At 36.9% G+C, this 288358-nt stretch overlaps 1 protein-coding gene across 1 annotated transcript; it reads right to left on the bottom strand.

The window, feature by feature from the left end:
- Positions 1–66768: 66768 nt before the first annotated feature.
- Positions 66769–252343, bottom strand: Tll1 (tolloid like 1). The gene is made up of 21 exons (XM_057752469.1): positions 252061–252343; positions 169384–169494; positions 165803–165883; positions 163741–163893; positions 163121–163238; positions 150557–150735; positions 147364–147469; positions 138606–138730; positions 126233–126348; positions 115173–115275; positions 111593–111709; positions 110334–110479; positions 99475–99670; positions 97863–97988; positions 95048–95208; positions 91122–91302; positions 84558–84683; positions 81885–82012; positions 75083–75296; positions 70798–71048; positions 66769–69495 (listed from the first exon to the last, which is right to left on the bottom strand). The coding sequence occupies exons 1-21, from the start codon at positions 252227–252229 to the stop codon at positions 69361–69363; spliced, it is 3042 nt and encodes a 1013-aa protein (XP_057608452.1). The 5' UTR covers positions 252230–252343; the 3' UTR covers positions 66769–69360.
- Between the last annotated feature and the right edge of the window lie 36015 nt (positions 252344–288358).

Genomic DNA, 288358 nt, shown 5'->3' with positions numbered 1-288358 from the left:
CTTCTTTTACAGGATCAGGTCTCCTTTCCTACTGATGTACCTTCCCAGTGATGGCACTTCCCCGTGATGGCTCTCCTTGTACTCCAGTGATGTCTCTCCTGGTGCCAATATCAGATCTCCGTGCTGGTTGGGTAGTTCGTAAACAAATCACCTACCTTGCTTAGTGCAGGCAAGCTAGTGAAACAAAGGAACTCCCGCCTGCCTGCTTGCCCTGAGGATTCGCCCCCAGCGCCCAGACAGGCTGAGCTGGGTGGTGTTATGTGCCCAAAGGGGGAAGGCAGGCAGAAGGGAGGAGGGTTCTGGATGCAAGCTGGGTAGGATAGGAAGAGAGAGGCAGTCTGCGGGAGGTAGAGCCCCTGCAGGGAGCCCAGGAAGTATGGGGGTGGGGGATGAGGAACTTCTGAGTTCCCTGTCCTGGGCTGCTACCGTGGGTCAGAAACTCACCCCAGTGATGGCTCTCCTGTTGCCGAGATCAGATCTCCATGCTGGTTGGGTAGTTCATAAACAAAGTGCCTACCTTGCTTGGTGCAGGCAGATTATTGAAACAAAGGAACTCCCGCCCACCTGCTTGCCCTAAGGATTCGCCCCCAGTGGCCAGACAGGCTGAGCTGGGTGGGGTTATGTGCCCCATGAGGGAAGGCGGGCAGAAGGCTCTCAGACACAATTCTATGTACAGGTTTACTTTACTTTTTCTATAAAATACATGTTACTTGATTAAATTCACTGGTAAACTATTAACAGTTGCAGCTATTACATGGAATGTTTCTCTATCACTGTCATTTTCATGTATGTAGGACTCATTTAGATCATTTAAGTTCCTATTTAATATTTAAACAGTTAATGAGATTGATATTTCTCCCACTTCCCTTATTAGAAAGGAGGAAAATGCAGAGATCTTGATAAAGAATAAAAGCACTCAATTGACTGCTTCAGAGCCCAATCTCTACCCCCTTTTTTGGGAAAGTATCTTTACACTTTTTTAGTACATTAATTTTGTTAATTCAAAATTTTGAGTCACATAAGCATATAAATCTACCACATTTCATTAAATTTCTGCATAATTAAAGAAAGATATTTATAGCTAATAGAAATGTGGGGGGGGGAGAGAGAAGGGGGGTATAGACATACCCAAATACAGTTTACACTAAAGTCTGAAATTCAATTAGATACATAGGTCATCTTTAGACTACTGACTTTTTTTCATTTGCAGTAACTAAAACTTATTCTGTCTAATTTGCCCTTTCAAACTGGAAATTAGTCCAAGAGCCTGGCATCAGCCAAGAATACTTGTGATAAAGAGTGAGTTCAATAGCTTTAGTTTGATCTCCTGGATAGATGCCTTTAATAATACTCTTGGTGATTGATCGTCACTACAGCTATCTAAGATGCCATATCATGCTGGTGATTACTAGAATTGGTTCCATGGTAAAAGATCTGTCAGACATATAGGACCCCACATTCAAAGGGATCTCATGCTTATACTATAATCATCTTGACTCTTTCATACATTTATCTTTCATGCTTCTGAATTAAAGAAAACAAAAGTTACTGAGATAGTTTTGTGCAGTGAATTTGGTCATCTCAATAAGAATACTGGTCTGAAAAGATGGTTTATAATCTCATAGCTGAGAAGACAGACAAGAGAAGATCCCTTGAATATCTAGCCAGTGGAACTAGCTAAACCAGTGAGCTCTAGGTTAAACTAGGGTAAAGATTAATTAAGGAAAACTCCTGAGGTAGACCTCTAAAATAGTTGTTCTTCCCTCCTCTAATGCCAGCTTAGATCCAGTGAAGGGCGGATGAGGTGCCAAAACAGGTACCTCTCCATATAGATATTTTTAGCATACTTAAATGAGGGCATCAGGAAATATGAAATTGGAATTGTCAACTGGACTGAATGTTTAATAACCAGAAATAGAAATAAGGCTATGGGGTTCCTGGGATGATGTTAAAGAGTTTAAATTAGAGACTTGGCAGAGTACCATTGAAAAATGTGATTGGAAGAGAGAAAAGTTTAGACTCCTCCATTATCTTGTTACATTTATGTGACAAGAGATATAAAATGTGATAAATCTTCCTCTTGTACTCCTTCCTGAATACAGAGAAAATCTAAAGGATGTATTTACAAAATGTGTGTTCTCACCAAATGTACTCTGAAGATTTCATAAATCTCATCCTCCAAATTAATTTATCAAGTACTTTGGATATAATGTGAGAATTCCTTTCTGGGCTTTCTTCAGATAATATCATTGTGATGGCTATTCTTGTTGTCAACTTGAGTACATCCAGAGTTAAGTAATAGCAAAAAAAATTAGTGAACACACCTATGAGAGATTTTTTGCTTAATTTAATCATTTGAAGTTGGAAGACACACTTTTAATTGGTATCTTTGAGAAAGAAAGATACACCTTTATTATAGACCTTTTAAGATGGGAAGCTCCAACTTTTAACTGGGTCACATACTCTTTTGGCAACCTATATAAAGGACACAGAAGAAGAAAGCTTGTTCTTTTTGCCTGCTTGCTCTTGCTAGTAAAACTATTCCTTCACAGGCATTAGAGCTTACTTCTCTGAAATTCTGGCATACACTGAAGACCAGATAAGATATTCAGCCCTTGTACTGAGCAGCTACTAGATTCTTAGACCTTACATTTATAGACAGCCATTATTGAACTAGCTGAACCATAGCCTGTAAGCTGTTTTAATATATCACCTCTCTTATTAATAAAGATTCATTCTATAAATTCTGTTCCTATACTGAACCCTGACTAATGGAATTACTGTTTACATTTTTAATAATAGCCCAGAAATATAAAAGTTTTGTTCCAAGGTCAATAGCTCAGCTTTTAACAATCTTCTTCTTAATAGTTGTGTTTCTCTATGTATTTGGCATGTTGAGATACCATTGACCATTCTCATTGCTACATTTGAATTTTTTGAATAAAGTGCTTTGATACAACATTAATAAGTTCAGTTGTACTGAAAGAAACTGAAATTGTATCTGTGAATATCTGATTTACTTGAATATGGTATAGTAACTCTGAACCTGTTTCCTCCAATATGGTTTACTTCTGACTGGTTTACTTCAATTGATATAGCAAATCTCAGCAGCCATGGAAATCATTTGTAAATGACTTTGATTACCTTTTTATTTGTAAGATTATGCTATAATTATCTTCTTCCTTTTCTTCTTTCAAACTCCCACATAAACCTTTCCGTGCCCTGTCTGGAAGTCACAGCCTCAATCCTGCATAGAACGACAGGCAACTAAGGAATTCTGAAAATAGAAGACATAATATTCTTCAGGGAAGAGAATAGCAATTTTTTATTCAATAGAAAATGGCTAGCCCTGAAACATGTACATGCAACTAATATACAGACTGACAAGGTCATATATAAATAAATAATGAAAAAGGAGACCGTTTGTGAAACTTTACTCCATAAAAATCATTGAGACACTGTAATTGCGTTTGTCATTCTATAAGATAAACCTAATGATTTATATGTAAGCAGGTGGTCTCGCTGATTAGATTACTAATGGAAATGAGAGACTGTCAACATCAAAATTACTCTCCGTGCATTTCTTAAGAACAGCAACAACACAACAGTCTGTCTAATGAACTGTTTTTATGGGTATGTAAATAGAGACCAGGAAAAAGTTCCTGGTTTATGTTCAGGAATCAGCCTGTCGCCTACAAGGAAAATTCGCATGCAATAGTAAATTTATAGCCAGAAGGAAAAGTATGGTAGCCATCATATAAAACATATTGTGAAATTCAATGAAGAGGGACTTTAGTGGAAAAGTAATAAATCTAGATTGTATCAGTTACAGGTTGAAATATAATTTCAAGGAAAGCAAACATGTTTAAATACAATACATATTTAATTTTTGTTGGCCAATGTGCTCTATGAAGAACAACTAAATGAGATGGATCTCAAAATAGCTTGTCTTTACTCTGGTATCTGCTACTCTGAAGGAATGTATTCTTACTACGGGCTAGTGAAGAAAGCAGAAAAGAGGTTAAGTCAGTAGGAGTAGATCAAAGAAAAACCAGAGATTTGACAAATTTATTAGTTTTCTCATTAATGTGATCAAATGGCCAACAAAGGAATTTAAGAAAGAAAGAGTTTATTTTAAGTCATGGCTTAAGAACAGATATAGCTCAGTGTAGTATGGAGGAATGGGGATAGGGATATGAGACTGCTGGTCACTTTGTTTCATTTTGGGGGAGTAAGAGAGGGGGATGCCAGTGCTTACCTTGATTTCTCCTCATCCTCTTTTTATTAAGTTTAAGACCCTAGCCCATGTAATGGTACCACTCATCCTGAAGGTAGGTTTTACAGCTATTGAAATGCCCTAGCTTACTTGCAAAGAGGTGGGTCTCCTATGTCTGTCTAAGTCAAGCTATTCAGTGGATTGATAGTTGTAAGCAGATTTTTTAAAGACATATTTCTGCTTGGTACCCATGCTAGTTTACATTGTCCTTATTTTACCATCAACATGTATACTGGGTAAAGGAGATGTGACTCAACGGTGAAGTGATGGACTAGTATTCACAAAGCCTTGGAGTTCATATCCAGGACCACAAAAAACAGATATTTGTCTGCAACCCCAACACATAGAAATGAAAAACGGGAAAACCAAAAGTCATTCTAGACTACACATTAAATCTAATGCTGGCTTCAAATGTAATCCTATCTAAAACCAAACAAGCAAAATTCATTAGTAACTACTTAGATATGTTGGTATCCCCACAGTGACACACTTCCTTCAACAAGGCCATAACCACTCCAACAAAGTCACAACTCCTAATAATGCCACTCCATGAGTTTATGGGAGTCAATTACATTCAAACTACTACATTCCACTCCATGACCTCCATAAGCCTGTAACAATATCACAATGCAAAATGTATTTAATCCAACTTCAAAGTATTCATAGTCTACCATAGTCTTAACAACGTTTAAAGTTCAAAGTCTTCTCTGAGATGCATGACAATCTCTTTAACTGTAATCCACCTGTAAAAATCAAAATCAAAAAGGAGATCACATACTCCCAACACATTTGGCACAATATATACATTACCATCCCAAAACTCAGGAAGGGAACATAGCAAGGAAATACAAGATTAAGGTAAGATGAAAATCAGCTGGGCAAACTACAAGCACTGCCTCTCCATGTCTGATGTCAAAACATTTCAGATCTCCAACTGCATTCAGATTTGTTGACTGCAACACACTTGTATCTCTTGGGCTGGTTCTACTCCCTGTTAGCAGCTCTCCTTGGCAGTTATTCCACAGCTCTGGCATCTCCAAGATCTTGAGGTACCCAGGCTTCTTCTTCACATTGCATGAAGATGCAATAGCCTCTCTTAGGTCTCCATTCAGGGACAGTCCTGACACATACCTGGTCTCTGGAGCTTTCTTTAATCATGAAGGAAGATTCCATAACCCTTTTTTTTTTTTGTCCTTGACTCTAAAGCCAGGACCATATAGCTGAAGCTGCCTAGTTTTGCTGCTTGTTACAGTTAGAATGTGGCCCCTTTGTTCAATTACATCTTCACTTGCTTTCTCTTTTACTTGGTTTCCTTTACATCCTAAGCTTGACTGTCCTAAAACTTGTTCTATAGACCAATCTGGCCTCAAACTCAGAGATCTGTCAGCCTCTGCCTTCTGAGTTCTGGTATTAAAAACATATACTTCCATACCTGGCTCTAAGATTATCTTTCATTCCTTTTCACAAATTGGAAGCATAGCTGGGTGGGATCTTGTCCTGAGGTCACCACTCCCTTTATTTTATTTCTTAATCTGTTTATCTACTTGAACACAGAATTTAACCCCATTCCACTTACTGGTGCTCCTTTTCGTCTCAAATTGTACATTTCGTATTTTTTCTCATTCAACTTGCTCTTTTTCATTATAAATCTTTATTAGAGTTAGCACTAATAACCTCACAACAAAATCTATATTAAAATGTTTTGAGATTTCTTCTGCCATAGAATTTATTGAAATCTCTTCATTTTAGTCTCAGGTAGACTCTTTAGACAAGGGCAAAAAAAAAAAAAAAGTCACATTCTTTACCAAAATCTCAAAAGAACAATCTTTATGCAATACACTACGATTCTTCTCCCCTGAAACATCTTGAGCCAGGTTCCATAGTTCAAACGGCCCTCAGCATCAATGTCTTCCATGATCCTACTAGTATGTCTGCTTGGCAGCACTTAAAGCATTCCACTGCTTTTGCAACACACAGTATCAAAGTTCAAATTCCTCCAAATACAAACATGATCAGTCCTATCACAGCAGTACCCTAGTCTCCAGCACCAACTTCTGTCTAGGATTTTTAATTGCTGTGAAGAGACACCATGACCATAACAGCTTTTATAAAGGAAAACATTTAATTGAGGTGGCTTACTTACACTACAGAGGTTTAGCTCATTATCATCATAGTGAGGAGCATGGCAGTATGCAAGCAGTCATGGTGCTAGAGAAATAGCTTAGAGAAGTACATCTTGACCCAGAGGCAGCAGGTAGTGAATTGTATCACTGGGCATAGCTCGAGCATAGAAAGCCTTAAACCCCACTCCCACAATGACACATTCCCTCTAACAAGGCAATCCCAACTTCTAAAAAGCCACACATCCTAATACTGCCACTCTCTATGAGTTTATAGAGGCCAATTACATTCAAACAACCACAGCAACTAAGTTAATAAAAGACAGGATAGAGAGAAATAAGAAAGATAGAGAGTGAATTTTATAGTTTTATATATCCTCCATATTACTCAGGTGTGTCCCCAATTCCTATCTCCTTGTTGATGGGCATGTAGACGTATTCCTGACTTGAATGTTTTTTAACATCTATTTTAAAAAGCAACTTACCTGTATTTAAGAACAGTCAATGCAAATATGTTCTCAATAAGTGAGCACATGGTGAAATAGCAGAGAAATAGTAATTATATTTGAAATGAAGAATACAACATTTTATATTAAAATCTGTTTCCTGAAAATAAGAAAACTGACAATAAAAACAAGAAGAAGTATATATAAAGTTAGGACAACAACCTGTATATAACTCTGAGGAAAACAAAGTTTTCAAATAAAGCAATCAATAAATACTAACAAACACAGGGATCCGGATAAACCCCACCTGAACAGACTGTCAGCTAGCAGAGCTAGGTACTATCCGTTCCTCAAAGTGATTTGGAACTTTGAGTGTTTACCTTAAAACCGAGGTTTCTGATACCAGCAGGCCTTCTGATATTAGCATCTGAAACAGTTTGTGAAATTCTTTACTTGATGCTTGTTTTCTGTTCTCAATTTCCCATACCACTTCTATGCAGCAATAAATTATCATCATAGAATTGATTTCCAACTCATGAGCATTCCTCAACTCAGCAAAGCTTTAAAACTGTTTTTGCAGAGAATTTGTGAAGAACAACTGTTTCTAAGCAGTGTGTCTCAAGTGCATAGCAGATATGAACTAGTTTTAGCTTAACAAAATGTAGCAATCGCCATTTATTCATTCTTGTTCTGGGTGATTTGTGAAAGTAAAGATCTAGCTGAGCTAATGAGGGACTGAGAGGTTTCAGAAAAAGTTTCCTGAACTGCACAGCTGGAAAGTGCTAAACCCAAGACTTGCACTCCAGCAAGGTTCAGAGTCTATGCAATTTCACATCTAAATGGACTCCTAATCCCACAATAATGTTCTTATACATTTCCCCAAAAGATCAGTGCAATTGTTGTAAATTTCCTGAATGGAAAAAGAAACCACCTTAACTTCTTGCAGGCCTATGAATAACATCTAGCAGACAAATGACTTCTGAGATCTCAGAAAAGACAGTTCTCCACTTGGACATCCTAGAGAATGTCATCATCATGATTTTCTTTTCATCCTGACTGCAATATCTGCATCTTTCCACAGGACTATCTACCTTGGAATGAAATTTAGAAGAAAACATAAAATGATAATATTCTTAATGTAAGCAGAACTCACATGAGATCAAAAAGAAGCTACAATCAAGATATTAATATAAAATAGTCTTAGAAGGATTGTATCGTCCTCCCAGTAGTGAATCCAATAATCCTAAAGATGGTAAAATAAATAACAGATATCAAATCAAATTATTCTGAATGATATCTTTTATATCACTTTTTTATTTTTATTATTTCTATATGGTAGATTATTTTCCATGTAATGCTTTATGCCTTCCATATCATACATAGCTGTATATTTCTTTACCTTCCATTTCATGTCTTGCATAAAACATGAAAAAAAGAATCATGAAACCAAAAGGAAGGTTGAGATTAAACACACAATACATGTGTGCATGTGCACACGCACACACAATACAACAAACAAACAAACAAAAACAGAAAAGTCAAGTCTGTGTTTTTATTCTATAGTAATAGCCCTTTCCAGCTTCCAATGCTTTACACGAGGTGAACTGCTCACAGGGTGATCTACTATGACTCAAACCAGACGGACATAAAAGTGAGCCTGCTATCAGGAAAGAAGTATCTCCACAATTCCATCCTTTAAAAGGAAAATAATAACTTCTGATAAATTCTATTTGCATCATGAGACTTCAGAAAGTAGACTCAACTTCTGAAACACAGAAATATTAATGTAGACATGTGTGAAAAATCAAATGTTCTTTATCAACTATTTAACTTTGTCTAGTTCTGAATCTATACATCTTATTTGTTATTTTGACTCATTTCAATTGCCAAGATAACACACTATTATATCACCTGGGAGAGCATCTCATAGAGGGAAATTTTACTCTGGATTGGCCATGTCTGGGGGTGAGTAACATGACTTAATTAAGTTAATTCTCGTGGGAAGACCCAGACAACTGTCGGTGGAACTATTCCCTCAGCAAGAGAACCTTAACTACATAAGAGTGGAGAAATTCAGCTGAGCACAAGCAAGGAAGCAAGTGAACTGTTTGCTCCCTTGTGCAAAGTGATTTTTCTTGCTCAGTCACATCTCGGCTGTGATGTGACTGACTACTTCAAGTTCCTGTGCTATTGACACTCCTGTGATAATGGACTGCTTGGAAGCAAGAGCTAAACGAATCTTTCTCTCCCAAAATGCTTTTTGTCATGGTATTTTAACACAGCAACAGAATTGAAACTAGAACAAGTTATGTAAGATATTGGATGAAATAAAGGAGACTCATTGCACGAGAGAGACATAGTATAAAATGACCAATTGTATGCTAACACTTTTCATCTTCACCATTTGGAAAAGGAAAGTTTTCAATAATCATGGAAAAAGTTGGAGGTAAAATGGAGAGACTATGATCTAGCTGTTATTATTGATCCTTCTATTGCTTTTATGATTATATTTATTTGTCTGTGTGTGTGCACATACATGTGCACGTGTATCTAAGCACATGGAAGCCAGAGGTCAATGTCAAATGACATTCCACAAAGTCAGTGAAGGCATGATTGTTATCAAATCTTCTGTAGAATCGTAGCTGTAATATCGCTTGTTTTGTTCAATAGAGAAGTTCACATATCTAAAAAACTATATAGGATAGAGTTAAATGAAACTGTATTAATGAGTGAATGTCCTGTGGCAATTATTTAATTGAATTAAGGGAACAGCAAAAACCTTAAACAACACTGAATCATCAAGAAGCCAATGAAATAAAAAAGGTCATATATGCAGGTTGACAGTGAATGAGTGGTCACAACCAAGGATGCTGTAAAAAGTTTTCCCAGATATCCTGGTGTTCAATTGGCTTCCTGTCACAGACAAAGCTACCTATGTCCTTCCTTCTGATACATAACTGCCTTAAAGTTATGTTATTCTAACAAGATACTGCAGACAAATCTATACGAATGAATCATTTGGAACTATGTGTTACAAGATGCCTTTTTTTTTTTGTTCCTATTGTTGTTGTTTCCTTGGTTTTCTGGGCAAGGTTTTGCACTCTGGCCCAAGGTAGTCTCAGTCTTTAGGCAATTGTGCAGTACCAGGTACTGGGATGATAATCATGAGCCCAGAATGATTTCTGGAATCTTGGTAACCGAAGATACTTTCTTATTTCTCACACTATGTATTCAAAGACATTGGTGGTTTTCGCTATATTTCAAAGTGATTAGTGTGAGCTGAACTACAAACCATTGTTAGCAAAGCTTTGACAAATACTACTCGTTTCTATTTTTTTTTTATTTTAATTTCTTCACAAAAATGTTGGTCTTGGCATAAGTAAAAGTGTTAAGGATAGTTACTAAGCCAACAGGCAATCAACGGGAACTAATGGATATATGCCAAAGACTGGCTCAGTAGAAGATTCTGTGACCAGAATTTTATGTCTGCAGAGAATTCTGAGGAACAAGCTATGACATCATTCTCTAAATACCTGATCACTGTGGAGGAAAAAGGAGCAATGCTGCCACCTCGTGGTCATGAGTTATAAGATCAGAATGACGTTTTCCTTCTTGAGCATGATTCCATGAGGAAACAGAAATAACACTTGGGTATCACTGAGGCAGCTAGCAGTCAAATAACAAATGAAATTCGTGTAAGAAACAAATATGACAAATGTCTCTGAACTACTAGGGAAAGTTTGATATATTTTGTTATGGTTTCTGTTTATTATATCACATAAATTTCAAGGTGTTCTCCTAGTTTTTTTTTTTTTTTTCAGGCTAGGATTGATATTATGGCAACAAACCCATCATCAGCCAAACAAACTTTGTCACTCTGAATCAGGTAACACAATCTTCAATCTCCCTCTATATTTCTATTTAGAAATTGCTTGTCTGATAGGGTAAAGGAAGTTCCATATAGGAACTATAGTGCCATGGATGCAGAAGATGTGTCTTTGGTAGAAAAGTATCAAGGTGGTTTTCAATTCACTCAATATGCTTTTCAGATATCTTGGATAATTGAAAAGCAAGTAACCAAAAATGGAGCTTCATGCCTATAATCCCAACATTTGGAAGGCCAAGAATAGAGGGTGGTAAATTTAAGGATATCCTAACATAGCAATGCTATTAAAATGATGAAGACGGATCAGAAATTGGATGGAGAGGGAGAAAGGAGAGAAAGAGGAGAAGGAAGAAAATAAAACACTGTAGGCAGACTGTTCATTTGTTTCCCAGATGCACAGACCCAAATAATCACTCAGAAACTATATTAATTACAGCACTGGTTGGCCTATTAGCTTATGCATATTTTTAGCTAACTCTTACTTTTTTATTATTTATTTATTTTTATTCTTTTTAATTAAAATTTCCACCTGCTCCCCGTTTCCCATTTCCCTCCACCTCCTCCCACATATTGCCCCCTCCCCCCACTCCCCTTTCCCTATCCCCACTCCTCTTCTCCTCCCCCCACTCCATCCCCCTCCCTCTCGATACTGAAGAGCAGTCCAAATTCCTTGCCCTGTGGGAAGACCAAGGTCCTCCCACTTCTATCTAGGTCCAGGAAGGTGAGCCTCCAAACAGGCTAAACTCCCACAAAGCCAGTTCATGTATTAGGATCGAAACCTAGTGCCATTGTCCTTGGGTTCTCTTAAATTAACCCATTTCTATTAATCTGTGCATCACCACAAGGCCATGGCCTACTGGCAAGTTTCCAGTATCTGTCTCTGGCAGCGACTACATGGTGTTACTCTGATTCTGCCTTCTTTTTCCCAGAGTACAGTTTAGTTTTCTACACCTATCACTGTTCTGCCCTGGCAGAGGCCCAAGAAGCTTCTTTATTCTTTAACCAATAAATGCAACACATATACAGAAGCACTTATCACATCATTTCCCCTTTACTGTCTAAATTAAAAAGAAGGTTTTAATTTTAAGATAGGAAAATTGCATATGCAAAACAGTTATCAAACAAGGATTGTAGTTACAATATTTATATCTATTTTATCTTTTATCATAACTAAGGAAAACTATAATTATAAATATGTATCTTTAAATTCCATCAAAGACGCCAGAAGGATATAATATTACCTAAGTAAACAGGAAGTGCATTGTAAGCAACTTCCAAAACTCTAAAATTGACAGAGACATCTCACTGCCTGGATAGTCACCCAAAGTTCTTCTGTAACATTCTTTTTGGCATCCATCTTAAGCTACAGGCCCATAGTTTCTGGCAGACTCTTTCATGAAGCCGAAACCTGAAGTACTGTTTCAACTTCTTTAGGCAAGTTCAGCAATCATTTTTCTGTGGGTCCTGTATATTCAGTTGATACAGCATAACATCAAGCAGTGCAGGTAAGAGCAGTTTCTTGCCCAAATGGCTAACCAACTTTATAAGGAGCTTCTTTGATTCCCATCATCCTCTTGAAATAGATTGGTGCTGCCAGGTGCAGATGTGTCTCATTGTCATGAAAATTTAAAGTTCTTAAAACATTTTAAATGCCATATTCTGTAGACCTTTGAAAGGTTTGGAGATTATCTATCTAACTTAAATATGTCTCTATATTGGTGTAGGAGGTCCTTGCATTTTTGTTTTGCTATCATTGGTTAATAAAGAAACTGCTTTGGGCCTGGTAATAGGGCAGAACTTAGGTAGGCAGGAAGACAGAACTGAATTCTGGGGGGAAGGAAGCAGAGTCAGGGAGGGACACCAGAGAGCCACCATGGAGATGCCAGGTCAGACATGCTAAATGTTTCCCCATAAGCCTTTCTATTAACACAGATGAATAGAAATAGGTTAAATTAAGATATAAAAATTAGCCAATAAGTAGTTAGAGCTAATGGACTAGGCAGTATTTAAATGAATATAGTTTCTGTGTGATTATTTTGGGTGTTAGCTAGCCAGGTGGCAGGGAGCAAACAAAGGGCCACCCTCCCTGTGCAATACTATATATCTAGAAAACCTAACTGACTACAAACTTGACTATTATAGATAACTATTAACCTGTATTTCTTCATTATATATTGTATTTTTAAATGAGCTTCACAAATACAATATATTAATCTAGAGCAGAAATATACATATAATAAAATTTTACTTAAATATGTATCAGTAAACCAAGATTCATATCAACGTAAATGTCTATAGCATATCTCCCTTTAAATGTAAACAAACATTTATAAACAATATCTGTAAATTTGGGCATAGTTTTCTCCAAACTGCCTCCTGCTTTTTGTTGAGTGAAGTAATTTTGGGGGGTATTCATGGTTACCTTTCAGGGATCTTGGTCCATCAAACCACATTAGTCTGGAAAGAATCCATGGGTTCTCATCCACAAGGAATGAAACATACAATAAATGTTGGGGGGGAGCTTTTGTGGCTGGTCAGAGGTTGCAATCTATCATGGACTGACAGCCTTTTTCCAATGTTGGATGCCATGAAACTTCTTCCCTCCCTTCTCAAGGAAACTTCCTGGCCCTACCTGCTCATACTTGGAGAATGCCCCTGGGTTAGGAAAAGTGACCTTATCTGAAAGCTGTCTCTAGGCTATAAGCCCAATTTACCTTTATCTTGAACCTAGGCACAGGTCACTATTAGAAGTTTCCCCTGCTGCACATATAATAACTAAGACTTGTGCTAGGAACCTTAAGATAGACCTTGCAACTTAATGCAAATTAGGGTTTGTCCCCAGGCTCTGCAATGCTATATGTTTTCTATATTATGGAATAAAGTTGAGCTGATTCACTGAAGTTTGTCTCCCATCTTGTTCATGGGCCAACAAGGATCTGTTCTCAATCTGCCCCATTGTCCTCATGGACTGATGGCCAACTGATTGTGAAGACAAAGGGGAACCAACACAGACAAATACAACACCAGAGGCAGAAACAACCACAAGCCAATGGATATAACAGAGTGCAGGTAGCCAAACATGAGGTAACAAATACAAGAATGGAATCCTTTTTGGGGATTCGGGAATATATCCTTATATCTTTTGGTTTGGGATTTGCAGCCTCCAGAGTAGTGGTTCTCAACCTTCCTGCTGCTGTGACCCTTTAAGCATTTTCTTGTGTTGTGGTGATTCCCAACTATAAGAAGGGATTTAGGGTAAATCCAAATACTACTGCCTACCCCTAACCCAGAAAAAAAGCATAACAATAAATAATTACTAATGGCATTCTGCTATAGTCATAGATCAGTACCTTGCTCAGCTATCATCAAGAGGCTTCTTCCTGCAGCAGCTGGAAATATATATATAGAGAGAGAGGTCCACAGCCAGACATTACACAAATACTGAGAAAACTTGGAACACTCAGGCCCAGATGGGATGTCTCCATCAATTCCTTCCCCTTGGGACTGAGAGAACTCTGCTGAAGAGAAAGAAGAAAGAATGGGCATGCCAGAATGTATGGAGCACACCAAGAAAACAAAATTTTCCAAATCAATCTAAGTAAAGCTCATATGAGCTCACAGAGACTGAAGCAGCAGGCACAGGGGCTGCACCAGGTCCCGTGTGCATGCATTACAGTTTTGACTCTAGTATTTCTATGGGACTGCTGCAGGTACAGACAAGTGGGTCTCTGATTTTTGTGCCTTGGATTCTTTTCCAACTGTTTGTTTGTTCTGTTCCATTCCTGTGCATTAGCTTTTGTTTTCCCTTACTACATTCTATTATTGTACATTAGAAACCTGTTTGTTTTCTAATGAGAGACAGAAAGAGGTGGATCTGGGTGGGAGAGGAATGGGGGAGGAACTGGGAGGAGCAGAGAGAGGGGAAACTGTAATCGGGATATATTATGTGGGGAAAAATCCATTTGCAATAAAAGGAAAAAATACAATTAGTTTGAAAAGTCACAGAAAGCATGTAACTGCACTGTGGCTCAGAATGCAAACTCCGCCAGCATTCCCAGAAGATCTTCTTGCTCCCGTTCACCATCAAGACTCTCTGGACCAGCAGAGCACCCTTTCCTGGCCTTGAAAATAGTACTACTTGAGTTTTATTTTTTGAAACATTTTAAACTTACAGAGACTAAATGATTGCAATGTCAGGAGTGCCCTGTCTTCCCCTCATCTCCATTATTGACATCATTGTTAGTGGTTTTGCTGAGTCAGCTTAGCATGCTCTCCTGCCCTTTGTGTTTCCAGTAAGTGAGTTAATATATGCATGGCTTTGCTTGTTTATATGTTTCATTCCTTTGGTGAGAAAAGTCCCTGTATGTTCTTCCCAGACATGCACTGACTAATTCATTGTCAATCATGTTAACAGTCATTGTTTTTCAAGTCCCTGTATGTGACTATATTAAGAGTTTCAAAACAACAATATATTAATTCTACCACACTGGTCATTTATATCACATGTAAAACAGCAGTACTGATGCTTTAGAGAAAAGAAGGTTAAATTCTCAATTCTTTGTCTTTATATAACAATATATCAAACTAATGATGTGGTTGCAAGTATTCCCTCTAAATAATACATACTGAAAATTCATTGATTTAGGTTCTTCCTGTGTTTCAATGTATAACAATTTGTTATTACTAGTGAAAATTAAATGGCCTCAATTTTGGCCAGTACACACATGCTCATAATGCCTCCTGCCATTTCAAATGACCTTAGTGATTTTTTTGGTACCTCCCTTATTATCTCACATACCAAAATGGTTTAATTTTATTTTGTAATTTTCCTATCTGGTTTAGCAACAGAAAAAAATCTTATCTAAGAATTATTAGAGGTTTTTATGTATTTTTAACTGAAGAATGTTTAAAGTTCACAATTTCATTCAATGCAACTTTGCCAGTCTGCTACTTCAAGGTCTTTCCAAAGGACAGCATTAAATAATAATGTATACAACTAATCAAGATTCTATCACTGAGGAAGGAGGGGCTCACAAGTCCCCAACCCTAACTGAGCTATAGACAGATAATGGCTTCTGAGGAAGGCAGAGTTGGTTTTCTTTAGATATGTGTCCCCTGGTAAGTGGACCATGTCCCAACATGTGGCACTAAACCCATATGCCTGTGGGCATGTCATAATTTCTATTGTTCTGAATGAAAAAGCAATTTGGAGGAGAAAAAGTTTGTCTGGCTTACAGGTTCTGATCACAGTCCATCTATCAGATCTGTTTTTAACATTGTTAATTCTTGCTTGTCTTCTGAATTCTCTTGAGTGTGTCTGTTTAAGTTTACTCTATTACAGTGTTTATGTAGAAGTTAAAGAATGTTTGACAAGGCTTCCAGTTAAGCTATTTAGGTGAGGTATCAAATTCTGCTTAAGTATGTGAAAGCTCTTTTTTATATTCTGCCAAAGTTTTGATTTTCAATTGTAGATGTGGATTATGGATCTGAATGATCTCCAACACACATTTCTGTATTATTGTCATACTGCTTTGAAGGCAACTGATTGTAAGTCCTGGTTTTTGGCTTCCATATTTGGAGGCCCCATCCCTGTGTCTGCCAAGTCTTGACCCCTTCCTGGAGGAGGATCAAGATAAGCCCACCTAAATTTTGACCATGCCCTCAGTCTATTTAAACTGCTTCCCTGGAAAGTTTCCTCATGGTCTTTTTTCCTTCCTCCTAGGGGTCCCATTAGCGGCCTCCCAGTTCCTTTTGGGGCCACCTGAGAGCATACAAATCCAGATATTTTTTAATTTGGCTTGTTGTAATTTGGCTTGATTGGGATTTTTACATTGGCAGAGAGCTTGCATTAGGAAAAATTCCTAACATTGATGATAATAGAATAATAGGTAAGCAATATCTCTTTGTATTATTTTTATTTTTAACTATTATTGATTCATCTACAAATAGGCTTTAAGAGAAAATATCGCTGCATTTTTATACTTATAGCATTTTTTAACTTTCTCTTTGATTTATGACACTTTGAAATGGTTATTACAAGAATTAAAATGTAAAAATTTTTTAAAGGTACAGAAGGAGAGACCAGATATGCATTAAAATGATAAGAAAATGAGTAAACTAAAAATAAATTGTAATTTTAAAAATAAAGCTTTTAAAATTGATAAAAGCATGATTAATTCACAGTCTCACTTATAGAAACTATCAGTTCCCCAAAACACACAATTGGAAATATTTAATGATTTGTTATAGTGAAGTATAGTTTAATAGATCAGCTGATATATTTAGGGCAACATTTCATCAAGGGGAAATCTACTCCTTATGAAATGTTTCATTTGCACTGACCTAGAAAAGATCTGAAAACTCTGTGTTGTCTAATTTGTGCAAACATCCATAATGCCCTTCATATGCTATTCATTACTTACATTGAGTTTCATATCATCTGCTTTTGGTTCCTCTTATTTCAAGTCATTTACTTAGCACCAAATGCACAGTACACACGCGCGCGCACACACACACACACACACACACACACACCTCCTTAAGACCAATGCTTAAATGTTTGTGATGTAGACTGTCACTATGTTTTTCATAACACACTAAGATCGCTAGCGCAAAATGCTAGCGCCACTAATATATGAAAGAGAGGAAATTTTTGAACTGTAATGGCATCTGCCTTTATTCCATACCCCATTTGTCAGTCTTTCACCTTATCTATTCTTGTAACCATTCACTTTTGTCTCAGTTCCCCCTTGTGGAGGCCCAAAAATATGAGCCTATTTCCATCCTGACAGATGGTCAGAATATGCAAGCATACTTTTTCTCCTTCTTTTGTAATTGGAGATTACCTGCAGAAGGGCTACTTTCAGGATACTTGGGCTAAGGTGATTTCACTGCCTAAAGAACAGAATGCTAATGACTTGATGCCTCAAAGTGTTAAAGCAATTAACTGTTTGAATTGTCTTTTGTATCATGTTTTAAAAAAGTATTTTGTTGTCTCCTTCCCCCTTTTGTATCGGGGTGAAAAAGCGTATGAAAAATAAAACACAGATGATTTCAATATTCACTGGAATGCCCTCTGGGTACTAATCTATGGTTTCTGCTTCATTATTTGTCATACGTCTTTGTATTCTTTACTGATAGTTCTAAATTCCCAAGCCCCGACCCTGGCAAGAGGTGTTTTTCTAGAGGTCTAGGCTGGCCCCGATATCCCTCACTGCATTTTTCTAGGAGTTATTTATTGGGCATCCTTACTCACTTACGGATTCCTTACTCTGTGTTGTATTTTGTGTTATAAGTTATCTTACAGGAGATGCCTGAAGACAGATAATTTGTGGCAGAAAGAGGCAGTTTACAAACAATATGACAAACTGTCAAAAAGCAAAAGACACAATTTTAAATGGATGCTTAAATCAAATCTCCACATTACTAAATGATTCTGGGCTGTTGAATACTTTTACTTTTATGCTTTTCATAATTGGGATTTACATAGTCAAATCAGATCTATATTTATAGGTCAAAGCTAGTTATAATTTTCTTTTTTAATTTTTCTGTAGGTGACTCTGAATAGATGCATGGTATTTGGCAGAACTTAAATGTTTCTGTTGCTCCTTTTTCTAAACTCTCATTCTGTTAGACCTGTCAGGTCCATGGATTTTGTAAACAGAGACTGCTCATTTGTTCCCAGCTGTTCAGACCCTAATAATCACACAGAAACTATATTAATTACAACACTGTTTGGCTAATAGCTTAGGCATAGTACTAACTAACCCTTACATATTAAATTAACCCATTTCTATTAATCTGTGTATTACCACTAGAATGTGGCCTACTGGTGCTGCCATGTTACCTTTTTGGGAGTTACACAGTATCTCCCTGACTCCACCTACTTTCTATATATCCCTTCCAACCTGACAATATTTTGCCCTTCCATAGGCTAAAGCAGCTTTATTCATTAACAAATAAAACCTACACATATAAAGAAGGGCATCCCACATCACATGGATATTGCAAATGCTTAGGACAGTGTATTCTGACTTGCTATGTGTCTACCAACTACAGAACAGATCAAATTGAGAAAGAGAAGATAAGTTTGAGAAAGATATTTTCTGAAAATAATATTATGATCTCAACATTTAATAAAGCAGTTTTCTGCAGATTCAGGTAGAAATTTTTATTTTATCTTTTATTACAGATGTAGTATATAACTACTCTTTGAATGCTATCACAGAACCTACCACTGAACCCTATTAGCTGTAAATTAATTCTACAGAACCTATCACTGAGCAATGAGCTGAGACAACACAACACCACACTATTCCATATCCTCAAAGCACTCTCTGTATATTCTTTTATTCTCACTGTGCTTTCAGAAAGCAGACTGCTTCCTGAGGGCATGGAGTATGTCAGGTTTGGACATAATAACTTCCTCTTTGATCTTCTTACTACTAAATGAACCAACAGCCATTCTGTGTCAGGAACTGTATCTCTGTCATTCACTTCATTTCTAAAATAATCCAGGATATGGGCAAAGTTTTCAATGTACTGAGAGGGAAGTCAAATCCTAAGAATGTAAGGTTATATCTTCCAAGTGGAAAAGGCTAATTTTGATTAAAGTTAAGACCTTTCTTAATACTGGAGAACATTCACTTTCACTTCCCCTAAAAAACAACTCATTGAAGTTCAGAGGAGCAGGAAACAGCACACATGTTCCTCTGTGTGTGAGTCTCTCACTCATTCTCACCATCTCTCTCTTATTTCAACAGACACCAATATCCACATCATCATTCCAGGTAATTTTTAAATCTGTTTAAACAACAGTTCCAAGTTCACTCTATTCTCTGTTCTTTTCATAACTGTGTACAGAACAGTTTCCATTCTCTAAACACAATCTCTTTATTTCCTGGATACAGTGCTTAATGAATCGCATGGAACAGTACACTGATCCTGTGAACTTCTGCCCTGTTCAGCTGACCTTTCTGACACCTCAGAAACTGAATATCTACACTAGTGAATGTCCTCTCTACATTGTCCTGGGCAGTCCACCCTTTGTTTCTTCAGGATGATTGCTTCATTTTCTAAAATCTTTCATACAATGCCTTTGATTATTATTTCATAGGGGAAAAAATCCATTCCAAATAGATTGCCTCATTGTCCATCATGTCTATGAATCAATATATATCCACTCACAATAATTTAATTTCTTTACTGATAAGATATACATTGGGGACAAAAGGGATAACTTAGGAGTAAAAGTAATACCTATGCGAGTGTGAGAAACTGACCTCTTAAATCCTCAGAACCTGCATAAAAGTTAGACATAGAAACATGAGCATCTGTTATCCTGGTGCTCCTATGGGAAGATGGGAGATGAAGATAGGAGAAACAGTGGAAACCGCTGACCAGATAGCCTGCATTACATGGTAACAGAAAAAACAAAAGATATTCTGTCACAAACAATATGAGAGTGAGAGCCAACATCCGAGGCTGTGCTCTTCTAACCCCCAAATATAAACTGTGGTGTGCACACATATTCATTCACACACATAAATGCTCTTTAGCAAGCGAATGCACAGATATAACATTAAAAAACTTTTCTAATGCCAATCCGTTTGATGATGCACAGGCAGACTTCCCTTTCCCCTCTCAGCAACTGCCATAGGCCTCTGCCTTCATCATCTGATGTACTTGGAATCCAAGGCTTCTATCTAGTTGGTTCAACTGCTTTCTTCTTGGCCATCTGAATCTCCACTGTCCCACTGGCTCTCATTTGTAAAAGTCCTTCCCTTTTTATACGTTCCACCTGTCCATTTTAAGTCCTCTCCCTTCCCTACTCTCAATCTATGTATGCACATATTTGGGGAAGAATCGAAAAGTGTCTCAGAATTCCTACGAATACTGCTTGCTTTGTCTTGTTCACTTATGAAGTCATGTACTTTTCGGGTTCCACAACTACTACGTAGCCTTTTGTCTAAATTACAGTCCACACAAATGTTATCCATACCAAAATGAAAGTTTCTTCATCCTTAGGGATTTATTTACATACTAATCACATATCAAAATACATATAAAACTTCACGGAGATATCATTGATCTGCTGTCAGACTTAAATAATTCAGGTTACAGAATATGAGGAGGAAAAAAATTCAACATTTTAATGAGGGGGCATAAAAAATGTCATAACTCTTTAGAAAAGAAAGGAAAATTATATCATTTCATGACCTTACACTTCCAGGAACTTACGTTAGAAACCCATGGGAAATACCCAGTGTCTGGGAATGAGAAAAACAAAATGAATGCAAAGTATATGAGAACTCCCTTCAAGATATTTGAAGGGGTTTAAAATTCACTCCCTTTTAGATGAAACGTCTCTCTCCTGTTTCACATTAAATACTGTGCCCTTATTTCTCAGAGATGTCTTTTATGGACAAGACAAAAACTTACACTTCAAAGGCCATGGCATTTCTATTCTCTCCTAAATTTAGATGAAACATTTAAAAATTAAATCTGAGTTTTACCACATAGAAACATGAGAAAGATTATTTGTTTTCTCCGAGTCTTCCTTGAACTTGTATATTTCTAGCCCCTAGCAGCCGGCCTCCCACTGAACCTGGCTGGGCAGAGCGCAGTTGTACTGCGCTGCTTGCTTGCAGCCCACACACTGACACAGTGTGGCTGAGTATTAAATCCGTGTTTAATAACTCACTCCCAAGACAGACTCATGAGCCAAACCAGCAAAGGAGGAGCACATAATCACACTGAAAATAGCTTCAGGCAGATTGTTCTTCAGCAAAGCAAGGGCGGCATGTCATTGCTAACTTTGTTTTCTATTTGTCAGAAAAAACAATTACTTGAATTGCATAAATATTGGGATCAGCATCATACCTGCTTAAATAATCTCTCATGAGCTGTGCAAGGCTTTTTTTTTTCTGTTGACCTATAGACCTAACAATTAGAGGAACGACTGTCTGATCATCTCACACACACACATGCACACACATATACATGTGCACAAACACACTCACACATGCACACACATCTCCATACCCTATTTGAACTGATGTCTATTAAAAGGTGCTTTATATATTACCTCATCTACATCTTGTGTTCCCCATTTAGGTTTTGTCAATTACATCAGCATGTTTTTTCTGGAAATCTTTTTGCTTCTATAAAATAGTTTCATATAACCCACTGAAAACTGCTGAGTAGCTTTGTGTATATTTATGTGACTGTGCCAGATATTGTATACATTGGGACAAGTACATGGAGATAGTAATTTCGCTCTTCAAAACATGCTCAGGATTTTTCCTTATTTTTAAACATTTAAAAGTTAGAACCAATATAAATAATAATAATATTTTCATTTTTAAAACAACCCTCAAGAACCAGTATCCCTAAATATATTATTTTCATAAAAAAGTTTGCTAAGAATAAATGTTAATGTGAATTACCTGATTTAATACCAGTTCTATAATCCATACAAAAAGAACATTTCTTTATTTCAAAAAAGAAAGTAGACCTGATCATAACGTAAGTTATTACTTTCTGTTTAATCTTGTGCCTTTAGTTATCCTAATTTCTTAAACTATTTTGTGAAATATTACAATGCTGTAAAATATTACCAGAGACTGTAGCAATCCATGATTGAATAACATGGGAAAATCATATGCCCTGAAGGTTCCCTCAACTCATCATATATGTTAAGTATAATAATTCTATATTTTGAACTATAAGGAAGAAACTAACTAAAACTTACCAAGCAATTATATTTTTTTTTAGAAAATACATTGTTATAGATAGAAATACCCCCCCAAAAAACAATCCCAATAAACAGATACCAAGCCTTGAATCAGAGTCTATGGGACCACTCCCAATCAAGCTGCCACATTGGAACCTGCTATCATTGTTGTATGCCTTGTTTGCACACTCAGTCATTGTGAGGATGATTAGCAAATATTTATTTAGACATCCTTAGCCTTCATTATTAGTAAAGCCACTTAGCTTATTCATAATTGTTTAGCCCACTCTAAGTCATTGGTCTAAAAATATTTGCAAGAAACATCTTTTTCATTTCTTGGTAAGTCTATCCATTATATAGAATCACAAGAATTTATGTTTCCATACAAATTTAAGATTTTATATGAATATGTGCTCCCAAATAATTCTGTTTATACTAGCACCAACAGTTGGTGCCTGTTTCCACATAGATACTTATATTGAATATTAATAAATTTACCATTTTCACTAGTGTTATGGTGCCATTAAACAAATAAATACAAATTATATTTACCTAATAACAATTTTTTTCTTCTGTGCCACCAAGCTAGATAGAAAACTGCTATAGAAGAAGGGAAAATTTTGACATAGGTTTCTGTCTTACCAGGTCCCAAAGAAACACACATAGGTCTACATTAATCATAAACTGGTTGTTCTATTAGCTCAGGCTTATTATTAACTCTTATATCCTATAATAACCCATAATTTTCTTTGTCAGCCATGAAGCTTAGTAACTTTTATCAGCGAGGCATTCTCATCTTGCTTCCTCTGCATCTGGTGACCTATATATAAGTATATATGATTTACTAGAATGGTTTATAAGCTGTGCTCCAGCTAATCTAATAATGGTGAGCTATGAACAGAAAGTTCAAGAATCCAGAGTTGCTCAGTTTGCAAGCCTGGATGTCTCAACAGGTATTATTAGATGTTGGAATCTTGAAGAATTAGGCTCCAATGACACAGAAGGAATGGTCTTGCTAACAAGGCTAGAGCAAGCAGCCGAAGAACAAAAGTTTCTTCTTCCATGGCTTTACATAGACTTCCAGAAGAAGGTACGGCACAGATCAAAGTCTTGTGTCTTAGCATCTCAAAGGTTTTGACCAGAAGTGGATCCGCCCACTTCAAATGAAGCAAAAATTATTTCCTAGGTGAGGTGTGAACTCCATTTCTGGGTTGTAGTTCATTCTAGATATAGTCAAATTGACAACTAACAGTAGCTATGTCAGGCACTTAGAAAGGAGAAACTTGTAAGGGAATATCTGTAGTTACCAACAGTGCTGATTGTTTTTCTACAAACATGCTTGATATTCAATTTCCAAAGAGAAAACAGTGATTTTGCTTCCCAGTTTTGTATGTTTAAATCAGCGTACTTGATCCCACTGCTTTTGGGCCTGTGGTAAGGCACTTTATCTTGGTGATAGCTATAGCGTGTGGCAAGCTATTTGCCTAATCACCATGGAGAGAAGGGAAGTCTGTTTCTCCACGAAGCTTTCCAGTGGCATACCCCCATTGTCTGTTTCTCCATTAAGCTTTCCAGTGGCATACCCCCATTGTCTGTTTCTCCATTAAGCTTTCCAGTGGCATACCCCCATTGACTTACCACCTCCCATGAAACCTTAGATCTCAAGGATTCTACTCTCTCACTTAAGTGTCAAGCTGTACAGAAAAGCAATAACTCATGAATTTGAATAGACAAGAAAGCACCAAAGTTAGCATAAAGCAGTGTTAATACAATGTATAAAAATGGTATCTCATTTTGGCTTTAGGGTTCTTTCTGTCTTACAATTTTTCCATTATATGGTTGCTTTTAAAATTAACAACCTTTTAATTTTTATCACTGATTTATAGATGTTCATAAAAACTATGAGTAATGACTTTTCTATATATAGGTAGATATTAGATAATTTTTTTCTCAATTTTTGTCTTAATTATGACAGCTTTAATGAATGATAATCTGTGTAAAAATCATCAGTTAAATTGGTGGCATGCTAGATAATGGGGTCTTTCCTTTTCATTAATCAAATATTTTGGGGACTATGAGGCTAAACATGCATGCTTAGGAACTCCAAGCATTTTATGTCTAAAAATGAAGATATGAACTCTGCATTACCACCACTTAACTTCCTAGTTATTTGGGCTTGTGTGTTTGTCTTCAGAATTTGTGATAAGCCGCATTTAAATATTATGTCAGACTTATAAATGGCACAATAATAAACCTAACCAAGAAAACCACACCCTAAGAGCTGATGAAAACTAAAATTATGCCATATTTCTGAACATCTGGAGACATATTAACAGAATCATGACAATCCTTTAGAAATGAACATATTATAATACATATAGGTACTTATGTTTCTAATTTTTCATAATTGAAATAAAAACACAGGTAGAGAATTAATATTGATATCACTAAAATGGTGATGTCGGTGGACCCTGAAAACTCATTATAAAGTAAGGCCTGCCTGTTAGCTGTTCCTCTTTTACACTTCTTGCTGTTAATAATTGAATCCCAGTCCTAACCCCTGTTATCTTCTAAAATATCCTCTTCCTCAAAAGACAAACATAAGCCTAAATTTACATTTCCTCTAACTTTTCATAAAACACATGTCTTTGGTTCAGTGGTTAAGAGTGCTTACTGCTCTTACAGAGGAGCTGGTTCATTTCGTGCACCCATTTGTCAGCTTGCAAAAGCCTGTAATTCTAGCTACTAGAAATCTGGTACCATCTTCTGGTTTCTACAGGATCAATCATGTATGTGATTCACATAGATTTTCTCAAAATCACACATGCATCTAAATATTGATTTAAAATTGCTTTGGGATATTACTAAATTATTTAAACTGATTATGGAGATATTTTGTTTGTGATCTGCTATAGAGATGGATACTTTGCATTGGTATGAATCTTGATCTTTTCCCACCTAAAACCAATTTCTTATCTCATTTTCCATGACATCCTAATGCTCATAAACAAATAAGTTTTTAAAATGAGACTTGCCTCTTTGGCAAAGGAAAGTGAGACAGATTTCATTTTTACCAGTGCTTATGACAACAAGGATATCTTTCTTGAAAATGTCAGCAGCAGACAGACAGAGTGAAGATGATAGTAAGCAAAGGACAGGTCCCTAGGCTGAGACCTAGAGGCAGGGTGACAGTATTACTTGTGGTGGTATGTTTCCATGTTCTGTAAGCACAACAATGAGATTCCAGGATCGTACTTGTGACGGATGACAGTGAGACTTTATCACACCGCAGAGGATTAAATTCATGATGAGGATAAAATATGTATTTGAGTCAAAATTTTATCAGCTCTAATGGGAGATGAAACATCAGTTAAAAACTTAAAGAGCTGGGAATATAGAACAATAATACAGTGCTTGTCAAGCATTACAAAAGTAGTTAAAACTGAAAAAGGCCGAATTCTTATTCCCCTGAGGAGCTTCACATAAGGCACTTTCAACAATATAGTATGGAGTATACTAAGTACACATGTAGAAAAGTCCAACAAATCACTTACAACACTTCAAACTATGTTGAAATGAAACAGTAATGTTAACAATCTTTAATGTTGTTTGCTGGGGCTGTGGGTGGGTACAAGACACAGAACTGAGTATATCTAAGCTCATCTGTTATAAAAAGAAGTTTCTTTGGTGAAGGATGCACCCCACCTTCTGTGTGGGTGCAAGGACAAATGTTTGGAGATGGCTGTTAAGGATTATGTTGGTTTAGTAAATTAGTGGTTGTGAATTCTCATCTAATAACCACAACTTCACGAGCACTTAGTAATTAGCAAGTTGCTAGTACTAGCCATGGCATCTCTCTGGTTGACCAGGTATTAAGTCCTTTTAGAGAGCTGTTGGTTACATATGAATGTGCCGCTATAGAGCCCTTAGGGTAATCATGTCATGCTATTTTTCGATGTGGTTCATGGATGCCATATTCCTGCAATATACATAATTATACAGACGAATATATATACGCAGAAACACATATACATATAATAACAACTTTAAAAAAGAAGCCATGAATTTGAAGGAGAGTAAGAAGGGATACAGGGGAGAATTGATGTTGAAGAAAAGGAAAGGAGAAATATTATAATTACATCATAATAAAAGTAAAGTACTTTATGTAACCTTAATCTAACACCATTATCATCTTTTCAATAAATACCAAAGTCTCAAAACTGGCTTGTGTGTTGTTATAAACATGTTGGGTTTGTGGCTTTACTCTTTCTATAGATTAAAAGAAGCCTGCAATTACTAAATTGTTGTTAGCCCACCAAGAAATTCAGTAGGTAATTAGTTCCAAATCGTCTTCATATCTCAACCCTTTCCCAGTGAAGCTCTGCTAATGTATAGCTTTCAGGAAGTGGGATGCTATGAGAACTCAGAGGCAGAAAAAGCCATGTAGAGAAAAGATTATCTGAATTTTGCCTCTGGAAACCAGGAATTCTAAGATGCAAGTGTAACATTTTCTGTTTGTGTTTGGCTTGGTTTAAGGGTGTCTCATTTCTTCTGATAGGGAAACAGAGGTGAATCAGGGACTGTTATTAAATCACTTCACTCCATAGCCACCCCATTCCCCATGCAGTCTGCTTATTCTTCCACTGTTTGTTCATGTATTTTATAAAATTGAAAAAAGACTGCAGCAGCAAATATTGAGATGCCTCCAGAAAAGGTCATTTCATTGCCTGCTTCATAATGTCACCAAGCCCTCAGGGCATTTTCCCTGTGCTCTTCAGGATAAACAGCCATTGAGAGGATGCTTTGTTGCCTCTGTAATTCTTCTTCTCAATTATCCTGAAGCTTGTGAAGAAACATCAACCAGCAATGTTTGAATAGTCTCTTTGTCTTTTGCATAAATAAAAAGACAAGCATCAAATTGGATAGTCCAAGTCAAGGTTAGCAGTGGATAAATTCTTAGAAACTAATTTTTGTATCACCTTTTGCTGTTTTCTCTAAAGAATAACCTTCTGTTATTTTGCCAAATGGATGCAATTAACTACTTTCTGAATACTTGCCTTTGTGCCAGTAGTTTCGTGCAGCTTTCACTCAGAGACGTTTCCCTGCTCAGTGGATTATATTAATAAAGAGAACCACAGCTAGTCAAACTGCAGAAAATTAGTGACTGTGTAGAGTTAAGCCCCAATGGGACATCGCTATCACATCCCACCCCCCCCCCCATGGTTTAGGGCTCAGCATTGAGGAAGAGGGTTCTGAAAGATTGCTAGAGGATATAGCAAAGACATTGCACACATGAACTCACAGGAGCTATGATTTGGTATAGAAATAAATCTGCACGTGACGGAGTCAGTGAACATTTCAGAACAGATGGGGGACTCACTAAGCTCACCCCTTGGCAGTTGATGGCTTCCTAGGGTGGGATGCGGGGAAGAATAGTATTTCTTTAAGAATGTACTCACAAGTAGGTTGCCTATGTTCCAGTTGGAGACAGAATATATTGCAAGCACTAAGTGGAATCAGTAAGTTATAAAAGAGAAGCCAGGAAGTTGAGACGATATGGATGAGGGGTCTTCAAGGACTCGATGAGGGGAGGATAAGGGGTTTGATATAATCAAAGCACATTGTGTATACACATAAAGCTTTCATGCCAACATGGATAAAAAAATATCTTACAAGGTCACACCCTGAGATAAAAAGCTACAGGCAATTAATTGATGGAAGGGAAACTTAGTCTTAAGAAGGGACCATTATCCTGGTAGGTTTTGTAATGCCAATGGTTCATCCTTAAACACACATACATACAAGCAACATGAAATGGACTCAACAAGTTATATTTATAAATTTATATATAAAATACAATAATAAAATAATGAAAGGCCATGAATTTGAGAAAGATTGGTGAGGGACATGGGAGTAGTTCATGGAGAAGATAAAAGAGGGATTTAAATATAGTATTCTTAAATGAAATTCTCAAAAATATGATTAAATAATTAAATATTAATTAAAGGACTGGTCACAAAGTTCTAAATAATTATTTTGTAATTAAAAACTTAATTTCATTAAGGTGTTTCACTGTGTAGTAAAATATTAAGGGTACAGAATAGTTCTCCATAAGAAACTGCCCGGGACATCTTCACCCAAAAAGCCACATCATGCCACCATTAGAAAGTTAAGGATAATGGACATCACATTTGCAAATCTTGTTGCTTGGGAAAATGTCTATCATTTAGCAAAGCTGCTAACAAGAGCTCAGTGAGATTTGTGTTCCATGCAGACGTGTCACTCCACATTTCATTCTTTTGCCAGTTCTCACCAAGAACAAGCAATCCACAGATAAGTAAATATATAATTTTAAATGTCTGTTCTCAGAAATTCTGAGTTTGGAGTTATTTTATTTGTGTGACTGGCTGGTTGGTTTTGTTTATGTATTTGTTTCTTCCTTTGATGATAAGTTTGATTTTGGCTTTTGGCTTTGTTTCTTGTTTTTGGCTCAATGCTAGAAAAAAAGAAGGAGGAGGAGCAGGGAAAGAGAAAGAAGAAAAGGAAGAAGAAGAGAAAGAGGAAGAATAGGAAGAGGAAGAAGGAGGAGGAGGAAAAGGAGGAGGAGGAGGAGGAGAAGGAGAAAGAAGAAGAAGAAGAAGAAGAAGAAGAAGAAGAAGAAGAAGAAGAAGAAGAAGAAGAAGAAGAAGAAGAAGAAGAAGAAGAAGAAGAAGAAGAAGAAGAAGAGGAAAAAGTCATGAGTCCAATGAGTCCAAAGCAGAGAAAGAGGCCTTTTCGCAATGTCAACCTTTCTGATTTGTTCCATTTGCCATGGAATTCCCATTGCCTCTTCCACCTATCATTGTGTTTATAAAGTATATTTTGAGCCAAAATAGTCAAAATCTTGGTGAGGAGCTTTCCTCCCAGTCTGCCAGTTCTGATTGGCTTTGATTCCAGGTTGTGTTCTGCTTCAGGCTTGTTTACACAACAAACCATAGAGTCTCCATTTCCAGTATTTATATCCTGACACTACAACTCTGCAATCCCAAAACGAAAGCCTGTTCACTGAATAAAATAGAAAAAACAGAAAAGTTTGTGTTATAAAACAACCTGTGTTGAACTCCTTCCAAGGAGCCCAGTTCTGGAATTACTAGAAATAGTGCCTGTCCAGATTGCCAGATCTAACATATTTTAAGACATATTTTAAAAATGTCTAGCAATTCTTCCAAAGTCATTTCCACTAACGAGTCCAAGGTATTCAATAATATTATAAAGACTATAAAGTTTATTCTCTTTGAAGCAAGAAATGAATATATGTTACAAACATAGAAGACTGTAACTATTACAATAAAATTATCTCTGAGGTAAACAATGAGTTTTCGCTCTTCATCTTTAGAGACAATAAATTAAATAAATGCCAAAGAACCAGTTTAATAGTCTCTCATACCATCTCTGGAAGCATTCATAGAAACCCAATATTATTTGGGGAAAAACTCCAGAAAGGTGTGGCTATAGAATCATATTACTTCCTTGAATCATACCAGCAATTACTAGTAGAAAAGAATTCAGTAATTCTTAACTGGTTGTGCCAAAAATAAAATTAAGGAAACATGTTACCAAATAGTAGCAACTGCTCTGCTAGTCGTGTGTGTGTGTGTGTGTGTGTGTGTGTGTTTGTGTGAAACTCTTCTGTTGATAATGACATAGGTTTTTTGGTTATCTGACCATCAAGCATGAATTCAAATCTAGAAAAAAATTACACAAATTAAGTATGTTGGCTTAATACTTTAATACTTGGAATGACTATAAACCCTTACTGCCGCCTGTCGTAACTCCACACAGGAGGATAGGATGTGAATGAAAACCAGGCTGCTAACCTCTTGGGAAGAGACAGTACATCACATTTATTTGAAAAACACATGAAAATATAACATCAAGCTATATTTTAATAACCATTCTTGTGAATTTATGAGCCATCTACTAGATCAGAATAACATTTCCAACATGATACTTAAAAGTATTCAACTGTCCCATCCTTTCAAACAGTAGCAAATATTACACACTTATATGACAGCTACAAAATACTTATTTAAAACTTTGAACACAAAAAACTTAATTTTGATATGTGCTTATATAAATCACTGTGTAGCTCTGCCAATTTAATATTCTCCAGCAGGGAGAAATCCTCACCAGCTGTGGCCCTGCCTGCATCTACTGCCTCTCAGGGACCTTCCAACCTTTATCGTTCCCCTATTCTCCTTAATCATTTTCATTATGGTCTTCTCTTGAATAATAGGCTAGAAAGTAACCTTACACTCTTGGGTCATAGTGTTCTATCTTTCTGGGATAACGTGCCTGCTTCTATTATAGAAACAATTTAATTCATTTTTAAAATCTAAAACTTGTCTCAAAATTCCATGTCCTCACAAGTCTGAGAAGGTCATTTCTTTCTCCTTAATTCTGTGTTGTTTATTATCTATGTCCAGGTAAGTGCAGAAATCCTATTCCCCTACTTGTTCATTCCAGTTTTGGTCCACATCTACTGTGTTATTTTTAATATTACAAACCACTCCCTGAGTTTCTTCAGCATTTTCTTTATGTCATTATCATTTTGCTTTCCATGTTAAGTTGCAGAGAGTGTAACAAATAGCTTCGCAGTAAGTGTTGATTAGTTTTAGTTGAATAAACATATTTATATTAAAATTTCAAAACTGGTATTTTGTGATGGAATTTTTTATAAAAACTATTATTTTAACTATGATGTCAACCAGTTTCTTACTATATGTCATCTCTGTGAGTCCAGGTAAATTGTTGCCTTATTTACAATTAAAAACCTTTTTGTTTGACATACTGCCTTAGAAAAAAATTTAAATATGTGCTTCATTTTGATGCAATGACTTTAGAAGTTGAACCTTGTATGTTTCACATCAACTTAATGGGAGAAGAGGAAAAGAACTATGAAGTTAGAACTCACATGTCAGAAGTTATACAATTAACAGAAAACCTAACAATAATAACAATAAAATATAAAACAAAATGAGTAACTTCACTAGAATTCTGTAAAGTACTTTTAATTAGTTAAACATAGCATCAAAATTTAGTGATAAATATGTGTCTGGGCAAGACAGTAAATTATAGAACTTAAGGAAAAAACTGCAAAATGTTTTTAACAGAAAGGAACAAGCAAATATAAAACTTAATCATTAAGATACTGTATTGGAAAGCTTAATTATATTGCCTCTAATAATTGCAAAGATGATTCACGTTTATGTATAATTACCTAAGTAGCATTGAACACACGAAATTATGTTCACCTCTAAAGATAATGTGAATATTTACAAGGCTGAAATTGTAGTGTGTCTAAAATATCTTACCTTGAATTTCATGAAAATTTCCTCATTTTATTCTTCCAATATTACCACTGTTGGAGAATTGTGAAAATTAGTTCTAGTTAAAAAATAATAATGAATGATATGTAAATGGTAGGTCTGAGTAAATTGCAGATGGCCGACTCCATGACTCTTATGCCCAATTGTCAAAATGTAGGCAAGGCTAACTAACACTTCCTTTATTGAAAGTGAAAATTGGGAATTGAGGTTAATGTTTCAGTCATTTAAGAACTGTTGTTATCTCTGAGGGTATTGGTGTTGCCATGTGCTAGATCTTTCTAGTGTTTTAGAAGACTTGTAAACAGTGAGCCTGTTCTACATTTTCTTGTAATGGCTTATCAAATGAGAAACATACAGAGATAATGGAGTCTTAATCCACTAAACTGACTCTTCTGATAGTCAATATGATTTTTCGTTAGTATGTTTTACTCCATTGGAGATGTACATTAGTAATCCCTAGTTCCTAACAGGTGCTTCCAGAATAAAAAAAATGGACAATGGAACAGAATGCAGTATCTACCATCAGTGCCAATGAAGAATTCTAAGTTTCAGACTGTTGATGACATGAAAGGAGAAGAACAGCATGCATCCACACAGAGTCTAGACACATTAGGGAAAAATAGATAATCGGGGCCTCATGTTTTATTACTTCTTAAATGTTAAAGAACTCGCTGGCTTATGAAATAAAAAAATTGTTGATATCTATTCAAATTTAGTGTTCTAAATACTAATTACTATTTTAATGTTCATCATTTGGTTGGATTACATTTCTCTTGTTCATGAAAGGTCTTATAAATATTAACTGCCGTGAGAGAAATCTTAGCTGAATAAAATTACATAATTTATCACCAAACCAATCTACTGCATTTGTTTTACACCTTGAAAAGGTGATTCTTTTCTTTGTCATCCTCTTGTGGTACACTTTTTTTTTTCAATGAATGAACAAAAAAGGTAATATTTTGGAAAAGAATTCACTACTAAAAAGTATTCTGATTCCACGATAATCTTGGGGTAGTGGAATTTTGTAAATAAGTCTATAAATCTTTTTCTTCATCTCCTGGTTAAGTGTGGCTTTTTAAATGAATTAGACAGAATTTGTGATTACCAAATTTTTTGGAGACAAATTCCAAGAATTTTGTAGACAAGATACCACAGTTTGCTAAAATGTTCAGAAGACTTCATACTACTCTGGCATTTCCTATTTGCTGACCTGTGATTATAGCCTGCATTAGAGTGTAAGACATGTTCTGAGCATCTAACTCTGAAAATAAAACACTCAAATAAAATGGTCACATTTGACAATGTTTTAAAATTATTGAAATATCTGCTACAATGATTTAATACTTAAGGACAAAATAGAAAAGATGAAAACTGACAAACGGCTAACTTTTTTATACAGAGTTTATTGAGATCTTGAACTAGTCACTGAGAAATGAGTATTTCACTTTACTTCTCTGGGCAGTGTATAACAGTTTATGCAGATAGTCCTAACTGTTGAAAGTACTTGGAATAAACGACTGTGGTTGGCTAGCCATATATGGGACACCTTTATCAACATTTCAACCTCAAGTTTCAGGTAACGTAGAAGAAAGGTGGGAAGAATGGAAGGGCAGAAGGGATGAAGGTGCTGCTGTGGAGTTCCTTCTAGGCTGGGAATGGCTGCTGCACGTGTGAATTCACAGCAGCTTTCATTACCTGCACAACTTCAGGACAGTTAAATACTCAGCATGGGTAGGGGAGGGACTCCCATGGGCCCTTCCCTGACTGAAGAACCATTGGCAGTCTATGGGAGAAATATCTATTTTTGCACAGTTGTAGTTGTGGCCACTGGCAATTTTCCCATACCCTAGTGTTTGGCCCCATCCATGCACATATGGACAGCACTGATTGGACTCAGTGGGATATATACTTTAGAATGAAAAGTAATGAGGTTTTCTGTGAAAAGAAATGGATGAAAAGAGAGAGGAAGGTATTTTAGGGAACTCTGCAGGAGTTGAAGTGGGATCATAGGAAGTGTATGATCAAGATACAGAATTTTTAAAGAATAAAAGTTATTAAAACAAATGTGTGTGACTTCATTTGTTATCTAAAATAAAGTGGTTGAAAGGAATAATCTGTGAAGTCCCTTAACAAATGAAAAATGATATAATACTAAAAAAATAATTTCTGAAATTTTTTTTGATACAAATTCCTGTATGAAAACAAGCATCTTATAAATTTTGAAAGGCACCAAATATAGAGGAATTAGGGAAGTCACATAAATTTTAGAAATATAGACGGTGGACACACCTAAAAGTGCCTTGAACAATTAAATATGAATTTATCACCATTCTTAAATATCTACCCCAAAGATAAAATAAATTCATATAAAGTAAAACAGCTGAAGTATCCTTTTTACAAACACTTTGAATGCATACCTTACTACTTCTAAATGTACTGTTAATGAACAAAAATAAGTACCTCTGGGATCATGAGATTCCCATACAGACACTTCATAAAATTGAAGTACATTTTATAAAATTGTTGGAAGCATGCATTTGGAGGAACTCATTTCAATAATGAAAGTTTGCTATTACTTTCAGACCACATGTAATCTTTTCAATCTCATTTTTGCTCTTTTTAAAACATCACTTGTTAAATCTTTATCCTGGACACCTTCCTTTGGTTCTGCATCCCCATACAGCCTGTTTTCCATCACAGGTGTGTTTTATCTTCTTCCTTTTGTTCTCCCTTTCAGCTCTGCTTTTGAAATAGTGTCTGTACTGTTCCTATAAGAGTGATATGCATGACATCTTCATTCCCAACTTCTTATGCTGTTTCCTATACTGATGAGTGGATCTGTTCTCAAATGACTTATTGGGAGAAATGACTCTTAGGTTATTTTATATGTTAGAATGTCCCTTCATTTTGAATAAGAAGCTGACTCCTATTATTTTTATAGCCACCCACTTCTCAGATGTTTACTGTTACTGATACAGCAGAATTTACAAAGCCACTAGCACATGTCATGAACAGCTTTCAGGTGGCTGCAGACATGATAGTGAACACCCAGGATGTGGCTGGAGCCTGGGCTGTGCGTCTTACCTAAAATATCTAGGAAGACACATCTCAATTTTCTTTCAGCCTTGATGCTTACTGGGAAGATGCCTAAAACCATATGATTTTTTTCCCTTTCAAAATTCGTTCCATTATTCATGTTGTCTGGACAAGTACATTTTCGTTCATGTCAAAATCCTGTCTTTCTGCTGGTATGTTCATTGTGTGTCTTTAAGTTTGTAGATTTATTCGTTTGTTCCTGAAAAATTAAACTATATTATTTAATATTTCCTTTTTATGCATCTTATATAATCTAGAGACAATAATTTTTAAGATAAAATTGTTGCACCTGTTTTACTGTGATTATCTGACCTCAAGTTTTCCTTCTGTTTTGTTTTGTTTTGTTTTTTGTTTTTCATTTGCAGGAATCTTTGCCTGCCTGCTTGCATTATGCACCGTGTGTGTGCTTGGATAGTGTGGAAAAGTTCATTGCTATAGTGAGTTTATGCTCATTGTGAGGTAGAATGAAGAGGTGGGCTGATATTGCCACTGCTCTGTAGCAGGCATTACTTTTATTCACGGCATTACCCTTCCAGTGAGAGACCATCATTGTTTTTGGATGGTGGAGACCCTAGCATCTTGTGCATTTTCTCTTTTTGTCATCTCAAAGCAAGCATTTCTATTATGTTGGAAAATGAGTAAGAGCAGTTTGAGACTGTGGGTTAAATTTTAAATAACTGTAACTAGGTTCAAATGCTTTTTATTAGTCAAAAATGAGAAGCATTCCAATAAACATGTTTGCCTAGAAGAAATAAGTTTTTTTCTTTTTTATTGGTTTTATTGAGCTATACATTTTTCTCTGCTCTCCTCCCTGCCTCTCCCCTCCCCTTCAGTCCTCTCCCATGGTACCCATGCTCCCAATTTACTTAGAAGATCTTGTCTTTTTCTATTTCCCATGAAGATTAGATCCATGTATGTCTCTCTTAGGGTCCTCATTGTTGTCTACATTTCTGGGATTATGATTTATAATCTGGTTTTCATTGTTTTATGTTTAAAAAACACTTATGAGTGAGTACATATGGTAATTGCCTTTCTGGTCTATGTTACCTCACTCAATATGATGTTTTCTAGCTCCATCTATTTGCTTGCAAACTTTAATAATTAAAAAATTATTTTTTTCTGTTGAGTAGTACTCCATTGTGTAAATGTACCACATTTTCCTTATCCGTTCTCCAGTCAAAACAAAATATAACATCATTTCATGATAAGGGTCTTGGAGAGAGCAGGAAAACAAGGAACATACCTAAACATGATAAAGGCAATATACAGAAATCCAACATCCAACATCAAACTAAATGGAGAGAAACTCCCAGCAATTCCACTGAAATTAGGAATAAAACAAAGTTGTCCACTCTTTTCATATCTATTCAATATAGTCCTTGAGGTCCTTCCTAGAGCAACAAGACAACAAAAGGAGATCAAAGTGATACAAATCAGAAAAGAAGTCAAACTCTCACTATTTTTTGATGATATGATAGTTTGCGTAAGTGATCCCAAAAATTCTATGAAGGAATTTCTGCAGCTCATAAACACCTTCAATAATGTAACAAGATACAAGATTAACTCAAAAAAAAAAATCAGTAGCCCTCCTTTACACAGATGATAAATGGGCTGAGAAACATCACCTTTCACAATAGCCACAAATAGCATAAAATACTTTGGAGTAACTCTAACCAAACAAGTGGAAGACTTGTATGATAAGAACTTTAAATCTTTGAAGAAAGAAATTGAAGAAGATACCAGAAAGTGGAAAGATCTTCCATGCTCTTGGGTAGGTAGAATTAACATAGTAAAAATGGCAGTCTTACCAAAAGCAATCTACAGATTCAATGCAATGTCCATCAAGATCCCAGCAAAATTCTTCAGAGAGGTTGAAAGAAAAATACTCAATCTCATATGCAAAAGCAAAAATCCCAAGAGAGCCAAAACAATTCTGTACAATAAAAGAACTTCTAGAGTCATCACAATCCCTGACTTCAAACTCTACTACATAGCTACAGTACTGAAAACAGCCTGGTATTGGCATAAGAACAGACAGGAGTTCTTTATATATTTTGAAGATCAGACCTTTGTCTGTTGAGGGGTTGGTGAAGATCTTCTCCCAGTCAGTGGGTTGCCTTTTTTTGTCTTAGTGACAGTGTCCTTTGCTTTACAGAAGCTTCTCAGTTTCAAGAGGTCCCATTTATTCAATATTGCCCTTAATGTCTGTGCTGCTGGGGTTATACGTAGGAAGTGGTTTCCTGTGCCCATATGTTGTAGAGTACTTCCCACTTTCTCTTCTATCAGGTTCAGTGTGTTCAGATTGATACTGAGGTTTTTAATCCATTTGGATTTGAGTTTTGTGCATGGTGAAAGAAATGGATCTATTTTCATTCTTCTACAGGTTGACATCCAGTTATGCCAGAACCATTTGTTGAAGATGTTTTCTTTCTTCCATTGTATACTTTTAGCTCCTTTATGAAAAAATCAGGGGTTCATAGGTTTGTGGGTTAAAATCCGGGTCTTCCATTTGGTTCCATTGGTCGACTTCCCTGTTTTTATGCCAATACCAAGCTGTTTTCAATACTGTAGCTCTGTAATAGAGTTTGAAGTCAGGGATGGTAATGCCTCCAGAAGTTCCTTTATTGTATAAGATTGTTTTGGCTATCATGGGTTTTTTGTTCTTCCATATAAAGTTGATTATTGTCCTATCAAGATCTGTGAAGAATTTTGATGGGATTTTAATGGGGATTGCATTGAATCTATAGATTGCCTTTGGTAGAATTGCCATTTTTACTATGTTGATCCTCCCAATCCAAGAGCAAGGGAGATCCTTCCATTTTCTGGTATCCTCTTCAATTTCTTTCTTCAAAGACTTAAAGTTCTTGTCAAATACATCTTTCACTTCCTTGGTCAGAGTTATCCCAAGATATTTTATGCTATTTGTGGCTATCGTGAAAGGTGATGCTTCTCTGATTTCCCTCTCTGCTTCTTTATCCTTTGTGTATAGAAGGGCAACTATTTTTTTTTTTGGAGATGATCTTGTATCCTGCCACATTACTAAAGGTGTTTATCAGCTGTAGGAGTTCTTTGGTGGAGTTTTGGGGTCGCTTATGTACACTATCATATCATCTGCAAATAACGAAAGTTTAACTTCTTCCTTTCCAATTCGAATCCACTTGATCCCCTTATGTTGTCTTATTGCTATTGCTAGAACTTCAAGCACTATATTGAAGAGGTATAAAAGTGAGAAGGGGAGGATGGGGAGAGCTTGGGAGAATGGGATGGTTGGGATAAAGGAAGGGTGGATATGGGAGCAGGGAAGTATGTATCTTAATTAAGGGAGCCATTTTAGAGTTAGCAAGAGACTTGACTCTAGAGGGGTTCCCAGGTGTCCAGAGAGATGTCCCCAGCTAGTTCCTTGGGCAGCTAAGGAGAGGGAGCCTAAAATGGCCCTGTACTATAGTCATACTGATGAATATCTTGCATATCACCATAGAACCTTCATCTGGCAATGGATGGAGATAGAGACAGAGACCCATATTAGAGCACCAGACTGAGCTCCCAAGGTCCAAATGAGGAACAGAAGGAGGGAGAACATGAGCAAGGAAGTCAGGACCGAGAGAGGTGCACCCACCTACTGAGACAGTAGGGCTGATCTACTGGGAGCTCACCAAGGCCAGCTGGACTGGGACTGAAAAAGCACGGAATAAAACCAGACTCTCTTATCATGGCAGACAATGAGGGCTGATAAGAATCCAAGGACAATGGCACTGGGTTTTGATCCTACTGCATGCACTGGCTTTGTGGGATGCTCATCTTCCTAGACCTGGATGGAGGAGGGAGGACCTTGGACTTCACACAGGGCAGGGAACCCTGTCTGCTCTTCGAACTGGAGAGGGGGGAAGAGGAGTGGGGGAAGGGGGATGGAAATGGGAGGCGGGGAGGAGGCGGAAATTTTTAATAATAATAAAAAAGAACAGACAGGAGGTCCAATAGAACTGAATAGAAGACCCGGATATTAATCCACACACCTTCTAACAACTGATTTTTGACAAAGAAGCAAAAAAAAAAAAATCAAATGGGAAAAAGAAAGCACATTTAACAAATGGTGCTGGCATAAATGAATATCAACACATAGAAGAATGAAAATAGATCCATATCCTTCACCAGGCACAAAACTCAAGTTGAAATGCATCAAAGATGTCAACATAAAGTCAGCCACACTAAACCTCATAGAAGAGAAAGTGGGAAGTACACTTGAACACTTTGGCACAAGGAAACCACTTCCTAAATATATCCCCAGTAGCGCAGACATTGAGGAAACAATTGATGAGAAACAGGTTTTTGTTTATCACTGTAGTGTTGAGAGTCTCTGCTTCAGGATTCAAAGGAAAGTTTTTTGTATCCTACTCTTTGTGGAAGCATTTTTAATGCAAGAAAAATGTCTAGATTCTTGAAGAAGTAATACTTAGTTTGCAAGACAATGGTGGGTTAGACAAAATTTCTTAGTCTATTTGTTTAGCTTTTAAGACATGTGGTTGGGCGTTGCCACAAAGATCTGTGCCCTTCATAGTGATCAGTGCTGAATGCAGGCATGGCAGTCTTCAGTGAATTTCATTGGTTGTATAGAAAACTTCTAATTATGTGTTCATGCTCACAGACAGTTGCCACTCTCAGCCTTTAACAGAGAAGTTTCTCTTTCTAGTGTACGACTGTGAACACAGAGACTACGGCTGCAAAGGTTCTGATAATTTAAGACATTGATAGTTAAGCACACAAGCCTAAAGAAGACATTTACACCACCCACTCCCTTCAAGGTTGAAGGAGCACTGTGAAAGAGGGAATGGCAAAGATAGAGGAAGATGGGGAGATGACCTGTGAAATGTCATCCACTCCATAATACACAGCCATGCTGAGCATAATATTCAGTGACCAAGTAAGTCAGGTTCAAATTGCAACTCTTTTCCATTCTGGTTGTATGATGTTAAATAAGCTAGCAGTGAGACCAGAATGCCAATAACTCTGGCCTCTTAGGGCAAAGACATGAATACCCCAAAAGACCTACAGGGAATTCAGTCTTTATGAGACTTTTCAAAGGTCAGGAAGATGTGAAGGTAATTTGCACGGAGTTAATAGACAACTATGATGATGAGAAAGGTCATTCTGACCTAGAAATTGGTGTGCCTGCAATATGTGGTTTACCTCAGAGGTCTGTCCCGTTATTACTACAGGCAAAAAGTATGCGGAAGTGGACTTATGCAAGAGAGTAATGGACGGAACTGGTACTGACTAACTATGCCATATGAAGAGGAAAATGGCATCTTATGCAGTATAGAGGTAGGACATGTCAAAATTCTTAGAGACAACGCATTTTTTTTAAAGAAAAGAAAAAGAAAAAAAAAACGATGTTTAGAGAGGAAGATCCTGTCTTCACATTAGGCTGAATATGAGGGGTTTTGAAATAACAAAACAAAACTCTGATGTTTATTTCTGAGAACATCATGAGACAGAACTGGCTCTATAAATGTAGAAGTCAACAACTACAGATGAGGATAGAGGTTGGGGAAGTGATTTTAATTGGAAATGAATGGAGAACAGAGAGCTTAGGGATCTCCATGAGCATGACAGCTTTGTACCACTATTCCCAACTCTAATCCAAACTAATATCTCTATCTCAACTCCTAAAAGCTTATCTTAAAAGAAACTCAGAAGAATAGGCAGATAAGCACAAACTAAAAGAACACAGTAAAACTTTCCAAACCGTGTATCAAAAGAGTTTGAATATAATAGTTTTAAGCATTTATACACAATACTGAGAAATAAGGTTCTCTCAGTGACTGACCGTGACAGCATTAGACTATCTAGTTAATGGAGTCATAATTTGGTGAGTTACTAATAACATAAAGTATATATTCCTAATTTCACTTTTCTTTTTGATTATATGCAAATGCAAATTTTTAAAATGATTTCTGATTCCTTTAGTACTTACCCAAAGTCTACACTGCATCCATTTAGTCAAAGAGGCATTCGCCTCTTAGATATTCTTCTGGGCCATCAGTGGACAACATGTTCTCAGGAACAACAAAAAAATCAACTTTACATTAAATGACCATGGTAGAAAAAAAACACGTAAAGTATACTCCATGAAAGATTGCTGATAACTAAGAATGAATATGGTGGTGGGTAAATTCTACTTTAAAAGTACCGCTTTTGCCGGGCGGTGGTGGCGCACGCCTTTAATCCCAGCACTCGGGAGGCAGAGGCAGGCGGATCTCTGTGAGTTCGAGACCAGCCTGGTCTACAAGAGCTAGTTCCAGGACAGGCTCCAAAACCACAGAGAAACCCTGTCTCGAAAAACCAAAAAAAAAAAAAAAAAAGTAAAAGTACCACTTTTGTAGTCCTGTGTTTATTATGTTTATAATGATGCTCTTTTGTTATGTGGTTTGGAACATTTTACTGTGTTTCTTTGGGCGTATCTTTGTCCACTGTTCTGAGTTTCTATTTGTTTCTATCTATATGAAATAAAGAGGGCTCTGTAGCCTTGGCAGAGGATGGCTATGGCAGAGGCAGGAGGGGGAAGATGGAGGGAAAATGATCTAATTGTATTTTAGTAAGTATGGTCATCTAATATTATTTAAAGAATATTACTATAACTACGCTCAGATTCCCTTCAAGACATCTTGTGCTCTTAGCCACTGAACTATCCCTCCAGCCTCTGAAACAATTATTTAATAAAAGCATGCTAATAGGGGCTGGAGAGATGACTCAGCACTTAAGCTACTTTGTCAGAGGACCTGAGTTCAATTCCCAGCACTTTTATTTTCACTGACAACCAACTGTAACTCCAGTTTAAGGGAATTTGGTGTTATCTTCTGGCCTCCATGTGTTTAAGGCATACACAGGATCCAGAGACATACAGGCTGCCAAAAACATACCCACACATATAAAATAAAAAGTTAAGAATCCCCCCCCCCAAAAAAAAACCTTCTAATAAACTATGTGTTGTCTTGCATCTAAGATTAAAATCAAAGCCCTTCTTTTTGGGATCCTAGTCTCTTTGGATGCACACCTTCCTAGGCCTGGATAGAGAGGGGAGGGCCTTGGACTTCCCACAGGGCAGGGTACCCTGCCCTCTCTTAGGACTGGAGGAGGAGGGGAAGAGGGTGAGTGGGGGAGTGGGAAGGAAGCGGGTGGAGGAGAGGAAGTGGAAATTTTGATTCCTAGTATTAATAAAGTAATAAAAACTAAAATAAAATCAAAGCCCTTGAGCCAGGCATGTTGGCAATGTCTCGAACCTAAGGACTTCAAATGTTCAGGCAAGATAACTAAGAGTTTCAAGCCAGCCTGGGGTATACATGGAAAACTGAGAATTCCAGGCCAACCTGGACTATACGAGGATTGCTTATCTCAACTACCAAATAAGTAAAGGTTCTTTACCTTGAGAAGTAAAATTTGAATACTGTATTAAGTCATTTTAAACACTGAAGCCCTAGATGAATACCTCCTACCTTAAAAGTAGGAAGTAATTAAAAACTTCATCTACCAACTATATAGTTTTACAAAATATATTAAAACATTCTAAGTATTTCTTTAATTATTTGAAAAGTAACTTGACTTGATTAGCTTTAGGAATCTTCTTTCTGATTTACTATGTTTTAAGATATAATTCTAATATATAGACACTACCACGAAACTCTAAGAATTATACAAAAGCAACTATAAAAAGAGCAAATAAAAACTAACAAAATCTAAATAAAAGTTTTTGCAGCCTTTCTCTGCCCACCCCTGCATTTATTGGTTTTGAATTTGGCTCTGATAGTTTTCAGGGTAAAGTTGACCCCTTGCTGCAGTAATTGCACTTCTTATTGTTCTGAGTTTCTTCTCAATATGAAGAACAGCTGGACTGAGATTGTCTTATAACAAGAAACAGTGCCGAGCTGTGAGCAGTATGCTAACCAAGGCAGTGCTCCTCTGATTTCTCCTTGGCTCCAGGTCCTTGTAGGTCACATTATTAGAAGAGGTGAGGGAAATTTGAGAGTGTTGGCATCTTGGCTTCATTTCTGTTCTGTGTCACGAGCATGTGTTGACCAATGGACATGTGTTGACTCTTTTATGGCTCCGAAGAGCACCATAAGGTAACTGTTTATGATCAGTAGACCAGCCGAAGCCATACTTCCATATTTTAATTGATTAATCTTGCATTTTGACAGCAGTGCATGTATATAATAATCCATTCTTCTTGCTTTCACTCCCATTCTCTCTCATCTTCTTCCTACTCCTGTCACCCATCTCCTTCTTCTTTCATGCCTTTTTATTTTGCCATACACTGGTTTTAATCAGGACCATCACTGTGATCATGGGTTCAAATGCATCCATTGAAGCCTGGTGGGATCTGTGGTCTAACAACTGAATATCAGCCATTACCTCAAAATTTATCAGGGGCTAAATTCATCAGGGAGGGAAAGAGCCCATTAGCCCTCCACAATCTACAACTGGCTGCTGACAGTCGGTTTTGTGCACTTCCATTAAAGGTTCCCACTGCTGCTAGTATGTCATGTTTGCAATGGTTGTGATATTCCCAGAAGATAGCATTTTGAATCAATTTTCCATATCCTCCAGCTCTTACATTCATCTATATTCATTTCTACAATGCTCCCTAAGCATTAGAGAGAGGAATTTGAACCTCCTCTTTCGGGCTGAGCATTTAATAGTCATTTTTATAAGCATCTCGAGCCATGAGTCTCTACAGTCACCACTGTTGTGTGACTAAGAATGAGAGTAGCATTTACCTGGCAGTACATGTTGTGGTATCTGAGTCACTGTTCCTTTGCTGTGAGGAGTTACATGATCAAGGCAACTCTAGTAAAAGAAAGCATTTAACTGGGGCCTGGCTAATAGTTTCATAGAGTCAGTACATTATCATTATGGCAGAGAACATGGTGCCAGGAATGGTACTGGAACAGTAGCTGAGAACTGTATCTTGATATGCAGGCAAAGAGAGGGAGGAGGGCAGGAGGGGAGAGAGAGCGACAGTATATGTCATGGGTGTTTGAAAGCTCAGCACCCACTCCCTAGTGATATATTTCCTCCAATAAGGCTATACCCGCACCAAAAAGGTCACACCTCCTAGTCATTATAACCTACTCTCTGAGACATCACAGAGTGCCAGTCTCTGATGAATAAGCATTCAAAAACATGAGCCTACGGGGTGGGGCATTCTTATGCAAACCCTCACAGCTGGTTTCACATTACTTTAATTAAAAACTTTAGATTTTTTTTTCTGGAATTTTTCCACATCGGGTGATGTCATCAAGTCACTTGATATAAAACACAAAATTAATGATCCATTTGGAGTTTTCAAAAGGTACAAATACTAAAAATAAACCGAACAACTTTAAATTGGAAGGCTTGCTAGAGAAAAAGAACTGTGGGAACTGGGACATCACTAAAGATTTATGAGCTCATGCTGCTCTTGAAGAGTACTGAAGTTCTGTTCACAGTTCACACAGAAATTTGGGTGGCAGGCTAATTTAATGAGCAAATATGGTTAAAAGGCAGTTGCATGACCAAAAACCAAACACAATATGGGTAACAGCTTGAGAAACGTGAAAAACCTGCATCTCACTGTACAAACTGCAGGTAGCTCAACAGGTTGGGAAGGGTGTCTTTCAGACAGCTTGGGAGTGGGAGCACTACCCTTAGGTTGATCTCTGCCTCTTCCAGGAGACTTATCTTGTCTCAATCTCTTCAGGGAATCTCTGCTGACTGAACCTCTCCTATGCATCTCAGCCTGGGTGGAGACTCTCTCAGCAGGTTTTTAGTGTTTGCGTGTGTATGGGGAAGGAGGAACCTAGGAATCTGGTCAATTTCAGGTACTTCCTAGAGCTATAGAATTATTTCCTGGCTTTAGGATTTCCCCTGCAAGAGCAGTCCTTCTCCTGTCTATGGGCCAAAATTTGGTGGATTCTTGTTTGTACAAATAAAGCATGCCTGAAGATCAGAGGGCAGAGCTGATCCACTGACTGATCACAGAGGTCTGGAGGTATGGACATACAAACAGGAAGTGACACCGGCTAGGCAAAGAGAAGATAATATGGGAAAAACAGAAACCCAATCTTTGTTCGGCTGGGAAGTTGAAAGCAAAGGTGCCTGTGGTTTGGCTCCTTTGTCTCTTTGATCTCACATCATTTTCCCCTATATCTGACTCTGGGCTTTTATTGTTTCACTCCTTTTTAAGATTCCTCGTAGGCTGGGATCTCTCTCTCTCTCTCTCTCTCACACACACACACACACACACACACACACCCTATCCTACCCCACAAACATCCCTCTTAGAACATACTACATCCTAGGAAGTTTTACTCCAAGGTGGAATGTTATCTCTCAGAAGAAACTGATGCATAACTGCATCACTCAGAAGTAAAAGAGATTCTGAAAGCTTTGCTCCAGATATGTGCAGTGGTGTTACAGGCACATACTGAACTAAAAGTTATTGGAGTATTTGATATTTTGATGTCTAATTTCTTGAGTTCTTTTTACATTTTGGAGATCAGTCCTCTGTCTAAGGTGGAATTGGTCTTTTTTCCATTCTGTAGGCTGCCATTTTGTCTTATTGATTGTGTCCTTTGTCTTACAGAAGCTTCTCAGTTTCAGGAGGTCCCATTTATTTAGTATTGCTTTTCAGTGTCTATGCTACTGGGGTTATGTTTAGGAAGTGGTCTCTAATGTGGGATAACCTTCTGTATAAGTGTTGCTTTTATGGTTAATGAATAAAACTGTTTTGGTCAATAGCTTAGGGGTATTCCTAGCTAGTTCTTGCACCTTAAATTAACCCATTTCTATTAATCTGGGTATAATCGTGAGACTTTGGCCTACCAACAAGGTTTCAACAATCATCTTTCTCCTTTGGCAACTACATGGCATCTCCCTGCCTACTCTCTCTCTCTCTCTCTATTTCCTGCCTGGTTTTACTCTGCTAAGCCATTGACCAAAACAGCTTTATTTATTAACCAATAAAAGCAATACATATACAGAAGGACTTCCCACATCAGTCCCCTGTGCCAATGTGTTCAAGGCTACTTCCCACTTTCTCTTCTATAAGGTTCAGTGTGACTGGACTTTTGTTGAGTTCTTTGGTCCATTTGTACTTGAGTTTTGTGCACAGAGATAGACATGAATCTATTTGCATTCTTCTACATGTTGACATCTAATATGCCAGCATCATTTGTTGAAGATGCTTTCTCTTTTTCCATTGTAGCTTCTTTGTCAAAAGCCGGGTGTTTGTATGTATGTGGATTAATATCAGGGTCTTCTATTTGATTCCGTTGGTCCACCTGCCTGTTTTTATGCCAATACCAAGCTGCTTTCATTACTGTAGCTTTGTAGTAGATCTTGAAGTCAGGGATGGTGATGCCTCCAGAGGTTTATTTCTTGTACAGATATAGGGGTGGGATATGGGGAAGATGAGGACAGTGGGATGAGGGAAGGGAGCAGGAACTGGAATAAATACGTAAAATGAGAAAAAAAATCATTTTTAAAAAATTAATTTTAAAAATAATTAAAAGTAAAAAATGTCTAGCTATTTAAATATAAATGACTGCTCTTTTGACTTAACTTTAGTTTTTATCTCTCTCATTATAGTAATTGACTTTTTTCTTAGCCTTCTTGAAAAATACATTATTATTCACTATATTCATTTTGTAATGTAATGTTATTTCAATTATTGAGATGTAATATTCAGTTACTCAATATGAAGCCCACTGATCATGAACTCTGTATTTACTCTTTTCATTATCCTCAAATAACCAACATTCTACTCTCTGCCTCTGCAAATTCAATTGTCTTAGATTCCCATATATGAGTTATAATTCAGGGTGTCTTTGTGTACCTAGAAAAATTCACTTGACATAATGCTTTATAGTTCTCTCTATAATCATATTTTAAGCCCTAATAATGTCATATAATGTAAATAAAAACATTTTCTGCATTTATTCACTGTTGGTGATGTACATGCTGATTCTATAGCTTGGCTTTTTGAATAATGATAAAACAACCATGAGAATATAAGCATCTCTTTGATATAACAGCTTTACAGATGTTTAATAAATTATCTGTTGTGAGTCGTTTGGACCATATGGTCTTCTTTTAGATTCCTGAGAAAACTCTATATATCTCTCCACAGTGCTGTAATTTATATTCCCTCCAAGTCTGCATGGGGCTCTTCTCCAAATTTGTATCATCCGTTGTTCTCTTTGTGTTTGTTCATAAGATTAACCACTTAATAGGTGTCAGTACTAACGCATTGTGATTTTACTTTAAAATTTTCTATTAGTGATATGTGAATAAGTTAGGCTTAGAAGAAATATATATCAAAATTCTAAACATCAAGTAATAAACTCCCTGACTAACAACATGCATTAAAGAAAAATTAAAAATCTGTCTTAAGTTTGGAACAAATGCATTCACTTTTGCCACCTTTATGAAACATGGCACTGCAAATCAAACTAAATAAAACAAAAATAGAAGCGTCCAAATAAAACAAGGACAAGCAAAGAAAAGCTATTCACCAATTTCATAATTTTTATATAGTGAAAAATATTGAGTTTCCCCTAAAAGAAAACAGAATTAATAAATAAATGTGTAAAGGTCCACAACGTAATATCAGTTACAAAAAACAGCAATAATAATATTTTTCATAACGGAAAATTATTCGTATATTTAGTAAAATCTTTATCAAAATTTCAATATCATATTGGAAACAAATATGAAAAAATTCAAATGGATTATAACCATAAAATTATGCCATCAGAAGTAGAAGGCAACATGCTCTTTTTTCAGACTTACTACAAAGTAATGGAGGCCCAACATAATACCTGAGAGCAATGCACTAGAATTAATTACTCATAAGCAAACCCACATCCATGAGGTCTATTGGCTGTCCACCAAATTTAGGAGAAGAAACAATGGAAAAGGTATCATCTCTTCAAGAAACAATTTTAGAGAAACCAGACATCTATAGGGGAAACTGGACCTTTGTCTCAGATATGTAGAGCAAACAGTTCAAAATGGATTAAAGATTTAAACAGAAGAGCTAAAGCTATAAACCTCCTCCAGGGAACAGCAAGGAGAAAACCATATGTTATTAGTTTAGGAAATGGGTTAATATTGTTATCATCATTATTATTATACACCAAATACCAGACAAATGTAGCAATAATAGGCACATTGCATTAAGTTTTATACAAAACAGAAAATAATTAGCAGAGTAGAAATATCGTTTATAGATATGAAAAATATTTGGAAGATATTTGTCTAAAAAGGAATTGACTTAAAAGATACATAAGAAGTATAGAGTCCACTCTACAGCTATAATAGTGGTCTTGTTTAAAATTTAGGGCAAGGGACCTTAATATACATTTGTTAAAGGAACCATGTCACAGCTATTTAACTTTTTGTGCTGAGCATATGCATGGTCAGCTCCATTGATATTGTAATACACAGTTAATTTGGTCAAATTGATAGCATTCACCTGGTGTCAAAAGTGTTGCCACCTCTTTTTAAGTCCCCAAGTCTTCCCACTGTCTCAGTTTTCAATTCCAGAAACATTTCAGTTTGTCTTTTCATTAGAGTCTAGAGAGCCTGAGAATTTCCTGATAGAATTTTGTAAAGATGAACAGTGTTCTAAAATGTACGACAAAGCCATTTCTGGTCTTCTAAAGTTGAATTGGAGTAGCAAACAATTTCTTAAGAGCCCAGATTTCTGATCTTTCCAGATGTTCAGTCTCCCCTGGGATCTTGCCTTATGTACTTTCAGGAACAAAATAAATGTAATCATCAGCTAAAGATTTTGAAGCCCCCAAAAGCAAGCAAAAGTGCAAACTCTGGCTCGTACCTCTAGTTGGCTTTTAATTCACTATGTAGTCTATGATTGGGGAGGGTTCAGTTGACAGGGGGCATGAACTTGCCATGGATCCTCCTGCCTCTGAATGTGAAGATTTCAGGCATGCATTTTAAAGTCCATTCCCCAAAAGATACAATTTTACAAAAAGCAAATTTTCAAATAATAACATGTATAAATTTAATACTTTTTATCTTCATCAAATACTCCTGCATTTAGTGATTAGATGTGTAAGCAGGAAATCATGTTAAAACAGTTTACCTGAGCTAATGGGAGCTCACTAACTTTAGTTGGACAGGGAAGGAACCAGCATAGGACCAAACTAGACCCTCTGAATGTGACTGATAGTTGTATGGCTGGGGCAAACTGCAGAGCCACTGGCAGTAGCACCAAAATTTATCCATACTGCTTGTACTGGTTTTTTGAAGACCCATTCTCTTTGGATGGATACCTTGCTCAACCTAGAAAAAGTAGGGAGGGCATAGGACCTTATCCAAAGCAATATGCCTTACCCTCTCTGAGGAGTGGATGGGGGGGGTGCAGTGTCTGGAAGATGGAGGGATTGAAAAGAGAGAAGGGAATGGGAAATGGGATTAGTATATAAAATGAAAAAGATAGTTTTTTCTTAAATAAAAAATTAAAAATTATCTCTTACCACCCTCACAAAAGAAGTTTGAAAAGTCATTCTTTCCATTTGATCTCACTGCAGTAAGAATAATTTTTTCAACTGAGAATGAAAGTTTTCTACATTATCACTGGAGAAAGATTTTATAAAATTATCGTAGAATCATATACTAACTTTGTCCATTTTTTATCTACAAACCAGTGAGATGACTAGAAAGGACAGAAGTCTCTTTATGTTGAAACATGATTTCACAGCACTGTAGTATAATTAAACTAATGAGACTGTGAAGTTACAAGAATAATAGAATTCATCTCATTATAAATAATGAATCTCTTCCTTTAATATTTATTAAATTTATGTCATGTTATTCTGAAAATATAGCTCTCATGGCAATGAGGACTTTATAGGTAACATTTCTGAAATTATAATTTTTAATTTATTAAGGTAGTAAAACTCAGTATAATTGAATCCCATTGCCCTGCAATTGGACTCAATTCAGCCAGTGTATATAGTTAACATTATCGTGTAATTCTGTTGAGCATAGAAAACCAATGAATAATGTCCTAATTTTCAAAACCTGATCTAGAAAGTACCCACCAGGTACCCAGAACCCTAGATAAGCCCCTGCCCACAGATTGCGGACACTTCCTCAGAGCCCTCCCTCCAAGCCTTCCCTTTCCCCAACACCACCTCCTTATCACTATATCCCATCCCACAACTTTGGCAGAAGCCTCCTGCCTTAGGAGAGGCCATGCTGATACCAAGAAGCCCAGTGATCATTCAGGCACCCAGAACCCCAGCAGAGGAATCTTGCTGGGTCAGAGGACACTACGGCCACCAGAAACTCAGGCCACAAAGACCTGAAACCAAGAGAAAAAAACAGAAACCAAGGGAAAAAAACACTCATCCAAACTCAGAAATTAGCACATAAACCTATAATTATCCCAAACCCAGATGCCTCAACACCAGCATAAGAACACAATCAACAACAGTCAGGGCAATATTCCTCCACCAGAACTCAGCAATCCTACTACAGCAAGCCATAAATATTCATTCCTGCACAGTTGAAGCAAAATTAAACAACATTGAAACCAACTTTATTAAAATGAGAGAAGTCTTTAATGAGGGAATAAATAAATCCATTTTTAAAAAAGCCAGAAAAACACAAACAAATGGCAGAAATTAATAAATTACTTTTTTTTCTTTTTTAATTAATATTTCCACCTGCTCCCCGTTTCCCATTTCCCTCCCTTCCTCTCAAATATTGCCCCCTCCCCCCACTCCCCTTCCTCTATCCCCACTCCTCTTCTCCACCCCCCACACCTAAAAAGCCAAGGAAACCAAACAAAACATACAAGTGAAGGAAATAATTAAAACCTTTCAAGTGCTGAAAACGGAAATAGAAACAATAAAGAAAACATAAACGGGAAATTCAGGAGATGAAAAATTTAAGAATGTGAAAAAGAAAAACAGCATCACCAACAAAATGTGAGAGATGGTAGAATCTCACTAGTAGAAGATACAATAGGCTGAATAGATACACCGGTCAGAGAAAATGTTAAATATAAAAACATCCTGACATAAAGCATCCAATAAATATGAGATACTATAAAAAGACTAAATCCAAGAACAAAAATAAAAGAATCCCAATTCACAGACTTAGAAAGTATTTTTTAAACAAAGTCATAGAAGAAAATTTTTCTGACCCTAAAAACAACATTCTTATCAAAAGTACAAGAAGCATAGAGTACACCAAAAGTACTGGACAAGAAAAGAAAGTCCTTTCACCATATAAACCAAAACATTACATATACAGAACAAAGAAGACTATTAAAAGCAGAAAGCAGAAAAGGCCAAGTTACATATGAACTCAGATTTATTAAAACTCCATCCAACTTCTCATTGGAGACTCTAAAAACCAGACTGGCCTGGACAGGTGTCTTGCATTCTCAGAGAGATCGCAGATGCTAGTCCAGACTACTATACCCAGAAAAACGTTCAATCACCATAGATGGAGAAAACAAGCTATTCCATGACAAAATCAAATTAAAACAATATCTATCCATAAACACAGTCCTACAGGAAGTACTAGAAGAAAAACTTCGGCTTAAGAAAGTTAACTATACCTGTGAAAACCAAGGAAATAAATAATTTTATACCAGCAAAAACAAAAGAAGGCAAGTGTGCATGGGTGTGTGCCCCCCCACACACACACTACCACCACCCCAACCAAATAAACAGTAGGAATTAGCAATCATTTTTCATTGGTATGTCTCAAAAATCAGTAGATTCAATTCCCCAATAAAAATACACAGACTAATACAATAGATGAAAAAATAGGATCCATTCTTCTGTTACATACATGTAACACATCTCAAAATTAAAAAATAGACACATCTCAAAAGAAAGTGTTGGAGAAAGATTGTTCCAAGCCAATGAACCTAAGAAACAAACTGGTGCAGTCTTTATAATAGCTAAAAATATTAGAATTTAAGTCAATATTAATCAAAAGAGACATAGAAGGACACTTCATACTCTTCAAAGTAAAGATCCACCTATATGAGTTCTAAATTTCTAACATCTATGCCGTAAATGTAAGGACACCAGCATTTTTGAAAAAATTACTAAAGCTTAAATCATATATTGACCCTCACATATTCATAGTGGGAGTCTTCCATACCTCATTCTCACCAATGGACAGGCCATCCAGACAAAATCCAAACACAGAAATAATGGTGTTAGCAGGTGTTATAAATCAAATGGACATGACAGATATCTACCAAACATTTCATACAAAGACAAAAGAATACACCTTTTCTGAGAGCCTAATGGAACATTCTCCAAAACTGACCACATATTCAAACACAAAATAAGTCTCAAGAGATATAATAAAATTGAAAGAACACCCTGCATCCTATTAGACAACCACGAATTAAAACTGGATTTCAAAAACAACATATACAATGAAAAGTCTACAAATGCATAAAAACTTAACAACTCTCTATTGAATGACAAAGCAGAAATAAAAAATTAAAGACTTCCTAGAATTCAATAATAATGAATATACAATAAGTTGTAAGTCATAGGACACAAAGAACACCACTCTAAGAGGAAAGTTCTTATTATTCAGTGAATACATAAAGAAATTGGAGAGATATTATACCAACTGAACAGCACACATGAAAGCGCAACAACAAAAGGAAGCAAGCACACCCAAGAGGAGTAAATGGTATGAAACAATTACTAAGGACTGAAATCAATAGAACAGAAACAAAGTGAACAATGAAAGGAATGAATAAAACAAAGAATTATTTCTTTTAGAAATCAACAAGATAGACAAACCCTTATCCAGACTAACTAAAAAACAGAAAGAGCATATACAAATTTAAAGAAAAATTAGAAATGAAAAGGAGGACATAACAGATACATAGGAAATTCAAAGAATTATTAGGTCATACTTTAAAAACCAAAACCCACAAAATTGGAAAATCTAAAAGAAATGACTAATTTTCTTGATAGATACCATTTACCAATGTTAAATCAAGATCAGGCATACAACTTAAATAGGCCTATAACACCCAAGGAAATAGAAGCAGTAATTAAAAATCTCCAAACCAAATGCAGTCCATAACCAAATGGTTTTAGTGCAGAATTCTACTAGGCTTTCAAAGGAAAATTAATACCAATCTTCCTCAAATTATTCCACAAAACAGAAACAGAAAGAACATTACCTAATCTTATAAGGCCACAGTCACCCTGATACCAAAACCACACAAAGATTCATCAAAGTGAGAAAATTATAAATGACTTTCCCTCATGAACATAGATGCAAAAACAATTATTAAAATACTCACAAAGTAAATCCAACAACAAATAAAGAAGATTATCCACCATGATCAAGTAGACTTTTTTTTTTTTTTTTTTTTTTTGGTTTTTCGAGACAGGGTTTCTCTGTGGCTTTGGAGCCTGTCCTGGAACTAGCTCTTGTAGACCAGGCTGGTCTCGAACTCACAGAGATCCACCTACCTCTGCCTCCCAAGTGCTGGGATTAAAGGCGTGCGCCACCACCGCCCGGCTCAAGTAGACTTTTATGCCAGAGATTTGGAGATGATTTAAAATATGAAAATAAGTCAATATAATCTACCATATAAACAAATTGAAAGAAAAAAATGATCATTCCAATTACTGCTGAAAAAACCTTTGAAAAAACTCAATATCCCTTCACAGGGAAAGTCTTGGAGAGATTAGTGATACAAGGGACATACCTAAACACAATAAAGGCAATTTACAGCAAGATTATAGCCAACATCAAATTAAATGGAGAGAAACTCAAAGCAATCCCCATAAATCTGGAAGAAGACAAGGCTTCCACTCTCTTCATAACTATTCAATATAGTAACTGAAGTTCTATCAGGAGCAAAAAGAAAACTGAAGGAGATCAAGGGGATACAGTTGGACTAAAAGAATTTAAAGTATTGTTATTTGCAGATGATATAAAAGTATACACAAGTGACCCAAAAAAAATTCTACCAGGGAATTCCTACAGTTGATAAATACCTTTAGTGACATGGCTGAATGCAAGAAAGAAGAAGAAGAAGAAGAAGAAGAAGAAGAAGAAGAAGAAGGAGGAGGAGGAGGAGGAGGAGGAGGAGGAGGAGGAGGAGGAGGAGGAGGAGGAGGAGGAGGAGGAGGAGGAGGAGGAGGAGGAGGAGGAGGAGGAGAGGAAGAAGAAGAAGAAGAAGAAGAAGAAGAAGAAGAAGAAGAAGAAGAAGAAGAAGAAGAAGAAGAAGAAGAAGAAGAAGAAACAATAGACTTTCTATATACAAATGACCAACAGACTGACAAAGAAATCAGGACAGGACCCTTCACAATTGCCATAAATAGCATAAACTATATAGGAGTAACTCTAACAAAGCAATTGAAAGTCTTATAGGACAAAAGCTTCAAGTCTTTAAAAAAAGGAATTTAAGATATCAAAAGATGGAACGATCTCCTTTTCTCACAGAGCAGTAGGATTAACAAAGTAAAAAATAATCATCCTACTAAAAATAATATATATATATTTAATGCAATCCCCATCAAAATATCAACACAATTCTTCACATACCTTGAAAGGACAATACTCAAACTTCTTACAGAAAACCAAAAAAAAAAAAAAAAAAAAAAAAAAAAAAAAAAACCAGGATAGCTAAAACAGTCCTGTGCAATAAAAGAACATCCAGAGGTATCATCATACCTGACTTCAAGCTGTGCCACAAAGCTATAGTAACAAAAGCTGCATGATATTGGTACTAAAACAGATTGATAAATGGAATCGGATTGAAGATGTAGAAGTAAATTCACTCACCAATAGCCACCTGATTCTTTATAAAGAAGCCAGAAATATACGGTGTCAAAGAAAAAAGCATCTTTAGTAAATGGTATTGGTCTAAGTGAATGTTGGCGTATAGAGTAAACAAATTAAACCATATCTATCACCCTTCACAAAACTCAAGACCAACAACTCAACATAGAACCAGATACATTGGACTTGATAGAAGAGCAAGTGGGGAATAACCTTGAACACATTGGTATAGATGACAACTTCCTGAAGAGAACACCAGTAATTTAGACACTAAGATCAACAATTGATAATTTGGAACTCACAAAACTGAAAAGCTTCTATAAAGCAAAGGACACCATCAATAGGACAAAGCAGAAGCTTACATAAAGGAAAAAGAATTTCACTAACTCTACATCTGACAGAGAGATAATACCCAAAATAATTAAAGAACTCAAAAACAAAAAACAAACCAAATCCAGTTTTTAAAAAATGGAGTACAAATCTAAACATAATTACCAACAGAAAAATCTCAGGTGATTGAGAAACACTTAAATAATCAACAGTATTAGCCATCAGAGAAATTTAAATTGAAACTACTTTGAGGTTCTATCTTACACCTGTAATATGGCTAAGATCAAAAACACAAGTGGAAGCTCATGCCAGTGAGAATGTGGAGCAAGGGGAACACTCCTTCGATCCTGGTGGGAATACAAACTTGTACAGCCACTATGGAAATCACTATGGCAGTTCCTCAGAAAATTGAAATTGATCTACCTCAAGACCCAGCTATACCATTCTTGGCCATATATCCAAAGGATGCTCAATCCTACCACAAGGACACTTGCTCAGCCATGTTCATTGCAGCTTTATTCATAAGCCAGAAAGTGGAAAACATAGATGTCAATCTGTTGAAGAAAGGATGAGGAAAAGGTGGTACATTTATGCAATGTAGTATTGCTGAGCTGTTAAAAACATTGACATTATAAAATTTGCAGGCAAATGAGTGGAACTAGTAAAGATCATCCTGAGTGAGGCAACTCAAAACCAGAAAGACAAGCATAGCATGTACTCACTTATAAGCGGGCATTAGCTCTTAAATAAATGTCAGTTATGCTATAATTCACACAGCCAGAGAGGCTATTAACAAGGAGATATATCTGGGAAGGTGAAATAGAATATGCTTTGCAGGTGAACTGGAAGCATATCGGAATGGGAACATCAGGGATCAGGCAAAGAGACTTGGATGGACACAGGAAGAGACAACTGGAACAGGGGAGCACTTGAGGTTTCTACTTGATATAGAAACCTAATGTAGGGGAAACTCCCTTAAATCTTCAAGAGTGACCTTAGGGAAGTCTCCTAGGAATGGGGAATATGGAACCCAAACTGGCCATCTTCTATAACCAGGCATGACTCCTAGCAATGAGCACGGGACTTCAACCTTCTACCTACATTCTTTTCTGGCTGCAATATGGGATAGGGCAATGGTGGCTCAGAAATTGTGGGTGTGGTCAACCCACAACTAATGAGGTAAAAGCTGAAAGAGAGAGCCCATGCCTGACACTGCCTGGATTGTCAAAGCCCGGAGATGCAGAATAAAACCAAACACACTGGCAAAAAAAAAAAAAAAATCGATGAAGTGATTCCTAGCCATATTCTACTATACACATAGATTAGTGCCTAACCCAATTATCACGAAAGGGGCAACTTTCCCATCATCCAGCGACTGATGAGAGCAGATTATCCACAGCCAAAGTCTAGGCAGAACCAGATGAATGCCATAGAAGGAGATTGTGGAAGATTATAGAAGTCTGAGAGGTTGAGCACGCTGTAAGAACATAAGCCACAGAATCAATTAATCAGAGCTCATAAGGGTTCACAGAGACTGAAGTGACAAAAAGAAACCCGGAATGGGTCTGAGTTAGGTCCTCTGTGTATACCTTATGGTTGTGCAGTTATGCAAGTGTGGGGATGTCTCTAACTCTGCCTATGCTTGAGACCCTTTTGCTCCTGCTGGGTTGCCTTATCCAGTCTTGATGTGAGGGTTAATGCCTAGTATTATTGTATCTGATTTGGACAACATTCGGTGGATATATCCCAAGGTGGCCTGTTATTTTTTTTTTAAGGGAAATGGAGAAAGAGTTGATCTGAAGGAGAGGGGAGGTTGGGAGACAGACTGGGGAAACTGCAGTCAGGAGGTAATGTATGAGAGAATAATAAAAATAAAGAAAAACTGATCTATCATCCTTTGAAAAGCACAACTGCAACATAAAAGCACCTTACCTATGTTCTCTCTAGACAACAGCTAAGGAAGTGCTTCATAATTTCTGCTGTCTGGGAGGCTTTTTTCTTGTCGTACCCAATATCATCTTGATCTCATTAAAAGTCAGTGGAGCAGAAAAATACACATGGGAAAAGAGAGATCTTTAAAATTGTTGTTTTGGTAATGCTAGTTCCTGGAAGTTAGCACAGCTCTTTGTTTAAAAAACAAAAAGCAAAAAAACACCTGCAACTTGTATTAATTCAAATGAAAATTTCTGAAGTTCATCCTTTTGAGACATGGTTTGTTGACTTCATTAGAGCAGAGCTGCTAAGCACAACCACTGTCAATCATCTTCCACAGCAATGACAAGGAGTTTCCTATTATTGAGTCTCACTTTGTTTCTTAGTAACTTCATCATTGTCTTTTTTCCTCTAAGGTATATTAATGCCTCTGGTTGTAGATCTATTGGACTATCCATGGGAAGTATATATATATATATATATATATATATACACTCCACGTGGAGCCCCCATTTTGCAGAGTTGTGGGGACATCTATCATTATACACTCTTTCTACCCTTATGCCTGATGCCCTTTGTTTGGGTGAAAGCATCCATATACCCAAAGAGTTTGGAAGGTTTGGGTAGAAGTTACATCCCAAGCACCCTCCACTGGGAGTTGCCTCAGTTCAGAGTCCACCCCCAAGAAAGTTCACCAAATGATGACCATTCCCCAGGAATACTCAAGACCACCCCCACAGGGTATTTAAACTGTTCCCCTGAGAACAAACATATGGTTTTCCAGTCTTTCTTCCCATTTCCTCTCTGGGGGACTGGAAAGCTGCCCAGGAGCATTGGTATCCATTAAATTTGGGCTTTTTCTAATTCAGTTTGATTTTGTCTGATTTGGCTTATTGCATGGGTGAAGAGGCTTATCGAGGTACAGAAACTTTTCATCCTTATGCCCCACTATTTTTTCCACTTTTTAAATCTGATGTTTTATGCCTGATGTCTTTATCCCTATACTTTTTCTTCTTCTCTCTTTTTATATCTTTCCTTAAGGAATAAAGAAATATGAGGATAAAACATGCCTGTGTTAGTTAGTTAGTTAGTTCTACCCCTCAGATCCCGTTTCCAAGCCAGTTTCATTTGCCATAGAAGTCCTGTCCTGATGTGGGATTCCCCTCTGTATGCTGTGAATACTATTGGTGAATAAAGAAATTATCTTGGCCTGTTGATAGGGCAGAATGTAAGCAGGCATGGAAAATTAAACTGAATGCTAGGAGAAAAGAGGTGGAGTCAGGGAGAAGCCATGTGCCACTGCTGGAGACAGATGTGCTGAAACTTTGCTGGTAGGCCACGACCTAGTCATGATGCACAGACTAATGGAAATTGGTTAAATTATGATGTAAGAGTTAGCCAATAAGGCCCGGCGGTGGTGGCGCACGCCTTTAATCCCAGCACTTGGGAGGCAGAGGCAGGTGAACCTCTGTGAGTTCAAGACCAGCCTGGTCTACAAGAGCTAGTTCCAGGACAGGCTCCAAAGCCACAGAGAAACCCTGTCTTGAAAAACCAAAAAAAAAAAAAAAAAAGAGAGAGAGTTAGCCAATAAGAAGCTAGAGCTAATAGGCCAAGCAGTGATTTAAATAATACAGTTTCTGTGTGATTATTTCAAGTGGCCTCTACTTACAACAAAATGGTGCCCAATGTGGTTAAGTAAAATCCACTTAAAACCTGAGAAAATTTGGAAAGGAGTTCTAGGCAAAAAAAAAAAAAAAAAAAGTTAAAAGGAAAAAAGAAAAAAAACAGAGTTAAGCATGGTTTAATGCCACAAGTCCATTAGGGGAGATTTTCCTGATTAAGTAGTGGCAAACAAAAAGACCTGCACAGTTTTGAAATGCTGGCTTTCTGGGTTGTGCTGCCAGTGCAATCTCTGGCTCTTTCAAAAGGCAGAGCATTCAAATGGGGTTTGTGTGCAACGTGCTACAACTTGCTTAGTGGCAACATAGACCTACTATGTGCATGAAAATGGGATTGTAAGCATGACTTGTGCTAAACAGATCTCTGCCCCATCATGCTGGATTAGGCAAGGCAAGCAGGAAGTACTATATTTCCCCTAGAAAAGGCATTGCTTAAGTTTATAAAGAGGGCTTAACATTTTAAGAAACACTTCTGATCCAAAAACATTTACAGATTTGCAATAAAGACATATTCAGACAGATACAGACCTCTAAATAGGTATCAGTGTTGGATTAATGTATGTTGGCTTGTCTGAGAAAAGAAAAAGAGTATTGGAAGTTATAAAAAGAAGTAAAAGGTTTAAAAAACAAGTCTTTAAAGAAACAGAGTACAGATAGTCATAGATTAAAAGAACAAAGATATTAAAATAAATGTTAAAAAGTAATAGAGTAAAAATAAATAATAAGCCACATAAAGACAAAGAATCCTCAGAGAATCTGGATTATGTATATTATTGTATTTTCTTTTATTTTTTTTGACTGTGAAGGAGATAAGCATAGAGAGACATTTCATTGTATGGGCTGCTAAGCTAAAGCAATGTAAGTTTTAAAAGTATCATGACTTCCAGATTTGGGCCTAAGGATACGTTGCTTTAAAAAAGAAGTTATGCTTTTGTTTCCACAGAAGATGAGAACCTGTGGATTTCTTCTAGACCATGTGGTTTGATGGACCAAGATGCCCCGAAAGGTCACAATGAATATCCCCCAAAATTACTTCACCCAACAAAAAGCAAGAAGCAGTTTGGAGGGAACTATGCTCATATTCCAAAATATTGTTTATAAATGTTTGTTTATATTTAAAGGGGGATGTGCTATAAAGATTTGCATGGGTATGGATCTTGGTTTATTGATACAAATTTTAGATCAGTTTTGTTATATTGTATACACACACACACACACACACATACATACCTGCTCATGATTAAGGTACTGTGTTTGTGTAGCTCATTTAAAAATGCATTGTATAATTAAAAATATAGGTTAATAGATAATCATCTATAATAGTCAAGTTTGTAGTCATGTTAGTTAGATTTTCTAGATGTACAGACATGTATTTTTGATGGATAGGCGTTCTTCAAATCTTTCAAAGACTACAGAATATGTCGTTTAAATGTTTTAAGAGCTCAGGACTTTTCATGAAGAGACACATCTGCTTCTGGCAGCACCAATTACTTCAAGAGGAAGATCGGCTTTGAAAAGGTTCTTTATTGAGTTTGATAGCCATTTGCTCAAGAAACTGCTTTTGCCTGGACTGCTTGATGGTATGCTGCATGAACTGGAAACCCAGGACCCACAGAAAAATGATTGCTTAACTTGCCTAAAGGTGAGACAATTCTTCGGGTTTCTTGCTTCATCAAAGAGTCTGCCAGACATTATACAGGACACAGAAGAAAGTGACTGACAAACTACCAATATATGTGAAATTGTCTTTGAAATTTCCAGCTTCATGGAAAAGTTTGCTAGATACAATGGGCCTATGGGCTGAAGATTGGATGCCCTAGTGGTACAGAAGAACTTTGGGCGACTATACAGGCAGTGAGATGTCTCTGTCAATTCTAGAGTTTTGGAAATTGTTTATAATGCACTTCCTGTTTCCCTAGGTAATATCATATTCTTCTCAAGTCTTTGATGGAGTTCTTTTTTATGATAAAAGATAAAGTAGATATAAATATTGTAATTATTATTCTTGTTTGATACCTGTTTTGTTATATGTAATTTTATTATGTTAAAGTTAAAACCTTCCTTCTTCATTTAAACAGAAACGGGGAGGTGATGTGGGACTCCCCTGTGTATGCTATAAATATCATCAGTGAATAAAGAAATTGCCTTGGCCTGCTGATAGGGCAGAACTTAGGTAGGTGGGGAAAAATAAACTTAATGCTAGGTGAAGGAAGGCATAGTCAAGGAGAAGCCATGTAGCCACTGCTGGAGATAGACGTGTTGAAACTTTGCTGGTAGGCCACGACTTTGTGGTGATGCACAGATTAATTGAGATGGGTTAAATTAAGATGTAAGAGTTAGCCAATAAGAAGATAGAGTGAATAGGCCAAGCATTGATTTAAATAGTATAGTTTGGGTGTGGTTATTTTGAGTTTGAGCTGCCAGGCAGTGCATAAATAAACTAGCAGCCTCTTCTCACAACATTGTCCTGACCCCTGAGAGGGTGCTGAGGTTGGTACTCAGTAGCTCCTGATAAAAGCCTTCAGTTTACAAGTTAATCATACTTTACTCAAAATGATTTCTTTCAAAATTCCAGTTTCCCTAAGTTATCATACATAAGTTATTATTGACATAAGTTACTGATTCAACACACAACCTCAAGTAAAGCTTGGTAAAGATGAGCTGGTCCAGTTGCACATATTTCTCTGCCTGGTTTAAGATCAAGTTCACATTTGGAAAGGAAATGGAAAAGCCACTCTAGGGTCATATTTGGCAGGTTTCTTTTCTGTGTGTGTCTCAGGAACTTTGAAGATAAAACCGTTTTTTGGGTTTTAAGATGTCGTTTCACATTAATGTTTGTATTAGGTGAAACCTATCAACTTTCCAGAACCTGACTGCATTATAATCTAAAATAAAAATTCAAAATTTTAGTCAAACTTATATCAAAATACAAAATTGATGGAGGAAGGTCATTGGTTAATAAAGAAACTGCCTTGGCCCATTTGATAGGCCATCCTTTAGGTGGGTGGAGTAGACAGAACAGAATGCTGGGAGGAAGTGAGGCAGACGCTACACTGCTCCTCTCCAGGGCAGATGCGATGAAGCAAGCCGCCAGGTCAGACATGCTGAATCTTTCCCGGTAAGACTGGTGCTACACAGATTACTAAATATGGGTTAGGCAAGATGTGAGAATTAGCCATTAAGTGGCTAGAACTAATAGGCCAAGCAGTGTTTAAAAGAATACAGTTTCCGTGTAATTATTTCGGGGCATAAGCTAGTCAGGCAGCTGGGAGCCGGGTGGCAGGAATGCAGCCCGCAGCTCCTTCAACACAAAATCAGTCAGTTAATGTAAAAAATTACTGACTGGTTTTGCTATTTTGAACATTTATAATTACATCAAGAGTTACAATATCAAAAATCTAAACTTATAATTATGTTTTCAAATTGTGCTTAATGTTTGCATTAAATCTTTGAGTTAGTTCCATACATTGTATTTTCACATAGTCACTCCTGTACTATCTCCACCTATTTCCACCCCTATCCCATTCCTGCTTTTTAAATTTAATATGTAAACTGTAGATCTATCCCTTTAGATCAACTCTTCATCACAGACACCATGAGATCTTGGGAACCTATACCTACTTTATATTTCAGGACACTATCTGTACAATTATAAAAATATTATCTCACAAGTCTAGGGCACAGGATGTAAACTGCAAACCCACGCAGATGTATACAGCATTCACTCCCTTGTTTAGGAATCCATCAAAACATTTTTTTAACTAACAGGCCCCACCATTTCAAGTAGAAAAACCTAAGATTATGTGTTAACTTTGGTTTCAACTGTTGTGATAAAATCCATGATTAAAAGGAACTCAGGGAGGAAAGGGCTTATTGCCACTTATAGTTGTGGTCAAAAGAAGTCAGGGAAAGAACTCAAAGCAGTAACTGAAACAGAGCTCAGAAAAAATAGGGCTTACTGATTTGGTTCCTCCAATTTGCTCAGTTTGTTTTCCTGCACAACACAAGACCACCTGTCCAAAGACGGCATTGTTTACTGTGGGCTGCATCTTTCCACATCAACCTAAACTCAAGAAAATGCCTCCAATGGGCTTGACCACAGGCCAAGTTAATATGGATATTATCTCAGTCAAGGTTCCTCCTTCTCAGATAACTCCAGCTTATGTGAAGTTGATCATAAAATGAACAAAACTGGTAGAAAACAGGAGGAAGTAAATGTACCTCCCAGCTGGGCATTTTTAGTTTTGAAAATTTTATGCCATACTCATGTTGTTTTTTGTAAGTGTGGTTAATACTTAATTCTGTACTAAAAATTTTAAAAGTGAAATGTCACAAAATGATTTGCATAATATACACATATATTCTTACATAACATATATATACCAGTTGTCTATTCTCTTCCGAGTATTATTTTTGTTACTTTCTGTGGAAACAAAGTTAGCCCTTTGCTGTGTGAAGAGTTTCATCAATGCAGAGCCATGGAGGGTACTTTTAGAGAAAGACATTTCCAGTTCTGGTGTGTCCGAGGTCCCTGCAGGCTTCACTGCCTCAAAAACCCCAGGAAAGCAGTTATTTGGCTTCATCAATCCCAGGCAAGAGTATAGGAGCGTTGCTGCACTGAGGTGTGGCATTGTCAATCAGTAAGAAGAATACCCTCACGTTCGAGCAGCTGTCCAGTGCAGATTCATTTCTGTTCACTATGGAGGAATTCCCGTGCTATCACGCTGTTTGCTAGTCTCTGCAAAGTACTTTGCAGTATTTAAATTGACTAGATTTGACCATGAGGGATGCCCTGCAAATGAAAAGCTTCATTTTGACACATTAAGTGATATTTGGTTAAGATCATGGGTTTCTGGCATTTCAATATGGATCCTAATGAATGGTGCTGGCATTACACCGTGCTTGATTTATTTCTGAGAATGGGTGTTTCTATGTAGCCCAGGCTGCTATTCACAGTGTCCTGAATTACGGACCTCAATGTATGCATTACAGGAACAACAGCCGGTACACCATTACTTTTGATTTGTATTTACAAATGTAACCTATTATCCAACTTGAGAATAAACAATTTAGATGATTGAAAGTACAATAACTGAAATGAAAATAACTATTTTTATAAAACAACTGAATTTGTTTAAATTGTTTGTTGTAAACTCAAGGCTAAGGAAAGAATATATATGTTAATGCTGTTCTCAAAATAAAGACTATGTTAGTTTGGAAATGTCACTAAAATCATTCTAGAGAACATACATATGTATTATTTTTTATAATTTTTCACATTGGAGGCTTACTTTTTAGCAAAACAAATACATGTCTCTCTAATTAAAATTTAAATTTCATCAGAGGAGAAATTGTGACTTGTGACTTATTTTACCTTATGTGGAAGCAGTCTGTTTAATACTTGGCGCAGTAGCAAGTATTAGGCAAATATTTGCTGACTGAATGAATAAATAGAAAATATATAAGCAAACAATATGTGATCATATGTATATGTCTTTTTTTCGGGAGAAAACATGACTTATTATGAATGATTATTTAATCTCAGGAAATAAAAACAGCAATAAATAAACAATGCAAATTTGGTATATTTATTAGAACCCTAAAAAAAAACTTGCCTGAAAGGTACTTAATGTTTAGCACAGGTCTCTAAGAAATACCCATTCATTCATTTGTGGAGATATTTTTAAAGATGAGAGATATATTATGTATGATTCTTTCATTTCACTTGTTTCAAAAGCAATCATCCTCCTTAGATAAAATTGAAGAAAATTCCTCGAATAAACCCCTTAGGCCCCCAGATTCATTTCATTAGTGCTGGCTTGTGATTTTGTTAGGAACAAATTCTAACATAAAAATACTATGAAGGAATATATATTCACTTTCTCATTTTATTGAAAATGTTATTTAATTTTCTAAAATTGCTAAGCCAAAACAATTGTAGTAATGCTTTGGACAGATCCACTCTTAGATTAATTATGAAACTAATGACTAAGAGAATCACCCTTTAGTGTTATTCAATCAAATCACCATCATTGGCTTTTCAAATATATTTATAAAATACACTGAATTGGTGAGTTTGTTCACACTAGTAGATGTCTGTATAGGATGATTTGTTGTCATTTTTATTTGAGTGTAGACTGAAATTTTGGAATGTTAAAACAAATGAATCTTCCGGCTGTATGGATATAACAGACAGACAGAAGAAAGTGAGGTTAGACTGGAAAAGTCACAACTTGTATTTGTATAAAAATGACACATAACCCAAATAATTCCACCACTAACTTCAACCTAGTACCACAAGGCCCATTGTGAGGACTGCATAGCCACATCATTCTTTTGGAGTATTGATATCTTTCAGGCTTTTTTTTTTTTTTTTAGGTTCAATTTATTTTAAATTCAAGCATGTTTCCATAAGTGTTTTAAAGTTACAGGTCAGTATTTATTCTGTTATTTTTATTTCTTCTTGAATTATTTAAGGAGGAGAAGTTATATTTGGTAAATTATACTCGGGGCCCTGAGATTGCTTTAAATTTCCTGCACTAGCCCCTAAACCAGGATATCATGACTGGGACATAATATTCATGGATTCAGGATCAGTACACTTTAGGATAATGAAAAGGTTGAACTTAGGCAGTGAAAACAGTTGACGGAAGTGAACTCTTGGAAACTATAATATTTCACATTGCATTAGAGCTGGACTTTCTATCACTTTTTCTTATGCTAATGACAATGTTTCTAAATTATATATTATTGATAATCAAAGACCGAAGGTTAATATCTTTAGGTACCATTTACCCTGCCTTGAAACATTAAGAAGCCCCAATAGTACATTAGCAGAGCTCTTGTCTTTGTGATAAATTTATGTTATATATTTGTTCTGATAAAATAGAAGGCATTTCCACAATTTAATTTGTAAATATTTAGGAGGAAATAAATTTTCCTGTTTTCCTTTTTCCATGCTCTTTCAAAAGCAGAATCAAAGGTTTTCAAAAATTCAAGTTATCATCATTAAAGCTTCCAATTCTTTACATAACTGCTTTGGGTATAAGCTAGCTATGTAATACATAGATGTATTATAATAAATAAAAAAGTGAAACTTAGAGCTTTTAAACTAAATTTCAACATCTTGAAAAATTTTGAGATAATACTGAAGTTTCTATATAGCAGAAAAATTGTCATTTGAAGCTTACTGTAAAATATCCTACAATTAAAACAGCCATTCAAACAGAACAAGTTCTTATTCTAAGAACAAAAGTGAACAAAGTTTGAATTTAACACCATGTTACATTAAAATATTAGTACAGGATAGCACAAAGTCAACCAGAAGAGGTATGGGTATGGAATTTCTGGTTCCCTTCTATTTATTGCTTTAAACGTTTTATAAATATTTATTTGCATGTGTGCATGCATGCATTGTGAGCATGCACATTTGCGGATGTTTGAGTGCACATATGGGTAAACCCATGCTGAAGGGAATGCATGGAGGTTAGAGGACAACTTCAGGTCTCACTTCTCTCCTTCCATGTAGTCCTCAGAAGCCAACTTACATCCTCAGCTTTGGGTCCAGCCAAGCTTCCTGCTGACTGATCTGAACAGCCCTCCTTTATTTCTCTTAAAATGTTTTGTACAACTAGTTGAAGTCAGTATTTGGTTTCTCTTCATAATAAACATAATAAAATAATATTTAAAAATGTAGTTTTCTGCTGTGTCTGTACAGAAAATCATAAGGTATTCAGAAACTTGGAAAATATAAAGCACAACAAACATACTGTAGAGGTATAAAATAATTTACAAAATTAATTTAATAAAATGCTAGAACAATAATACTTAGGAGCAAAACAACAATGATGGTGTCTCTAGTTTCATTTAACAACACATTTAAGGCAAATACTGACTTAATTTAAAAATAATCTGTTACTGTCTAATTTCCGAAACAAGATTACAATAAAGTTAATATCTATGTCAATGATTTAAACTATTACATCAGGCTTTCTACAATGTCCTTGCTGTCTCAAGCTTAGTTCATTGTGGCTTATTGGGTATCAATTGGAGTTTCTGGGCTATTCCTTAAAATAGCTATATTTTCCCCATAATGACACATAAATAATTTAATATCGTCATTTTAATAAAAAGATCACTAACACCAAGCTACAGTGTCATTTTAACTTTTAGTAGAATTTTGTTGTGTAAGGACATCTATGTGCAGTTGACATTCTAATCTCAATGCCGTTGCCGAAAGGAAAATGTTACCACCAACCACAAACTATCTAATTCACACCTGAAGTTTGTTTTGTGGAGAAATGCTTCATAATTTAAAAATCCTACTGTTCATGTGTAACGGGATCCAATCTTGTTGTAGAGACAGCACAGACTTCTGATAGCACACAGACTGAGTTTCTACATCTACCCTCATCTATTACCCTGGGAAGCAACATATCGTTAGCTCTCATTTTCTGCACCACACGGTCTATTTCAGCGGTCACTAAAGAGTAGCATGCATGGAGTTTAGGAGCTAGTTCATGCCTACACAAGGCCCTGAGCGGTGCAAAACACTTTCAGGTGAGTGTCTTTTTCTCTCCTCTTCCACATTGTGGGCATATCTCAGCTAGGTGAGGATGACTGATAAAATATGGAAGAAGTTATCAGAGCAAATCATCTCTACTGAGTGGCTCATTCACATTCCAGGCAACACATGCATATTCTGAAGGCAACATTAAATGAAATCCAAACGTTGGTTCAAAAACTATATTTACATTTGCAAGTCATAAGTAGAAAAAGATTGTTCAAGGGAAAATTCAGAAAAGAAATAAAGTGTTATATCTAGATGCAGGTTTAATTTTGTAAAAATAACAAAATATGACCCCCTTTTATTTCCCGGACAATGAGGGTTTGTGGTCAATTGAGAAAAAAAAATGCTCCTTTGCACAGCAACATGAAGAAAAATTCAAAATAGATTATCTAAGGGAAGGAACCTTTCTTTGATGGGACTGATGGTGATTATAACTCCCCATTAGATGTCCATGAAACTTTATAGGGTGCTACTTCAAACATGGTTCTAGCATAGCTTGGCACACAGAATTAAACTTCTCAACCACCCATAGCACTTCACCTTCTAACAGACATACTCACTCAAAGTCTCACATATACATACATTAATATAAAAACCACACAGGGCAATAAAGCAAAACATTTATCCTAAAATTACATTTTCTACAACAAAGCAGGTTAGAATGTACACACGCAAATGTATCTATATGAATCCAATGTCATTGTTATGGAAATGGATTTTTTTTTGAAGTTGGTGATTAACGTATGCTATGATGGCCAACATTTCAAGAGGTGTGCCTTTAAACAGATTTGATGGATTATGAGCAAGTATTCTAAGGCATTGGAAGTAGTTGTTCCACAGGACAAATTTTGTCCTCGCCATGATACACTCTTGATATATTTAAAAAGTCTGTAATTTTCTTTTCCAGCCGCATACAGAGAGGCATTCATAGTATACAGGCATTTGGCTCAAAGATCAGAAACATGTTGTTGCTGTTTTAATGTTTATGGAATAGCACCATAGGAAACATTTCAGAAACAAATCGTTTTCCACCCAATATTGTATTTTTTAAACTGAATCTCAAGAAGAGAACAAAAAGGGAGAGCGATTTCATGTCTCTCAAACTCTGCTTCCACTTCATCTGATCATTTTTAAATACAGTAATAACAACAATAACAATAACCATAACAATAATACATCAACACACAAACAATAAAAGAAAGATCATAGCAGCAGTAGTAGTAACTGGAGTAATATCCATACAGGCAGTCATTTGGAAGACGGCTGCACACACCTCTTAGGAGTTTTTCTTAAAGGTTCATAAGACATGATGGGTTTCTTGGATTTGGTATGACTATTCAATACTTCCCCAACAAGAAATGAATTTACTAGTGAACTGGATGTGATTCAGTAATGAATATGATATCAAGAGATTAACTGCATTACAAACACTACAGAATTCCCATGACATAGATTCAATGAAGTGGTCACAAAATCATTCTTATGAAGAGGTTAAGCTGGCCCACATTTGAAAATAATGAAGATGAACTATTCCAGTTTCCAAACACAAACACACACACACACACACACACACACACAAACACACACACACACCTACATTTAAAGGACAAGCCACCTTCCAAAGACCGCTATTCCACATCACCTTACATGGATTTGATTTACACTGGGACTGACCAACAATGTCTAAGCAAACCTGCTAATACCCAAGAAGTAGGTTTCCAAGTTACGATCTGTTTGATAATTGTATGTCCTCAGATCTTGAAAAAGTAGTCAAGAAACCACTCCAGAGAATCATAGCCCCTGAAGTAAACTGTCCAAAGTGTGAGGCATATATTTCAAGCTGTTAATCTTCCTTGAAGCATGTGATAGCCTTCCACAACCTTTATTAACCACTAGGCATGACTTTCAAACCTCCTGGTTTTCTGGAAAGTTCGCTTTCATTCCAGAGATAACTCTAGTCTTGCGGTTCTCTTTTGTTCAAACTCATTATATAAAACATTTGTAGTAATATTGTCAATTTTAAAAATGTCTTCTTTCCTTATACACATTTGTTTTTGTTCTGAGAGAGAGTCTACATTAGTTCTCGACATGCATAGTCTCTGGGTACCTTATACTTTTGTATCTTATATAAAATCCTTTCTTGTTGATAGTGTCATCTGTGTGAAAATGAATTAACACTGCACCTCCAATTGAGTAGATTTCTTCTGGTGGCTGAAAAGAAAGCAAATGAAACAGAAACTAATGAGTCATAGACTAAGAAATTATTTCATCAATGTTATGCACATGCTCTAATAATTCAGTCCATGCAAGAACCTAGGAAAGCCATGCGGTGGTGGCGCATGCCTTTAATCCCAGCACTTGGGAGGCAGAGGCAGGCGGAACTTTGTGAGTTCGAGACCAGCCTGGTCTACAAGAGCTAGTTCCAGGACAGGCTCCAAAACCACAGAGAAACTCTGTCTCGAAAAAACCAAAATAATAATAATAATAATAATAATAATAAAGAACCTAGGAAAGAAGTTATGCTAAATTTCTTTTCACATGACATTTAGGAAAGAAATGCAATACTGAAATCTCATAAAGGATATTTTAGTTCACTTCTAAATTCCAGAATTTCCCTTAAAACCTGGTCTCTTTAAAAAAAAAAAACTTTAATTCATGTTCCTTTGATTTATATTGTAAACAACAGAGATTACAAAATAGTAAAGAGATATTTGTTTCTTAAGTGCTTATTATGAACTGAGCCAATTGTAGAATCTAAATATTTCTTTTCTCCCTTTTTTAATGATCAAATTAATTCTAAAGAATATTTTTTCAAGTGTTTCTTGGGTACAACTTTGATATTATTATTTAATTCATAAATAATAATAATTCATAAATAGGTGTTGTCTCTATTATCATTTCATGCAAAATACACATTCAGAAGAGCTTTGATTTGAGTGCAGTGAGTCCCAGGGGAAATAAAGAAAACCATAAGTATTTCTCATTCCATTGTCTCATGTGACCTCCCACTGTCTGTCTCTGAACTCCATCTGTGCATGCAAAAGAGTGGATCAGCGTTCAGCATGGCTGGACCAGCATGAATAGCTGACCCTGGTGCTCTGACCAGAAGGATTTCTAAAGAAGAGAATGAGATCTGAAGCAATATGACTTTTGTTTCCTTTCTCTTATTATTTAATTTAGGAAAAAAACAACATTGACAAGGCTGTGTATTAAGATATGTTGTTTTTAGATTATTAAGCATTTGAATATTTATTGCACAATGAAAAGTTAGAATATGGAAAGGGACAAGAAACTAGAACAACTAAGTTCATCTACTCATGTGAATTATAATGTAAACTTAATAGAAATGGAGAAACAGGAAGAAAGAAGAGTCATGTTTATTTTTGTCAAGACATTGATAATAATACAACATGAATAATTATTTCAAGAATGTTTCCGATTTGTAAATATTATATGCACAAGTCACTAATTTAAAAGAAATTGACTATGGAATTCTGTTGGTGATGAACTTACCCCAGATCCACAGAATCTACCAAGACCCACAGCTTTTGAATTGAGACCATCAAAGATTTCAACATAGTCATAGCCACAGTCAGCTTCTTCTTCTACTTCAAACATCTGGAAGGACAGCTCAAGTCGAGAGCCTCGTTCTGAAACTAACAACCATTCACAGTCAACTTGTCCTGGGTAGTTATTATCACCAAACTGAGCATGGGAATACAAGTCTCTGGGTTTGCGCTCTGCCTTCAATCGACCACCACACTCTGTCCAAAAAAAGAAAACAGAAATGAATAAGCTTGGTGAACTTCCCTGTGGGGTGTAATCAATCTCTGACTCCTGTTTCCAGGTGAAGCATTTGGGATGTGATTGTCACCCATGGAAAATGCATCAAGGAAATAGAGCTGTGATAGCAAAGTCTTTTATCTTGTCTAACTTAAAGAAAGAGGTGATCCAGAAACTGATGTTGGAAGGTCATCTGTCTATATGTTAATTTCATTAATTAATAAAGAAACTGCCTTGGTATTTTAATAGACCAGCCTTTAGGTGGGTGGAGTAGACAGAACAGAATGCTGGGAAGAAGGGAAGTGAGGGAGATGCCATGATTCTTCGACCCGAGATGGATGTAGGCTAGAATCTTTCCCGGTAAGTCATCACCTCGTGATACTACACAGATCACTAAATATGGGTTAAAGCAAGATGTGAGAATTAGTCAATAAGAGGCTAAAACTAATGGGTCAGGCAGTGTTTAAAAGAATACAATTTGTGTATAATTATTTTGGGTAAAACTAGCCGGTGGCCGGGAGCAGGGCTGCAGAAAGTGGCCTGCCGCTCCTTCTACAAGAAACTGTTTAGAAGTTCATTGTGGTCAGGGCCCCTAATTTATTATAACAGATATTAAATAGAATCATCAGGAGACCTAAATGCCTGCCAACAAATGTACTTGTAAATATAGTGATACAGAATGAGATGCAATAATGTTGACGAAAAGTTTGCCAACCCCTGAGAGTTTTCCCAACATCTGTGACAACCCTCAGAACTAAGAAAACTAAGTAAAACACCATGTGAAAAATACATCTGGTTTAGGGCTATAAATGATTCAGTAGTTAAGAGTACTGACTGCTGTTCTAGGTAATCTGGATTCAATTTCCAGCACCCACAAGGTAGCTCACAATCTTCTGTAATTCTAGTTCTAGGGCATCTGATACCCTGTTCTACCCTGAACAGGCACCAGACATGCATGTAGTACACATACATGTATACAAGTCAAAGAGAGAGAGAGAGAGAGAGAGAGAGAGAGAGAGAGAATAAATGAATTTTAAAAATATAGTTGATTTCAAAGTATAATTATGTGAACCAGTGGGCTTAAGTTTCTGATTTAATAAATACCTATTATCAAAGTTCTATGTAACTGATAGGTTGACATGGTTTCCAAGCTTTAAAACCTGTCAGCACTTTAACTACAATGACTCTATGGGTCAGAAAGAACTGGACTACGAGTGGCAGAGACATGGAGGGTGTTTATCTGGAAGGCCTGCTTCAGAAGCACTCTTCTGTCAGTCTCAGACTGGAAGGAAAGTTAAGAGTAAAATATAGGACAAAATGTGAAGAGACACTTGAAGGCTTATGAACCTAAACATCACAGAGTTGTCAATTCCTGTTTTACTGCACGTGGTACAATGTGAGTTTTGAGAACCATCTAGAGTACTAAAAAAGGGGTTTATTCTTGTTCACCAGGTTTAGTCATTTTTTGGTGCTCATAAATCTGTGTTTACACTAATAAATACAAAAACAATGTTCTAATCTTTAAACCCATAGAGGAAGCAGTGTCTACCAGGTAAGAGTTTTAAAATAACATTGGATATTATGTACACCAGTGGTATGAAATTTGTATGCTCAGAGAGAAATTCATTATCATAAAATAAGACATATCATGAGGGCAATTCATTGCTTTTTACTTTTCCTCGTTATTCAAACTCAAGTCAACCTAATATTTGACAATTTCCTGTTGTCGGGAGCAAATGCTAAATACATGTTGGTAGGAAGCTATGGAACTGAACTTAAAAGATAGGACGCTGCAGAAGGAGCAGGTGGACCAGAAGGCTAGGTTATCAGTGGGGCTATTGTGCACAGCACAGACGAAATCTAGCCAGAAAGCTCCTAGATCGCTCATTATTTGAAAGTCTAAGTTTATAAGTAACAAGAAAGGCAAATATGAACCCAGAGCAGGAGTATTCATCAGAATAAATGAGCAGAAGTGGGAACCAAGGATTCTATTGATAATTGCCACTAATTTCTGTGCTGCTTCAGTTGGCTTTTAACGTTTCGCTCCAGATTTCTCTTGTTTGAAGTGGCTTGAAACCATTTTCACTCTAACGTTTGAATGAGGTTAGTCGCAGGGATATTTGAGTAGATGTGAACTGAAAAGAGGGAATAAAATAGGCCTTTCATTACATTTATGTAATTAAAACCCAGTATTCAATCTTTACCTACTGCTTCAAGTAGTGATGACAGTTTGCATTCATTTCTGTCTCAATTCTAGAGATTTAAATCGATAAAATCCTCTGGAGAGGAATGTATTAGCTCTGGAGAGGGTCAAAATGGTAGTAAACTCATGGCTAGGCAATGGGTTACAAACTTCTGTAGTTAATCAATCATCCACAAATCCAGTTTCGTCTGCACAATGAAGACAATACAGTTGACCTAAGGTAGTTTGAGAGATCTGATATATATTAAATATATGATAAGAAATAGAGTACACGGGTAAAAGTCAAAAATTATACTAGGGGTTTCACAACTGTCAAGAACCTCAAGATACACAACACCACACACACACACACACATATATGTATGTGTGTATGTATCTGTGTATGTGTGTTTAAAACCACTGACTCATCAGGAAAATTCTAAAGAGGTAATGGAACATCAATCTTTTCCACACCTTGAATACCTGGCAAGTTAACAGGAATATATGTAAAATAGCAAATGTATAGAAAATTAATAGGAAATGTCTATAGCCTGTTTTCCTAAAGCCATAGTATTAATAACTATAGTCTCAAACCTTCAGTTCTCAGAATGGACACAAGGTGGCAGTATAAGCTCAGTGACTTTACAAATAACTATGATTAACTTTTTTCACAAACTCTGAAAGGAAAAAGGTAATATTACTTAGATTATGTTATGGAACACATATTTAAATTGACCACAGAGTATGAATAATTTCATATTATTTATTTTAACTTTACGTATTTACACTTGTCTAAAGTAAACGTTTCCTTAAATAGCGAAAAATAAGGACTAGGGAAAAGAATCATATTGCACACCAAATAACAAGTTAGAGGGAAATGACAATCTGTTAAAAAAAATTCAAAAGTCCTTATCAAGACATTTGCTAAGGCAAAATCTAGCTAAAAGAACAGCTTCATGAATGAAATAAACACCTTTAATATCAAGATTTAGCTTCTTATCTTTTAAAGGTGACATGCCAATAAAGCTAAAATCAGTCACAAAATTAATTACACAGGAATTTAGAGGTGTTTCTACTTCCTCATTTTATACTGTTAATAAATCATACTGAAATTTAGTATAATAATTTTATTATTGTTTGTTGATTTATATTTCTTCTATGAATCTTCAACTCCTGCAAAGGTATGAACATAGATATTGAATAGTTTTCCAAATAGTCCATATAACACATTTCAATAAGATTTTACTAGTTGTGACATTTTACCTTTAATTAGCAACCTGAGACAAAATAGAATTACCTGAAAGGAAGTCTCAGAGATGGATTGCCTAGGTCAAGTTGACCCCTTGGTTTGTCTGTTAAAGGATATTGGACAACCCAATCCACTGTGTTGACACCATTTTCTAGATAGGGGATCCTGGCCTGACTAACTGTAGAGAGGAGGCTGTGCATGAATAAGTATGCATGCATTTCTTCTCTCTGTTCTCAAGTGGGAATGTAGCTGGCTGCTTTGAGTTCCTGCCTTGACTTCTCAGTAATGAGAAGTATGTGGAATTGCAGGTCAAAGTTCTGTCTCCCCAAAGTCACTTTTTTTGTCAAAGTTACAGCAACAGAAATGAAGCTAGAAGGCCAGCTACACTTATGACTTCATGTAATTCTATTCATGTACATGCACATACCCAACACAAAAGAGTAATAGAAGAGAGAAAAAATAGTGGAGTGTGTGTGTGTGTGTGTGTGTATGTGTGTTAAAAACCATTTGTTTACAGACAAATTTAAAAATTAAATTTCAATAAGTGTTTCCTAAGAAGAAAAGCACAAAGGTAAATAGCTGACCTGTCGAATGAGTGGCTTGAAATCCTTTTCTTTGAACAGAGGCATCAGAAATAAACCGAAGAAACATTTGATTCCCGGTAGCTGTGAGGGGATCTGGTATCTTGCTGCCACACAGTCGACCAAGGATTGGCGACTTCTCTGTGTCTCCATCAAAAACTTCCAAGTGATCATACGCACATTCTTGATGCTGCTCAACCTCAAACTCGCTGAAGGCCTGTTTAAGAAGAAGGAAACTTTTCACTAGCAACGCATCATTCAGAGACTTCTCTAGAAGACAAATCACCTGTCAATGAAACCTGTCAATGGCAAACACGGGGATTAATCCAGAGAGCACATCATTAAAAATGGATGTCACACGGTATCTGCCTCCAGTACAAGCATGAGGGTAAACACGAGATGTCCGCGTAACTGTTATACTGCACAGAGCTCAGGTGTCCTACAAAGGCTGTATGACACAGATTTTACCCCAAAGACACAAAATTGGTCTGTGGTGGAGATCCTGGAAGAAATGACTCAACAGACGGTCTTTATGTCATTATGGGCATGCTAATTCCTTCAGCCCCTCCTCTCATATGACCATGAGCTGTGCAGTGTTTGTCCAATGAATCCCTTGAATCTTGAACTCCTATCATGAATTTCTCTGTCACACATCACACAATACAGCCCATCCGTCAAGGACTCACCCCTGTAACTATGGACCAAAATAACCTTTCTCATTTAGAGCTCGTCAAGTTATGGAAGGCTGACTCACATGACATGAAATGACTAAGCAGGCTAACAGCCTATTCAACTACTGTTAACTATTTTTAATTTTATGAATTTACAAAATAAACTTGCAAACAAATAAAAACATCATATTCCGAAAATAACCAGACTAGACATTCAGAAAGGAAGCTGTGGAGCTTCAGAATAAATCTTATATTTTTAGTATTGGAGCTTTTTTGGAGCTTTTTTATACACTTATCCGCCACCAAACCAGAAACTAAGGCAGAATTAGAACTAGAAAAGCCATTGGTTTTACATCCCCTTTTGTAACCTGTGTGACCCTTGCCTACATTTAGTCCTGCATCACTTCATATTTTCCCCTTTTCTTCATGTTACACTTGACCCCCATATATACTTGTTCACATATATTATTGGCCAGATTCTACATATGAGAAAGGGTGTGGTTTTTTTTTTCTTTCTGAGATTGTGTGACATAGCTTAAATATTCTACACTAAACTAGATTCAATTTCCTGACTTTGGAATAGAAAACATGAAAGAAGCAATTATACTAAGCAGGAAATGTGCTGTGGAACAACACTTCCATATGCTTTGAATATATGTTGCTCTCACTGGTTGACAGTAAAAACTGAATTGACCGATAACCAGGCATAATACAGGTAGGGGAGAATCAAACAGAGATAAAGAGAAGAGAAGGGCTTAGTCAAGGAGCTGTCAGCCAGTTGCCAGAGGAACAAGATGTACTGGAGCACAGGTAAAGCCATGAGATGTATGGCAAAACATAGACTAATTAAATATGGGTTAATTTAAAGGTAAGAGCTAGTTAGTAATAAGCCTGAGCTGTTCTGCTAAACATTCTGTAATAAATATTAAGCCTCTGAAAGATTATTTAAAAGTGTCTATGGGATGGGACAGGACAGAGAAACCTCCATTTACAGAAACAAGAGGAAGAAATAGAGATACTAAAAAGATCAATAATATAAAGAGAAGAGAAGAGAAGAGAAGAGAAGAGAAGAGAAGAGAAGAGAAGAGAGGAGAGGAGAGGAGAGGAGAGGAGAGGAGAGGAGAGGAGAGGAGAGGAGAGGAGAGGAGAGGAGAGGAGAGGAGAGGAGAGGAGAGGAGAGGAGAGAAGAGAAGAGAAGAGAAGAGAAGAGAAGAGAAGAGAAGAGAAGAGAAGAGAAGAGAAGAGAAGAGAAGAGAAGAGAAGAGAAGGGGACACTCTCTCTACAAGTTATCCCATTGCACCCTTTGGAAAGATTAATAAAAATATGCATGAGATTGCTTGTTATGATCACTATGAGTTGAGAGCAGTGTTCACTTCATGCAACCAAAAGCTACAAAAAACTACAAAAAAAAAAAGATCAACTACAATGCAAAGAATCTCACTGTAAATCGGTACTGTGTAGGGGAGATCAGTGAATGAGGAGTCAGTAGTGGAAATTATTTATCCTAGAGTGCAGGACATAAAGCAGTCAGTCAGCAAGTGAGGACGTGCTATGAAGTGAATTTAGCATTTTCCAGGGCTGGAGTACAATAAAGTAGACCCAATGCTTGGGAGGCAGAAGTGGCTCAGTTGGTGTCTAGATGCTTGATTACACCTGCCAATTCTTTCATTAACCACCTTCTCATGTTTACAGACAATCTCACCCTGAAAGTTCTTGTCAATGCAGCTATCAAGCTTTCTGATTTCATGCCTCTCATGAGACAGTATTCAATCAGCCTGTTACAACTGGGCACGCATCCATGTTTTTAGTATCAGTGCAGAACTGGTAAGAAACCACTAAAAGAAAAAATGGCTCAACTCTAGCCAGATTCTTTATTAACCGGGAAACTAAATTTACCTCTGAATTACAAGAATGATGTTACTGTAAGAGAATAAAACGGTATTTAGGGAAATTGGTGTCTGAAAACCATTCCTATCAGGTTGGATTGGTTACTTTTCACTTGACATAGACTGACCTGGTTTGGGAAGAAGGACTCTTAATTGAGAAACAGTCTGTATGAGACTTGACTGTAGGCAAGTTTGTAGGACATTTTCTTGATTTCAGGCTGTGAACTCAGAGATCAGCCTGCCTTTGCCTCCTGAGTGCTGGGATTAAAGGTGTGCTTCCCAACCACCTGGCTCAACTTATTTTTTATGATAATGGCCATAACACATCATAAGGAATTTGTATTCTTTGATAAATGATGCTAAAATGACCAGATACATGTATAGAAATAAAAAACAAGCCCTTATCTCATTTCAAACATACACACTCACTATGAATCAAAACAAAATTGATTCAATGGATTAACCTAGAACTAAAATATAGTTCTTGAACAAAATATAGTAGGAAAATTCTGTGGTAAGTCACATTTTCTCTGGAATTAACCCAGTTTGGCCATTTATAGAAAGGGCATATTTTTTTTAAGTTCACCTTTCTGGGATTGACTAAATTTTTAACTAATTGTAAAGAGGAGGCATTTAGGAAGATGATGCATGTAAAATGTATTTAAAAGAGTAAAGATCTACTGGCATTGAGCAGAAATCCTTGGAAGACAGTGAAAAGAATCTACAGTTTCTCCTAACTTGATGAAAGAAGTGATATAAGCTGAGCTGATGGCTCACGGAAAAGAACCTAGGGCATGGGTTGATGAGTTGAGTGCATTTAAAAGCCAGCTGAAGTAATGCACACATTATCTCCCTGGGCATATGGGAGGAAGAAGCAGGATGCTCTCCTACACTTGCTTTCCAGTTAGTTCAGCATACACAGCAGCTAAAACAGTCTGTCTTAAAGAAAACAGAAAGACAAGGAATGATACCCAAAGTTGGTGCTCTGATCTTCACACATGGACTGTGTGAAACATTCACAAATGCACCTCTAAACATGAACAAGCACATACACACAATAATATATCAAGTTTATTACATACATACACACATGCACACACACACATACACCAATAGCAACAACAGAACTGTGTGAAAATACATCAAAAAGGTAGGCATTTAAAAGACAAGAAGAGAGGGAAACCAGAAAACAATATAATAAGCCCAATCATACAGCAAATTTGACCTTAGACTTTAAGTTTTCCTAACTATGGAGAACTTACATTAATTTTTGATATGTAAGTTATTCAGTCTATAATATTTTATTATGTAAATCCAACAGACTAACAGAGATGTAAACTATAACCATGAGTTAAAGTGAATACTATACAAAATAGTAAAACAAAAAATGCTTAACAATTTTTTCAATAAATACAAAAGAAATGAAGAAGCAATCATTAAAAGTGAAGCTAATTCAATGGAAGTCATTCACACTATACTCTTAAGGTCAGTGTCTTGCTCAGCCACTATCAGAGATGATTCTTTTCTTGTAGATGGGAACAAATACAGAGATCCACAGCTAGAGACTGTGCAGAGACTGAGAGAACTTTGTAGAACTCTAAGGCCTCAATAACATGTCTTCATGAAAAAAATCTTCCCCACTTAGGGCTCAGAGAATACTGAGAAAGAGGAGGCAGAAAGATTGCAAAAGCTAGAAGGGATGGAGGACACCAAGGAAACAAGGCCTTCTAACAGTACCAATGCACCTGTGAACATAGAGACTACAACAGCATACATAGGGTCTGTGACACATGGGTCCCAGCCCTAGGAGGGAGTGTAGACACATGCCCCCCACCCCTAACCCAGAAGCTATCTCCAGTTAACAACTGTTCACAAAGGAAAATTGAGTTTTCTCCAGTGGAGTCTCACTGAGTATACAAACTACTCTTAAGGGCATGACCCATGCCCAGCCCAGTTGTGATTGTCAACACCAAACTGAATTAAGTGGCATTTTGGGAGGTTCTGTGTCCCATAATACTTTGTCAATGCATTTTTAAACTTTAGATGTCTGTTGCATAGACATTATGATTTCTGGTTCTTTTTTGGGGGGATTTCATGTGTGGGAATGTGTGTCTCTACTCCTGTATGTGTTTCTAGTGATTTTTCTTTGGCTCCATTTCTTCTGCTTGTTTTGACCTATTCTACTTCATTTTTTTTGATTTATCATATTTTATTTTATTATAATTTTTAGATGCCTGTTTGTTTTCTACTGAGAAAGGGAAAGAAGGATGGGATTTGGATTAGAAGGGAAGTGGGGAAGATCTGGGAGGAGTGGGGAGAGGGAAAACCATAGTCAGAATATATTGTAAAATATATATATTTTCAGGAAAGGAAAAAATATTAATCAAGCCAAAATGCAATTGATTAAAAGCATCTAAGAGCTGTGAAATAATATAAATTATATCATTTCAATCCTAGATAAAGGGACATGGCATTACAAAAGAGTTAAGTGAAGAAATATTTGAATTGAATGGCAGGTGCCACAATACAGATGAAGGAAATTTAAAGAAGTTTATGGGAAAGTGTGGATCACAAAATAAGACTATTAAATACATGCAAGTAAACTTAGGCACATTATTTTCAAATTATTTATTTAAAGGAGAGCATTTTGAAGCTGACTACAAAAAAGAACAATTCTGCATAAAAAAATAAAGACAAAATCTTCAATGAAATAGTAAGAAACTTCAAACTCTATAAAAAGCAATGGAGACAATATTGAAAAGGCACAGAAAGGAAATACAGTTGACCTAGAACTCTATGTTCAACAAATATTTTTCAAAAGTGAAGCTATGTGTATTCTGTGCACTGCATAAAACAAGTCAGCTCAAAGAGAAAGGTTACATTATCAGAAATAAAATTTTAAAAGAAATTTGATTTCTGCACATGAATGCAATCAGAAATAAACCATATTTCCAACACCACTATCTGCATAGCTCTCTAACAAGCACCAAGGGGTTCAAAGAAGCATTCTGTCAATCAGCACCTTGGACAGGAGCATGACAGTAAGTGCAGGACAGGCAGTGCATGCCACGCTGGCATCTCAAGCACCTAACACCCTTCCACAGAGTGACTGGGGAGTGATGGTTCTGGAAGGTCTGTCACAAACATGGCACATGGAAAGAACCCCACGACAGGATGATGACTCTTTTGTCACCATCTCTGATGTCATTGTAGTGCCACGTTCCCATAATGTTACTTTATAGATAAAGTAGAAAAAACTAACTGGAAGAGTCTACAGAGGTCAGTGCTAAAATACACCTTTGGGATGGATTGGTCCTGTAGAATATTTCATATCAGTAATATCTTTCTCAAGTATTTCTGCTCTTTAATGTATCATCTCCTAGATTAGGTGATCTAAGCCTTGTGAGCTACCTCTGTATATGAATATGTAAAAAAGTAATTACATTGCCATATTCTTCATTTCTTTGGTTTCTGGGAGTTTATAATACATGGAATCTGTGCTCTATTAAACAATACTATCATTTGATGACCAGGCAAGACTCAAAGAAAATGGGCAAGAAGAGTAACTTATAGTCATTATTTGAATTAGTCATACAGAGTAATAGTTGGCACAATTATAAGTATAATATAAAGATCTGCAAATTTTCAAGCTAAGAGTCATAGATTGTATAAATTAATATCCCACAAATGACATTGCAAAACATCTTTTTTTTTTTCAAGACAGGGTTTGTCTGTAGCTTTGGAGCCTGTCCTGGAACTACCTCTTGTACACCAGGCTGGCCTCTGCCGCCTGAGTACTGGGACTAAAGGCATGCACTACGACCTCCAGGCTTGATTTTATTTTTAAAAGTGTGTTTTTTCAATGCGACAAATAGAATCTATACACTCAGAAGACGACACTATACTGTTTTAGGTGAAAGATTAGTCCATTGTTTTTCAGAAGAATTTCTATTGTTTTTATTCCTTCATTTATTCTCCCATTTGTACATATAATTATCTGTAACATTAGGATGCATATCTTAAAGTTTATGGCAACTTTTATAACACCTTTTAAAGAGGCCTTCGGAGAACATGGCTTTCACCTTGATCTGAAAAATCAAGCACTTATTTTGTGAAAGTAGAAAGGAAAGCATGAAAAATTGATTTAATTCAGTTAAATAAAACATTCTTCCTCTTTCTCTGTGGGCTAGACAGGAAAGACATGGACAATCAGTTGAATAAAAGGATAAAAGGAAGGGGTCACTTACTAATTTGATGCGGTGACCAGGAATGGCGCTGATCTCCCAGGTGCATTCTTTCCTGCTCGGATACTTGTCTGGCCAGTTGGGACTTGTGATGAGGCCACTTGGACTGTGGATCTTCTGTTCACACTCAGCTGTGCCAACAACAGCAGTATCAGTTGGTGTTGGAATCCAGAGCAGGGTTAAGTCGGTAAACAAACAACCTATTTGCTCCCCCTGCCTTGCTGGATGACTTCCCTGCATGCTAGCCAACATCACACCAATCATTGCTACCATTTTCATCTGCTTTGGGAGATCTGTTGCTGAACATAATCAGGCCTGTTTGCAGTCTGAATCACTGGAATTATGTTTGCCAGAAAACGAGCTTCTATTCTAAACGATTGGATCAGACATTTCCGGCTTCGGTAACATAGGTTGCAAATCAACCATGGCTACGCTGGGTCTGAAGAAAATATTTCACCACAAAGAAAAGCTAATGGGCTGCATCATTACACATCACTTATAGATAATGAGCATTACTAAACTGTTCTGTGACTCATGCATTTATATCTTCTTTCTCCAATACTTAAATATATACTTGAATGCCTGTGCTACCATCATTTGGTGGAATGAAGGTGAAAAAATAAGGAAATTGCTGCTAACCCTGAAGGGAACTCCCAGCAAATCACCATGGTACAACATTATGTTTCTCACAACTGGTGTCACTTTAGAGCAGATCGTTTGATACTGGGGAGCTTCTTTCTTACACAGATAATACGCCTGTGTCACTACAGCACTGCCCTGGAGTTTGTCACCCAAACTAAACTAAGATAATTCCTTTTGCTGTCATGACAGTTTCCTCCTTTCCTGAAAGACCTCCCGGGACGTTCTATATTCTCACAGGAAAATTTTGATTTTCAACAGGGGAACACAGGAGAGAGAGGGGGAGGAAGGGAGGGATGCAGGGAGGGAGAGAGGAAGAGAGAGAGGAAGCCATGTTCAGCCTTAATGAATGCAGTGGGGAGGGGTTTGATCCTCCATGGGATTCCTTACCCTTTGGGAGGACTATATGGGGGTGGGCTAGGGAGGAGACCAGGAGGGACTGGAGGAGAGGTGGAAGGGAGAACTGTGGTTGGAATATAAAATGAAATTTTAAAAAATATTTTAAAATCATTTTTAAAAAGGGAAGAACAAGTGTTATGAAGCTGTAAATGTAGCCTTCAAACCTTAGTGGTAGAGAACATACCTAGCATGCCCAAGGCCTATCTCAGCAAACCTCAATGTTAGAGAACATACCTAGCATGTCCAAGGCTATCTCTGCAAACCTCAACGTTAGAGAACATACCTAGCATGCCCAAGGCTATCTCTACAAAAAGATAAAATTCTGGACTGAGTCCTCACTTCTGTTGCCTATGTTTGGGCCTTGCCCTATGAAGCATGTCATCTACAGGACCTATACCCACCACAGCAAAGTTAGATTCTCCCTGCCAAGCAGTGCAATGTGCATACCATACAACACAAGTAGAGGGAAATTCAGCCTCCTTCCTGGCGATACAAATAAACTACAATAGGGAATATCTGGAAATCATTCTGTCTAATAGGAAGTTTTCTCTAAAATCAGTTCCAGAAAGCTACTGCCAGGAACACATCTGAGCATGAATTCTACACATAATCTGTAAAAGCTGCTTTCCTATGAATTACTTTACATGTCTGCAAAATCACTGGAGATTTTGTCCCAATCTTTGAATTAGCAGCATATCCCACCAAGTTATAAATGTCCTGTGCGTAATACGGGAAGCAAAAATTCTTGCTTGCATCTAATTCTGTACAATGTCATTTTCTTAATGAAAAAGAAGAAGAAAAATCCTGGATATGAGATTCCGTCTGAAAGGAAGGTCAATATGGACATTATGGATGACTCTAAAATGTATACAAACACCTACTCACAAGACTGTTACTATAAACAGATTTTTCTAACCTACATGTACTAATGACGACAGTTATAAAATTTTTGTCTTAATAATTTTTGTTTTAAGAGAAAGCTGGCCTCCAATCTAAGTAGGCAATCCCACAGCAAAGTCCCTAAAAAAGAAGAACTACATAACTGCTTTTTGTTCTTACTTTTAAAAATCACTTAACAAAATCTTAGGGACAAAGATAGTCTAGTAAGTTATTGTCATATTAGTATGCTTTCCCCCTAACCTCTTGCTTATGACTCCAAATGGCAGAGAATCTACCATCTGTGTCTGATAGCTCTGATACTTAGAGGAGCATCACTCATGTAGAGAATGTATGACATATTCAGGGAGGAATACCTCACCAAAATGTAAACCATTTTGGAGAGGTTTATATGTGGACAGGGTAATGGAGCCTCTCTACAAAGATGCAGAACCATGTGGAGAAATGTCGTCTAGCGGATGACACTGTAGCAACTTCTCTGTTATACAAAGTTAAGTCGAATGCCATCCGTGTGTGATGTGCAAAAGTTTTGTTTCACCTAATGAGGTGTCCAATAGCATCCCATGAATATCTAAACACAACCCAGAATGGCTAGGTTTTTGAGCTTTGGATGGTCCGCAGCAGCAGCTGCAGCAGCAGCAGCAGCAGCAGCAGCAGCATGTGATTAAGCATGGGGAAGCCAGGCTTTGCTCAATACACGTGAGAGGTGAGATATTATCAAGCGATGACGTCTTTCCATACCTTCCTTGCAATCATGTTTGTTCTCATGCAGTACAAATCCATTCCGGCACTGACACATGTAGCTCCCCATTGTGTTAACACACTCGTGCTGACAGCCACCGTTATCCTTGGAGCACTCATCCTTATCTAACAGAGAAATAAGACCCAGGTCAGGGAGTAGTTTTTAAATGAAAGCAGATCAGAAAAGATCCAGCTAGTTGTGGTGGACTCTGACAGAAGACAAAATGAACCACACATCTCATGGTTTCCGACATAAGACAAATTCAAACTTAGGGTGCCTTCATTTAACTTATTTCTTATTTAGCTTGAGGAGTTGGGCTATGAGCTGGACTTCTGAAAGTACTGGTATAGGGCATGGACTGCGTATTGAGAGTGTTGTGTTGGAGCATTTGGCAATATTCTATGCTAGAGCAAAAATTTCTGGTGGGAGAAAGATGGACATTTTTCAGATGATCTTTAGCATCCATTACCAGTTTTTCAGAGACAAGTGTGGAATTGTGAGCAGTCTGAACACAGGCAAGAGGTATAGGAGGGCATTAATACAGCCATGACAGAAGCTGAACAAGCTTCCAAGACAGGTATAGAGTCACTCCTAAAAATCACTTAATAACTATGGTGTTTTTATTCTTTTCATTAATATACTTACAATTAATTAGTTTGGGTATTTCATAACATTCAAAGACAGAAAAAGGTATCCTTGGTCCATTCTAAACATGGGATTAAATTTATGTATTTTAAACAGAGTGGTCTGGTAGATCCACTTATTAATAAGTCATCCCCTAAAGGGGCTTTTGGTGTGTGAGAAGGAAAACGGAGGTTAGAGCAGAAAGGAATAGACACTCTCTAAATAATCAGCAGAGTCAGTACAGGGAATTAGAGGGCAGCCAGCACAGTGAGAGTCACAGCTACCACAGGGTGCGACCGAGCTTCATTCCAAGCCCAGCATAGCAATTTCAATCAAACTGGAAGGCGGTGCCTGATGCCCATCGCCCAGATGTTCCTTCCACACGTGAGCATAGAAAGGCACAATGCATTTCCATCTCAGTAAGGCCGAATCCAAAGGCTAAACTCATGGCTGCTATTTCCAGCAAGAGCTGATGAGCTTATGGTAGTACATACAAGATTCAATCTGATCAGTACTTTCCCTGAAGAAGTGGCTGAGGGGAAACATATTCATTAGTAATCTGAGAGCACTTTTCAAACACTTCACTTAATATTCATACATGCATATAATATTTGAATCATATTTAAATGATAGTCATATTTAATTTTCTGTTCCCTCCCCTCTCATTTCTCCTATATCCTGTCACTACCCTTCATTTTCAACTTCCTATACTTTCTCTCCTTTTTACTGCCTGCTCAATCCACTTAATACCAGCAGTATGTGCTTGTGTGCAGGGACATCCACTGGAGTAGGGGCAGCCTACCAAAGGCCACATGTTTGAGGAAAAACTGACTTTCTTTCTCTAGCAGCCATCAGTGGGTGGGACCTTGGGAACACCTCCCTTCTCTGTGCTGGGATTTTGCCTGACGAGTTTGTGTAAGTCTTGTGCATGCTGTCGAGGCTGCTGTGAGATTAGACGTACAGCTGCCCCGTTGTGTGCAGAAACAGTTTTGCTATAGTTCTCCACTGCTTCTGACTCTGCCATGTCCGCGCCTTCATCTGGATGGAGTGGGTCATAAGACTTAGCTGTCCCATAGAGATTGGGAAAGGAGTAAAGGACCATGGAGGATGTGATTAGCCAAGGAAGTGGAGTTAGAATGCAGGAGGTTTAAAAGTGGAAATGAGGAATAGTGGAGCAAGAAAGGTTAAGTGGGGGTGTGAGATGGGAAGGCGGAGGAGAGGGGAGAGGATGAGGAGAGATAACAGATGCTAAAAACCCTTGAAAACACAGAAAATGCTACTGCAGGAGCTCTCTATAATACGTGCATGCACGCCCATAAAAGGAGTTTGAATGGAATTACCCTACAATGAGAAACAATGACTTTTCTAGACAGGCATAGATTTGTCAGACAGAAAATCCATTAATTTAAATTTTTTTGACTGATTTCTTATAATTGCCTAGAATCGATACATGAAAATGTGTTAATTTCTCTAATATAGCAGTAGCAGACACAATGCATGTTAATTTCTCTGGTAAATTTCCTTTTTAAAACATATCTTTTATTCTTCTCCTTCAATGTAAAACACACATTTAAAAGTGGAAAGAGCTAGAATATCTGTACTACTTTATCAGATACATCAGAAATTATATTATGCACAGACTACTCCACTGCATACCCTAGAACTTGATGCATTTGTTTATCTTTATTCCTGATGGACCACTTTTTGCAAGAGAACTAAACTTTTAAGAAGTTTTTCTTTCGGAATAAGATAGAATAACTAATAAAATTTATTTTTACTGATAAATATTAAGTTTTCTAGTAACTGTTATTGTAAAGCATTTAAAATGACTGCATAGCCGGGGGGTGGTGGCACACGCCTTTAATCCCAGTACTCGGGAGGCAGAGACAGGCAGATCTCTGTGAGTTCAAGACCAGCCTGGTCTACAGAGCTAGTTCCAGGACAGGCTCCAAAGCCACAGAGAAACCCTGTCTCGAAAAACCAAAAAAAAAAAAAAAAAAAAAAAAAACCACTGCATATATTATATTATTGATTAGGAGTTCTCTATCAGTAACAACTTCTGAGTTTTAAAAATAAAAATTTTAAACTAAACCTCAAAAAAAAATCAATATGTATATTAGAGTAGCATGTATATTTTGTAGCTTGTAATGAGATAATTCAAAATTAATCCAATTATATTTTCATCTTATACAACTAATTAAAATCTGTATAAGTAGTAAAATTCTTTCACTTTCAAAGAGGACAGTCCATGATGCAATGCTTTACAGATCTAAAAATGTTTGGAGTAACAGAGAAGTATGCGATGCAAGAGTTTGTCATCTGACAGTTTTTTTGTATTTAATTTAAAGAAACATTCCTTAGGGGGAATTGCACAACATCAGAATCACCACATTTGTACCACAGCACAGTCATCTGGGCACTTATGAGTGGCAGCTCTCTTACTTACTTACGTGCATGCGGCACATAAGATGAGTAGGTTTCTACCCAGGTTCCAACAATAGTCTATAATCTACAACGTTTTAGATGATAACCTCTCTAAATAACATTAGGATACTTAGGACAAAAAGGACTCTACCAGGTACATTTGCTGTCACTTATTTATACTTTCTACTGTCATACAATTACCCCATAAAGCAACTCTGAATTCCTCCTGTCTAGTTTTGAGATAGTTCATAAAACTGTTCCAAGACTCAGAGTTCTGAGACAGATCATGTTCGGTGATTTGATTCCCATGACCATTTTTTCTTTCTATAGTATTTGTGAAAATACTTCCATGACTATGCTTTAGCAAATCCCTAAGTAATAAATTTTGAAATAAAAAAAAAAACCTTTCAATTTACTAGAAAGTACGGTATGTTTATCTATGGTTTTCATATTTATTTTTTAATAAACTTAGTTATACTGAACCACTTAACAAACCATTACGTACTATTTTGTAAACGATTATGCTCAAAACACTATGAGAAATCTAGCTATTTTCAATGCAAATACACAGCTAGACAAATATACAGTTTAGAATTCTGATAGTCAGCCATGTAGCCTCCCAAATCTCCATCTGCTGCCATCCCTTACTTGCACTTTATAATAGCAACTTATGCCAAATGCAACTTTACTTCCCTTCCTAGAAGAAATGTATTGCTTAGCTAACAGAAAGACACAGGAATTGAGGTGCACAGTTAATCTAATCATGCATAAAAATCCAAAATATTTTAAACCCAAACCTGGCAGATCTCTAAGACCTTTCAATGAATCCAAGAGAGAACCCTGAGATTTTATTGTTTCTAACAATTATTATGGAGTTTTACCAAGTGGCAATCTATTAAAGAAACAAAAAGTGTACTTTTTTCTTCATGTCCTAAGGATGCTAGTGTAACACATTACCATTGCAAGGTTGTGGCTGTCTCTTATGGTCAATCAAATGCACGGCAGACAAAGATGAAGTAAGTAGTGGTTGGACTGTGACATGGAGCTAAGCATTTAGTTCCTCAGACGTCTCCATTCACAAATGACCACAATAACAGAGCTGGAACTTTTGTTGCTTTTTGACCTTAATTATTCAGTATATTTAGCAATACCCCTAGACATAATAATCTTATCTAAACTTTATTAAAATTAATTAAAGTCATATAATTTATATATGCTATTTTTCACCAGAGGAATGACATAAATCCTAACATCAGAGTTGCTTCCTAAACATGATTGTATCAAAGAAATGATTGATATTGAATTACTATTTATGGATGCTACCAAGGGATGTGGCCACTTCATCAATTGTATGTGCTGATCTAGAGCTGTACTCCTTCTTACATCCATGTTAGAAGAGTGAAGCAAAGGCACTTTACATGTCAATGCCATTGTTCTAACAATATGTCTCTCCAGTTCCTACGGCCTTGCCTGGTCAATAGTCACAAAGGCAAATTTAACTTTACTAAGACTCTATAGAGTTAAAGGTACATTGGACTCAGGATTTGTTTAATAAATCTTTTAAACAATATTTAGATAAAGTGAACATCTGAAGTAATGTAAAAGATGCTAGATATCTTGGACGGTTTGCAGAATTCACTCATTTCATAAGTTCAACTTTTAAAATAAATATTTAGACAGAACTAAGTAAGATAACAGGGTTATCTCCACCTTACCACCAGATTGCTCAAAAACTTCAATATATACATTTACAAAATAGACAGGTCTGAAATTAGTCCTCTTTCTATTAGACTAGAAAATTAAAATTATATTTTGAATAATAGAAATCTTAAATGAATGACTGAAAAGCATTTTTAAACAGTAATTAAATCTGAGAGAAAGGAGGGAAGGAGAACAAGGGAGCCCCAATCCCCTGTGTTTTGAGTTCACTGTATCTGACTTGGAACTCAATGGATCCTATGAACCTTTAACTTCAATTACACTGAAAACTGCAAGCAAACCCAGGACATTGTAAATCTCATTAATTTTAAACAGAAAAAAAGGTGGCATAAATAGAGTTTGAATGAACTAAATTCAAATCACCTAATATTAAAACATAATTGGGATTCAGTTGTGTTAAATCGGTTGCTAGCTATACAGGTAGAAGAGATTTCTGTGGTAAGGTTTATTTTAATCTATTTTTGAAGGACAGAAGAGCAGTTTTATAAAAAATGAGTCCAAAACTGAGAAATTAAGATTTACACACACACACACACACACACTATATATGTATATGTATATATATATGTATGTATGTATGTATGTATGTATGTATGTATTTGTAAAAATTGGGAATTATTTTTATATTTCAGGCTTTTAAAGTCTACTAACAGTCACAAACCATTAAATATTAGGTATTTTGTACCTATATATAACATATTTTGATGGAGGTGGATCATCTTTCTATCTGTTGTTTCATTGGTTAAGTAATAAGGAAACTGCCTTGGCCCCTTTAATAGGACAGAAAATTAGGTAGGCGGAGTAGACAGAACAGAATGCTGGGAGAAAGAAGCCGAGTGAGGAGTCGCCATGATTCTCCCATTCCAGACAGACGCAGGTTAAGATCTTCCCTGGTAAGCCAGCTCATGGTGCTACACAGAATATTAGAAATGGGTTAGATCAATATGTAAGAGCTAGCCAATAAGAGGCTGGAAATAATGGGCCAGGCAGTGATCAAAAGAATACAGTTTCTGTGTAATTATTTCGGGGCATAAGCTAGCCATGCGGGCGGCCGGGTGCCGGGGACACAGCCCTGCTGCTCATATTACAACAATATTTTAAAGTACATTTTTACATTTTTATTGAAAGCAATTTAAATTAAATGTAATATAAATTCATTTTCCATACTTACTATAATGATTTATGTATAAACAAGACAAAACTGGACATTGACTTGAGCCTAATATATTAAAGGAATATAAAATGGGGGAAAAATTAGTGCCCAAATGAAATCATAGTTTTTGAGGCAATAAAAATTATTTGCAAAATCTGCCAGGTTGGGGGAGTCTGGTGTCATTATCACCATACACACGTATGGAGCAGTCAGTATGTAAAAATGCTGGAGTCCTTGTACCAGAATTTTCTTTTCTTTTTTTTTTTTTTTTTTTGGTTTTTTTTGAGACAGGGTTTCTCTGTGGCTTTGGAGCCTGTCCTGGAACTAGCTCTTGTAGACCAGGCTGGTCTCGAACTCACAGAGATTCACCTGCCTCTGCCTCCCAAGTGCTGGGATTAAAGGCGTGCGCCACCACCGCCCGGCCAATATTTAAACTTATATAAGAGCTACTGTTTGGAGACAGCATTTCATCTGCGCCTATACTATGAATATACTAACATCTGCACTAATCAAGCTGTTAAACTTAGCTCAGGCATTCCACACACCTCCCCATTACAGAAAGCAGAGAAGAAGACAGAGCAGTTAAATCAGTGCACACTGGAAGACAGAAACTCATGTGCATACAGCATGTGTACACACATACCTGAGAAAAAGTGTGCTTTAAAGCCCTTCTTGGATACAGTGTTGTCCGATTTGAATTCAATCCTCATGTTGTTGAAATGGGAAGTGATCACATCAGGTACATCAGCTCCACAGAATTTGCCATGCAGTTTAGACTCAGAGGAAAGACCACTCCAGATCTCCACATAATCATACTTGCAAACCTAGACAAACATGGTTTCATGATCACCAATTAGAGAGTACCAGAGAGTTGATGCTTATGTTAAAGAAACCTGTCATGACTTTCATCCAGTATCCCCATGGTAGTCCTACTGGGATTAACACATAAAGACTAAAAAAGAGAAAAATCCAACAGGAGTAAACTATTACCAGAAGGTACAAAAATTCAAGAAATTTACTGTGGAACCCCTTCTGGAGTGACTCGTGCTTACAGTTTATTTGTATGATTCATATCATGCATCTTTTACAAAAATACCAAAATATGAGGAGAATTAAAATGATCATTTGTTCAAAGGTGGTATCTATGGGAAGAAGATAAGCTATGATTGCTGCCTTCATTTTATTTTCATTTTAAATTTCAGAATGCATTGTGGCAGCATTTGCTGTGTCTCATTTAACACCAATGACAAAAATATAAAATTCCATGCTACATTTTTCCCAGAATGACCACTGTCAATAGAAGTCATCCTCTGAACAAAACCTATGGTTAGAATTTTTTTACAAAACCTATACAAAGGTAAACTTATCACATGTAGTTGTAGTTGGCTAACAGCCCAGAGTTGGGTTTAAACTAGAGCTGCATACCTTAAGCATGGTACTCTGTACCAAACAGCCGCGGTTACAACTCCAAGGATTAGATAGACAATTGGTGGGTAGTACTAGAATCTTGTCTTCAATGCTTATTAGAGGGTGCCTGTTTCTTCATTTCCTTCAGAGTTAGGTACTATAAATTATTTGGTAAGACTACTAGCGGATTGTAAACAAATGCTAAATCTCTTCAGTGGAATAAGCCGTGGATTTGTAACAAAATGAAGTAAGATCATCTGATTTATTTACCTAGCATCACGAAAATGCAAGGACCCAACTGCATGCCAAGTATTCTTAAGCGATTTTATGGCCACTAACAGATGTTTCCACAGCACACTTTTCCCAAGCTCTAACAGAGTGTATGTAAGCTACAGAATGCATCTTGCATGAGCAACTTTATTATATAAACGTATAATTAGCAAGGTTTAACAATACATACGATTGAACCCTGGGGCATGATCTGTACTTTGAAATATGTCAACTCAAATCACTGGAAATTTTTTTGTGTCATATTAATTAGGTACTAAATAAACAAGCTGCTACTGGGAAGAATGAAGTAATTTTTCTGCATACTTTGTTAGAGTGTGACATTTGTTGAGGGAGAACTCCATTCTAAAAGAATGTTTCAGATGATGAATGCTTTTACTATTGGCTTTCTTCTGGAACATCAGTTGAGAGAATAGATTAATGAAGTTTTGATTTATTCTAAGATTTTATATGTCAAAGGTTTGCTTGGGTCTGTTACTGTAAACGGTTAAGTTATCAAGCTATGGAAATACATAGAATGCTGAGATGGCTTCCCACACAGTAAGGCCAGTTTAAGAATTCTGGCCTATGTTAACAAGTTCACAGCCAGATGTTCTGTGAATAGTGGCCATTACAATGAGAACGAGGCATCCAGAACACAAAGGGGCATTTGTATAAAACCACCTCTGCCCCTTCCTCCTTCGTAGAAGCTCCTTTTCTTTTCACACCACGAGTCAATTCAAAATGTCTCTCCTAACCCAATAATAGCTACAGCAATAACTATGATAGCAGAGTTAACTCAACATTCCGTCAACATCAAGTCACATGTTGGGAGAGAAATCCCATTTCTGGAAAGTGTGGATCATATAAAAAGTTTTTCAAAATGTGTAATAATTATAGTCTTTATTTCAATAGTCACTCTGATTTGAGATAATTGTTAAGGAAAATTATGTTCCCTGCTTATTAAATATGTTAAAAAGATTAATTGATGCCCATCCTATCATTTTTCCTAAATATGATATTGAAAAATAATCTAGACAAATCTACTGGTGTGTGTATGATCTTCATATGTGTGTATATGTAGGTGTGTATGCACATGCATAGGTCATATGTCAACTTCACTTATCATTTCTCATAAACTTCCTGCTTCCTTTTTATGATAGGGAGTTATACGGCACCTGGAGGTTTAGTCTAGACTGAATGTCCAGCAAGAGCTGTGGGTCCTCCTGTCTTGGAGTCCCCAGTGCTGGGACTGCAATATGTGCCACCATGCCCTGCTTTTTTTCAGATGCTGGGTGTGGAACCCAGGTACTCACGCTGCATGACAGGGACTTTAATGAATCAGCCTTCTCCTCTTCCCAGCTGATTAACTTTTCTGATTTGAAAGTCCTGCCTACCTTTACCTCCCCTAGGTCACTCTTCACGTTTAATTCAAAACCTCCAAAGAATTTATTTTTAATACATAAAGTTATCTTAACAATTAAAAAAGATAACATTTCTGATTAGCATTTAACTGGATAATGAATTGGTTGACTGTATTTTAGGTTCTAAAACAATGGAACATTTGTTTAAAGTGACATTTGTTATATATCGATTTATGTGTGTTTGGCAGTTTATTAATCTTAAAAAAGAATAAGATGATTTTCCCATTGCTCAGCTGATCAAAATAATGTTTATAATTATTTATTTTTACAAAAGCCCTTTCTATCTATTATAAAAAAAATCCATATAGCCAAGTAGCCCAAAGAAACAGCTATTGAAATGCACTGGGTTTTAACTACCTAAACATCTTGAAAGTTCAAAGTTTATTATATGGTGAATCTCCTTTGAAGGATTTTTTTGGTAGGTTTATTTGGAAGGTACTAGGTACCACCCTAGCCATCTATGCCATCCAAGTGAGAGAACTGATAAAAATCAACCAAAACAAAACAAAAAACAAGTCACAGATGAAAAATTTTCATGGAGCACAGCTGCCTTATACCCTGTGATGCTTGTCTAAGGGACACTTCTCACTTAGTCCTGGTACCCCAGTGGTTCCCAGGTGCTTTCTAGAGACGATGGTTGTATGCTGCCCGCATTTGTGGTGCCCTCAGTTGTGCTTGATAATGATAACTTTATTGTTATTAATGCAACAAGAGTGAAAAACTGTAATACATCTCAATTAAAACTTAAAATAAAAAAAATGTTATCTTAACCATTACAAGTTCAATTACTGGAGAAAAGAATATGTATGTAAAATAAAGGAAAAAATTAAAATAAAATAATAAAATAAAATAAGTAATAAAATGAATATTTCAAAAGCAAAACCATGATTAGACAGAAAAAGGAACAAAAGTCAAAAATAATTACACAAGAGAAGTTGTGTATGAAACCTACAAAAAATCCAATAACATTGTCTAGAGGCATTAATACGTTACATTTCTGGTCCCGTGTTTGCAAGTTTCATGAGGTATACAGAAAAGGCAAGATAATTTTCATTAGTTAATTTTTCATTATACTTAGTGGAATTAAGTCATGCACAATTAAATATAAATGCAGAAATAAAAATTAGAAGAATTAACCAAAAAATATTTAACAGAAAAATGAGACATCAAAGGAAGCAGGTACTTATGACCTTGTCTATAAAAATTATCCAGTGAAAGCAAAAATTTGGCTGACATTTTCTGGCTGTCATTCCTACAGCTTAAATTCCACCTGAATTTGGTGTGTTTGTGGATAGCCTACAGACATTTCCAGATCAGTGATTTCAAGAGTTTCAGTGCGGTCATATCTCAAAAAATTGATCCTTTAATTCAGTAAGGTGTATTTTGAAAAGGAATAGTAACACCATTTAAGTTGCCAGACTGCCTTGGGGTTCTAAACATGAAAAAGATGTTGCAGACCTTGCTCACTTACTTCATTGCCTTCCAGTTCAAAAAACTCAAACTTCACAGAGATTCTGTACTGACTTGGAGCGATCACTTGCCACACACAGTTTTTGTTTGGCGGGTATTCTTTGGGCCAGCCAGGGGTTGTTATGGTGCCATTGAGCTTTGTAAGAAGTCCTCCGCAAGCAGCTAGAAGGGAAAAGAAAATAGTATCAGTGCCACCCCTTCAACACCCACCATGTCAGCATTAAATGTGATTCAGCTTCTGTCAACTCAAGAAACTGCACTCTCAGTCTTTAGGTTTAGCAAAAGATTTTGTCATCAAATCCCATTCATAGGCTGTTAATCATCAGCTTGGAAATGAAGAAGTACATTGTAAATAGCTTCATATTTCAGCGACTCGTATGAAACCAGGTCCAAGTTTTCTTCTTTTTAAATGCATGTGAAATACCTTACAGTATCTTGATGACTGAAAAGTTAATATAAAATTACTTCTTTGAAATTGCTAAAATTGTGGGAACTAAGGAAAACATACAAAGATAAATGATAGATAACTGATTGACTGATGATGGCTAAGTAGATAGAAATAACTGATTGAGAGATCTTTGATAGATACATATACATGCATACGTACGTATATAGATACACAAATGTTTTAATAGATAATGATAATAGATGATAGATATTTAGATATTGAAATATAGAGGTAGATGATGGATATATAGAGGAATAGATAGATAAGATATGAGAGAGATGATGATGATAGATTTATAGCGATAGATGATAGATAGACAACAGAGAGCATAAAATATTCTGATAAAATATGACCAAACCCATATTTTAAAATTCCCATACTTTTCCCCAAGGTAAGTAAGACCATTTAACCTACACCAGCAAGAAACATAAAATAACAGATAGAACATATTATTACAAAGCTTTTCATTTTAAAAAATTATATTCTTGGATATTTGATGATCTTTTTGGAATAGACACTGTTTATATTTCCTTTCTAAGTTCCTATTGAAAAAAAACAAAGTCAGAGTATCACAAGGGCAAGTCGAATAAAACAAGAACATATATATATATATATAATATATATATATATATATATAGCTCATAACTAATTTCTGGGATGTCCAATAGTTACCCAAGATGACACCTTTGTTTACATGCTTGTGTAAACATAGGTATGTGTGTATTTGCTATCATATTAGTAAGTATTCAAAGTGACTGGTTCGCTCATTTTCACTGGGTGTTTGATAAATGACTATAAAGAAAAAGATTTATTTCTAGGGGTCACATGTAAGGAATAGTGATGTTCATCTTGGGGACACAGATCTGTGTCCAGCACCTGCCTATGACGTGCAAGACTTTGCTTGAAGCTGCAGGCAGCAATAAAATTTCTTAGAGTCATTTGCCTTCAGAATTGGTACACAATGGGCCCCTTTAAAATACTTCACATTTTTCCCAATTATGCCATTTTCATTTCTGTATGTAGTGGTGTAGAGGGGAGCTTGGCAGTTAAGTACATGTGATGGAGACTTGAAAGGACAAGCATGAATTCAAACTTAGGAAATAAAGAAGCAGTGTCATTTTTCAAAAGTAAGCCAGCAGGGGCCACAGCATCAAATACGAAGCAAATAGTTTTACTGCCTTTTGCACTTATATATAAGCACAGCTTATATATCACTGATGTATAAACAAAAGGCTCACTTTGGGGAGACTTACATTTTCCTGGTGAAACACTAAATTATGTGACTATAAATTGTAAATATCTGTGAAGATGGAAGAGTGGGGATGGTGAAAGAGAAATTGACTGGATGGAGGATTAGCCAGTGTGCTCTGCCCTTACGGGTGAAGCCTGTGTGAAATGGAGGAACAGGCTGGAGAGATGACTCAGTGCTTTAAAGAACTGTTGCTCCTGCAGGAGACCTAGGTTGAGTTCCCAGCACCCAGATGGTGACTCACGATCATCTGTAACTACGATTCCACGGGATTCAACATCTTCTTCCATCTGAGGGCACCAGGTGTGTGTGTGGCACACTTATATACATGGAGGCTAAATACATACACACGTGAAATAAAATAAATTTTAAAAAATGCAATGTAGGAAGAGGAATTAAACTGAAGCATCTTTAAATAATTAAGAAAGAACCTACCTATAGGCCCTGGTAACAAAACATTATACACAGCTCTCATGTAAGATTTCAATGGAGAAATGTAGATGACCATGACTAAAATGCCATTGTACAATAAATTTTAACTCACAAAAATATTTATGTAATTTTGTGCTACGTTCTTATGTCTGTGTCAGTAGATGAATATGTGAAGAAGGCCAAGTGAACAAGTGTGTTCTATGCATACAGTCTGTCAAGAAAATAATAAAAAATTAACAGATATTGAAACGTGTGGCTGAGGAAATATGGAAGGTTACATTCCTATACAGAGAATGGAAGTGAGTGAAGTGTGTACAGACAAAGGGAGAGCTGGAGAGACAACTGAAGGGGTGATGAAGGAGTGGTAGAACACATGCAGAGATAAATGTCGGTGATAGTGGAGCTGGAAAAACATGCAGGTCCCATAGCCAAGGGAGGAAGAGATAGACACTAGTAACAAGTGTCCATGTGAGGTGTCATGTCTGCTGTGCTCACTGTAAGAGAAAATGGCGGCACAGAGAGAGAGACACAGAGACATCAAGATGGAGAAGGGAGAGAGAGACAGAGATACAGAGACAGATGCAGACAGACAGAAAGAAGAGGGATGGAGACAGAGATAGACAGACAGGCAGGCAGGCAGGCAGGAAAAGAGGGAGATAGACACACTGAGAGAGAGAGAGGCCCCACCTTCACAGCTTCTTCTGTCTGGCCCCAGTTCATAGCCAGGCTCACAGGCACACTGGTAGCTGCCCAGTGTGTTGAGGCATCTCTGCTCACAACCTCCTCGGTCAGGTTTGGTACACTCATCTTCTTCTATAAAGTGAAGAGAGATGCAGAGCAATTAGAGTGTTCAATCTCTGTTCGTGAGAATGCAAAACCTCTTTAAATGTGGCTCTGAATAAAACAGACCACTCATTCCTCAATAAAGGAGTTCTAATAACTAAGCCTTTGTTGTGTGACCCATAAGAACGTATAATGTGTCAACCAAGAGAGAGACGAGAAATCCACCTGCTTCAGGGACAACTGGAAGTCACCTTATCTCACACACAGTGTGTGTTTTTTCTGAACTTAAGGACAAATGGAGATTACTAAATCCTGGAGATGCTTTGGAATTAAGTTGAAAAAGTGTAGCATCACTTACTGGTTTCACAGTATAATTTGTTAAATATATCTCAAAACAAGCTTTTAGAAGCTGGAAACACACACAGCTGAGTGAGAAAATATATGATTTGCCCCTTGAGAAACCCTGGGTTTAATTATCAGCACACATACACACACACACACACACACACACACACACACACACACAAATACTGCATGCACAAGCGCAAAAGCATACACCACACAAATACCTTAAAAATATCATCAAGAAATAGATTGTAGTGATTATAAATTAAAAAAAGTAATGAAACTTATTAGATGATTAGATATTTTAATGCTTTGGTGTTTTTATACAGATACTTAGACTAAAAATAACTATTTATATAAGTATATGCACTGCTTAATACATAAAATATAATGTGTATAATATATATCAATTATATGTATGAGCAAATACTAATATATAATAAATTCCAGTCCAATTTGTCTCAGACTCAGATATAATATACTATTTTTAAATGTACACAGAGAAAAAGATAAGGTACTCCATAATTTTATCCTTTATAGATAAACTGTTAATTATGCAAACACAAGCAACTTGTGGAGACATATACCAGCAAAATATTAAGTGCTTTGACAACTAAATGCATAATCACAAGAAATAATATGTTTCTACAACTGGCATATGACAAAGCCAGAAAAATTTAAGAATGTTGCTGTATGTTTTAATGAATTTATACAGCTGAAGTAACAACTTTCTCCACCTTCCAATTTGCATGGTGACTTTCTGCGCAACTCTTGTTGACAGTGAACTGTACTATTTAAATAATGGAAACATTTAGATGTTTCCTATTGGTGAATTTCAGCATATGTAAATTATTAACCAATTTATCTTGTGAAAACCCATGCAGATAAAAATTGTTCATTCTTTCTACTAGAAATATTCATTCGCATGATACACTTCAAATAATATACTTGGTAATATACCTATAAATTTCCTACATGTAAATTTGCTGTTACTTTTTTGCACTAAAATAGCTTTCATTTTATTCTAGTAAATACTCCCCAGCTTTAGAATAAGAACATACTTCAACTTCTAAGGAACTCCTACCCAGTTTTGTCAAGACTCAAAGCTTAATACCCCATCTACCCTTAACAACAGCAATGAAACATGAATTTTTAAGAGGGTACAAATCACCTTTAAAAAAGTTAGCAGCAAAGCCTGCCTTGTTCACAGTCCCATCAGAAACAAACTTCATCCACAGAGTGTTGGAAGTAGATCTTATGTCTTCAGGTTTGTCATAACCACAGAACCGTCCTATCAAGGGACTGTTTTCACTGGTTCCATCTCGAACTTCTAGGTGGTCATAGGCACAGCTGTCATGTCTTTCAATCTGCAATGGGGAAATTGTAAAAATAATCTGTTCATTAATAGATATTAGTAAGAGAAGTGCAGTGGGAAGGTAATATGTGTTCTTGTGGCACAGCACTGACTTGGTAATATGAAGACACAAAGGAAGACACATGAATATGAAGACTTAACAGTTATACTGAACACAAAGGAACTCAACTATTTTAAATCCATGGGATAGGGCATCAACATATGACAGAGGTAACAGAGGGAAATGCATTGGGAGATAGATAGGTTGATTGATTGATTGATTGATTGATTGATTGATGATTGGTAGAGTTGCACTGCATAGCCCAGCTTATCTTGGAAATACTTATGTATTCCACTCTGGCCTCAAACTCAACATCCTCATTGCTTCATATTAAAAGTCATGTAGATTAAAATTTAGCAGGGTCAAGTAAAATGAATTTTCATATTAGGTTGACAACTGTTCTTAAAATCATAGTACTAACCAAGATGAAAACAAAAAAAAGGGCACTATCAAAAATTTAAAAATATTTCTTTCTGTGCTTAAGAAATAATAATTGGCTTTATTCTGTTGATATCTCTCACTATGTTCTTTTCCTAGATACAAAACAATCATTTATTTATTTTTTGATTCATAACAAATTTCCTGTTTACTTAGTTACAATTGAAAGTTTAAATGCTTACATGTACAAAAGTATATTTCCTGAGAAAAATGCATGAAGTCAATAGTTTTATGATATTTTCATTAGTACCTACTTACAAATTTGACATTATTTATATACTAAATAACAGGTATCTGGCACTGACTAATAATCTAGAATGTAAATTGCATTCACACATTGTAAATGTTTGCAGTTGAGCGGCTTAGCAAATGGAGTGTTCCTCATGTATATAAATCCACAGTGTTCAGAAATGCTTCATCCTTTCCCAACACCAATCTGAGAGACTTTATCAGTGAATGGAATGCTGGGGTTTACATACTTTTCCAGGGTAAACCTGAGTGTAAATCCTATACAATGAATCTCCTCCACCAACGCTAATTACAACTATACTTCGACTTGGAATTACAACATCAAGCACAAACAGAAATGCAAGGTATTTCACTTACATTATGCATTCAAGATTTTCCAGCTATATTAGATTTTTTTTTTTGCTGATTGATATTTGGGGAGGGTGTAAATATGGCTAAAGTTAAAAACTGAATAAGATGGAGAGGTGACTCAGTGGTTAAAAACACTTGCTGCTCTTAAAAAGAACCCTGGCTTAGCACCCACACAGCAGCTCACAGCTGCCTGTAACTTCAGTTCCAGGGCACCCAAATCCCTCTTCTAACATCTTTAGGCTCCTGCAATTATACAGTACATGTATACTCACACACACACACACACACACACACACACACACACATATATATTCCCAAATGTAACAATTTTAGTCTGTATAATTCTGTCTGTATATTTTCAGGACTAAATGATGCTTCTAAAAAAGATTATGGGGGTACATGTTATATATATTTGTTATAGTAAATAATCTTGAATGTCATAAGCAAATGAAGGTCTAAAGTATTAGTTCAATTAACATCATGCAATCAAATATTAGTATTGCAATCAAAATGAAACATTATAGATAATGTAACATAATGGTATACACTTAAACATTAAAAACATTTTTGCTTTTGAGAAAAAAGTGGTAATGACAAGTATGATTAATAATTAAACAATTTATATTCTAGTAGAACACCCCAAAACTGTAAGTAAGTTACCAGCAGTAAAACATAAGCCAATTAACACCTTCTATCCTGGATTTTTAGTACATTCTCAAGGCATATCTGTTTACCGTAAACTAATAAAAAATATTTAAAGACACAAATGATTGCTTTCCGGCAGACACAACAGCAAGGCAAAAACTCCTATGCATAGTCAGAATGCTGAAACATATTTCAAGGACTGTTAAGGTTGTTAAGCATCTTTGGCTTACATAAGGGCAGTATCAGCCAACGGGGGTGTGCAGTCATGCTGACAAGTCCCTCAAACTTAATCCCACTTGAATTAATGCATGTGGGGATTTCAATCTAAACAAAACTAAGCTCGGAGTTTATTTTACTTCTTTCTGTTTTGTTGGCATTTCTTTGAAGCTGTTCCTGTAAACATTTCCAGTCTCCCGATTTTTTTTCTGCTACAGTGCTTCATGCCAAAAGTTCTCAAATAAAACAGTACTAGCAGATCTTTTACTGATAACATTGCCAATGAAAGGAGTTTAAGTGGTACAAATGAATCCCATATCGCATAAAACTTACTTTACTATGTTGGTGTTAAGAGGCAATATGTTCAGTAGCAGAAGAGAAAGCTTCCAGTATTGGTCCATTCAGGATACATTTTTTTAAGAAGGCCATGCACTGGTAGACTCATCCACTCTGGTGATGCTCTCTTTAGAGGATGAGTATTCACTGTGTCCTTTGTCTATCCCTCCTTCACAAGTGCCCTGAGCTTATTCGTGAGACTCTAGCTAATCACTCTTAATTACCCTAAACTTTAATATCAGCACGGAAGGGGTCTCAAGCTATGAATTTTGAGAGTACAAGCTTAAAGAACACAGCACTTTCCAAATGGTATGACTAGGGAGACACTCTAATTGGTATCCATTTCTGCAGAAAGCTATATGAAGTTCATTAATAAAGTAACATGTCCAGTTTTTTTTTCTGTACTTACATAATAAAAGTGGCAAAGTGAACAGTTAAACTATGGCACACACTAACTCCAAAGGACAAATGGTGGCCAATTAGTACGTGCTTTACAGCAGATGTCAATCAAATGTGGGATAATTTTATCTCAATAGCCCTTTATCTGAAGGAAAAATATTACACAGGTAAGAAAATAAAAAACTTAAAGCACTTTTGAAAGGAGGTAAAAGCTGGACTAAATGAAATGAAAACTGTTTCACTAGATAAAACAACACAATTGAGAACCAGTAAGCTCGTTTTCCATAATTACACGTTTTCAATATAAAAGACATAATATTTATTGGAAAGTAGAGGAGATGGTGAACAACCCTTTCTGGTTTCTTAGTTTAGTGGGATTGTCTTAAGCTTTTCTCTGATTAGAATGATATTGAGTGTGGGTTTGTGACACGCAGCCTTTTTTATGATGCGCTTCATTCCCTCAGGTCTAATTCCCTCCCTGTCTTTTATCATGAAGAACATTGAATATTGTAAAATATGTTTTCTACTTATTGAAATGATAATGTAATGTTTATGTCTTTGAATCCACTTATGTGATTTAGTGCATTTAGTAATTTAGGTATATAGAACCATCTCTGCATCATTGAGATAAGGCCAAATGATTTGTTCATGGTGGGTAACTTTTGTTTAATATTATGTGCATGTATTTTACTGAAAATCTTTGGAACTTTATTCATCAGAGATATTGGCCTATAGCTTTCTGTTTTGTTGAGTCTTTACATGGTTTTAAGAGTAATGTTAAATTTTCATAGAAGGAGTTTAGAAGTATTCCTTGTGCTTCTATTTTTTAACAATTTAGGAAGTAATAATTATAGTTCTTTTCAAATAAGGTAGAATCTTGTTGTGAATCCATCTGGACTCAGATTTTTCTTATTCAGAGTTTTTTGTTTTTGTTTTTGTTTTTCCTGTTTCAATATCCTTGTTGGTTATGGACTTGTTTAGGCTCTTGACTTCTACTTTTTTTTTTAACTGTTGGGGTTTGCATGAGTCTAGAAATGCATCCATTTTAGGTTTTCTAGCATAGTGGAATGGAGTTTTTAAAAAAGTATTCTCTTATAACATTATGAGTTTCTTTGGTGTATGCTAAAATGCTTCCTGTTCATCTCTGAGTGTATAAGTGCTGAAGGCCCTTGCTAGATCAAAAGGGGAAGAGAAAGAAATTAAAGGGATACAAATAGACAAAGAGTCAAATTATGCCAGTTTATAGATGATATGATATTATACATAAAGATCCCAAGTATTATATCAGAAAATTACTAGAAATGATCAAAAGTTTCATCTAATTAGTGGGATACAAAGTCAACTTATAAATCTCCTTAGCCTTCTATCTATACAATAACATGCACACTAAGAAAGAGTTAATATACATATTCTCATTTGCATTAACCTCAAAAGAATAAAATATCCAGAAATTAATCCAACTGAGAAAGTTTCTACATTTAAAAAAATCCAATCTCTGAAGAAAGAGGTTAAGAAAGGCATTAGAAATGGAAAGATTTCTCATTCTAATGGATTGGTAGACTTAATATTGGAAAAATGGCCATCCCACCAAAAACAGATTCCAGTCAGTGTAACTGTAATCAACATCTCCATGATATTCTTCACAAAAATAGGAAAAAAGTGCTCAAACTCATATGGAATCATAAAAGACCTAAGACATCTAAACTAATCCAGAAAAAAATATTTAATTCCAAAAGACTGACCTACCAGATTTCAAGCTTTTTTATGGAACTATAGTAATAAAAATAGCAGGGATCTGGTCCAAAAACGGAGATGTAGATCAAAGGGGGGGTGACCCAAATGTGAGTTCATGTAACTGCAGCAATCTGATATTTGACAAAGATGTCAAAAACAGACAGTGGCTAAAAACTAACATCTTGAACAATTGGTTGTGGGAAAACTGAATGTTCATAGACAGAAGAATAAAATTAGACTTCTGTCTACATCTGATAAAGGAATAATATCCAGAATATATAAAGAATGCAAAAAAACAAAGACTCAAGAAAACAAATGACCCAGCAAAAGTAGGCTATATATTTTAAGAGAGTTCTCAAATAAATAAATAAATAAAATAATTGTTCAACATCCTTAGCAAGTGGGTATATTCAAATTACAACTACTCTGAGGCTTCATCTCACCCTAGTTAGATGACTAAGTTCAGGGATTCCTCTGATAAGAAAGCTGGTGAGGATGCCAAAAGGAAAGTCTTTATTCAGTGTTGGTGGAACTGCAAGTTGGTGCAGTCACTGTAGATATCAGTGAGGAGAATTTGTCAAAAGCTAACCATAAATTTATGATACAGCCAAGCTATCCCACTCCTTGGTATATAGCATTCTAGTACACAGAAAGCTCAGCTATGTTCTTTGATGGTCTAGTTACAATAGCTAAAATATGCAAACTACCTAAATTTCATTAAATTGATGAACGAATCATGAAAACTGTGATACATATACACAATGAAATTTCATGTGACCGTAAAACAATAAAAAACCATGTAATAGAACTGAAAAATATTATACTGAGTGAGTTAATCCAGGCTCAGAAAGGCAGACATCACAGGTGCTTTTTTATTTGCATTCCTAGTTCCAAATTTTTACACCTAAGTGTATGAGCTGCAGTGACCTCAGGAAATTAAGGACAGAGGGAGGGGGAAGATGAGCTACAGAGAGCTGCATAAATCCATAGAAACCTCACTCAAGTTGTGTTTCATAGAAATACAAGAATCTCCCCAAACATTAAGATCTAATGCCATTGTCCTTGGCTGTCTTTTTAAATCTGAAGGTTGGACCAAATTGCTGAAGACCACCCACACTCAGGACTTGAAGGAATTGAACTGAGGTTGACTTGGAGGCTACTTTGAGAGGACTGCCTTTCATAGCATCAGAATGTGCTATGCAAGCTACCATGAGAGAAGAATCATCACTAGTCCTATCTATCTGTAAAATCTAAAAATAACAATAATAATATTTTCAATGGTACAAGAGTGGCACATTTATCTCAGGGTAACCAAAAGTCTTCTTATTGTATTTAAGGTCCACTCAATAAGAGGAAGAGCAGGCCTGAAAATGTAAGGATAGCCAACTACCTGTGACTAGAGAGGTCATGATCTTGTGCAGAGAACTGACTATTGTCTTTTTTTTTCTTAAACCAATACAATTTCTAACTGTATTCTAAACATTTATCTTAATACACATAGGTAAGTTTAGATCTTAGCCCTCATCAAAGTTTCTTTTTGCTACAGATGGAGACCATTACAGAAATCTACAACTGGTCAAAATGCAGAGAACAAATGGCTAGGGGTGACCAACTTTGATTGATACTTTGTCAATGCAACCCCTACACTTAAGACTAGGAGAATGTTGGAGAAGAATAAGAAGCAGAAAGATCCTAAGAACCAGAATTCCATGATGCCTGTTGTTAGATAGTATCCCATATGCATTAATGGGAAAAGGCAGCTGTGAAATCACAGTGCTTTGATTGCCTAAACAAGACCAGCAAAATGACAACACCAGTTGATATGCCAACGTGGAGAGGAGACATCCCATATTATCTCAACTCTGAAGGAAGACTATGGTGGTCAATAACTGCTGAGAGAGGGAGAACCAGTTTCCTCAAGGGATAAGCTCCCACATAGACTGTCCAGTCTCAAATAGTTACCCCTGTACACACATTTTGCATAAAATCAATGGTAAATACCCCTGGTAAATTGTGTATGCATGTTACATGTATATATAAATGTGTGTGTGCATGTGTGTGTACAATAATAATAATGTAAAATATGAACTAGGGAGAGAAAGGACAAAATATTGGGGTAGCTGGGGGAAAGAAAATTAGGAGTGATATAAATATAGTAATTGTGTGTAAAATCATCAAAAACTAAAATGAATAAAAATTGAAAATAATATATATACAGTCTTTCTTGTTGTAATGAGGAGCAGGCAGGCAGCTTCCCGCTGCCTGGCTAGCTTTACCCAAAATAAATACAAGGAAACTGTATTCATTTAAACACTGCCTGGCCCATTAGTTCTAACCTCTTATTGGCTACTCTTACATATTTGTTTAACCCATCTCCATTAATGTATATCACCACTTGACTGTGGCTTACCAGCATGATTATAACCAGCATCCGTCTTGAAGAGGAGAGCCATGGCATCTGCCATACTGCCTTCTTCCTCCCAGAATTTTGTTCGGTCTACTCCACCCACCTAAGGGCTGGTCAATCAAAAAGCCATGGCAGCTTCTTTATTTAACCAATGAAAGTAACACATAGACAGAAGACCCTCCTGTACTTTTTATTGGAAACATAGTATTTAAAAATTTCTTTTTAAAATTTATTTATTTTATTTGATGTGCATGATGTTTTGCTTGCACATACGTACCATATTGCATGCCTCATTTCTGTGGCAGTCAGAAATCTGGAGTTATAGATAGCTATGATCTGCCATGTGGATTCTAGAAACCAAACCCATGTCTAAACTCCAGCCCCACAGAAATATATTTTTAAACAAAAATAAATTCCTACAAACAAATAATTAAATAAATTTAACTAAACGCTTTCTAGAGCAATCAAGGAAACATGTTCTGTTGTTCTTTTTATACTCACAGTATTGTAATTACTTATGCTCTGTAAAGTTGTTGAGAACATGTGAATTAACAAGTGTGGATTCATTGCTCCTTGGCAAACATGGTTTTGCATTTCTGTGCAATTCCAGTTACAAACGTTTTATCAACAAATCACTGCACAACCTTGTTTTAAGTGTATTTCTATTTCTGGATATTTTAATGTATATTGTCAGTTCATTAACACTGAACTCACGCCAACAGCGCTATGACTCATGCCTGCATAAGGCTTATCAAACACATATCTCTTCACAAGGCACATCACAGCTTGCAATGTGCCTGTTAGGTGCTGAGTGTGTGCCTGTAAATGATCTAAATAGAATATTGATTTGAGGCTTCCATAATTTTTAGTGAGTAGGAAAACTAGCAAGCAAACCCATCCAACTGTTTGTGGATACCAATGCTGGTTTCATTTTAATCGGTATACAACTCAGTGAATGACCAAGACTTGGGCTCCTCCCCTAGGAGACTTGGGGTTTAGTGGGACACCTAAGTCTCTGGCCTTTCTGAATTTCTTAGAACTCAGTGTGTCTACTCTGACTTCAGCCAGAAAGCACACCAAGTCTCCATAGTCTAAATTTAGCTTACCTATTTATTCTTAGTGAATCTGTACTGAAACTCATGTACTTAAAAAAAAGTATCAGTGGTCTATCACTTTAAACCCTCAAACCCGGGGCACTCTCACACCTATAGCGACACCTCACATTGTCACAGAGCCACTGGTGTTGAAAATATCATCATTATAGCACAAAGTCTCTGTTCTTTATGATCATATTTTAGTGTGAATCATGAAGCAAAGCTATAAATACAGATTCTTAGCTTAAATACAAGCAATCATCATTGCAATAAAAAAATTATGTAATAGTTTAGCGTGAACTTTGAGTAAGAGAATGGTTTAGACTGAGCTATAAGGCAAATATATTTTAAAGAAATAAACAGAGATGTAGATGCAGTGAGAGAGGATCACGAGGAATGTTGAAAGACCTGGAATCAGAAGAACACTGAAAGCAAAACCTGCCATATGGAAAAATGTTGCATAGTTGTGTGGAAGACAAGGAAAATCCTAAGATTGGCAGTGAAGGGGTGAGAAGTGGAGTGGGTTGAGTCACAGCAACTGAATCTGGATTTTAGTTTAAACTCAAAACCCTTTAGATGATTGTAAGTGATGTTACAACCTTAGACTACACATAATAGAGTTAAGGTCTTAGGGCTGACACACAGACACACTGAGTTCCCAGCAAAGGAGCAGAGAAGTGGCTAGACAACTGGTATAAACCATGATATAGTATTGTTTAAGTGAAGGAGTAGAGTTGAGGGCAGTATTTGGAAGAATGTTGGCATCAAGTGCTTGTAGTTGAGGGCTGCTCATTGATTCCTAGCTGCCATTTAATGATTGTTGATTAAAGGAATGATTCAAGACCACTGTGCTTTTGGGATTAAGTTTGGAAGATACAACCTTTTATTACTACCTCTAGTGTTTTTTCTTCATTTGGCCTTATTTCTAATGTTTCCACCTCCATTTTTGTGCTGCACGTGTTTAAATATGCCAATAGGAAGCATGAGCTAAAAGGCCAAACAGTGCTATAATAATGCAGGTTCTGTGTGATTATTCTGGGCCTGGGTGGCTGGGAAACAAATGAACAGCCTCCACCAAGTACTGAAATGAATGAGAAAAAGGATTGTGTTTAGTATGTAATTGAGGCAGGCAAGAGGGTCCTAGTTTAGTCACTTAAGAAGCTTCACACATATTTAAATGTGGAAAATAAAGTAAGCAGCACGTGCAAGCTGGAAGATACAGGATCAAAGATAGATTGCATAGGCCTGTGTGTGAGCTGGGAGATGCTCTAACTGCATAGATGTCTTCTAGATGTCCCTGGTGCTGTCTCGATGGGTCAAAGACATGACCACCCTCTTTGCTCTAAGTGTGAAGTATGTTTCACCAGTGACAGCATGGGAACCTCTACAGCCTTCAGATAGCTTGGACATTGGGTCAGGCTTCTTCTGGTCAGCAGAAAAGTACTCCTCAGTTGTGACATCTGGATTTCCTACTCTTATGAGGACACACCACATCCACAGATCTCATCAGTTTGTTCCATATCACTTTAAACTCTCACTTTCTAGATTCATTGACTACTGAAGCATGCTATGCAGTCTTCAAAACTATTCCCCTCATCTTCACTTCTAATTGTTTCCTTTCTTAGTTCTTATTGTACTACAGAGGAAGGAATGAAGGAGAAGAGGGAGAGAAGGAGGAAGACTGGAGGAAGGGAGGGAGGAAGAGAGAGAAGAAAAATGGAGAGAGGGAGGGAGGGAGGAAGGGAAGGAGGAAGGGAGAAAAGAAGAAAAAAGGAAGGAAGGAAGGAAGGAAGGAAGGAAGGAAGGAAGGAAGGAAGGAAGGAAGAAATTAGCCATCTTGATTAGTTTCATGGTCAGATTTCAGTCCATAATTCTGATTGCTCTTTGGTGTATTCTATTTTTTGCATGTACATGTGTGTGTGTGTGTGTGTGTGTGGTGTATATTTATCTACATGTGTCTTCACAGTGGATGGGCAATTATATGTGTTGGGGTGTGTTTACATGTAGACTCCAGAAGTTCAGGTCAGTGTCCTTTCTAATGTTCTGTGCACCCAGTTAATTTACTGAGGCAGAATCTCTGGCTTCAGTCAGTGTAGGGAGTTTGAATAGTCTAGTGAGTCAGTTTTCCTGTTTATACCCTTTCTCTCCTCCAAGAGTGCTGGGAGCACAGGTGGCTATTTATGTGGGTTCTGGAGGTTGTCAGGCAGGTGCTTCATCTACTGATCTATCTCCCAAAAGCATTGACAAGTAGTTTTTGTTGAAGTTAAAAACTTCTAGGAATGTTTAGAATTGTATGTTTGATATAATTAATTTTTGTAATCATATAAAAGAAAAAGACACTTTCTCCCTTATAACCTTTAAAAAAAAAAAAAAAAAAAAACCTCTAGAGGGGAAACAAAGGTTCTCAGATTTAATGGACCCTCCAAGAAGTCTACAATAGAAGCGCATGCATTTACTGAAAAAATAAAAAGGCTTCTAAACCTATTGTCAACACTTCAAACATTCTATTTCAAATAACACAGTTAATGTAAACTCACTTTAATCTTCTTGCAAATGTCTGTAACAAGCAAAAAGAAAAAAATAACCTTTTCTGCTTGATGTTACCTTTTTATAGGCTACCCTCTGCCTCTTCACTGATTAAAAGGCTGATTTGCTCCTTCTACACTGACTTAATGAGAAGTCTTGTAAATGCCACTGTCATTTATAGAGCACATGCCCTATGAAGTTTCCCTAAAAGACTTCTTACCTCAAAGGCCTGAAAGGTCAGTCCAACATGGTAGCCCTCGGACACGACTATTTTCCACACACATTCTTTCATTGCCCGATAGTCATCTGGGTAATTGGGTGACTGAATCTGTCCTTCATTTTTCCGTATCTCACCTCCACAGATAGCTGGAGAAAGGAAAAACAATCAAATAAGCCCCAGCATGCCATGTCGTTCTATTTTCCCTCAAACGCAGCATTTGAGGTTAGTTCCTATAAGAACACAAAGACCATCTTAAAAAAAAATCAAAGCTGGACAGCTGTAGTGTTGTAAAGATCATGTGATAAACACAGTCACTTGACTACACATAAAGGATGACCAGACAAGGAGTCCAGAAGTTTCCATTGCTGTGATGTCTCCCTCAGAACTAAAATCGGTTGTCTTTGTTTTTACTTGTAGGTTCACTGTAAACATGTTGGTGTTACCTGAGTTGGCCCTGTGATTTCCTGAGATACTTGTTTGGGTTTTCAAACACAAGTGAAACAGCTCATTAGCAAACAAATTTTACTCTAGGAAGAACCCCTGGGGCCACTGACACCGGCATGTGCCATGTGTGTGGCATAGTGGTCCTGCCTGATAAACCTCTCCTCCCCAGCCCAGAGGTGAATCTTTGAAACGAAATGCTCCCTTTGACTTAAGATTTTAAGGGAAGTAGGGCTCTCTCATCTTGGAAACTGCTTGATACCCTGCACTGGAAAGGAGCTCATCCACATATAACATGCCCAGAAAGGCTGTTTTACAGCCAGGGAGCACGATGCAGGCTCATTGTCTTCAAGAAATACAAAACAAGCGTGTAAGAAATTCTTCCTCACTTGCTGACTCTCCCGTTTAGACAAAGCATGCTTCAGAACTGTGCACAATCACTCTCTGTGCAATTCCCTAGAACAGAGTGCTACACCACTTACAAGGGTCAAACAGATTTTTTGAAAAATCAGTACAATGTAAAATGTTAATTTCTCTTAACATTTCATGGCATCATGAAACAGACTTCAGAATCTCTATTTGCTTTGTCTCGCCTGTTTCATGGCTGAATCTTTTACGCTAAAAAAATAGTTGTTCTTTACTTTTAAGCTGGTGAAGTTATTTTTATTCAAATTATCCTATGATCATTGACGTATTGGTTCATAAAATTATGTAACGGCAAAATAAGCTTTCCCTATTGATTCTAATGAAACCAAAGCAAACAACATTTCTGCTGAGACTGGGGGGAGAAATGACTTCTTAAATTTAAGGTGACTTGCCTTCATAGACAGCAGCAAACCCTTTCCCTACCCAGTTACTGCTGCTGCGAAACTCAATCCACATCCTGCTGTCTGTAGATGTAAGAACTCCAGCCACTTTGTCTCCACAGAATCTACCTAAAAGAAAGGAAAGGATAAAGAGAAGCTCCTAAATATGAATTTGTACTATGCTCTGTTTGTGCTCCACAATTTATATATATTATTTATATTTTAATGTATATTTATATATGCAAATGAATTTTAGTTATATCTCTAGCAATTAGAGCCACAACTGTGACCTAATATAACTGAATAAATAAAGCAGTCTCTTCAGACCCAGTTCAAAATCTTCAATTAATTGACACCAGTATCATTATCACACAAAGAATTGAGTCTTAATCCCCCAAATTCATAAAAGATCACATGATGCACTAAGGCATTCCTGTGACTCTCTGGGAAACAGAAAAAGTCTCAAGTTGTCCTGAGAATTCAAAGCAATTTCTAATCTGATCACTCCTACAAGGGTACAATTTTCTCCAGACACAATGAGATTTTCCCCTTGTCAAAGTAATGATAATGTCTGGGAACAAAGAGTGTAAGATGCTTCTGGTATTTTACATTAAAAAATGTTCCATTTTCAGATAAACCTATGGTAGTTCATTGTATTATAACTGAAAAATCATCATCAAATTTATTCTGAATGAGGATCATATTCTATATGCATATGCATGAGTTAAGAGAAAATTGATAAAATAACAAAATCAGCCCTCCTTTCTACATGATCCCTGCACAGATTCATTGCTTACTTCTTGAAACTGATAACTCTTAGCTTCCGTGTGAAACAAATGTTCAAACATTATAACTTTATAATAGCACAATATATAATTTACCCTGCAATCACACTATATGTATTATAACTCTATAATCACAACATATCGCTCTCCATTCTGATGATTATTTTTATTTTTACATTAGCATACAGTTATTACATATCATTGTGGAAACTTTGAATAGAGTGTGTTTAGTAGGTTTTCCTTCTGTCTCATCCTACTCGTCCCTCCCCACTACTCTTGATCTTCCTGTATAACGTCTCTCTGTTCAGTATCTTTTTCTTTCTCAGAACTTCTGTGTCTTTTATTCCAAATTCTGTCCTTCCCGACTACCTAGTTTTACTTCTATTGGTCATTACGCACATATATAGCCACAATACACATGAATACACTATAGGCTGGGATAAACACACGAGAGAGAACAGAAACCCTTGGCATTACTATGCATGTTTATGTGGTACTGAAAATAAATCATATCCATAAATTTAAAGCAAAAAATGAATGCCTAATTTGAATAGAGAAAATTCATAGTAGGGGCCAATCAGTAAAGAAGTGACTTCCAATTTGAATCCCTTTGATCCCCTTATGTTGTCTTATTGCTATTGCTAGAATTTCAAGCACTATATTAAAGAGGTATGGAGAGAGTGGACAACCTTGTCGTGTTCCTGATTTTAGTGGAATAGCTTTGAGTTTCTCTCCATTTAATTTGATGTTAGCTGACGGCTTGCTATAAATAGCTTTTATTATACTTAGGAACGACCCTTGTATTCCTAATCTCTCTAAGACCTTTATCATAAAGAGATGTTGAATTTTGTCAAATGCTTTTTCAGCATCTAATGAAATGATCATATGGTTCTTTTCTTTCAGATTATTTATATGATGGATTACATTGATAGATTTTCGTATGTTGAACCAGCCCTGCATCTCTGGGATGAAGCCTACTTGATCATAATGGATAATTTTTCTAATGTGTTCTTGGATTCGGTTTGCCAGTATTTTATTGAGTATTTTTGCGTCGATGTTTATGAGTGAGATTGGCCTGTAGTTCTCTTTCTTGGTTGTGTCTTTGTGTGGTTTTGGTATCAGAGTAACTTCAGCTTCATAAAAGGAATTTGGCAATGACTTCTCTGTTTCAATATTGTGAAATACATTAAGGAGTATAGGTATTAGGTCTTCTTGGAAGTTCTGGTAGAATTCTGCATTGAAGCCATCTGGACCTGGGCTTTTTTTGGTGGGGAGGTTTTTTATAACAACTTCTAATTCTTCGCGACTAACAGGTCTATTTAGATTGTTCACCTGGTCCTGGTTTAACTTTGGTATATGGTACTTATCTAAAAAAGTGTCCATTTCTTTTACATTTTCCAATTTTGTGGCATACAGGTTTTTGTAGTAAGATCTAATGATTCTCTGAATTTGCTCTGTGTCTGTGGTTATGTCTCCCTTTTTGTTTCTGATTTTGTTAATTTTCGTATTCTCTCTCCGCCGTTTGATTAGTTTGGATAGGGGTTTATCAATCTTATTGATTTTCTCCAAGAACCAGCTTTTTGTCTCATTGATTCTTTGGATTGTTTTCTGTGTTTCTATTTTGTTGATTTCAGCCCTCAATTTGATTATTTCCAGTCTTTTACTTCTCCTAGGTGAGTCTGCTTCTTTTTTTTCTAAAGCTTTCAGGTGGGCTATTAAGTCCCAATGTGTGCTTTCTCCATTTTCTTTAAGTGGGCACTTAATGCTATGAACTTTCCTCTTAGCACTGCTTTCATAGTGTCCCATAGGTTTGAGTATGTTGAGTCTTCGTTTTCATTGAATTCAAGAAAGACTTTAATTTCTTTCTTTATTTCTTCCTTGATCCAGGTGTGGTTCAGTAGTTGACTGTCCAGTTTCCATGAGTTCGTAGGCTTTCTGGGGATAGCATTGTTGTTGAATTCTAACTTTAATCCATGATGATCTGATAAGACACAGGTGGTTACCGATATTTTTTTGTAACTGTGTAAGTTTGCTTTGTTACCGAGTATGTGGTCTATTTTCGAGAAGGTTCCATGAGCTGCAGAGAAGAAGGTATATTCTTTCTTGTTTGAGTGGAATGTTCTATAGATGTCTGTTAAGTCCATTTGCTTCATTACCTCCAATAATTTTCTTAGTTCTCTATTAGGTTTCTGTCTGATTGACCTGTCCATTGGTGAGAGAGGTGTGTTGAAGTGGTTACCGACACGAACTACAGATGCCTCTTCTCAGCCTCAGAATGATTCTCCAAGAGACAAGACCGAGATGTTTACAGTGGAAGCACATTTGCCTGTCATAGTAAGCCAGCTAACATACATGTACCTGATGATTCACTCTGCTGCTTTAGGAAAGAGATGATACACACACATATACACACATATACATACATATGTGCACACGCACATGCAAATGTAACCATATATATATACATATATATATATATTCTAACAAACTATTATCTTTAAATTTTAAGTGTAGAAATAAATGCTGTGTTGAATCATAATAAACATTACCTTTGGGAAGCTATGCTCAATCATTGTGTTCAGATCCAATAATCTATCCCATATTTAAGTAATTTAAATCAGTGAATCAATCTATTTATCTATTTGTGGTTGAGCAGTTTTTGGTATGGTTGAAAAACCCAAATAATTAAAAATATTAACAAGGGCAATCATATGGAGTTAGACTCTCAGACAATTCTTGAAAACATCATCTGCCTCTACTCTTGATGGAATATATATGCAGCCACGGAGGAGATGAGTCAATCTTACCAAGGAGAGGCGACTTCCTCCAGTAACCATCTCTTACTTCAATGTAATCATACCAGCACAAACTACTCTTGTACAGGTCCATTGTGGTAAAATTTAAGACAATCTGAAAAACATAGAGAATAAAAGTGACTTTTAGTCCACAGTTACTTGATTCCAGGAGATGCAAGGTAATGAAAATAGACTCCCTCCCCCTTTTTTTCTGTATTCACAGCACATTGTCAATTTTATTAAAATCTTGTAACCAACCACATTTTCTTATTCAAATCTTTTTATAGTAAAATTTTTTTTATTCTTTTTATTCCTCTATACATTTTTTCTCTGCTCTATTCCCTTTCTCCCCTCTCCCATGACCCCCACGCTCGCTCCCAATTTACTCAGGAGAGCTTGTCTTTTTCTCCCTCCTATTTGGATCTATGTATGTCTCTCTTGGGTCCTCTTTGTTGTCTGGGCTTGTTATTTGTAGGCTGGTTTTTCTTTGTTTTATGTCTAAAAGCCACTTATGAGTGAGTACATATTGCACTTGTCTCTCTGGGTGTGGGTTACCTCACTCAATATGTTTTTTTCTAGATCCATCCATTTGCCGGCAAATTTTAAGGTATCACTATTTTCTACCACTGAATAGTACTACATTCTTTGTTTGAGGAGCCTCTAGGTTGTTTCCAGGTCCTATTACAAATAATGAGTGGTTTGCACATGTGTGTGTGCACTCACATGTATGGGTGCATGTAAGTGTGTGGGTGTTGCATGTGTGGAGCCTATGTGTAGAAATCAGAGGACAACCTCAAGTGTCAGTCTTTGAACATCTGCCTTTTGTTGGAGAAAAGGCTTCTGATTGGCCTGGAAATTTGCCAAGTCAGTTAGACTGATGAGAGAGGCATCTGCCCCGGTTTCTCATGGCACCTCTGCTGGGACTGCATGTGTGATATCTTTGTCTGACAGGGCACTCAGTTGTGTAGTCTAGAGGTCCAAGCTCAAGTAAGTACTTTAACAAGAGAACCTTCTCCCAGCTGCGTTCATATCAATATGTAATAATAGCAACCGCAACTCGACGTTAATCATTGGGTATAGGAAGCATTTTAGCACTTAACACAAAATCAATGTCAATTTAAGCAGTCCTAAAACAAATAGAAACATTTGTTCAAAAAGCTTATTTTGAATTTTTCCTAAGATAAATAACTTGAACCATGAATAATTTCAGATTTTCCACAAACGATCTCTTTTTAATAATTTATTTCAAAGACAAAGATCAAGACAACTATAATTATCTTAAAAATAAACACCATGTGTTATAGTCCCAGAACATAATAGCTTTGTGTGTGTTGAAATGTTTAAGTACAGCCCCAGTATTCATATTTATCCCTCAGAAAGTAATTAAAGGCAGATGGTACTTCAGTTCTCCAGATGCAAGAATACACATGCAAAGGCTTCCGAGCCAGGTGACTTTGTGCATGACCCTTTATTCTTCTCTTTCATTATAATGATACTGCTTTTTATAAAGGTAATTTGAGAACAATTCCTGAAAAGATGATTTTTCTTATATATTCAAATCATTAACTTACTTATTTTTGCTTCATTATATGAAATGTAGAAATGAATTAACAGGAGTCAAGTTCTTCTATAATGCCAAATTCACTTGGAAATGATTTTATATTATCAAAAGCTCATTTCAACTCTCTTGTACTTTAACTATATCTAATTAGTTAAAGAGTTATAATAATTTTGTTCTTTAGAAACTGAAATGGATATTAGCCAAAGCAATAAATTATGAATATTTGAAATGTCTTATTCTAAAATTATTGTCTGTAACAATATTCAAAGAAACTTTTAGTGATAGTGGAAAAGTTGGATACAAGAAGGTGTGGGAAGACAAGGAGAAATAAGAGAGAGAGAGAAAGAGAGAGATTAACTTTCCTGCACTATACTCCATAACAGCCTGCCAACTTTGGTGAAAATATATGTTCCTTCCTTTTCTTATTTTATTATTATAAATATTAATATTTCAGATGTCTGTTGTATTGTAATGAGAGAGATCTGGTAAGGATGTGGATTTTGGTGCGTGTGGAAGTGGGTAGCACCAGAGAGCTTGGGGAACAAAAACCGTGATCAGAGTGCTTTGTATGAAAAGCAATCTACCTGTTTTCACTAAAAATAAGTAAATATTAACAAATGATCAATAACACTAATCATTCAAGAAATTCAAATTGAAACCACAGTGAAGACTACTTCATACCTACTAGAATAACTATTTGAGAAAGACAGGAAGATGAAGAGAATAGGTATGAATTGACAGAAAGAAATCTGTGCATGCTAATGGGAATGTGGATTGCTACAACCATTATGGAAAGCAAGGAAAGTTTAAGAAATTGAAATTTGAACACAAGATTATCCAAAAATCCTACTTTTGTATATCCAAAGGCAACAAAAACCACTGTTTTAGAGAAAAAGACAGAAATAAAAGAAAGGAAGAAATTTGCTGACTGAGCTGTGGGATAGCACACATGATAAAGAAGTTGCCGCACAAACGTGAGTGCTAGAGTTTGAGTCCCTGGTGCCCACTTAAATGCCAGGCAGCCATGGCATCCCACTTGTCATCCGAGGATTTCTGGGATGCAAAGATATGGAACATTTTGACCAAGCTGTCTAGATAATCCAACTGGTAAACTGGAGAACAATGGAAGAAGACACCTAATATTAACCTTTGACTTCCACATACATGTATACATGTGCATATGCTCTTACCTGTTCTCACATACATGTGAACATGTATGGAACACCCATACACATCTCACACATACAAAAAATAAAGAGTAAACAGTACTTAGCATAAACCCATATTAAGCTCACAACTTTGCAGTGTGAAGAATCAAGGTCCCTCGAAATAAACCTATGCGTCTTACGTAAGTCTAGGTATCATAATGATCGCTAATGAAATTTTACTTCAAAGTTGATTTTCATTGTCTACATAACTTATCATGCCATTATTGCTTATTAAACGATAAAAATCTCCCCAGATTTTTATTCAATGTAAATGCATTTCAAAGTTATAATCCATTTTCTGGCATAACTTGGTTTTAATAAACTCACTCCTCTGTTTTTAATCTTCCTAGTTTGCACTCCCCTTTCCTCCAGTTTTCTTCTCCTTTAATCAGTTTTATTATCCCAAATATTTGGAAAAAATGTTTTGAAAATTTCGACAAATGTTCAAGAGCAAAGTTCTCATCATTCTTTTCTTTCTCTCTCAATCACCTTTCATATTTGATTACAAAAAGACTATACTTCTGAATTATTTATTCCAACTTCCCAAAGTTGGTGTATTTCTGCACCCACACAATTTTAGACTATTCTTCAGAAACAGTTGGAGAGTAGTTTCTGGATTTTTCACCTTAATTTATGTTTTATTTGTGCCTACCAAAAAAAAAAATGAGAGGGGAGCGATAATGTCATTTTGTAATTATACTGTCCTGAGAGCATCCAACAGGATCATGTGAGAACTCCTCTATTACAGCATAGACTGCAGAAGTAGAGTAAGACACAAAGGAGATAACTGAGGTTCCTGTGTGGCCTCTTATAAATTTAAGAAGAAATTTTATAATTGTGTGAAAATTCCTACTTGATGAGAAAAAGAAATTAGCGAAATTAGAAATACAGTTATCCTCAACCTTCACTCGAAACTAAAAATAATGTGCCTGGACCACTAGCAAACAGTTTTTATGTGAAATCTTAGTACGCCCCGCCCTTATTCTCTCTCTCTCTCTCTCTCTCTCTCTCTCTCTCTCTCTCTCTCTCTCACACACACACACACACACACACTGGTAAACTGGAGAACAATGGAAGAAGACACCTAATATTAACCTTTGACTTCCACATACATGTATACATGTGCATATGCTCTTACCTGTTCTCACATACATGTGAACATGTATGGAACACCCATACACATCTCACACATACAAAAAATAAAGAGTAAACAGTACTTAGCATAAACCCATATTAAGCTCACAACTTTGCAGTGTGAAGAATCAAGGTCCCTCGAAATAAACAGAGAGAGAGAGAGAGAGAGAGAGAGAGAGAGCTGGGTGGGGTATAATTTCGAACAGAAGAGTTGTCTATCTTGTTTTTAATCTTCTAGTTTAAGCGCCAAGCACCATGGAGGAACAAAACCGGCCTGACACTAATATGAAACATAGAATCCTTTAGAAGTAGAAAATGTAATAAAGATAGGTTTTCTCCAATCAAATCTTAGGGCTATGACTATAGAAGTAAAATCTGGGTCTTTGCCTAACGCTGCTAGAAGAATCCATGGTTGAATTACAAACCCAAAGCACTTGGTAAATACTGGTTTGTTTTGTATTATATTACTTTATGTAAACATATTGCATCTTTCAAAGAATGCTGAATTACAATAACTATTTCACTCCTTATGATAATAGGCATCAATTTGAAATGAACCACAGCTTCTTCCGAACATGGAACAGAGGAAGAAAGCCAGAGAAAGTTCTCAGGGTTCCTGATCTATGAGGAGTTTCAGTTGCAAAGTTAAAGTGATCCAATTGCAGCTAAATTTTCTTATTAAAAACTCTAACAGCACTGTGGAGTGAAGTCGCCTTGTCTTACTGCGTTTTCTGTCACATTTGGTTGTTGTCTCTTAGTGGCCTGTTCGTTTCTAAAGGGAGATGGAGAGAGAGTGGATCCAGGGGAGAGGAGAGGTGGTGGGGAGCTGGAAGGAGTGGTGGGATGGGAAACTGTGATTATGATTGTATGTAAGAAAAAATCTATTTTCAATAAAATAAAAAGAAATTAAGTATAAATAAAGAAAAGCATCAATTCATTTGTCATAGACAAACTATGCTGTGAAACACTTAAAAATTTTTAATTTTCACAAGAAAACCAAGTTATTATACTGAGGGGTGTAAAAGAACCTAAGAATAGATAAGAGACCTTGGCATCTTCACTGAAGTCACTGCCATACAATTTAGGTGACTCCCGGGCATTCAAACTTTCTATAAAGTTCAACTAAATGGCACATGAGGAAAAGGATTAGGGATTGGGTTATTAAAAGCAATTCTTCTTAAAATTGTATAATAGTATTTGGATTTTAAATTTTTGATTTGATGTTGCCTGATATTAACTATGTTTTTTTTCACATCTCTCTTTCACCCCCTCTCCACTTCTTTGTTCTGCTAATTGACAGCTTCTTCATACTGTGAAATCTCTAGAAATGCTGCCTTCTCCTCAAGCTTCTATGTGGAAAAGTATTGCTCTTTGTTTCCTAGATGGAAGAGTAGCTTCAGAATATAGTGTCCTTTGGTTTTTGATTTTTTTTCCCAGTGGTTCCTGTGCTCTGTAGCTACATCAATTTTAGTAAAGCCTGGCTACCATCAGTTCATAAACAGCAGAGTTTCAAGATCTATGATACCCCTTTACTGACTCATATTTATGGTCTCAAACACGTTTATTCCTAACTAAAGACATACTGGTTACTAGTGACTTTTGTGCCCTGAGAAAGTTCCCCAGTGTTAGCATCCATTCCTCAAAGTGCACAGGTCTGCCTGGATTCCTCTTATTCCCTCCCCATCCCTTGAAATTCTCCTCATCCCAGTCTTTATTATAAACTAGTCTTGACTCAGTCACCTTCAGACCTCCAATGAGATCTAATTGCTACTAAACTCCCACCATGATTTCATTCGCTTTCCTTGGTTATTTTTCAAAATTTGGCAATGGTATTACTGGGTTACAAGATTGCAAAGTTATTGACAGCAAATTTTATTTTATATATCACAATATAGATGTACTCTAATAGAATCAGAGATGAATCTGTAAACAGTTGATAAACTTACATGTTATCTTTGGCAATATAATTGTTGGATTGTGAATCATTGTAATGTATAAAGCATAAATAGATGGTTAAAAATGAAAGTTTGCAAAAGGAGAACACTCAAATGGCAGCTTTGAAATGGGATATACAGAAAAAAGGGACTATTCTAAATCTTTTTGAGACATAAGCAATTTGCCCTTGTTCAAAGGTCAATCAATGGTAAGTGACAGACAGATCAATACTGCCTTCTGCCTGGTCACCACAGCTAAATTCTGAACTATGCATGCTTAACTCTTAAAACACCAAGAATCAACTTAGCCTGAATGGGGATCTTTTTACCTGGAGACCCTGGATCCTTAGAACAGAGTTATGAGATGAAAGTCTTTAATTTTGATTGTGGAAAATGTACGTAAAATCCAACTTGCCATCCTCCCTACTCTAAGTGTTTAGTCCTATAATATTGTAGTCTTCATATTCTTTCATAATTATGACCTTATTTTAAAATGAGTATTTTCCCATGTACAAATAATGTGTGTGTGATGCGGGAAATCAAAAGGACAAAATGAAATCTATTGATGGGCTAGCTCCTCATTGAAAATGCTCACTGTCAGAATACACATAGGTCAACATTCCAAGACTGCTATTGCTAATAATGTAGGTACTGTGTCTTTTAGAAGCTTCCAAATACCCCATAGAGATTACTTCACCTTCTTAGTCCTAGACTGTGAACCCTGTCAATCAGATGATAACATAGTTTTCTTCTGTCTGTGTAGGTTTGAGAGATGAGGTGCAAGACATCACCAAAGAGCATCTCCCACATAGAGTGACAGCCAATGACTTCATGTTGTAATGAACAGATCATTGCACTTGTAACTTTGATGGGTTTCTTATTGCTTCTGTTATCTTTACTGAGGGCTTTGAACAACTTTGGTGTCTGAATAACACTACCATTCTCTTGAGCTTCTGGGCTGTAAGTGTCTATTTTAATTTGTATTTGTATTTTAAAGCTTATGCACATAATTTTTACAATTTTTTATATTTCTAATTCAAATCCCTCTTACAATTCTTCGAGTTTATAGAGTCACATTTTCTTCATAAGAATGATATATATTATATAAACTCTAACATCTTATACATTGCTTTATTTTTTCCTGGTTGACTGGAGAAATAGCTGTGGGCACATTCTTATAAATTACTTCAGGATTATTGACAAAAATATTTTTGCAAATTTATTTAAATAATTTTTTATAATATGACTATATCAGAAGTTGCCAATGTCATCAGGCATAACTTTGGCCTTTTTGTTAGCCCATTGATATAAGAAGCTCTTTTGACAATAATACACACACATGCTCCAGATTCCTGACTCTTCCTCATGCTTGTCTACCAGATTTAGATATAATTTACTCAGTATCATTAACACTTTGGCCAGTGTTGCCTTTCTTATGCCAACATGTCACATCTTAAATAAACTTGATCCTGTTTGTAATTCTATTACATTATTACATGAATTTGGAGAAAACTCTATATTTGTAACCCTATAGTGCTTCATTCTGGAAAACACTGCACCATTCTGTCTATTTGAGTTGCTTAGCAAATCTACTGTTTCTAAATTTCATTACATATTAATAACATTTTTATTTGAACACCTCTGGAGTTCTGCTTTAAATATTGCCTCCTCTTTTAAATTTTTCTTTAACATGAGGAAAAACTTAGGTATGTAAATATTAAAAATAGGACATATGTAATGTGAATAGTCCTAGTTACCTAGAGAGTGAGAGTCATGGCTGGAGAGGGGAGTGCATGTTATTTAAATCTAATCTTGTAAAGAAAATAAAGCTGGGAGAATAAAGGCATCAAATAATTGAATATGGATCCATAACACTCAAAGCTGTGAGAAAAGATACAATTCATATATAAGAAAGAACAAAAAAGAAAAAGCAAAGTGGGAGAACACACCCATGTGCAGATAAGATATGTAATAAAAAAATCACAATGATTATAACTTGTTAGAATTGCTGCTATGGGAAAAAGTCATCATGCTGAGTTTATAAGATGATTGACTACATAAAACAGGACATGTGTATAGCAAAAGTTACTCAAAAGAAAGTGTAGGTTATTGGTATCAGACCAAAGGGCTTTAAAATTCTATTCATTTGTTTGTTTGTTTACTTCTTTATTTGGGTTTTGAGATAGGATCTTTTTATATAACCTGGGCAGTCTTTTAACTCTCTATGTAGACCAGGTTGGCATTGTATTCTGCCTCCAAGTGCTGGGATTAAAGGTACACCCCATCATGCCTGGCTTTAAACAGAGTTTTACACTGAACCCTAACTAGAGATATAAATCACCTACATAGTAAAATCAGATAAATCTATCATAAAGATACAATATTCAAAGCATGCAATATTCTACATATATATATACAATAACATGACATAAGTATTTTTTAAAAGAAGAAAACAAGATTACTTCACTTGAAGAAAATCAAAATATAAAACACTGAAGTGTGATTAGGACAATTACAAAACAATGATATACACTGGTACATCTGTATTATCAAATAGCTACAAACAACAGTTAGTCATACAATTTAAAAAACGAATGAAGCAAAGTGCTTGCATGCAGCATTGAACAGAATGTGTTTTTAAAGCAGAGATTATTCTTTATAAGTATTGGTATTGATGAAGGTCACACCAACCAGAAACTATTTCACTGAATGTGGATTAAAAGAGAAATCAATAAGCAAAGAATGCTGACATCACATTGTATAATCAGAAAGAAAATGGTGCTTCAAAATTTTAGGTTTGGAAAAAATCATGAGATAAAATAATTTTAGCATAATAAAAAACAAAATATGAGGTGATTAGTTGCTGGAATTAAGACTAAGTAGACTTGAGAGACATTAAAGTCTCCATTATTTGTAGTGAATAAAATATTCTCAAAATGACTGATATAAACATCACATATCATAAGTATGTACATATACATACATAAATCATATGTATAAAATCACATATCATAAGAAAATAAACACACAAGGTCAGAAAATAAATTAATATTCTTCATTGGCCACTTGCAACAATTTAATGTATTGACCAGTTATCATAAAGAATATAAAGAAAAATAAGATAAAAGATATTACATTTGTTAGTTTCTGGTGAATAATTTCAGAAAATAATTTAATTGGTAATCAGACAAGAGCAGTGAATCAATTTTGAATACTATTTAGATGATGTGTTTCAACAGGATTTGATGGGGGAAATGCCAGTTATTCATTGTTGTAATTTGATGAGTTTTATTACTATTGATCCAAATCTTTTTAAATTCTACAAGATCTTTTTAAAAACTATGGTCAGTTTGATGATTCTGACATAGGACTGCAGCATTTGAAATGCAAAGTCAAGAAGATTACCGTTATGTCAAGGCTAGTCTGTGCTACATGGTGAATGCCAGGCCAGCCAAAGCTACTTGGCAAAACTATATCCCAAAAAGTTACAAAGAAAATAGTTGAAACTATGGTGTTTAAAACATGGAATGGGGCTTATTCAAATAAACTACACAGAAAGTAAATTGAAAACTGTTTAAATTTATTGCAACAGGCATGTAATTTGTAAAGTACAAATATGCATATGACCTATGAGGGCATTCATGTAACCAGTCAGTAATTTTTTTCTAGTAAAAATTGCTTTTTTTTTTCTTCTGGGACTATCACAAGACCCTGGATGGCTACATATGTGTGCCATTTCTTACAACTGCCGAACATCTTTCAGAAGAGCAAAAGTGCAGCAGTGTTATATGAATCCCAATGAGATGTTTAAGTAGTTCCATGTGAACTAAGGGGTCAAATTCAAACAAAAATTTGTAGAAACTAAAGATTCACATGAATATATATTTGTTGATATTAATTAGTATGACATTATTGGGACAATTACAGCCATTATTATCACAATTACAGGCATAAAGTTTGCTTTTAAAAGAGAATCCAGGAAGCAATAGGCTCAGTAATTCCATTTCTTAGCTATTTTTAATTCGATAACCTAACAAAACTAATATAACAAAGAACATTTGTTTTCTTCTTTCTTTTTACACATTTATTTTCATTCTTTTGACTTAAGTGTGCATGCTATAATTTCCCAAGAACAATATTTGTAAAGAAATGTAAGTAAACTACAGTTTTGAATTTTATCCATCTAAAGAGGACTAATTTTTAAATTTTCTTAATAAGAATGGAATTTATAATAGTAACTGGGAAGTATCTTCTCTGATTTCTTTGATTCAAGTTTATTTTAAAAATCATTAGTAGAATTATTCTTTGGGTCAAATGCACATTTAGCAGGTTGTGTCCATACAGTACATATAGACACACAAGCATAGACATGCACACACTCAAGCATCTGAATTTGCTTTTGTAACTCGAGTGGGATATTTTTGCCCCTAATTTCAGGTGACTTGGGGAAATAGGACTCCTTTTCTTCACTGTCCATAATAATATTGACATAAATATTTTCCTTCTGTGTAGATAGGATATTTTCCTTATCTATCATATAAAAATAATTATTGAGAGGTTCTTACAGATGAAGGTCATTTGAGCCTGAGCTTTCTTTGTTTAAAAAAATAATAAAAAGTTTATAAAACAACTATATTTATACAATTTAAGTATGGATGATCAAAATATATGTTTATGCTAACTTTGACACATTTTAAAATACAGGAATTTAATTGTCTTATAGTTTTCAAGTCAATTTCGTTGTCTCTGATTATATGATGCATATACTATCAACAATTCTAATGCATTTAAATATTTTAAATTAAGATTTTCCAAACTTCAAATCTGAGCCATTTCCATTTTAACTGAATATTTGAAGAAAGAAGCAAAAATAAAACCAAGCCTGATAATGCAATACCAGTTGTAATCCCAGCTGTGTGCCAGGCTGAGGAAGAGGGATTAAAAATTAAAGGCCAGCGTGGATTACAGAGGAAGTTTAAAGACAGTCTGGGCAGTTTGCAAGACCCATCTCAAAGTCAAAAATGAAGAGAAGCCATAGCTGCACCTCGTTGCTAAAGTGTGTACCAAGGACTTTTGAGGCTCTGAGCTCAATCTTCAGCATAGCAAATTCATAATAATAATAATAATAATAATAAGCAATATCAGTGAATAAAAAATAAGCAAAATATAGTTTAAAACTTGTGAAATGCTTTACTTAGAGGAGACTGAAGGGGAACTCCTGAGGGTATCAGCTACCTTTTCTCCTGGAGTCACAGACACTCTCCAGATGCAGTGTGTATAAGAAGGGTAGCCATTTGGGAATCCTGGGGAGGAAAGGTTGCCACTGGACTCTTGTAGGGTTTCTCCACAAGCTAAAGGAAAAAAGGCATGAAATTATTTACCAATCATTATGGAAGCCATGGATATATTAAATAGAGCATTAAATAATAATGTATATTTTTATTTCTTTTCTTTTTCTTTCTTATTTTCTTTCTGTAAGCAGTCCTGACCTCTATATCTTCAAACTGAAGACTCCTGAGTCCTCGGACTTCAGGAATGCATCATCCAGACTGACTACCCTTATAAATGAATTGCTTTTTATGTCTCTCTTAGAGAATTTCAGAATGCTTACCGGTGTCACTAAAGATAACCATAAAACAAGACTAGAGGTGATAAATAATTTAGCACATATAAAGTTGCCTTCATGGGAACACATCTCATTCATTCTTACAGCAGACAATTTCAAGGACATCTATATTTATTCAGACTAGAGAAGACCTACATCTGCGTTCCTGCAACCTCAAGAAACTTTCTTCTTTTTCTCACTAATATAATCAATGTGAATGAAGTCTATATTTAACAGTGATGTGTTACAAATTTAAATGGTAATTTCATAGTAATATTCCTATTTAAAATTTTAAATTTAAAAATTCTTATGATAACTAATAAATATCCAATAAAGATGATATAAAATGTCACATACAATAATTCGTAATAAGAAAACAAAAAGTATTATGAAGAGGCAGGAACAATGGCTCAGTGATTAAAAACAATTGTTATTCTTGCAGAAGTCCTAGGTTTAGTCCCCAGCACCCACACTCTGGCTCATAATTCTCTGAGCTATAGTTTATGGGATCTGATGCCCTCTTCAGGTCTCTGTGAGTACCAGGCACTCACATGCAGAGACATACATGTAGGTAAAACACTCATATACCTAAAATAAAAATAAAGACATCTTTAAACGCTATCATGGAAAATACCTGTTTTCTAGAATGTTTTATACATGTTACTCTGCTTTTATTTTTCTTTTCTTCACTAATATGTAAAGATTTCTAGAAGAGTGACTATATAATTTTCTCTTTCTAAGTTTGTCTTATTTTTAAAACTAAGCATCAGTCACCTGGAATTGCAAATTGTCAGCTACAGGGTCTCAAGGCTTGTTGTAGCCCAATGGACACAATTCCATTAGTTTTCCCATAACTTTTGCAATGCAATGCCCCCTGATTCTGGGTGGATTCATTTAAATCTTTAAGAATTTCTTTACCACTTCAACCAGTTATCTCACAACCTTCATTCAATAATCTGAAAACAAAGTGTTTTCCCATGTGAAGGATATTGTACTCAAAACAGAGATATTCCCTGGATCTGAGGCATAACTCTCAGCATGTGAACTCTCATCTCATCAAATACTCAATAAATTATGAATGACTCTGCATATATTGTGTTAAATAAAAAAGATAATGACTCTGGAAACGTATAACAGAGCTATAAAAACAGTCTGATATGATATAAATATTTATATTATCAGCAAATCAGACACTAAGTTTATACAACAAAGTAAGAATGAGCAATGATTATTCTTACAAAGAAGACAGATAAAAGGAATCATAGAATAAAATGAAATGCTTAAGGTCAGAAGCACATAATTTAACATAGTTACTGGATGATCATGGTCCTTGATATGTGCTGTTACAAAGAAATTTGGAAGACTTTATTAATATTGTAACACATACTTCGAATAAAGATGTGTTTAGACGTTAATTAATAATGGGCCAGTTGAATGTGTTTTATGAAAAAATTATATTTTTCCACTTTTTATAAAGAAATTCCATGAGAAATCAAAGCCTTTTAGCCAAAATGAAATTTAGATTGCATTTCCTACAGTAGAATTAAAACAATAAAATATCTGACTCACAAATCTTTACAGACTATACTGTTCTTACTAAAATTAGATTCTCCTAAAGTAAAAACCAAACATAACATAATTTTTAAACTATCACTCTATAAATTACAGCCTGATTACCATGTAAAAAAAATGTAATAGCCTTTCAATTGAAGATTTATTCAGCATTTGAGATTATTTTTCAATAAACATCACTGTTTCTTGTTCACAGTTTCAACCTACCACACCCTTGCTTGACTTATGCTCAAATATAGAAATCAAACTTTGGTATAGTAGCTCACATATGCAATCTCAGCTCTCTCGAGCCTGAGGCAGAAAAAGTACCTTGACTTGGAGGCCAGCCTAAGCTACAGAGTGACACCCTGTCTCAAAATAGCATCATTTAAAACCTGGGGGTGGGGTGGGAAACAACAGTCACAGATGGCACGATTTATTCAAATGCTTGTCCAGTAACAGCAAACACAGGGGTGACAGGGCAATTTTAATTCCAAGCCTCTTACTTAGTAATCTTAAAATACAGCAAATTTTAAAAGCTTTCAATCATATTTCTTGCCCTTTAAAACATATATGTTTCTAATCAGATTTCATGTGGCTTTGTTACGGTCAAAGATAATGGCATGACATTTTTTCATCCTGAAATACTTCTACCTTCAATTAGGAAGACTGAGGGATGAGAGCATGATTGTATAGGTGAAGATTCAAACAACTGCCTCAATAATAGTTGGGGAAATGAAAATAATGAAATATAATGAGATAAATTCTTGTTCTTGCTTGTAGTGCTGGAGTTTCAACCTGGGACATTGTGTATACAAGAAAACCAGAAAAATCCCAGCCTTTCTCTTTTTAAAACTTGTGGCCAGGCTGACCCAGAAAAGATTTGAACTTGCAATCCTCCTGTCTCTGCATCTCAAGTAGTTGAGATTGAAAACCTGAACAAAATCTCCCAAGAGACAGTTTTTATGATCAGTGTTCCAAAAAAATCCAACAGTAAAAGTAAAAATCTTTACCATATGGCTCACTCACATTTGAGTTAGATATTTCATGTACATCCTTCTTTAATATAAAGATTCCAATTTTATAATATAAAATGGAGTATTTTTAAGAAACTACAGCCTCATCTTTTTAATAATGAAGCTAAATTTATGATAGACTTCTTAATCATCTATAAATATTTGTCCTGACAAATGTCTAAAGTTTCCAACAAATATCAAAAATTCCCCTTCTCCAAAATTTTTAGGAACAAATCTATAGTTTTACTCAGGTTATGAAAACATAAGTATCTATACAATAAGAATATATTTAACAACTTAGGGTCCCTTAATGCATTACAATTATCCATTTCAGTTTCCTTCAAACTTTGAATTTTTGATTTTTTTATTTGAAATGTTTCTCAAAAACTGGTGGTGGCTACATATATAGCTCAGACAAAAAAATGCCTGCCTAGAATTCTTGAAGTCCTGCCCACATAACCAGGTGGGTTCACTACATGTGTATAGTTCCAGAACATGGCGGAGGGAGGCAGGAGGATCAAAGCTTACATCATCCTTGGCTATGAACCAAGTTTGAGGTTGTCAACAAGATACCATGTTTGTACTTGTTCCTCCATGAGATTCCCTTTCCATGCAGTGTTTTACACACACACACACACACACACACTATATATATAAAATCTGATTATATATATATATATATATATATATATATATATATAATCAGATTTTCTTTTCTTTGTCTTCAACATCCAGCACACTAGCTTTCACATAATGAATCTGGTTTATTCATTCATATCAATTGAGCACCTAATTTATAGCATGTTTTAATGTCAACGAGTTCCTGGGAGATCTTATAGTCTAGTGTGGGAAATAACAGATAAAGTAACAATTATGAGAATAAGATATGAGGGCAATGGTCAAACAATTGTTTTGCAACTGTGGGGAAATAGAGAATCGGGGACATTTGACTAGGAAGACATAAAGAGTGCAAGTTTTCAGTGTTCCAAATGAATTAAGATGCCAAAGCAAATGACATCATGATTCTAAGAGAAGGAAATGGTGAGAGGCAAGGTTGTAGAGCAATGCCTTTGAAGAGGCTGAAAAGAGAAACAGGACAAGTTTGGAAGATGATCACTTGAAAGGGAAGTTAAACTTTTCTTAAAGATGTGAGAAGAAAGAGTTGCATTTTGAATGTCACTTGGACAGCATTGCTGGAATTAGAAGAGGCAAAGAGAATGAAGAATGGGGAAAAGTCAACTGAAGACTGGCTACTATTAATGCAATGAGAGAGATTCATACCCAGATGTGAGTGCACATCTGGACACCGAGAAAGCAGGAATCCAAGAGCCAGATGACTACCCAAAAACAGAGGGAGAAGGAAAGTGGGATCTCTCTAGCATTCTGCTTTGGGCTATGGGATGGGGTGTGCTACTGTTCACTGATGAGGAAAAGTGTGCTGGGCAGAAGAATAAATGCACCCATGAAATAGCAAGAGAAAATGAATGAATGATAATCATAAGTTTTTTTCAATATATTTTAGGCAATAATTGTGTGTGTAACTGTAATAACGGATTACAAGAAATATTTTCAATATATATTCCTTATTCCTATGAAATTAGATAATGCTTATTTGAAGAAATTAACAACATATACATTGTGTATACTATTTTAATATTTTAAGCTATTTTCTGTTTTCTTGAGGAGGAAGCAATGGTGTTTACAACAAGCTCACTAGAAACTCTTTCTTTTGGAAGAGGGTACAATTGTCACAGACTATATAAGCCACAGCCTTGTGTATCCCAAGCATCCAATTACTGTCTATATTCACCAATACAATTTTAATAAAAGTAAGAATAAGGTAAACTCAGTAGGATTGTGCAATTTGACACATGTCTTGGCCTTTGTGATGCAAGAGCTGTAAAGAACATCTCACTTTTCACAGTGCCTTAAAAACCCATGATAGCTTTCTCATGGATCATGAGCTTGCATGAACAATTGATCTTACTGCATTAATCAACGCTATCAGTTTTGGTTCATTTATGGCATTTTCCTTAGTAAACTCACAGGTGAAAGCTACATCTAATTATAATTCATAAGAATATGAATAACTGATATAAGTAAGAATAAAAGGCTGATAACCATAGTGTCATCATTTTTCACAAATTCTTAATGATGTTTCAATAAATCTACTTTCAAATGCACCTCTCATGTGATTCCGAGTGTGACATATACATGCATGTTATCTAGAGAAATAACCAAAGTGGTTTCATACAGAAAGTGCCCATTGTGGTTGATATTAATTATGTAATTTATCAAATGTCACAGGACAAATGGTTTGTCATGTGTTTCTGTCACAGTGGCATCATTGTCTTCTAAAACTCTTTGCTATGAAATTAGTGACAAACATAAAAATAAAGTAATGCTGTATACAAATATGTAATGTCCATTTACACATTTATCAATTTATTTCAGTATTCAGGATTACGTCTAGGACCTTGACATATTAGTATTCCTCTACCACTGGCATAAATCCCCTACTTTCAGATGGATTCCTCACCAAGATTCCCAAGTGGACATTGAACTCAACCTGACACATTCCGACTTTATGATTCTCTTTTTTTATCTTCCTAATACCTGGCATGTCAGACCTGTGTTACAAGATTTAACACATTTTAAAGTGTATTTATTTAAATATGAATCTAACATGAGTATCATGAAATAAACTAATCAATGACATTAAGTAGAATGATTTTCAGCATATATGAGAATTGATAAGCAGATAGTATATATTCAAAAATATTAAAGATTATTTTCAATGTTGAATCATTAAGATACAAAGATTTTAAGCGCAGGTTTAAATTGTAACTATATAAATCTCTTGAACATTTAAGAGGCCTAGATTTTAGGACATCTATTACAGTAAAATTTTAAAGAACATTCTTAAAGTTTTCCTCCAGAAAATTTGATTTCAACAACAAAACCTCTTCTCTTAGAAAAGGTCTAATAAAATCTATTGTCTCAAATCAGTAAATTAATGTCATCATCGATACTGAATTAGAAACATCCTAGTCATTCCCTGCGATTATTCAACTGATTCACTTTTTTCTTGCTTGTACTCCAGGTGTGTTTCTCTAGTTTTTAATCTATTCAAAGAGTCTATGCCATATGTCCATGAACACGTTTTAATTTTTGAAAATGAACCAACTTGCATTCTCTTATTTCCTAGAAAGAAAGTATCTATGATCAACTCCATATTTCATGGCTGATTTAATGTAAGAACCCACAAATATTCAGTATTTGAATAGTTTTTTTAAGTATTGTCCTAAAATTGTGATTAATGTGTCTATAATAGTCTCAATTTTCTGAAAAATTTATTACTACCTCTGAGGCCATTTATGAGTTTAACTATGAGTCCAAATTTCAGAAGTATATTTTAAAAATTCCTACTGGGGTAAGAGAAGCTTCAGCAAACAATCTTTTTTCATTAATTTATTTATTTATTAAAGATTTCTGTCTCTTCCCCGCCACAGCCTCCCTTATCCCTCCCCCTCCCCCAAACAACTCCCCCTCTCTCATCAGCCCTAAGAGCAGTCAGGGTTCCCTGCCCTGTGGGGAGTCCAAAAACCTCCCACCTCCTTCCAGGTCTAGGAAGGTGAACATCCAAAGAGCCTAGGCTCCCACAAAGCCAGTACATGCAGTAGGATCAAATCCCAGTGCCATTGTTCTTGACTTTTCAGCAGTCCTCATTGTCTGCTATGTTCAGTGAGTCCGGTATTATCCCTAGCTTTTTCAGACCCAGTCCAGCTGGCCTTGGTGAGTTCCCGAAAGAACATCCCCATTGTCTCAGTATGTGGGTGCACCCCTCATGGCCCTGAGTTCCTTGCTCGTGCTCTCTCTCCTTCTGCTCCTGGATGGACCTTGGGGTTGTAGTCTGGTGCTCCAAAGTGGGACTCTGTCTCTGTATCCTTTCATTGCCTGATGAAGGTTAATATCCAGGAGGATGTCTATATATTTTTCTTTGGGTTTTAGCTTCTCTAGGATCACGAATTGTAGGCTCAATGTCCTTTATTTATGACTAGAAACCAAATATGAGTGAGTACATCCCATGTTCCTCTTTTTGGGTCTGGCTTACCTCACTCAGGATAGTGTTTTCTATTTCTGTCCATTTGCATGCAAAATTCAAGAAGTCATTGTTTTTTACTGCTGAGTAGTACTCTAATATGTATATATTCCATACTTTCTTCATCCATTCTTCCATTGAAGGGCATCTCGGTTGTTTCCAGGTTCTGGATATTACAAACAATGCTGCTGTGAACATAGTTGAGCATATATTTTTGTTGTATGATAGGGCATCTCTTGGGTACATTCCCAAGAGTGGTATTGCTGAGTCCAGGGGTAGGTTGATCCCAAATTTACTGAGAAACCGCCACACTGCTTTCCAAAGTGGTTGCACAAGTTTGCATTCCCACCAGCAATGGATGAGTGTACCCCTTTCTCCACAACCTCTCCAGCAAAGGCTATCATTGGTGTTTTTGATTTTAGCCATTCTGACAGGTGTAAGATGGTATCTTAAAGTTGTCTTGATTTGCATTTCCCTGATTGCTAAGGAAGTTGAGCATGACCTTAAGTGCCTTTTGGCCATTTGAAGTTCTTCTGTTGAGAATTCTCTGTTCAGCTCATTGCCCCATTTCATAATTGGGTTGATTAGCCCTTTATGGTCTAGTTTCTTGAGTTCTATATATTTTGGAGATCAGACCTTTGTCAGTTGCAGGGTTGGTGAAGATCTTCTCCCAGTCAGTGGGTTGCCTTTCTGTCTTAGGGACAGTGTCTTTTGCTTTACAGAAGCTTCTCAGTTTCAGGAGATCCCATTTATTCAATGAGGCCCTTAATGTCTGTGCTGCTGGGGTTATACGTAGGAAGTGGTCTCCTGTGCCCATGTGTTGTAGAGTACTTCCCACTTTCTCTTCTATCAGCTTCAGTGTGTTCAGATTGATATTGAGGTCTTTAATCCATTTGGACTTGAGTTTTCTACATGGTGATAGACATGGATCTATTTTCATTCTTCAACAGATTGACATCCAGTTTTGCCAGCACAATTTGTTGAAGATGCTCTCTTTTTTCCATTGTATACTTTTTGCTCCTTTATCGAAAATCAGCTGTTCATAGGTTTGTGGGTTAAAGTCCGGGTCTTCTATTCGATTCCATTGGTTTACTTCTCGGTTTTTATGCCAATACCAAGCTGTTTTCAGTACTGTTCCTCTGTAATAGAGGTTGAAGTCAGGGATGGTAATGCCTCCAGACGATCCTTTATTGTATAAGATTGTTTTGGCTATCCTGGGTTTTTTGTTTTTCCATATAAAGTTGATTATTGTCTTCTCAAGGGCTGTGAAGAATTTTGATGGGATTTTGATGGGGATTGCATTGAATCTATAGATTGCTTTTGGGAGAATTGCCATTTTTACTATATTGATCCTCCCAATCCAAGAGCAATGGACATCCTTCCATTTTCTGGTGTCCTCTTCAATTTCTTTCTTCAAAGACTTAAAGTTCTTGTCAAGTAGATCTTTCACTTCCTTGGTCAGAGTTACCCCAAGATATTTTATGCTATCGTGAAAGGTGATGCTTCTCTGATTTCCCTCTCTGCTTCCTTATTCTTAGTGTATAGGAAGGCAACTGATTTCTTGGAGTTGATCTTGTATCCTGCCACATTACTAAAGGTGTTTATCAGCTGTAGGAGTTCTTTGGTAGAGTTTTGGGGATCGCTTATGTATACTATCATATCATCTGCAAATAACGAAAGTTTAACTTCTTCTTTTCCAATACGAATCCCCTTAATACCCTTATGTTGTCTTATTGCTATTGCTAGAACTTCAAGCACTATATTGAAGAGGTATGGAGAGAGTGGAAAGCCTTGGCGTGTTCCTGATTTTAGTGGGATGGCTTTGAGTTTTCCTCCATTTAATTTAATGTTAGCTGTCGGCTTGCTGTAAATAGCTTTTATTATATTTAGGTATGACCCTTGTATCCCTAGTCTCTCCAGGACCTTTATCATAAAGGGATGTTGGGTTTTGTCGAATGCTTTTTCAGCATCTAATGAAATGATCATATGGTTTTTTCTTTCAGTATATTTATATAATGGATTACATTGATAGATTTGCGTATGTTGAACCAGCCCTGCATCTCTGGGATGAAGCCTACTTGATCATAATGGATAATTTTTCTAATGTGTTCTTGGATTCGGTTTGCCAGTATTTTATTGAGAATTTTTGCGTCGATGTTCATGAGTGAGATTGGCCTGTAATTCTCTTTCTTGGTTAAGTCTTTGTGAGGTTTTGGTATCAGCGTGACTGTAGCTTCATAAAAGGAATTTGGTAATGACTCTTCTGTTTCTATATTGTGAAATACATTAAGGAGTATAGGTATTAGCTCTTCTTGGAAGTTCTGGTAGAATTCCGCATTGAAACCATCTGGTCCTGGGCTTTTTTTGGAAGGGAGGTTTTTGATAACAGCTTCTAATTCTTCGCGACTAACAGGTCTATTGAGATTGTTCACCTGGTCTTGGTTTAACTTTGGTATATGGTACTTATCTAAAAAAATGTCCATTTCTTTTGCATTTTCCAGTTTTTTGGCATACAGGCTTTTGTAGTAAGATCTAATGATTCTCTGAATTTCCTCTGTGTCTGTGGTTACATCTCCTTTTTCATTTCTGATCTTATTTATTTGCGTGTTCTCTCTCTGTCGTTTAATTAGTTTGTATAGGGGTTTGTCAATCTTATTAATTTTCTCTAAGAACCAACTTTTTGCTTCATTGATTCTTTGGATTGTTTTCTGTGTTTCTATTTTGTTGATTTCAGCCCTGAGTTTGATTATTTCCAGTCTTCTACTCCTCTTAGGTGCGTCTGCTTCTTTTTTTTCTAGAGCTTTCAGGTGTGCTATTAAATCTCCAATGTATGCTTTCTCCGTTTTCTTTAAGTGGGCACTTAGTGCTATGAACTTTCCTCTTAGCACTGCTTTTAATGTGTCCCATAGGTTTGAGTATGTTGTCTTTTTATTTTCATTAATTTCAAGGAAAACTTTAATTTCTTTCTTAATTTATTCCTTGACCCAGGTGTGGTTCAGTAGTTGACTTTTCAGTTTCCATGAGTTTTTCGGCTTTCTGGGGGTAGCATTGTTGTTGTCTTCTAACTTTAATCCATGGTGATCTGATAAGACACAGGTGGACACTGCTATTTTTTGTATCTGTGGAGGTCTCCTTTGTTACCAAGTATGTGGTCAATTTTTGAGAAGGTTCCATGAGCTGCAGAGAAGAAGGTATAGTCTTTCCTATTTGGGTCGAGTGTTCTATAGATGTCTGTTAAGTCCATTTGCTTCATTACCTCCAATAATTCTCTTAGTTCTCTATTAGGTTTCTGTCTGATTGACCTGTCCATTGCTGAGAGAGGTGTGTTGAAGTCTCCTACTACTAGTGTGTGTGGTTTGATGTCTGCCTTGAGTTTTAGTAATATTTCTTTTACATAAGTGGGTGCTTTTATATTAGGGGCATAGATATTCAGAGAAAGATATTCCTTTGAATATTCAAGAAGCATACAGAACACCTAATAGACTGGATCAAAAAAAAAATCCCCTCGCCATATAATAATCAAAACACAAAACATACAGATTAAAGAAAGAATATTAAGAGCTGCAAAGGAAAAAGGCCAAGTAACTTATAAAGGTAAACCGATCAGACTTACACCTGACTTCTCTATGGAAACCATGAAAGCCAGAAGGTCCTGAATAGAGGTACTACAGAAATTAAGAGACCATGGATGCAAGCCCAAGCTACTATACCCAGCCAAGCTATCATTCACTATCAATAGAGAAAACAAAACATTCCAGGATAAGAACAAATTCAAACAATGCGTAGCCACAAATCCAGCCTTACAGAAAGTAATAGAAGGAAAATCACAACCGAAGGAATCCAATATTGCCAGCACTGCCTACAATAACTAAGGCATCTAGCGACCCTTCACCAGCACAACTCAAAGAAGGGAGACACACAAACTCTACTAACAAAAACAGTAAGTATAACCGGAGTAAACAACTACTGGTCATTAATATCACTTAATATTAATGGACTCAATTCACCTATAAAAAGGCACAGGCTAAGAGATTGGATACGAAAACAGGATCCAACATTCTGCTGCTTACAAGAAACACATCTCAACCACAAAGACAGGCATCTACTCAGAGTAAAGGGTTGGGAAAAAGTTTTTCAAGCAAACGGGCCTAAGAAACAAGCAGGAGTGGCCATACTAATTTCTAACAAAACTGACTTCAAACTAAAATCAATCAGAAGAGATCGAGATGGACATTTTATACTCATAACAGGAACAATTCATCAGCAAACAATCTTATAAAAGCTTTTTGTTTGACAATATCAGAGACTAAGCTGAGATATACTAGAGGTATATGCAATCCAAACACTTTCCATTTGGATTACAGGGATTCTTTTCTTGTTTCGTTAAGGCACTAATATGTATTATTCCTTTAGGACTTTTTTTGTGGGGGTTGGATTTTTGAGACAGGATTTCTTTGTGTAACTGCCCTGTCTGTCCTGGAACTCACTTTGTAGACTATGATGGCCTGGAAGTCCTCTTGAGTGCTGGGATGAAAGGTGAACACCACCATGCCCTGTCCATTAGGACATTCTAAATTAAGAACTTTCATTAATCATCCTATTTAATTTTATTTGACAGATCCCTAGTAACAAGGTTGACAATAACTCTTACAGAATATATTTATAAATCCTTACTAATAAAAATTTTAATTTATGTCCTGCTGATGATGGTCTTTTGAATACAGATCATTCAGAATCCAACAATGTGGGGAGTACCTATTGATGCATCCCTATGCGTGTGTGAGTTCTACCCATGTAAACATAGAGAGGCCAAAGGAAGACGCCTTGAGTCAAAGGTCTTTCACTGTATCAGAAACTCCTGACTGGACGAGCTGGTTGTTCTGCAAGCTTGAAACCACCTGTCTCTTGTTCCTCAATGCTGGGGCTACAGACACACACAGCTTGCTTAGATATGTAAGTGGGTGCTGGGGATTCAAACTCAGGTCTTTGTGATTGTACTGTAAGTGCTTTCACATATCAAGCCCCTTTTCATTTCCCAGAACTTGATTGTGAAAGAAAGCCTATTCTTCTTAATATTGGCACAGACAGGCATTTGACTACAAAATTGCCTATTTAGTAGTGGCAAGCAATTGCTTGATGCTTTTTGACTTCTGGCAACTTGTTTCCATCACAACATTCTAAAATTCTCATTATCCTCATTTAGATTGCTGAATTGGAAATGTGCATGCCATTTGTGAAAATAGAAATGGACAGGAGAATAGTTGAGGAAATCAAGGCCTCTCTCTGGTGAAGCTCGGGGATGAATACAAATCTCCTGTGCTTGTTGTGTAGTACCTGGACACCGATACAGCTTTCTTGCTTGTGCAATGTCTCCTTTGCTTAACCGGGTCCGTTGACCAATTGCAGGACGAATGCCATTGTCATCACGAGAAGGGAGTATTGTGTCCAGAAACATCCCCCTGGAAAAGCAGAAGCAAACCATACCTAAGTCACCAAATTAGAAGTAATGTAGCCATAACAAACATACTGGTTACTGCTTCTAAATCTCATCAGTAGTTATAGTAGGCTGAACTTAAGGCAGAATATGAGGTTTTCAAAACACTCTAATCAGAGCAGGGAAAGTGTGTAAAAATGGGTTTAACTTCCAGAAAGTCAGGAGTACATTTTTTTAGATATGTGTTATATGTTTTTAAAACTAAGGCTTATTTGACAATAATGCACAAAGGACATTGTGACTTTTGTTTTATTTCCCCATATTGATCCAAGAATCTTTTAGATCACCAGATTGCCAAAAAAAAAAAAATGAGGTTACTAAAAAATTCAAGAGCAAAAAGTTAAAGTAAAATTTTAGTTAAACTAGCCAAAGCTAACTCTTTCTGAATATTACTATCCAGATTTATTTATATTTAGTAATTCTAAATATTACTTCCGCTTATGTTGAACAAAATAAGAACCTCTGTAATCAATTATAGATGACATATAAATCAATCAAATGCACATATTATTTATCAAGATAAAATCAATAAATAAAAATTACTGATGGCTTATTAAACATTAGCTACAGATAAAAACCTTTTGGACTCAAAGTTGTGATATTTTCCGAATATGCACTAAAAATATATTCTAACTTTGTGATGTAAATCAAACATTTATAACCCAGAAGAAATGGTGAATGGACTGGAAAAGCATTCAAAATGGTTAGAAGTCTTGATGTATACATGAATTTTTAAGGAAAAAAAAATCAGAATAGAAGATTTTTCACTTCTAAGTTAATTAATGAAAATATAAAAATATTTTAAGTTGGGATAAGCAAAGAGATATTCTATTCCAAAGTATGAAGCTGAACATATTGCTCTTGAATTGCAGATCATAGAACAGCATTTTTGGCTCCATTTATCCTTCCATTATAAAACATTTATTAAGCACAGTTCTCGGCCTGAATTTACAACAGTAAATTAAACAAACTGGAGATGTGCCTTTGTGAAGCCATTATACTGTGAGAGGGATGTAAATCAAAATCACAGCACAGTGTCCTCCCGCCCTTGGCTTGACTCTTGCTAGCAAGAGAACACAAAGGAAAAGGCTCTTGGGAGGCCCCGAAGGATGGACAGCTTTGCCTACTTAGTGGGATTACAAAATGGCAGAAATCAAAACTTAAACATCAAACTAAAATGTGACTTTACATTACAGCTTCCTGGGATGACAGGGGAAGCAATGGGAAGCAACCCCTCTCAGATATATCTGTGAACCCTGCTCATCACAGTGCTACGTAGGACACCAGAAAGTGGAAGCAAATCCAGGGACCTAGTGTCCACTGATGTGTATGTTTGTGTTCATCCACATACATACAAACACACACACACACATGCACACGAACACACAAACACACGTTCACATGCACAAACAGACAAACACATGAAAAGAAACACACAGACACACGTGCACACACAGACGCATACAACATACACACACACAACAATATTATTCAGCAGTGTCATGGAAATGAACCATGCTGCAGTAAATCTGAAGGAAATCCCAAATGTAACATGGTGGTCACAAATGGACAAGCACATGTGATTTCAATTAAAGAAAGTGTCCAAAATAGTTTAATTCACAGAATTTGGAAATAAAACTATACTCAAGGTGCTGGGAGGGTAAACAAAAAGGGGGAGCAGGGCTGTCTAACAGGCACCACCATTTCTATTTTGAGACATAAAACATTCTGGGGATGTGTTTTATAACAGTAAATATATTTAACACTATTAAAGCAAACAGCTTAACATGGTTGAAATGATAAATTTTTATTATATAGTTTTGACATAATTAAAAACATCAGTTTCAAATACTTTTGAGGAGCCAAAATTGTCATTTCCTGAAATTATTTGTTTAAATATGCTATGAAGCAATCTCTTTTTTTTTTTTTTTTTTTTTTTTTTTTTTTTTTTTTAAGGTTGTCATAGAATATAACTTTATTGTTTGGCCTGAGGGAATCGACATCTAGACCATGTGACAATGTGAATATTACTTACATATTTTTTTTTTATTTTTTTTATTTTTTTTTTTTACTTATTTATTTATTTTTATTCTTTTTTAATTAAAATTTCCACCTGCTCCCCATTTCCCATTTCCCTCCCCTCCTCCCAAATATTGCCCTCCCCCCACTTCCCTCCCCCTATCCCCACTCCTCTTCTCCTCCCCCCACTCCATTCCCCCTCCCTCTCGTTACTGAAGAGCAGTCCAAATTCCCTGCCCTGCGGGAAGACCAAGGTCCTTCTATCTACGTCCAGAAAGGTGAGCGTCCAAACAGGCTAAGCTCCCACAAAGCCAGTTCATGTATTAGGATCGAAACCTAGTGCCATTGTCCTTGGCTTCTCATCAGTCTTCATTGACCGCCATGCTCAGAGAGTCCGGAATCAACCCATGCTTATTCAGTCCCAGACCAGCTGGCCTTGGTATATATCCTATCTAAGGGAGCCATCTTAGGGTTGGCAAGAGACTTGACTCTTGAGGGGTTCGCAGGTGTCCAGGAATATGTCCCCAGCTGGTACCCTGGGCAACTAAGGAGAGGGAACCTGAAATGACCCTATCCTATACTGATGAATATCTTGCATATCACCTTAGAACCTTCATCTGGCGATGGATCGAGGTAGAGACAGAGTCTCAATTTGGAGCAACGGTCTGAGCTCTTAAGGTCCAAATGAGGAGCAGAAGGAGGGAGAACATGAGCAAAAAATCAGGACCACGAGGGATGCACCCACCCACTGTGACAGTGGAACTGATTTATTGAAAACCAGACTCTCTTATCATGGCAGACTGATAAGAGAGTCTGATAAGAATCCAAGGACAATGGCACTGGGTTTTGATCCTACTGCATGCACTGGCTTTGTGGGATGCTCATCTTCCTAGACCTGGATGGAGGAGGGAGGACCTTGGACTTCACACAGGGCAGGGAACCCTGTCTGCTCTTCGAACTGGAGAGGGGGGAAGAGGAGTGGGGGAAGGGGGATGGAAATGGGAGGCGGGGAGGAGGCGGAAATTTTTAATAATAATAAAAAAGAACAGACAGGAGGTCCAATAGAACTGAATAGAAGACCCGGATATTAATCCACACACCTTCTAACAACTGATTTTTGACAAAGAAGCAAAAAAAAAATCAAATGGGAAAAAGAAAGCACATTTAACAAATGGTGCTGGCATAAATGAATATCAACACATAGAAGAATGAAAATAGATCCATATCCTTCACCAGGCACAAAACTCAAGTTGAAATGCATCAAAGATGTCAACATAAAGTCAGCCACACTAAACCTCATAGAAGAGAAAGTGGGAAGTACACTTGAACACTTTGGCACAAGGAAACCACTTCCTAAATATATCCCCAGTAGCGCAGACATTGAGGAAACAATTGATGAGAAACAGGTTTTTGTTTATCACTGTAGTGTTGAGAGTCTCTGCTTCAGGATTCAAAGGAAAGTTTTTTGTATCCTACTCTTTGTGGAAGCATTTTTAATGCAAGAAAAATGTCTAGATTCTTGAAGAAGTAATACTTAGTTTGCAAGACAATGGTGGGTTAGACAAAATTTCTTAGTCTATTTGTTTAGTTTTTAAGACATGTGGTTGGGCGTTGCCACAAAGATCTGTGCCCTTCATAGTGATCAGTGCTGAATGCAGGCATGGCAGTCTTCAGTGAATTTCATTGGTTGCATAGAAAACTTCTAATTATGTGTTCATGCTCACAGACAGTTGCCACTCTCAGCCTTTAACAGAGAAGTTTCTCTTTCTAGTGTACGACTGTGAACACAGAGACTACGGCTGCAAAGGTTCTGATAATTTAAGACATTGATAGTTAAGCACACAAGCCTAAAGAAGACATTTACACCACCCACTCCCTTCAAGGTTGAAGGAGCACTGTGAAAGAGGGAATGGCAAAGATAGAGGAAGATGGGGAGATGACCTGTGAAATGTCATCCACTCCATAATACACAGCCATGCTGAGCATAATATTCAGTGACCAAGTAAGTCAGGTTCAAATTGCAACTCTTTTCCATTCTGGTTGTATGATGTTAAATAAGCTAGCAGTGAGACCAGAATGCCAATAACTCTGGCCTCTTAGGGCAAAGACATGAATACCCCAAAAGACCTACAGGGAATTCAGTCTTTATGAGACTTTTCAAAGGTCAGCAATGGACAGGTCAATCAAACAGAAACCTAACAGAGAAATAAGAGGATTAAGGGAGGTAATGAATCAAATGGACTTAACAGACATCTATAGAACATTCCACCCAAATAGGAAAGAATATACCTTCTTCTCTGCAGCTCATGGAACCTTCTCGAAAATAGACCACATACTCGGTAACAAAGCAAACTTACACAGTTACAAAAAAATATCGGTAACCACCTGTGTCTTATCAGATCACCATGGATTAAAGTTAGAATTCAACAACAATGCTATCCCCAGAAAGCCTATGAACTCATGGAAACTGGACAGTCAACTACTGAACCTCACCTGGATCAAGGAAGAAATAAAGAAAGAAATTAAAGTCTTTCTTGAATTCAATGAAAACGAAGACTCAACATACTCAAACCTATGGGACACTATGAAAGCAGTGCTAAGAGGAAAATTCATAGCATTAAGTGCCCACTTAAAGAAAACGGAGAAAGCACACATTGGAGACTTAATAGCCCACCTGAAAGCTTTAGAAAAAAAAGAAGCAGACTCACCTAGGAGAAGTAGAAGACTGGAAATAATCAAATTGAGGGCTGAAATCAACAAAATAGAAACACAGAAAACAATCCAAAGAATCAATGAAACAAAAAGCTGGTTCATGGAGAAAATCAATAAGATTGATAAACCCCTATCCAAACTAATCAAACGGCGGAGAGAGAATACGCAAATTAACAAAATCAGAAACGAAAAGGGAGACATAACCACAGACTCAGAGGAAATTCAGAGAATCATTAGATCTTACTACAAAAATCTGTATGCCACAAAATTGGAAAATGTTATAGAAATGGACACTTTTTTAGATAAGTACCATATACCAAAGTTAAACCAGGACCAGGTGAACAATCTAAATAGACCTGTTAGTCGCGAAGAATTAGAAGTTGTTATAAAAAACCTCCCCACCAAAAAAAGCCCAGGTCCAGATGGCTTCAATGCAGAATTCTACCAGAACTTCCAAGAAGACCTAATACCTATACTCCTTAATGTATTTCACAATATTGAAACAGAGAAGTCATTGCCAAATTCCTTTTATGAAGCTGAAGTTACTCTGATACCAAAACCACACAAAGACACAACCAAGAAAGAGAACTACAGGCCAATCTCACTCATGAACATCGACGCAAAAATACTCAATAAAATACTGGCAAACCGAATCCAAGAACACATCAGAAAAATTATCCATTATGATCAAGTAGGCTTCATCCCAGAGATGCAGGGCTGGTTCAACATACGAAAATCTATCAATGTAATCCATCATATAAATAAACTGAAAGAAAAAAACCATATGATCATTTCATTAGATGCTGAAAAAGCATTTGACAAAATTCAACATCCCTTTATGATAAAGGTCTTAGAGAGATTAGGAATACAAGGGTCGTTCCTAACTATAATAAAAGCTATTTATAGCAAGCCGTCAGCTAACATCAAATTAAATGGAGAGAAACTCAAAGCTATTCCACTAAAATCAGGAACACGACAAGGTTGTCCACTCTCTCCATACCTCTTTAATATAGTGCTTGAAATTCTAGCAATAGCAATAAGACAACATAAGGGGATCAAAGGGATTCAAATCGGAAAGGAAGAAGTTAAACTTTCATTATTTGCAGACGATATGATAGTGTACATAAGCGACCCCAAAAACTCCAGCAAAGAACTCCTTCAGCTGATAAACACCTTTAGTAGCGTTGCAGGATACAAGATCAATTCCAAAAAATCAGTTGCCCTCCTATACACAAAGGATAAGGAAGCAGAGATGGAAATCAGAGAAGCATCACCCTTCACGATAGCCACAAATAGCATAAAATATCTTGGGGTAACCCTAACCAAGGAAGTAAAGGATCTATTTGACAAGAACTTTAAGTCAATGAAGAAAGAAATTGAGGAGGATACCAGAAAATGGAAGGATCTCCCTTGCTCTTGGATAGGGAGGATCAACATAGTAAAAATGGCAATTCTACCAAGGGCAATTTATAGATTCAATGCAATCCCCATCAAAATCCCATCAAAATTCTTCACAGATCTTGAGAGGACAATAATCAACTTTATATGGAGAAACAAAAAACCCAGGATAGCCAAAACAATCTTATATAATAAAGGATCGTCTGGAGGCATTACCATCCCTGACTTCAAACTCTATTACAGAGCCTCAGTATTGAAAACAGTTTGGTATTGGCATAAAAACAGAGAAGTCGACCAATGGAACCGAGTAGAAGACCCTGATTTTAACCCACAAACTTATGAACACCTAATTTTTGATAAAGGAGCTAAAAGTATTCAATGGAAAAAAGAGAGCATCTTCAACAAATGGTGCTGGCAGAACTGGTTGTCAACGTGTAGAAGAATGAAAATAGATCCATATCTATCACCATGCACAAAACTCAAGTCCAAATGGATTAAAGACCTCAATATTAGTATGAAGCAATCTCTTTACAGATTCAGACTAGGCTATTGTGAACTAGATCAATCGGATAACCATCTTTCAAATGGGTAAATACGACCTTTTAAAATGTAGATTTTCAATGAAAATTGATAAGATGAATTTTGTTGTTTGAGAATTTTATGCATGTATACAATATGTTTTGGCCAAATTTGCAGCCATTCGTTCTCCTCCAATTTCTACCAGACCTTACTCCCTACTATCTGTTCTCAATTTCATGCTCTCAGTTGTCTGGTTAGCACAGTCAGAAGTTTAGGGCCGTCTCCTCTACCAAGAACAGCTTATCAGATGCCACACTTGTGTGAAGAAAAAAAAAATGGATCATGCCTCCCTAGTAGCCATCAATTGTCAACTATTCCTCAGGAGTGGTGAGACTCTTCCCTATCCCATGCTGGGATTTGGGTTGGTTGACCTTGTGCAAGTGTGCCTACAGTCACAGCAGCAGAGAGAGGAAGGGGATAGGTTTAGAACAGTAAGGATATCCAAGCTTGACAGAGTAAGACAATGTGGGAGAAATGGGTTACAGGCACCCACAGCATGCTGTTCCATGGTGATAGTTACAAATAACACACAAAGGACAAACTAAGGGAAGTTAGACAGTTCACACTTAAGATACACCATCCACGAAGACAAAAAAAATATTTTTCTTGTTTTGGCTACTCTCCAGCCCCTCCCATATTCCAAAGAACTAAACCTCAGGTTAATTCTGAATGATTCAGTTGAGAGCCATGGTAGAGAAGTCTTGTCTGAACTGAGACCCACACAACAATTTCTTACATATTTCTGTGGAAAACTTAATTCTATTCCAACTTCTAACCTAATAATAAAATTTTATAACTCTAATTTCAGCCCAGATTTCTGGGCGTATTTTTTTTTTAAACCAAAACTTAAATTCCCAGTCCAGGAACAATAAATATTTGAATGCTGCTCTGTTTGAATAGATGTATCGTGAATAAATGTGTCTATTGTATGAACTTGAGAAGAGAACCCTCTTCAAAGGCCTGATGACAACAACACTTTTGAAGGTCTAATCTTTTAATAAAGGAAGTTTTACTATGCACTCACATTTTAAGGGCTCATTGGCACACTGTCATTTAGATTTTCGTTTAAAAAATGAACCTAGGAATAAATTTGACTTTGTCTTTTCTTTGTAACACTCTTTAAAAAAAAATGATTGAAATGAACTATGAAATGCACGGAAGTGAACAACAATAACAGAGAGTGAGAAAATGGGCATGCAGTTCCAAAATGAGCATCCGTGATTGGGAAGGAGAGAGATGGGGGACTTGGTGTCTGAATTCCGACTTCCTTACCTGAGAGCTATTTGTTTGGTAGAATCATTTTTAGGGTGAAGTAGATCAAAACCCAAATGTATTACAATTTAAATAAGACAGTTATAATTAATACAATTTTAAGTGCATAACTGGAGTGTAACTATCAATTGTAAACTACATGAAAGCAAGAGATCTTCTGAACATAATCTTTGAGTTTTCATCTACTTAAATCAAATCTGCGGCATGAGTGGTTCAAAAAGCCTGTGCACACGACCTAAAACATATGGTATGGCATCTCCGTGCAACTCGGGGATCACATATTTGATTTGTGAATTCTCAATCTTTATTAAATAATAATTTACCAGTTTAAGATGATGGGTGGTCAGGTAATTGTTTTCACTGAATATTTAATAACTCAAGGCTATAGAATCATTTAAATCATCTGTACCTTTCTCAATATCACTTTCAGTGTATGCTTTTAATAAGAACTGGAAAAGTGTGTTTTAAACGTTTTTTACATGAACATCTGCTCCATTTGTTTTGCCCCAGGGCAGTGATATTTGAAAGTGGTTCTCGTTCTAAAGATAAACATAGTTTTGTGTGAAGTCACATGAGAAAAGTAATTAAAAGTCAAAAGGTATGACCTGAGACTCCAACCTTGAGAAGGTGTTCCTGGCGTAGTGCATAATACTGTCAAAGTCATATCTTTCCCCGAGAGAGTTCACTTCTCCAGGCTCCATCTTCAGAAAGTTGTACTCTTGCCCTAAGATTCCAGGAAAAACAGAGGACTTCTAAATGAGGGAAAAGAGAACAAAAATCTGGGGCCTACTTTTGGGTTTTACTAAGTGACTAGTGTTATTGTTTGTTTTTATACACATATCCATTCATACGCAACAAAAGCAAAACCATATGTCCCCACAATGTCTAATTGGAACATCATAGTGGAGTGGAACAATGACCTAATTCCTACAAAAGAAGATAAAACTAGAGCATGCTGTTCTTCTACATACTATGTATCCATCTCATAATATTCTTTTCTTTAAAATTATATTACTAGTGAGAGTGTTACACAAATAATTATAATTTGTAATAATTATTTACAACCTCAATTTAACACAAATTCAAATACTCAGGTCTTCACACAAATTTCATTTTTATCATTGTCACCTATGTTGCATGTAACCTTAAAGTCAAAGCATGTGCATTTTAGTCATTACTCTTGAAAAACCACCTAATCTCAGACTTCTGACTCACAGCAAGTCATAAATGCATAAACAATTAGCCTGCCATGTGGTTATTTTCAGCCTGGGATCTTCCCACTGTGGTAGTTCCAGTCAATCAGGAAACTTCATCCAGTAACTGTTCTTTTTCCTGTTAGCCTGAATGTTTAATCAAAAACAGTATTCAGAGGTATAATTTTCCAGCATTGAATATATTTACTTATATATCTATTTTTATTATGTTCACATTTCTTCCTTGTTTTGCCATATCTAAAGATTTTATCTTGAATCAGCAACTGCTTTCAAATATTGCCTTCCTCCTAAGTTTGATTTGTTTCCTTGGTCCACATGATGAAAATGATTGGCAGACAGCAAACAATACAAAAATACCTAACAGCAAACCTCTCATCTACTTGGTGCTTAAAAGAAGTTTCAGAAATATCACCTCTTTTTATCTCACTCTTAATGATGTAACATGAACACTGGAAACTGTTTCAAGCTCCTAGATATTTTACATGGCCATATACATTTTCTTTTATTTTCATCTTCGGATTGCATCGTTCTAGAAAAAGGATTTATTTGCCTGGTTCTCGATACCATACTCCGTTAACTTTTCTCTTATTTCATAGATGTTACTGTAATCTTCAGAAGGTATTTTCTAATTATTGCTTAGGTTTCGTTGCTGTCCAATGCAAACTTTTCTTGCTGTTCTCTCGAGTTGCCCTGAAAAAGTCAAATGTACTACTAAAGGTTTACCTTTGGGTAGTTCTCCAAATCCAGTCCTGTCACTCCTTTGTTTCTAAAGAAGATCATCATGGGCTTTTCCAGTAGAGAATTAGGAAAATTAAATTGGTGTTTCTTTAACAAAAACATTGTGTTTATTCTGTGTTTCTTGCTCCATTTGATAGTACCAATGTTTGTACTCTTGCCTAGAATAAAACTTTGGAAGACTTCCACTCATGTTTCCCTTAAAGTTTTGGAGGTTATGTGTATGTCTTCTTCTTGTCCTTTTGTGTTCAAATGGTGAGAAGCTCCTCATCCACAGAAACTATATATTCAGGATTCTGCTGATTCCGGGACATTAGCTTCATCCTCCCCACCCCAAGTTAAAGGTGCCTCAGCAGGTAGAACTTTTCAGATCTGATCTTTGTTTACAATCCATGATGGTTCAAATGAGAATAGTCTCCATAGGCACACATACTTGAACACTTGGCCGTCAGTGGATAGAACTGTTCGAAGAGGTGTGTCATTTGGGGCAGGTTTTAAGGTTTCAAAAGTCTTTATCATTCCCACTTGGCTCTTTCTTCCTCTGACTTGCAGATGAATCTGTAAGCTCTCAGCTACTGCTCCCAAGCCATGCCAGCCTGCCTACTGCAATGCTTTCTGCCATGATGAGCATGCACTGCAAATCAAATCTTCTGAGACCATAAACCCCAAATAAACTCCTGCTTCTTTAATCTGCCTTGGTCAGGGTGTCTTATCACAACAATAGAAAAGTAAATAATCTTCCAATTATTTCCCAGGAGAGGGTAAGGCATAAATTTCTGAGACCTATACAAATGATTCTGATTCTCAATAATCTAATCTCCCTGGGAAATTAATAATTAATGACCAGTCCCCCACATATAATTTACCATAGAGCAGGAGGACAGAGCTAAAAGTTGTTATGAGTTTCTAAGCCTAAATATTTCATCACCCTCTTAATTCACGTTTATTTCTTTTCTTTTTAATATTTCTTATCTCTAACTTTGGAGACAACTGTCTTCATTTGCCAAAATTAGTATTTGTTGTGTTTTCTTTAGACTTTGCAGTATTTGCAATGAATGGCTATTATTCATCTTTACACAGATTTTTGGCATTTTCCATAGCAGTATCTCCACAGCTAGTGCTGCCGAAAGCAGAATGGAATAGATGACGAATGAACAAAGACATAAATGATATTTATTACAGAATATCCTAAGAAATTCAGCATAGTCCTTTCATTGACAGTGAATAGGAAAATAAGACCCCGCTTGACCCTGCGTATACTTAAAAGACACTCTACACAAAAATGCCAAACAAGAATTGGAAATTTTTTCAAATTAAATGTACTGGCATTTCTGAATGAGACTTAAAAGAAATATAAAATTTGACAATAAGTGTATTGTCACTCACAAGACTCTAAGAGAAAATTAGATTTTTTTTTACCATTTTAACTAGTAAAAATGCTCTTTAAAATTATGTCTTTAGAATAATCAAGTCTAAGAAAAATATCTCCAATAAACTACTACGATTATTTTGGGAATGACTCATTTCACTGGAATTTTCTCTAGAAATAACACCTGACCCAGCATTGATTTCAGTAGCTATAACACACAATGCAAACCCTGAACCCCATTACAGTCTAAATAGCATAAATCAAAGAACTAGGTATTAAAATAGGTTTATTGAAATGATTATCTTATCAGCTTATTGGTCAAGAGCTCATGTCCATTCATGAAAACCACCCATATTTAAAACAAAATGCCTATATCTTAGGGGGAAAAGTTTGGGAATAACAAGCTTTAATACAGTAAAATGTTGACTATACTACATTAAGAAAGGTCTGCATGGTTTAGAAATGTAGGTTTGCAGGTCCCCAAAGTTCTCACCTGGCTGGATATTCTCTCTTATGATGGTGACATGGTTGTCTCTGTCTGGGCGGGTGTGTTCATGCCAAAAGCCTATCACATGGCCCAGTTCATGAACAACGATTCCAAACTTGTCACAGTTCTTCCCAATAGAGATGGCTTGAGGGCCGTTTCCCCGCCGACCGACATAGGAGCAGCATCTATGAAAAGTGGACAGCAGGACAAGGACCTGTGAAGAGCAGACCACTGGACTTGGCAGCATGGAATTCCCAGAAAGCAGCAGTGGCCACCTGTAGAGCCTGGCATATTCTGAATCAGCACAGCCTTTTATTAATGAGTTTTAAGCTCACATATGATCAAACTCTCTCAGTAATTGAATGCTTGGCAATTAGCTTTATATTACAAAGTAAATTTCTCCAGTTTGACAGCGTTGAGTAGCTAGATCAGAAACAATTATGATAATAATGATGCAGAATGTTGTTGAAAACAATATTTACCCTACAATATCTGCATCTATAATCACTGAATTATCAGTGTAACTATCTGCCAATATTCCAATATGACTTTATTTTAAAATTGTTTTTATCCTTTAGAGAAAGAAAAAAAATCCATCTGTGAAAGACATTGGCTATTAAAAATATAAATTAAACTTCTTACCAAAGGAATTATTCTGAAACATAGAAAATGATTTTTATAAGTCAACGAAGGGGATGGTAAAATGACTCAGGGCTGAATTGCATGCCACTGCAGATGTAAGGATCACAGGCCAGATTCTTAGACCCGTGGAAATGTCAGGAGCTGGAAAACCATTGTAAACCTAGTCTCTGATAGCAAACACCAGGAACATACCAGAGCAAACTGGGGAGAGACACAGAATATCCAACGGGCCACTTTGTGGTTTGATTGAGAAACCATTTCTCAATAAAAAGGAAGAAGAGTCATTGAGGACAGTTCTCAACATCAACCAAGACCTCCTTATGCATGCACACACACACAAACTACAGTAGAAGAAAATGCTAATTGAGGGGTCTGGACAGGATTGCTGAAAGGATAAATATTTCCTCCAGTCCTGAATATAGGTGGTTGATTCCCAAGGTCCATGTAATAGAGCGAAAGAGGGTCCACTCTGGGAAGTCATTCTCTGATCTCCACCTGTGTGCCATGACATGCATACCTACACAGATTAGCACACACAAATAAATAAATCCAATATTACAAAAGTTAAATAAAGGTGAATCACTTGTAGTTAATAGTTAACTGGAGGAAGAGGCTCAATCACAATGCCTCCCCCAAATCCACCAAAATATAACCCCTGGTGATATCTTGTTTAAAATGTGACTTTGAAAAATAAATTGGTCATGGGTACAGATTCCTTAGTAGTAAGATCAAAGCCCTGGAGAAGAAAGTTCTAAAAAGCTACTTTCAACCTTTCCACCACGTAAGAACACAGCATAAGCATATTCATTTAACATCCAAGGAAATTCCTCACAGACACAAATCCAGAAAGTTCACAGTCTATCAGCTACCTAGACCATGATGCTCAGTGACATAGCACCGTGTAGGCTATGACAACTTATGAAGGAGACTCCCCTATTGATTGCTTTTGCAAACATTATTAGACTTCTATGACATGTGTCTTTGGATCAATTACTTAATATTAGAGTACAATATTACAACTACTCAAGAAAGCTGCTTGATGGTCAGGCAGAAAGCCAAGCACTCGAGAACAACTTACTGTCTTACATACATTTACAAGAGCAAGCACACACAAGATATCTACGTTAAAGTGAGTTTTAAACAGTATGATGTGATCTCATCTGAAGCATTAATAATTACAGTTTAGGTGTAAATAGTGTCGTGGACTACCCTCCAAGATATCAATAGGCAGCAATGAATAAATACTTTCCAAGTGGGAAATCATAAAGCGCTAGACATAGTCAAAGGCCTTTTTTGATTTATTAATTTTTAAATACAATAAACTAATTGCTCAAATAATGTGAAGAGATTTTACTCTTTCAATTTCACTCTTTTCAATTTGACAGTCTTGTTAAATTTTCACAAGTGTAAATTTTTGTGTCATCTCTCACCCTCTTATTCTCTCCCACTTAATTTTGTGGGCTTCAAATATTTATGCATTAACACATGCTATTCCAGTTTGAGATGTTAATTTATACTCATTATTTGTGAGTGCTATATCAACTAATTAGGGCTAATATATCAGTAATAGGAGTCTGGGATAGCTGGTGGGGGAGGATTGAAAATTAATGATTTCTCTCTTTTACACCCATGTATGTTTTACAAATAATATATGCAATCCATACACAGATACTACGCACTAAAAAGTAACCGCTCAAATACTCAAAACTTGCTTCATTTAGAAAACTTTGTATTTTGCAAACTTTGGAGATTTAAACTAAAATATTTGCTATTTTATAGCAACTGTAAGGAGACAAAAATATCTGATGATTATATAGCAATTTAACTCCCCATGTTGAGTCATTCTAGCTGGTTACATTCAGAGAACACAGCACTTTGCAAAAGGAATCTGAGGGACAGAAAAGCTGTCTATTTATTTAATCCTAAAACACCCTTTATGGCATAATTGAACCCAGAGCAATTTCCCATAATAAGATGAGTTTCATAGTGGAAAGGAAAAACAGATTTCACAGTGCCTATTTCATAGAGCTATTATTTTCAATGGCCCTGAGAAATAAGAAAAATGTGGTACTTTGATCCTTGACTAACTAAAGGTCTTAGGAACAGGAGAATTCTAGACATTAAGGTTCATTAAACATATGCTTATAAAAGTATCAGGCATGTGATGACAAGGTAACATGAAATTCAAAAATGCATGACTTAATCAAAACACTGTCTTAGTTTCTAGTGAAATCAAGTTTGATCCTATTTTCTCATATTGCTATATGCATTTCATGTCTAATTTATTTGTCATTTCTATAGTGCAATGCATCAAAGGTTAACCTGCCCTCTCAGAAAAACGATTTCCACATATAAAAGAGTTTCGTTTCACCTTACATTATAGAAAGTAATCGAAATCTCCTGTGCCTGGCTTTCATTTAAGGTTTACAGACCAAAATACCATGAAAGCTTTCTTTAGGTCGTCCGTAACTCAGGATTGCTTCCACCTTTCCGTGATTCCTTTTTTTTTTTTCTTTTTAAATGGCTTCCACTTACTTCATTTAATCGCTTTATGATCTTCACAAAATGACTCAATTTTTCAGTTAGTTTCTATTTTTAGAAAGTCCTAAGCCACAAGTTTAAGTGTTCCATTAAACTGTTAAATTCATGAGGGTAGGAGTCCACTGCTTTTGTTCACTGACTTCGCTCAAGCATCCAAGGCAATATGTTTACAGAAGACCGTGCACATTGAAGAGCTTACTTATATATCCACCCATGTGACTTAGCTTCTCTATATCAATGAATAGTAAAGCACCACACTAAATATCTCCCCAAATTAGTTCTCAATAAATGAAAGAATAAATAAATAAACCACCACCCCACACAGTGAGTAACTCATCCTGATGAAAACAGATGGCAACTTTAACTGCCTGTTCAAGCACAGGCAGTAATCTAAAGTTTCGTTTTCTGTCCTGCTGGCAATCCTGTTGGCTCTACTTTTAATCTAAGCCCAGAATCCACACATCTACCTCTCATGACAGCAGTGACACGGCCCTTTACTTTTCTTTCCTTTGCAGTTGCTTTTATTCATTTATTTTCTTTTTTAATTTTTAAAACAAGTTATTTTACACACCAATCCCAGTTCCCTCTCCCTCCCATCCTCTAGCTGCCCCCATCTTCTTCCCACCCTACCGCTCATCCACTCCTCAGAGAGTATGAGCCCTCCTTTGAGGAGTCAACAAAGTCTGTCATATCACTTAAGGCTAGACCAAGGCTCCCCACCACCACCACCATATCGAGAATAAGCTAAGTATCCCTCCACAAGGAATGGGCTCCAAAGGACCAGTTCATACATTAGGGATAAATGCTGCCTCCACTGATAGTGGTGCCACAAACTGTCCAAGCCACACAACTGTCACCCACATTCAGAAGGTCTAGTTCAGTCTTTTGCAGGCTTCCCCAAGTGTCAGTCTGTGTTATCTGAGTTTTCGTCATACCTAGTTCCCACAGTCATTAAGTACCAAAGAAATCACACAGAGGTCTATATTAACTCAGGCTTTTATTAACTCTTATAACTTATATTAGCCCATTACTCTTGTCTGAGTTAGCCACATGGCTTGGTACCTTATTTGGCGAGGCAGTCACATCTTGCCTCTTCTGTGGCTGGGTCACGACTGCAGACTAGGACTTTCTTCTTCCCAGAATTACCTGTTCTCATTGACCCACCTCTACTTTCTATCTGGTCGTTCCACATATACTTCCTGTCTGGCTACTGGCCAATCAAAGTTTATTTAAAGTATAATTGAAAGAATACAGACCATTGTCCCACACCAAGTCTGCAATCACCTCCTATGTGCTTGGGTCAGCTGATTCTGTGGGTATTCCATCATGATCTTGACCCCTTTGCTTATAATATCACTCCTCCTTCTCTATGACTGGACTCCAGGAGTTCAGTCCATTGCTTAACTATGGATCTCTGCATCTGCTTCCATCAGTTACTGGATGAAGGTTCTATGATGACAATTAAGTTAGTCATCAATCTGGTTACAGGGGAAAGGCAGTTATGGGAAGTCAGTATGGTAGTCTCTCAGAAAACTGGTAATCAATCTGCCTTAAGATCTAGGAATACTACTGTTGGGCATATACCCAAATGATGCACATTCATACCTCAAGGACATTTGCTCAACTGTGTTTATGGCACCAGTATTCATAATAGCCAGAACCTAAACAACCTAGATGCCCCTCAACCAAAGAATGGATAAGGAAAATGTGCTACATTTATATAATGGAGTACTACACAGTGGTAAAAAACAATGACATCTTGAAATTTGTAGGCAAATAGATGGAACTAAAAAAAAATATCCTGAGTGAGGTAACCCAGACACAAAAAGACAAACATGATATGTACTTACTCATAATAGAATATTAGACATAAAGCAAAGGATAATCAGGCTATACTCCACAACCCCCACAAAGAAGGAAACAAGGAGAACCTTAAGAGAGATATACATCATACATGGATTCCCTGCTGGGAAGGAGAAGTAGACAAGATCTCCTTAGTAAACTGGTAGCATGGAGAGAGGAGGGAGGGAGAGAGTGGTAGGGGAGTGAGGAGGAGAGAAATGGAGCAAGGAGGAGAACATGAGGGAACAGGGTGGACAAATTGGGTGAAGGAGAGAGAGGGAGAAAAAGGAAAGAGATACCTTGAAAGAGGGAGTTTCTCGCTAACCATTATGGGGTTAGCGAGAAACCAGGCACTAGGGAAACTCCTAGGAATCCACAAGGATTACACCAGCTAAGAAGCTAGTGCCCTTTCCTAAGCTATCATTTCTCATGTGGCGTGTTGGATTGTCCACTAATTTTTCTCCTATTCTTTCTTGCCTCACTATCCCAGTGTTTTCTTAACATCACCATAGTTTTTAAATGTCAAGTTGGATTATGCCAATATTCAGCAACTCTGTGGTAAATTGTGTCAATGCTCAAAAATACACATTCCCATTTTCTGGTTGGTGATTACAAGTCCCTAATCCACTAATACTGGGTTTCATTACATGGCTTGCCCTGGACAACATCACAGAAGCCCAAGCTGTCATTGCTAGAGAAAACATTTAAGAGTCAACATGTGGCTGGCCACGTGGTTGCTGTTTGGTCTGCCAAAGAAGAGCTAAGTCCAGAGCGAGGCTTCTCCATGGGACTGCATATAGGACTTAGATGGTCCTGCGTGAGTAAACAGCATTTGTTGCTCTAAGCAACTGGGGAAGAAGGATTATTTGTTTTGATATCTTATAAAAGATCTTCACACCCATAAGTCTTACAACATCTCTTATCTCATCTCACTCATCTCTCGCCACTGCCCCTGCTATCACTTGACTCCGTCCATACCCCTGTGCTCTGCCTTGAACATGGAGAGGGCTCATGTCTCATTGTCTTTTTCTGTCTATCCCATAAGTTCAGATCTCCAAAACATCCAAGTGACTCTCTTCTCTACCTTCTTCAACTCTTTACACGGACTTGACCTTCAGTCTTCTCTGCTTACCTTTTCTCTAAGAATTTCTTGTGTTATTTTTTTCAGTGATTTTGTTTCCTCTTTTCTGTCATTTCTAGGATATCTGCATTTGAGGAGACAGGACTCCCTACCAACTATAGCTCACAGAATCTCAAATATGGCGCAACCACACAAATATGTCTTGAAAATGAGTTCCCGTAGGCAGAAAGGTGAGGTGGGACTCCAGTGATGACAGTAGGTGCAGCAAGGGTTAAAGTGAGTCTTTCTGAGGCTCTCTCTTCTACCTGGCTCTCCAGTTTTTGCTTAGTATAATTCAGAATTTATTTAAAACCTCTTTATAAATTGTGTTTTTTTTTGTTAAATTAATTTGGCTCAGTTGTTTGTATACAAGAATCTTGGCTGGTACAATCTTCTAACTGAAATTCTTTCACAGAAAGAAAACAACTTCTGTTTGATGTTATAACCCCCCACCCAAAAAAAAAAACAGTATGAAAGTGACACAAAATGGTGGAGGCACAAAATAAGTATAGGATAATCTCACCATTATCTTAATGTAAACAGGCAAAATTTAAACATTGAAACAAAACCTAGAAAACATCTAAAGAAATTAGCTTGGTAGTTGGTTTTGTTAAAGTCGTTAAAGAGTATTTGGTAGACAAATATTCCTGAAGAAGCTGCTGGAACAAGGGAAGTAGTAGAAATAGAATACAATAGACTAAAATAACAAATTTAGTGACAAAAATCTCTCACAAAACAAATCAAATCATTAACATTAAAATATATTTTATTGGTAACTTTCTTATAGTGATTACCACTATTATAACAGCTATTTGTTGAAAATATTAATTTATCAGCTTAATTTTTTTCAAATGTGGAAGAGAGATTCATTTATATATCCTACTAAAAGTGGATCAAAAATAACATATACACACATTTTTATAAAAAAAAAACAGTCTGGTAAATTTGTGAATAGCTTCACCCGTAAACCATGAAACATACAAAGACGAAAGAACAAAATAATCTGACTAATATCTATTAGTATTTATTTATTGCTTTATTGCATTTCACTATTTTCTTCCCACCACTAATCTGGCATGAAACAAAGCTTTCCTTAACAAAATAAGACAGAAAAAAAATGTTTTGAAGGTAATGAAATTTCCCTATTCAATATTATTCCCTGTAAGTGCAGAGATATTTTTCAGTTCTGAGTGTTAGAAATTATAAAAGTTACAAATCACCTTATTGGCGAGATAATTAAGGTAAAATGTGTCTCTTTATTATGTTAACATTAAAAATAGAACTGATAGGGGCTGAAGAGATGACTCAATGATTCTGGACACCGGCTGCTATTTTAAAGGACACAGATACTATTCCCATCATCCACATGGTGCTCACAGATGACTGTACCTCCAGCTCCATGGGATACAATGCCCTCTTTTGACTTCTGCCGGTCCCAGGAACACACATGGTGCAGACATACATACAGTCAAAACACCCATACATATAAATGCGTTTAAAAGAAAAAAGAAATGGAACTGATTGATGTAACCATCAATTTTTACCATGGCAAAATTCAAATTTTATCATGATAAAAGTATGCTGCATTCCATAGTCATACTCTGTGCGCTTACATGCTATAATTTTAATGCCCCAGTATTTAATACATTTAAGAACCAACACTGAAGTCCAGAAGGAGTGATGAATGTTTGACTTGGTATAGTCTAGCAGACACTAAAATATTTATGCAGCAACGTTTCCAACCTCCTTTAAATTCAAGATTAGTTTTTAAGACTTACATACAATGTTATCACAACAAAAATGATGGGATATATGTGTCTTTAGCCCTGTGTGAAGTTTTAGGAGTCACAAAATAATTAAAATGATCAGAAGTCAATGAGTTAATTCTATTACCAAGTATCATTACTATTACTGAAAAAATAATATAAGGCAAATAAGAAAATGCGAAATGACACTCCCCAAATCACCAAAATGCATCGTTACAACTATAACATTGACAAGAATATATTTTTATATAACTCTTAAAAGTCTGATTTTCACATGAGGAATATATGGACTCAGCAGATTATAATAGGACTATACATGCAATATACATATATGCATGCATTAGCAGTTAATGAAAAAAGAAGCTAGAAACTTGAAGGCAAGTGGGGAAGGGCATATGAAATGGTTTGGAGGGAGGAAATTGAAGGGAGATATGTAATTAAATTATAATTTCAAAAAATCCCCCAAAATTTAAATGTAAAAAGTCTGTTTTTTAGGAATGCAGATGAGTTTTAATCGTCTCTGGGTGAGTTGCAAATCATTAAATTATTTTGATATAAAATATAAACTCTCACGGAGTTTTATTGTTTAAGAAATTTATGAGACTGAAATAATTTTGAAATCATCTATATTCTCATGAACACCTATATGTAAAACAATGTATGTGTGCCATGAGGACACCAAGGTAAATTATATGCCCTAGTCCTTGGCAAAGATAGATACTTGAGCAAGCTGAGGTAAGGTAACTGCAACCGCTGTAGGTGGAACAAAAGTCCACTGTGGGCACCTGATGGACATTAAATCCCACTGTGGACATCTGATGAAAATAAAATTCCACTGTGGGCATCTCAAATATGGATAAGAACAAAGTCTAGGGAAGAATTCTACCAAGGAAAGAATAAGGCAAGTTGTTTTGATTGATTTTATTTAAAAGTCATTTGCTATTTTATTTATTACATTTTGCTTGCTTATTTGCTAGTTTTCAAGTGTTAGGAGTCAAACCCAGGGCCTGGAGCATGCAAGACAAGTGGTTTACAACTACGAGACCTTACTATCCCCTGATTATTCCATTGACAAATAGTAACTCTATACATCTGTGGGGACCAATGTGACATTCCCATGCATGTGTTAACAGCCGTTTTTAGGACCAGAATCTAAGAAAACTGGAAGAGTACACTAGTTTGGACTCATTTGCCCAGGCTTGTCCTGTGAAATCTCTAGAAGCACCCATCCTCAACTATTCTTTTTTATTCTTCTTTTTTTTTTCACTGAAACTAATGTTTATACCATGTATTTTAATCGTGTTTTCCTTTCCTTCAATTCTTCTCAGATCTCCCCTTCCCCACATCCCTACCTCTCAACTCTGTGGTCTTTCTCTTTCTCTAAAACAGATGAAAGAAAATTAAAACAACAGAGAAACACATACATACTACCGAAATGAAAATCAAAATAACAAGCAAAAGACCAATAGTTCAAAAAATTTTTCCAAATAATCAGAGACGAAAAGTCTAGAGAAATAGCCCTAAGTTCATTTTGTGAGCACTGAAGTGGATAGAATCCCATCCCTAACCACAAAGCTGTCTGCAATTGATACCCACTGGCAAAGGAAAATGTGTTTTCTCCAACGGTGTCTCACTGCCTATATTAACCACTTCTCAGGATAGATCCCATGGCCAGGAGCACTTCTCCATTATACCCTTTTGACTGCTCCATACCATCACTGTCTGCTTCGTCATCGGAATGAAATGTCTTGTGGTGAGAAATTAATTCTCTTACATTCTAAACAGAGCATCTACATCATAAATGCATTTACAAAAACAAAAGTATGAGTAAAATAGAAATGGTGAGTGGGGAATACCGGTCTAGTAGGATGAAAGTAAAATGAGAAACACTGAGGAGAAAGTAAAATCGGTATGAGTATAAATGTATTACAAACAAACAGAGCTGTGTTTTATAAAATTTTGGAGAAGGAAAGAGGAAAGATGTGTTGATCCAAGCATACATATTTAGAAATACATAAACTGGGCTATAAATGTTAAAATTAGATAATCAGACAGAAGCACAGGGATCTGGATATTCAAAATATTAAACAGATCAAAGAACTAGAAGGTGTTTCAAATATAACTAAAAATTAGGATGCCAAATTCAAGAAATTTGAAGGCAAGATTAGTCAATTATTGAACTATGAACTATGGACAATGCTTTATGGCACTATCCAACAATATCTGTAGACAATGATGTTTAACTTTTCTTAATGTCATTTAGGTCAGGCCAAAATTGAAATTCATTACTTTTTAAAGTTAAACTATCTAGAAAAATATGGGAAGAGTGAAAATAACATGGTGGGCCATTCCAACACTCACGTGTTTACCTTCAATAGAGATGGGGCATGGTAGAGTGAGAAGTATTTTTCTCCAAAAGAAATAGACAACCGCTTTGATGTCTATATAGCAACACAGGTACTTAGGTCGTTGTTGCAGTAGTTATATCAATTCTTGTGTCAAGAAGAGTTTTGGGTAATTAATTAAAGATAAATTTTTAAAAAATTAAAATCACCATTTTGTTGGAGAGCCTACCCTTTAACAGGTATTTATTATTACTTCTTAGGTGACTATCTAATGAGAAAAAAACCAAAGAGGAGTGTGAATCCCAATGGGAGGAGAGATAGAGAGGATCTGCGAGGAATATGCGAAAGGAGAAACCCTAATCAGAATATATTGTATGAAAAAATTATATTTTCAATTATAAAAAATACATAAAAAATAAAAAGAAATCTAGATGCACTGAAGTGATTTAAGTATCAATGGCTATAATCACTGTTCTTTTGTTGGACAGAAGTTTCCAAATTAAAAATCAGAAAAAAGAAAAATCAATACTCTACAATGATATACACATTCATGATGGCCTGGCTGCCACCATATCTCTCTACTGACCATTAAAACCATCATAAATGAAGAAACCCAACCATGTGTGTTGCCATAAGAGTTTGCTCTCTTTATGTCAACAGCTAACTATTTGGACAAAGAAATTGCCTTTGCTTCAATTACTAACAGTAAACTGAACCAAAGAAAGCCACTTCCAAACTCTGCCAAAACAGGTAGGACAGTCCTTCAAATTTCTCTGCTTATCAGAAATGTCTGCCAGATACACCAGGCCTCTAGTCCAAAGTTGGATGTCCCAAAATCACAGAAGAACCTAGGGTGACAATTCAAGCTGCTAGATGTCCTTGTCCTTAGGTCTTTGACAAAGCTGAAGATAGTCATAACTAAAGTTTTCCTTAGTTATAATAAAAGGTAAATATGTATAAAACTTTAGACTCACAAAGATAAGATAGGTAATATGTTTTCTCTAATTTTGATTAGATATTGTAGCTGTAATTCTTATTTGATAACTGTTTTTGTTGTGTATGGTTTTACTGTATAAAAATTAAAACCTTCCTTTTTAATTAAACAAAAAAGGCATAAATGTGAAATATTCCTTAACACTCTGTGAATGTGTCAATGTGGCTTGTATAAAGAAGCTGACTGGTCAACAGCTGGACAGGATAAGATTAGGTGGGAGAGGCATACTGGCAATGCCTGGACAAAGAAAGGCAGATTCAGGAGAGTTGCTAGCAGATGCAGAGAGAAGGAAGATGGACATGCCGTACTGAGTAAAGGTAATAAACCACATGTCAAAGAATAGATATGAAATATGAGTTAATATAAATGTAAGAGTTAGCTAGTAACAAGTTTGAACTATTGGCCAAGCACTTGTAATTAATACTAAGCATCTGGATGATTATTCAAGAGTGGTTGTCTGCAAAAGAAAACTCGGCCTATAGCAAAGACTTGTGACTTGGTGCACATGCACAGATAAGAGATCTGCTTGTAGGAGTAGATTGTCTGCTTATACCATGTGGCTTTTAGAGGCCACTTAGGCAATCAGGTTTGTTTGCACACATATTTACTCTCTGGAACATCTTGCCAACTTCCTAAAATGATTATCTCATTTAATGTAATGCTTTGTTTACTATGACAATTCCATATATGCATAGAAATTGTTCATATTCACTTTCCACTCCCTCCCCAACTCCAAATCCCTACATCTTTCTCTTTAAATGTCATGTTCTCTTTTTATTTTTTTCTTTTTCTAAAATTATTTTTAAGAAATTATTTGTTATCTTGTAAGTACATTTCAAAAACACTCTTGTAGAAGAAAACACCAACGAATCTCAGAAAGTATAAAATTTTGCTCTCACCAGTGTGCTTGGAAGTCAATTGCTCGTGGCAGCAACTTGGTAAATGAAGACAAGAGAGCAGGTAGATTTGCCTAAAGGTCTGAGATGCTACAGGGAAGAGCTCGAATACCAACATAAGACAGCAGAGACCAAATGACATGATGAGCAACTGTACTAGAAACTAAGTACTTAGATTTCCCAGATTTTGAGGTTGCTGAACACAGAGAGCAGAGTTCTTGAAAAACTGCTGTAGCAAGACAAATGACCTGCAAAGGGGCACAAAGCCCAGTGATCATGGAAATATGTTTGTCTGAATGCAAGCTTTATTATGCAAAACTCAGAATGTCTCTTGGCCAAAGTACTCTGCAAGCAGGAAGAAAGGAATCCTACCTATAAGCCCTCCCCTTTTAGTCTTCAAAACTGAAATCCGTTCTCTACTTACCCACAAGGCCTATAGGTGAACACAATGTAACTCTCTTCATCACTTCTCTCAGTGAAAGTCACACATGTGTGCTTTTCCCAGTGTCTCATGGCCTGCTTGAACATGGCTCGCTGGCTGCCTGGAAAAATTCATGACTTTAATAAAACAGTGTGGGCTTTCAGGGAGGTGTGTTTTGTGCTGGCTCCACCATCCTGGCTGGCAGTTCAGGATGCCAGCCAGCACTGTCATCAACCATGTCGGGTTCACAGCACCACAATAAGTCATTGCTCAGACTCCACAATCACTTTCTAATCAGAGGGTTAAGCCCACTTGCTCTACAAATATGTGTCTAAAAGACTTTGGTCGGGGGGAGACAGGTCTCAGACAAGCTGCCTTGCAGAGTAAATCTGAAACATTGTATAAAGTTCAGCACAATACTTTAGACCCTACATGAAAGACAAGATCTTTTACTTCAAATTCAGAGATGTTGTAAGTTAAAGATCCAGGTTAATTGAGCCTTTTCTTCACATTTCACTGGATAGTGTATTTTCTATAATAATATTCTATAAAAAACACATGCCTGTATAATAGATTTCCTTTTTTAAAAAACCACACACATATACTCACTGGGAATATCTTACCAGTAAAGTTGCCTCCTATGACATAAGGAATGACGCCTCCAGGCCATATTCTTTCTGTCCGTGATGTAGCAGCTCTGGGAACTCGGTTTTTCTCATTTTGTTCAGAGAATTTTAAAGGTGCTTTTCCTTTAGTGGTCTTATTCTGCTCCAAGCCTGCAGTGACATTTAAAACATCTGTCCGACAGAATCCTACTACCCTTAAGGAATAAGAGTTCAAATATCTCTATATTTATCTGCATAAATACACTCAAACAGCATTAAAGGAAAATGGCAGTCATTTTACCTGTTTAAGAAATACATAGAAATATTTAAGTACTTTAAGACTCAATGTTTATAAATGAGTCATGAGTATTTTTTATAATTTAGACAATAGGATACAGAAGTCTGGAACGAATATACGGTTATGGAAAAACTGTCTCAAATAGCCTATCTTATCAGTCCATGACCTACTCACCACAGCTAATAAAATAGATACTGTTCAGTAAAAGTGCTCGACCTTCAAGATTATTTCTTTAAATTATTCTGGTCAAGTACTTAATCATTGAAACCAAGGTTGATATTCCAGTAAAACAGCCTAAAGCAAGAAATGTTGCGTCACATATATGATTAAGAAAAATAAGGCATTGGCCACTGAGACAATCAGTTGTCTCCATTCCTGTCATCTGCATTCTTCTCCGGCTATCAGCACGAGCCAGAGGCAGCTACAACGTAGTATAGGTTTAACAAAATGCTGCCTATTCAGAGAAAACTCCAAGTCAAGAGTCTTATTTTCTTTGCCTTTCTTGGAATTTTTCTTGTTGTGTTTGTTTTTCACAGATGTTCATGGCTATTCTTTTCATTCATCCATCAGTGTTATTGAGCTGCCCCTCACTAAATGCACTATGGTGACAACCACTGAACGTAGAACCCCATGACAAAGTCTTGAGTATGTCTCTCTCTTCAATGTCCTTGAGCAAACATATTGTCTTTGCAAAGGAAGATCACTTCTGGAAAGTGAGCTCATTGATCATTGATCCTATCAACTGAAGGAGTATTAGGACATTAAACCCAAATAATGGGCTTACTAAAAAGGTTTCAGAATCTATGAATGGAAATAAATTAGATATGAACTAATTATGAAACCAGAATAAAGTTTTTATGAAATGAATACATGCATACATAAATATATTATTATTATGTTTTATTTGGTGTTTTGGTTGTTGTTTTAAATTTATTATTCATCTTCACGTACATAGGTGTTTTGCCTGCATGTATGTCTGTGCACTAAATTTCTGTCTGATACTTGCAGAGGCCAGGAGAGGATTTCAGGTACCTGGGACTGGAGTTAGAGTTGTGAGCTGCAAAACTGATGCTGGGAATTGAACTGAGGTCCTATGCAGGAGCATCCAGTGCTCTTATTTTACTTTTTGCTTGATTGTGGTTTGTTTTTCTTTGAGGCCTTGTTTGTGTGTATGTTTATTGTTTGTGTTTGTTTGTTTGCTTTGAGGCAGGGTATCAAGTATCCCTAAAATGCACAGTATAACTAGGGCCACCTCTAGCATATGGCAATATTCCTTACCCACCTTCAAAGTGGTATGAATTACAGGCATGAACCATCATGCCTGGTTCACCCCTTTTCTTAATAGAAATATCCCTCTGACAAGTTAAGAAAAATTACTTTCATTTAGAAGCAAATACTGCTATGATATCTTTATTGTTTGATAAAATTGAGGCAGTTCCATGGTCTATAAAATATTTTGGAACAATAGTTAATGAACTGGAAACAAAAACATACAATTAATACTTAACTCATCTTATACCAGAAAAAGCTTAAGTTGACTCAAAAGAATATTTCCATTTTCTTCAACTTAAGCTCTAAAACTGGACATGATGCATCAATTAACGAAACACAAAAGGGACTCTCTCTCTCTCTCTCTCTCTCTCTCTCTCTCTCTCTCTCTCAGTATATCCTTTACCTCCATTACAGAATAGTGACACACTGATCTTAATAAACTGAATTTCTATGGGTATTGTTTTTACTGCACATCAAGTAAAGAATCTGCAGCTTTAAACATTGATATACCAGAGCCAAGTCTTCTTATCCTGTCTATTAGCTGATAGAGAGCCCCTCGTTTCTTTGGAATGCCATGGTCTCCAAATCCACCTGAAGAATAAAAGAAAAATATTAAGTCTATTACTGTCAGTCCTTGCAAATAAACAATGTTAATACTGCTAGTTTCTCCTTGGTTAGGTTTTTATGTGGAATTAATGTCTTAGAAATTATTATTCATGAATCTCTGTAGAGATTAAAGTTTCTACAAGAACACATTAATAGTAGCTAAAAATAAGGAGGTGGGAGAAACTCAGCAAACAACCGAAATGCCTTTATTTGGGCATCAGGACAATTGAGTTATCTATTGATAATCTGAAACATTTTTCTTCTCTGTGACCTTGACACCACCTGTTGCCACATAGCTATGCTATGCAGAATGTCAGGAAGTCACAAAGCCATATCGATTGCTTCCCAGCTATTTCCCTTGTGTAAACTGAGTCTGTTCAAATGTCTTGCCAGGAAGTGGGAATCAAAACACTAGAAGAGCAACCTCGCACAGCAAGTTTTGTTCCTAAACTTTGAAATATCAGGTCAAATATTACAGTTCATTCAGCTATATCTTGAATGTAATTCTCCCTAATTTATATAATCAGGAAAAAGTCACAAGGTAAGTACCCCAGTGGATGTTCAACTGCAAAATGTGTTACATTACATTATGAGATTTGCAAGATTTTAAAAATAATAAAATACCCTCTAAGTATGTTCCAGAAAATAATAAGGAAAAGAGGAGAAGATTAAGGAAATCTAACTTCCTAAAGGAGAAGCCAAATGTCCTTATAAGGCAAACAGTAGAAGCACAGACTAGTAATTTGTTTAATTATTTACATTACATGGTCACATTTTTCTGTGCATCTTGAGAAAAATGTTTGAAATTTTTCCATCAGACATTTCAGAAAGATGAGGTCACACTCAAATGTACTCATTCCTAAGAAGCTACTTAAAATCGTTTTAAAGTGTGGGCTCTACATGTTTTAAATGACCATTATATGGAAACTTCAGTTAGATTAAATGGAACCAAAATGCATGTAACTAGATCTTTAAAGAACTCCTTATGAAAATAAAGGAATGCCTTGGCTACTATCAAGATAATTCTATGGATGTGAATCGTAGAATTGAGAGGTGATGTTCTAAACCTAGGAAAAGTGATTGTGTTTGGAAGAATATTTTAGCAACACTGAATGACATTTAGATAAATGAAATAACGTGTGACACTGGTAGCTCACTAAATTTTAAAAGTGGTAGATCTTTTTCTCACTTGTTCTAGAACACAGTGGAAATATAAAAACCGAGTGTTGATTTATTTGTAAACATAACTCATATGTTTTTAAATTAGAAGAAGAGAAAAATAACAGCTCTATTTAAACAAATTCCCAGGAAAGGAAAAATTGAGTAAAATCATAAAATATAGGACATTTAACTTCTTTGAAGTTCATTTGTAGAGTGCAATTTCCAACTGAGCTTTCTGATCTGTGTGCTTGCCAGCATCGGTGTACATTGTTTATACTATCAAAACTATATTGTGTTCTACATTATATATTTCAAGAGATATTTTTCCTCCAACTATTCTATCTATGAGCCTACATTTAAATAAATTATCAACATTAAATGATAGTTTTAAGGTTTTTAATCATAAAAAAGCAATGGTTCCCAAAATGTGTGGGAAGTTAAGCCTAAGAAATGACCTACATAGTACTTATATCAAAGAATCACTTTAACAGAAACTCAAAACCCAGTTTAACAAACACAGGGTTTTGCCAAGTAGTGTCAGAGTTTTGTCGTTCAGAATCAACTACCACAATAAAATATGGGTAGAAAAGGATACTGGGGAGGAAGGTGCTGGACAAATCCCACAATGAGTCTAGCAGAGAGGGCTTGGAAGGAGGGCCAAATATGGCTAAGTAGATGTGAAACTGTCATGAGGGGACCTGTGCCTTTGCGTGTGTGTGTAAGAGGTTAAAGAATTTGATGGCTTGAAAACCTAAGTTCACAGAGAAAATCATGTGGCCTTTAGATTTTCAGTATTTGGAATCCACAGCCCAGAGGATGGACACATGCCAATCACAGGTAGTTTGCAATAGCCTATACATAAGTCCTAGCTTATGTATTAATCTATATTAAATATATGTTATCTATATTCATATTTGCATATATACATACAGTGGTCCAGGTGTCAGAAAAGACTGTCACTATATACAACAATGACGGAAGCATATCATTTTTAGTGAATTCCTTAGTTTTTACCATTTGTATTTCTCATGCAAAGATGTTTTTTAGTCATGATAATGGTATTTTAACTGGATAGGTCCATACCCTTGTTTTAGAAACTGCTTGCTAAAATGTATAATATGAAAATGTGTTGTTGCATTTTCTACATATTTTCTGTAATTAATTTCCAAATGTATTCGCACATGTGCATATGCATGTCTGCACACACACAACCAACTGCTAGTATCTGCCGCATTTAGGACCATCCCATTGCCATCCTCTGCATTATCATACAGCTTTTCCATATGCTTGGAATTTGCTGAAACAAAAAGGTTACTAAATCAAATGGATTAGACAAGGAAATGCTGATGCACAGTAAAATGTCTTAACTCTAAGACAGATTTATCTTCTGGATAACAGAGAAAAATTTTATACATACTTAATATCACATAGGATAAGACAGTGGTTATCAACCTTCCTAATGCTATGACCCTTTAATACAATTCATCATGTTACAGTGACCCCCAACCAAAAATTATTTTCATTGCTACTTCCTAACTGTAATTTTGTTACTGTTATGAATCATAATGTAAAGATCTGATATGCAGGATATCTGATATGCAACCCCTATGAAAGGGTCATTTGATTCCCAAAGAAGTTATGACTCATAGGTTGAGAATCACTGGGACATGTAAGAGAAGGTCAAATTAGAAAAAGAAGGAATTAAAGAAGATAAAAGGGATGCATCAAATCAGTGTTTTAATGCCTGGTATGGTAACATATGATTATAACAGCACTCGAAAGGTGAAGGTAAGAAGATCAGATGTTTAAGGTCAGTATGAACTCATAGCAAGGTTGAAGCTAGTCTGAGCTGCATGAGACTCTATCCCAAAAATAAATAAGCAAATAAATAAGTAAATAAATAACATTTACCAGGTATAACTAACAAAGAAGAACTTAATCCTTTTAGTCTTGAAGCCTCTAAAATAGAACACAGAATAAAAATTGCACTAAAAAATTATAAAGAATATTTAAACCTTAGAAACTATTTCAAACCTCTGGGTTTCCATAGAAGCATAATGCAAATGTATTCAAAACTCCTAAAATTAGAATCACCTCCAGGGGGCTTTCATCAAAGTTATTGTTGCAGAAACAGCCATGGAGCATAATTACAAAATGGTTGTTAAATAAAATTATAAATAAAAGCTATGATAAGAAACTAAACTTTAAACTATGCTTACTTCCATGGACAAAGTCAAATTTGATGTGAGTTTTCAAGAATATTCACAGAATTTCAAATGTATTTTCCAATAAAATTATAAATGTGTTCAAATAGTCAGCCATACCTGTGCTATGTCCAAGTTTTCCAAAAGGACTCTGTGTCAGGTCAATTGTCCTGTCTATTTGAAAGATATTCAAGTCTTCATCGTCTAAGGCAATGTCACCCCAAAACACAGCTAGAACAAAGAAGTGGGATTAAAATGTTAAAAAAAAAAATGTCAGCATAAAATCAATGCATAGCAAGTTAACTTGTGGGAGCTGGCTCAGAGGTTAAGAGCACACATTGCTCTCACAGAGGTCCTACCTTTGTTTCCAGGAACTACTTCAGGTGCCTCAGGAACAACTATGCACTCTTGTGCCCCGCCCCCGACATAAACACAAAATTTAACATGAACTTTTTTAAAAGCACATTTTCAAGATAATCTTACCTGAGTAAATTAGACTAAAATACACCCTGCCCCAATGTTGGTATTTTGACAGAAACCAAAGTTTGTTTGAGTGAGATGACCTACAGGGGGAAGCTGGTACCATGAGCTAATCCTCAAATTATTCAAATTTAATATGGATCTCACATTTTCCGTGAATGCCTGTTCCTCTGTGTGAGCCTTCACCAACAAGTGGAGGCAAGTAACAAGGAAATGATGTACGAAGACTACTCAGTTCAGCGAGATTCAATCCAAACTGGACACACTGTGCTGAGGTAGCCATTCAGCGCACTCCGTTGATTTTAAGGCATGTCTTTAAAGACCAAGCTGCCTCTGGGTATTTAGAAACGGGTGCACAATTTAAAAAACAAAGTTTTAAGTCAATATTTGATTAGGAAACAACTTCATGTTATGCTGTTCATGTTTAATGACTTATTGAAGTCGTGACTTGTCACTTCAGGAACCTAAAATAATTCCATAACCCAGAATACACAGATCCTCCCCAAAGCTTTATGATGCAAAAAAAAAAAAGCAAAGATCTATAAACCATTGTGAGTGGGTCTTATTTATAACTAGCATGCAAATTTTTTTCTAAGATTATAAATATTAACATAATAATGAAATAGATGTTTTGTTCAAATTGAAACTAAGCCTTCAATTACTTTGTAGCGAAAGACGTCATAATCCATTAACTCCAGGGTCTGTAACTGAGCAAATGCATTTATCGTGAGGCAGTAAACTTTGAAAAATGCTGAGAATTTCCAACATTATTCTTATTTTTTCTTTTATCTTTCTTTTCATTTTAATACTGGTTTACAGATATTCTTTTTGTTTAAAATGAACTTTATGAGCTAGAGAAATGGCAAGGAGCTTAAGAGCACTGGCTGTTCTGTAAGAGGTCCTGAGTTCAATTCTCAGCAACCACATGGTGGCGCACAGCCGTCTATAGTGGAATCTGATACCCTCTTTGGGCATAGGTTGTGCATGCAGGTAGGGCACACATATACATAAGATAAATAAATAAAGTTCACTTCAGATTTTCTTCTCTAAAACAAAAAAGGACAAAACATGAAGATTTATGAAGTGATTAAAAACTATCCTTTTAAAATTTTTGTCTCTTATTGTACTATAATCTTTATCTTTTTGAATTTTAGCACTATAAAGAGCTAGTTAATAAAAGGTAGTGAACTTAACAAATTTAAACTCCAGTTGTAAAGGTTATGAATTGTTTGGGGCTTTCATCAATGGCTAAATTATTTCATTAACTGGTAAGTTTGCGATCTTCACATAAAACTCAAAGGTGAGAAAGTGAGATTGGTACAAATCGAAACAGAAAGAAAACAGATTTCAGTTCAAGGTAGGTTAGCAGTTCCAAATACAGAAAATTGTTTTTTAACTTAATCCTCTCTTCTCAACTGCCTTCTCTCTCCATGCCACCAATGATGAGCTCTGTTAACTGAATGGCAATCTAATCAACGTAGAAAAAGGCTTACTGTCACATATGACCATAGAAAAAAAGTCACAAAAAGAGGACAGTTTACAACACTGAAAGCATGCCCAAAATTAAACCCAGACTTGCAAATTGAATTCCACTCATACATATGCTACAGAAAACACAAAGGCTCTCACACCCCTAAAACACTCATCCCCTGAAAGAGACAATCTACTTTCATTTATTACTTTATCGATCATCATAAAAGAATCATTGGTTTTCATTAAAAATACATTCACATTCAAGGTTTTTTTTGTAAGTTCAAATTTACTATTCTTTAAGAGATTTTCATTATGTGTATGACTGAGGGAATACCTGTGATCATCAGTAATCAAAGCCAGTCCATCTCTACCTTAATGCCACAGTCCTACACACAGCTAGAGTCTAGATGTCTAGGGGTTTCTCTAACTGTGAATGAGAATCAGAGAACTTGCTTTTAAAAACTTCAGAATTCATTGGGTCTGGAGATGAACCTCAGATTTCTACACTTAATAAACTCCCAGTTACCGGGAATAGATATCATTGTCATCATCTTTCCTGTTATTCATTTTTTATTTCTGTTAGAATAAACCTTCAGACTGACTGACTAGAAGTCTGAAGCATTGCACAGCTGAAATATTGGTTTGTCAGTTCCACATTTTACATAATAAATAGAGGTTCGGTAAATTAAAGTCTGAGCGTGTTTGGGGTTTTTATTTTCTTGTATGACATTTCTTATGAGGTAGGCACAAATGCCCTGGTATTTTACACCAAACACAGAAAACAATCCATGGAAAAACATGTAAATGAAGCAAAAAATTACTACTAGAGACAAAGAAAGAAGAAAGCATGAGACCAGATGATACTTAGTTAAAGACAAAACAGGTCTGGAGAACATAAACCCATTTTATTTATCATCTTCTGTTTTAACTCAGAACTTCAGATAAAGCTTGGCAGGCAGCTCTAAATGCTCCATAAACTAGTCCAGGAGAAGACTAAGTATTTTCTTGGAAGTAGCGAGCGATGAAGCCAACTCACTTATGTGCTTTCATAATGCATGTTAGACCCCATACATCTTCAAATCCATGTTAATAACACACACACACACACAAACACACACACACAGGCACACTACATTACAATATTTAAAATGCCCAGTTTCTCTAAATGGCACACATTTTGGGTTTTCTTGTGGCATCTCTAGTTAAATCTCAGTAAGTGGGTTTTTTTTTTCTGTATACCAAAATATTCTGTGCAAGTCTTGGTCCATCAGGCTAGAGCATGACAACTTGTACTGAGTGTTTAGCTTCTTCATTACAATCTCCTATAGATTTGATACATAGGAGCAAAGACATTGTGGAATATTATTTTAACAAGGTAAAGATATGCTACATTTATTTATGCTGCAGAATACTACTTTAACTGTGGGAATGTGTGTTACATTTGTTTCTGCTGTATTTGTTTATGTAAAAATATGTTACACTTATTTCACCTTGCTTGCTAAGGCGCCTGATTTGTCTAATAAAAAGCTGAAGAGCCAAGAGTAGTAAAGGGATAGGAAGGGCTGGCAGGCAGAGACAGAATAAGTAGGAAGGGAAATCTAGGCTCCAGAAAGAAAAGAAGGAGAAGAGATTGGGGAGAAAGAGAGGGACACGCTTAGGGCCCAAACTAGGCAGCCACCAGTCAGATAGGAGGAGTAGTGAAAGTAAGATATATAGAATGAAAAACAGGTAAAAAGCATGAAGCAAAACATAGATAAAGAGAATCAGGTGAAAATAAAAGCTAGAACAAGGCCTAGCATTCATAAGTAATAATAAATCTCCTTGTCATGATTTGAGAGCTGGTTGGTAGTCCAAGAGAACGTCTGGTACACAAAAGATACAGGAGATTCTAGATACTTGTTGGAATTTTTTTCACTTCTTTTTCTCTATTTTTGTCTTGTGGTTTTGATTTTAAAAAGTCAAAAATGAAGAAGAAAAGTATCGAGTATTATTAATTTGGCCTATTTAATGCGGTGATGAGGCACTGACGAGATTACAGCTGGAAGGAATATGGGAAGCGGGTCTATGGGATGGCACTATGAAATAAATGCTCCGATAGGATTAAAGTATTTCCTATCTCTCTAGAATTATGCTGGGATTCCTGTGGCCAGAAGGGAACTGGAGCTAACTCGTGGGCCAGAACTAAATGTTGAATGGGCAATTTTGAAACTACATACAAAACCACAGGTTTTGTTTTTCCCCTAAAGGTCATTTGTCTTCAATATCCTACAAAATTGGAAGTGGCAGGAGCCCAGGACGGTTGTAGTGATTCTGATCTGGCATACTGAATAAGGATACTTCATAGAATAATGCATGGTGAGACTGAACAATCCAAAGCACGATGCTCCACACACTCCCTGTAAAGGATCTTGAGCCACACCGAATCAATGATAGACCTAAAAACAAAAGGCTTAATTACAAATAATTAAATAGGGGACCACTGAGATAGCCTGCAAAGGTGCATGCCGCCAGACCTGATGCCCTGAGTTTCATCCCCAGGCACTCGGTGGGAGGAGAAAATCAATCTACTCCTTCAGACTGAACTCTGACCTCTACATGCATGCTGTGGAAATCTCATGTGTAAAAAAAGCACACACATGGGAGGAGGGACATTTCCAAACAGAGAGAGTGTTCATTCAGGTACAAAAAGAGAAAACACACAGAGTTACATACACAAAAAGAGACACAGGGCGGGGGAGTTCACACACAAACAGAGCACACACACACAGAGACATACAAAGAAAGAGACAGAATTGGGAGAAGGAATGCAACAGAGAACAAATAAATATACTTAAAACGATTAAACAAGAAGAAATGCATATTTGTCTACATCATTTTCTTTAACTTTTAGTACTGATGTAGGCCCAGTGGGTAGTTTTAAGGAGGACTAGAGTCTGTGGTCCCTAATATCTTTAAAAATCATAGTAAGGGTTTATAAACAGTGAACCTGCATATTGTTCTGGAATAAAGTTCAAAGCACATTGGTAAAGAGATCACACAAATAACAAGGATGAGTGACTTCGCCAAGGTCAAAGCCTTTCGATTCACTGAAGAAAAATGCTCTTCCACCAAATACTCCTAGAATAACCAATGTAATTATTAGTTTAACACCATTACCTTACGTCTGGTTGCTATGATACTTGAGAACACAGTGTGGTAGACAAGGGCAGTCTGTTGGGCCTTATCTATGGAGAAAAGCCCTCTCCCAGGAAACCCGTCTTCCCAAATGTCCCAATCGGGTGTCTCCTCGCCCTCTAGGTCCTGCTTCAGGTGCTTCCATCAACAATGGGTAGGCACACAAAACTCCATAAGGATGCTTACAACCATCTAATTTCTCAGTCTAGATTAAAAAATATTAATCACATCAGGAAGTGTCTGTTTCTCACTTTTACCCTTATTTTGTAAAAGTACGTTTATTTTTAGCCAATACCTAAGAACCGAGCACTGCAAACTGGTACCTGCATGCACTACATAACATGTAAACCAGGTTTAATATATCTATATTCAAAACATTTATCCGTTTCCCACGTATTTATCATTTGTATTGGGAAGAGCATGCATGTGCCATGGAGTGTGTACGGAAGTCGGAGGACTACTGTCAAGAATTGGGTTTTCAAGATGAAGTCCTACCCTAGCTAAAAGGCCTCTGACAATTGATAGCTACAGAGTGAGAAGGGACAGTTTTCTGTAAAGCTGTAGTCTAGCGGAGGGCTACAAATCCAAGAGTATACCAGCACAAATCGGACTTATTGGGTTAAAAACAAATAAAAGGAAGACACGAAGTTAGATGGGTAGGAAAGTGGAATGGTGGATCTGGAAGGAGCTGGGGGAGGAATGAGTATGATCAAAACATACTATATGAAATTAAAAAAAAAAACATTAAGTTTTAAACATAAAAACAAAAGAAGAATTGGGTTTTCCCCTTGTATTGTGTTCTGACCAAAACCACAGACCTGGCGGTAAGCCCCACACCCACCCCTACCCCTGCTGAGCGAGCTCATCAGTCACCATTTATCATTCTGTGAAACTAATACTTTCAAATTCTTTGGCCCTTATAACTGTGCATGCATTATCTTTATCTATAGTCAACCTGCTGAACCATGACAGAGCCCTGAGTCGTTGTTGCCGCAGAAATATAAAGAGATTTCCAGTACATTAAAACTGAATACTGAAAGCTGAAGAGATATTTCGGTTCGTAAAGAGCTTGCTGCAATGATATGAAAAAAAGGAGTCTGAGTCAGGCAGCAAGGTCAAACACCAGGCATGATGGCACACACTTGTAAAGACAGTGCTGGAGGGTCAGACGCAGGAAGAGACAGGAAGGTTCTAGGTGACAGCTACCAAGTTAGCCTAGCCCTGCTTCCTATGTCCCAGACCAGAGAGACCTTGTCTCAATAAAACAAAATAGATAGCTCCTCAGAATCACGTGGTAGTCTGAATGCAATTGTCCTCGTAAGCTTATGGGGAGGAGAACTCTTAGGAGGTGTGGCCTTCTTGGAGTATGAATGGCTTTGTTGGAGAAAATGTGGCCCTCTGGGAGCAGACTTTGAAGTCTTCTATACTCGGGATATTCCCAGTGTCTCAGTTTACTTCCTGTTGCCTGCAGATCAAGATGCAGAATTCTCAGCTCCAGCACCATGCCTGCCTACACATCATCATGTCCTGCCATGATGGTAACAGACGAAGCATCTGAATTGTCAGCATCCCAGTTCAGTGTTTTCCTTTCTAAGAATTGCCATGGTCATAGTGCCGCTTCATAGCAATAGGACCCCTAAGACAAATGATAGCGCACACACACACACATCTGCATACATGCAATATACGCAATATGTTCCCATATGCATATGCACAAACCGTTCCTATACATGTATATACATACACACAAGCATATTCACATCACATATACAGAATATATATACATATATATATATACATATATACCTAAAATAACTGGAAATAGAAATATAACAGAGATTGGATAGAACTTATTTTAAGAAGTGGCCTAGAGATGATACATATTTGACAAATACATCTTACACAAATAATACTACCTATTTAACTGTTCCTTCCAAAATATTTCAAATTTCTTCAACATAAAGTATATAGTTGAAGTATATTTTTAATATAATTTCAAGGCATTTGCCTTTCCTTTTGACTTATATAATATATATCATGAAATGTAGTTATGGACTATGTGTCCCTGTTCGTCAAACTACCCCACTTACAGGCTCATGGAATAGATGAGTGTTCTAAAAGCTGGTACTTTGAGATGCTGGAACATAGAGAGAAAGCTCCCAGATGCAAGGATAGCCAAGAGCACCTGCTTGTTCCCTGCTCATTCTCCAGCTCTGCTGAGATGTCTAACTGTGATTGATACTGGATTGAAGAAAGAAGGATGACATCATAAAGGGCCAACAAGACTGCTTCGACTCACAGTGAAAGTCTAATGGAAATTTCCTCAAACAAGGGCAACAGTAAAGTTTCCTAAGTCAACTGTTGTCCCATGAGAGGCAACCACTCTGCAAACTGCCAAGGAAAAGTAAGATGTGGTAAACGATCCAATAAGTGTTTCAGAGACAAGGTTAGACGTGAAAATAACTTCCTGTAAGCATTTTTGTAGGTCCAGAGCAAGTTTTCCCCAAACAACATACATGGAATGTATTATAAAATTCCAATAGGAAAAATAATTATCTCTTTTTTTTTTTTCCTGTTTACTTGTAACATCGTTTTCTAAAGCCAGGACAGTCTTGCCTCCCATTTATCCATGAATGACCTTGAACTCCTGATCCTCTAGTCTTTGTCCCAAATAATTATCTACAAATTTTGCTTGATAAGTAAACCAAATAAAATATTTTGTATCAATTCCCAGAAATACGCTTAAATTAAGGCCAGGAAAAATCTCCAGGTAACACGTGACTCACTTAAGTTACCAGAAATGAAGATAGCCATTCTTACGTTTGAAATCACTTGGTGCAACATGCATTTCTTTCTCTAGTTAAATAGTCCCCTTCAATTACTTATTAAATCAGGCAATTTAACATAATTTCAACATAAAAGAGGATATTGTATCTGAAAGGTAAACAAGGGTATTTGCATGTATGTGTATATCCGTATAAACGGATGGATGGATGGATGGATGGATGGATGGATGGATGGATGGATGGATGGATGGGAAAATCTATACTGTCAAGAAAGATTAATCCTTCAGATATTTGACTCTAAAGTCACTTCTCATGCCAGTTATCAGTAGCAAGGTAAGAACATGGGCAAAGAGCTGTCTTTCTTTCTTTCTCAAATCAGTGTTCTCTGTTTCCACGTCATTTCACATTATGGATATGATCAAATGCTACATTTTCGAATAAACATCTTCCTTTTTTAGTCCAGAAAACAAAAATTTTCCCGTAACAAAAGATCCATTGAAACCGCCTGTCAATCTGCATTTATAACCCACAAAGCCTGTGGAAGGGGATGCTCGGGACATTTCTAAAATATTACCCATACCACAAATATTCATTTGGAATGCTCTGTCTCAAAACAGAAAAAATACACTGTCTGAAAGTGCTTTGATCAAACAAATGTAAAAATAAATATTGAGACTTTTTGTGTGTGTATGGCCTAATATTTTCTCTCACAAGCCTTAAGAAAACAGATCATTGCAGCTCACAAGCTTTGGAAAGCTACGGTTTTTACACTGTTCAAACACAAAGCTCATAATCAACCACTAACATGAGAGGATTATTTATTTTTCCCACATCATACGTCTGGTAAGGACAAAGCAAACATCAGGTTTTTTTCTTACCCTATTATTGTAACTGTTGACATTTGTAGGCAATGTAGGGTCAACCCTCATTTCTTTTTAAATTAAGCCATTTATTGCTTAAACGCTAGCACTAGTTCTTGTAGTAAATCTCAGTCTATGTTCCTGGAAGTAAAACCACTATATGTAAGTTTACTGTTTTCTATGTACTAGTTTTGTTTTCTTTACTAACTCATACTCCCCTCCTACAAAGAGAAGGATTTTCTGTCTTTTCCCTTCATGTTCGAATTCTACTTAGTTTTTATTACAGTGATAAGTTGTGAAAACTGTTTGTTTCTAGTTCTTGTGGTTATTATTTTCATGTAAAAAGATTTCCTTTGGGTACAAGTCAAAGGCTGGAGAGTTTTTCTTTGGTTAATATCACACATTGCACAGCTCCAACACAACTTATGCTCAGTGAAGTAAAGTCTGAAATGTTCACAAGCCCTGACACCCCAGGGACTGATTCCACACACTGATTCTTATTTCTTCTCTTCTTACAAACACACTTTTAAAATTCAGGAGCATTATTGAAGAGATTTAAATTCAGACCAAAAGAAGTAAAAATTAGAAAGATCTATTAAATGTTTCTCTGCAGCATTTTCAATGTTTCATGACTTTATTTTAAATATTCCATAGAGGATAACTTTTGCATCTTTAAAATGTATGGTGCTTAATTTTCAAAAAATTATCTTACCAGATATGATGCCCTTTGAATACTAGAGTATTCTGATATTTACTAAAACTGCTAACACTGAAGAGGTCCCTATAAACTACATTAGCAACCCACCAGGTAAGTTGTTCCCCTGTGGCATCAGTAGGATTCCCCTCAGTATGCTATGAATATGTTTTATTACCATTGGTTAATAAGGAAGCTGCTTCAACCTATAGCAGGGAAGAAGATAGCCAGGGTGGAAGAGATAAAAGAGAGAGAAGGTGAAGACAGACAGACGCCCTGCAGCTGCCAAAGGTGAAAGCGGCAGCCAGAACTTAACCGATAGGCCACAGCCTCATGGTGATACACAAATTAGCAGAAATGGGTTAATTTAAGATGTAAGAACTCAGTAGGACTATGTCTGAGCCATTGGCCGAACAATGCTGTGATTATTCAGGTGGAAGTGGCTGGTAAACAAATGAGCAGACTCTATTTACAACAGTGGCATACCCGCTATTGGGGTAGGTCCGCTTCTCAGGATGGAATTCATGTCTGCTACTATGAATCAGTGAAATTAAATACGGCTGTGGGAAACACAAGCACCAACAGGGAAGCACACTGTAGTTTAAGAAAAGTAAATTACACATGCTGCCGAACTGCCTTCTAAATATTTTTGTTCATACTAGTAGACAAGTGCTATTCTAAGTACTAATCAGAGAGGCATCGCTTTCAATTGAGGACTGTGAATACCAAGGCCCATGGCTGCTTCAGGTGCTGGAAATAAGTGCCAGTTGAACGCTCAGCCAGGATATAAGGAGAAATCTGCAAATACAATCTTATGAGCATGAACCTGCCTTTGCAGTCAGGATCTTACACAGACCTGGTGGCTTGTCTGCGCTAGACTTATGCAAGGCTAGGGGAGGGAATCCGGAGGTCCTGCTCCTTGCAGATTATTTGTTACTGATAGATTCCAGGGCATTCATTATCTTCAGGTATGTGGCCCTGGTGAGCACACAGGGCTCCATTAGTTACTTCCACACATGTGGTAACCTAGACAATTCTAGCTAATCAGTGGGTCCAAAGCAAAACACAAAGACATAAGTGTTAGAAAGGGACCTTTAGAAACGAAGTAGTATTTAGTTGGATGGTGGGGGAAATAAGAGCATTTGGAGTGAGAGAAACAATAACAGTGACATTGTCTAAAAAATTAATTGATTTCTTTAAAGGGCCAGGGAGATAGTTCTGCAAGTATGGGTGATTACCACTAAATCTGAAGACCTGAGTTCAAGCCCCAGGAGCTACATGATAAAAAGAGAGAAAGAAGCAAGTCTTAGAGCATATTGTCCTCTGACCCACATATATATGCCATGGCACATATGCACACAAATGAATGAATGAATTAATTAATTGAAAATGTGGAAAAAATCTACTAAAACATATTCACCCCAATCTCCTGTTGCTTATTGGTGATAGGTCAACCCTTTATCTGGTAGAGGTAAGTCTTCATTTCCCCAGAGTAGACTGGCCACTTCTTAAATTTACATAGTTCTACCTGGAAACTTCTCCTGTCCACCTTCCCAATGCAAGTCATCACAGTAAAATGTCTAAGTAACAGAGCCGTCTCATGTGAACTGATGGCTGCAGAAACAGGAATGTTGCAAACATTGACATGTGGAGATTCTTTATCAAAAAAAGACTTTGATAAAGAATTTCAGATTTAATCATAATTTTAGCCTTGATAACAAAGAAGGCACTGAAGACTATCTATGGTCTTGATGCAATTTTAAACACCTGTTTAATATTCGGCAACTACTGTTTCTAGCCTTGTCTGGAATAATAAGGGGAAAAGTAGAATTTGAAATCCAAAAATATGAATGTCTCCTAAGTAAATATTTGAAAAAAACAAAAATCATAATCCTTATTATGTCACTCTAAAAATTTATATATTTTGATATGTGATAGTAGCCTTTAGTTAGCAAATATATAAATTAAAATTTTGACTTATCAACTCTTTCAATCTCTGCAGTAGTACTTACTAGTTAATGTTAACAACATCCTTTAACTCAAAGAGACTCAGTTCTTTAAATCTGGGGACTAAGATTAGAACCTTAATTTTCATCTTAAATAATTCACAGCACAATTTGTTAAATGCAAACCTTTGAAAAGAAACTTTCAGATTTATATATCCATCTCATTTTTCTAGTAAAACACCATATCTAGTAAAAATCATTTCAACATTTCTCTTGAGAACCTAATGAAATATCTTGTTAATTGATAAAATAGGCTCCTGACTCATTTTGTCTTTTCTTTCATTCTGTGGTGTTTGTTCTCATGTGTACACAATGTATGCACATGTGGTGGGGTTATGTAAGCCCATGTGTATGATCTGAAATCACATAACAATGATGAATGTCCTAATCTACCTATGATTCCTACAGAATCTGTCATTGAACCTGAAGTTAGACTGGTAGATAGTGAGTCACAGTCCCTTACAGCACTGAGCTTACAGACATGGAAATAACCTTATCTTCCCTTTTTAATTAGTAGGGCATTAGTTCTCAACCTCTGGGTTTTGACCCTTTTGGGGGTTAAACAACCCTTTCACAGGATTCACATGTCAGATACTTAATTTATGATTCATAACAGTAACAGAATTAGAGTTATGAAGTAGCAATGATGCCATTTTATGTTTTGGGTCATCACAACATGATGAACTGTATTAAAGTGTTGTAGCATTAGGAAGATTAAGAATCACTGAGTTAGGAGGATTTGAACTTGGTTTCCTACTTACATGCACTTTTATCTCCTTAGTCATCTCCTAAACTCTAGATAATCTCCTTTTAAGTAAGCAACTATATGGGAAAGAAATTCTAGACAGTGAAGGAATTATGTACTTATACAATTACTTGACTTTCAGTGCTCTATGGCCATTACTCTCTTTATAAATCTTTGAATTGATTTTTACCAAGCAGTCAAAAATACTGGAAAAGGCTCGTTTATACAATTTTACTTTAATAATAATTTGTAACTTATGTAGGCTTTACTAAGAGCTATTCAGTCAATCCTGAATGGACCATTGAGTCTCCTACACATCATTCAGAAAATCCTAGCCAGCCAAGGTTCTTGAAGCCGACTTTACATCATCGCAAGCACATTAAAAATAAACTGCAGTGACAGCTTAGTCATACCCCCCTACAAATGCTCACTGGGTAGGTGGTTTTATCTATCCTGTACTTTCGATGCTAATTACATCTAATTCTGAGTACTGCTGTGTGGACACTGAGGCTTTTGCGTGGGTCATTTTCTTTCCTGAGGCCGTCACTCCCTCAGGCTTTCATTTGCCATATGGCAAAAATATGTTATAGAAGATGGGGACATTTCCAGAATGAAGCCTCTGAACTAATATCTATTTTTGATTACATAGTTGAAGCTATGGTAGAATTAGGAGCACTATCTTGTGTTCATGCCCCATGGTCCTCTGCATGTGAAACCACAAACATCTATGGGAGAGCTCATAAAACATTGAAATCATGAAAATAAAAATTCTAGTTTACAACAAGAAGGATAAATGTGAAAGGTAATGAACATTGGAATATTTATCCACCATGTGTCCAAAATATATAAATGTATTAAGAAAAGAGCCATACTCAGAAGGGTACTTTTTAAGTAGGGATTCGTAATGAGGAAGTATTCTTATAGCAGTGTTTAATGGAATTAATACATTTGATGTTTGGTCTAGGGCTACACAGAAAAACCCTGCTTAAAAAAACAAAGAGACAAAAAAGAAAAAAATTCATAGTACAAATTTTTCCAAATATAATTAATGCTGTAATAAACATTATGCAATGTGCAAGTAGACTGTCTAGAATATATATGTAGGAGTCAATTTGGTCATATGATATCTATGTATAAAATAAATTAAAGACATTGACTTTGTTTGCTTATTTTTAATACAAGTTATGTATAGAAGCAGGTAAGGCCAAATAAATAGCATAATATTCTCTATTCCTACTATAAAATCAGAATCTGTAAGATAAAAATCAAGATCATACACATATTCCAAGATATTTGAGAAACAACAAAATTGTAATCTTATTGTATATGCTCATTGAAATATCCTTGAACTTGGAAATAAATTGTTTTTAGTAATTTATTATTGGAAGTGTTTGATAATAACAAAATTGCTTTTGTGAAATTAAGTTAAATAAAATGTTTAATCCCAAGTCTTAACCGGAATTGTCACTTTAAGTTTCTGACAGATTTCATGTCTTTAAAAGTATTCATAGGGTTGCAGATATGTCTCAGTAGTAAACGTACTTGCTATTTTACCAGGGAACCAGAATTCAGTTCCCAGTGTACATGTCAAGCAGCTAACAGCTTTCTGCAACTCCAGTTCCATGGGATTCAATATCTTTTCTGACCTCTTCAGGCACCTGCACACATATGACATCCACAATACACACAGACACACACACACACAGACACACACACACACACAAATAAAATCAATTTTTAAAAGATACATATGCATGTTTCCCAGTCTAATTAGAAGCAATGAACTAGTGAACTACCAGGACAATGGTCATAAACATTACCATCACACAGAAAAACTTTTCAAGAGAAAGCATACTTTTTGAAAAGAAATGATTTACAAGCCTGAAGCGAAAAAGAACTAAGATGACCCATGTAATCTCAGAAAGCAATGATGATCTCAAAGAATAAAATGTTACATTATAGGATGAAGAAAAAATAAGTTCCATTAGGTTAAGATTTGCATATCAATAAAGATAATAATTCACAAGATTGGAACTCTTTATCAAATATAGTTAAATCTACTGTTATTTTAATGCTAAAATATAATTGGGCACTTTCGGAGCATGCTGAGAATTCAATTCATCTCTCTTGCAAAGAGAAGTGAATTTTAAACAGAAGCACATTGCCTGGTAACTGGCATAATGCAGTGTTGCATATTGTCTTCCTAATTCATCCTCTCTTCTGAACGCTCTGCTGCTTTCACCTAGCTGTGTCCTTTGAATGGTATGCGGATGCTTCCCACATGCTATGGATGCGAACTTCTTCCCCTTCATGTAACTATCCTTGGTGTAAAGCAGATTTTAGTATAGAAGGAATGGATTTACTAATATAATTAATTTCAATACTTGGCATTCGAAATCAGCTAATTAAATTTATGATTTTCTCTTAGACTATTTTTTTTATTTTTGTTACTTTTTTTTTAAAAGTCACATATAATATATATTGTTTGTTTTCGCCTCTTCCCAATTCCTCTCTAATCATTCCCACTTTCTTACCATCCCCACTTTATGTCCTTTTTCTCCTTTCTTTCAAATAAAAAATAAAAGAAAACAAGAAAGACACAAACACGCACACACGCAAACACACACACACAAATCAAATTCAAAACAAAAACTGATAAAACAAAAAAGTACTAAGACAAACAAAATGAAATAAACATCTACAAAATACCGTTGAGTTTTGTGTTAGCCAACTATTCTTGGGCATGGTGAAAGCTTTCCCTGCCAAAGATATCAATTACAGATAGCTTCTTAGCTACAGTGGCATTCTGTGGATATTGTATAATTTTGAGTAATCTTTAAGCAGTATATCTTTTCTTGAGATCATAGAACAGTTTATCATATCTCCTAAAGTTACTTTTAAGATTATATATGCAAATACATATATGCAAATATATGTATATGTATGTATGTATATTTGCTGTCTATGTGCCCTGGAGGTGGAATGTCATAAGGGGCTGAGAGATCCCTTGGGACTAGATTTATAGGTGTTTATGAACCTCATAATGTAGTTGTTGGGATTTGAACTCATATGCTCTGATAAAGTTCTCTCAAAGCTAAGCCATATCTGCACCCCCTCACCTAAAGTTTTTTATGGCATCTTTCATATGTATCTTTAGATTACAATTAATCATTTTTTAAAGTTTTGGGTCAAGAATTTATTCTACATGAATAACTTTCTGCCTCATATACAGATTGTAATGTTTCCCCAGATATTTCAATATCAACTCCATCACCCATATATATGTATGTAGTGTTAATCAGGTCTTTATGACTGCTTCATACTACCCAAGATAAACAACTAAATAGAAATAGGATGCTTTTGTTCCATAGTTTTAGAGTTTTCAGTTTACGATCACTGAGCCAAGGGACCCTAGGGCAGAGGACGGCACTTCTTTCTTGACAACTGTGAAGTAGAGAGAGTATCAGGAAGAGGCCAGGGTCCCAAAACCTCTTCCACAGTTATGCACCATTGATTTAATGTCTTCCCATTTGTCCCCACTTCCTAAGAAGTCCAACACCTCCCAAAAGTATCTTAAATGCCAACAAAGCTTCATATTATACATGAGTGTTTTGATACACTTCAGATCATGTAGCACTTGAAATATATATAAACTTTTCATTCTATTTCATTGGTACATTAGCCCTTAATATGCATTGTAAGATAATAATCACCTCATTTAGAAGCTTCAACAGAATTAGCCTATTCTTCTACTTATCTTTTCAGAATCTTCTCAATTGTTTTAGGCAACATTTTTTCCATATGAATTTGAGAAAAAAAATCAAGTACAATAAGGATCTCAGCATTTTTATTAGAATTATATTAACCATGTAAATTAAGTCATAAGTAGCTATTTTAATATTTAATATTTGTATTTATGATTATATTCAATCTAATTTGAGTTTATTTATATCTTAATATATATTTATAAATTTCTTCTCCAAAAAGCACACATATGCCATTATTGAGTTTATTTTTCCATAAAAATCTGGATTTTGTGACCACAAAATTGTAGCAGTTTATATTGTAGTTTTTACATGTTATATGTATATTAAAAGGAGGTTTTGTTTTGCTCTTGTTTTCATGGGGTATATTGAATTGGTTCCAATAAACCTGCTGCAATTCAATGAAGTCAAATTTTCTCATCTGAAAGTAATATTCTGCTCTGTTCTGTTCTGTTGTGCTGTTCTGTGTTGTGCTGTGTTGTGCTGTGTTGTGCTATGCTGTGCTGTGTTGGGTTCATATATTCCAATTCTGGCTCTTAGTATGAGTGTGTATATTTCTGACTGCTTTGTTTAACAAACTTTCTAAAACCTCGACACTGAACATAAGTACTGATAGAAGAAATATTAATTTTAAAATTTTAATGAATACCAATTTTACAAATTTGAATGAAAAGACTTCTGATATTTTATCTCCACGACTATACCTAGAAGGTTTGGCAGATTCATTACAATATGTAGCAACTGGACTTCTAAAAGGAATCAGCCATGATAGGTTTCTCATAACAAACTTGTTTTTATAAAGTTGGAATCAATGTGATATCAACTTCATAAAATTAGCTGATAGTAATAATTCTGTTTTTAGTCACACACATAATTTGTATATGAATGGGAGTTTTTCTGAAGCAGTTGGCAGAGGATGTTGTAAATTTGTCTGGGCATGATATTCTACTTAAGGGCAGATACCTGCCCTTTACAATAGTCTATATGTTCTATGCTTCCAAAGTCTCTACAAATGTGGAGAGGGAGAAGAGTGGATTATGACTGCAAGGGTCTTTTCCATGGTATGTTTCAAAGCATGCTTTGATGGAGTGCCAGATACAAACTCAAGACTGAAGTAGTTATCTCCAGACACTGGGAAGGCTGTTGACTGAAAGGCTTTCATTGTAAGGTTTCTTGGACGAAATGCTGCTTCATCCACATCCAAACCACTTCCTATAGTGAGTAACCATCCAAAGAGTGGTCAAAGACTGTCTCTGAGCTCCCTCCACCCACGCTGGACCATCTTCAATGAGTTATCTAAGCATCGGTGCTTTTAATTTGAGACCTCATAAAGTCACTGTTGCTCAATATCTTCTTCAGGCTAACCCTGCTTCCTTTCTTTGTCTTTTATAAATGGTTGCCTGAAAAAGTCTCTCTGGCAGATACCTGCCATGTTTATTGTCATTGTAGAGTGACATTGTAGACTTCCATCAGAGTGGGCCAAATGCCAATAGTTGTTACCAGTATTGGTATGCATATAACAATGCTGTCATATTTTAACAATGGAGAGTTTAAACTGACTAAAAAAGAAAACTAAGAATGAGGTCCAGGAATCAGCCCTATGAGTTAACAGAATGCCAAGGAAGACCTAGTTCTGTGAGCTCAGATTATCAGCTGTGACAAAGTCTGGTCCAACTTGGGAATAATGTGATACCAATGCATGGAAATAAAGAAATGAGTGGATTCTCCTAAAAACTTATGAACCTCAAGATTTCTTTGAATTCTGATCTGAAGAATCCTACATACCAATTAAAGAAAAATGTTCTTCCCAAATTTCAGGATGGTGCAGTGTGTCTTTCCTGATAGAAAGCATGTATCAGTAAAGATTTGCCCTTATTGCCCTTTCTAGACACTAAACCAATAGCTAATGGTAAGTTGTAGCATAAACAGGACCAAATCAATCCTGAAATAAGAAGTAAGATATTGTGTTTAAAAGACTTTTAAAAAACAAAACAAAAAAAAAAAACTGCCTACTTGAACCTGTAGGAAATCTGAGAGTATTCTAGGACTCAATTCTGTAAGCAAAGCATGAAAGAAGATTTAAGGAAGATTTTCATGGTATATCGCTGTCCCAGGATCCAAGCTGCAAAACCCTTAAAAAGATGCAGTAAGATGATGCAAATGGCCTGTTGGGGTGGTGCCTAAAATAATTGGTAAAGCATTAATCCTCATCAAGGGGAAATTTGGTAACTCTTCCCCCAACAGTGATTAAAAGGCTTAGCAGGATATGATGTGTATACATACAGGTCACCTACAGTATCATTTCTCTCTCCTAGTCTCCATGTCATTGTCTTCTCCCTACCACTGCACACTGTTGCTTCAGTATTCTCACTTAAATTTTAATATTTCAAGTGGCCTGCCATCTTTTCTCCGCCCATTTCCTTAAAAACAAACTGGAGAATACTATATTAAGACGGATAACCCAGGACCAAGAAGACAAAAATGCTCACTTTCATATGCAGATCCTAGCCTCTAAATTTTTGCTTTGTTTTGTTTTTGAGACAGGGTTTCTCTGCGTAACAGCCTTGCTGTCCTGAAACTCATTCTGAAGACCAGGCTGGGCTCAAACCCATACAGATCCACCTGCCTCTGTCTCCCGAGTGCTGGGATTAAAAGCATGTGCCACTGTCTCCTGGTTAGCCTCAAACTTTTAAATATGTGTGTGTAGATAGAAGTAAATTTATAAGGAGACAAATAAACTAGAAATGATATATATTAGACCACTATTTATCCAATTTTATGTATACATTTAAATAACATGCTAATTACACAAAGACGATACGCAAGAAAGGAATGCTGAATAGCAAATAGGTCCAGACAAATATTCTTACTATTAAAATAAATATATAAATAATGGCATTCTAATGGTTTCTACAGAAATAAAATTCTTCTAAAAGTCAATATCCTCTGCCCTCTTTCTCTTGCCAGGAAAACATAAGTATTGAGAATGGAAGGAGATACATTTTAATACTAGTTAAATATGCCTTAACTATCTCAAGGAATTTCCTGCTGAGGTATATTGTACATGATCATATTTCACTTAAACACTGTAGAAGATTCTCAGGCATCATTTTGAAAGCCTCCAATATGCATGTTCATTTCCCTTCTTCAATATAGTAGAACATCAAGGAATGGAAGTCTACTTGAGACAATAGCAATGTTTAACACTTTTAGGGTTTGCTGCTTCTAAAAAGAAGTCCCTGTAAACACAAGAATGCATTTAAATGTTAATAGGCAAGATTATTTCAAAAGTAACTTTCTTTGCTCATAGAACAGACATCAAAAGGAGAGGTTCCAAATCCTCCAGTATCTGAATGGAAGCCTTAGATTCCAGTAAAAATGTACTTGCAACATAGAGCATGAAATTATAATTAGGAATAACAGATTATCAATTAATTTGATAAGAATGTGCCTCCATGATAGCACAATACACAACCAAGAGTCCTCAAAGGAAAACTTAGTATTATTCAACATTTCAATATAAAAGGGCTCACTGAAGTATAGTGACTAGCAATTCTGAATATGTGCTCTATTGACATTCATAATGTCTGAAAGAAAGTGAAAAGCTGACCTTGAGTTATTTGTGTTAGGTTATTCCTAAAATAATAATTAGCACACATATACCAAATTATGATCTTCTCTGCTATCTTAAATTCACTAAGTCACCTGTTAAATAATATTAACAACCTCACCACACACACACACACACACACACACACACACACTGACTCTCACTTCTATAAGAACTTTCATTCACTTCCAGAAATCAGGACATTCCCATAATGTTTTCTTCTTAGCTTAGCTTAGACCTGGAAATGATGACTCCGGAACCCATTTAATGGTACACAATATGTAACTAACATTTAACAATGTGAGCACATAAATCCTTAACATTTTATGTACTCTACCCACACTAAATACAATGTGTAACCTCTATAGATCCTCACCAGCTCAGAATCATGAACTTTCCATGTGAAAGCCCATTGACACTTTTAAAGGGGAAACTGAATTGCCAATGACAACAGACTGATTAAGTATTTCAGTTAATTAAACACAGACTTATGAGGAACTGCTCAAGATATTTGGCCAACTATCAGGGCACAAATTAAAAAAAATTAAACTGAACTCAGTTTTTTGGACTAGAGTACTATTTAATATTGGCAAGGCAAATTTTCTAGGTTCAAAAGAAAAGGTCCATGATTATCAGAAATCTCTTCTAAAATATTGGAAGGGAATAAGAAAAAAAAATAATATGACTTAAAATACCCAGAGGTATAAACTTAGGGGGGAAGGCTGTTCTCAAAGTATGTTTTGAGTTGTGCTACACACAAAATATCTCAATGTGAAATTGTATTTTGTCAAACTAAAAACACTTCCAGGCTCTCAAGTCTTAACACATAGGCATTTATATTCTTGCTTTTCACCACCCAGGCAGCAGTGAAAACAACTTCCCAAAAACATGAAGGGTATTTCTTTCACCCAAGGTATTGCACTTCTCAACTGATGTCATGATGAGCTTTGCCAAGATCACACATAGGGAGAGCCTGACTTTTCACATCAGATATGAACTACCACAAAACAATTTGAGCTCTGGGGCTGAAGTGGCAATTTGGTAGAATTCCTGATGACGGAATCTTGCTTCTAAAAAAAAACAAAACAAAACAAAAAAAAAAAACTGGCAAGCCTATGCCACATCTCCCATTTCACAAATCTCATCTTCGCTCTTAGACCATAAATGTGGTTGAATTGACTTGATTTCCAGGTCCCCCTCCCCCGTCACCTCGCCTTTGGATAAGACTCAATGATTCCACGTTCATTATAGTACGCAAATGTAAAGCAAATGTATTTTGACAAAGAAAATCGTCCTTCTTCTCAAGAGATTAAAGACAGAACATGAAACTGATAGTTTTTCCCTTAGTCACTTGTTTGGTGACTCTGTTATTCCAAGAATGGGCGGTGTGAAGTGGGGAGTAGAAGAGAGCTCAGAGGTGAAATTTGGAGTCCATTGGCCTAGAACCAGTTTGTTTACAAGAATTTCAATGTTTTGCATACAAACTGGGGTGGTTACTCTTGTAACATTTCTTTGTGAAAAAAAAAATGCTCAAAACAGACTCATAAATTTAGATCTATGCTTGTTTCTTGATTAGATATGCTATTGTAGAAGAATATGCACTAAAACAATTTTTCCCAAGAACAGATTCACAAACCTAACATCAAGTAGAACACAAATACCAAGCTTTGCCCTTAGTAAATCTGTACTGAATCCTCTGTGAAACTGTTCCACTCCCTTCACAGATAACTAAAACTCAGTGATAAAAGGGAACACGTGTCTAAGATATAATGAGGAAAATTTCAGCACAAGAAATTTATCATTATATCAAAATAACTTGCAGATTATTCTTATAAAGAAACCACCCTCATTATGGTCAGATAAAACACAATGCAATATAAAGTATATTTGTTGCATTTAATGGATTTACTTTCCAGACATATCTGGATACCCTTGTCATTGCTTTATCCTTCTCTGGCCCCTATTTAATGTGAACCATTCAATTTTGCTGACCTTCCTCTCCCCACCCCTCATGTGTTTTATCTTTTATCACACTCATTTCAGCGTGATTTAAGGGCTCTCAGCACCTCCTACCTGAACTAATCAGTAGCTATCATATTGGCCTCTAGAGCGACTCTCCACCAGAGTTATCTCTCAGGAATATTCTCGGTATTGCTAAGAAAATTCTCACACACGCTTCTATCTTCACTGGTACTGCTTCTCAGAGTGTGAACCTTGAATAAAATGCATTAGTATTCACTGAACAGGCAGAAGAAAGAAAGAAGAAAGAAAGAAAGGAAGAAAGAAAGAAAGAAAGAAAGAAAGAAAGAAAGAAAGAAAGAAAGAAAGAAAGAAAGAAAGAAAAAGTATGCTGACCCCATAACCTAACACCAGTTTACCTGAATATATTCTGTGAAGCTAGAAACCTAAGTACAGTTATTTTCACTAGTTGGCTGTGTGATTCTCACAGGTCTCACAGCAGAGAAATAACACACTTCACACACACACACACACACACACACACACACTTCTCAAAGTCTGAGTTTTTTCCTATACTTACTCTTTTCAGCCTTCTCATTGCCCTATGTCAAGGTTTGCTATAGCTTACTTTTGCTCTTGGAGTTACCAAGTTCAAACCCAGTTTTCAAGGGCTACCATAATGACAGAGGTGTGTCTTAGCCTGGGTGAGTGGCATTGCACATTGAATTCTTAGATGGTAATACTGTCGAATCGAATGCAGTGCACATGTGCCTATATTCATGAAGAGTACAGAGCATTCTTTCTTAGTGACTCACAGAAGGAAATTTGAGTTCATTTGGGAACTATAGTAGCACACATTCATGCTGACATTAGAACACCATCATTCTTCTATGTGGGTTATTTCTTCTTCAAGTAATTACCTCCAAAATCTCTGCCGACTCCTTTCATGGTTCTCAGATGCAATGGGATATGGGCCAACGAAGCTAGTATGTGAGTTTGTTAAGTATGTAATGCTAAGAACTAACAGAAATTCAAAGGAATAAAGTGACCTACTTAACACATAACTTGATGACAAAGGCTTGTGAGATGCTTAACTTCCCACTTGCTATAGGATTTGAACCTCTGTTCTGTAGTCTTGAAACAGCCATGGATCTAACTTCAGGTCCAGTGTATTAATATAAGTTTCTATGAACAGTCTTGATAGAGTTGTTTTTTTTTTTTTTAAATAAATATCTCACCGAAACTTACACAGACATTTCTACAAAGAAATGCATCTTGGCCAACCATAAATTTCAATTATTCTAATTTATAAAAGGAAAGTTAAGGACAAAATGAAAATATAACTTGAAAATCTGAATAACCAGCATAATCAGATATCTATATATCAACATAATGTCATGTATAAAGAACATAGTTGCTCAAATTAAACAATGATAATTAGAATGGACAGATTTATTTTATTTGTGATTGTGCTTACACACCACAAGCCCTGAAGGTATGAAAGACAACATATGAGAGTGGAAACAAGTAATGACTCACAAGAGTCACGACTCATGAGATCTGTGGATAATATTCAAACCAGAACTCCTCACTTGATTGTGCCTAAGCACACACAAACACACACACACATGAACAAACACACACATACACATTTCAAAGTTTTAAGACCCTAGTCCCTGTATATCATCATTATGTTTTTCTAAGAGTCTATTCATGATAAATGTCACAAACAAACTTAGTCTATGTAATAAACATCAAAGCTGCTTGGGCACAACTGTTCTTATACAAACATCCACCGAGTAGGCCAGTTACTTTCCCAAGATTTAAAAAAAAAAAAAAAAAAGATGATGCAAGTTAGTCTCAGAAAAACTGATCCACTAAATTAGAGAACATAATCAAACCCAGTCTGATTACAAAACCAAAATATTCAGCTATGATTACCTTTCTAATATCTTTAATATCTTTTTCCTATAACACTAACTCACTTTATGGTACACACCAAGATACATCTCCTCACTAAATGGAAAAATTATAATGCTGTGATTTGGAAGTGAACTGTCCCCCACAGACTCACAGCTTTGAACATTTGTTCCTTAGCTGGTGTTGCTGTTTAGGAAGGCTGTGAAACCTTTAGTATAAGTCCCCTCATGGAGGAAGTGGGTCATGGTGTTGGGGGTGGAGCAGTGCTATATAATCCAGCTCCTCCTCCTCCTCCTCCTCCTCCTCCTCCTCCTCCTCCTCCTCCTCCTCCTTCTCTTTCTCCTTCTTCAGTGTAAAATGCAATGCAACCAGTTAGTTTCTTTCCATCGCCTCCTGCTATGACCTTCCCACCATGATACACTGGCTGCTCCCTCTGGAACTGAAGGTATAGGCTAAACTAAAATGCACTCTCCTTTAAAGTGCTTTTTTCAGAATATCTCATCTTAGCAACAAGAAAAGAACTATGGCATCCTCTGCCATATTCAGCTTAGCTTCTTGGTATAGACTATGATGCACTAAAGAGGGCCAGTAGGAGTTGCTACAACTCTAGCAAAAATATGCTTTAAGTGGGACAGGCTGTTATAGCTTCTGATACTTTTAATAGTGTAGACTAAACTGTTACATCTCACCAGCTTCATTGTGAACCCACGCAGAGCTGCTAGGAATCTGCACTCCAGTGAACCATTATCATGGAAACACATCATCTCCTTCCTAGGCTCCACATACAGTCTTATCTACTGAGCTTGCACCTTTCTCACAATCCATGATTAACTTTAGACCTGAGATTTTTCCACGCTTCCAGTGATATATGCATTTTCTTCGTGCACCTGAATTGTTGTGGTTCATTTATTATTCCTCCAATCTCATTACAAATATTTTAACAAGTACAGAATCAAAACTCAATGGTCCTCAAGCAATGAGGGATATATGATTTCCCCAACAAACCTTGAGGGAGAAAGCAAATATAAAACATGACAATATAAGACAATAAAAACACAAGAAAGCACTATGAGTTTTGCACACTCTTCATCTGGAATATATTTTAGAGTCTCACTATGTAGTATGGGCTGACCCAATATTATTTTTCTTGTCTGTGATGGCCATGGATTCGCATTCCTGCCTCCAGCTCCCAAGCGCTGAAGATAAATGCTTCTGCCTCCTAAATACTGAGATAACAGTTTTGTGCCACCACACCCAGCTGAGAATCATGAATCTTAACTCCTCGATACTTAAGTTCATCGAGTCCTTTCTTTCTTTGGCTGTCACTGTGCTTAGCTAGGTTTTCCCCTCCGTTTTATTATTAGTTCATGGTCACATTTTTTTCACTTATCTCTTTATAAGTCCATCCCTATTTCTCAGAATATCAAAAATGTGTTCTTTTGAGGGAGTCAGCTTGTTCAATATGTATATATTACCCTTCTGCTCTTCTCAAATGTACAAATATTCTGAGCATTTCAGAGAAATAGTTACACTGAATCTCATGCAAACATTCTTACCATTCTCCTCTCCCCATATCGCCTGCCTCTCCCTATGATTGCTATGTACTTTCTGAAGTTCTCTGATTTCAAATAAGAGATAAGGAAAAAAATTGACTTACATTGGAAAGTCAAAATAAATGTCTAAATTCCCAGGCACTGGGGTGAAATTTGAGATAGATAAATTAGGGAAACACTAAAGGTTATTAGCAAAGATCTCTTCAAGAAAAGTAAAAATTTAAGAAAAGATCATCTCTATTGCCAATATTTTGCTGCAGGATTACTCGCTTCCTGTTGGTCCTTACAATTCTCCATATAATTGACTTCAGCTATTTATAAAAGTCACTTACTTCACTTCAAAAACATTTTTCCTTAACAAAAGTTGTAAAACAATAAAATTAGGAGAAACTGTTTTCTAGCGTTAACGTATACAAATGAAATTGTTTCCTCGCCTAAACTAAAAGAAAAACAGTAGTCATGTATGAAGTTCTCAAAACACTTAAAATATGAACAAAATAAGCAATTCTGTATTTTCTTTGTTTCTAAATTGTAACAAGGAACAAATGGAGGTCCCCATCTCAAGAGTGTTTTAAGGGGGAACAAATGCCACCGCAATCAGCATCTCTGCAAATGGAAAACAGCAACAACCCAGCTGGAATCAGCAGCATGAGGTGGTGAATAAATAGATGCTCCATGGAGAGAACACAGCCTGGAGAGGCAGGGAGAAGCCAGCTTCTGGTGCTGCAGTGCTGGCAAAGCCAACCAGACTCCAGATGGAGAAGGAAAGCATGGGGGAACCCAAGGGTGTGGATCCATCTGGCCAGACCTTACGGTTCCCGAAAACTGCGTGTTGGGTGAAACACTGTTCTGAACAATGACGATTAGAAACAAAGGACTAAGTACACTCTCTAGACCTGCCCCCCACCTTGATCACCTGCCATCCAAAGCCACTGGGCAGTGTCGTGAAGCCAACTTTATCCTTTCTCCATGGGGCGGTGACAGCATGATGTCAAGGCTGGTACTCGGGGCTGTGCCTCACCAGACAATTGCTTTAAAACAGCATTCTGACCTTCATTTTGACTTTGCATCTTCAGATATAAAAACACGTTCCCCCAAAGGATAAATCTACTAGTCTTACAATTAAGTAATCCTAAATAGAAAAGTTGGACATTAAAACGAAAACATGAGTTATGAAATCTGTCTAGTGTCCAGTTTTCACTCATCACCTAAGCTCAGCTTGCGCTCATAGGGAGACACAGTTTCTGTATTATACTCTGAAAGATGAATATACCCTTTTTTTTCTGTAAATTACAGACCCCTTTGGCTTTTTGAAAATACTGATTTTTGTACCCCAGTCACATTAATAGTGAGAGGGTAGCACAGGAATATTGACAGAATCGACTGTATTGCACCTTCCACTGACTCCGACTATATTAGACTTGGGAAAGTGATGAGTACGGTTGTCCTTAGGAGATGCCTGATAGCTTGAGTCTACACTGCTTCTTCTCTTTCTTGTATAATTATTAACACATTTTTCCTCAGATAGCTTCAGACATGAGTATAATGTGTTCTGATTACTGTTGTCCCTTGCCTTCTCTTATCTCCCATCCTCTCTTCAAGAACCTTTTCCCCATTCATGATATTCTGGTCATTTTTTTTCTGGGGTCCCATAATTTTACACAGAGCCAACTGTGTATACATGGGTTTGGAGCTACCCATGGGAGCCTGGTGAGTGTCACACAAGTACACAACTGAGCCATGGTTGCTAGTCCCACAGAATTCATCAGCAGCTGACAGTTTGGTAGAACCCTGTGAGCCTTCTCCAGCCCATTGCTCTTGACAGGCCCAATCCTGTGCACTAAATGCAGTTGTAGCCATGCTGAGATCAGTCTGCATTGACTGTCATGCTCAGAAGACAAGATCTCATAGCCCTTCCTCTGTTCCTACCCCTGCTTTCATGATGTCCTCTGGGCTTCAGTGGGGTGGTATAGTTGCTCTGTTTTAGGCTGATGCTCAGCCTTCACTTATCCCTAGCACCTTGAGTAGCCATCCATTTTATTTGTCTGTTTTTCCATTTGTTTTGCCTCTGTATTCACCACTATTCATGAAAAGAGAAACCTCTCTCAGTAAGATTAGCAGTAACAAGTTGGGGTATATTTTGTAACACTGTGTGAAGATGTGTCACTGTTTTATCTTGCCTGCCCAAGGAATCTGATTGGTTTAATAAAGAGTTAAGTGGCCAATAGCTAGGCAGGAGAGGATAGGCAGGACTTCTGGGAAAAGAGAGAAACTCAGAGTTAGAATCTAGGCACACAGAAGACACCAGAGAGACATGGAGGGAGTCAGACATACAGAATGGAGGAGCGATAAAGAGCCAAATCCCAAAACATAGATTAATAGAAATGGGTTAATTTAACTTATAAGAGTAAGTTGGGGAAAAAAAGCCTAAGCTAAGATCAAGCTTTCATAATTCATAATAAGTCTCAGTCATTATTTGGAGTCTGGTGGTACAAATAAAATCCAACAAGAAAGTCAAATTACATCAACATTTCTGCTTTGTCTCTTTATACATTTGCATTTAAAACCTTTACCATGTGCCCATTTTCATGGCTCTTCATAAAAGATCTGATAGTGCCGGGTGGTGGTGGCGCATGCCTTTAATCCCAGCACTCAGGAAGCAGAGGCAGGCGGATCTCTGTGAGTTCGAGGCCAGCCTGGTCTACAAGAGCTAGTTCCAGGAGAGGAACCAAAAAGCTATGGAGAAACCCTGTCTCGAAAATCAAAAAAAAAAAAAAAAGAAAAGATCTGATAGTCACAAGGTCATAAACTGGTGAACAATATCTGAAAACTCAGTCTTTAAGGCCTTGCCTATTTCACCCCTTAAGTATATAAATCACTAATAAGAATATATCAGTTAATGCAAAATTGAGTATTCACTCTCAGACAAGATTCAAACCTAGGACAGTTCCTCAAAATGTTCTAACTAACTTCTTGAGATCTTGTAAGAAATCTTGTAAGTACAGTGGGCTATACTTGATAGGCAAGATCTCATGACTGTAATAGGCCAAATCATAGAGAAGTAACTATAAAATATTACAGAAACTCTATTTGTTTAGAACTTTTCTCATCTAGCACCAGATAATTTTGTAATTACCTTGACCTGGAAATATTGTAGAGCTTGTTAGTATAATTGAGTGAGCAAAAAATTTTTCCTTTTAAATCATATGAAAACTTTTTACCACAGGTTTTATGCATGTAACTGCAAAAGAAATCAGTCTTTTTTTAACTATTCAGAATAAACTCGACACATAACATGACAAATCAATTTTTCCATAGCAAAAGTCTGACAACCCTACACAAAGCTGTGCATGTGGGCATTCCATACTCACTCCTCATTTTATAAAATTTACATATGCTAATAAGTCGTCATTTTAAAATAAATTTAACCAGTTTAATTATTAAGAAAATATTTGAGGAGAAAGTTGTATGTGCATGAAATTTGTAAGGACATTTTTCCCTAACAAGCACATTATATGCAATTCTAACAAGAAAAAAGTAACAGTTACTTACAGAATTTTTACATCGTATCATCTACCTAAGTAATCTGAAAACGCTTTAAAAGTCCAAAGGAGGATTCCCTGCATTGTATGCAAATATGACACTTTCTTATGCAAGGAACTTGAGTATCACAAATTTTATGGCATATGTTGAGGGTAGGGAAGTTCTGAAACTAATCCCTTGGGGATACCAAAGGACAACTGTATGCCCAAAGTGGCTCTCTGTCACTGGGCTTTTTTTTTTTTTTTTTGATTTAGTTTATGTGTATAAATGTTTTGCTTACATGTTTGTCTGTACAGAACCTGCAAGCCTGGTTTCTGGAGAAGAAGTCGGCTTCGGATCACCTGTGTTTGGAGTTTCTGATGTTTGTAAGTCATTATATGAATTCTGGGAATTGAACCTGGTTCTCTGAAAGATCAGAAAGTACTCTTAATCAAGGAATTTTATATCAACTTGACACAAGCTATAGTCATCTAAGAGAAAGGAGTCTCAACTGAGAAAATGTCCCCATAAGATTGGGCTGTCAGCAAACTTTTATGGTATTCTTAATTAGAAGTAAATGTGGGAAGACCCAGTCCATTGTAGGTGGCACCTTCCTGGGTGGTTCTGGGTTCTATAAGAAACAGACTGAGCAAGCCAAGGAGAGCAAGCCAGCAAACCGCAGTCCTTCATGACCTCCACATCAGCTTGTGCTTCCAAGTTACCACTCAAATTGAGTCCCTGACTTGACTTTCCTCAATACACTGTGTGATCCAGGACACATAAGTCCCCTTTCCTCCCCAGGTTGCTATTTTTAGATTAACAACATTGCTACACAAAGAAAGAAATGAGATGAACAGAAATCAGTTTTCATGATGGAATGGATCAATGTTTACAATAGAGTTCAAACTTTGGATTCCAGGTAGATGCTTGTAATGGTCACCAGTGTCATACAAAACATCTGAATATGGCGTCCCACGTGTATAAGTGTGTCTCAGAATGATAAGAATCTTTGCCTACTTACTACCAAGTCCTAAAGTCCAGTACGATTTAGTCAAGTCTCTCGCAAACCTGATGTTTCAACAAAGTGAGTCATCTAGCATTCTTTGTTTTTAATCCTCTGGAGAAAAAGCTTCCTTATAAAATAGACATTAGAAATATAAACTGGTATTAACTATACATGAGACAATCAAAGACAACACAGACCTTGGTCTGGGTTATGTTTCATTCCTGCCCACACTCTGGGATTCCTCTTATGACATAAGCCTTCATCTACTAATAATGTCTCATTCTGAGTCCTGGATTTCCATGATTTTGCTATTTCAATCTTTCCACAATTCCTGCCCTCTCACACTTTTCTTCCATGAAAGGTTTTTAACTGGCAACTTTATTTTGTTAATGAATACAGACTATTTGAATTATTATTTCATCTTGAATGAATTTATATAATTTGTGGTTTTTAAGGACTTGGTCCATTTATCAAAGCTTCCATTTTTATATGTAGGGAACTCTTCTAGATTTCCCATTTAAATATTTTGAGATCAGTAATTACATCCCCAATTTTCATTCCTGGTGTTCATATTTTGTGTGTGCTTTCTTTTTCCCTTAGCCTCTCTGTCTAGAATTTTATTGATTTTCCCCCAATGAGTCAGCTTTTAGTTCCATTGATTTTTCTGTTTGCTTCCTTTAAATTTAAATGACTCTGTACTGATCTTTATGATTTTCTTCCTTTTGGTTACTTTAGATTTTCTCTTTTTATAGATCTGAAGGTAAAAGCTAAAATTATTAACCTTAGAACTTTTTCAATAGACTCATTGGTTATGAATTATCTCTGAAGCTATTTAACAACATTGTTAAAATTTTGGTATGCAGAGTATTTTCTTTCAGTTTAAAATATTGCCTAATACTCTCTGACATTTCTTTCATGACCCGTGAATTACATATTGGTCAGTTATTTACAACATTTACTCTTTCCAAATATTTATTATTTTTACATTACCGTTCTATTAATTCCTACTTTATTGTTATGTAGTTAAAGAATATGCTTCAAATTTTTACTTTAATAAAATTGTGACTCTCATTATGATCTATTGGGAAGCATCCACATTCTGTGCACATACTTAAAAAGAGTTTCCTCTATGCATTGCTAGAGAAATTTTCTAAACTATGTGCTACATGGAGTTAATTGACAACACACACACGTATGACAACATACACTAAAAGAAACTGTACAAACTTTTTTATTTTATAATGAGTTGACATTTTTATCATAATATTACCCTCTTAGTTACTGGTAATCTCCTATAGTCTAAAGTGTAATTTATTGAATATTTTTATTATTACTCTAGCTTTCAACCTAATTTGCGCTTAGATGACTTTTTTTTTTCAGTTCTAAGTATCAAACCAGGACCTAGTGTATTCCAAGCAAGTATTTTCCCACTGATCTCTAACACTGGGACCTTGTTCTCTTTAGTTTTAGTAAACTAATGTGATTGTTTCAAGTATTTTATTGTAGGTATCGTGCAGTTTGGCATTTCATATGAAACTTGAAACTCTTTGTTTCAGTAGTATAGTCAGCACATTTATATTTATTACAGTTACTGATATGTTTGGACTTAGCATGTTGTTTTCGTTCTACTTGGTACCTACTCTCATGTTTATTTTCCATCACTGCTGCAGAAATTAGAAGAGAGAGCTGGAAAGCTGAGATAGAGGCAGCTTTAAAACTAGGTCCACTATAGTCTGCCCACTTGTTTGTATTTGCTTCCCAAATGCAGAATGCATTCCCACTCCTACCAGTGTTCCCAAGAACGTAAGTCCATTACAGCAAGGCAGACTAAGAATTTCTATCTATTCAAAGGTCCAGAATCAGTTCCAATAGTGGGTCTCAACCTCCCTTGAGTTACAACTCCCTTGGTAGCTGCATATCAGATACTTACATTACAAATCTTAACAGTAGCAAAGCTACCATTATGAACTGGTAGTGAAATTGTTTTATGGTTGCAGGTCACCAGAACATGAAGAGAATCACTTCAGTCAGGAAGAGTAAATGAACAAGAAAACAAAGTCATGGGTCCAAAGCCATTGCAATACTGAAATGGGCAAAATGTATTAGCTCAAGACACCATATAAGTCTTTTGTGGCTGCTAGATACTTCCTATGGGCTCTAAAGTGCTTATTGCGTCATCCTTCCTCTTTTAAGAAAGTCATCACCTGTTTGTATCTGAGTATTTTAGTATAATTTTTTTACCTATTAGGAGAATTCTAGATATCAAATGCCTTCACTACTTTTCATGCTTTCCCCATTTCTGTCCACCTGGTAGTTTTCACTGGGATACAGTTCTTGCAGCATGTGTGACTTTTACAGTAAGGCCACCGATTTGCACTATACTTGGCAGGATGCTTGCCTATTGAGTCTTCATTGATAATCTTTTCTCTGTATTTGGTTTCAGTTACACTGAGTGAGACCATCCATTTGATACCATTCACTTTTCTAGAATTAGCATGTATTCAATGTCAGGATCTGAGTCATATGCCTGATCATTCAGAGAGTGTTCCATGTGCTCGATCTGTTGATGCTTCTAAGGTTTTTGGGAAGAGTTACACATGAAGCATCTTTTTCAAAACATTCTTTACTGGTAGTGAATCTTTAATTTTATAGTCTCTTACCCTCTGGGTAGGCTACAAACTTCTGAAATAATGAGTCCCTCTTTGTTTTTGTTTAACATTTCCACCTATAACTTTTCATATCTCTCATGTTTTACCATAAGCAGTAAAAGAAGCAAAATATTGTGGATTCAATATCTACACTTGTTTCTCCATGAGAAAATACCATATGTTAATATTCTAAGCCCCAGTGTGACTGAATTAAGGTATAATTGCGTGGTAAGAATGAAATCAGATCTGATAGAATTTGTATCCCCAAAAGAAGAAAGGTTAAGTAAAACAGCAGATTAAAAACTATGTTGGAAGAAGTGGTTAGTTATAGTTTGCGAATAAAGGGAACAGAAACATTTTACCACCATATCAGCTATTTCTTCAATCCTGTAATAATTTGATCAACACTGGAACCTCTCTGTCACCGAACCAACAAACTTTACCAGTAGACTCAACGTGCTACTCCAACTGCAAACAAAGCAGCAGCTGCAACCACCACACTGACATTTTAGCACAGGCAAACAAGGCTAAAAGGATCTTTACCCATGCCCATTCCTCTTAATGTTATAGCTCCAAAAGCCCAGAGGCTGACCTGGTCTACAGTACCTGGGTCCATATCTTTGTCCCCCACTTGTTATTCTACCATTAACAAAAAGCCCCACATATCCATCCTAATTTCTCCTTTGCCTCCATTTTATACCACTCCTACCACTGTTCCTCCCTTCTCCTTCTCATCCAACAATGTACTGCTTATTGCTAGGCTCACTAAAATTGTTTACCTCTTTTCTCTCCTTTCCTTTTCTTTTCTACACATATTAGCACATTATACACAGTACTCTTGGTATCCCATTACTCCTTTATCTACTCACTACAGTCTGTCACAAGCATCCAATTGTAGATGCCTGTTACTCTTTATCACAGTGGTTTAACTACCAGATAGTGACTGTTGCTTCAGGCAGCACTTAGCCTACAGGGTGGGGTGGATATATACCCTCAGTCCTGAAATACCAGTCTAATGTATGAAAACAGCACCAAAAGTGTACTACAGACTAAACTCTCCTGAACATTGCAAATACATCCAGTGAAAGAATAAAGGTAACCTGGATTTAAGAAGAAAGAAGAAAGAAAGAAAGAAAGAAAGAAAGAAAGAAAGAAAGAAAGAAAGAAAGAAAGAAAGAACAAAAACAAAGCTTAACCAACAGCCTAAGTCTAGATAGAACTCAGAGCAACAACACAAGCAACATTAAAAAAATAAAAGGCAACTTGCCTTCTCCCACAATGACCAGACCCATACCAATCAACCCTGATGAATATCATTTAAGAATAAATTCTATATACAGAATTCAAAAAAGTAATTATAAACATTTATTTAAAAAAAGCTCAAAGAGAGAGCTCTAATGTTTTTCCAAGAGAACACAGACAGCTAAATGAAAAATAAAGAGGTCATTTTATGGCATGAAAGTACAATTTAATGAAGAGATAGCAGTAACGGTGAAAACTCAAACCAAAATTATGATACAAATTTAAGAAATATAAAACACAATAGGACAAATAAAGAGTTCATTGGAAAGTCTCCCAGTGTAATAGATCACGTGTAAGACAAGACTATGAGGGTTTGAACACAAAATAGAGGAATTACATAATTCACTCGAATGCACTGATAATTTTTAATATATGAATCAAACATGTAAAAACTCAGACTTCATGAAAATAGAAAGTCTACATATTATAAAGTATACAATGAGAAGAATTTTTGCAAGAGGCATAGAAAATATTTTAATAACATCAAAAAATGTTTCAAATTCTAGGCAAAAGGGCACCAATATAAAAGGCACATAAGACACTAAAAGTAAGGACCAGAAATGAAACTCCTTGTGCCATATTATAGTTAAATTACTAAACGTACAAAACAAAAAATGTTGTCAACAGTCTTTCCCAGTTATGAATCCTATAAATTACAAAAGTGGCCAAATGTTCTCATGGATGAAATAGTGACATGAATGTTATGCAGACGACTAGCTGCTTTCTGATTGGATTTAAGGCCTGACCCACAGGAAGATGCATATATCTGCTCCTGAAAATCTCTGGTGCGGGAGAATTGTCTATATTCTGTCAATCATATTTTAAATAAATGTTGATTGGCCAGGCAGGAAGTATAGGTGGGAAAACCAGACAGAAAGTAGGGGTGATGCAATGAGAACAGGAGAATTCTAGGAAGGAGGAAGCTGATTGCTCCCAGTCCAGCCCAGATCACCGAGAAAGCAGGATGTGACCCGACAGCTAAAAAAAGGTACCAAGCCATATGGCAAGCAAAGATCAGAATAATGGATTAATATAAGTCATAAGAGCTAATGAGAAGCCTGAGTTAATGGGCCAATCAGTTTTATAATCTTATGGAGTCCTCTGTGTGATTTTCTTTGGGGCTTGCCAGCTGTGGGATACTTAGCGGGACAGAAACCCCAACAAGCAGGCCCTGTTCATGTTACACTCTCATCAAGAACTTATAGTTTGAGAGCTCACAGACATCGCAGTGAACCTAATATTACGATTCCATTAAATTGGCACAATACTAAACTATGTATCTCTAGTGCAGCTCACCAACCTCATCAGATGAATGTCTTTGAAATGTAGATGTTGGTTAGCACAGAAATTTATAACTAGTCAAACAGCAGAGAAAAGTGTCAGAGGGATGCTCAGTTACAAATGCTGCATCTATACCACTCCCTTCCCAAGACTCAGAGACCATACTGGTGAAAGAGAAAGAAATAATATAAAAGCCAGAAGTTGGGAAGGAGTGGAGCCAACAGTGAACAAGAATTGACTACTATATCCAGGAACTCACAATAGCTGTGGATACTTACATAAAACCTGCACAAGATGAATTCAGGCAACATTCTTACATGGAAGAAGAAGAGAATCACTAACCTCCATCCCTCACTAATGAGCTATTGACACTTGATGGCTTTAGAATGAAGAACGGTCAGTTTTTTTATGAGTGTGGCCCCTACTCGGTCCACTATATTCCAGTAGATGACTCTGCACTCATGAGTATATGGGCAGCACAAATTAGTTTCAATGAGTTATTAAAATATTAAAAGAGTATACAAAGTGTAGAGGAGGTGGGAAACTATGGGTAGATCTGGCAGAAGTTAAGATAAAGAACAAAAGATGAATAACATCAAATTACATTATAACAACCTCAAATAATTAATAAAGAAAAGCATATTATTTGAGAAAGAGAAAGGAGACTAGAAGGATCCCTGTCTCCATCATTTAACCATACATAAAAGAAGTCCTAGGAGCACATAGAGAGATGGTGGTGACTCCAATCAAAGGAGAAAGGTCATAGAATGAATGTTTCCTTCTCCATGATGATACTGGACTTCCTCATGTCTGGATCCATGGAAATTATATTTTATGTACAATACAATGTTTTGTTATGGCACCAGAGGAGATTAGGAGGAGTATGTAATCCAAAGTCCCTTTATCATTTATCTGGGTACCTGAAATAAAAATTAATTGCACTGCAAAGATTAGCTGCATTATTCATTGAGTTGACTCAGCATATATGCAATGATTTGCTAGCTCATGCAATTGCTTAAAATCATTACTCTTTTCTATAACCTATTTACAAAAAGGCACAGTCATGGAGCTGCAGGGTTACTGTGCTTTACCTGCTAAGTTTTAGTTTGATTTGATCTTGTTGTTTCTTACTGTAACACAATTATTACATTTTCAAATGGGAACATTTATTCCATGTTACTTTATATTGTAAGTATTACTGTTGGTTTCATTTTTAATTGGAGCTCACAGTAAAGAAAGGACATTAAGTCTCTTATGAAATATGTACTTGGGATTTCTAAATTTTGAATAGTTAATGACCATAAGGACTTCTGAAGTTGGATTGTATTTTGTATTATGAGAATAACATGAGCAGTAAAAACTTGTAATTTGAAGTGCTGTGTTTGGATGTGAAGTTGAGAAAGGGTACAATTGTGATCGTTAATCTCAATTTTCTACTTGATGGCATCTAGATTAGTCTGGGAGATGTCATTTCTGTGGGGATTGTCTAGATTACATTAACTGATGTGGAAGAAAAGCCTTTCCTATACTAAGACTCTAGAAGAAACAAGTGAACTGAGCATGATCACTCATTTCTTCCTCCTGACTACTAATGCCCTGTGACCAGCTGCTTCAAGCTTCACCTGCCTTGACTCTCCCCCAATGATGTAGATACATTAAGCTAAGAACCAAGTTAATCCTTCCACCCTTAAGTTGCTTTTTATCAAAGCATTTGGTCACAAGTAACTAAGATATGTGTATACACATATACATTCATATAAATGTTGCGTATGTATAATCAAGGAAATGAGTAGTATCATAACATATCATAAGGGAGGGGTTATTTAGGGTTGATGGAGAGGCTCAAAAGAATGTATTGTTTAAGACATGTGTGGTAAGAATGAGTAAACAAAGGAAATTAACCAACAGCATTCAAACAAAGAAAGATTAGAGACCTATAATATGTTCAAGAGAAGATAAGGAATAAAAAAGCAGAGATTTGAAAATCAGATGAGGAAATGGGATAACTGTAAGTACACTGAATATAAAATTCTTAAGCAAGAGAGTGACAAAGTTTGATATATAAAAATAAATTTAATAAAATACACTTTAGACCTTCCCCCTTGTAATGCAGCCCAGAATCAACTGATGAGGTCACCAAAAAGAACATCTCAAAATACAAAATGAGCCTTCAAAGGAGTATGTGTATCTTTATTACATAGATATTTATCAGAATGCAGCTCATTCTCAGAAAGCAGGTTCTATGAAGACTGAAGACTGAAGCAAACATTTATTTGAAAATACTAAACTATGCATGGACAGGTACAAGGAGTCAACCCCCAAGAGGAAGGCAGACTAGCCAAACTTCATAATGTGGATGGGCAGAAGCCAACATAGGTTGACACATTCAACAGCAATAAAACATTTTTAACTGTAAATGTACCTTTCCAAATAAAATATACTGGAATAGTCAGAGATAAAAAGTTAGCCCAATCTGTTTGTGCCTTATTTATTATATAGCATATGTGTTTTTTCCATGGCTTTAACTGGTGAAGTGGGTAATAAATAGGTTGCTTCACTTTTTCCAAGAAATAAATGTGGCTTAGGAAGACTAGGAGAAACAGTTTCCAAGTAACCCCAGCCAAAACTTAAATCCACGATTGACTTAATACTTCTAGACAAGATTGAATTTTTAAGGCAATAAGCAGTTTCATTTTAAAGAAGTATTACAGGAATTTCATCTATTCTTAAGGAAAGCTCTAACAGAAGAATAAAACAATAAAAATGAAAAATGTCACCAAGAGGAATTTCCTCTTGGTGACATTTTGAAAGCTAAATTTTGAAAGCTCTTGGTAAGCTTTCAAAATTTAGCCCTCCCAAATTCTATGGAAACTTCTAGGATCACAAAGCAAGCTAATGTTATGGTATACATAACATAAACACTACTACTAAGTAGTTTCTTTCATTCAAGGGCATAACTTCTAAGAAACTTAACAATCTCTTTTCATTATGAAAACTTAAATTCCTTGTTTTGAGTATTAGGTTTTACAGTTGCTAAATAGATTATAGAAGAAAATAATGCTTTTTAAGCAACTGCATGAGCTAGCAAATCATGGCATATATGCTGAGTCTACTTAATGAATAATGCAGCTAATCTTTGCAGTGCAATTCATTTTTATTTCAAGTCCCCAGATAAATAATAAAGGGACCTTGGATGTCCTACTCACCGTCAATAACTGAACTGTTATTTTCCTGTTACCTTCAACCCTTAGAGGAAACTATATGAGAGTGAAAATGTCTTTTCCAAATGAAGTAACTGGTGTTGAGGAACATCGAGTAATGAGCTTTACATCTTGATTTCCTGATAAAATTTACAGAGCACTAAGCTACTAATGAAACCAAAACATAACTCCCATTTACTCAGTAAGCTGATGATCGTGCGAATGTGCTTGACACAAATTACCCCTTGAGGACGAAACCATACTGAGCTCATCCTAGCTTTATCACAGAAAAGGTCCTTACTTATTCGAATTTCAAATTATTAATTCTGTGTGTGTATATATATATTTGTGCTCACTGCCCTATTTCACATGGAAAATTCCCCAGCCAGATTAGGCTCTGTGACACAAAGAGACCTAGGATGTAACTTGCGCCTCAGCAGTCATGGAGATTCACACATTAGGCAACAACTGTCATATAAATAGAGTTGATAAAATAAAATATTTCAAGAAAGACACTTTAAGGGATGACGGTGTTCAAGCCTTGAACAATAAAGAGTTGGCTAGAAGAAGGAAAGAGGCTACATGGAGGCCCTGCAGAAAAGTGTGAAATAAAAACACAGACATGGCCGGGTGGTAGTGGAGAAAAACACAGAAGTGTGACATGGTTGGATTTCTGCCACCGTTGCAAGAACCAAGGTCATTGTGGTCATGAGACTTTTGGGGAGCTATGACTATAAAAAAAAAAAAAAAACACAGGTGTTTCTAGTAGAAAAATAGAACTTAATGGTTCTTGAGAAAGTGACCACCTGTAAAATGGATTAACAATATATACAACCTTATGAGGAATGAGTCAATTATTGAAATTTCAAAGGAAACGTTCCAGCTTAGGATATACCAAATCATGCATTATGTTCATTAATAGGAGAAAGAAAGAAAAAAAAAAAAAACTAGATGTAGACCATAGAGTTGTACTTTGGCAAGGACCTAAGCTCATACTGGAGGAAATAATTCTGAATAATCATATCATATTATCTAGAAAAGTTCAAGGAACTAAATATTTAATAATGAATATATGTGGGTACTGATTTGTAAAATTATTTCAAATTTTAGATTATTTTAAATACATTTTAGCACATTTTAGGTTAACATTTAACTATAAAAGTCCTAAGAATTTTTTAGGTAAATTTAAAATGCCTTAGCAACAATGAATTATGAAAATACATCTCATTATGTTTTCAGGAGTCTTATCTTAGACTTTATGAATTTTAAGCCTTTCTGTAGCGGTTTGTACTTTAGCTTCACAATTCATTCCTCTGTGCTTTGAAATAACATTTACACTTCACTTTAGCTCTCCTCTGTCCTAAATTCAAATCTTTCTTAATAGAACAAGACCAACTTATTCCGAAAGGCATCAAAGGTACCTTTATCAATATCAATAGACCCTGCTTCTGTGCTATTTAAACAGCAAAATCCCGTTAAGCAATGTCTTGCATTTAGAAGGCAGTAGAACATGGGTAATAATAAGCAAACCAATTAGACCTTTCAGACTAAAGTACCAAAAAGGCATCTATTTTCAGTTTTATACAACATGGACATGATTACGAAGGGGTAAATGCACTGAAAATATATCCTGAATGTGTGTCTTCTCAGATGTCAATGTTACAAAGTGATCACAAACTCTCTCATGTAACAAACTCATGTCAAGGGCTAAGTTAACATGTGCACAGAGTTAGTGAAACGAGCATTCCTAAGAAACAGGATTGAACAAATTTTGACATATTCAGCTGAATAGCAGGATATAGAGCACCAGGAAGATGACCCCAAAATGGTGATTGCTGATAGAGCACAGGCAAGCTTTCCCTTGCTGAATCCTGCTCTTGGTCGGGAAACTAGATAACAAAGGCTGGCCATGTGCATTTTGCTCTTTCGTGAAATAGACAGCACAGAAAACGAAAAGGTCACTTGTCCACCTCGTGTTTTTCCTAACCAAAACACAGGCAGGAACAACGTAGAAAAGAGAGGAACTCTCATGGTATTTTGCTTGGAACTATATCTACTTTGGACATTTTTATATTAATGAATAACTTTATTTCACAGAATAAAGCAAGAAATGAACTTCTTTTTATATTGCAAACTCAACTCTCATGGAATCACCAGTCTCTGATGAGTTTTTCCTACCTTGCATAGGCTTCCTTTTATATGCATTTACATCTTAGATTGTCTATATGCAGAAGTTAGAATTCCTGATATATTTTAAAAAATGTTGTAACAAATACATTGAACACATTAATAAAAATATAATTATACACATAATTTCATATTAATGGAATTTCAAATTTTTTTAGTATACAAAATGTCAACTGGATTCTTACTGAAGAAAAGAACACATTGAATGAAATCAAATCCAGTCTTGAAGAACCAAAATGGCTGGACTCATAGAAATTTAATATGTATTCTGTAGCAAATGGTAATTCTGAAAGATCTAGCTTTCACATGATAGTTAGGGCATTGTGGAAATAAACAAAAGTGAAGAGAGGCTGATTTGGAGGTGATCATAGTATTGCTTTTATAATCTATGCTACATGGATATGAAAATGACAGATAGGGGATGGAGGCCTAGCAAGAAGATGGATGTCTGAAGCTGCAGGTGGACAGAGTTGGATGTCAAAATTAATATAAACATGGTTAGAAAGGCAGCAGAGAGATACTGATAAAAAAAAACCTGAATCCTACCTATATGTGACAACAACATGAATAAAAATGAGGATGGTGAGTATGGATTAAAGAGAAGAGAATTCAAGGGAGAGAGAAGAAAAGAAACCATGGGTATTAAAGAAAAAAAAAACTCTATCAATCAGACAGCTGATAATAACAGCTAAATAATGATACTACTAAATCATATTTGGTGATTGAAACAAAATTCTAACACCGTCTTTAGGCTTAAGAATACGATATTTGAAAGTAACGGGAAACAGATGTAGGTGGCAGTTCCCATGCTTTCTCAGTACAGTGAAACATGGTTTGCTGTAATAGGAGCGGCGGGCCGTTTCCCGCCACCCAGCTCCCACATGGCTAGCTTTACCCGAAATAACAACACACAAATTGTATTCTTTTAAATACTACTTGGCCCATTAGTTCTAGCCTCTTATTGGCTAATTCTCACATCTTGCTTTAACCCATTTCTAATAATGTGAGTAGCACCACGAGGTGCCTTACCAGGGAAGATCTTAACCTGCGTCTGTCTGGAGTGGGAGAATCATGGCGACTGCCTGACGTGGCTTCTTTCTCCCAGCATTCTGTTCTGTTTACTCCGCCTACCTAATTTTCTGTCCTATTAAAGGGCCAAGGCAGTCTCTTTATTGAACCAATGAAATTAACGCAAAACTCTCCCCCATCACGCACATAAAAAAAATATTTTTGAAAGTTAAAAAAGAAAAATACTAGTTTGTCACTTTTAAACAATGACAGTGAATAAAGCTGTTGTTTTTACAAGTAGGTGAAATGAAATAAAATCACCTATCTTGCCTTTCCTGCATGAAATTTTCCTTTGGAGGAACTAAATAATAGAAGAGCAAAAAATAACTCAGTAAAATTATTTAATATAATTAAAACAAATGATAGACTATTATTTCCCAATCATCATAGAATTAATAATTCTAAGCATTAAGTACAAGTAGCTGTTAACATTTTTAAAATACTAAGACCAGGCACTATTTATTTTCTGTCTAGATTGCATAACACCAACCAAGAATTACAAGAGTTTGATTATAGGTCTCTATCCAAAAGGCCACTGCAGGACATACAGAAGGCATAGGAACCTGCCAAGTGTACCTAGCACCCAGATCAGAAAATCATGAATTATTGCTATGGGACAATGATCTTGTACCCTGTAAAGATCTGTTATTGTATTGGTTTAAAAAAAATGCTAATTGGCCACTAGCCAGGCAGGAAGTATAGGTGGGGCAACAAGAATATGAGAATTCTGAGGAGAGGCTCAGTCTGCAGTCATCACCTAGGCGCAGAGGATGCAAGATGAGAATACCTCAGTGATAAAAGTTACCAAGCCACATGGCTAACACAGACAAGAATTATGAGCTACTGTAAGATGTAAGAATTAATAAGAAGCCTGAGCTAACAGGCCAACTAGTTTATAATTAATGTAGGTTTCTGTGTGTTTCTTTGGGACTGAACAGCTGCAGGACCAGCTTCTGTCACCTGATTATGATGAGTGTCACCCTTTAAACACAGATTATAATCTCTTCCTTGGACTGATTATAAAGAAGCAGATTGGGAATTGGCCTGGAGAAGGATGCTTTAGACTTAGATATTTTAAGACTGGATTGTTTTAAATGAGCCAAGCTAACCTGTAGTATCTAGGACAAAGAAGTTATAAAAATAAAAACAGTGGGGACATGTGGCAGGTTTGAAAAAACCATTGACCAGGACAGGACAGCTTTTGAACCACCATAAAAGTCCCATTTTTATTGCTGAGAATTGAACTTAGAGCCCCATGCATTCTAGACAAGCACTCTACCGCTGAGCTATGGCTTATACTTTTGATTTGGGTGGTAATCACACAAGTATTCAGCTGAGAACTCACCAAGCTCTTATTTTATTTGATGTCCTACATATGAGCTTTATCATCTAATGCTAAGGTTTAACAGAATAAGCATAGATCATGGACACTTAGTACCCCATTAAATTTCTATACTGCTACAGACACAGAAACTGATAACAGACAAAAAACATTTACTCATTTAGCACAGCTTCACCAGTGTGTTCCTAAAGTAAAGAAGCATTAATTTTTATCTATTGTAGGACTTTAGCACTAAGTTATTTCTAATGTGATCTATATACTGAACTTAACTTGAAGGGCATGTGTGTTGGCCTGAGACAAGCCTAAATTCTAATCCCAATTCTACTTCTTTTAATTTTGAAACTAACCTTTCTGATTTTCAGTTTCTATATCTTAAAAGTAGGAAACACAACTGGATAATGTTGCTTTTATAACAGGAAATATTTTATGTTAAGGGTCTAAGAGTAAGTTAGGCTTCCAAGAGCCATTACTTGCTATTTTTATTACATAAAATAGTTTTAAATTCTAAGATTTACTTCATCAAAATAAAATCCCAAATATGGTTATCTCCAGGGGTGGCCAATCTATATATAGCAAAGGATACATCAAACCTCTTAACATTTTCCACTTTCTGCTTTTGGTTTACACACATTTGAAACCAATATAAAAATACAATCATCTTCTCAATACAGGAACCTTGGTTATTTTGACAAGCATGTTGAAGGTATAAGTCTCCTGAAGGCCACTAACAGAAAATGCCAAAGGGAAAAGAGACGATGGTGACCTGAAAATCCATTCAACAAAATGAACAAGGTGCAAAGGCAAGCACGGAATACTGTAACATGGAGAACACTTAATTACCTCTGACACCTGCTGTCATAGTGACCTCTCTCTATCCACTGCTCTCAGGCCACCTGGATGTCCTCCTGGCGCCAAATGAATTCGTTATGTCTGGTTTGTAAGCACCACACTCTGTTCTTTTATAAGTCTTTAGAATGGCTACTTGTTATAGAACCTTCTTCCCCTACAGTCTGCTTGCCAGGATAACATTGTAAGACATACATCAGGGGAAAACAGAATAATTTGCACGAAATATTGGTATACTTTTTAGGAAAATATATCCAATAATACATAAAGAAAAAAATCAAAGACGCGCATTGCAGCATGAAGCATAGATGGAGTAGCGAAACAGTCAAGTGTCCTCACTCCCATAATGTGTGTTCAAAGCATTCATGATTTGGGGCAAGGGAGCTGTTGAGACATACATAGCAAAGAAAAAAAGGAAGGGTAAACCAACAGGGCAGTCATCATTAGGAACTGTGGAAGCCAAGAGCCTGTGGAGGGGATCTGCTTTATTACAGTGTTGCTACCTCAGAACGAATAGCACCACAAATCCAGGTCAACAGAAATCCATGTTAACACTTGCAAGCCAAGTTCTCCCTCAACTCATGAATCAGAAACGGCACTCGGTAACTTGTCTATGACCTACACAGGAGGGTAAATATTTTTTCCAGCTTTGGTTGGACCTGCTAAACTCTGTCATTTTGCCACAAAGAGTCACAAACTACGTGGAATGGGTGAGTTCAACTCTGTTTCTATAAAAAAAAATTTCCCCTAAATGGAGTCATTTATTCTTTTTCTTTTCATTTTGAAAGTAAAATAAAATAGACAATAAAATACAAGTTTTTACGGAGTCCATAGAGACGTATCTTTAGGAACTCGATGTTAATCTTATGTATCATGGGTAAGATGGTTTATCCATTAATCTTCATTAGTTCTCTGCTGCTGCTGCTGCTCCTCTTCCCAGCACAGGGGACAATGGTGGCCTTGAATGCACTTAATTAATACTCCCTTTCCTCACGCAAAATGCAGACAAGTAACTGAGCTCCAGAGATTTCTGGGAGAATGCACCTAGGTTGTGATTTCTAACATGCCCCCCCCCACTTTAGCTCAATCCAGCTTAAAATACTGTTGGCTTTGTTTCATGGCCAAATTAGTAAAGCTGCTCTGATTCAACTCTGGCCAAGTCAGCGCTGCTCTGGATACTTACTCGGCTAACCAAAGTTGTGACAAATGCACATTGAAAAGTTAATGAGGAAATTTTACTTTGTGTTGGGAGAAAAATTCAGGTTGCCAAATGTCAAACCACTCAGAATTTAATCACATAAATAGAATAAAGTGCCTTCCAAGGGTGAGAGAATGCCTTTCTCTACTTCCGTGGCCTTTACTTCTTACCTTCTTTGCAGACGTTACTTCATACATCCTGAGCAAAGAACAGTAGATAGTCTTGGATTTATTTCTAGAAAGAGCTTAAGAAATGGGGTGTCAGGGAATGCGGTTGTCTGGCTGGGAATAGAGGCTAGATTTCCTGAAGCTACAGTGACAGTTGTCACATAATTGCTCGTTGTATCTGGAACTATTCAAATGAAACACGGGAAGAGTGGTCCCACATAGACGCCCTTCTCCTGAGGACCAGCAGGAGGACAGAGGGGAAAGTCATACAACAGTTTTCTACTCCTTCACAGACAACGGAATATTCATTTTGCTCTGAAGACTGCTTTCCTTCTGTGGGACACACTGAGGGAAGATTCTGATTTTGTCAGCTGCAGGAAAAGTCTGAGTTTAGGGCTGACTGAGACAAACACTGACCGCCACATGCTCTATTATTCGGGACAAAAGTAAGTTCTACTTGCTGTCACTTTATCACACAGGTCTTGGCAGCATTTCTGCCATTAGGTTCTCTATCTTAGAAAGTATATATAGGATTATATTATATTTGGTTCATATGAACTGAATTAGTCAACAACTTTTAATGATTCAAATCCACTACTTCAAAGGGGTTATTAAAAGCTAGTAGTATTTCAAGGTACCTTGATAAGAAAAATACCGGGCATGTTTTTTTTTTTTTTCTAAATTGAATCTGTTATACTTGTGTTTTCTACAAAGTAAGTCCCAGTATTAACAATGAAACGGCACTTAAGCAAAGGTTTAGGAGAGGAAGTTAGAAGTGAGAGAGCTGAGGGAATCTGGGATGGTAACTAAAGCTGGGGACTCCTGAGGCGTGCACTTAAAGTGACTGGCAAAACTGATGTGTCATGGTTTTAAGATTCTTTGGGAATATTTTGATATTTTGAGGAAATACAAGAAGAGAATCGTATTGAGTCAAAATCTTACGTAGACCAGACTGTCCTCCAAGAAGCCGTGAAGCTAGCAGTGACCTTGAATTGCCTCTACCTCCACAGAGCTGGGTAAGTATTGCACTAACTGAACTATACCCCCACGCCTCTAGAGGAGTATTTTTATTTAGTGACATTCATGTTTCTAACATACTAAACATATTCAGCATTACTAAGCCTTGCCTGTGTTCTTCATATGTCTATTGCTTTCTTTTCTTTCCCCCTTCAATCTGAAACTTCCTGCTCTGCCTCTTGTCTTCCAAGTCCATCCTTTCTCCAACATTTAAGACACATGTGTGTTCTTCCAGAGTACCCAGAACAAGTTAAGATGACAAACTGACCTCTCTGTGTACCAGAGAACTGCAGTCATGGTTTTACAGAACACACATCAGGGTACATGGTCTCTTCTAATCTGTCTCCCCTGCGACATCAGAAGCAACAAGAAACCAGAACCACAACCTTGTTATCCTTTCGCTCTGTGCTGTGACCCAGAAGTTACTGGCGTTAGACAGATTCAATGATATTGCAACTGAGTGAACTAAAATAAACTTTAGATCTCTTCTAACTCTGTTCATAAATGGATGAAAGACAGAACGACATGACCACGGAAGGCCACACAAGTGCAACGTAAACCTTACCTCTGCGTTTACTGCACGCCACACCACACCTGAAAACTCACCCTGAACATATCACATTAAGCGAAAAATTCCACTTGCTCATTTCCAAACCAAGATCACAAACTATTCAAGGAAGATTGAACAGTAAAAGGAAGGGAAGGAAGGTTGAAATCAAACAATAAAATCTTCTAGATTAGGATCTCTCTGAAACAATAGATACTTCAGGTGAGATAATCGTTTGTCGGGAAGAGTTTTCCAGAGGATGGTGAGATGACTGCATCTTTACCTTCTGCTCCCGAAATGCTAGGAGCAAGTGACCTTCAGTCACTGCAATTAAAAAATTCTTCAAACATTGACCTGTGTTCCCTGAGTGCAAAATTATTTCCAAGAACTACAGCCCCTGTTAAACCACCACAAGCCAGGCAATCTTCTGCCTTACTTCAAACAACCCATCAGTCAATTAGCATGTATAGCACACTGGCTCCAAACCAATATTCTTTTTATTAAATATAGAAGCCAGAGCCTGAAAGACTTAATCCTCTTACGTTTTTATTAATCCTTTTAATTAAAAGCAATGATGTTGTCACTTTGCCTATGGCTATGAAAGCAACAGTCAGAGGAGAAAAAAAAAAAAAAAACCTAAATGTAAATCTTCCAGTTTTAGAGAAATAATGCACACTTCACATGTTTTAGACGTGAGGTTAATACTTTCTACTTAGCTTGACTTTGGGCTTGATTAAAGCTCCTTTATGAATATCAAACATAGGAATTATAAATTCAAAGTTAGATTGTGTCTAAGAATTATAAAAATTAATGAAAGTACCAACAAATATCTTTCCTTGACTTTGGCATGTAAATTACAAAGCCTGAAAACAGGCTTGTTTGTTTGTTTCAAAGGGAAATTTTTACTCATTTCTTTGCTTTGGAGTTTGTGACTGTGTCCTCCAGCTTTCTCAATCCTGATTTATATTTTTGGTTTTTTTATCTTTCAAGGGTTTCTCTATGTAGCTTTGGAACCTGTCCTAGAATTAGCTCTTACAGATCAGCCTGGCCTTGAACTCACAGAGATCTACCTGCTTCTGCCTCCCAAGTGCTGGGATTAAAGGTGTGTGCCACCACGGCCCAGCTCTGAAATCTGATATTTCAATCGCTTGTTGTTGTTGTTGTTTTTGCTTTCATTTTTTTATTTTTTAGTTCTGCTATACACTTCCACTATAATTCATTTTTCAAAGCATGAATATTCAAGGGCTAACACTACTACTTCCAATTTTGATACATAAATTAAAATTGACAAAATATTTTTGATTGTGAGCCTAGCCCTTAGCTCTCCAACCCTAAACTGATAAAATATAAAGTAGCAAAATCTTAGTACATGTCATCATTTGGTACAATAAGCCTAAGCCTTTACTATGACATAGTGGGTGAAACCCAAAGCTGCTGAAACCATGCTTTCTTTCTGTATTGTCATGTTAATGAGAAGATAGGGCATCACAGTAAAATTATCAAGCTGGGTGTTCTTAGATTCTGACTTCCAGTTTCTAGCTCTTCTGTGATACGCCTGGGGAGCAGATGCCCGTGGTCAGTTAAGAACTAATGGCAAAAATACAACTAATTGTGCCATCTCTGGCATCCAGCAAATGAAGAGACCTGTGAATCTTAGGTGATACCATTGTGCTGGATGTTTTTCTTTCAACTTAAGATAAACTACAGTTATTTAAAGGGAAGGAACCTCAATTGAGAAAATGCCTCCATGAAAGAAGGCTGAGCAAGCCATGAAGAACCATCCAGTCAGCAGCACTTGCCATGGCCTGCATCACTTTCCGCCTCCCAGTTCCTGCCCTGCTTGAAGTCCTGTCCTGACTTTCTTCAGTGACAGACTACAGTGTGTAAGTCAAACAAGCCCGTTCCTCCCCAGTTTGCTTCAGGTCAGGGTATTTTGTCACAGCAATGGAAACCACAACAAGGTCGTAAAAACAAAACCCAAAAGCAACAACAACAACAGCAAAATCAGCTTCCTGAAAGAATAGCTCCCTGTATCCCTACGCAATCACCTTTCTTGTAAGTTACAACATGAGTATAAATAAGTACAAAATCATATCACATCCACATACAAGTCTTCTTGGTCACCAGAATATAGCTGTGGCTTTAAATTCATGTAAGAGGAACATTATATGTTCAAGTATGATGGTTTGACCAGGAATCTTTCCCACACTGAAGTTACAGCGTCAGTATGGTCTTAACCTTGAATTCATGTGTGAAAAATGAAAAACAGACAAAGAGAGAGAGGTAGGTACATGTGTTTGGTATCTTCCATTTCATAAGTTCAAGATTTGTCCAAGAATCTGGGGTTCAGAGGTAACAGGCCAGGCAAACCACATCAAAGTAACCAATTCACTGATCCATGACACAGCGCACAAGTATAAATTTGTATTTAAGTTACATTGTTTAATACCCCCCAAACCTCTTTAAACATCATTTAAATAACCCTTAAATTTATGGTCCATATTTCTGATAATTAATATTGCATGAGGAAATATTCATTTTATCTGAAATGTTGAAACTTCACAGACAAAAGAACCTGATGATATTAATTCCAAATATCATCAAACTGTATTGCCAAAGACTGTAAAAGTATTGCCGCATCTCAGAAACCTGCTATTTTATAAATAATAACCATTTGGAGAGAATATTCCCATTTTATAGAGCTACTACGTGTGATTCTACTAGCTGTGCATGTGCAGAGCTCTAGGTAGCAGAGGAGGTGCCTACTCCAAGGGCAACTTCAAAGCCAAGACAAACGTGGAAGAGAAAGTGCCTCGTTGTAGTCTTTCAACTCATGATACTTCATTGTTAATTTATCCAAACACAAATGCAAGTTCTTGGAAACAGGTAGCCTCTGTGTGAAGATACACAGAGCCTTTCCAACAGCATTTGAAGGTAAAAGAAGCAGAGGAAGAGCAAAGACCAGCACATTCAGATGCTGTCTTGGCAACCTGATCCTAAACAAAATACTGAAAAGGAGAAAAAAAAAGCAGTTGCTAACCACATACCATCCTATGTTACCAAAGTTTTAGTGTTCACATACATAAAAGACCTACAATCCGACTGTGCATGTAGGCACAGTGGTAGAGCATTTACCTAGTGAATACAGCAACCAGCACCTCTAAATAGACAGTAACTTCTCAAATTGTGGGATAATGCCCATAAATAACTCTCAAGTTAACGACCACTCCTCTTCTGATTAGATATACAAATGTGTCAGTATCAGTCTTTTTGCAGTGATGGAAACTTGGAAGTTTGACGTGGCTCATGAACATCCTCCTGACTCAGAGTGCGGTATGATTGGCTCTTTTGAGGGGAACTGTTTCTGAGATACCACATGGCCATGTGAGGACTTCTAAGTCTCAGTAAATCATGGCGATAATGGAAAGGAAAAGAGAAGACAATAAAGAAAAGAAAAAGTCCATATGGGAGCACAAACCATGATAAATATTTTCTTAAATAGTAAAGGGGAATTTAAGAGAAAAAAAATCCCAGATTTTTAGCTTTTGGGGAATTAGGGAATACTGAACAATGTTCGCACAAACACCAAACTTTCTACACCTCGCTTTCCACTGTCGTTTTCCAAAAGAGCCAGCCAATTAGAAAGAATGCTGGCAAGTGCAATGATTTAGAAATCATTTTAAATTATATATTCCTCTTGAATTTATGATATTTAAACTGTTAACAGCAAGATAAACATGTTCTTTGCCTCCTGTTACATATTCCCTTTTATCTTTTCCCCAGCCCAGTGTTCTTGGCGTGCTTCTCTTGGAGTACACTCTTTCCTTGAGACCAGAGTGCCGCTCAGCCTTTTCTAAATCAACCCCGACAAACCGCAGCAGAAATGAAGGGGTTTCTTTGCCTTTCTCATGCAACATCCTTTTTCACTTAAAAAGGACCCTCTGTTGGTGTTTTCTTTTTCAATTTAAATCTATGTGTATCTTTTTCTCTCGAGTTGTTTGGTTTCCTTCCCTACATTACTTTCTATGCTTCTGTTCTTTTAAGAGTCACGCCATGTGAAACACGGTAATATGGCTTTAAAAAGTTCATTGGAAGTATGGCAAACTCAGCCAAAGATTTCAACCACAGAGCCGCCTCAGCTGAAGTGTGACCGTACACACCTGTCAGCACTACCTGAGGTTTCATTGCTCACTGGGGATCAATGACAGCTCTCCTTTTTCGGGTCCAGCAGCTCAGAACTTCACCTTGTCTCACTATGTACTACCAAGGGAAAGATGTCAAATGTTTTGCAAGCAGGCCTGCCAGAAGGAAATATAAGTAACATGATGCTAAATAAGAAAAACTCACAGGGTCAAAACTTGAGATCCAGAAAAAATGTGGGAAATTCTCCCAGTGTGGGGAAAGAGTAAAACGTCAAAAGAAGACAGAAGACAAAAGGAAGGAAGAGAAAGTTAGAGAAGAAACTAGAAGGCGCTTGATTTTGGAATATGCCATAGTAACTAAAGTTGCTTTGCATACAAATCTGATGGCACTCATTGCTTTCTGTATAGCCCACTCACTATATGTGAGTTATAGCTTTTAAATAAAACCATGTAAAGAGAATAGCTATGTCTCTAAAATTATTGAATAAAACACACAGATAATTTTATCTTTTTTAAATAAGCACTGCTTCCAAAGAATTAGCAACAACAACAAAAGTCATCAGGTTTTCGAGTTAACAAAAGTTCTCCTACAGATGTGCTCTCATTGGCTCCCACAGCAATCCAGCATGATTCACAAGGGAGCATCTTCAAGATAATGCCTAAGAAGTGTAGAGACGGGAACCTGAGGTATACCTGGTCATGTTAGTTTAAGCTGCCTATGATGCCCAGTGCCTTTTACTATAATGGATTACAGGATAGTTTCATTAAGAAAAGCAGACGCGAGTAATGTGCATTTGTTTCACACTAGAATCTCAAATCTCTTTAAACATCAGATCCAAGTAAGTAGGAGAGATGAAGCCACTGTGCATCTTCCTTGCAGAATTCCGTTTTCCCTTCACGCAGTTAACTTGTCTGGTATTATACACAACAATTCTGGAGTTGAACTGCATGAGAGAACATGTAACCAAATAGCTTACGAAGAGTTACAGGATTATTTGCAAAGAGACTGAAGTCTTGGAACTTGATGAAAATACAGCTTGATGGTATTCTAATCCTTCCTCTCCTCGTTCTGCTTTTGATGAAAATTATAATTAAATGTAAACATCACAGCTTAATTGGTTTTTCTAAAGGAAACATCTTAATTCTGGTCCCATGTAATTAATCGCAAGCAAATATCATTTCCATTCAACTATTCTTTATTTTGACAGTACTAGAGGCTGAATCCAGGGTCTGTACGCATGTCAGTCAAATGCTCTACTACAAAGGGACATTCCCAGTTCTGTTTCCACTTAGAACTGCGGTCTCACCAAGTTCTCCTGGGTGCCATGAACTCACTCTGCAGCCCAAGCAGAGCTTAAAGCTGTAATCCTTCTAACTCCTTCTCTGAACAGTTGGGGTCACCGGCCTGGACCATCAGGCCAGACTGCTTTAACTCTGGGAAGTCCTTTCATGGTTTGGACTACTTTGGCTAACATTATTGGAGATGCATAAAGCCACATTGAACGGTGCTTAGCAACAGTCTTTCAGTTGCTGTGAAATTTGAAAGTAATCTAAAAGATAAAAATTTCCCTCTTTTGTCTTTGCAGACCTGAGAAACGTGAAAATATTCAGAGAAACACAATGGAAACAAAGACAAAGGTGCTGTGCCTTTGAACTCTGCTTGTCAGCAGAGAGATGCATCCAAGACTCAGGCCAATGCTTACACTTCCAGGAATGATGACGACATTAAACACATGGGGAATGGCTACCTCTATGGCTAGCATCGTACAAACCTCAATCACTGAAGGGATTTAGCCCCCCAAATTAGGAAGTCACTTACATTGCCTCTGACCTCCCATCATGAGAAGTGCAGGTGTTCCTTCTTGAGCTTCAAGGGCTCGGACGGCCCAGGCATTGCCCCAACACTGCTTAGAGCAGTGGTCAGCCTGGAAGTAAACAAGCAGAGGAGTATCCCAGAGTGAGTGTGTTAAACAAGGCCTTCCGGAGGTACTAACTCTGCATCCATGTTTGGCCACATGCCATTTGAAACCACACCATCATCCCACCATAGCCAGAGAGGTTAAGGATGCCTAGAATAAACCACAGTTTTCCAAAGGATGAGTAGTAATCCCATTCTTCATGCTGCCATCCAATTAGTTCACCCTATGGCCATGTTATATATCTCTGCATTAAACACGCTACTGGATTCTATAAGTCAGTAGTCGTTTATGCGCCACAGTCTATAAATAACATCGAGATTAAAATCGCATCATGATGTAGGTATTTTTAAAACTTCCAATTAGAATATATTGGTTTTTGTTTATTCTATTGTGTCTTCAAAAATATAATATATGCTGAGAGCTAAACCAGTATAATGGAAATAAGGGGTTCTATTGTGAAGCAGAATAGAATAGAATTAATACATACTGTTTACAGCTCAGAGAAACCAATTAGAAGTACAGATGTGCTTCTCCTCAGCTCTAACTATGGCTGTCTGAATCGTCTAGTTCTAGGATGCTAGAGATACACACATTTAATGCTTATTCCCCAGTGGTCCAGGAAATTTCATACTCATTCTCAGTCTTAGGCGTGTGTGTGTGTGTGTGTGTGTGTGTGTGTGTGTTTTGCCTGTGTGCCATTGTGTGACGGGTGCCCAAGGAGGTCAAAATAGAGCATTGGATCCCCAAAACCTAGAGGTATATCTGGTTACTGGTTATGAGCCACCATGTGGATCCTGGGTACTGAACTGGTGTCCTCTTCAAGAACAACAGGTACTCCGAACCTCTGAGCCACCTCTCCAGCCCCAGGGAATGAAAAGCCTTAATACCTCTGAGGCTTATCCAAAAAAACAAGGTTGATTCCACATTATAAGCTAACCCCAGCAATTTGGAGAAGCCACACACTCAAAACACAAACTGGAAAAAACAAAGCAAAACCATGGGTTTAAGAGAACAGGACTCTAAGTTCAGAGGTTTAACCCTATGACTTCACAAAGGTCTACTATGATACGGTTTCCTCTTTAAACTGTTTCACTGGGCATGTGGTTCTTGAACATGCTGTACTCATCCACTGTTCCTGGCTTAACGTCCTCGAACAATCTTGTTCATCAAGAATTAAAATCTACCTGCTTGAAAAACCCTAACAAGCTAGGTCTCAGAAAAGGCTGCCTTTCCCTCCATTCTAGCCAAAGCCACATCCCACTCATTTGAAACTTCACCCCGACTTCAGCCATGCAGCTGCTTGAATGTTGCTGCTGGAACTTCCTACCTTCCAGGACCCTCACCTAAAAGGCACGACCATTGGTCTCTTCTCCATCCCCCTCTTTTAGAAGGGAGATACTTCGGAGATGCTTAAATGTCCCATTGATTTTCTATAAAACCTAAATAAAATTTTCCTTGAGCAGCTACAAAGTACAGGAGTAAAGGAGAAATCATTTTAGGCAATCCTCTGCCAAGCCATGCTAAATAAGACCTCAAAACAACCACTGGTTAATCTCTCTCCTTGCAAAAAGCACAGGGGAAGAGTTTGGACTATGACACTGAACCTTTTTAGAGGCATTTTCTGCATTTCTCTGCTATGAAATCAACAGATTAACCGAGACAAGTCAATGCATTTATGTATGTGCAAATAGAAAACAAAGATAAGTCACCCTTTAAATTCCACAGAGCATCTGAAATCACAATCGGTTCTAGTGCACTGAAATTTAGGAAGGAAACACACAACAAAACAAACAAATTCAAGAAAAAAAGTTTTAATGTTACCAGAGGGAAAAGTAAGCAAAAAATAAAGTGATGGAAATAGAAGTGCCAATAATCGTGTGGCTTACTGTTTTTCTTTAATAATATCCTCATTTTTTGTTCTGACACTAGGTCTACTATTTAGCCTTATCTGTCCTAGCACTTGCTGTGTAGACAGGCTGGTCTTGAATTATCAAAACCTGCCTTCTTTAGTCCCAAAGGGACTGGAATTAAAGCTCATGCCACCAGGTGCAGTCTAGCCTCAGATGCTTTGACACTTGTGTGATGACAGCTTGGACGAAGGCTCAGATATGAATGTGACTGCAAGCACAAATGTGGGTACCACTCCTCGCTCTGCAGAAGACTTTAATTTTACTCCACCTGAACCTCCCTTTAATTATCAAAAAAAAACCCACCAAAAGCTATATTGAGTTTTCTTCAATAACTTATTGTAAAATAGAAGCTATTGTGCACAGTTGAAAGAATTATACATAAACCACGTATTCCCGCCACACGCATTTTACCCGGATATTTTTCCCCATTGGCTTCATCACGTATTTGTCTTGTATGTATCAATCTACTTTGGTTTGGGCATATTTTAAAGTAAATCGCTAACATCAGTATACCCCCAAAATATCCCTTCACACTGTCTGTCATTCAGTACAACCCTTTTCCCCATATTATCTAAACTTCAGGTGTTTAAAACACAGAGGCATTCAATGCACATTCTCTTACCTTCCAAACAACAGAAGCCAAGATGGGAAACAAGTCAAAGGAGAATGGATGTATTCAAGCAGGGAAGGTGGGGACCTTGACCTGGGAAGGTGCCTATAGCTTGCAACTCCTGAGGGAGTGTGTGGGGGCATGGGTGGGGGGAAGGGGGAGGACACAGCATCCTGAGTGATGTTCTCTAAGATCTTATAGCATCTGTCTGTGATGAGATTATCAGAATCAATTTGCCTCTCACTACACAGGAAACCAGGCCAAATTTCCCCAAACCTGGAAGCTTTACTGGTAACAGATTTAATTGTTTGTTTACTGTCCTTAAGGCCACCCTGGATTTGCAGCTCAGAAACTTGTCTTTTTAAAGTGATTTTGAAGAGCAATCCCTATTTTTCAACATAGGGCCAAGCTAGTCACAAACTGGAGTGAGCTTTCTTACATTGTGGCCAGTTCCTTAACAAATAAGATATTAACTCAGGGCAGCTATTTACTTAACCATGAACTTGTCTATGTGTAGATGAATAATTTCTAGAAAGTTTTTCAGTTTCCTTGGCCTTGATCATTTCATTGATAATGTTGAATGGGAGAGAAAGATAGCAGCATTAAAACTTCAATGATACGAACAAGGAACATAGAATTCAACTTAAAAAACACCATCTCTCTGAAAAGAAATATATAGTAAGGTTGTAGTCCATTAGATCACTCCATCAACTTTGCAAAGCTCCCATCCTGACCGTAATATTCAACTCAGATTGCAGAGGTTCTGCAATTCTGGATACTTACAAAGTACACTTTTTTACTTTCTTTCTTTTGCTTCAAAATGAATTTATTAAGAGAAAACTCTACTTCAAGTTAGTAAAGAGTATTCATCCCTAATACAAAAAGCAAAATCCTAGTGCTTCCCATAATGCAACTTTTTATAACCAATCTAACATCAAATGGTAAGTAATAGTTAAAACATAGAGTCACTGAACACAATATATAAAATACTATTAAGCTTTTTATATAATGCGTGTCTGAAAAATTGATTTTTGTGTTTTAGCTAGGGTTCCATGTTCAAACCAGGCCATTACACGTCCCAAGTCTAAAATGCATTCTAAATAAAGAACTCTCAACTTTTACTATTTAACAGGCTTAAAGAAAATACAGAGACGGAGTTTAGGAGATAGCTCATTAGAAAAGAGCACTTGAAGCTTTTGCAAAGGATTTGAGTTCAGGTCCCAGAACCCACTTAGACAGCTAAGGGCTCACATCTGCCTGTTATTCTGGCTCCAGGGGATCTCATACCTCTAACCTTCTAGACATTTGTACACACTCATATGTAAACATGCCACATACAAATAAGTAAAATAAAGTAAATATAAAACTAAGAACCACACAACCACACAGAGGCTGCTGTGCTCAGAGTGTGGCACGTTTGGGTGAAGAAGGGTCTGATCTATTGTGAATCCCCCTCTGTACTTGGACAGGTCTAATCTATTGGGTATTCCTCTCTGTACTTGGAGGGGTCTGATCTATTGTAAATCCCCCTCTGTACTGGAGAAGTCTGATCTATTGTGAACCCCTCTCTGTACTTGGAGGGGTCTGATCTATTGTGAATCCCCTTCTATACTTGGAGGGGTCTGATCTATTGTGAATCCCCTTCTATACTTGGAGGGGTCTGATCTATTGTGAATCCCCTTCTATACTTGGAGGGGTCTGATCTATTGTGAATCCTCCTCCGTACTTGGAAGAGTCCGACCAATTGTGAATCCCCCTCTGTACTTGGTAGAGTTCAATCTATTGAGAATTCCCCTCTGTACTTGGAAGAATCCAATCTATTGATAATTCCCCTCTGTACTTGGAAGAGTCCAATCTATTGTGAATTCCCCTCTGTACTTATTTAGTTATTTTAGTCACATTATTGATCACCAATATTACCGAAAACAGAGTTTGTACAACAGGAATGTCCCAAGCTAAAGCCGAATAATCTAGAAGTAGCAGACTTGGATACTCAGTTCTGGCACAGTTTAAGCCAAGAGTCTACTCATTGCTCAGGCTTGTGGAGAGGTAATTCTAAGAGAGTTTGTTGAGTTGCTGCACAACTCGTCAGAAGAAACGTTGATGTCCTTTGTTCTGGATTGCCTTCTCCTGGAGTTGTTCTTAGAGAACAGGCCAGTCAGAGATGCCAAACGACAGATTCACAGGAGGCCAGTGCGCTCTCTCTCTCTCTCTCTCTCTCTCTCTCTCTCTCTCTCTCTCTCTCTCTCTCTCTCTCTCTCCCTCTCTGAATTTCTCTTGTCTCTGTCTGTCCCTCTGTTTCTCTCTGGAGCAAATCTTAGCTGTGTTTGCTTACAACCTATTTTAAGAATTTCCCAAACTCAGTGGCCTTCATGGCCATGCAAACTCAGTGGCCTTCATGGCCATGCAAACTCAGTGCCCTCCATGAGCATAGAAAGTTCTCTTCATTCTCAGGATCTGCCCAGTCAACTCTGTGCCACCCCCAAGGATTCACAGGGCAAGAGCAATTCCCACAGACTTGAAGTTCATGACCTTATGCCCTCGGCAGTGCCAGGCCTAATAAAGGTTTTGGTGTCTAAAAATATGAACAGGATTTCTGCCACAACCTGTTGAATGGTAGCAGCTTGCTAGCCTACGGGTGAAGTCTCATGCCTCCCACAGCTCTGCACAGACACTGTCATTATCCACACTTGGTGTCCTGCTGCAAAGGCAGCATCACTGGGTTTCTCTCACGTAACCCTCAACTGGCCTGATCATCATGTCCTCATGTAACTTTCCTGAAATCAGAGCACTCTATGGGGCTGGATGACAGCACCAAGGACATCCCCATATGTTCCTTGGTCCTTTTCATTCACATGTGTGTTATTTTATTAAGCTGTAGTCCTATTTTGCAGGTAGACATATCCTTTCCCTTTCCCAAGTATATATTTAATGTAAAACTATTTCAGAAAACATTCTCTTGGTTATATATTATCTAAAAACACAATAAAGTTATTTATGAAATATATTTATATAGGTGTGTTATTTACAAAACAAAAAACCAAACACGAGTAATCTCAAAGCTTTTCCAAGTATGTACAAGTTAAGTGTTGTGAGTAGAACCTTTGGTTTCCTGAAAAAGCAAGGAAAAAAGCAACTCTATACAACATTGCACACTTACCAACAGATTACAGACAGCAACATCTAATGGAGGTCGTGACTGCACATGGCAATTAGACATGTTTAAAGTCTGCATGTAATCTCTTACTCCTACAATAAACTATTAAATATGGTGGAGAATTGCGGAGATTTAACATGTTGACTGTCTTGCCATTTGGTAATTTACCCATTGATGCTATAAGTTAGGGATAAACGGAAATATAAATCCTGTATATAATAGTTCAGTTTAACTAGCTACCAGAAGGCAGCTGTCATTTTTCCTGACAGCAAATTAAGGGTGAGATGCAGGGCAGATGGGCTCAGTAAAATGGGAGAGAGCCTGGGAACACAATATTAAAATATTTTCAACTAGACCTTCATGCCTAAGCAAGATCTGCTTTGACCTGTGCATTTCTTAGGTGAGAAAATTATATATCATTTTATATGCTCTTAAGAGTTCTCTGTAATTAAGCCAGTAGTTCTAAGGTAATCTACATGGGCTGTCTCAAAGAGGAAAATAGCATTAAGAGGCATACAAGTAAATTCAGCTTTCAAAAGGCCCTCTCCTACTACCAACATAGGTAGGAACGTGGAGACACTCACTGTTTCTCTAGCATCTAAATTATGCTTAGCATACGTAGACATTTACTAAATATTCACTGGGTCAGTTAACATAATTAACTTTAATTTCATGGAAGATTTTCATCACAGCAAGCACTGAACACTGTTTTTTAAACTGACTTAGATTTGTTATTCAAATAAGATACATATTTATTGGGAAATTTGGCTAGAATCTCTTAGCTCAGAAACAGTTTGGAACGGACATGTCATTGTTTCACACTGTGTGTGGTATAATGATGATTTGAATAAAAATTTTGCTTGAGAACTATGAAGTAATTAAAGTAGTTCATTGATTAGAGAAGGAAAAATCAGGAACTCAGCCCAAAAGGTTTTTATTTATTATATGGTAAGATGAGGACCACTTGGGGACACACAATTCCAAACCTAATTAACTATGATGTCCTTACACAACAATAAGTATAAACAGAAACATTCTCTGGTATTTACACTGTATTCTTGTTATAATTCATTCTTGATACTAAAGTTTCTAAACAAGATGCCATAATGAACTTCACACAATAATATAATAATATTTTGCTTAGCTCTTCCTTCTCAACCTCCCAGACCATTGAACTAAGAAAAGATCTATATAGGAGTTTATATCAGATAAAGCCAAGATTCTTGAACTAGTTAGGCACAAAAGCTTTCCTTTCTGCAGTGATCTCCAGGTCCAATCCAGATAGGAAGTCCTGCACTCTGTTCTATACATCAGAGCCTACCACTTTAAGAAGCTCCTCCAGGCAGATTTAAGATCATATTCATGATTACAGAGACAAGGTGGCTAACAAGAGAAGGAAGAAAGGTCAATCAAGCTTTGGAATGAGAAGTGTAAAGCAAGAAAGGATTGGGCCAGAACTAGCAGGCCTCCCAGAGTGATAATTAGAAGAGAAACTGAAGTCAGAGTTTCTAGTCCAGCAATCTGAATAAGACGATACACTAGGACCAGGAAAATCTTCAGGAAACTCGATATTTGCACTCAGAAATTGTTAAGCCAAGGAAAAGGTGCCTCTACCAGAAAGACTATTGTTTTGTTTTCTGTCTATGGAAAAAAAATGTAGTGTTTAAGGACTCCCTTGATTTAAATGTCTCCGTAGAAAAAAGAAATACTCTCAAACAGGTCCATGTATTACAGTACATTTGAGCCTCAGGGCACTAAAGTTAAAGTCATACATTTACACAGAAGAATACAAGGTTGGGTTTTCTTATGTCAAGCAGGGGTGGGGCGCCAAGTTGAACTATTATCTTGAAAAGAAAGTCATGATGATCCAGAAAAGAGGGAACTTGACAGAGGACAAACCAACCCTGGTTTCTCTCTCTCAACAGCCTAAAGTCTATCACCAAATGCCTTGTGTCAGAGAAGGTGTATACAGTATCAAAACACAAAAAGCATATGTATTCAGCAATTAAAATTGGAGGTGGGGTCTAGACAGAGCTCAGTGGTTAAGAGTACATTCTGCCCTTGCTGATGAGACTAGCTTAATTCCTGCACCCATGTTGTACAGCTCAAAATTGCCCGTAACTCCAGTTCCAGAGGGAATCTGACACTTCTAACCATGTGGGCACTGAATTCCTGTGCATATACATGCATATACATAATTGAATATAGTAAAATAAATCTTTAAGTATTTCATGTTTCATCAGATAGCAGCTATATAGTCATGGGGACCTGACAAGTCCCAAGTCTTCATAGGTAAAACTGGACAATGGGTAGTAAGTAGCAAGAACTATTTCAAGTAACTAATTATTTCAAATATAAAATATCTTATAACTGAGCTGCATTACAATGTAGCAGTAGGGTTACCCGATTTCTTTGGACACATTAATATAAACATTTGCTTTTATATTGGAGATACAAAAAGGTCCCAGATTCTGGAATGTGTGGCTCCATTTAACATCACAGAATGTAAACACTGTTTTGTTTTAGGGACTCTGGACAGTCTGCCAAATGCTATAAAAGAAGAAACTCATATTTAGAGACCAAACAGATAGGAGCCGTATCTTTCTACTTGTGTCCAGCAAGTTCTTAAGTGAATCTTGACTTTAAGTGGTTCCCATTTTCAATTTTGTTATGAAATGAAAGGAAGCAATCCATCCTAACCATAAACAACCCAAGGACCCTGGAAGGCGGTCTGGTCTTCCTCTTGCTCTTAGCCTAACCTGGGCCCTAGAATAATGCCTGCACGTGTGTGCTGCCTCAGGCTTTTTAATAAGCATGCAAATCCTTTCCTTGTGAAAGCCATGTGCTTACCAATGCTGACCTTGAGAAACTCCATTCAAGCTCTGAGAAACCTAAGCAGACAGGACTGTGCCCCATCCTGCCTCTCAGCTAACATTTACACCCTCTGATAGCTTCTGTACTTATAGACCACACCAGCACCACATGCTACATGCTCCTCTCTAGTTTCCCCTGGCGTCAGTTCCTTCTCTATTCTCACCCTTGATTATTTTCACTCTAGAAATTTATTGAGACCTTTAGCAACATGGATCAGTGCATGTGGTATTAGGATAAAGACTGTGCTGTTGTTGTAAAATAGATGCTACGATATGAAAAGTGGGTGGTTCAAAATCGGAGACCTCACATATCAAAGCCATTTAGTTTCTTTAAAATTAAGATTTTTTTAAAGCAAAAATAACGTTTATCATAAAAGGTTGAAATTTGTTCTTGATACATAAACATCCTTTGGTAAATATAACTACTTGAGAAATACTTAGTATTCATTATGGTCCAATCATTTTTAACTACTCAAAGCCAGCTCATATCTATTTATGATGCATTTACAAAGAACACAACACACACACACATGCACACACACACACACACATGCACAAGTATATGCACATACACACACATTTATACATATATACATTGAAAACTGAAATTATCTCAAAGCATAATCATGTCATCAGAATTTTTGAGGGGTTTGTTTCATATGTTTTAGCTGCAAGCAATTGCTAAAATTGATGTATTCTGGTTTCTGAACAAAACACAGAACAACTCTAAGTCAAACTCACAACTATGAAACTGATGTTTTGGAAGTGATGCCAGTTCTCTGATGAACCATTCCATAACACGACGACATCAGGGAAAAGGAGAATTAGAGAAGTTCACAAAACTCTCACTCATTCCCTGTGACTTTTTACTAAAACATGGATTTGAGTGGGAATTACAAATATCTGTGTACATAATAATATATGTACCTGCATAAATATAAACACACACACACATTTGTGCATGGAACAAGCATGCACATATCAAAACCTATTAAAAAAATCTTATCAGTTCTTAACAGTTCATGTGTACATCTCACTTTTACAATTATAATCTAATTATTTATTCAAGTGAATAATCCTATGCTAAAAATTTTCATCATAAAATGCTAATATTTCCACACAGTCTTTACTGTTATTCTCTTAAGGATTTTAAGTTGATAGTGGCTTAATGGCACATGCCTTTAATCCCAGCTATAGGAAGGCAGAGGCAGGCCGATCTCTGTGAGCTTGAGTATAAACTACTCAGTCTGTATAACGCTATTTGTATATGTTTTCATACCAAAATAGACGGGAAACGTCCAAGAGGCCTCATCTCTACACAAAATACTACAGGCAATCAATTCTGAGAGTGAGAGGAACATTTGCCCAAGGAAGAGCCCACTAATTAGTTGTCCAATTCAAAATAACTAACTTCTAAAAAACCTTACCTATGCTCTTTCCTAGAAATGCAACATAATTTAGTCAACTATTTCCCTCATGTTGAATAGTGCCAATGCTTCCAGGTTTGTCTTTTAAAACAAGGCTTCGATACTGATTGACGATCAGATGAATGAATACACATTCTAACAATTCAGGTTTTGTTCTCGAAAGCCACTGGGTAGTCTGGATCCTTTATCTAGGATTTCTACTTTTTAATTTGTTTAAATTTACCTTTTGGAATAGTAAGTTTCCACGTATCTTCTTCTTACATATTTAGTTGTACTTAACTCCTTCCTCCCTCCCTCATTTAAACTTCTGCGCCTTAGTACCCCCTCAGCGTATAATCATTTCACTTGAATTCTATTGTTGCTATTGTTTGTTAGTGGTTCTTTCATATTTCCTAGGTATGAAAATTCCTAGAGGAGAAAATTACAAGAGAAAAAAGTTTAATGAACGCCAGACCAATGGCCACATGAAGATTGGCCCCATGTTCCATACAGGCAAAAAATGGAGGAGATGCAAGAATTTGAGGACAAGAGCATCGTTGGGGCACACTGAGCAAAGCAAGCTAGTTTCCTTCAGGGTTCCTTTCCCAACATCTTGCTTTCTATGGACCTTGATAGATTTGAACTTTCATGTTCAGGACCCATGCTCACCCAGTAAAGAACATTTGTGCTTCCAAAGAAAAGAGAGAGAACAGTCTCAACTCAAAGAAACCACAATGGCATAATTCACAGGGAGCTATAATTAATGCCTGAAGAGCCGAGTGTGGGTCAATGGGTAACCGTCCTAATCAACCCCTATTCATGTACACAAGTCACCACTACTAACTCTGCCTATTTGCATAATTGGCTTCAAATAGGTTGACTATGATAATTGGCATTATATTAAGACGTCAGAATAGCATTATTCTATGAGGAGTTGAGGACTATAATCCCTCAACCGAACCTTCGCATCTACATTTCCACAAATTAAAAGAATGAAATTTTGTTTGAGGCAATGCAAGTGAAAGACAATGTTGAAAACTGTGACTGAATATACCACTTAGTTAAGGCTGAAGTAGCATTGCCAACAAGTGTGGAGGCACATGTAATCCCAGCACTTTGGAGGGGCTAAGGCGAAATATCACAAGTCCCAAAAGTGAGCCTACATTATAGAATAAGATTCTGACAAAAAGTAAAGTTAAAGTAGTAGTTATCAACAGATCAGACTGGTGTCTGGTGAGACATCTCAGCAGTTGAACAACTTGCTGCTCAAGCAGAGCTCAGAAGTTTGGATCTCTAGAACCCATGTCAGTGATTAAGGGCCATAGCAGCCATCCTGCAATTGAAGCTTCAGCAGGCAGAGACAGAAGATCCATGGAACAAGCTGGCTAACTATTATCTATGTCAACAAGCTCTGTGTTTGATTGAGAGGCCATATCTCAAAGAACAAGGTAAAAGGGCAATAAAGGATGATTCCTGACATAATGCCCAGCCTTCAGCCTTGACACACACATACACCCTCATGCACACACACATATTGACCTTCCCAAACAATTAACAATGTTAGATACACTAGTTTTTAAACTCTCAGATTGACCAATCTATGAGTTTTAAAAACAGGTACGTGAGATATTATACATATTTACTATATAGCCACATATAATATAACCATAGTTATAAGATATGACTGCTAGGAGAATTGGAAACAAAAGAATAAAGTCAGTTTTAAACTAAAGATCTTGGTACTGCATGGTTCACACGATTACTGAGTTCTATTGTCCTCTGAGACTCAGAGGGAAAAAAAAAAACAGAGAATAAGGCACACTGCAGCTGGAAAGGCTGAGAGAATGAACGCTAACAAATTAGGAACTAAAATGTATAATGAAGAGTGAAAGTTAAATTCACACCATCACTTGGTACCTGTATAAAGTGATTTTTCTGGAAGCTTTAAACTAAGTATAGGGAGTGAAATAAAATGTCACTTAAGATCACAAGCAAAACCTGCTCCAAACTAGCAGATCTGTTCAGAAATGATGATGCCACAGTAGCTTGGGATATGGCTTTATTGTAAAGTGGTTCTCGATATTAGTGTGCTCAAATCCAACAGAAGCAACAAAAAGCTTCCAAATGCAGTAAAAATGACAGATATAAAAATCAAATTCCCTCAGTATCTGAATGCATTAAAAATTAAAGAGAGATGAGAAAGAGAGAAAGGAAGAGGAGGAAAAGGAGAGGATACTCAGACATGATTCATCCCAGGACTGTAGAATACTGATAAACTGTAATTAATAAGCAAAACTACGTGAAGTTTAAAAATCCAAATTTAAAACTTGCAGTATTCTTTAATCTGATAGATAGTATCCATAGTTTAAAGGACACAATATGTGATATCTGATAAATAATTGATAGCTGCTCTTTAAAATTGAGAACAGGGTGAGCAAGAATCACTTTCGTACAATTCTAGGAAAGAACCAGCCCAGCAAGAAAAGTTAATAAACTAAAAGTCTGGGAAATATAAATTAAGAAGTAAGACAACATGCTTAGCTATAACAACCTGGTTTCATATGTGGGAGGTATAGGGAAAATCATCAAATTAATGAGAGGAGCTAAGTACATACTTTGAACTCTAGTACTTGGGGAGTGAAAGCAGTAGAATCTAAATTCAAAACCTTTCTCAGACACATGGGAAGAACAGGGCCAGCCTGGGCTAATGGAGACTCTGTCTCAAAATACAAAACCAACAAATAACAACAGCAAAAAATTTAATGTAGTTAATAAGAGATTGTTAGAGATTTGATAGATGAATAAATTAGCAAAGAATAAAATACAGTGTAGGTTAGAGTGATGGAGGTGGATCAGTGGTCTGAAAAAGCATGGGACAAAACCGGACTCGCTGAACATAGCAGACAATGAGGACTACTGAGAACTGAAGAACAATGGCAATGGGTTTTTGATCCTATTGTATGTAATGGCTTTGTGGGAGCCTAGGTAGTTTGGATGCTCACCTTAATAGACCTGGATGGAGGTGGGTGGTCCTTGGACCTCCCACAGGGCAGGGAAACCTGATTGCTCTTTGGGCTGAGGAGGGAGGAAGACTTGATTGGGGGAGGGGGGGAAATAGGAGGTGGTGGCGGGGAAGAGGCAGAAATCTGTAACAAATAAATTAATTAATTAATAAAAAAAAAGTTGCTGCTCTTCAAGAAGAACAAAGTTTAGCTTCCAGTGTCCACACTGGGCAGCTCACAACTAACTATCTGCAGCTTTAGCCCTGGGAAATTCAAGCCCTTCTCCTACACTCTGTATGTACCTACACTCACATGTACACAAACCCCCGCATGGGCACATGTATACACATAGTTAAAAACAAATCTGAAATTAAGCTAATGTATTTCTCTATAGCATCAATAAATAGTTTAAAATAGAGAAAACAGATAATATAAGATAGAAAAGATGTTAATAAATTTATCAAAACTTACAAGTGTAATAAACAACTTTTTAAAAAATGTGAGTATGGTATATAAGCAAAGAGGTCAAGATCATGATGGGGAAAACTCACAGAACAGCTGACCCAAGCTACTGGGAGCTCACTGACTCTGGACTGATAGCCAGAGAACCTTCATGAGACCACCAGGCCCTATGAATGTGGGTGACAGTTCTGTGGCTTGGGCAGTCTGTAACGCCACTGACAGACAACAGGATCAGGATTTATCCCTAGTGCATGAATTAACTTTTTGGAGCCCATTCTCTCTAGAGGGATACCTTGCTCAGTCTAGGTACAGGGTTGAGGGGCTTGGGCCTACCTCAAGTTGATATTCCAGACTTTGTTGAGTCCCCATTGGAGGTATTATTCTTTCTGAGGAGTGGATGGGGGGGTTGGATAGGGGAATAGTGGGGAAGCAGAGGTGGAGGAGGAAAAGGAGGGTGAACTGCAGCTGGTATGTAAAATGAAAAAAAAAACTTTTAAATAATTTTTTAAATGTGTGTATAGATAATATGAATGTTCATGTGTTGACTAACACATGTAAAGGTGTGTGTGTGTGTGTATATGTGTGTGTGTCTGTGTGTGTGTGTGTGTGTGTATACGCATACACCCACCTATGTGTGGAGTCCAGTGACCAACTTCAGATGTCTTCCTCAGTTTCTGGAAGACTTCTTTTTACAGACTAGCTCTTTCTCACTGAACTGGCAAAGCCATGAACTTCAGGGACCCAGCTATCTCCAGGTACAGACTTCCCTACTCTAGTGGTGTCATGTGAGCACAGGGCATCCAAATTCAGTTTGTACAGAAGGCACTTTTATCAAGTGAGCCATCTTCTCATCCCCTTCAAACTTATTAAATAGTCTTAGGGAAGGCATGAACAATTACCAACTGCATACAATATTCATCTATTAAAAGGTCATCTTAAAAATAATTTTTTCTAAATTAACTCATAATAATGTGACTCCAGCCAAATGTAAAGATGTTTCAAGATTTTCTCAAAGTTAATATGGACTACAGAAGTCCATATTTATCCAATATAGTTGTGAACATAAAGGGGCCAGTCAAGAGCAAACATGAAGAATTGTGTGAATATCAAAGGACTCTTGAAACAAATTTATTTGCTTTCAAAATACAACTTTGGTTTTTATATTGTTTCTCACTCTGCTTATCTTCCTCAGTTCCTTTTCGTTCCTTCTTTCGTTCTTTTTTTTTTTTTGAGTATGTATGGGCATGTCTATGTGTATGCATGTATACATGTGTGTACATGTGTATGAGTATGCACGCATGAGTGCATGGAAAGCACATTAGGGTTGACTGGCTTTCCATTGACCCTCGGGCGTCTGCCTGTCTCTGCTCAGCAGGCATTAGGATTACAAGGGTGTACCACCACACTGCTTTGCATGTGAATACTGGCAACAGAACTCAGGTCTTCATGCTTGTAAGAACTTTTTCTCACTGAGCAGGTCCAGAGTTCAGATCCTTTGTTTTTATTCTGCTGATCTTCAAACTCTCATTCTGGCTTCTTAAACTCGAACTTTCTCTGCTATGACTCTCAGCACTACCCAATGTCAGCTTGTATTAGTGCATCCCTGCTCGAAAACCCAAGGTCATGCTGTTCCCACTTGTCCTCCACCTACTTACATTCTCATGTATCTTGATATGACTGCAATCAAACCAATCATCTGCTTTAAATCCTCAGTAAGCCCCCTTCTCACTACAAGGAGGATCAAGTTCAAAGTCTGGTGTTAAGGATCCTTGACACTGTATCATCCGGAATTATTTCTTGCCAAAGCATAAACTTTTACACACCCTCTGTTCCGTTCACATTGAACTAATTCCCACTTCCCGTACTTTCATAAAAGTCATGAACTTTCACAGCTCCCGCTTTAATCTTTGTTATTTGGCTCTAAATTATTGCTCCACCTTTTTAACAGGAAAAAAAATTGCACAACGTCAAACTCCAGCTCAAATGTCACCTCCTGAGAAGTCTTCTTTATACCAGATGCAGAGAATTCTGTCTTCAGGGTTAACACAATATTTTGCTTATTATATTTTGATATTTACAGTTGAAGAGTTTAGTGTTCCATTCCCCAGGTATGAAATGAAATCCTTGCAGGAAGGACATGGAACTTTTTTGAAACCACCAAACACATTTCTAAAACATATTAGGTACAATATATTGTTTATGCTCATTTACATCACACAACCTATCAGCTTACCAGACCTTGTGTCTTTAATTCATACCTGTTTTATGAGCTAAATATGACTATCCCCGTGTTAAAACTGAAAAGACTTCAGTTCAAAAGTATTGTAAGTAGATCAAGTTAGTAGAATTTAACACCAAGAGCTTTCATTTGTACATATGTCTCCTTCACAATACTAGTGTTCTTTATATTAAATTACACTGAGTACACTCCTGTTACTAATTTCTGTTGGACTTTCCTTATTTACTCATATAAAAATCTCAAGAATAAAACTTCCTGACAATAATTTAAGAATTCTTAAATTCATCTTAAAGCATGTTTTACATAAAATAAGTAACAACAGAAAGTAAATCTTTGCTAGACAATTCACATAAAATGAAGGTTTATGAAGTTCAATTTTATAGAGATAATTAAAAATATATGTTGGCGATAAGTTGAAGAGTTTTTTCATGTATGTATAAGTAATTGATTAAAGGGTCCGTATTTTAACCAGGTGTGGTCGTCCACACCTGTAACCTTAGCAATTGGGTGGTGAGATAAGGCCAACCTTAGCCACAGAGTAAACTCAGGTCAGTAAGGCTACATGTCTGAAAATCAAAGACAGTAACACATAATTTCATATGCCCCATAGCTTGTACAATGTTTTAAGGCAGAAAATTTGCTTAATTTCTTTGCCTATACCTCTTCTTCACTCAGTTATGAAAACCAACATTAAATAGAGAACATTGGGTCTTACTTTCTTCTGGCCACACTGCACTCACTTGACACTAAAACCATTTTTCCCATGAAGCAAATCCACTAGGATGACCTTCCAGTCTGGCCGTCATCCTGCACCAACATCTTTAGAGAAATGCGGGGATTTATGCCCACAGTCCTTACTATTCTTCGGCAGGTAAGCAATTAGTGATGGACTTAAGTAGAAAAAGGAGGGTGGAAATTTAGGTCCATGTTATTTTCAAGGCTATCACTTTTGTGAGATACTGTTTTACTGTATAACTCTCGCCAGCCTGGATCTAGCTTTATAGACCAGAGTAACCTCAGACTCACAGAGATCTATCTACCTCTGCTTCCTGCATGCTGGGTTTAAAGGTGTGCACCACCACGCCTGGTTTATAGGGCTACTGTCTGGCATAGAGAGGGAACCTGCAGGGCCTATGACCACAACAGCTTGGTGGCTCCACAGTTTGTCTGGAATATTGAACCAGGGGCCCCACCAACAGTAGCATCCCTTTATTTCTGTTCCGTTTCCAGGGCCCATGCGTACTGCGACTCTCTGATACCTTTGCAAGGAAGCTGCTCACAGTGCCAAGGACACTGGAATTCACGAGGCATTAGGGCTCAAACAGTCTTAGACATTTCTATCCCTTGGAGACCAAGGCTAGCAAAAACAAGAGGTATCCCCTGCATGGCACATAGGTTTCCCTGCATGGCACACAGGTACAGCGGCACAGCCAGTTCTTGTGTATACAGTCCTGAACAACCAGGCCGGTTTGTTTGTCAGTTACTAAATCACAATCCAGATGAGTTTACATAAGAAAGCGACAATTGCATTTACTTTACAAAGTCACAGTAGAACAGCTCAAAATCAAAGGAACAGCCTTTCATTTAATTTATTTTATCACGTTTCTGGTTTTCTCGTCCATAAACAAAGAAAATGTGAACCATGTGCCTTTAAATTGACATAAGAACACAGTGTGGAGTACAGAAATGTGCTTTATCTATTCGATAACATCAGGAGAACATGACGAGCTGAAATCACAAAATCAAGTTGCTTAAGATAAAGTAATAAAAATCAAGAGTGGTTAATACAAGCTATTCCCAAGTAATTCCATAAGTAATTACCAGCTGCATCCCATCCCAGTCTATTCCCAAGAATCAATGTCCACAGGGTACTCACAGGCAGTACTCATGTATCTTGACTGAAGAAAAAAATTCTAAATTCTAGTTGTCATAATTTATGATAGTTTCCATTTTCAAAAGCTAAACTGAAATATCTTTAGCATACAATTATGTCACTATTATACACTAAAGCTAAATTTAGAATGCAGTTGTGCTACTAGTGTATAACCATGGACATAAACCATTTTCTGTTCGCAAAAAATTAAAGTGAGGAAGTTGGGGAGATGGTTGAGTCATTAAAGCACTTGCCATGATATCATGAAGAACAGCGTCCAGTCTGTAGTACCTGTATTAAAACACGCAAATGCATGCAAAGCTCTGGGCACGTTCCAGCAATTCTAGTATAGTTCCAGGCATGTGGAGTCAGGACGATTTCTAGGGTTTGATAGCCAGCCAGTCTAGGAAGTCACTGAAGTCCAGGTTCAGTGAGAAATCGTATCTATAAAGCTAAGGTGAAAGGCAGAGAAGTGATCTGGTGACACTGAACCCTGGACTCCACACACATACATACATAAGGCACACACAGACAGACACCACACATATGCACATATATACATAAACAAACACACACGTGTGCACACACATACACGAACACATGTCACACACACACATGAGACACACACAAGATTTCTATTTGACTTCATGTTTCTGTGTCATGCTTCATTCATGGTAAATATTCAATAAATGTTGAATGAACTCATGAACATTTGTAGCTGAGATTCATGTGCTCAAACTTAGCTCTTTGTAAACATGGGATTGTGACTATTTAAGATCAAGGCAATCCAGATGGCAACTAAAATTCAAACCAGAAACTACTGAGAGACTATGTTGCCAAGATTCTATTCACACACTAGTAAATGTTAATTGAACGTTGCCAATATATCTTGAGCATATGAGACTCAGAAGCATATATGTTGGCATCAGTTTCCTCTCACACCTTTTGAAAGAAAAACATCTTCAGGGGTAAGGGGCTTAACTTCTCAAGAAGCAAGATTTAGAATACCTGGGAATGAATATATTTTTATACATAGCAGAAACAAAGACATTTAGTTCACTAATGTTTTTTATAAAGATCATCTTTGTAAAAGTAAGTACTTGTGATTTAAAATATCATGTGTCCTATGTACTTGCACTGCTGTACACAAAAGTAATACAGCAGTTCTAGGTAAAGTAGCATACGTTTTACATTTATTCAACTCTCATAATAGCATTGTGATGCCCATATCATCCTCATTTTGTATATCATAAAATTAAGCCTAACAGAGTTGACAACCAAATTGCAAAAATCATAGGTACAATAGATGGTTTAGTATTGGAGTGTATTTGTATCTAATTCTAAAGCCCATCTTCTCTCGCGCGCACGTACGCGCGCACACACGCATTATTTAGCTTGTGTGTGAATGTGTGAATCCCTACAGAGGTCAAAGAACTCCTCTCAGTAGTCAGCTTTCTCCTTGCACTACGTGGGTGGTTCTGGGGGTTAAACTCAAGTCATCAGGTGTGGTGCTTTAGATGAGAATTACCCCCATAGGCATATAGGTCACCAGGGAGTGGCACTATTTGGAAGGAATATAAAGTGGTGGCCTTGTTGGAGAAAGTGTGTCACTGGGGGATGAGTAAGATTTCAAAAAGCCCTTTCCAAGCCCAGAGTCTGTGTCTTCCCACTGCCCGCAGATTCTGAGGTAGAATTATCAGCTACTACTTCTCCAGAACCATGTCTGTCTGTGTGTCATGATACTTCATGCCATGATGACAATGGGCTAATCCTCTGAAACTGTAAGCCAGCACCAATTAAATGCTTTTCTTTATAAGAATCACTGTGTTGAGGGTGTTTCTTCCTAGTAATACAACATTGCCTAAGACATCAGGCTTGGAAGCAAGCGTCTTTGCCCTGTAAGACATCTCACCAACCTCCTAGTACTTAATAAATCATTATTCTACTTTTTCGAAAACGTAGAAAACAATTTTGAAACTCATTTAAATTTACACAAAGTCTCTATATATAATAAGAGAAGGAAGAGAAGGGGGATTATACAATGTAGTAATTCAGAGTTCTGGATTCAATTCTTATCCATCACAGTGTGGTGTGGGGGAAATAATCCTTAAATACTTAGCTGTTTGTACCATTCAGAAAAAAAAAAGATATGCAATAATCATTTTTTAAGTTAGAGTTTTGTTTGTGTTTGAAGTTTATGTTATTCTGCTCTGAATTTCATAATATCTGCTAAAGATTTGCTATTACTGTGGACATTTCAATCCTAGACTTCCATGAAGGGCCTCTCAATAATCAAGATTCACTATATTAACTGTTCTTGACTACATCAAGTAGACAACTGCTCACAGATGCCATTGCAAACATACATTTAAAGCAACGCGACCTCCCAATCTAGTTCATTGTTTCTATTCTTCATATTCCAACCCTGGTAACTGATTGTCTATTGGCCACATTGACTCAGGCCAGATATACACAATTTGTTCTTCTGGATGGAAAAATATTGGCTATAAAGAACAAATGCCTGCCTGTTTGTAGGTTTCAAAGGAATGCAACAGTGAAGACTGGTTCTTTTTATCAGATTTCATCCTACTTACTCACTAAAACAAATACAAACAGAAATTCTCTTCCCTAGAAAACATAATTTGGTAAAGGCAATATAATTTCTTTGAAGAAATTATCATCAACATAACATATAGGAGGGCTGGAGAGATGGCTCAGAGGTTAAGAGCATTGCCTGCTCTTCCAAAGGTCCTGAGTTCAATTCCCAGCAACCACATGGTGGCTCACAACCATCTGTAAAGGGATCTGGTGCCCTCTTCTGGCCTGCAGACATACACACAGACAGAATATTATATGCCTAATAAATAAATAAATATTTAAAAAAAAACATAACATATAGGACATATGTCAAATTCCTTAAACACTGGACTGGAATTCCAAGCAGTTTACTATTCCTTAAAGTTTACAAGTAGTCAGTCTTAGGTCTTTTAGATATCAGGGTTGAAAATGGTGATGTCTTTTAAAAACTATCTTTACACAGCTTATTCATTTACTCAAAGAAACTTACAAACCATCTGTATATATAATAAATAGTATGAATCATGCTCATGAGTGGCCAGCAATTGAAAGAATACTCTTCACACTCATTAAGGGTTCATAACTGTGAGTTCAATGAACATTCAATGGGAAATCTCAACTATAAAGCAGTAAGAGGTATGAGCACTTGTATGAGCAACAACTGAACCCTAATGACTGGCTTCCACCCTAACCCATTCAAGCTGACTCCAAGGGCAGAGTAAACCTGCTGCCACAATTTATTATAAAAATGTTCAATTTTGCATGTGTGTACATGTGTAGTCCTGGGGATTAAACCCATGACTTTCCATGCCAGACAACTGCTCCACCACTAAGTTACCTTTACAATTTAAATATAGGCAAGAGAAACACAACAGCATCTCCCTTACATTCCCAAACACTCAAGTATTTAACTCTACAAAGGCAAGTCTTGGGTGTTTTTAGTTATTTCTTTTTTTTTATTTTTATTTTTTATTTTTGTATTGTTTATTAATACATCCAAACTGCAGTTTTGCCTCCCTTCAATCCTCTCAATACCTCCCTCAATTCTCCCATAGATCCACTCTTCTGTTTATAAAAGAACAGGCTTCCCAGAAACAGCATCTGAACATGGCTAACAAGATACAGTAAGACTAGACACCAACCCTCATATCAGAGCTGGGCCAGCCAATCCAGTAGGAGATAAAGGGTCTCAGGAGCAGGCAGAAGAGTCAGAGACAGCCCCAACCCCTGCTGTTAGGAGTCCCACAAAACCACCAAGTTAACAACAATAACATACATGCAGAGGTCCAGTGCAGGTTCATGCAGTCCCCATGATTGTCTCTTTATTTCATACATGATGAAGGTATTCCATTTCTAGCTCCTCAAACATAAAGGATAGTCTCTCAGAAGAACTAGGGCTTCACAAAAGTGCAAAGTGTTGGTCTTATTCTGACAGTAGAATATAAGGCCTTTAAAATTCAAAAACACTGAAGAAAAGATGTAACCTTGTGACCTTGCGAAAACAAATCACAGTAGATGGATTCCTGTGGAAGAGTCACTACCTCCTCCATTGGACGTCTTCCTAAGTCTGTGTTGACTGGAGTTCCAGAGCACGGAGCTAGACAAAGGGAAGCAAAGGTTTCTGCTGTGGAAACCTGGGCTCGATTTCTCAGCCCTCACTACCCTTGCGACAGACCAGACCACCTGGGTCTTAGTTTCTCACATATCCATAAGAGATTTTGATGCTCATGTGATTGATGGGGACTCCTTCCACAAAGACGTTTTTGTTTTTAAGACTAAAACTTACCGTATAGCCTTGGGTGAGCTAGAATTTACAATGTTGACCAAGATGGCCTTGAACTCACAGTGATCGTCCTTAACCTGCCTCCTGTCTTCTAAGATTAGGCGTGTATGCCACGCCATCTGGCTAAACTTTGATGATTGTTTTATTGATAATTCTTCAGCATGAATATGCTATTATAGTATGTGTCATGAAAACACATGCAAAAATATTTGACTTCTATTCATTTGGCTATTTTCTACTTATTCATGCTCTGCCTTGAGGCATCTTAAAGGTCTTAAACTCTATGCCATGAAGTGGAGTCATGTGTTGCCCAGCAAGATGATGCTGTTTGATAAATGTGTCCTTAAGCAATGTGGCTGTTGTATGGCAATATGTAGAGACTTAAGGTGGCTACGACCTCATTAGGTAATATCATCTTAAGTGACTACTCTTATGTGAAATCTGTTACTTACTGAAATAGTGTATATAGGCATATACAACTTATATTCATGTAACTACATATGACCACATATACCTTTCTTAAAATATAATACTTACTAGAAAAGACACACACAGATACAAATACATACATCATCAACCGCTTAGCATTTGCCATCTCAAAACAGATCGGTGAAGAGGAACAGAATTCCATCTATCCAGAACAGCCAATCAACTGACCCAATGCCACAGAGGCTCCCAGCACAACACAAGAACCAGCAATTATCCCAATAAACACTTCACATTCAGTCAGAGCCAAAGAAGGAGTTCAAACAACACTGATAGGAGCAAGCAGGCCAGTAACCACTGGAGGTGACTCTGCGGTGCACAGTCCACGTGCTGACAGCTCAACATAGATGAGAAATGCAAGGAATGAGTAAACCGTTACACCCCGTTGTCCTCCACCTCTGCCTCCTCCATCACATCAAATAAAGGGCATCAACAGAAACATCAGCAGCACAGCAGATATCAATGCTGATAGTATATATACATATATGTATATATACATATATATTATTGTGGGTTCTGTGGTGACTCCTCCTTTCATTGGTAAAATACCAAAGTTTTAAACACTGTTGGTGTCTTTTTAAAACTCTGACCTGAATGCTTTGCATAGTGTATGGACACACACCATTAGATTTTGTTTGGAGGTATTTTTGACCTCATTATTAACATTCAAGGTCTTTTTAAAGTGTGATAGACAGCAAATATTTAGCTGAAACTATAAATGTAAATTGCAAGAGAAAAAGCTGAGTAAAACAAACACTGCCTAGGTTCACTTTCTGGATTTCAATTTGCACCTGATTTACAATGCTCTTAATACAAATACATAGCTGAGCTCTTTGGAGCAACTTGATAGGATAAGCACTTTTTTTTTTTTTGTTATAAGCCAGTGAAACAAGCAATCCATTAGGCGAAGATGATTCAAAATCTAATAGTCAATACTTAGCCTTCATGACTGAAAATGGCAAGAACTAAATAAATAAACAAGAGGTCCCTTCTGGCATTCTCAAAAAGCATATCTTTCTGTGAAATTCATTTCATAGCATTGAGGCTAGAAAGAATTTTTTAAATATTTTTTCTCTCAAAGTGATATTATTCAGTAGAAAACTAAAGGAAATAAACCTCTTAAACCTTATTGCTAAATAGTCCCACCTTCTAAACCCGAGAAGAACATTTTCCACTTGTTAAATTTTGATAATTCCACAATTTATTCCCAATGTTGGGATTATAAATCACTTCAAGTATCTCCCAGAAAATGAAATCTTGCATCCCCTGGAATCTCTCTGGTCAACTGATCACTGGGCTAGCATTATTCTGAGCTCAAGATCATGCAGAAGGCTTTCCTAGAGTGTGGAAGGGGAATGGCAACAGATCCCCTCCCAGCACCATCACTACCCCTGACACCAGATGGTTCCACCAGGATGTACCATGCCTCATTTTAATGGATATCCATCTGTGTTTTCTAACACTTCTTTAAAATGTTATGGAGGGCCCCCGTTGAAACCATTTAGTCAAGGGACTAAGGCACTATTAAAACAATAGATAATATTCTAAAATGAGTAACAGTTAATCACCAGTGCTGAATGTGAGTCTCCAATACAGGTCTTGGGGAACCAAGACTCCTGCAGGACATTTTCTGTGACTATTAGTTGTGAATTTCACATATACATAAGTCATGATTGAAGACACTTTAAAAGTAGAGTTACCACCAGCACAATAATGGAGGATGACTTGGTCTCAACAAAGAAATTATTTTCATATTATATTGCATATTAGATTACATTCATATTAGATTACATTCATATTAGATTGTCTTGGAAAAGTGAGTCATTATGATGGCAAGAGTTGTTTTTAATATGTATCAGTTTATTTTTTCAAGAAGTCTTTCCTACGTTCTTACACAGTCTAAATTATATTTAAGAGGAATCCTAAACAAAGACAGTAGGGTTAAATATGTCCCTCCTTGAACAGACACCACAAAAAGTCCATGAACCATCACAGGAAAAAGCTAGGGAGGTGTGGGAAGAGGAAAGATCTCTGTAACAAAGTATAAAATCGCCAGAAAGGGGCCTAGAGACATGGCTTAATGGTTAAGAGCACTTGCTGCTTCTCCAGAGAACATACCTACAAGAAGGCTCACAACCATTTGTAACTCTACTTTCAGGTTATCTATCACTCTCTATTGGCCTTTCAGACAACAGGCAGACATACAGAGGATGGATTAACATGTAGTCAAAAGGCAATATACCCATACACACACAAACATACACACACACAACAACAAACTAATGAGGAAACTTGAAAGTGTGCAAATAAATGAAAAGTTGCAAGGATATCACTAAAATACATACATTACCCAAACAGATTTACACAATTAAATCAAAATACTAATGTCTTACTTCACTGAAATCAGTAAATAAGTCTTCAATTTTGTAGAAAACCACAAAAGAACTAAAGTAGCCAACTCAGTCTTCAGCAAAGAGAAGAGCTGGAAGCATCACACTACCTCATTCCAGAATATTCCACAAAGCTCTAATAATTAGTCCAGCATGGTACTGGCATAAAAACAGACATATAGAACAACAGAACATAACAGAGGACCCAGGAGTAATCTCACACAGTTGGAGCCAAATGGCATTCTACAGAAGCTCCCAAAACACACGTGGGAGACAGAGTCCCATTTAGCCTAAGCTGGGTCCTAATTTACTGTGTATGCTATATAACTAAGAATCACTTTTATGTCCTAATCCCCTAACCCCAACTGGCAGGTGCTGAGCTACCAGACATGTATCTTACACCTGTCAAAAGACAAGTATAAGTAAATAATATTAGAAAAGTTATGTCTATGTGAAGAAGTAACTAAACCCCCATATTTTAGAAAATCCACCTAAAGGATATTAAAGATGCAAATATAAAATCCCCAAACTGTAATGCTACTAGAAGAATGAAGAAGCCACTTTGTACATTTGATCCAAGCAAAGATCATATTGTCCAAGGTTATAAACATGCAGACAACAAAGAAAAAAATGATCTTAATGTGTAAGGAAGAAACAACCGAGTGAACAGATGACTTCCGGAAATGGAGAAATATCCACATCCTTCATCTAAGAAGTAGTTAATGTCTGCAATATTTAAGGAAACCAACAGCAAAAGACTAAAACTATCTAGCTGAATTTTGAATTTTCCAATCACACTGTATGGAGACAAAAGTATGAAGAGTTCAAGACATCCTATAAACAAGGAATGGGTAGGGAAAAAGGGAACATGAAGAGGAAAGGTAAGGGGAGGGAAAGAGAGGGGAGGGGAAGGAAAAAGGAGGGAAAAGGGGAAAATGGAAAGGGGAAAAAAGCTTTGGAAAAAATGCTTGGTCCAGGAAAATTCATTCAAGAAAAAATAATGTATATTTCCCATACTTACTGCCAGTAACTGTACTTGAGAAGCAGAAGACCCACTAGCCGTCCAAACAAGATTCAAAGAAGTGCTCACAACAAACAAAAAATAGAATTCAAGTATACAAGCATAACGCCTTAACCAGCCATTTTGCAAACCTTATTTTGGCCATTTCTATGTTGGCTGGCACCAGAGGCAAAAAAAGAGAAAAAAATATTTTCAAGATCTGAGCCATGAAAACTAAGACAGAAGAGACTGGCTAAAGCAGCAGCCCCTGGAAGTGGCCTTCAGAGGAGAGCTTGGCACTCTAGAGAGGCGCCGACTTCAGGGTAAATGTTTGGATATTTCAAGTTGTGATGGAATAAAGTAATGTGGAATTGAGCAAGTTCTGAAATGCTGTACCTAAGAGGATGCCTGCCCAGCCAGAAAATACAACACCAAGAACAACAAAAACTACTGGCCTAGAAATTAGAAATTATAAACTTATGAAAATTTCCCCCAAGATCTAGTGTACATGGAAACTAGGGCCCTGGTCATGAGGAAAAAGCAGGAAGAATTCTTTGGGATGCCAAAAGCTGATTTCTTTAGGATGGGACTCGCAGCTGCTTCACAAAGGGCAAGCTCAACAACCTCTGACTTCACTGACCTTTAAGGAGAAGAACCACGCATTCATGAATTTCAAGGTACAAAACTCCCACAAAGTTCACATGGGTGTAAGGGGAGAATGAACTTTACTGAGAAACATTGGATTTCATCCGCCAGTCTTCTAAGTTTTTAACTCATCATTTAAAACGTAATTTCGTCAATCTCTGTATTTGCATTTGCGTGAACATCCTTAATACCTTCTCAAATATAAAGAAACAATCAGAGGGAGAAGGAGAAGAGGAGGAAAGCAGAGACAAAGGACAGAGGGCTAGAGAGATGGATGGAGAAAGGCAGGGAAGTGGGGAGCGGTTTTAGTCCGATCGTTTCATTCGTCTCTGCTTTCACACGTCATTGCTGTACAACTCTGGCAGATAACCTTGTAAGCTGGATTTTCCCAGACACTTCACAGATGTCAGGCTTCTGGTTCACACTTACTGGAGTCGCCCTATGGAAGGAGCCATGGGGACATGTCATCCTCCGCTTTAAGACAAACTCCCACAGGCTCCCTGTGTCTTTGGAGACCCTTTTACACTCCAGAGACTGGGCACAACCTCACTGCACAGTAAAACAGGCAGGTGACTTACCAGTATGATACAATGAAGGGGCCAACCAGACATCCCTTCATGTTGCTTTACCTGCAGCTCTGTGCACACGCATTCACAGAAGGAAGTAGCCACCTTCCATCCTGGGAGACTTCATCTGTGGTACAATAACTGATATATTTTCATTTCTACCAGAAATGTCTCAATCAATTCAACCAAATGACTATAAGCTTCCTGTCTCTTCTATAGTATTTCCAGTCTTAAAATCTAACAAATTATGACTGAGAATATTTTTCTCTTGGGTACCATGATTTTTGTTTTATTTGAAATAGAATTTTATAGAATGAGACTATGAAAGTCTTGTATTGAGAATATACTGGACTCCTAAGAGTGGATCTGGCAATATGTCTTTGTGATAAATATTTACACTACTTATGATCTTGATTTCCAGGACTTACATTTAAAATAAATGAAATTAAGTCTTTGGTCACATCACTCACATATGATATGAGAACACTTTCCTCTAAACCGATCAGTATTACAGAAAAGTCTGGGCTCATTTCTGTGGTTTGTGTTTGTTGGTTTGTATTTCAAAGAAAGCCTCAGAAAGGAAAGGTAAAAAATAAGCTGGGGTGGGGTTTCAGGGGGACAAAGACATTTAATGTCATTCAGTCTGTTTTCCTGTCTTTGAGGTGGGAAGATTAACAAACTCCAGCACACTGGGATGCTGTGACCCCCAACTAGAACCACACACTCAGCAAAGTTTCAAAGCTCAGGTAGTGGTGGCACATGCCTTTAATCCCAGCACTCCAGAGGCAGAGGCAGGCAAATCTCTGAGAGTTCGAGGTCAGCCTGTGAAGATGGACGCTTAAAAGAAATCCAAGGCCACGCCCAAGTGAGCGGGTACCTTAAAGGTTACTGGCGGTAGAAATTCCCACAGCAAACCTGGTCTACAAGAGCTAGTTCCATAACAGGCTCCAGACCAGCACAAAGAAACCCTGTCTAAAAAAAAAAGAGAGAGAGAGAGAGGAGAGAGAGAGAGAGAGAGAGAGAGAGAGAGAGAGAGAGAGAGAAATTTTCAAAACCATAAAGCTGTTTGTCACTGTGCTATCAAGTCACTCTACAGTGAAAGGAATATTAGAATATCTTGAATATCAGGATGTATGTTCGCAACATCCAGAAAGGACTCAATTCTCCATCCCAGACCAGATTCTGGAACCCACTGGAAGAGAGAGCAAAGGTGTCCTAGACCTGGAAAGAGCCTCTTGACTTTGTATGGTTGTCTTTCCCAATGGGTCTGTAGCTCTTTTTTATTCCAGCAACTTACTTGTCACCCAATTTGCTTGGGTCACATTCATGTGTTCATGTTCTCCATGATTATTTTAACTTTTGTTTGTCTTATACAGTACTAATAAAAGAGACAAATTTTATCACTCTCCAGGCAGAGATCAGTTAATGCCTTTCATCTTCGTATTTAAAGGTGAGAGAGAACACTTGAAAAGAGACCCTAGACCGTGTTCATACTTCTTTGCCTTCTACACTGGCTATTCTTTCTTTCTCCACATATGCAGACAGACACGTACAGACACACAGTCATAAATGGGTTAAAAAAAGAACAATAATAATTCTAAGTTATTATTTTCTGTTTTAATTCCAAAATTCATATTAAAAATAATTCTGTAGTGCAGGGGAAATGAGACATCAGTATTACTCAAGCTATCTTTTCTTCCTTTTTTTCTGTATTTATTTGCAAACAAAAACAAGCACCAGTGCTTAAGGTGTGCTGGAGCACACTGTACAGACACCTAGTAGCTGGGTGACTCACACAAAGGGCATCACAATAGACAATTCTCTAGCAATATAGTAAATTTGGGGCCTCACCCATACCTAAAGACAAGCAAGAAATGCACACTTTCCAAGTTGTAGTATTACTACAAACACTCCGCCTACCAAAAGTTATATTGGCATGTAGTCACTGCTATAGTAGAATTTCAAGTCCCAGAAACACGGGGAAACAGTTTTAACGGTGACAAGAGCGAATTTATTAACACAGCACATAATCAGAACTCTGAGTTCAAGACAGATGTCCCCTGAAACCACTCTGAGTTTCGAACAAGAATCTGCATAGAATGTTCACAGTGAGAGATCAGACAGCTTGAGAGCATCTGACACTGGAGCCAATGTATCCTAGGTAAGAACCAACCAGGGAATTTCCAGTGGTTTCCTTCTCTTGAGCACAGGTCTCCTTCAGGCTCAAGAAAGGTTAAGGAGGATTTGCTTACCTATGGTAAGGTCGAAAATCCAACCACAGACCTGCCAATCAGTCTTGGAATCTGGATACACTTAGGTCTGTCTATTTCCTATCTGGACTACCCTTTCTCTGCTCCCTCGTCTGGAAGCCACACCTCTTGACTTGGAACAGACCTTGCCTTTGGTTTCCCAAGGACACTTTGTTACTTTGGCCTGCTAGAGTAACCTTCGCAAAGTTAGTCATGAGTTCCCGATGAACTGAGATTGCCTCAGCCACAATCCAACAGAACCTAGGATAGAAAATCCCCAGACCCTGACTGGTGTTTCAGCCAGTATTGGGAGCCCTAGGTCCCTGAGCTCAGTGGTCCCTAAGAGCTGCGTGTGAGGGGCTCCCACCACAGACTGGACAGAAGATGCATGGTGGTGGTTGGCAAGTGGAAGAGAAGGGCTAGACCTGGGTGTTCCCAGACCCCTCGGGGAGATCCCTGGGCTTCAGACAGTGCCAGTTCCACTGTTGCCCAGAGACTGTTTCCAGGGAGGAAGACACAAGCTTGAATAGCAAACTTGGTATAAATATTTTTAGATTTATTTTAAAATGGAAAAAAAAATCCCCAAAAAACAAAAACTGGAACATTATCTAGAATTGAGTTCTTCTAAGGTTGCCACAAAACCCTTCTGGCCTGAAGCTCACGCTTAAAACTCCCGGTAAAACAGAGTGAAGGTGTCCAGAGGTAGTGATGCCAACCCCACCCACCTTTTGGAAAACTCTGCCCACTTGGTCTTGAACAGACGCTGGGGAACGGCGTCCTGGAACAGGGGAGGTCTTGTCCCCTCCTGATGCATTGAACCCGCTGCGTGTTGGCATTTAAAATCCACAGAAGCCAGCTGTGTTTATGGCTTGTTTAATTTCACAGTGGTTGGGGGAGGGATCCAAAACTCCGGGACGGGACATTTGCCTTAAACTAGTGCTTGGCATCCGATCCTACTAGCACAGAACTCCAGGGAACTTGAGCCACGCAGGGTGGAGAGGGGAAGGAAAAGGGAGGGGGAGAGAGGACGAGCAGCGGAGGGGCTAGGGAGGGAGAGAAGGAAACAGGTGAGCTCCCCACTGCTTCCAGTAGGAGATTCCAGCACCTCGGTCCCCAGCGGCGCGCAGCGGTCCCAACTTAGACAGTCACTTACCGGCTTTGCACGGGTCCTTGTAATCTATAGGCTCCGTTTTGTCCTCTTCGTTCCCATCAAAAGTGTAATCATAATCGAGGCTAGTGCAGACCCACAGTTCCCAGGAAAAAACAAAACCCAAGACCACTAACCACAGGGGCATCCTCGGGGAGAGCACTTGCAAACCCATCCTCCTCTCCCTGAGGTAAAGGAGGGGACCAGACCCGGAGGGCCTCGTGGTTCTAAGGGGCTCAAGGGACAGTGCTCTTCTCCCCACTGGGAGGCTCCTTGGAAGGACCTAAGTGTTCAGGTGTCCGGAGACGTGCGGGTGCCTTCGGGACTGTAGAGAGGGCAAGCACTGCCTGGCTCCCCCGGGAGCTGGGGGACTTGGCTGGGGGCCCGCGTGTGGGCGGAGGGCAGGTGGGGAGCTCGGCTCGGGGCAGCCGCAGCCAAGCCGGCTCGGTCCAGGTCGTCCTTCCAGTGGCCGAACTTCCCGCGATCGCGGCCGCGGCGACAGGCGCACCGAGGGCTCAGCTGCCACCCGAGCTCGGGCTCCCGCGCCGCGCCCCCGCCTCTGTCAGGACCCCGCGGCCGAGCGCGAGCTGCAGCCGCCTGCGCCCGCCGCCGCCGCCGCTCGGAGAAGATGAATCCGGTCTGCACATCAGCACTTCTGAACTGAAAGGGGAGACCGAGGAAGGGGGTGGAGGGCAGGCATTTCTACGCCACCAGACCTTAAAAGCCTGCAGAAGCCAGGGAAGCTCCTGGCTGCGGGAGAGTAGAGGGGTGTGAGGATGTGGAGTGCCTCTTTCCCCCCTCCAAGCTGTCTTTTTACCCTCTTCCTAACTTGAAAAAAAAAAAAAAAATCTTCGCAGCATCTAACCCAATCACTCGCATCCTGCTTACTTATTCATACAATCAGGGTCAGGATCCGGGCCACAGCCTCCTCTCTGACTTCGTTTGATAGCCTTATACAAACAAACAGACAGGAGCGCGCTGACATTTCCATTTCTATTTTACTAAGATAAAAACTAAAGTATTTCTCATCTGCCCTCCATGAACAGCAATTAATAGATGAGAGACGTGTCAATGCACAGCGCCAGACCGGGGGTGGCGCGAGGGATCGTGACAACTTAGCTGCAAATCTCCCCATCCTGCCCCCACCCCACCCCCAGATAAACAGGCAGTGTGTGTTTCTCTGCCTTGCTGCTCTGTAACCTTCCTACAAGAGTGAAAGAGAAGTATCTGATTCCCCTCTGTTTAGGTAAGAAAAGAGAGTTCTGTTCAGTCAGTCTCCCGACCAACAAAGTTTTACTAAGAACTGGAAAAAATAATTAAAAAAAAAAAATCGAGTTCCAGATCGCACCAGCAGGAAACGCTAAGCCCTCACTGATGGGCTGGTGCGAGGGCTCACGTGGGCACAGGAAGGGAAGTTGGAAGAAATACTCGCCACGCAAATTTTCTGACAGTTCTGGCGTCTATGTCCAGCGCCTCCCAGTATCCTTAGGCTTCACTTGTTTGACTTCCTCCTCAGAACAGGGCAAGAGCCGGCGGCAGGATCGCTGAGGTAAACTACACGTCAGCCATCAGCCCAGCAGACTCAAGACAAACACAGGTTCTGGGAAATTGGGGAAGGGGGGAAAAAGCCAGAGGAAATCTCTGCAAAAACCCCTGGTGTGAGCAATTCCGAGGTTTCCCCACATCTGTAAGTAGTTTCCAAAATAGGTGAGACGACTTCCCCCCCCACCCCCAAGCTTCCGGGGGCCTGGCAAGCGGAGCTTTCCTTTTATAACAAGAACCTTTACTGTCCTTTTAGCTGGGACTTACAGTCTTCCGTGGCCTTTGTATATTTATCTGAGAAACCTGCTCCTGTTCCAAGTTGCCTTTGTAAGGCTCCAGGAGCCCCCCCCCCCCACTCCCCACACACAACACACATACAACACAAGACACATACACAACACAACACACCCCTTAGGATAGGGAGAGACAGCCTTTGGTTTGGAGATGTGGTGAATTTTAGGCTCACTGCAGAAGAGCAAGCAGATAATCTTGAAGACATCCTACTTAAAGTAAAAAGATGGGGGGGACCAGGAGCTTAGGAAAGTGACTGCTTCCTGTTAGCAAACCTGGAGTTTCTCAAAGATCACTGCAGTGGCGGCCTCTTTTCTTAAACATCAACTAAGTCATAGGGAGCAAACTGCAGGTTTAAAAAAAAAAAGTTTGATTACAGAGGTGAACACACTGCTTTTGAAATTTCTTGCTGAGTCATGCTCAATAGTTTTTAACCCAACCAGAAAAGCTGTTTGTATAATTAATGCTGGTGTTGCTCCTGCAGGGCTAAAGAAAAAGTGTATCCTATATATCCCATCTTAGAACCAGAAATGCAAATTTTTTTTAGAAGACCCTTGCTTTTGAACTACTGGCTGTGTCCGAATTTCCTGCCCTGGACACATTAAATGCCTAGAAACATTTATCACATACTGGTTTCTCAGAGTCTGTACCTAGAGTGCACATCCTTGACAAGAATAAGCATGTTTCATCATTTATTGGGAGAGAAAATAGTACCATATGAGGACATCTGCCTTCTTATTAATAGACAGTGATGTCTGTTAGCTCTTCCGCACAGATCTGTCACTGTTCCATTTAAAATCTTTATACATTTGGACTAAGGGTGTAAGTCAGTTGGTGGAGCGCTTGCTTAGCATGCACAAACCCCTGGGCCAGATCCTTATTATCCCAGAAAACAAACTGAAACCTAGCCGAGGACCAGGAGTTCAAGGTCATCCTTAATGAAATAAGGCATTTAAGGCCAGCCTGTAATGTAAGAGACTCTGCTTCTAAAACTGAAATAAAATAATAAAAAAATATAATGTACGTATAGTCCAGAGAATTGGTAGTTAGCATATTAGAGCATCAGATCTTAATAGAGAAATGTATATTTATGGCTAAAATGGTTTCAGGGAGTATTTGTTGCAACACAGTATCCTGGGTGCCTTGTATCCTAATGAGCTTTGATTTAAAATTTTTATTTATTTATTTATTTATTTATTTATTTATTTATTTGTTGTGTGTGTGTTTGTGTAGATAGGTAAAAGGATAACTTTCAAGAGTGTGTGTCCGTGTGTGTGTGTGTCTGTGTGTTTGTGTGTGTGTGTAAGAGGACAACTCTCAGGAGTCCTTTCTTGCCTTCCAGGTTCTGGCTGTCCACCATGTAGACAGAGTCTCTTCAATCTCCTGAGGTGCTACTTCAGCTGCCCCGCAAGGTTCTGCAAATTCCCAGGTCTCTGCCTCCTAGCCTGCTCCAGGAATGCTGAATTACAGATGTGTGTCAGGATCCAGCTTTTTGTGTGGGTTTGGGGGACTGAACTCAGGCCATCAGACTTCCATGGGAAATACTTCTATCAACCGAATCCTCTGCTCAGTTTTGAGGTTTTAAATCTTTGACTTAGCTCTATTTGTAACAAATCAGCTAGGTTTAAACATTGTTTATTTTTATGGATGAAAGCAGATTTTTCTCCCTATCATGTAAAGTGATCAATGTGAAAGAATAAGACTGTGATTGAGAAGCTGAATCTGAGAAACTGAATCTATGGGTTGCGCAATATCTGAATTCAGTCTCTTCAAGAAGATGAAAAGGAGAAATCGATTTCTTCAGGAAAGCTTGCTGACATTGTCATGGTGTCTAGCTGGTGGCTACCCTTGACCACCACCATGGTAATGCAACAATACGTAGTCCTTTGAAATAGTAAAAGTGATACCCCCAAAAAAGAGGCAAACTCCATAGCAAATTATCATATTCGCATTGCTATTTTAGTAGTTAAAACTAAATTCAGTATATAGAGAATGACAACTGGTTGTGTCTATTTTATAACCTAGTCAGTCAAAAGCTAAATGTGACAATTTATGATATTAAGTAACATGTGACTACATTGCTGTCATGTGTCTTGTAAAAAATAACCCACAAAATAATCATCTCATTTAAAATAAGAAAATGGAACATATAATTCCTGCAAAATGCATGATGTCTAGGAAAACTTGATGGACAATTTTTTTTCAACCTTTATTATGGAATGAAATGCGAGTTTCCTTCCCACTCTCTCCTCTGAATTAAAACCCATTAAACTAGGGAGTCTCCATAAAGACAGATTACTAGGAAGCTGTCATAGCTATGGATCAAACACAGCCAATATTGGCAATTGTATATTACTTCAAATTTAAGAAAAAGAATGTTTTGTGTTAATAGTTCTTCTGGATGAAATTGTATATACTTCGGTCAAGTACCTTTCTATGAGAATAAAATTCTTTGAGCCTCCATGAAATTTAACATCTACATTTTCTTTCCTAATTCTTTCTTAAAAATTGTAAACCATTACTTCAAAAAGTATTTGTTTTCATTTTGTGTGTTCAGTGTTTTTCTTGAAGGTATATCTGTGTACCATATGTATTCCTGGTAGCTGAGAAGGCCAGAAGAAAATATCAGATCCCCAGGAACTGGAGGTATTCCCATGGGGGTGCTCAGAATGGAATCAGGGTCCTCTGAAAGAGCAGCATGTTCTCTTAACTGAAGCCAAGCCACCTGTCCAGACCCAACACTACGACTTTTATGTCATATTATTTTACATGTCACCATTACAGAATGACCCCAACTCTTCAAGTTCTGTTTTATTTTACTCTTAGCCACACATTTTTAGGGCTTCTTTTTTGAAGTTCCTTCATGGTAACAAAGATTAAAACCGAAGCCTTAGGCAAGCCAGGTGAATATTCTACCACTGAGCCATAGCCCGAGTTCTGCAACTATAACAAGTGAGATCCTACATTCAGTCCAGATCTGCCCATACTGCTGATAGCAAGTGACAGACATCAATATAGTGTCAGCTGAGAAAGAAGGGAGCATATGGCAATACTTACTTCAGACTGAAAGATTTATTTGTTAAGGAAAAGGCTTGCACCTTCCCAGGGTAGAAAGAAAAGAAAGGAAGGAAAGAAGGAAGGAGGGAGGGAGGGAGGGAGGAAGGGAGGGAGGGAGGGAGGGAGGGAGGGAGGGAGGGAGGGAGCGGGGGAGGAGGGAGGGAGGGAGGGGGGAGGGAGGGAGGGAGGGAGGGAGGGAGGGAGGAAGGAAGGAAGGAAGGAAGGAAGGAAGGAAGGAAGGAAGGAAGGAAGGAAGGAAGAGAAAGAAATTTCATGCTTCAATGCATAGGCATTCTACATACTAGTTTATTTATTTAGTTGGTTGGTTGGTTGGTTGACTGGCTGGTTGGTTGGTTGGTTGGTTTTCCCTAGGTTTTTTTTTTCTTTTATTGAAATAGATTTTTTCCTCATATAATATATCTTAACAATAGTTCACCCTCTCTCTATTTCTCCCATTCCCTCCCCGTCCCATCCTGATCCATTCACTTTCTGTCTCTTTGAAAGCAAACAGGCTTCTAAGGGATAATAATAAAACAAAGTAAAATACAATAAGGTAAAACAAAAACCAACACATTGGAACTGGATATATAAACAAACAACAAACAAGCCAGAAGGAAAAGAGCCCAAAAGAAGGCATAAGTAACTAAGACCCACTTGTTTGCAGAATCCCATAAAAACTCTAAACTGGAAGCTATAATATATAGAGAGGACCTGGTGCAGTCTCTGTGAGTTCATATGAGCTGTGAACACACTGGCTTAGAGGGCTTCATGTCCTCCATTTTCTCTGAATCTAAGGTTCTTTCTGCCCCATCTTTCACTGGGTTACCCAAGACCCTAAGGCAAGAATTTGATGGTGACATCTCATTTAGGGCTGAGTGTTCATAGGCCTCTGACTCCGCATAATGTCATATGGATATGGATCTCTGTATTTGTTCCCATCTCCTACAAGAGGAGGCTTCTCTAATGATGGCCGAGTAAGGCATTGATCTGTGAGTATAGCATAATATCATTAGGAGTCATTTTATTGCAAGTTTTTATTTTTTAACTAACATTAATATTTGATTTTATCCTAAGTCCTTGGGCTATCTAGTCTTGGGTTCGTGGTCACCCAAGCAATGTCGGTTATGGGCTCCATCTTTTGGGACGAACCTTAAGTCAAATAAGATATTAGTTGTTTATTCCCTTAAGGTTTGTGCCACCATTGCCCTAGCATAGTTGTAGTCAAGCCACCATTGTTGACCAGAGGGTTTATGACTGGGATATCATACAGAGTACCTTCCTGTACCAAGGGCCATAGAACATATGGGTGAAGGTTCTATGGAGGCACCAGTTCAACTTCTCCATGTTAGGTGAGTTGTATAGGTATTTTCTTCATCAATGGGGCTTTGCTGTAAGGTTGTGGTGAGCAATCTATAGACTTGGCAACAGCCTCTGTTGTTTGGGGATTTGGTCAACAACTCAATTAGATGTAACCCAGACCTGGCACTAGAAACTTCACTTGGTGACAAGAGATGACTAGTTGGGGCTCTGACTGACACACTATTTGGAGATTTAATTTAAATCACCTTTGAATATGTATAATTATTTCAGGAGACTTCCACTGCAGTTTCCATGCTGACCCTCAAATAACTCTTCATTTTAGCTGTTTTTCCCTGTATTCCCTTCATCCTCCTCCCATCCGCCTCCCAATCTGATCCTCCTTTCTACACCCCATCCATCCATAATCTATTCTGTAGAGCTATCTGTCCCCCAGTCCCTTAATCTATACCTAACCACCGCAAACTGTAACTCAGTTATCATTGACTTAACAGATAATATTTGAATATAAACAAATACATACTACATTTGTCTTTTTGGATTTCATATTAATTTTGTTCTAGTCCCATTGATTTAACCTGTGAATTTTATGTTTTTATTTTTTAATGACTGAGTATGCCATTGTATAAATGTACCACATTTTCTTTATCCATTCTTCTGTTGGGTAAATACTCCATGATCACATCCAAGTAAGTGTCTCCAGTAGGATGAAGAATCCTTTCGGCATATGTTCAAGTGTGATGTAGGTAGATCTGAGGTAGATCCTGCTTCCCATCTTCCTGAGGTACCACATAATTTCCATAGTACCTATACAAGGTTTCCCTGCCACCAGCAATGAAGGAGTGTTCCACATTATCACCAACAAGAGCTGTCACTGATGTTATTAATATTTGCCATTCTGATGGGTATAAGATGAAATTGATGAAATTTCAAGGTAATTTTGACTTGCATTTTCCTGATTGCTAAGTTGAGCATTCTTTTTACCAAGCAATTTGAGTTTTCTCTATTGAGAATTATGTTTAAATCTGTGCCCCCTTTTTATTGGGTAATTTGTTTTTATTATATGTATCTAGTTTTAATACTGGTTTTAACAAAGACCTTTAAGCTGAGAAGTCTTTGTAGACATTCCTTTCTCGCTACCTTACTGTGGAGACTAGGATGACTTGTGCTTCTGACTCTATTTCATTTGCTTATTTCAACAAATAAAATACAGACAGTGAACTTCCCAATACTTTATACATAGCTCCAATGCAATAAGAATTCAATAAAATTGTTTCATCCTTTAAAGAGACCAAAAGACACAAACTGCATTGGACCATTTGCCAAAATTTTTATGGTCTTATTTTGAAGATGGAGAATAATCATTAGAAGAACAAGCAATTTTTGAACACATTCCTTCCACCTATAAACACAAACCTTCTGCTGGCTCCTCCAGTAGCCATTTATGGGACTCTGCAGTTCTGTTATAAACACTGATCATTCAAGAATATATCTGACAATGCCAACAGCCATTGGTCAACACTGAGGCTCATGTTTCCTTTAAACCTCAATATGATGTATTGCCCTGTGCCCTATATATTTTTTAGATGGAAATTCCTCTATTCTGCCTTATATTTAAATTCTTATATTTGTCTCATAAAGAATAGGAGTCACATCATTTCAGGTGATAATTCCACAAGATATTCTGCACATACTGGATAAAAATCAAATTTGTTTTCACTGATAAACATAAAAAAATGTACCTGGAGGCCTCAGGAAGTAGAACATAGCTAGAGTTTAACATAAAAATCTGCATATTTAGATTAAAATATAGAGTCTGGAATGAGAAAGCTTGCTTAAACCATTATTAACTTGTTGGATGTTAAACACTTATTCTTTCTTATTTCATTTCTCCCACCATTAAAATAAAAATGTTCAATCATGAGTTAATCAGATTTCCATCACTGAGACAGTAAAATGGTAAAAAGAAAACAGTTGCTTGTGCTCACAGCATTGGAAATTTCAGTCTTTGATTGGTTAGGCTCGTTATTTTGAAGCTAATGGTGATGGCATGTAGCACAAAACAAGGTAATTTACTCAGCCAAAAGCTAAGGAACTGGGATAGAGAGAGCTGGAGATCCCAGCATTCCTCTCTCTTTTTCAAGGACACGCCAACAGTGACGTACAAATATCCCCTATGTTTCACCACCTCCCTCCAGCGCCTTATTGGGCAAACTTAGCAATATACCTTTATAAGACATTTAAGATCTACAGTAACAACTTGTATGGCCGCTGAGAAATGCAAATGAAGTAAGCAGTCCAGCGCTCTGCGCAGAGTCAGCACGTCAGAGCACAATGGCTATGAGATCATCATTTATTTTCCTATTCGCAAATGATACCTCTTCACAAGGGCACCAATAATCAATACAGACTCCGAAGGCAAATTTGTAATCATTACTTATGAACTAATTGTCAAAAGCAAGTTTTTATTTTTCAGATAAACAGGAATACAGAGTGAAGGTTGAAATCTAAGAATGTTTAAAGGTATAATAGATTCATTCATTCATTTCAGAATACCATCCCCCTGTCTATTTCCTGCTCAGAACTAATGAATGTTCAAATAATAGTAATTCTACGGTTATTTTATTAATTTACTTTTGCAAAGCAAATCTCTGACAGCTTGGATATTTCAAATCAAACAACTTGCAATAGTTAGTAAATAAGTACAAGTGTCTTGAAAGGAAGGCTCGTTTAGAAACTAGCATTGTTTACTAGCCTTCTGAATAAGCCATTGCATAATCGTTTGCTATGTATTTACAAATTGTTTGACTTCGTGTTTTATGATGCTTTGTAAAATCACCGTGCTATTTTATAACTGATTTAACTCTATTCATTATACACAGCTGCACTTGGACACTAGTTTCTGTATTTCTCAACTCTCCATTATGTTCCTGGCTTAGTTCTGGGTCCCAGCCAGATTTATTTTGTAAACTGCTCTAGGCTTTTAGGTGGCAATAAATAATGACCTTGGCCTTCACCTTCAGGCACTGTAACTCATATGGGGGTGGCTTTTCCAACCACTAACACACCAATTTTGCACTATAAAACAAAGCCAATACAGACTATCTAGAGTGTGCTTGTTTATAGAACTATTGCTTTCATCTTCAGAGCCCTTTAACATTCATTTCAGGTCCCTAGAGTGGATAAATAGTGCTTATTCTCAAGCAACACTAGCGCTAAAGCCCAGAGACGATAGAGCATCCTCAGTGCAGAGGGGATGATTTTCTTCATGCTTTATTTCTCCCTCGCCTTCCAAAAAGGTTTCATTCAGATTGACTCTGTTTGACAATCCAAGTTAGAAAAGAAGCCTGGTAAACCGCGTGGAGCACATTGGGAGAGCAATCCACTGATGTCTCAGCGGTTCTGTCTCCAGAGTCAGGAGAGCCTCAGTCACCTATCCAGGCTGTTTCACCAGGAAGCACAAGAGAGCAAAGCTGTCAAGAGCTAATTACTCAGCCAAGGTTTTGATCCTCATTTATCTTGCTATTTCAGATGGGCGTGGTGGTTGTTTGAATTTTTCTGCTAGGGAGAAAATGCTGATATTTCTGGACAGTTTCCCATAGTTTTCTAGTTTACTTTGCATATATTCAGTAAAAAAAATTTATAACTAGTTCTTTATAATCACTAATACTCCTATGAAGTGCCATCGTTTGGGGCGCTAAACCCATTGTCTGACGTTTAAAATGCTGGTGGGAACAATGGCAGAGAGTGGCAACCCCCCAATCCCCCCCTCTCATCTTCAATCTTCAGAAGGATTTGAAAAAGTCTACTCTTTCATTTTTCAACATTTAGATTAAAAGGAATTCAATCCTGTTACTAGAACAATTTTGTAAGTGTATCTCCCTTTGAAAACTGAAACACTTTCTTAGTTTGTAGCAACAATTGCTACGGGGAATGGGAATTGTCATGCATTTGGCTTTAACGTTAATGCAAAGTTTATGGCTTTCTCTGAAAATGGTTAGACCACATGCAGAGAAACTGAAACTGTGTGCTCTTAATTACTAGTAAAACAGGAAAGCAATTAGTAGTGCAATTAATTCAGTATGTACAGGGAGAGTTTATTAGTCATTGTTATTCCCATGCTGTTGTACATAGATGCCTCAGTTCTCAGGACATACCTTAAAGGAAAAATTAAATGGGCATGAAACAAAAAGTTATGTGTGAAATAGAGAACATACTTGCCAATCATGCCATTTATTGATTTTAACCATCCCAAAGCACAGTGGATCAGTTTTAAATTGTGGTTTCCTTAACCTGTGCATTGCCTCATTCTTTTTTTTTTTTTTTTTTTTTTTTTTTTTTTTTTTTTTGATTTTTCGAGACAGGGTTTCTCTGTAGCTTTTGGTTCCTGTCCTGGAACTAGCTCTTGTAGACCAGGTTGGCCTCGAACTCACAGAGATCTGCCTGCCTCTGCCTCCCGAGTGCTGGGATTAAAGGCGTGCGCCACCACTGCCCAGCTGCATTGCCTCATTCTTAAATCAAGATATTGTTTTGGTCTCACACTCGGTTGTTTTTGATATGTAAATGTTTCCAAATAAAGAACCTCAAGGTGACTAATATGAAGATAAATTTTAATCTATCTAAATAGAACGTATAGTGAAACTAGTTGTATGTTTCTTTCAAATATCAACAACAATGGGCCCTGTGATGTCTAATGTTAGCATACATAAGATTCCTTGTGACTTTTGAATTTTAATCAAAGGCAATCTAAGTTCTACTCAATTTTTGTAAACGTATTTTTCCATGAGGTTAGTTTTATCACGATGTTGTTACTCATTTCAAGGTAAATTCACAAGAGGATTTAAAAACTTTTGAAATTCTCCAGAAGGTTCACTATGGGCACACTGGTATAATTTCATAAGAGGGATTTTTTTCGGTGTTCTCAGAATTAGCTTGTTTTCTTAATCATCTACTTAGGACAAGCAAAGAATAACTTTGTAAATTCCACTTCGGACTTTGAACACTGGAACACCTATAGAAATAGCTTGAAGATGGAATTCGAGGAGTAAGATCAGAAAAAAAAAATACTAACACACACACAGAGGATAACAGATGCTGTTGAGGAGAGTAGATTATTATCGAATTTTCTAGTCAAATGGTAAAACTCTTCCATATGGATTTTGCATGTGTTGAACTCCTACAGGGTTGATTGTGATGTTCATCAACTGCCTCTAACCCTCCTGAAAATAAAGACAACATGATCATAATGGGAGCACTTAGCATCAAGTGTAAGGAAATCTTTGCTCAGGAGACTAGACCTCCTCAGAGCCTGATGCTCTTTCTCTCAGGTCTTTACAAACAGCAACTCCCTGAAAACCTTTCTCCCCAGCACTCCTCTCTCTCTCTCTCTCTCTCTCTCTCTCTCTCTCTCTCTCTCTCTCTGTACGTGTGTATCTGTCTCTCTGTCTCCAGACATACCATACTGAAGTTTCCCTGTCTCGTCTCCCCTAAAACTTAATTTCAAACACAGAAACAGCGCAAGAGTCAGGCACTAAGTGGCACTACTGTGTTGCAGAGTTAGAGTGGTGGCTTTGTAGTTGGCCCACTCTCTGAAGCATTCCCCAGATACACAGAGTATGCTTTGTGCAGAGAAACGTCAGCAGCTTTGTCCTTGTCGCCTGGTCAGGGTTTTCTTTTTCTTTTCTTTTTTTTTTTTTAAACAACCTGCAGCCTCTAGTGAGAACAATGGTCAACCAACATAAATTTCTTTACCCAGTTTAAATTCCTATAGGAACTATGGAATGGACAGGAAAAAAATTATACCAGCTACCCTCAGAATACCTTTATTTATTTTTTCTTGATTCCAGTATGAGATGAAATAAATATTTTAATATGTTTTGTAGAAATTCCATCACTCATTAGTGTACCTTCTGTAACTGAAGAATAAGTCATGAAAGGAACAATGGTGGAAATCTAAATGACAATATGAAATCACTTACGATGAAAACAAAGGTATGTCCTCCACATACACAGATATGAAAGAGTAGTCAGCTGATGAACATTTTGTAAGTTACATACTCAAATTATAGAATGTTTGAATTATACTATAGAGCTTGATGAATTGTGTAAAACATATGGTTCTCCCAAATTAAAATACTAATGAAGTAAATATGCTTCCAAGTAAAGCACAAATGCATAAAGAAGAAAGAAAAGAGCAAATGAAAATATCATAATTTTAAACTCCAAAGCTCAGAGTAGCTGGGCTGTCCCTACTCATTCAGAAAAACTTACTTGTAGTAACTATAATTTTCAGTTTAGTTCAGTCAACCCCTTCCCACATATTCAGCAAAATTATGTACATGTGTGTGCACGTATACATGCATACATATAAATATGCAATCATAAATATATGACAAGAAAGACGAATGCGCACTCTGATGATGTGTGATCTAACAGAGTGGACAACAGGTATCATTAAATGTGATGAGGACATACCTGAGGGGTAAATAAGATACTGGAGACATTTGATGGCATGAACTTTCACTTCAGGAAATGAGGGAACTGATGCAGGTGTTAGGTCATCTCAGACCTCAGCAGAGACTGTGGTGGGAAATGCAATGAGAGCAGCAATTGTCTCTTTCCCTGGGAATTCTCTGTCTCTGTCTCTGTCTCTGTCTCTGTCTCTGTCTCTGTCTCTCTCTCTCTCTCTCCTGCAAGATTTGCCATCACATCATGATTTCATGTAGATAAATGTAAAAAACAGTTTTTTTAAATTACCCAGACAGTAATGTCACACTTTCTCTCACATTTTGCCTCTACTTTAAAATCCTCTGTATTTTAAAAATGCTGGTGTTAATAAATGAGCATGTTGATACACTATATGTGGCAGAACATTTACTAGAAAAAAAATACTCATTGGAAATAAGCTTTATTGTTAAACATTTATTCATGATGTTTTAATGTCTTGGATTTCACATTTTATGTAAATTATAAATTTTACCTATAATTTAATTGGAACACTCTAAACATGCTTTTGCTATAATTTCCCAACTCAATGAGTTTTATAAAAAATTCATCCTTGGAAGAGATACTATTCCTTGATCAAATGATGCTTGTTTGAAGATTTACAATATACACACATGTATAAGATATATTATAAAAAGCATATTTTCCAAAGTACATGTATTTAATAGAATTCAATCCCATACTTTTGACAACTTTGAGAACTTCTGCTCAGGAGTCAATTTCTAAGAAACAAAAGCTACTAATAGCTATGCACAACAATATTATATACTCACATTGTGTGGCATATATACTATACTGTGATTACATAACCCTAAGAGAAATTTGATGTGTTTATGTATATAATTATTGCTCTTTGTGTGTTTTTCTTAGAAATGAGCATGAGGGTAATTTTATTGCATTTTTCATTGAATAAATTTAACATTTTTAATGACTAGTTTCCTTTCAGTACAGTACAATGTTTATTTTAAATTTATCCAAGTTGTGACTTGCTTACTTTCTCTCCTTTTTCTTATCATTCCCTCTCTCTCTGTCCTGCCCTCCCCTTCTCCCATGCCCCAGCTTTTCTTTCTTCCTTTTACTCATCTCATTTATTTAATAAGGAATTTTGTCCAACTAGTTTTGGATCTATAGTTATGGAAACAGTTTCCCAATGGGCTTAATTAATTTTTTAACTGAGCAGAAATTTGGAAAATGAAACAATCTTAACTTCTATCATATTGGTAAATAAAGGCCTAATCATTAATTTTGTTATTAGAAATTTTGAAAAGTAATTATAAGTGATTAATTGATACATTTAAACTAAATACACCAGTCAGAATGAAGAAATTCATATCAATCTTTAAATTTATTGTTTGAATTTTTATCTTACTTTGTTAGCATAAATCAGCAGGACCACAACAATTAAGATGATCATAGAGAGGCACCCTATTCCCTTATGTCTAGGAATATTTACACCCACTTAATCCCTTACAGTTCTGCAAGACTTGCAGATAGCTGTAGGTATATCAACTATATTCATGCCCTTTGTTTTTTCCATGTTTCAAGGTCACAATTTTGATTGGTGACTGAGTTTTCACTTCTCAAAAGTTTTTCATAATGAACAAATCTTCTTAAGTACCTGAGGCTCAGCACAGTCTGTCCTGAGAAGCAACATTGTTGTGCAATATCATTAAGCGAAGATATCTTGTATTTTTTTATGTGGGGGGGGGATAGTACTTTAACTGTGTGAAGGTATGTTACATTTGTTTTCTCTCTCTCTGTTAATGATGTAAAGATGTGCTACATTTGTTTGTGTTGCATTTGTTTAACTATGTAAAGATGTGTTGCATTTGTTTCACCTTGCCTGCCTAAGACTCCTGATTGGTTTAATAAAAAGCTGAACAGCCAATAGCTAGCAGGGGAGGGACATGTGGGCAGAGAGAATAAGTAGAAGGAGAATTCTAGGTTCTAGAGAGAAGGTGAAATGGACGAGGGGAAAAGAGAGGGACAGGCCTGGAGCCAGAAGCCAGGCAGTTGCCAGACAGACAGACACCAAAAGTGGTGAAAGAAGGATATACAAAAACAGAGAAAGGTTTTTTTTTTTTTAAAAAAAAAAAAGGCCCAAGGCAAAATGTGGATAAATAGAAACATTAAAATAAGAGCTAAGCTAAGGCTGAGCATTAGAAACTAATAATAAGTCTCCATGTTGTGATTTGGCAGCTGATTGGTGGCCCAAAAGAAAAAGCCTGCGACACAACATTGCTTAGCTTTGCATTACACAAACGGAAAGAGGACAGAGGAAGTCACTGCCTTCAGATAACGGGGAACAGCATCCATGTCCCCTCTAGCCAAGTCTACTAAGAGCCATCACTTCATGCCATCTGGCTTGCTCACTTTGAACTTCTCTGATTACTCAGAGAGAAATTCTTAACAGGTTTAATACTAGTCAAATGCTCTGTGGCACTTGATGGCTGTTTGTTGTTTTATTGCTCTCTTAAGAACCTGACTCACAAAGTTAAACAACTCGTTGAAGCCAATTCAATCATATCATTTCCAACTTAATTCTCACAGCACTTTGGCCATAAGAATAAATGAAATTATGAAAACTGAAGGAAAAATAAATGGATCTGGAAATTATTGTACTAGGTAAAATAACCCACACTCAGAAAAACAAATAGCACATGTTCTTTCTCATACACAGATACTAAGTTTCAACATGTGTGTGTGTGTGTGCGCGCATGAGTGGAAATGGGTCATGATCTAATAAATAGAACATGAGCAGTTGGCTACATTGAGGAAGAAGAAGAGAGTAAATAACACATGAAGGAGAAGGGCTGCTCTGAGTAGAAAGATACAAGGAAGGGCAAAGGGCTGAGGGAGGAGGGAGTTGGAATCCGGAAAAGCAATCATGTTTAAAAATGTCACTATGAGGCAATGGGAGGGGCACATGCCTTTAATCCCAGCAGTCAGGAGGCAGAAGTACACGGATCTGTGTGAGTTCGAGGCCAGCCTGGTTTAGAAAAGCTAGTGTTCCGGGACAGCTAGGGTAGTTACACAGAGAAACCCTGTTTTGAAAAAGCAAAACACAACAACAAAAACAATGTTACAATGAAACCTAATGCTTGTAAGCTAATTTAAAATATATATACATATATATCATATATGCATGCAATTGCATTATATATATATATATATATATATATATATATATATATATATATATGAATGAGTATGGGCTGTCATCTGAGAAAACATGAGATTTTATAATTTAGAAATAGTCATCCATTGGATAATTGACTAGCCTAGAAGTCAAAAAATGACTACATCATGACAAAATGAGTAGTAAATTATATCGGTAGCTCATTCATTAATCACTCATCAAACTAGTGTGATGGTCCATCATTGTTGTCAACTAGACTATATTTAAAATTACATAGGAGACATACCTATGGCCATCTGTGAAGGGATGTCCAGAGAGATATAGTTTAGATGGTGAAGCAAATCACATATGTAGGTATGTATCATCATCTCTTAGGGTAGGGAAGAAGAAAAGTAAGAAAGAAGAAAGGAAGGAGGAGGGACTGGTATGAATCTAAACAGTTCAATATTTCCCATTTCTCTTTTTTTCTATTCATCTCCTTATTAATCCAATACCTGTAAAAGTTGTATGAGATTCTTTCACAATCAAAGAATAGTTGATAAATGTTAGTATATACTTTATAAATCACATGCATAATATGCTATCTCCTTTCTTGAGTAACTTACTTTTTCAGTTGCTTGAATGGAAAAATAAATGCAGCCAGACAATGCTAGCAAAGAACGACTTCCTTCTATCTACCCGCCAAGCTCTACAAATCCAAAACCATTTGCTGCTTTGCCCTGTCACTTTCCCAAACTGTGACACGCAAAGCAAAATGTCCAGCCCTTTCCAAATGTTTTCATAGTAGGTTGTAACACTCGAAATCACAAGGGTTTTCTACTACTTCTGTGAGTGTTTCGGAGAGTTAAGAGCACCAACTGCTGAGGTAAGCAGTATGGAGTGTAGCCAACTTAAATTCTAGTCTCACCTGTTTAAAAGTGTCTTATTATTTTCCATCTTACACCTCTGAGTTGGGAAAATTGAAGAGAGTGACTTCTCTATCACTGAAACTTCTTTCTTCGACAAAGATGAAACTCTGTGATTTCCGGGGCTTTATTATTTTTATTAATATTTGAATTTTTTTCTTATCTTGAATCAAAATTGATCATTTTTATCAATTTATTTTTCTTAGAAATTCAGTCTTTATACTATTTATTTTACCTACATGTTCTGTGTTATGAAGATTTATTTGCACATAGAGTTTTTGATATGATTATATTTGCCCTGTTCTATCCAGGTTTTGAGTTTCTAATTTATTAGACTAGCTAAACTATTTTTCTACTTAATTAACTTTTTATGAATTCCATTGTTATCATAAGCTCATTTCAACTCTGGGTTCCCTTTCTATAGGAAGGGGAAGCCTTATGGTGATGTTGCAAACTTTCGAATTTCTATTGCAGGAAACAAAAGTCTTCTACTTTAAGCAGAAAGAAGCTTGTTGAGTCTAGGTCCTTAGAAACCCATTGTGGGGCCTACAGTAGCCTTGATTCCAATCCAGGAAGGACCCCAGTGAATCACAACAAAACTGACCCCAAAAGTACCAAAACTGATATAATTAAGGTAGAACTGGATGCTATTGCTGTAAACCTTGAATACAAGAGCACATTCCTGAGCTCCCAGGCCCATATCTGGAAGTCCTTGTTTCCACAGCATCCTTAAACATGGCTATAGAAGTTATTAATATCAGGAGAATCCATCTCAGCAATGGGAAAAAGGTTTCCCAAGCTTCATCTTCCAGAACTCTGCTGCCCAACATGGCAACCATCAGCAAAATATACCTGTTGAACACTGTAAATGTGGCTGTTCCAAAGGAGAAAACCTTGCTGAGAAAAGTTTGTATTGCACAACAGGTTTCAAGACATGATGACATAAAATAAAAAATATAAAATGCTTAAATTTTAAAGTATCATAATAATGATAAAGTGATATTGCCACATTTATTTTTCTATTCTTCAGCTGAGGGATATTTAGATTTTTTCAAGTTTCTGGCTATTATAAATAAAGCCACAACGGACATATTTGTTCAAGTGTCCTTGTAGTAGGATGGAGCATCCTTTACCTAAGACTGATATAGCTTCTCTTGAGGTAGATTGATTTCCAGTTTTCTGAGAAACTACCTTATTGATTTCCAAAGGAAATCACTTCGTACAAGCTTGCACTCCTGCCAACAATGGAGGAGTGTTCCCCTTGCTCCACATCCTTGCCAGCATGAGCTGTCATTTCTGTTACTGCTTTTAATTTTTCTGACACATGTAAGATGAAATCTCAGAATCATTTTGATTTCCCCATCCCTGGTAACTACAGATACTGAACATTTCTTTTAAGTGTTTCTCAGCCACTTGGGATACGTTTGTAGAGAATTCTTTGTTTAGAACTGTACCTCATTCTGTAATGAGATTTTTGTTTTGGTCTACTTTGGGTTTTTTTTAATCTAGTTTCTTGAGTTCTTTATATATTTGGGGATATATACCTGGGGACTTGATAAAAATATTTTCCCTTTCTGTAGGCTGCTGTTTTGTCATATTGATGTGTCCTTCACCTTACAGAAACTTTTCAGTTTCATGAAGTTCCATTTATTAATTGTTGATCTTAATCCCTTCACTATCGGTGTTGTGTTTAGACAGTTGTACTTTGTGACAATGTGTTCAAGACTGTTCCCCCACTTTCTCTTCTATCAGTTTCAGTGTGTCTGATATTGTCAGTGTGTTTCATATTGAGGTCTTTAATCCACTTGGATTGAGTTTCATACAGGGTGATAATTATGAATCTATTTGCATTCTTCTACATACAGACAGACATCTCCTTTGACCAGCATCATTTTAAAAAATGCTTTCTTTCCTCCAATGTGTATTTATGGCTTCCTTATAAAAATTCAGATATCCAGAGATGAGTGTGTCGATTAACTTGGCTGTTATTATGATAGCTCTGAGTACACCTTGAAATAAGGGGTGGTGAGACCTGTGGCAGTTCTTGAGGATTTTGTCTTTCTGTATGAACTTCGGAATACTGTCCTTTCAAAGTCCATAAAGAGTTGTCTAGGAATTTTGATGAGGATTGTGTTGAATCTGTGAATTGTTTTTGATAAGATGGCCATTTTTCACTATGTAAATCCTATAGATCCATGAGCATGAAATATCTTTCCATCTTCTGATATCTTCTTCAATATTTTTCTTACCTCAGGTTATTTTATATTACTTGAGGCTACTGTGAAGGGTGTTGTTCTTATGATTTCTTTCCCAGACTGTCATTTGTATATAGGAGGGATACTGGTGTTTTTATTACTTAATCTTGTATCCAGCCACTTTGTTGATAGCATTTATCAGCTGTAGGAATTCTCTAGAAGAAACTTTAAGGTTTCATATATACTACCACATCATCGGCAAATAATGATACTTCAACTTTTTCCTTTCCAATTTACATTCCCTTGATCTCCTTCAATTGTCTTATTGCTCCTGATAGAACTTTAACTACTATATTGAATACATAGAGAGAGAGTGGACAGCCTTGCCTTGTTCCTACCTGCATCTACCACTGAATTATACCTTCAGCCTGGTTTTCTGTGGTTTCAACTTTACATTTCTCAAGGCAATGCCTTTAATAATATGTAGCTTTTGCTCAAACATTAAAAATTTTTCATAAATTTTATTTTTAATGTTCTAAATTTCTAGGTCTTTAATAAGTCATATGCTTTTTCCTTTTAACTTTTCCTCTCCTTTTGTATGTTATTTCTGTTGGATGCTGAGTTTCATTGTTTGCTTGCTTGTTTGGAGAAGGGTTTTTTCTTTTTTTTTTTTTTTAGGGAAAGAGGGGAGTGGAGAAAATGTTTCACTCAATAGCTATCCAAGCTGGCCTCAGACTTTAGCAATCATCATGCCCCAACCTCTTCAGTACTGGGATTAAAGTAAGACCCACCCACACCCAGCTAAATTGTCTTTTCTTTCCCTCCAATTGTGTCTAATTTTATTTAGTTTATTTTTATGTAGATTTTATGTTTGGCATATATTGTTTTCCTTTTTTGTTAAATACAACAAACTATTCCAAAGCTCCTCATGGTTTAGAATCATGTTTTCTGTTGCACAACCAAATAAATGCAATTAAAATGTGTTAATGTGACTATTCATGTCAACCAAACTGTCACTTCTCTTGTTCTGTCTTCTTTTGTTGCTGTTATTTCATTTTGCTTTGCACTCAGCTACTTCACTAACCCACAATTGGTCATGAACGTGTGGGGTTACAACCCTTGGGAACAAACACATGCAGTAAGGTTTGTTACACTTCAGTGAATGGGTGTGAGAGCTACTATCAATGGTTTCCTGATGTATGAGATACCCTGGGAAAGAAGAGTGATGTTGAACCTTTTTTTCTACTATTTATTAAACACATACTTGAAATTTGGAAATGACCTTTGATACTTTGCCTGGTTTTCAACTGCATGTTTTGCAATTTTAAGATACTGTATTCTTATAATTACTGTGTTTTCCCATATTTGCTGTTTACTTTTTTATTTGTGTGATAATTTTTACACTCACAAATTCTGGTCTCTAGCAATCACTCTTAATGGTATGATCTCGTTTCACTTTGGTTCGTTCACATGTAAGATCAGACGAAGGTACACTTCACTGTCTGCATTCCTCTGCTCTTTCCAAGAGAATGGGGAAATCAGTTTTCCTAAAAGTCACATTAAATATTCTTCCTTTCTCAGTAACTTGTGTTTCAAAAGTCTACTTCTAAATGACACGTCTTAATCTTTAATATGTCTGCCTGTATGATGTAGGCTCTAAGTGTTCTCTTTCTTTTATCTTCATGTCACGTGTGATTAATATGTGCTATATGACTAATACTGGAATATGCTTTTATTAACTTCTCCTTCAGTATTATTTTATTAGTTTTCAGATCAAAAGTACTCTTAATTTCTGTGTCTATGAACATCTAAAACAATGCAAAAATGGGTTCTCAGAAGAACTTTCTAGACTGGTTTGTGGAACTGTGTAAATCTACAGATTGAAATATTTATTCAGGAGCATATCTGCATCCATATATGCACGCATATCTAAGGTTATGAATACTTTTATCATTAATGTTTCTTCCAGGTATGTTCACACTCGCCTCTTGTCATCTTGACACATCTAAGAAATGGGACTGCTAGTTGAGGAGCTAAGCTGCCTCAATTGTATTGGCCTTTGGGCATGTCAGTCAGGCATTTTCTTGATTGCTGCTAAAAGATGGGGAGGGCCTAGCTCACACTAGGTGGTGCCACTCCTGCGCAGGTGGACCTGGGTTCTTAAACAGGAATCTTAGCTGAGGAGAAATAGAAGGAGAGCCCTGAGCAGTTGTGCACCGTGGCTGCTGCTTCAGTCCCCGCTTCCAGGTTCCGACCTTGAGTGCCTGCCCTGGCTTCCCTCAGTGATGGAGAGTAACTTAGGAGCAGAAGCTAGCCCTGGCTTCCCTCAGTGATGGAAAGGAACTTAGGAGCAGAAGCAAACCCTTTCCTTCCTGAGTTGCTTTGATCCCGATCTTTATCACAGACATAAGAAAGCAAATTAGAACAAGTAATTTTTATTGAAAATAAAGGAGACATTCTCTAACAATTGCTGGTAATATGTTCAGATTTAAATATCACTCAGTGGACTCTGTTTTCTCTTCATTAATAGTCATCATAAAATGAAGAAATTAGGCTCTAATACTCAACAACTTTTTCTTAAGATAGCATATGACTTTTGGCTTATGTCTTTTAATAGGGGTTTTAGCTTCCCTAAAAACATATTCAGTGGACTGAACATATATATCTTTTTGAGTACTTTTTTAAATATGGAAATTTTAGTACTTTTCTTGACACCTGGATATATGTTCTGGAACATTCTTTCATAGCACTACCAGAGGAAAGAAGATAGCTCCTCTCTAACTATGAATGTGACCCACCTGCTTGAAAAGAATAAACATCTTGGTTGTTTCTCACTATACTGACATGCATGGCATGGAATCACATCTGCAGATGGGACCACCACAATGTTGCTAAGCAAGGTAGGCTCCACCCTTGGCTGACAGACTACTGGCAGTCAGATAATAATGTTGCAGCAATGGCATTTGCTGAAAGGGTGATAAAGTAAAATGTCTCACAACAAATGGCATGCCTTTTAAAAATGCAGCACATCAAACTGAAGTTATCTTATTTGGGGCACATCAAGACAATTGTAATTTAAAGCCTGGGTAGCAGACAAAGTTGAGTGTTTGCATACATTCTCTGTAGGTGTCAGCATTGCTTTGTGATAGTCCTGTGCCAGGAGCTGCATTTTCGTCGGGTGATAGGATGTATCTTCATGCTATACACAGGGAAAAAAAAAACAGAAGCACATCTCTAAAAGTGAGACATCTCCTGGATTATTCCTTTTAAAATAACAAATTATATCTGAATATCAAATTTCTGTTTACATTAATATGAATATTTATTTTTCCTTAGTGGGGTATGAGCACCTTCAAAGTCTTATATGGCACTGTATGAATTGAAAAGATGTTTTGAAAAGGTATCCAACAAGACTCACCGAGCCTAATTCTACCTGTCTTACTTACTTGGAAGTGATTCTGTATGATTTGTTGCTGAAAGAAAGCTAACATGTCATTTTATGGGGTGATTTAGATTGCCAAGCCCTGTGCACTGTGATCCACACAGTTCAAATTAATTACATGCAGACGTTTTATTGGACAGAGTTGCCAGAATTCCATCTAGGGAGGCTAAATTTAAAATATAGGGGGAGGCTCGCATTAACAGGGTATGTATGCTTAGGTCAATGTTCTGTTCATAATCATGGAACACTCATTAAATTAAATTGTATCACCTTTGAATTTAACAGAAGTGAAATCTCTGTGATGAGGAATGTATCCCTGCTTGCACTGCTCTCATTGTCTGCATGGTGGGCCACAGGAATATGCTGGAATTTTTATGGAGACATAATACTTTTAAAAGATCCAATCACAAAACCCAGATGAATTTATCATTTCTATAACAGCATATTACAAATTTACAAAAGTGACTGTAGTTTGAAATGTTGCAGAGAAAATTTAATGCCTTAGAAAGCACACAGACATGTGTATCTATCTATTCATTCTGGATGGCATTTCATATAAGATTAAGGAACACATACATGCATGTATGTGCGCACACACATACACATGACCATGCACATATATATGCACACACTTTCTGTTTACATGGTTGCTTTAAGTGGTATAGTAATAGCTAGCAAAGTCATTAACTTCCTTTTTTATATGTAATGATATGATAAAATGTTGTTAAATATTACTCATTTCTTAAACAAATTGTGCCGAAATAATTTTATAATCTATTTTACAGGTATGTTTTTAGGTAGACATTCTTTGGAACATGTAAAATTGGGTAGTTCAGGTGTGAAAGAAAAGAAAGAGCAGCTTCTCTTAAATACCAAACAACATATGGAAACTCACTTGCACTGAGGACAAGTTCTTGGAAAAGAAAAAAGTCAGAAATGTGTTCCAAATTTCTCCAGAAAAGAAATTCTTATGAGCCAACCTTGAATATTTTCTCATAGAAAAGTAAAACAAAAATGTGGCATACTCAAGCATGCTACCCAGAGATACTACTAAAGGCTGCCCAGAGTTACCACTGTGTGCTACTCAGAGATGCCACTGCTCGCTACCCATGGCCAACAGTAAGATATTTAAACAGAAGTACTGACAAAGCTACACCTTGCAGGTCCAAGTTCTCATCAAAATTATTTTTCAAGTATCATTATTGTTATTGTGTATGTGTTCCCATATGGGGATGTATTTGTGTCAAGGGGAGGGCGTGTACATGTGTATGCATGGGTGGAGATACCTGGTGTCTTCCTCAGTCACTCTCTGTCTGTTTGTTTGTTTGTTCATTTTGAGACAAGGTCTCTCCATGACCCCGGAGGTCATCAATTCACTAGACTGTCTGACTCTCAAGCCTCAAGGATCCCCTTGTCCCTGCTCCTTTACAGTTAGGATTATAGTCTGCCATGTTCCACTGTACCCAGTTTTTATATGTGGGTACTAATGATCTGAACTCAGATCCTCTTGTTTGTTCTCAAAGTAATTTTTTCTCTGAGCCATTTCCCACCCTCAGTTTTATTTTGTTGACCAATCAGAACTATATTTTTATGGAGTACAATGCAAGGCTTTTATGTATGTTTATGACACAGAATGAACAGAATCGGGCTAACAGTCTGTCATCTTAAATACATATTATTTAAAGGGATATGGAAAGCAAACTCTTCTCTGGGCTATTTTGAAATGCTTAATGAATTATTACTGTCACATCAGAACTTACCCCTGCTCTGACTATAACTTTATGCCTGCTCACCAGGGTCTCCCCTATCCTCATTTACTCCTAGAGTAACCTCATAAATACATTCCTACTTTCTATGTCTGAGTTTAGTATCTTTGGATTCACCACCCAAAAGAGATAACAGGCATAGCAAAGTCTTTTCTCCCAATATGTCTTTTACTAATTTGAATGTCTTTCAAATTAAAGAGATTCTTTGATGCCTTCAAATCCAGAAGCCACCTAGAAGTTAAAATCCAGATGACAACCAATGGGTTGGATGATTTGAATCACTGAAACAGAAACATAGACTGTCAGACTATGATACAGCCTAAGGTATATTCCCTTGTTCTTTCATTTTATATAGTTCAGAAAGACTTAAGCATGCAGCCACAGATTGTATAAGACTGACCACACCCAAGAACACCTGGCTATTTCCATGGTCTTTTCATTGCTCTATGAAACCTAGAGACACTGGCACACACCTTGAATCCCAGCACCCAGGAAGCAGAAGCAGGCGGATCTCTGTGAGTTCCAGGCCAGTCTGGTATACAGAGAGAGTTCCATGACAGCCAAGGCAGAGATACACTGTCTCAAAAAACTAGATAGATAGATAGATAGATGGATAGACAGACAGACAGACAGACAGACAGATGATAGATAGATAGATAGATAGATAGATAGATAGATAGATAGATAGATAGATAGATAGATAGATAGATGATAGAGGAAAGAGATGTATTGTAGACTTGCAATGTGTAGGTAAAGTCCTACTCAACCACTCCATACAGCTGGCTCAGCTGCTTTCACTAGTTCATCTAATTGAAGTGTCACTAAAACTCTGTATTTGCCAATTATACTCTGACTCAGACAAGCCCGCTTCAGAATGTTTTACACTTTAGTAAAATGCCACAGTTTCACATCCATCTGAGATTTTCACTACAATATATCATATTTAAAAACTGAAGTGTGCAATGTGGGGGAATAAATGAATTTGACTTAGTCCTTTGTGTTTACATAATCTATTATTTTAGAAGTATTTTTTCCTGAAGAATTAATCAATGTTATGACTTGTGACTACTCTCTAGACCACCACGTCCATTATAAACATCCACCCCCAAAGTAGAGCCATGCTGGAATTTCCAGGTGAGGACAGATGTGTACAGTATTCCTGGAATTGCCATCTGGTTTAGCAAGGGACTCATACAAAAACGGCAGCCTAGAGGCAGTCTATTAACAGACCAATATTCCCAGAAAAGTTTCATGTCACATTTGCATAGTCATGCATGGGGGGGGTCATATGAGTTTTAACTCTACTTTATTATTGACTGTAGAGCAAGGGATTCCAAGTGTTGTGAATGAAACTCACATGAGGCTTGACCATTTTTCTTGCCGGCAACAAATCACTTTGTTGATCAAATTTACTAATTGAATTCGTTTTCAGGCTGTGCCACTCATAAAAAGAGGTTAATGCTCAGAGTTGCATATTGACTTTATCCCATGGTTATAGAATTTCTTCACCATGACTATACTCTTGGGGTGACTATGCTTTCTTGTGTCCACTCATATGATTCTACTTATTCCAATTGTTCATAATAATAAAAGTATCCATGATACCAACAAGGTGGCTCAGTGGGTAAAGATACTTGTAACCCAGCTGATGTCCTGAATTTGATCCCTGAGACCTACACGGTGGAAGAAGGGGACCAACTACTGCAAATTGACCTCTGACCTTCACAAGCTGTGGTATGCATGTGTCACTACCCCTATATGTACACAAGATAGATATGTAAAAATTGTAAAAAGTACCAATGCCACTATCAAAAGATTCTGTTTAGATGGCTATATATGTAATTACTATAGAGATAATAGCAACAAGAAAAATATAACATTCATGTACAGTCCTTCTATGAAAGAAGTAAACAATATAAAAGTTCTGCTTATAGATTTCTCTTTAAGCATGACCTAGCTTTGATTTTAATGAAAATCCCTGTTTTCTCTGACTAATTGCCACATTGCTGCTCCGATTCATGTTGTTTGGACTCTTGACTCCACATGGTATTTAACCAGGAAAGGGTTCAACTTGACCTTAGGAACAGTTTCCAGGGCTACATAGTGGCTGTTGCTAATGATCATTTTCTTTTCATTTTAAAAAGCCCTTCGACTCTCCCCCAAACCAGCATGCAGTTGTTTCAGCCCTTCCGTGTTACTGCAGACTTGAAGCTGTTCTTTCCTTATCATAAAAGAACATCTGAATGGGGTTCTAACTTAAAGGAGCATCTAGACACTGGCCAAAGGCTTTAGACGCTAACCTTGGCAGAAAGCACAGTGGGAGGAGACCTTTTACATCAACCTCTCTGCCGACTGAACTTAAAACACAGTCACACATCGAATTTTATACATTGAACTACTTGAGTTTATAATTATGAATTACTGAGCTTGAGACTTAGATATTATCAAATTGTTAAAGGAGAACAAATTCATACAACCTTATATCATTGTGTATTGTTTTATCAATGATGTGAAGAAAAGAACAACATCTCTGTTGCTCTGGCTGTTGTATGGACTGCTGATAATTCAACAACAATGTCCTAACTAAGCACAGGAAAAGGGCATTGATTCTGTTTTCTCTGTCAAGAGGCTCCGCCCTATAAGGACAAGAGCATGGGTAAAACTTTCATTTTCCTGTGCTTTCATAGATAATTCCAGAATTAAACTGTAATTTAATGAAAATTTACAGTGCTTTTCAATGTTATATGTATATTGTACATTTGTGTATGTGTCTGTTTGTATTTTTGTCTGTCTCTGTATATGTCTGTCTGTCTCTATGTGTGTGTGTAACTGAGCCTGTATGCGTATAGAACACGAAAGGAAAACCACATTCACAGTTCTCTCTACTCTAAGCACCTCAGCAGTTCTGAGTGAAAAAAAAATCCCTTCCCATCTTGACTAGAAAAAACAAATATTTCAATGAAAAAATTATTCGTTCAACTGTTACTGTGGAACAATGTGGTAGGTGTATATGCCCTTAGATAAGAACAAAAGGACGCCAGGCAGTGGTGGCGCACGCCTTTAATCCCAGCGCTCGGGAGGCAGAGGCAGGCGGATCTCTGTGAGTTTGAGACCGGCCTGGTCTACAAGAGCTAGTTCCAGGACAGGCTCCAAAACCACAGAGAAACCCTGTCTCGAAAAACCAAAAAAAAAAAAAAAACGAACAAAAGGATTTCACATGTAGTTTTTCATCTTGCTTAAGAAAATAATCACAAAATGTTGCATTGACTGGTCCCAAGTAATATAATACAAAACCACGAGAGGCCTGTGTGATGTTTCAATTTAAAAAATTGAAAAGCAAAAACTTGAATACTTTTCAATTACTGATGTATTACAAGCAAAATATCCTTTGTGTTAAGCATTGCAAACTACTGCGCCTTCATTTCCAGCATGAAATAAATGATTTATTTGGCTTTCTGCCATTTTCTTTTCTGTGTAGTATTGGACTAGTAACATCTTCACTATTCTTCAACCTTGATTTAATTAGACTCTGAATCTATGACTGGAGAAGGATAAGGTGTTTGAGGCTGAGAGATGAGCCAACTTGTCATCTGCCTGAGGGCCTAGCAGCAGATACTATCAGAGGTCCTGATCGTGCCTAGTCAATGAGGGGCTACCACGCAATGTCACCAGACGGGGATGCAGCCTGGGTGCCGGGAGGAGGGTATATAAGGCTTTTCCCATTGCTGAGTAAATGAGTCTGTTTTTTGCCTTTTACCTCACTCTTGGTGACTATGCCGTTGACACCAGGCCTTCTAACCCCTTCCCACAAGGGAGTCGTCAGGATCCAGCAACACATAACTGCTTTACTTTTGGATTTGTTGTTGTGATAAAATATACTGACCAAAAACACCTTATCGGGCCTTGTTTTGTTTGACTTACACTCCCAGCTTACAGTGGATCACTCACTGAAGAAAGACAAAGCAGGAACTCAAGCAGGAATTTAAGTCAGCAATCACAGAAGCATGTGGTGATTAACCCATAGCATATTCTACCAAGGCTCCTGCTCCCCATACTGATTATGTTGCAAGTCTTAAAGAAAGGCAGTGAATATAATTTTTCCTTATTTTCTTTATCTTATCAAACCTACCTAACATGTTGTCTTTTAAGGAATGAAACCATTCTCTCCAAGTGTGGAAGCAAGTGTGTGTGTGTGTGTGTGTGTGTGTGTGTGTGTGTATAAAACTGTGTGTGTGTCCTCCAGAACACACAAATTCTTATAATCAACCGATAGGTTTTGAAAGTACTGTGTTCATGTGAGCCCTTATGTGAGTAAGCTGCAAAAGGAAGGCTTTTATTAGAACAAATTCTACAGTTTTCTCACAGTCCTCCAGACTTTCAGGAAGGTATTATTATTGTGAGATCAAAAATTTCATTTTGTTCTAGTAAATTCTAGTAACAAAACATAGTATAAAGCCAATTGTATTCTTTTTTAAAAAAATGTTTTCCAAAGTGAGCAGATTAAATTCTTTTATATTCTTTCCTTCTCTTTTCAAGTGGTCAAACCTTAATATAATTAAAATTAGTGTATGTTTGGAGCCAGAAGATTCCAAAATACTGTATTGATCCTGTGATAATAAAAATACTTTGGTTTTTGTTCTCACTATGCACCCATGTCTGTTCTGGAAACTCGCTCTGTAGACCAGGTTAGTAATACACTTGTCTTAGCTTCCAGAATGCTCTGGCGGCATGCCCCAGTCCGTCCTTGTCACAAACTGCTGTGAAGGAGACCCAGGTGAGGAGTGGGAAAAAACAAACAAGGAGAGTCATGGACTCCAAAAAGGTAAGATGTCGACCATGTCTATGGATTCTTCCCTCTTCAATCAACAAAGCTTTCTTCTGTTTTTCCATAAAGAAAAATAAAAAGACTTTGTCTGATATTACCAAAAACTGATTCATATTGATTCGCATTGCATTAGAAAAGCTGGTATATTCTTCGAATGTGATATGAGAGACCTAGAAGTGAGATGCGGATAGCGGTGCCATAGCAAGGTGCTGCCACTGCCATTAAAAGCAATTCTCTTTCAAATATTTTTCATTTTAAGATCTAAGGCAAAAATGTCAAGGTTTATAAAATGTTAAATGCTACTTTTAAAACCGTGATCTCTATCACTACTCATTTATCAAGCTTATCCAGTATCTTAGATTAGTACTCAATCATTTGGCCATTACTTCCATGCCTTATTTATTTGTAAAACTAGAGGCTGTCGTGAGTACAGGGCAACAGAAGTTTTTAAAAACAGAATAAGAGAAAAAAACTAAAGGCTATCTAAATAACTTTTATTTTTAGGATAAAAGTAGTAAATAATCATGGTAGTTTTAAATCAATAATATGTTAAGTTTTAAGTCTAAGTCACTTTCTTAAAGCTTGAAAGCACAAACCTTTCTCTGAAAAAATAAAACTAGCTCTTCATTTGAATTTTCATGGTGCTTTTTATAAACATATATATTGATGTTATATATGTATTTTCACAAAAACACATTGAATTAGAATTATTGTAGTAGATAGAATTGGAAATTCCAAGTAAGCAACAAATTTGAATAATTTAAACTTTGAATTTCTTTTCAGGATCATCCTTACATTCCATAACATTGGCTCCTAGCGAAGAAAGGGGACAAGAAAGAAACATATAGAAGAACATTTTGTTGCTTAAAACTTCTAAATATGCAAATTCTTACCAGTTTTCTTTAGTGGTTATATGCTAGTATTCGGATTTCTAGTATGAAATCCACCTCCATCAAATAAATGGTGAGGGTTGGAAACTCTAACCAAAGAATCTGCCATTAAAGGAGAAGTGTGGGACCACTTGGCCCAACTATTGAATTTTATCACACATTTAATTATTTTGCAGTTGTCCTAAGAGATGTTTAAAAGAAGGACGCTTCCAGGTTCATTCAATGAAGTCAAAAATACTGATACCAAACTAGATCTACAAACAAAGACAACAAACTAAAACAAAACAAGCAAAAATATTTGTCAGTAGTCCTGATTAGTATAGAAGAAAAACACTAGAAAATACTAGCAACAAAGTCAACAGTTCACAAAAACGATTATTTACCACACTCAACTGAAATTACTGTCAAATGTGCAGAGATCACTTTACACATCCTATCCTGTCACATGAACAGAATGAAGGGCAAAACTGTATAATCATTTCAATAGGTACAAAAAAGGTATTTAATAAAATTCAACATTCCTTCATGGTGAAAATACTGAGATAATTGGCTATAAAAGAAAGTTACCTAACCATAATAGCCATGTAATAATCCCACTGTGAATAATATATTGAATCAAGAAAAGCTAAATGGTTTGTGTCTAAAATCTGGAGCAAGACAAAGATAATGTTCTTACCAATTTTATCTAGTATAACACTAGAAATACTATCCAGAGAAATAATGAAAATTAAAAAATGAAAAAGAAAGAAATGACATCCTCATTTGAAAAAAGAAAGGAAGCCCAGTTGTCAGAGTTTACATTTTACCTATGAGAAACCTCAAAGATCAACAAATACATTAAAACTGGTAAATTAATTCAGCAAATTTTCAGGATACAAAATCAGCTTACAGAATTCAGTAGTATGTCTTTACAGTAATAAACACTTACCAGAAAAAAATCAAAACCATGGTCTCATTTAGAACATCTATAAACAATATGATACCTAGTAATAAACTTCATAAACAAAATGAATGCTTTCTATAGCAAAACTATAAGACACCAAGGAAAGAATGTCAAGAGGACACACAACACACATACACACACAAATGAGAAGACAGTTCATGTTTGTGGAATGAAACAATATTATTAAAATCTCCTTAACGCTCAAAGTCTTCTAAAGAGTTAATGCAATTGCTATCAAAATACAATAACACTATTCATAGAAACGGGGAACATTCTGAAATAACAAAAGACGAATTTAGAAAGCAATCTTAAACAAACATGAATGAAACAAGAGATATTATGGTATCTTTATCATATACTACAAAATTTTTGTAACCAAAACAGGATTTTGGCAGAAACAAAGCACACAGACTGGAAGACAACCAATGGGTCCAGCTGACCATTGAGAATGGTTCTGATAATTCCCTCTGGAAATTATAGTCTTTTCAATAATAGTGCTGGGGAAACCGGGTTCATGTGCAGAAAAGTGAATAAAACTTCCATACAGAAAGCAATTCAAAATTGATTTAAAAAAAAAAAAACCAGTTAGTGAGATTATTCATTGAGTGCAGACACATGATGTCAAAGCTTCATCCCCAGGTCCCACATGGTAAATGAAGGAAAAGAACTGATTCTTATAAGTTTTCTTCTGATTAACATTCACAAAGATTCATGCATAAACACAAATGTAAAAACAAAATTTTAATTGACAGAAGACTTAAAAGTAAGACCTATAAGTATGGAAATATTAGAAGAAAGCATAAGCAAAGTTCTGCAAGATGTTAGACTGGCCAAGAATTTGGCCCAAACATAGAAAACAAAACCAAACAGAGCAAATGAAACACCAAAGTGAAAATCTTTTGTGTAGTAAACTGTAAGTTATCAACAAACCAAACAATCCAAAGAGATAGCCTATTAAATATGAGAAAATGTTTACAGATCCTTTATCGTGTAAGGGAATAATATCTAGAAAATATAAGGAACTGAAACAACCAAATAGGAAGAATAAAAAATTTTATTTAAAAATAAACTTTAACCCAGACAGATTATTCTCGAAGAAAGACATGAAAATGGTCAGACATTTGTATGGAAAGTGCCCATCGTCATCAACCATCAGAGAATGCAAACAAAAACCATGGTGAGATTTGACTACACTCTTGTTGGGATGATGATTACCCAAAGGACAGCAGGCAAAATTTTCTTTTTTTTTTTTTTTTACTTTTATTTTTTTTATTAATTAATTTATTTAATTATTAAAGATTTCTGCCTCTTCCCCGCTACCACCTCCCAATCCCTCCCCCTCCCCCAATCAAGTCTTCCTTCCTCCTCAGCCCAACGAGCAAGCAGGTTTCTCTGCCCTGTGGGAGGTCCAAGGACCACCCACCTCCATCCAGGTCTATTAAGGTGAGCATCCAAACTACCTGGGCTCCCACAAAGATTTTCTATACCAAAGAAAATCTTTATATGAACATCTTACGAAGGTGAAAAATTCATTTTGGCCCAATTCTAGGTATCCATCCACGGCCACTTGACCTTGTACATTTCTGGTTCTGTAACCAGGCAAAACATCATCACAGAAGGTATTTGTGGTGGGCAGAGGTTCTCAGTGCCTGGCACACCAGAAGAAGAAACAGGAGAAGGAGGAAGAGAAGAAAGAGGTGGCAGAGAAAGAGGAAGAGTAGGAAGGGAAGGAGGAAGAGGAGGAGGAAAAAGAGGAGGAGGAAGAGAGTCTGGAGACAAGATATACTACTGAAAGTCATTACCCAAATGACCTGCTTCCCCCAGACATGCACAAGACTTGACCTGTCAGCAATCAGTCGTAAATACTGGGAGGGCTAAGAGGACTCTACCCCTCCCTTCTGAACTGTTGGTTATTAAAGGAAGGATTCTAAGGGAATGGGTAATTACCTCCAGGTGAGTACCCGCTGGTGTGCCCACCAGGTACTACCAGAGTGTTTCATACCTGTGATCACTCAGAATGAGTGGCAAAACAAAGAGAAACACATGAATATGGAAACAGGACCTGTGGGGATAGAGCTGCAGCATGGAAGGGAGAGAAAGGAGGGAGAATAATCAGAAGGCATTGCATAATGTATCAAATTGTCAAAGAAAAATGGATTTTTCATTAATATTCTTTTACACCCAACTGCAGTTTCTTCTCCCTCCTCTCCTCCCAGTCCCTCCACACCACCTCCGCTCTGCCTCACACACATGCTCCTTCTCAGTTTCTTCTGAGAAAAAAAAAGGCAGCCCTCTCCTGGATGTCAACTAAACATGGCATATCAAGCTGAAGTAAGACTAGGCACCTCTCCTCCTATTAAAGCTGAACAAGGCATCCCGGAATGAGGAGTAGGGTCCCCCCAAAAATAACAACAGAGTCACAGACAGCCCCAGTTCCCATGTTAGGAGTCCCTCAAAAAATCCAGGCTACAAAACTGTCACATGTATGTAGAGGGCCTAGGTCAATCCCATGCAGGCTCCCATGTTGTTGGTTCAATATCTGTGAGCCCCTATTATCCCAAGTTAGTTGATTCTGTGGTGTTTCTTGGGGTGTACTTGACCCCTCTGGCTCCTAAAATCCTTCTTCCCGCTCTTCCACAGGATTCCCCAGTTGAACTATGAAGAAAAACAAACAAAACTTGTTTTAGGATCATTTGATTCCATCTGATCATATTTTGAAAAGTCTTAAGGAGTGTTCAACTATTACAAGAGGGGAGGATTGAAGATGGGAGGGAAGAGGCCAGGGAAGGGAGCAGAGAAAAATTAGAGCTCAATAAAAATCAATTGAAAGAAAGAAAGAAAGAAAGAAAGAAAGAAAGAAAGAAAGAAAGAAAAAAGAGAAAGAAAAAGAGAGAAAGAGAGAGAGAGAGAGAGAGAGAGAAAGAAAGAAAGAAAGAAAGAAAGAAAGAAAGAAAGAAAGAAAGAAAGAAAGAAAGAAAGAAAGAAAGAAAGAAAGGGGAAACCTTTGTGGAACATTAAAAAATACAAGAGGGAATCATGGAAGATACATGTATGTAACTTGATAGTTCTGTCTGCTGGTATGTTGTTTCTGCTTCAGACTTCTATGTATAAGACAATTTTCACCTCTTGCAAGCCATACTTTCTGTCAGCTCATATCAGCATCTTTGGAGACTGTCAAAGCTGAGTGTTTGTTTGTCTATTTGGTGGTGTTGCTACAGAAACATAGCTCAGTAAGATTACTGTCCCTCCCAAAAATATACTTTATCATTGATTCTCACTCAAAATAATGCATCTACTGATATCCTGCAATAAGTCTCAGCACTCTTAACACTTTTTTGCTGAAAAAAAAAGTTTAACCTTATAAATAAACAAAAAATATTCTTTTTCTGAGACTAACAGAAAAAAGAAGAGTGAGGAGGGACAAGCAGGAGGAGAAAGGGAGGAGGAGGAAGATGAAGAGGAGAAGGAGGAGGAGAAAAATGAAGTAGGTGGAGGTGGGAAAGAAAGAGGAGAGAAGGGGAAGGGAGAAACTAAGGGAAGAGAAGGGAAGGGAAGAGAGTAAAGGAAAGAGAAGGAGATGGGAGGAAAAGAGGAGAAAAGAGGAGAGGACAGGAGAGGAGAATGGGGGAGGGGAGAGGAGGGGATAAGGGAAGGGAAGGAAAGGGAAGAGAAAGGAAGAGAAGGGAAAGATCAAGAAAGAGCTCAGACATGGTGTCCGTCAGAGCCACACTCATCTAAGAGAAAGCCCAGGTAGAATTTCTTAGGAGCTATAAATATTTCAGGGATCTTAGGAACTAGCGTGTCCCCATGTCAGTTGTGAATGGGGATCAGTTTTAGCTGGATTAAAATGGTCCACATTTAATGATAGCCTTTGTCTTCATTGTGCGGATAAAGTGACATTTTCAACAATAATAACAGTAATAATGTAAAATAGCATTTAATGAATGTTTGTGCTGGATACTAAACCCCATTTAATGTGTACAACAGTACAAAAGAGGTGGGTTCTAAAAGTTTCTGACTTCCTAGATTAAAACACTGAGGTCTTCAGAGTTTGAGTCATAGCTCTGATCGTGAAGTAATATGCAGTTAGGCTGAGACCCAGACATGCCCACTGCAGAGCCTGTGCTCTTCACAAGTCCTTTTGCTGTGGGTGTAAGACAAGTTTAGATTAACCCAGAGTGAAAAATTATTGAAAAGCAAGTATCCGAGTTACTAAGGACAGATGCTGAGTGGTTGTCAGTTTATCTCGTGGTTGGAAGTTGAAGCTCAGGGAAAAATTTTCTGGCATAAATGTAGAAGCTATTGAGGATACAGAAATTATCATTTGCAATGGAGTTTTACTCCAGTTTAACTGCATTTGCTGATTCACCCCCTCAACCCCGGTGTGTGTGTGTGTGTGTGTGTGTGTGTGTGTGTGTGTGTGTGTGTACGCGCACGCGTGCATGTGTGTTTAGGCTACTCAGTGTGCAACCAACCTCAGATTTGGCTCTGATCCATCCTGGGCTGCCAATAGAGACCTGGCCGGAAAGTGAACTCCATTAATTAGAGTGCAGAGTCAAACATGGTTTTATTCATAGGGCCAGACACAATTCAGAGAACAGACATGATGTCTTTCACATTACAGAGAAAGGACTCATAGAAGTTAAGTAAAACCTGCCCCCTCAGACATTTTTTTAAAACTTATTGAGAAATGCTTCAAAACCATCTATAAACAGAGAAAAGTGCTCCTTGGGCAGTGTTTGTACAAGATTATTAACATATAACACAAATCAGTCCTTTTCATAGTGGGTATAATGGAATACAAAGGAAAAGGGCAACAATGGAGGTGAGGCCAATGTGTTGCTCGCAAAAGGACAGGTGTGTGTTAATAGAAGAGATCTTGACACAAAGGGGAGAGGGGGACTTCAATGTTTCCCTGATGTCCGGGGGGCAGATGACTGATTGTGCATACTAAACATTGATGCCAACTTAGTTTAAATATATTCAGATTTTTAACATAATTTTTGTATCTTTTAAGAAATATCAAATATGAAATGCAAATAGTATCCCTGTTTTGCTATTGCTCATGGCACAGCATGGTCTGTTTATTATGCAAGCTAAGCTAGAACAGCACCAGGTGAGAGAACTCTGGGGGTGCAGGGTGTTCTGGAAAACTGCAGCCATGTTCTTAGTGAGCAGGCACTGTTCCCAGGAACAGCGTTTCTCCCAAAAACTGAGGTATAGCTCCTGGGAGACAATCTGGTAGAGAAGCTATGGACTGTTTAGGCATATGGTCCTATTTTCAGAATAACATTTGATGCATAAGATGGGAATGGGGGATATTCGTCTATCTAAATGTTTGTGAGAGAAGCATATTACTGTAAAGTTCTTTACTTTCAGTAATATTGAGTGATTGGCATAAGAACATTTCTGCAGCTCATGTCTTGTAACTTGGTCTGGTAAGAGAAAGATTATTGACCTTCAACCAAAGCATTTGCTTCAAGATAAT

This window comes from Chionomys nivalis, chromosome 20 (genome assembly GCF_950005125.1).
Source record: "Chionomys nivalis chromosome 20, mChiNiv1.1, whole genome shotgun sequence".
Taxonomy (NCBI): Eukaryota; Metazoa; Chordata; class Mammalia; order Rodentia; family Cricetidae; genus Chionomys; species Chionomys nivalis.
The sequence above is the reverse complement of the archived record's forward strand: the minus strand, read 5'-3'. Positions and strand labels throughout refer to the sequence as shown.

Excerpts from the sequence above, each read along its gene's own strand:
- Tll1 (XM_057752469.1), bottom strand. The coding sequence starts at position 252,229 with ATGGGTTTGCAAGTGCTCTCCCCGAGGATGCCCCTGTGGTTAGTGGTC. Across the intron at positions 169,495-252,060 it reads CAAGGACCCGTGCAAAGCCG|CTGTGTTTTGGGGTGACATT; the intron begins GTAAGTGACTGT and ends TCTTTGTTCTAG. Across the intron at positions 71,049-75,082 it reads TCAAGCCACTCATTCGACAG|AGTGTGGTGGTCGATTGAAG; the intron begins GTCAGCTATTTA and ends TTTTTTGGACAG.